The 288,358-nt window shown below is 36.6% G+C and overlaps 1 protein-coding gene and 2 long non-coding RNA genes across 4 annotated transcripts; 2 read left to right on the forward strand and 1 right to left on the reverse strand.

The window, feature by feature from the left end:
* Window positions 1-40,429: 40,429 nt before the first annotated feature.
* On the reverse strand, window positions 40,430-172,608 carry TLL1 (tolloid like 1). 2 transcript variants are annotated; one of them, XM_051790168.1, is made up of 22 exons: window positions 172,004-172,336; window positions 115,365-115,475; window positions 111,179-111,259; window positions 108,925-109,077; window positions 106,847-106,964; window positions 95,072-95,250; window positions 93,120-93,225; window positions 90,159-90,283; window positions 83,202-83,317; window positions 77,738-77,840; window positions 76,420-76,536; window positions 75,274-75,419; window positions 69,030-69,225; window positions 67,329-67,454; window positions 64,792-64,952; window positions 61,737-61,917; window positions 57,730-57,849; window positions 55,066-55,191; window positions 53,621-53,748; window positions 48,804-49,017; window positions 43,424-43,674; window positions 40,430-42,482 (listed from the first exon to the last, which is right to left on the reverse strand). In XM_051790168.1, the coding sequence occupies exons 1-22, from the start codon at window positions 172,224-172,226 to the stop codon at window positions 42,348-42,350; spliced, it is 3,216 nt and encodes a 1,071-aa protein (XP_051646128.1). In that variant the 5' UTR covers window positions 172,227-172,336; the 3' UTR covers window positions 40,430-42,347. The 2 variants fall into 2 exon arrangements, with proteins under 2 accessions (XP_051646128.1, XP_051646127.1); XM_051790167.1 differs by lacking the exon at window positions 57,730-57,849 and having other exon boundaries at window positions 172,004-172,608.
* LOC127472278 (uncharacterized) lies at window positions 52,509-69,982 on the forward strand. The gene is made up of 4 exons (XR_007904945.1): window positions 52,509-52,611; window positions 53,826-53,862; window positions 59,797-59,827; window positions 69,871-69,982. It is a non-coding gene; the product is annotated as an uncharacterized LOC127472278 (long non-coding RNA).
* Window positions 172,609-173,822: 1,214 nt separating the features above from the next.
* On the forward strand, window positions 173,823-183,675 carry LOC127472279 (uncharacterized). Its single transcript, XR_007904946.1, has 3 exons — window positions 173,823-173,921; window positions 178,597-178,791; window positions 182,231-183,675. It is a non-coding gene; the product is annotated as an uncharacterized LOC127472279 (long non-coding RNA).
* Window positions 183,676-288,358: the final 104,683 nt, after the last annotated feature.

The raw sequence follows: 288,358 nt of genomic DNA on the forward strand, positions 1-288,358 counted from the left end.
TTAGAAAATAGCTCTAAAATGTTTTCAATACCCATAGGAACTATAACAAACAAAACCAAAACCCAAAATAAAACAAGCAAACAACAAACCCCCAAACAACAACAATAACCAACTAAAAAAGCTCCCAGCTTTCTAGATGTCAAAGAAGGGACTCGTGAGTCTGTTTTTCTCTAACCCTAGTCCTGGATTTTATACTACATAGCTACTTAAGCTCATATAGCTTTCCCTTGTATTGCAATGGATACATTAGTAAAATATAGATTGCATTATCCTTAATATTCTATGTTAATTTAAAAGCACTGGTATCCTTGAAAGAAAACTCACCAAATCTTAAGTTCCTTATTCACTCTGGTAGTCTGGTAAGAGGTTAATCATAGTCAAATTAAATAAAATCAAAGAACTTGGTATTTTTGCCTAAAGTCATCAAAGGTTAGTAGTTTTGTATGCAGGTAGCTCTCAGAACTTCTTTATGAAACTTGAAGGAGAAAGAAAATAAACTGTTCAGGATGATTAGGCAGCAGTCAGATCGTAGCACTGAGCAAAGCTATGTTCCAGGAAGCCTGAAAGTAAATGAAGTGGGAACAGTATTTCCACTCCTACTATTGCAGCAACGAGAAAGGTTGTCTATTAGGTTCAGCAAAGGTTGTTTTATGCTTTATTTCTTTTAGGAGTATGTGCAAGATCTCTGAGAAGCAATGACTTCTAATTTAAATACTCACCATTCAGTAACCAAGTAACTACTGGAGAAGATACTTCTTGTTAACAACCTGGATATCATATTTCCAGTAAGAAAAGCTGTCAAGACAAGATCCTTCACCATCTAAGCATACTAATAACTGACTAAATGAAAGGAACAATGTCTCTAAAACAACCTAATATATGTAGAGCAAATTAATATGTCTGAGAAAACGTCTTTGGTTAAAAGCATTTTTAATATAATTGTTCAAGATATCAGATGCAAGTAAACTTCAGAGATTCATTCTCCCACTTATATACGGGGGGGATTTTGCTCTTGGGGACTATACTTTCATTTTTGGTGTGGTCTCTTTAACTATTTTGGCATCATTTAAAGAGCCTTGTAATGGAACAAATATGTTTTTGCCTTTTCAAAATACAGTGAAGGCATATACATGAGTGATTGCTATGCTTTTCTAAGTAGAAATATTTTTTATTATACAATAAGGCAGTGATACAAAGCAAGGACCTTGAGGAAGAACTCACTCAAATCCATACTTCAGTTAGCATCAATATTAAATAGGGCTTAATGTGCAGCTGTTTCTTTCAGCTTTAATTTAATTTTATTTTACTTAGAACAGACACTCTACAGTTGTAACCCCAAAATGCCATCTTTAATTATTCTCCATTCATATTTTTTTCATTGTGGATGCCCAATTTCTGCTCAGTACCTTTGCATTTTCAGAGCAGCCATAGCACCCCTGAAATCCCCCCCCTTTTTCTCTGTCTCTTTTGTCCGATCCCAGAATTCAAGGCAGCTTTGGAATGAGCTGACATGCAAAACAGTAATTATCCCTCAGTCTGCAAGAGGAATTAAGACATCAGTGGAAGACTGGAAATCTAGCATTAGCTTAACCATCAATTTGTGCCCATGAACAAGACCCAGCTGTAGTGCTTGAAGATTATGCTATCCATTATGATATCCATTAGTGTTTTAGTTGTGCTGATTGACAGCCAAGTCTTTTGTGATTCAGTTGATGTTTGGCATTCACAGATAGAGAACGATTACTTTGACATTCTTATTAATTGATTCAATGTTATTTAAAATGTTAGCTTGTAAAAAACAATAAAATAAAGGGAGGAAGAAAAACAGGCAGAAGAAGCATAAAACCCTCGAGTACTATAAAATCTTATGTGTGTCATTTGAAGTGACATATGCATGGGGTTGGGTGAGGGTTTTTTTTAACATTTTCTGATTATTCCATTATTTTCTGAGTGACTGCATGTTTAAACTTCCTTCAAAGAACCAAACCCTTTATTTTACTGTTATTAAGTTTTTCTCGCTCATAGTAGCTGTTGACAATTGCCTTGCTTGAGACATCAGCCCCAAGACATCATATAACAAGACAGTAAGTGATACCACAGATATCAGAAGGAGCACTTACTGCTCTGAAAACTGAAGTTGATTAATGATTGATGGGAATGAAGCTTAACTATTCTAAAAGAAGGAAGGTGCAAATAGTTCTGCTAAAAAAGTGTGCTTCATTTCAACAGCCTCCAACCTTACACAAGAAACAAAGTATCATATGTAATTATTTTATTGTCTGAGCACTTATTAGGATGATGCATTCAGAGTACTTGTGATAAGCCCCAGAGTTAGACACAAGAATCAGTCTTATTCAGCAGCTTCTTTTCTTCAACAAAAGAAACCCCTGCAAGATCTTTTCATGCTAAGCCCAGACTACTCTAGATTCCTAAGTACCAAACATTAAAAAACAAGGGAGGTTGTCAAATGAGAAGAGAAGCAAAACTTACTCTTATCGTCCAAAAAATGGTATCTAATTGTTGTCAGTGGGGTGAGGATTTTATTCTAGATATTTTACCACTGAGCAGATGGACAAAATGTCTTAGCAGTGGGACTGCACAGACCTTCTCCATAGTCACATATATTAACTAAAAACACTTGAAAAACCATAATCTGCTCAGCCAAGAAACAGTTAATTATACATCCTTTAGCCAGCAATTCTAATTTGCTTGCTAATGAGTATAGGTTGGTAACTTTTAATTTTGTGGGGAAAAAAAACCAAATAGGGGGAAATTAAAGTAGCACACACCTTGTGGTGGTACTCAAGAGAAGAAAGTAGAATTTCACCCATTTAGTGCGACAGCTGAGGAAGACAACCACAAATAATTTTGAGTTTTCTGTTTTATGTATCAGCTAATATCTCCTTATGGTACTTTGCTGGAGATTTTAAATCCTAATGCATCTTCTTGCAGTCAGAGTTAAATACATTTAAAAATATATTTTGGGGTTTTTTTCATGGTTTTCTTTTTTTTCTCCATCCTGATACTTTTGTGGTTTATTATCCTATTGCTGACTTACTCATATATTAAGTTGCAGATTTTGCAGTTTGCTTGATTTCATCTGTTAGCATTATCTAAAAATTATTGGGTTTTAAAAGAGTTTTGTTTAGATTGTTTCCTTTGTTTTATTTTTGAAATAAGACTTGCTAATACACCATTTTGATGTTTCACTATGAATGCATATATTGGCCTTTTCAGTTGATATTTTATGAGCTTCATAAGAGAAAAAAAAGTTTCACATTATCTATTTAGCTACCACATCAATATAGGGAAGCATCAACACATAGCTACCGCACTTTATATATAATAAATTAAAAATAATACAGCATCATTTTGTTAAATACTTGCCAACAAGATTTTTTTTTCAGGTTTTTGAGGTTTATGTTATACAGTAAAGATACAGACCATAATAATGAAAATGAAAGTGCTGGCTCTGCAGCAGTCATAGAAAGAAGCAATGTTCCAAAGACACCTAATGCATTTTCAGGTATTTCCTTAACAATAATAGTTAGAAGAAACACAATTATATAAAAGGTTCAATACATAGTTGTCAGATAGTCAACGTTCAGCAAATCTGATTCCAAGTAAATCTTGTATCTGCAGTCAAAGATACATGGTTTCCTACCAGGGAAATTCTTAATCATGTGTATGGCATATCATAAATACAGTATCAGTTCAGAGCAGTTTCCTGAGAAGACTGAAAAGAACCTATGCATTAATAAATGTATGGTTTTGGTACTGTAGTGTAATCAATAGTGACTGATAAGCCTAGGTCAGGACTTCTAAAAATGTGGTGCACTTTTGATTCAACATTAGACAGCAGAGACTGTTTTGTTAGTGAGGAAACTGAAGAGTAGAAGAGGCATGGTTCATCTCCTATACAGAGAAAACTTCTCTCCCTATTAATTATGACTTGAATGAGCTATGTTTCATTCCTTACTACGCTACAACTTCTTCAAACTCTTAATCTGCAGAAAATTAATGCCTGAGAACACTGTGAGCTTTTATGTATGCATATAAAACACAAGATGTTGTAGCGATGAAGAGCATATAAAATGACTAGGTATGTAAATTTGCTGTATGTTCTGCGTGTCCTAAAAGTAAGCAATATTCATATTTTTCAAGGCACAGGAAGCTGTATTTGCTCATTGCTATGTGGTTAATGAACAACTTCCAGCTAGATTTTTATCAGATTCTACCAAACTCATGAAATCCAGACAGTTTCAACCTAAATTAACCAAAAGATTAAATGTATCACCCAAAATGACTGATATCATCTAGCAACTAGTTAACACCTGAGGCCTTGAAAAATACCTTGAAGGGTTCACTGAGAAGAAGAAAAGCCCCTAACCTAACTTCTACTTCAAGGTCTGACTGGGATTTAGGGAGACCTCCTATTCAAAGAGGATCTTTACTGTTTCCATGACTTCCTCTCTTTCACAGCATCTTTTTTTCCCTTTGCATCAGGATGCTCTGCCTTCAAAGTGGTAAAACAACTTGAACAATGCCCTATTTTGCAAAGTTATCAGTGGTGGACTAAGAGGGTATGTCATGCTGCTTTTTATGTTGAATTATGCCAAAACCAGCCTGACTCATCAACAGCAAAGTGATATTAACATCCCGATAGTCAGGTAAAGGTGTAGCAGATATGATAAAGTATCGTTATCTAAAAGGATAGTCAATCAATTCATACTGTAAAAGTCCAGTCCCACTTTCAAATGGCAGGTTCTTCTAACATAACCCTTCTTGATGTGTGTGTGGAGATTCCTCCCCTGGGTGGGAATGCCCCTCAAGGTTGCTCCTCAAGGCAGAGCAAAAAAGATTTGCCCATCGTTGTTGGTATGAGTGAGTAAAGTCAATCTCTACCTAATAATTGTTTCTCTTTTTTTTTTTTTTTGCTAGTTTCAATGTAATTGCTTTAATATAATTTGATCAACTGCTTTGATAAAGTGCACTATATTACACTAGTAGTTTTAGCTTCTGTATTGTATATTTACAGTAAATATATCTGATTTTTCATCCTTAATCCTGCAGAACAAAGTTGTGCAAAGGTTCAGTCACACCTTTATAGTTCCTTGGACTTAAAACATTGACAAGGTCTGGGACTAAGATCAGGTTCAGCTGCATCTAGGCTCCTCTCTGAGAAGGAGTTTAGAAAGCAAGGTGGTCCTTTCTGCATCTTGTGACTTGACCAGAGAGCTTCTCTAATAAACTTTGTCTGAAGCTCCCTCTTCACCCACAACATTCTTGTCACCCCAAGGTTAAAACTGCAGTGTGATAAACAGCATGTAGCAAGAGCTAAAAACAATGGCAGAGTAGAAATGTCAAGGCAGTTGTTTCATCTCACTGAGAACATTAAAGTTTTCTGCTTAAAGAGAAAGGCCTTATTTCAGTGGGAGGGTCACAAATAGTGAGCATACCAGACAGGACAGTGATGGCATATGGAGCATTTTAGTTCTGGGTCATTGGGTTCAAATCTGACCTAGCTCTTAGTAGCCAGTAGTAATTACCATCTGTTGACTATTAGTGGCTATATGCATTAGTGCTCTGTCTAAGTCGTAGTAAAATAATTCACTTTCACAGAGAGACAGTATTCCAGATTTTGTTTGGTAATCTCTCCACCTTTTTGTTCCCCTGCAGGATGGACACATTTCAAGAAATCATCGACTTTTCCACAGAGCAGGACCCTACAGGAAGAATTCATAGTTATTAGGAAGGATGTGTGCACTGGTGCTTATCATGCAGTACCTGTCGTGCAGACAAAAAGAAAAGTTCATGCTCCAGGGTTGCCAGTCTGGCCATGTTTTATAAAGTCAGAAATGTTAAAAGCTAGAGAGAAACATGAAAACCATCTCATCAGACCTTCTGCGTTTCACACACCATACAACACAATAATCAAATGAGATCTACACTTTTCAATACTGTTTTGAGCTATAGCACTCATGCATTGTACCCTCCTAGTCTTATTGATTCAAGCTACTGTTGATTAAACAGTGCTTTTTTAAGTAAGCTGATAAATAATGTTACCATTGAAAACCTGCACTTTATTTTGAGTCTGTATTTCTTTAACTGCAGCTTTCAACTAGGTCATTTTTTGTCCAGAGCCAAGTATCATCAGGGATCTCTTTATCAGGTAGGTAGTGCATGCCATGATCAACTCCACTGAGTTTTTAGCTTCCAAAGCAGACTTTGCCACTGAGGTGTCTTTCAGCAAATTCTATGGCTTGTGGAGGCTCTGTCGGTAGAAGGTCTGCTCCAGCACCAGGGGAGTGAAAAGTAAGTCCTGGAACTGGGGTGACCAAAACATCATCTCTGGACCAACAGGGATCCACAACAACCTATTCCAGGTCCTGCTGGCTCCCCTTGCCCACCCTACAGATGCACACAGACACAAGAATTAATTAGTTCTGTGTCTGTTCCAGGACCACCACATCACTAAAGGAAGGGTAGCTTGTGCTGGCCTGTCCTCTCCTTCAAGTCTTTTCATCCCCTGCTGACCCTTCACTCAGCAGTCTCTGGGCATCTCTGACCTAATGCATCATCCAGAAGACAAGTCCATCTAGCACACATTTTCTCCATTCCCTTTCGCAAGTCCCTCATGAAAGGCCCAGTTGTAGTTTGACATAAAATCTTCTTTCCTCTTTTGTAGATTAAGCACCAGTTTTCTGCAGTCTTCTAGTTCTACATACAGCTGAGAGTCCTAAGAATATAATAAGAATTTTCCTCTTTCTTATGTCCCTACTGAGGTCCTTGATGATCTCTGAATCAAGGTAATTTGTGCCAAGGCTTCCCATCATCAACATGATTTTTATCAAGCTATTCAGACTCCTATCAACCATCTCCATGATCTGTTTTTATTGCTTCAAGAAAACACTGTGCAGACTTTCTGTCCTTTTGCCCTCTTCTGAATGTCTTGTCTGCTTTTCTTAATATTGAGAATGTTAAATTCATAAAAATTAAAAAAAAAAGGAAAAAGTCCCATGCCCTATGAATGCTTTTGCTGATTGTTCCTGAAAAATGTTGATGTGCTCTTCTAAGTGATACCTTTTAACTATCAAATATCTTCACACATATTAAATTACCTCTGTGATTGCTTTCAAGTTAGTTTGGAGACAAGGTTGCTTTGAAGTGTTTTAAAATACATGCTCAGCAATCACAAGTATAGAGGCCATGTTGCTGAGAACACAGTTGTGTTGGGCAGGGCACGTCTCCAGGATGAAGGACCACCGCCTCCCTAAGATCTTGCTTTATGGTGAACTTGCCACTGGCTGCCGCAAGAGAGGAGCCCCGAAGAAAAGATACAAGGACTCGCTGAAACAACATATCAGCCTTGGCCATATTGATCATCATAACTGGTCTACTCTGGCCTCCAATTGGGAGGCCTGGAGACACACCATCTACAACGCAGCTGTCTCCTTTGAGATTACACACGGGATCACTCTCGAGGAGAAAAGGCAACGCAGAAAGAACCGTGTCTTGCAGAATATATCACCTAAGGAGTCTTTCTGCTGTGCCTTTTGCAATCGGACATGTCTATCTCGTATTGGCCTTATGAGCCACCAGCGTGCTTGTAACAAATGTGGATAGAGCCTTCCCCAAATCTTTGTTTGCGAAGCCTAGCCATGATGATGAAAATACATGCTTTCCTTATTCCAGTATTAAAAATGAAATGTTGTACCTTTAAAGAATGCGGAGCTTTCTGAAAACTGTCTGAGGGCTTTGGGGGTGTTTGTGTTTATGGCAATTGTTCCTCTCAATGTGTAATGACAGCTAAGTATTTTCTACAGTGACTTTTACCACCAGAATCAATCAGGTAGCAGCATGAAGACACAGCAGTACATACTCAGACATAAATTGATTTACAGGGTCATTACTTTTTTCACTAACTTAAGGGAACAGCTCCTATTAATGACACCAGGAGATGCTTGACATTCAAATGCTCATAAAATAATAAGACCAAGAAACAAGACTGAATCTTTCAAACTGATCCCAGCAGCTAGTGGAAAATTACATTTAAAGCTAAGCTAATATAACAATTCAAGATTCCAGGGCGACCCTGATAAAATAGCAGAAACAATCTATCTGGATCATGCATTATATAATTAAACTTTCAATGGTCTAGAATTACCATAGAATTACTTCACATTTATGTCTATCTGGAAAAAAATCTTTAGAAATAAAAAAAAGCAATTTCTTACGGCAAGCTTTCTAACTATATATTCTATATATTCTAACTATACCTATATAAATATAGCCTATATAAGATAGCAAATTCCATTAAAATTTGCAGCCAGTTTTATAATACCAAGACATTGTTTAATTTGTGTTTTAATTGTTGATAATTTTCAGGACAGACTTTCTTCTGATCGAAATAAAACTATTTATGCTTTATCAGCTCTGTATTCTAAGGTTTCTTTAAAGCCAAAATGTTTAAGTGATATTTTACTGTTCAACAATGTTCATGCCACTCAATACCTGTTATCACCGCCCTCAGACTTCTAGTTTTCCATGTTCCACCAAACCTATGTTCTGTACTTCAACTTGAAAGGCGAGTCTGTCTCCTGAGCATCAAAGGCTGATACTTTCTGAGCTTTTATGTTATTGCCTGTGTTCCATCTGACATAGCTGAAGAGAGATATTGCACTCAGACCTCACCTGAATCAGCTTTAACACTGCAACTCTACAATAGCAATCTTCCTCTCTTTTGCTACTCCAAACCCAGCACCTCTTCTCCCATTTTGACATTGCTTTTAGTGTTCCTCTCTTAACTCTGTTCAGAACTCACCGCTGTTATCAGAGAGGTGTAATGGAAATAGTAGAGACACATCAATGTGGTATATTCCCTCTTTCTGGTTTAACTTATTGCTGAGTGATTTCTTATGATAGAGCAGTAACTAGCATCATGTAGTCTGAATGCCTAGCTGCCATTCCTGGCAATGCAGGAATATTTCTAATTTTATTTTTTTTTTAAATTTAATTAATTTAATGCTTTCATTCTTTGTGAATAAGTTGTTTTAGGACTAGAATGAATTTTCTGATCAAGCTGTATTTATGGTGCAAACCACAAAGCATGAGTAAGATAAGGGATCCTTCAGCTGGCATCTTTCTCACCACTGACATAGCACAAGTATGCTCAGAAAATCAGCAAGATGGCTCAGTCTTCCCAGTATTTACCTTCTTTAGTTTTCTGTTTATGTCCAGGAACTTTATAAAATCCTCATGGTAAGATTTTGTAAAACAGAAGTACAAAAGGTAGCACAGTGGATTTCTTCTATTTAAATTTTCCTCTGAAACTTCAAGTTTAAGGAAGGACCACTACATTTAGTTCAATTTTGTCTCAATAGAGAAGATTACTTGACTGAAGAGGTTGAAGGTTTCATGTGTTTACAGGTTTCTTCTACAGCTGTTTTCATGTCAGGACCTTTTCCTTAGCCACTCTCCAACTTCAGTTCCTACATTATCCCAACCTCATTTTTCTGTGTTACCTAAGTCACATTTACTGAAAGTTTTCTTGATAATTCTGTGAGCATTAAAATAACTAAGATTCATCTGTGTTAAAGAGTCTGTATGAGCTGTGTATTAGAATAGCACTGTGGTGGCAGGTTGATGGAAAAAGCTAGGAAAACAGAGGTTGAACACTTTTCTGGTAGCAGAGCTGCCACCTTGGACTTCTGGAGAGCAGACTTCATCCTATTTAGAAGCCTGGGTGGCAGGGTCCCTTGAGAGGCAATCCTGAAGGGCAAAGGAGTCCAGGAAGACTGGATATTCTTCAAGAAGGAAACTGTAAAGGTGTGGGAGAAGGGTGGCCCCATGAGCTGAAAGATGAGTTGTCAGGGAAAGAGACTGGCCTGGCTGAACAGACAGCTCTGGATGGAACTCGCAGGAAAAAAAGGAGAGTTTATGACCTTTGGAAGAAGGGCCAGGCAACTTAGGAGGACTTCAAGGATGTTTGTGAGGTTATGTAGGCTAAAAAATTAGAAGGGCCAAAGCCCAGCTAGAACTTGATATGGCTACTGCTTTGAAAGACAGTAAAAAATGTTTCTACAAATATATCAGCAACAAAAGGAAGATTAAGGAGAATTTTCATCTGTTATTGGATACCAGGGGAACACAGTGACAAAGGAGGAGGAAAAGGCTGAGGTACTTAATGCCTTCTCTGCCTCAGTCTAGCAGGGCTGGATACCCAGAGAACAGGAAGACCAGCTGTTCTCTGGATATCCAGCCCTGCTTCCCAAGTTGGAAGGCAGGGACTTAAAGACTATCTAAATCTCACAGTTAATAAAGAGAGAATGCCACAATAAAGCAACATTATTATTTTGTTATTTCCCACTTATATTGTCTCTGTGAATAAAACCCTTTGTCAAGAACCAACCCACTAATGCGCTAGACGCTGTACAAACACAAACTAGAAAAACAGCTTCGGGCACAAAGACTCCACAACTTATATATAAGACAAGAGACAACAGGTGGATACTGACAGTGAAAAAGAATGGACATTTCAAAAACTGAACTTTCAATTTCCTGGTTAGACATAGAAATGACTCCCGGATTAACTAGAAAAGGAATTCCACTAATGAGGATTGAGAACCACAGCCCTGCTATATCAGGAACACATTTTGTACAAGGTTTTCTGTGAGTAGAGGGGAATTTTAAGGATGATAATGAAGCAGCTTCAAGGCCATTTATGACACAATTCTTCAGTGTAGAAGAGGCATCATAGGCCAAGGTTTAAAGTGACCTTCTGAAAACTTTACAAGTGCCAGTAAAGGCTGGCATAATGTTGTCACATTATGGTTGACACTGATGAAAAAGAAAACTCTTGTTTGCACTGAATGCTTCTGCTTCAAGGAAAATACGATTTTCTTTGGGACTCTATTTTCTGTCATAAGCCAGAAAGTTTCTGCTTGAGAAAATCTCCCTGGTGTGTGTCATTTCAATTTCCACAAATAAAACAGAACATCTCTTAAAACCAGCTAAATGTTCTTGCTACAAGATTATATGTTCATAGCAGCATGTACTGCACGTTACCAACTCATCAAAAAAAATGCCCATCTTCAATGTGAATCATTTTTTGAGAGCAGAATCTTTTTTCAGTTTAAAGCATATAGACCAGGATTTTACTGTTTTCAAATTTTTAGTTCCCTGTTTTTTTATACCTATTAAGGAAAATGCTGACTCTCTTCTATGAGATTCCTCCTTCCTCTACACCATGCACAAGCTTAACAAACAGGTATTTCTCTGAAGAATTCAGTTTAATAGGCAAAATGCACAGTTTCACTTTTGAGGCCCACTCTCCCCTTCCTTCCCTGGACCAAATTGTGCTTAGACAATATTACCATTATCAATTAGCACTTTGACAATTAGCCAAGCACAGGATCTGCACCTCCTGTAGCAAGTGATTCAGAACTTTCAATTATATCTTTCTATTTCCCACAGCTCAGAACTGAATTAATAAAATACTTAGGGAACTCAAGTGGCAGGCTGTTAGAAATGAAGATATGGATTAGATGTAGTAAAAAAAAGCAGAAGGGAAAACTTTAGGCAAACAGCAAAAGAACATTATATATATAGCCACATCCTGTGAGACAACATTAAGGTATAAGTAGTCTTCAAACTAGAACACTCTGTATCTTATTTACACATTTGCTTCACAAAGTCTCATAGCTACATTTGCAGAGTTTTCATGTAGTTCATTGTGATTCTACCATTTCCCTGGGTAGACTGTTCCAATGCCTGATAGTCCCTTCAATGAACAAATTTTTTCTACTATCCAACTTGAACCTCCCCTTGTGCAAGGCCATTTTCTCTGGTCCTTCACTCACTACCTGGGAGAGACTGACCCTCACCTCACTACAATCTCCTTTCAGGTAGTTGTAGACCAATAATGTCTGCCCTCAGTCTCCTTTTCTCCAGGCTATAAAACTCCAGCTGCCTCAGCTGCTCCTTGCAAGACTTGTGCGCCAGACTTTTCACCAGCTCTGTTGCCCTTCTCTGAACATGCTTCAGTATCTCAATATCTTTCTTGTAATGAAGGACCCAAAACTGAACACAGGATTTGAGGTGTTGCCTCACCAGTACAAGAGGACAATCACTGCCCTGCTCCTACTGGCCACACTGTTTCTGATGCAAGCCTGGATGCCACTGGCCTTTTTGGCCACCTGGACACACTGCTGGCTCATATTCAACCAGCATTCCCAGGTCCTTTTCCATTAGGCAGCTTTCCAGCCACTCTTTTCCATGTCTGTAGCACCGCTCGGTGTCTTGTGACAAAAGGGCAGGACTTGTCAGTTGGCATTGTCGAACCTCCTACAACTGTCTCAGCCCATTGATCCAGCCTGTCCAGATTCCTCTATTATGCCCTCTATCCCTCCCTATATCAAGTAATCTCCCATCATTGTCCTGAAGCGTAAACTCTGGTACAGCAGATGATGTATGTGAAACAGAAACAAGGAGTAAGTTGCCTTAAAAAAAAAAAAAGAAAGAATTCCTTGTTTGTTCTGTATTGTTCATTACCTGCACAGCTATCTACTTCACGTACAAGACAGAAATTTGCTACCTTATAATTTTGATTTTTCTTGCACTGTGCATGTGTTCTATAACTTAACATCCATTTCTTCTCCTCAATCTTCTGCCATAGGCATCAGTTTGTAACAAATTCCTGAATGAAAAATATGAAACATAATGGGAAAAAAAAGTAAAAAGCAATGACTAAAGAGAAATCTAGGCTCTGGGTCCCATTCTCCTTTTTGTTGAAGGCACTTTCAGATCACCAGCCAAACCTGTCTAAAAGCTGTAGACTTCTTTTCTGCCATTTACTCATAATCTTTCCTTCTCTGTGCAGATGGATCCTGCTAGAGGCAATAAATGTCTGTTACCCAGATAATAAAGAACAAGACAACGAAATACAAATCATCAAGTGGTAAAGAAGATGCTGAAATAGTATCAAACATCAATATCTGTTGCTGTACTTCTCCCACTGCTAAATGCTTTCTGCTGGACTGATAGTTTATGCATAGAACTCTTCCCTCCAGAATGAAACGGAATTGCCCAGAAAAAAAAAAAATCAGTCTTTTTCAGAGTTGGTAAAGTCTCATAAAACTGCACCAAAAATATTGTACATTCTACCTTTCCAGGCACATCTGTTCAGTCTTTAGCAATGTGACAAGTGGTTTTTAATTCTTGTCTCTTATTGCTAATGCCGATAAAGAGGTATTTAATATGAAACTGAAGTTAAACTTCGTGACTGCTAAGGAGTGGCTGAATCAAGTACATTTCAGAAGCTGGGGCATCCCTCCTTCTCAACCCACCAGAGCTAAGCCCTATGTACTCTTGAAACCCAGGATGTTCAGCCCAGCCCAGCCCAATGGATACCATTGCTCCCATCTGCAGATCTGGCCAAGGAGCAAGATGCAGACCCTCTCAATACTAACATTGTCTCACATGGACTAACACAGGCAGAACAGTGCCTTTTCCAGCATGCACATAAAACCCCATCTTACACAAACATAGGCACAGAGAGCCAAGGCTTAGCAGTACAAAAAGCAGAATGTATAAGCAGCGCTCAGCAATAACAAAAACATAAATATTATCAGTATTATCAATACTGTGTTCAGCGTAAATCCAAAACATAGCCCCATACCAACCATTGTGAAGAAAGTTAACTCTACCCCAGACAAAACCTGAACTCTGGGGAAACACACACACACACACATACATACAGTCTAAAGATGCCTTTTCTAGTTTCTAGAACTTGGATCTCTTAATCATTTCTTACATGTGCATGCACACATAGTACAGAGAGTGAAAAACCATTCAATAAGAGGACAATAGTAAGAAGAAATGCCCTCAGCGATCAAGCATTGGGCTCAGCCTGATGAGCATACTGATCAGTTTGCTTGCAGGTGACTGGCCTCTTTTATCCCCCTTCCTCTCCATTTCTTTGTGCTTGGTTATCCCCCATGAATCTTAAACCCTCTCTAGGTCACCTCAGCCTTAAGTAATATTACTGACAAGGTTAAACCCAGGTGCTGCTGGCCTTGCAAGATTGCACTCTTCAAAATGTCCCCAGTCCTCCTCTAAAATCGTGCATGAAGGGTGGCAATTTCTCACACTGTTTCCACTTAACTAGTTGCAAAATCTTGACCTTCCTCAAGGTTCTATATGTAATTTTGTGAGTCTCTTGCTCTGTTATTTGTGTTCAGCAGTTTCTCCTGTAATGTCCAGCAGTTTCTTGCAGCCAAACCGCACACCAGAGCTTGCACACCTTAACATGACTACTTGGCAAGGTACTTACCTATACACATAGGTTTAATTAGATGCCTAAGTTTCACTGGTTTCCTCTCTGGCTACTTTATATCTACAAAAGAAGAAACAAATGCTATATGTATATGTTACCTTTGAAGAATCACTGCATGATTGCTATTAATCATAAGTACACAAAAAACCCTATTTTCCTGTTCTCTCTCCTCATGTGGCGATACCACTATTTCATCAATGTTATGAAGAACATCTGCAGTCATAGCCTTTAATAAACTGTAGTGACTGTTGTATTCTTATGTCTGAAAATATCCCAACTAAGAGCCCAATAAGACAGCATCTAAGAACTAAGTTCTACTTAGTTTTTACTTAAAGACAAAAATGTATCTATAATAGATATATTTATGTTTGTATATATTTAGTTTAGTCAATATCTGTTCATAGCAGACATCATTTTTCCCAATAGTTTCGTGAGGGATATTTTAAACATTGTATAAAAGCAATACTGTGCTACTTTAAAAGTATACTGTAAGATGACAGGAAGATCCTACTATCTTGTCCTATAGAGGAATTTTAGTTAGGGTTTGGCAACTTATGTTTTATATTTTACATTTTGTGAGGCAGAGATCTTCATACTACAATCTGGAAATAATTTTATTGTAATGTGCAACACATTTACTTCCCTTCATCAGTAATATTCAGCAGCATATTCTGTTTATTTTTCTGTGGTCTTTGGTCTGTTTCAAATATGACCAAGACTACTGAACTCCTTCAATTGCTTGTTGCAGGAGCCATCTGGTATCTGGGCATGAGGAAAGAATAAACATACACAGAGACATACGCAGTCTACAGCAGCATGAACAACTTCCAGTGACAACCCCCTTGTTTCCCTCAGCAAAGGTGGGGCAAGACAGGACTTACTCAAGGTCATATAGTTTGTATGTATTTGGGGTAAAAACAGACCTTCAAATCTGCATATCTTAATGTTATTTGCAAGATTGTTATAGATTTAGCAGTCTATAAAGCCAAAATGTTTAAGTGAGAAAATCATACTCTCTCAACACAGAGGCAAAACCATCAGCAAAAAAAGGCTTCTTCTCTCACAGAATATTGGAGCTATAAACTTACTGCAGTTAGTTATGGATTTTAATACTGCTGGAGCCACTTAAATTGAAATCACTTACATGCCAACTGAACTAGGAAATTTGTGAGTCACTTTAAAAATCACCCTCCTTCTGTAAACACTGCATATGGTAAAGACAAAATAAGTGACCTAGTCAAGTGAGTTTGCCCTCTGGCTCTGGCCTGTGCACTCAACTGACTGGATAATAGACTGTCTGCATGGAAAGATTTGCCTTTTTTTAATGGTTCAGACATACAGCTCAGAATCTGCATAAGGAGGGAACATTTTAATTCTCTGCAGCCCATTACTGTTCAGGATAATTGCTACAATGGCATAATACTTGTGGGAGAAGTGTCTTTTTCTCACCAGGAATGTAGTTACTCTGCTGTACATTGCACATAAAGATGGAAAATTTTCTTATAAAGAATATGACATGAAGCCTTAACAGTAAAAGTCATTCCAATTTAAAGAAAGACGAGCATAATTAAGCATAATACTTTCTATAATTTGGATCAATACAATTTTTATAATAGGTGGAGGTTTTTAGCTCGAGAAGAGCCTACTTTTCTTGGTAATAATATTCAGGGATATTACAAATTCACTTATCCAACAGGTGGAACAGACAATGTCTTTCCATTTTTCTGGGTGTTTTTGACCATAAGGAAATATCAAAGCTAAAAATGGCTGTGGGGTTTTTTTCAGATGAAAACAAGGCAAATCTCCCTGACAATTTGACAAGCAAATATTTCTTGCATTATTACATTCTTCTGTGTACAGACTGTTTTCTTTTCCTTCAAAAGCAACAATTAACTGACTATGAAATAATGTAGTGTGATTATGTTCTCTTTTTAAATGTTAATTTTGGATATCTACTTAATGTTGGCGCTAGAGATCAATTTTCTCTGCACGTGAACTGCTGAACTGGGAAGGGAAAAGGAATTTCAAAGGAAAAGTCTAGTAGTGGTTAATAATTCAGTTTGTGTATGAATGTTAATGAAGCAGCAGATGCAAAGGCTTCAGGTAAATTTGAACCAGACAGAAAGATTATTGGAGATCATCATTGAGGCACACATACAAAGAAAAGGATGATTTTTATATGCAGGATCTCAAACATGGAAGAAGCCTAAATAGGTGTTTGGGGTTAACTCTGCTCCAAGCAAGATATGAACTAATTGTTCTCCCTGATTTTCTGTCAGTGTGGTGTATAAACAGAGAAGGCAGGATAAACTGAAATACTACCTATTTCAGACCTTGTTGAAAAAATTGACATCTTACTTTCATTAAATACTTTCTCTCTCACATATATGTGATACACCCACAGAGATGCTCAGCTGTTTCTAAACACAGGCAAGGGAGGCTGTTTACTGTAAGAGCACTCTGAGAGGCAAACAACTATGGCTTTGCTATACATAACTTAAGTGCCAGAAATTTTGAGACAGCAAAGGCTGTCTGATGTAGCTCCACTTGTAGTTCCAAAATTCAGCCTTCAAACTCTTTCTACATAGCTTCAAAATCCTGGCTTAACTCATCTCTCTTGACATGGCAGAATTAATTGATCTCTACCTGTTGAGAAGTACAGAGATCATCCAGCACACATCCCCAAAACTGATGTAAAGTTTGATCTACTTCTCTAAGAGGCTGGAAGGAAAGAAAGAGAAGATGCTGTTTGTATTTGTCTTAAATATTCAAACGTGGTGGGTGATGGAGGCCATAAGAGCAGATAAAGAATACCTGGAAAAAGCAAGATGTAAAAATCATTACACCACTGACTGGAAGAGAAACTACCAGAAGGCAGATGAAGACAGAGGATTATTTCAGAGGCAAAGGAATCTATTTAAACTTCCGAGGGATGAAAAGTTTGTCATGGTGTCAAGTATGTGTTCACAAGGGGAAAGCTAGACAAGAGAAGCAGGTAAGCCTCATCAAATATGTTTGTATCTGTTGTAACTCTGACATACATCTCCAGGTGAGGAGAACCCAAAGAGAGCATGCATCAGTGGCATGTCTGTTTATGTCCTTGAAATTTTCTTTTTCTCTGAACAAATCTTCAATCTTAGGACAAATTAATCTTGTCAATTAATGCATATCACACAAATCTAGTAAAATTTCTCAGATATTGGAACTAACATTTGTCCTGGATTGACATCTACCAGGTTTTTACTCCTTCATGTGGAAAAGAGGAAGCCAGGTGTGAGTTTTCATCTGCTTGAATATTAGTAGTTTCCATCAATATAATGGCTTTACATTTCTTTTGGCTTATCTCTCTGCATTTAAAAAGCAGAGATGAAGCCGAGCTTCTAGATTTCATTAGTCAATGTGGCAATTGCTGGTTTATTTCTCAGTACCATTCACTGCTACAAATCTTCTTTTGGAGAACAAAAGCATTTGCACTGAAATTGTTTGAAGAGCATTCATATACACAGTAATTAAGGTGTCTTTGAGTCTAAAGAGAAGAAATGTTTTCCATTCCCTGTACAGAAGCAATGACTTAGATGAAAATTGAAACAAAAGAATACTTTCAGGTAGTACTGTGCTATTAAAATCTCTCCTGGTTATACCTTCTCATACACAGCAGACTTATAAGAGCCTTAGAGCATGAGGTTGGATTGCAGGATGACCACCATGATTTAAGAAATACAACAGTGACATCTAGCGCAACAACATTACATGGCACAGCCCAGAAATGGCTTTTGTAACCTATTCCCATTTTTTCAAATACTGAGGTAGAAGTCTTTGCCAGCAAATTTCTGCAAACTAGACTTACTACATGATTTTTGATGTTGTATTTTATCAGACTGATGTTAGTTTCTGAAGTCTTGGTCAGTCTAAACGAGATAAACATTTATGATATGGGAGAGGAACAAAGAGTAAAGGAAGAAATATAAGTTTTGTTTGGTTCTGATGTACTCTTAAAGAAAGAGAGACACACCATGCTGTCCTGACAGGTGCTTTTGTACCAGCTGGGTCACTGATCTCAAGTGCCATTTAAGCCTCTTATGCAAAGGAAAGGGAGGAAGTCAAATAGAAGTCTGTGTACCATAATGAGTGAAAATATTGTGCCTTAACCTGTTCAAAATGCTCACTTTTTATTGCTCATGACCCACTTAATGCTTCTTAAAGGGGTGGGGGGAAAGTTAGTTGTATCTTAATTCAAGACACAGCAGAGATTTCAAAGCAATCTGCTACCAACCATTGCAAAAACTAAAACTGTGCTGCTGGGTTCTGAGCCTGAATAGGAAACATTTGCTCAGCTGCATTTAACAGTTCTGTTCGAATGAGGAAAGCAGACTAACAACACTTTCTTTCTAATTCCTGTGAAGGTGGCATGAAAGGGACAAGAATTAAGCTGGCATGTTGTTGAGACATTGTAATACTGGTAGAGCAGAGGATTAAATGTTTTGATAACATTTGTTCAGTTCCTGTTGACTAAATATCAGTTTTACTTGAGATGAATCATAGGACAAGATCTTGTCCTATTACCCAGAAATTAATACTATAGCTGCCTTTTCTCACGTGATTTTACAGTGTCGTAGTCACTTTACACTGTGGCTAAAGTCAAAGAACACCATCCTACTCAAAGGTGTAGAACACCATCTCCTACTCATGATGGAGAAATTTGCACCTACTTGCAGTCTCCCTTGTTGTCTTCAACTGTCAGTTCTGATTGCTGAAGATCCTTTTAGATCCTTATGGCTCAAGAAAGGAGGAGACAGACTGTCCACCTAGAAAAAGAAAATTAACACTTCTCTATTTCTTTCAAGGAATTCCAAGATGGAAAACACGATTACCTGCTGTGTTGCCTATGTGCAGTAAATCCGAAGACAGAACATGTAGTGTGAGTGAATACACTGTGCAATGTGTGCACAGTAAACCCAACATTTTCCATATATATGGAACTCACTCTCTGCGCATGTGTGCTATGAAAATTTCCAGAGTAATGGCTGCCTGTCAGAGCTACTGCATAGTAACTCCAATAGGACTGAAGGATGGTCAGGAATCGCAGGGAAACATATGCGGTTTTGAATTCTGTTCTATTATTCAGTTCTGGGGAAAAATCTTTCAGACCTCTAAGCAAGACATGAAAGTCTGATCTACCTCTCATTTGCCGAACTGTTTTTTTGACCACCTTATAACTTTGGACAAAGCAGCCTGTAAGACCTGTGTGTAAATGGAGGAGACCTTCTAAGGAGCAAAGGAGACAAGTGTCCTCCTCCTAAGCTAGTCTCAAGTGAGGATTCAGTGATCTACTTCCAGACATCAACCAATGCCAGGGAAATGCAAAAGAGCCCAAAAGGACAAAGACAATATTATTCAGTGGCATCAGGAGGTTTCTAGTCAAAAAAGGCTAGAAATGCTTCATTTAGGGAGCAAATTAATAAGGGGAGATGAGAGAAATATATCAACAACATCAACAAAGAGGAATCAGATACTTACTTATACATCATCTCAGAGTACAAAAGGGCTATTACAAATGCAAGCAGAAATTAAAGCAGGAGCAGCCTTAAAAAGCCCAGGTAAATACAGTAAAGTAGATATTTTGGCAGAAAGGATCATGCTACACTCTGACAAGTTTGCCACTGGAGTTATTAAAATCCAGTGTTTGTAAGCCAAATCAAAACCAGATGTCATGTTTTCAATGGAGAAAGATGTAGTAAGTCATAGTGCAGTTACAAGAAGTCTGCGACACGTACACTCCTGTAGACAGCAAATCCTGCCCACACATGGTTGCCAGCTGGGCAGGAATCTTCGCCCCACCCAGAATTTTCCCCATCAGAAGAAATTTTAAATTAAACCCCAAGTGTCCTCTGCCTGAATTCACCACTGTGGCTGCTTTTTCCTGCTCATGACTCATTAAAGCTGTTCTCAGCAGGAACCATGAAACCTTGCATGGGCCCCTCATTTTTTTCTGTTTGAAACTTTCACTTTTTTTGCTTTTATAATTGATTGTTTAAAGATTCACTTTTGACTCCTGTTGTGCCCGAACTTCTGTGGTTTGTAAAAGGTAGACTTTCCCATCAGGAATGGTATTGATTAATGATTAAGGCTACATACTTGACTGCCTTAAAAACAGAAAAAGCTGCTCTTCTCCCCTTCATTTTTAGTCTCTAATCTGGTCCTACAATTCAGCCACAATCTCTTCTTTCCTCTTTCTATGGTCTTACTACATATAGTTTGATTTTTCAGCCAACCGTGCAAGACTTCTCTGCCTGGCACAAATCCATTCCATATTTTCCTCATCTCCTGTTGCAGTTACAGTCTCAAGTCCTATCATAAACCCATTTTGGACTCAGGGGCAAGTAACTATATTCAGAGTCCTCCTTCATCATCCTAGTATTACCAGTATCTCCAGGTATTGCTCACCTCCTAATTCAAATGAAACATTCTCCTTATATCTCTGAAAGAGTTGTGAAGACCTGCTTCTTTTCTTCAACTACACTTCTAGCCATTTCTGTTTTCCTTACATATTTTGAACCTCTCATCCTCACATACTCTTTGAAGTTATCTTCCATTGTTGAATATTCTTCATCTTCTTAGATACTCACTGACTTCCCTCCTCCCAACCCATCTTTTCCTATAATACATACTTGTTTCATTAGACCTTCAAAGGCTCGTGGAGAATGTGCTCCCCAAGGCTTCCTGGGCTCTGAAGCCACACCAAGCCTCACCGGGAGTCTCTGTACCTGCAGTAGAAAAATGGCTGGAATGATCCAGGAGGGGATTAAATGACACTTGATCAAGGTTTTCCCACATTTCTGAGCCAGTCAAAAAGGGGAGGTTTTTGTGAGAATCGGTTCTTGACAGAAGAGTGTGGCTCTTTTTACAGGATTTTGATGCAGCAGAAGCTTTACCTCCTACAAACTTCTTCATGAACTCTGTTCTCTGTCAAGAAGCTGAGAAGTAGGTAATAGTGCTGGCCCTGGGTGAGTTCTCAGTATGATTTTGCTTGTTTAAGGCATAAACTATTTTTCAAAGAAGCCTAATTTTCTCTGTGGTTCTGCATGACAGTGGGCAATCTGCACCAAGTTTTATGAGCATAATTCAAGGGCAATGTGAAAGGTGGTTTGCATATGAGGCAGCATTAGACTTTCTCTGTCTGACCCAAAGCTGGAGCCGTTTTCATAGGGAAAAATATTTCTTGGATATGAAGGGGCAACTGCATTTTGTAGTTCATGTTCCATATTTGATCTTGGCCTACAGTTACCAGCTGAGGCTTAAAATACTGTACCAAGTCTGAGAGAGATTGTTTCAGCTTCTCTATTCTCACACAAGGGTTACAGGTCTTCAGATGCTTCAAAAGCCTGGTTCTTCCACCTGCAATCTGTTTCTGAAACAGTTTCAGTTTTTTCATGGGTGTTTTACAGACCATTAACTTAGAATAAGTAATTGTCTCTAAATTCAACCAGTCATTTAAAAATGGTTGTCTGTGTGGTCTCACCACTGTGACCTCTAATGAAGTCTTTTAAAGATTTTTCAGTACAGGGATTTCAGATGAGATCTTTGATTTGCAGCACACAAGTACATAAAATATGCAGGATACCATATTCAACTTCTTTTCCAGCCTCTCTGCATATAGAAGTCACAGGCACAGTAGATTTAAATTTTGTGCTCTGCAGTGGAACAGAATTAATACCATTGCTGCATCATAGCTAATAAACCCAGACTAATTTTCTTTACACTGATTTTCTAATGCTTCCTGTTCTAAGAAATTACTTCAGCACATCTGCATCAGCATGACTTTTGAGGCAGAGTCTCATAAAATTAAAGGTTATTAGATGAAAGTATTTAGTGATTTCTAGGGCTGCAATGAAGGAAGTAGCTTTCCGTAATAGTAGTCTAGTAATATGGAATTCAATTTACATTGGTTAGAACCAGGTTAAATTAGCTCTCTTTGCGATTCCTAGCCACTACACCTATGGAAGATGTTTAATTTGGGAATATATTATGGATAACTCACACTCAGGTGCTCTTGAAAATTTATACAGTACAAAAGCTGTAGAAATAAAATAGAATCGGCTTCTGCAGAAGTATTCATGCTTACAAAATCCAGTGAAGAAACATTCCCATTAGCTGTTTGCAGAGTGAAGTGAGGTGAGGCAACTGTTCAGACTTTGTGCTTTTACTCCCATCTCTGTGGCATTTCACAGGTCAGTGAAAGACATTTGCTTATTTACAGCAATCCCAATCAGTCACACTAAAAAAAAAATCTGCTGCTATTTCACAGACAGCACAAGACTGAAAAGGTATATGGAGATGGGGAAAGAAATTAATAATAACATGGTTTTTCATTAACAATTTTGCATAGCTTTTCACACCTGACTCCTCCTTGACATTACACTATACCTAAAAAGCACCAACCAATATTGTGAAACATGTCAACTTGCAATCCCGAAAAATTTAAGAACACAGTTTAAGGTTGGTTTAAAACCTCATTGGAAGTTTATCTGAAATAAAGCTTTGAATGTGTATCTATACTACATCAATAAAAAAGCACGCACACTCCTGTTTTCAGAGCACATTAATTTGTGACTTTACACTGATTGTCAGGCTACAAATCTAAGCTTTCTGCTTTAGCAACTAAAGTTCCTGTGATCAGAAACTTAACAGTAGCTTGAAGTAATAAATATTATATGGCACACAGCTGAGCAACTTTATTAAACAGAAGTACCCAAAACACATTAATAATTTTATTATTTTAGATTTATGATGATTAGCATAGATAGCAAACCATTTTCGAAGCTCTCTTAAATTACTTTTTTCTCTTTTTGGTTGAGCTGTTGCATTTGAAGTGATATCAAAGAATTTTAAAGATTTTTTTAAAAAAAGTCAGATTTCTAAATGACTGCTAAAAGCCCATGTTCATTTATCTCAGGGCTATTTTAAATGATGTGTTCTTGACTGCAGCATTCAGGAGGTATGATGTGTATACAGAAAAGAATGAAGGTGTGGAAGAATAAAGAAGATGGAATAATCTGAATAATGCCTCTGGTAACCAATAATTCTAACGTGTCTTGTTATGTGTTCTGTTGTCATCTAACCATAAAAAAAATATAGTACATCTCATTTCACTTAATAGGAGCAGATGGATGCAGTACTGTTCAGCATCATCTACAACAAGTAATTTTATTGCCATCTCATTGACATACAGTCTACATCATTTTTCTTTTGTTTAGCATGTACTTATTTTACAAAAATGCCCCAGAGATGCAGCAGTGGCATATTAAGAGCTACTACAGGGAAAGATCAGGCATTTCCACCTGTTCCATCTTTTATGACCCTCAATCTCACAAAGCCTTTGGGGTGCCTTCCCAAAGCCCTGCAGAATAAACAAATATTTCAGTGTGGCAAAGCTGAGAACATGCTTGGGTGCCTAAGTAATTTGCTCTGCTCCATTTGTTTTTAACTCAAATCATGAAGGTCACTACCAACATTAAAAATGTGAGCAAACTCTTACTTCCCAAACAGACAAATAATGAGCAACAAAAGACAGAAAGAATCAAAAGCTGCCTCAGATTTCTAATGTATTTACTTCAGTATTCACAGAAGTAACACTTGTAAAAGGTGTCTTTTTGCTTCATTAAATACTCAGCTTCCTGAGGTATATTGTAAAATGATCTAAAGTAACCCTGCTCATAAGAAAAGCACACATACCTCAAAACTATGAATTTGTTCAAAACTGTAAACCTGGGATCAATGTTTTGCTTTAATAAAGCCAAAGAAAAAGGGGGCAGTCATCTTAAACACAGAGAGGAATTCAGCCCTGAGTCCTACATGGCACCACAAGTCAATGCAGAGGTCTGAAATACAGGGTCTCAACTGCACCCAGTACAGGCTGCTAAACCATGAAACGACCTGATGGCCTCTTCCCCTCCTTGAAAAATAAAATACCGCTTTCCGTTTTTCCTGCTTCTCATCACAACCACCTACCTCTGCTCATCTGGCCAGGAAGAACACAAAATGAGTGTAATTGCTGCCCCTGCCTGTTTAGGTCTGCTGAAGGACTGACTGTTGGTTACTTTTAATCACTAACAGAAACACTATTCTTCGAGACAAGAGTGTGTGACACACACACCACAGTTTCTCACTTCCCTTACACAGCTAAATTTTGTTTCCTGTCAAAGGAGAATGCACTAAGACAGATGTGCTCAAAAGAAAGTCATCCTTTCAAAAGTCCTTCCAAATACAAAAAAACGATGAAATGGAAAAAATAGATCACAAAAAAAGTCTGTAAAATCTTTCAGAGAGCAACTGAACTGTAAATAGGTTTTGGGTTGCACAGGGGAACAAAAAAATTCCTTGATATGAGCTCTTTCTATTCTTTGCGGTGAATAGGAAAGGATCTATAATGACGATAATTGTAGGTTTAACCAAAAGCATATGCAAATAGAGAGGGGGGAAGTGGCAAATCAATATAACTGAATCAAATGTCAAGTCTGGTGGTTTCTAACATTTCATCACACTTTCCCACTAAAATCTTATATATGTACTTGAACATACGTATGTTATACACATACATGCAGAGGGTATCTATAAATAATTAGAATTATCTGGAAACTTTTGAAAACTGTGTTAAATTTTTTAATTATCTTTCTATCTCAAAAACCAGGTTCAGATTATGTCTCAGGTATTTAGTCAACCATACTCCCAAACATCAATAAAATTAATGAGTTATCAATGTGAGAGCTTCTTTATTATTTGTCATATTACAGAATTTTCTCACAATCCTAAACATCCACTGGTCAGATTATGTGACCAATACATCTGTTCTAGAACAAGCAGCAGTCACAAGTACTGAGGCCATGTTGCTGAGAACACAGCTGCGCTGGACAGGGCACGTCTCCAGGATGAAGGACCACCGCCTCCCTAAGATCTTGCTTTATGGTGAACTTGCCACTGGCTGCCGCATGAGAGGAGCCCCGAAGAAAAGATACAAGGACTCCCTGAAACAACATCTCAGCCTTGGCCATATTGATCAACATAACTGGTCTACTCTGGCCTCAAATTGGGAAGTCTGGAGACACACCATCTATAACGCTGCTGATGCTTTTGAGAAAGCACGCAGGATCACTCTCAAGGAGAAAAGGCAACGCAGAAAGAATCGTGCCCTGCAGAATATACCATCTAAGGAGTCTTTCTGCTGTGCCTTTTGCAACTGGTCATGCCTATCTCGTATTGGCCTTTTTAGCCACCAACGCGCTTGCACCAAGCGTGGGTAGAGCCTTCCCCAAATCTTTGTTTGCGAAGCCTAGCCATGATGACAGAATTTTCTGATGAACATATCTTATTACTGTCTTTTCAGCTGAGACTTGGAAATGTATGAGGGAATCTTTTAATAGGCTTGTATATGATTTACACATTAATGTATATGCTTAAATGAATATTTATGGTGTAAAGTGTACATGAAAAAAAACCCAGTTAAGAGTGGTATGAGCTGCTGCTCTACACAGAGCTAGCAAATAACTATTAACTATTATTTTAAAATGAACTGATGGCATCCCTTTTTAATCCTGCAATATAGTATTTGTCATGGCAATACGTATGACAAACAGAGATGTTCCCCTTATGTTAAATAGCAAACCATAATAAATTGGTTTCATTCTACTTTTAAGAAAAAGAAAGTATTCCATTTACTTTCTGGATACCATTATTATTTACCTACAGTTTTAATTAAAGTTAAACCATCCTAAATTACTACAACACCCATTTTAGGGTACACTTCTGTATCACTGGTATCTGTTTCGCTGGAACACAGCTCAGACCACACACTGCTCAAATAAAACCTTTGCTGTTAAGTGTCAGCCAAAAGGGACTGCGCAGAGCTGTGATGATAGATAAACTGTTTACACAAGATGAAAGTGCTAGCAAGGTCAGAAGAATGTTACAAGATACACATTCTTGTCAAAAGTAAGTAATTGAGATAAATTTATTAAGCATGGGATGCTGCGTGGCCAAGGATAAGAGCAGAATGTGAACATGCACATCAGGGGACAGGTCATGACCAATGCTCAGGGAGAGCTGCAGTGCAGATGGAGTTGGCTGCACAGAAGGTTTAGGTCAGCATACACCTTTCTGATCACTGAAGAAGGAAATCATGTAACACTGTACGGACCAAAAGAACGCTGCTTTCTGCCAGGCATACATACATTGGCACCACAGTAGAACAACCACCTGAGGACTACCCTTATGTTAATAAAGCTTGCCAAGGCTCAGTCAAACTTGTGGCAACCTCTTATAACAAGAGCAAGACTGAAGCCTTCTGCCTAATGACATGCTAGCACCAAAGTCAGACCATCGAAATACTTACTATCAACAAAGGACAGCAACAGCTATTACAATGCTTAAAGGTAAACAGGCTGTAAAACAAAAAAAAGAAACGACAGACCATTTAATGTATGTATTTTCCATATAAAAGACAACAGTAAAATAATGAATTTAAAACAATTCTTATAAAATTCAAAGTTTGTTATCACACATTAAAAAACATCTGTATTTGCAAAAGTGCATTGCTACTGCTTTGAGGGAAGCAGAACTACTCAGCTGGAGGAAGTCACTGACTAATCATCTTAAAGCAGAATGTGTTGAAGTGTTAAACTAGCTTTTGGCCCCGGTAGTTCCTTCTGCTATCTGGTTATTTCAGTTCAATAACTCATTTGCCTAAAGTCGAAAGCCAACTAGAAGGTGAAAAAAGAGCAAGAGCTGTTTTCTTCACGAAGAAGAAAACAGAAGAGTAGAATAAAAATTATGTGATAAGTGGTAAAGTCTCCTGAAATGTTGGATATGTACTAGCCAGAAACAGCAATCCAAGTTAATTAATTGCAAATAGCATTGCATTTTATAATTTAATTTCTTCTCAAGTATTTGACATATTTAAGGTAGATTTAAATGACTAATAAAGACACCATATAACTTGTAAGCACCTTCATCTCACAGTTAAATTCTAACCAAATATAATCTCAAGTGAAAGTCCAAAGATAAGCTTAAAATAAATGACATTCTTTACTTTTTCATATCTAAGAGACACAAAGACAAAGCATGATTGAAGACACAACTGAAACAGTTGATGTATATCAATTCATTTCAGTACAGATGTTCACTGCTCTATTTCTAATCCACCACCATCAGATTTTCATAGTCAAAAAAACCCCCTAGCAAAATATGAGAAGCCCTTTTCAGTTTTGCATTGTTTTTTTTTAAATCAGAGATAATGTTTTTTATCTCATTCTCAACAGCCCTCCTACCACTTCCATGCCTGCAGCAGCTGATCACAATATTTAGGAATTCGTAACCCAGTCGACAGCGTCAGCTCATCTACATGCTAGATGTAAAACTAGTGTAAAACTCAATGAGCCACTGGCTGCTGGCTTCCCTTTCCTGAAATGCCCTTGGTAAACTGTCTTCCCCACAGAAAACAATTAGACACAAACAGCAGGGCATCCAGGCCATTTGGACCTTGTCCAACACAGCCTCACGTGTAGAAGTGGGAAGTCACTATGTCCATTTTAATGCTGGCTGCTTCAGAGATAACAACAAAGTACTTATTATCTGAAAGCTGTCAGCATATGTAATGAAGAGAAACAGGAAGCTGCAGCTCTGTATTTGTTTTGTAAGTCATAAGCACTGCTAGTAAAATAATATATTCCTAAATTGTTTGAGCAGTGCATGCAGCTTAAGGCTGAAGTGATTGTTTATGCATTTGTAATAGCATTATACACAGGATTATGTGTTAAGTGGTTAACAGATGGAGGGACAGAAATTTCCAAGTCCTTTTGTTAAAAATACCTGGGTTATTCTTTCTTCCCTAGCTAAAGAGGCATTTGAAAAAGAAAATTACATACCTCAGGCCAAGGTTTATAAACTTGCACTTCAATCTACTATCCTGTTTACAATTACATGAGATAAATAGCAGGAGAGTGCAGTTGTCTGAAGACTGCCTGTAAAGTTGTTCTTAGTTATATGTATTCAGCACCTTGAGTTAAATATTTTGCACTGATTCAATGGTAAAATTCATATTGCTTCCATTGAGAATGAAAGGGAGACCAGTGTTACTATCATGGAGTGGCCTAAATATCACCTAAGGCTTCCATATTAATACAGTGCATTTATGTATTCTAGAATGAATTATTTACAGATGACTTTAATTTCATGGATGATCTCTTGGAGTGACACACTAGTCTAATTTGTGTCTACAGAACAAATAGTAAAGTTGTCTCGTTGTCCAGTTTAGACTTAACATGCAAAACCCACACCACCACAAAACAATTTATGCAAGGCTGCTGATCCCTTTAACCAAATCCATTTTATAAGACAATAAATGTCTACTAGCCAAAGAATGCCTAAAAGTATGTGTTTGGAAGATGTAAGTATTATTTCTTGGAATCAGATTGTAAGTCAATATTGGGCCTTTCTTAGTCTATTTATTTGTCTTATACATCCTATGGTGTTGAGATGCTGGCCCCCAGTTTGCAAGGATGTCTTTTTTGGCTGGTTGACTTTACAATAGCATTAATGATGGTCAAGAAAATATGCCTGGAGTCACAGTAAGGTCTGTCATGAGGTTCAGTCACTGCTCAGGTATCTAACTGCAATACTGCAGGTCTAAGAGAAAAATATCCTGTTTTCAAGAAGTAAATCAAATGCAAAGATCAGAGCAACAGACCAAGACCCACTGTCCTTAAGCTTTCTCACTCCAAATCCATTTGCTTTCTACCTCATAGACATAAGAAATGAAAATCATTAGTGCTTATGATGGAGTCTGGGTACTGAATGACCACCTCTGCCAATAAAAAAGTATCAAGAATTGTAGCCTTCTGAACATGAATAAGGAGCATATTGGATTGTGGCTTCATAATGGCTTTGCTGTTCTGCTGGGTGTTGACCAACCTGGGCTGTAGCCATACTGTGTTTATGGACATATTCTGCAAAGATGACCTGAGTCTTTTGCACAGCAGTTCTCAATTTCTTTGTCATACCTAGGTGACCTGAATATGTTTCTTAGATATGCTTCATAAAAACAGTTTCCATGGAGATTGGATTCTGGTAAATTCTTATATGGAGTCTGTTAATTAGATATTTTACTTAGATGCCTTCACTAATTCCTTTGGTACAGTCCATATTCAACAAACTGTAAATGATTGAACAGAGCTTTTGCTACAGAATGTGAAGGTGATAGGAAGACCTGTATTTTCTTTCAAGGTGGCATGTTAAAGGAGCAATTCCTGTTAGCAGAGTGCACTAGAGGGGAGAAGATTTGTATAACCTGTTGTTACAGAGTTTACTTGACTGCTTTGTAAAGGCAAACAGTGACTTAGTTTTTATGCTCTGGAAGCAATCTGTAGCTGAAACAAGAGCAACAACTATTTGGTGTATTGATATTTGCACTTTATGGTAGGTCTGCAACTGTGGTCATCAACACCTTCCAGAAAAAAATAATTTCAAATATACCTCAATCATTCTGTTTACCAATCTGATCATTAAAAAATGAAAAAAAAATAAATACCTTTTTCTCATTTTCACCTTGCCTAGAAGTAGGGCCAAAAGTAGCTTCTGAAAGGGATTTCCCTTTAATGAGTGGTAGTGTAGGATGCTTCAAAGCATAAAAAGAGGGAAGATACTAGAAGAAGTGAAGAATGCTTCGCTAGGATGGCAAAAGCAATTTGCCTAAGGAGGCAGAAACAGGGCAACGAGGTTTATTTGTGCTGAAGTTCTCAGCTCTTTCAAAAGGAGGAACACTCTTGAACAGCTTAATCCTTGCTTTATATCACTATTTTTTCCTGGCAAGACTTTCCCTTTTCTCTCCTCACATCCAAACAACATCCAGCCAGAGCACTAGTTGTGTTCATTTGTTCCTCTCATGTTCCAGGAGTAAATCAACTGTCTTCCCACCCTGACCTTGCTCAAGCATGGGCCAAGGTTGCTCCTTTGTGTGTAGGTGTAAACAGATGTTTAATTCAGTAAGTGGTGTCCTTGAGTCTTGTAATTGATTTGCCTCTTCCTGTGGGGATGTGATTCATGATCACATCTCTCTCTCTCTTCCTTTCATATTCATCCAAATCAGCAGAAACAGCCCCACAGGCCACTGGCCAGCAAAGTTGAGGACCCCCTTCCTCTAGTCATTAGAGTCCAAAGGACAAGGTGGAAATGACATTAAAATGAAGGTTAGTCCATTTAGTATCTCACCATCTTCCTCATCAGAGAAAAAGGGAGTAATTTCTCTCAAGTAGGAATGCGGGAATTCCTCTTTATACTGGGCACCAAACCCACAATGTAATCCTAAAGAGAAAAGAGTGTATTTAGACACTGGATTAACACAGAAAAAGCAGCAGACAACTCACTCACTCTACCTATGACTTCAGATTATGGCAAATTGCAATTTATTGCTACAAACTCATTATCCCAGGACATTAAAGCAAATAAAGGTATGATACAATCATAAATCCTTCTAGAAATTAAAATTCCTTACCTTGGAGCATAATGGTCAGCAGCCTGGACCACAGAAGAAATGTTGTTGGCTTTTACTTTATTTTGGCAAAGGATATTGACTGAAGTTGCCAATTTCCTACATGGATTATGCTGCACAGCCCTTTGGATCCTTACCATATGGCCATTCAAATCCCATCCCTCACTGGGACACAGTTTTCTTGTCTTTTCTTCCAAATGCACTGCTGTAGGTGTTGATTTAGAGAAAGGGTAGGAGTTTCTACCTTTTAGTCCTTTTCCTGACAGGTTGTTGGGACCCAAGAATGGCTATAGTGCAGGAGTATATAACTTTTATGTGTGCCAGATGCAGAAAGGCAGAAAGAAACTGAAGCAATGCTCCACAGCCAAACCACATGAAGTTTCTCTTTGTTTTCAGTTTTGTATGGCCACATCCCAGTGCAGCAAGAAGAGGAGGGGAGTTCAAGGCTGCATCACTTCTTGCATCTAGCATAATAGAGACACTGCTCAGCTTCTCTCTCCCTCTCTCAAAAAAAAAAATTGTAGCAGGATAGCCGGTAAACGCAGACAACATCTGAAGAAGTCCAAACCGTGTCAACTGTGTAATGACAGCTTCTCACTTTCCCATTAATGATGGTGGACTTCAACGACCGTTCCCATCTCAGTCTTATTCTTCTACATCACTGATGCCTCAAGACCACTTCAGCACCCTGTCTACATGCAGCAATAGCACTTGTTTAAACACATATTTAAGGAATTGTAAGGGAATGAGACAGAGGAGGTGAGGAGTTCCTCCAAACAAAATAAAGATTATTGTCTCAGTTAAGAATATATTTTACTTTGAGTCTACTAATGCATTTATAAGTGCTTTCTGCAAACGACTTGCCATCTTTTTTCTTCTAGGACTTAAGGGTTACACTAAATTTCAGAGATGTCTTATATTGGCTTTGATCTGGGCGTTAAAAATAAGTAGATAAATGGTGCTAAAGTCTTTTCATTCCGGAAGGATATTGGGTGATAAACTGCATGGGTCAAATTCTGACCTGCACAACCCCAGAGCAGAACTTCATTACTTTAGCTGTTCAGAGAACTAAAAAACCTGATTTCCTAGTGGTCCCAAGAGACATAATGATTGGCAGACAGATAAATAAGGAACTAGAGTTCTAAGAAATATGGACTATCTTTGAATTTAGAGGAAATGAGAAAAACAGAAGGGTCTTTTGCAGTCCAAGTTAAGTGCAGGCTTAAGAATAAAAGGCATAACAGTAATAAATCTTCAGATTAAATAAGTATTTAAGACAGGAGAAAAGTAAATTACTAAATCATATTGTGCTCTAAATTCAGATTAGAAAAAACTGCTCTTCAGATAAAAATATGGCTTCCTTGAAAACTGTATGTAACTAAAATTGGAGGAAAGATAGATTGACTGCCAGGAGGAGAAATATTTTTGCTTCTGATGATGCAAATGGATAAACTGCATTTTGGGGAAAAGGTGAACTGATAGGTTTATACTTAAAAAATCAAAAGAAATATTCCTGAAATTTTACCTTCTAGGAAATAAAATTTAAAAACCCCAACAAATCCCCAAACCACACAACCACTTGTTTATTCATGTAGATTTCTCTGCATACGAACAAACCCAATTACTTTTCCTTCTGATAGAAGTTTTAAAGCAAATGTGGAGTGGTAAGGAAGCACATAAAGAAATTTCTTGTTAGGTATTTGTCAAACTAAATTCCACAAGAAAGCTGCTGGTGACTTATTTTGTAAAAGATATGAAAAATATGGAAATCCAATGGAAGGTATTGTTGTATATCTGATTTCCACAGATGTCCAAAAGACTGCGTTTTCCCATTTTTGTATGTGTGTACATTCTTGGATAAGATTTGTCTTGTGAAGGAATGGTAAAAAAAATCAAAATTCCATATGATTGTTGGGTTAAATCCATGACACAAAGAAGTAAAAAGCTAATAATATTTTAGCCCAAAATGTTGTATCTTTGTTATTTGTGTATTTGCAGTACATACTAATGTTATTTCAAGTCACTTTGGGAACAAATTTCTTTCCAGTTTTAATTAATGACTTAAAATTAGCTCTTTTTTTTTATTTGCATTACAGGTATTTTGAATAGGGTTGTAGGATGAAAAACAGACCTTGGAAAAACGCAGATTTACTAGATATGGCCATTAGGCCCTGCTATGGTATACAGCAATAAAATTACTGTAGAAATCTGATGCTTATTAGTAGCTCTATAAATCAGACTAGAGCTTACCCATGAGGATCATGTGATCTTAAATGAATGACACATGGTCCTGGCACAGACCATGAGAAGAGTGCTGCAGACTTCGTAAAATAAGGTAAAAAGGACTAAATCCTTTCTGTACAGAAAAAAAATGTGTTAAAAAAGTTTGTTTCAAATCTGGGGACCTCTGCCATTCATCCACCGATCTAAGCCAAAAGCAGTTAGGTGATATAGTGTGATCAATAGAAAAATGGGGAAAATAACAGCATTAATGACATTAAAATAAATCTTAAAGAAATGCTTTTACCTCTATAAATGTCACTGCACCTTTTTTGGAGTGCCAAGCCACAACCATTATTCCCATCTCCAGTTTCCCTGTAATGCTCCTTTGGTACAGAATTTAATAATTATTCCTCACAACCTGCCTTTATCAATCCTCCAGCACTGGAGCTATTCCTTCCTTAGTTGACTACAGCAACTGTCATCATCTTCTACAGAGTCATAGAGGCACACAGCATTTAAAGATGATGTACTCTGCCATCTTCCTGGTCATGATTTAACTGTTCTAGTTCTTTCTTTGCTCATAGATCTAGACAAAGCAATGAAACATTATCCTGATTTAATCCCAGCTGGCAACTAAGCATCACGCACCTGCTATCTCCAGGAAAGGAAGGCTCCATCACAAACAGCGGTAACATAACAGGAAGACAAAAGCCATCACTCTGAATGTTCCCCCCTTCTTCTTCTTCCCTCAGCTTTTACTGCTGAGCATGATGTCTTATAGTATGGTATATTCCTTTGGTCAGTTAGGATTGGCTGTTCCAGCTGTGTCCCGCCTCAACTACTTGTGCACCCCCAGCCTACTCACTGGTGGGGTGGGGCGAGGACAAGAAAAGGCCTGGGATCTGTGCAAGCACCACTTAGCAATAACAAAAACATCCCTGTTTCCAGCACAAATCCAAAACACAGCCCTATACCAGCTATTGGGAAGAAAATTTACTCTATTACAGCCAAAACCACCACAAACTTAATGTTTTTCTCAGTGTCAGTTTTATCCTACCATTCACTTGTTCTTTACAACAGAAAACTACTAGATTAAAAAACTAGAAGTCTTTTGTCTCCCATTTCCTTCTGTATTTGTTAGATTTCTTTCACTCCTGTAATTAATTTTCTATTTCTAGGTTTGTTCTTTTCTTTTTTTTCTTGTGAAAACCCTATGAAAGATCAGCTTTTTAGTCCTGTTCTTTATTTAATTTTTGCTTCTTTTTTTGTCACGTTCTGGTGCCTGAAGACTCTGCAATCAGATATATTGTTTGATTCACCAGTTTGCCTAGAATTATGTCTTAGTGGAGACTCTCTTCAGCCCAGGTGTACTCTATGTAAATGAGTAATGCTCAATATATGCTCGTTTTCTATCACTGGAGATAGGAACTCCTTCTGACCAAAAAGCAGGAAGGAAGAATTCAGTAGAGGAAGTGGACAATCTCCATGTTCAAAAAACAGTCTAAGATAGCAGAAACATGAAACAGTTCTCAACTGACAAATTGAAATGTTTCCTCAAAAAAAATTTAAAACAAAACCCCCAAATATAAAAAATCTGAGGTAGGCGCAAATGAATATTGGAAGTGTGTATTTAATTATATTTACATAAGTTGAACCAGGGTAAATTACCCATCAAATTTCACAGGGGACAGACTAAGATATTTATAACATCTTGTACTTGTTGAATGAGTCTAAAAGAATATTTCTGATCCAAGCCTGGATGCCACTGGCCTTTTTGTCCACCTGGGTACACTGCTGGCTCATTTTCAATTGTCTGTTGACCAGCACCCCCAGGCCCTTTTCCATCAGGCACCTTTCCAGTCACTCTCCACCCAGCCTTGTGTAGCTGTAAGACCCTGTTGAACCTCATGCAATTGGCTTCAGCCCATCAATTCAGCCTGTCCAGATCCTTCCGTAGACAACCCTAACAACCCTCTGGCACATCAGTGCTCCCACCCAACCTGGTGTTACCTGCAAGCTGGCTGAGGGTGCACTCGATTCCCTCATCCAGGTCACTGATGAAGATATTAAGCAGGGCTGGCCCCAATACTAAGCCCTGGGGTGACTGGCCACCAACTGGATTTAACTTCATTCAACACAACTCTCTGGGCTGCACCATCCTGCTAGTTTTTTACCCAGAAGGTAGTGCACCCATCCAAGCCCTGAGCAGCCAGTTTCCCCAAGAGAATACTGTGGGAGACAGTGTCAAAGGCTTTACTAACATCCAGGTAGACAACCTTGACAGCATTTCCCTTGCCCATCAAGCAGGTCAACTTGTCATAGAAGGAGACATAATCTTAACCATCAAGGCAAGGCATGATGAAATAGAGTAAGGAAGCATTGAAAGTATATTGAGGAAAGTCAATCACTGCCACTTAAGCATTTTCAAATTATATATTTGAACCTTTATTCTAAAAACGAGCTAGTGAGACTGCCCATCTGCAACCTGTACTACTGTGTGTGCAATAGCAGCAGCATTCTAGAGAATGAAATATTAGTTGGTGAGCTACTCTTGCACTGAAGAATACTTCAGACATGTAGGAATAGAATGGAAATTTCTGCACATTAACAAAATAAGAGAAGCCAGTTAACCATTATAAAACTCACTGATATTCAGTCAATCCAACATATCCTCTTCAAAATACAATTTATTTCAGAGTCCATAAGGAAATAATCAAAAGAAATAATGTCAAAAACCATGCCATGGTAGCCACTAAGATTTGGTTGAAATGAGTATAAACAGTCTCTCTGTTCTTCATGCCTAATTAAAGAGCAGTTAATTACAATTGTCTAGAAGAGATCATTTCACTCAAAAGAAATTTCCAGTGGGAAAGATGAAACCAAGTTTAAAAAGCATCTTATTTTCTGGGTGGGAATTTAATTCAGTGAAGGAATAGGACAAAATACAAAACAAGCAAGATGTGAATGTAGGCTGGGGTAACTGTAGGTTTTTCAGAACTCTACTATTCATGCCAGGGATTCATTTCAATATGCACTCCTGATGTTATTCTACCATAAATTTTGCAATGAACTCATGTCTGATTTCCACTGTATTTCTTACATATTTGAATAAATGAAGTGGGAAACAAATTCTAAGGTATTCCTCAGATGGCTTGTATCAGAGTAAAGTATTTAATGAAGTGTCATAACAGGCAACTGTAGCCCTCCTTTTCGAAGGAACATCAAGCACTGAGGATGTTGGCAATAATGTACATTTTTCATTTGAACACTATTTCCAGAGACTATTTTTTCACTGGAAATGATCAGTCTCACTTAGGATGCAAACAGCTGTTTTTCACTCAACAGCTTCACACAGAAGAAGGGATTGTAAAGGATATGTTTGGGATATTTTCTGCAATTGTATAGCTGTGAAGATCATGACCAAAAGTAAAAATAAAAAGTAAAGGTTTTCTCTTGTGTGCAGAAACAATAACACTACCATATTTAATCACAACATTTTGATTTTTCTCTTCTCCTTTGGTGGTTCTACTCCATAGTCAAATTGTATTCTGAGATTCAGGAGTCCCTTATGAATGCACATTGTGACAATTTCAAATCATTTTTAGCAATTGAAGTTTAGAGATTCAAAAACTGTTTTTCTCAACCTTGCCCTTGCAAGGCCATTTGCTTTCAGATTTTAAATAAAAGCACTGAATATGTGGTTTCCCATAAAAGACAGAGTATACACTGTGCTTAAGAAAAGGAAGAGAGGCAAACACACAAATACATCTTCAAGGATTGACAATTGTCTTTTCAAGGGGGAAACTAACCACCTTGCCTGTTTGACAGTCTATTCAGGAAAGGAGATCCTAAGACTGAGGACCCTTTTGGAAAGGCAAACCCAATAGCCTCTCATTCCTATTTCTGCCAAAACACCAAGTAAGACTCCGAATCATCACTTCTCCTAAAATAAAATAAAATCAAAGTCAGACAGCCTGGTTTTTATTCATAATGCTTTTTTCATTAGAATACATATTTTCACCAGGCTTCCTGAAACTTTCCTCTAGGTATTATTGCATACCATAAACTATCTTACCTGAAAAGTGCCCTAGAGCTCTGACATTTAACACTACTCCTTGCCCCTTAGAATCTGATGTTCCTTCAGTTCTGTTTGCAATTCTCACATATATTTTTCATTGTAGTTAAAGATAACCCTAAAAGCAAACACAGAAAGTTTCCTTCACTTCTGAAAAAGCATTAGGCTTTCTCAAAAAAGGCTTACTACATCTGAAGGTCTTTGAAGACACATACACAAAATCTGACATACATACATATATATATATATAATAAATTATACCCTAAATAGTTTTTGCAACTGCCACATCTTGTTTACTTTGTTAACTTAGAATGAGAAACCAGGGTAAATGTGAACATTTGCTAACAAGGAATAACTTGCAAAGTGCATTTTCCTTTGTACTTTTTGCTTTAATCAGACCTTATTTACCCTGATCCCATGAAATAACAGTGTTAATCAGCTGCCTATTATTTTGATTAATTGAATTAGATCACGTGAAATAACATTAAAATCTTATTCCAGGTATTCAGCTTAGAGCAGAAAAACTTGGGAATACTAGAGGGGAAAAAAACCTGAACTTGAAAGAGCTATAGCCCAGTGTTACTCCCTCTCACAAACAGGTAGTTACTCTGGATATATATTATTAGGGACCAAAGCAAGTAATTTCTTAGGTTGTCGTCAGTTCTCTGCTTCAAAAATTCACTAACCAATGTAATTAATTATCTAACTGTTCCTTCAGGTAAGTGAAAGCAATACAGCATGATGCATTTTTAAAGAATATGAAGCATGCATTGAAAAAATAAGATATCAGCAACAGTGTTGACTTTGGAGACTATTTTTTTTTAATGTAACATAGTTGTATCTGTAGTGTCTGTATATTTTGCTTTTACAGGCATTTTGTTTGTTCTGGGTCCTCTTTCTTTTTTAGAAGCATCATTTAATAATTGAATCATAATCATCAATGATAAAATCAAGATAAGAGCAAGTCCTTTGATAAGGTTGTGTCAATCTGTATGATCACGTGTTAATGTGATATAAACTATCCTCTCCTATCATTCATTTGAACCCAATTTAAGACCTGAAGTCAAGGGAAAATTCCCCTCTGGTTACCGGCCAGGTCTTTATTAAGACTGAATACTTTCCTGAAATTATATACCCATACCAGGTCCCTAAACTCTGAGATCTGCAAATTTTGGCAAACACAACCATTTAATTATAAAAGAAAGTTCCATTGTGCCTCAACAGTGACCACGCTCTGTGATGCTGCAGCACACAGTCGGTGAGGTGAGGTCAACAACAATTTCCTCAGTTATAAAAAATAAGGTGTGCCACTTGCACCCCTGAAAACACAGCAAAATTGCAAAACTGATTCCCCAGTTGGATAAAGCTTTCACCTAATCAATCTAATTTTTATAGTAGTTCAAAAGCAATCTGCTTTAAAAGAAAAAGTAATGTTGCAATACTGTGTTAAGGATCTGATCTGGCTCTCAACCATGCTCAGGTCAACTCACTGTTTCATGGGTCTCATAACTAGGCAAGATTACTCAAATATGTTGTAGACTTGAAGAAAAGGCCAGCAATGAACAGAATATCCTCTGTGTGTGCACCTACCTTGCTGTATTCACTTCAGCTTGACCTTCACAGCTTCTTAAGGCAACCATTTTAACTGGCTTTCACTCATGATTTTTATTACTTTTTTTTACTTTTTGTCTCTTTTTTTTTTTCTTTTAAGGACAGAAGGAAAGACTCTCACAAGCATGCTTTCCATCTTATCAGAGCATGATATTGATCACAATATGATCTGCTGCAGACAAATTCTCCAAAAGCAAGTCGGCCACACAGAACCAGCATATTCCATCAACATAACACCTTATGCCGAATTTAACAACATTAAAGAATAAGACTCAGCACGTCAGAAGCTCTTTACATAGCTGAGAAGAAAACTTTGCTCTATGCTACAGGAAAAGTAATTTAAATCCATCAGTTTTGCAACAGTCAAAAAAGTTTATGTCAAAAGTTTGTGTCTTTTTTGTTGACTACTGAACAAAAGGTAAGATCTTTAATGAATAAGTTGTGAACAAATTTCTGCATTTCAAAGTTTTTTTTGGTTAACCCATAGTGCTTTTCACTATTTCAAAAATCAAAATAATTTTTTTCATTTTTTTTGTTAGCCTATTTATAAGGCATACTTCCCCTAAGTGAGGAGTTCATTACATATGTCATTTTCATTACATCAGGAAAAACCTCCTAAGACTTGTAAATAGCTGTTTCTAATAGCATCTGATAGCACCATGAGGCACAGACTAGGATCACAGCCAATGCAAAGATATGATCCATATGGTCCATTTATCATCAATATAATCATTAAGACCTCCTTTTGCATTTTCACCACTCTTAAGCATATGGGATCTACAAAAGAATAAACAATTAGAGAAATAAAATCAAACTTTGTATTCAAAGTTATGGCAACTACTCTCTTATGGGTTCTACACATTCCATGTGGAATAATACCAGATGTGCAGTACTCAAAACCAATACTTTGATATGACTGTAAAGAATCACCTTCCACAGGGTTTTGGAAACACACTATATGGTGTTGCCCTCAGCTTACCCAGTCTAACCTCTTCTCCAACCACTCCAGTTGCACTATTTAACCTGGGACAGTGGGATTTATACAGGGGCCTGTATGAACCAACAACAAAAAAAAAAACCCTTCAAAAAAATAATGATCTTGGCTCAATCATATGCTCGTTAAAGTAACCCAAATTTAGAGATAAGGAAGACCTAAAATATTTTGTTTAGCAAACAGAAGAGAGATAATATTAAGGGGGAGACTGGAACAGAAAAGTGGAAAAAAGATAACATAGAAACTTGCTTTTGCTCTCAGCCTCAGCCTTTCCCAACTCTTTTTGACTAACCATACCAGGGAGAGACTGCTTCCGTTGCTGCTTGTTTTTCCTGTAAGAAGTTTAGGCATTGGAATTCCACCCAGCTGATAAATTACATAACAACGTTAAGAATACATATTTTATTTTTTTTTAACTATAGTAATGTCTCTGCTAAATTTTGTAGTAAAAGACCTTGGAGAAAATGTTTGTGGTTCATGTCTTGTGCAAACATGGTGAAAAATGGACCAAAAAGACAGTGGAGCAGCATTATAAAAATAACAGAAATTATTAAATTTTTGAACTTCACACATATCAGCTGTCTAAAAAGGAAAACATATATGAGAAGTAAAAGTGCTGTAAAACAACCAAAGACACATATACAGACATTTGGGTTTTATTTTTATAAAAAAGGTCAGATTTATTAGTGCCAATGTATGTTCATAGTAAGGAAACAAAAACTAAGCTAATCTGAGTAGCAACTTACATCAAAGGATATCAAAATAATATTTCTTGTAAGTGAAACATAATACTTCATTTAAATTTGATTCTTGCCAACTAGAAGTCCTTGTTATCTGTCTATGAAGCCTTTAAAGAAAAGTTGCTACAGTCAAATAGGGTCCCGATAGAACTTGGCACATAAAGAAACAATTCTGTTTTCACCCATACAATACCTCTCACTCCCCTGGAGCAGTCATTCATACAATACTTACATAATGCATATACATTATGACTAAAGTCATGTATGGTCTAAAGCACATAGAATATCTCAGTTCTAAATGTAACATGTCTCTACATCAAAAGCAGGTCACTGTATTTACAGCAGATGATCTTGCTCTGAAGATGGGGCTTTTGCTTGAAGATCCTTTTGTTAATGTACTCTAAGATGACCGAGTTGTCCATTTATCAAATTAGAGGTGTATCTACAGGAAGATCTGTCTGATCGTGTGCAAGGATTCTAAGGCAATAGTAGTAGTTGTTCCATAGGAATAGCGCTGCCATTGCAATCCACTTTCCCTTGAAGCAGTAAAGCCTTCCTTTTCCAGATGCAGCCAGGTATAGTGAGACATTCGTGATCTGCAAACTGTTGGCTCAAAAGTCTAAAACTTCTTGGTTTGTTTTTGTTTTTAATGTTCATGGAATAGCACCATAGGAATTCGCTCTTGATATCAAACTAATCCTGGGTCTGTTGTTCCGTTTTGCTTTTTTACCATCACGGATATACTTATTCTCAGAAAAAACCCCCTGTATTTGGGAAACTTCCCTCTTGGATACTATTACAGCTTCATTTCTTGGATACTATTACAGCTTCATTTCTTGGATACTATTACAGCTTCATTTCTTGGATACTATTACAGCTAAACCAGGCAAATTCACAAAAAGGTTTGAAGAAATAAAGTTTAGCAGTGTTTTCAAATGTACTGCTGAAAACAAATTCCGTAGGAGGAGTTCAAGATGATCCTTTATTATTTCTCTTTTGCATGGATATTAATTTTGATTCAGGACAGGTTTTCAACTCTTTCAGTCTCTTTCTATATTCAGTGCAAAATAAGAGCACATCATCAGAGATAGCTTACTTAACCAGTAAACCAAGCATTTTCAGATGCTTAATTCTTCAAATTCAGTCAACCAGTGATTGGTCACTAGTGATGACTGATGCAACAGTTCAGACTTCTCAGTTATTAGTAAAACAAAATACTCTATAGATCAGTTATGTTTCAGAAGTAGGATTTTCCAGTTTAAAACACTGATAACCTGATATGAGAGATGAATTTGTAAAAAATACAGAACAATAAGGGAAGACCTTCCCATTTCATATCTTCTTTCAAGTTCTTGTACACACTCTATGCAGGATACAAAGTCAAAGCAACTAGATAGAAGGACAGTATTTTGAGTGTGTGACCTAAAAGAGCTTTCTTTCCTCCCAGACCCCACACAACTGTCAAAAGGAAGAACAGTCTACAGGGTCATTTCCCTTGAATGCAACTGATTGAATCTGCACGCAGTTCTAGCAAATGTCGAATCATTAACAAAAGCTCTTATATTCTCCCTGCACGCACAGTCCTTTCACAAGGTTTGCAGAGACAGTCAAGTACGGAGCCTGGACATCATCATCTTGACTATTCCACTGGGACAGGTGATTTTGTTCTTTTATTTTATTTCAGTCTCTGGTCTTGTAAGTCAGCATTTTAACTGAACTTATATTAAACATTTGTGCTAATAACTTCAATTAAAAAAAAGACATGCCCTCCTTCCTTTTTACTGTGCGTTCTTACTTTCTCACTCTCCTTTTCTGGCATAGAGGTTCTTGTGTTATTTTTTGGTGTGCGCACTATCTGGATATTTTATACTTCTGTATCGTATATGAAATCCTTTCTTGTTGATTGTATCATCAGTGTGAAAGTGAAGTAGAAGAGCTTCTCCAGCTGAATAAATTTCTTCTGGTGGCTAAAATAAATCAATAAAAAATAATTTACCTGTCCACTCCGTGTATTTATCCCCTTCATTCACATGTTTTTCTTACAGATATTTCTCTTTTCCTGATATGCATCAATGTGTCTCACATGATGCTGACATCATCAGACAGAATACTTCTATCTTATTCAGTTCTCAATTACAGGCTAGGAATTTATTTATCTAGGCAAAGGCTATATGTATGAAAGTGTGCCTGCACTGGCACACATATAAAGAATTGATGAGGATTTGTGGGATCATTGCACCAGCTTTCACAGGGCCAGAAGCTGACAGACCAACGCAAGTCTAAAAGGAGAAATAGGATACAGACTTTTCACGATGTCACCTGGCAATTTCCTCCATGTCTCACAGTTAAAACATGTCAGAGATGCATATAGGATTTCAGGGTTTTCTTAAGGCCCGCATTAATTGCCAGTTTAAGAGCACTTTTTTTCCCTAAAATCAGACTTAAGTAGTAGATAAGCATACTATAAATACTTCCCAACTGCCCCTCCCACTGTCAAATGTGGCTTCTTCATTCAAATTGAAAGAATTTTGATGTGATACTTTCTAATCCTGATACATTTCTCTCTATGTAAGGGAAAAAGCTGCTACATGTTTTTTGGGTGCTGATAAACACTCCACTGTCAGCTCCCTAAAGCTTGACATAACATTACAATACTTAGCTCAAAAATAAGTAAGAATATTTATTGTTGAAAATATTTCAAGGGAGTGACTGTACTACAAGCCTGCAAATTTATATTAAAAAAAAAACAACACAAAAAACCCAACAAAACCTGAAGTATATAATCTAGAATATTCATTATAAGGTGTAATAACTGTACCTCATCTCTTCTTGACCCTTTCCTTCCTCTTTCATTCTTATTCTTTTTGTCATTCAAATAAAAGAAAATGTTTTACACATGATTACTTACCCCAGATCCACAGAATCGACCAAGTCTCACTGCTGTCTTATCATGACCATCAAAGAGCTCCACATAATCATAACCACAGTCTGCCTCTTCTTCAACCTCGAAAGTCTGAAATGTTAACTCAACCCGATAGCCATGCTCTGCCACCAGAAGCCAATCGCAGTCTGCCTGAACCAGATAGTTGTTATCGCCAAACTGAGCATGTGAGTACAGATCTTTGGGCTTGGTTTCAGCTTTCAACCGACCACCACACTCTAAACAGATGGGAAAAAAAGGCAAAGAAGCTTATTCAGTGCAAATTAGAGTTTTCATAGATGCCCAGTCTCATTCAGGCTGACTGCATTGTAATGCCACAAGCAGGCTAATCAAACAAGCTGAGAGTGAAATACTACCCAGTAGAAATACAAATCCATCGTTCTAAGTTTTTTCTTACATAAATCATTTCATAACTAGAGAGACTTCAACATAGTTCATCATTATCAAGTGAAAGACAAAGACAGGGAACACCAAAGCTAAAAGGAATGTGGTTCAAGCGGTATGGCAGTCTTTGAGCAGGCACCTGGGAGGTGTCTGTGGTCAGCAAGACAGTTGCTGTAAGTAAGGCATCCACATTTCAGTGATGACATTTCCACATGTATTAATGACACTTTTTGCAAGTGACAAGGGAGGATCAGCTCTAGCACACGTAGTCAGCTATTAAGTGCAAAAATCTCATGTTTCACAGGAATGTCAGCTTTAACCATACTGTGGCACCTGGAGAGTGAGCTCAGTTCTAAGCACCACTGCCAAGCTTGCTACCTTGTGTAGTTCATGGTCATGAACAGGCCTTTCCCTGCAAAAGAGTGTGTCTGGAAGAAAGTTGCTACTACCAGAGAAAGTCTTGTAGCTGAAAGCCTGCTCTTGAGGCAAGACTTTGGCAGGAGATCCTTGCCTGCTGCCAAAACCATAATTTCAGCATAAATCTCTATTTTTACACAGTTGCAAAATGGATGCAGGGCTTTAGAGCTTGTTTATAACTGCTCAAAGACTTCATAATTTAAATATGAATTAGCTTTACTGTATAGTTGAATAAGCTGTTCAAATACAGTTGAATAAATTTAGTCAGTTTGCTGGAGAACAAAAATTGCTGAAAATGCACTGAGCAAAAAACCAAAAATAAATACAGTAGCTAGGACTTTACTCTTTCTAAATATCTTCAGAAGCTATAATTAAAACGATTCTATCCCAAACAGCTAGTGAATTCAGCTTCTCAGTAACTTAAATATATAGGTGTAACGCATTTGCCAATTAAAAATACTACTAGAATGCAACCAAAAATAGATGGAAAATTGTATTTAAAGGAAAAAATGCATTGTTTATTATGGTTCCAAAAGGTGGGTGGAGGCTTTTTTACTTTAAAAAGATTTCAATGCAAACAGAGTAATTTAGCCTTGGTTTCTCATCGAGAACAAATCCTCTTACAGTACCCAAAAAGCATCAAGTGCAGATGAGCTTGAACAAAAATCTGAGATTCACAAGTTTGGATTCAATTTTTATAAGTAAATAAACAGATAATTCTACCTGCATTTTGATCAAACGTAGATATTATTGATTCATCATTTTATAATAACCTGAAAGTAACTGCAAGATTCAAACATTTCTAAGCTTTGTTGAAGAGACAATTAATTTGACTTCAGTGTCATTGACTCTACCAACACTAAACATATAATGTTATATATGAGGAGTAACATTTTAGCTGGGAATTAATAATGGAAATTACCAAATCCTTATTTTTTTAAACATGTGGTGGTTTTATTAATAAGGAAATGAAGAAATCAAAACAGGAAACATAAACTACATAAGTAATGCACTATGCATGATCTGTTGTTTAATCTGAAATTTCAATTTTTTTGCTTTTAAAGAACAGATGGGAGCATGTGATAAAAATCTGTCAAATAAGGTATTTTAAACAGTTGTTTCTCATTGATATTCTAATCTACCGGGTTTTTCTCCTATTCCTGATTTCATGTACTTCCTTGTTTTTGGTGGGGGGGAGGTGTTTCGGGGGTTTTTTTGTTTGGTTTTGGGTGTGTGTTTTATTTATTGGACTGTTGCCAATATTAGGAACATCTCTCTGCCTCAGACATCAAACAGCTGCTACAGAGAAAATGTTTAATGAATGTCTGTATTTTTTCCCTCTTCTTGCTACAGTGGACAGTAGCTTAAAGAAAAATTGTAGCCATACTGACAACCACAGAGAATGGCAATTCCCTTTCCCCTGCCCTTCTCTCATGGATTATAGCCTCATATTTTAGAATAAAGTATTGATTTTAGAAACTACAAGTCGAATTTTCAATTTCATAATGACTAAGTTGTGGTTTCAAAAGTCTACATTCAGCCTTCACAATGCAGAACTGCATTAGGATGTGTGGGATAGGCACAGAACAGAGTGTGCCATGCAACACCACTTGCTTAGCCTTGGTACCAGAACTAACCTAACTGCACTATACCTCATCTTTTCCACACAAAGGTATGGCTGCTCTGCTGTAGGCATGATGTACACATCTGACTGTAAAGAAATATGTCCAAGTTTCAGGTGAAAGATTTTTTCTAGATCATCTAAGGAGCAAAAATCCTCTCATTTCTTGACCTTTCTAAGGACTTTTAGGCTTCTTACAGACATAAGAACAAATCAAGCACTAGTATGCTGACTGTTTAACAAGCCAGACAGATGCGAAAAGCTTAAACCCACACCGTTTGAATTAGTGAAATAAGATTATAAATGCGATTCAACACTGCCATACTGAATTATTACACTTATTTTGGAAGCAACACAGACTCTTTAAACTGAGTGACATCTGAGATGCCCAAATTTGTCTGAGATATCCTCCCAGCATTGACAGATAGAAATAGGACCTACAGCAGATCTACAACCTCCTGCAGCAGTGGCTGGAGGCCAGGCATCATAAATGATGCTGTCCAGAAGAGAACTAGATGCTTGTGTTAGGGCAAACAGATCACTCCCTGAGCAACGATGTTTAATGTTCTGTCAGGAGCATTTTTTTGAATTCCTCATGGATGGGTTATGCCTTTTCTGAGAGGGGAAAATATGACAGAATCTCTTTCTAAAACTATGTTGCACTTTCAAAACAGCGTTTTATAAGTTTTTCTCCACTCAGGGAAGCCTTTCTATCTAACCTAGTTTTTGAAACTTTACTTCATGTGCTGCCACATTTTTATCCTGTTTTCTGAAATATTAAATGAAAATTTTGAAATTGGATAGTACTTCAAGCCAAAAAGTGCCTCAAAAGGGAACTAAACATCAACACCATCTACCGGAGTAAGAGGCTATAAAGCCATGAAGATGCCAGGAATACAGGAGGAGAGACATCTCTGGGCATAGCATCCAGTTACTCTTTTACTGCTGTTATGTTGCACCAGTCCTTTTATTGAGTGAGTTCTGCCAACAGGTCAAAAGTGAAGGGAGCAGCTTCCTCAGCATTCCCTGTCTGTCCGCACAGCTACGCACAATCAACCAATCTTGTCTACTTCCATTGCATACCATCAATTATTATTTGCTAGAAAAGACAGACTAAGGAAATACAATCCACTGTCCATTCACTTGTTAGGTGCCTATTCATTCACATGTGTCCATAACACTGAGGTAAAATTCTCACAGAGAATCTGTGTTTGGCTCAGCACTGCAGGAAAAGACTGCAAGATCTGAACTGTCTCTCAATCAAACGCTACCTCCAAACACATGCTGGTGGTGTGTGTTCATCTGAGGGAGTAGTCTGTGCAATAGCAACTGACAGAAATAAATGTCCTCGTAAGGAGACAAACTTTATCATTTTTTACCACATTCTTAAAAACTGGGTAGATTTTACTCTTCACTGTTTCTCAGAAAAGCATTATTGTGCCTACTAAAGCACATAAAACTCAGCAAGTCGTAACATAACTCGCAATCTTTAGAAATTAGGGAGTATACATCTGAACTTCCTTCACACATTGACTGCTCCAATTCTGCAAACTGAAGTGGGTAGAATAAATGAGACAGTAGTTTTACAACACTAGATTCTAACAAGAGTTCGGACCTTTAACTATATACCTTGAGGTAATTAAAAAAAGATTAATTATTACCACTTTTATCTAATTTTGCATGTAAGGGAAATGGTTACTGCAGTAGGGAAGGCAAAACACGCCATGCTTGTAAAAGAGGATTTTCCATGAGAAAAACAAATTGAAATACAGGTAGCTAAATTTTTCACTTTCAAGGCCCAGATCATGAGTGAAGAGTTCATATACTGTTGTCTACTGTCTCTTAAAGGGAAAGTATATAACTAAAGTTTTAAAATTATTTGGAACAAGGCAGAAGAGAAAAAAAAAAAAGAAAAAACAAAAAGGAGAGAAAATGCCAGTATTGATATATAGGGATTTGTTAGCTGAGCACTATGCATCAACTTGATGAATACTCTGGGTGATATCAAGTTACATTAAAAATTACTAGTCATGTTGGTTACTATCTTCTATTAAAAACTGTTAGCTGTCATTAAACCTTATCTAGCAGTACAGATATTTATGAAATATTTTCTGCATTAATATTTAATGCCAAATACTGGGTGAATAAGAATGAACTTTGAAAAGTAAAGACAGACATTACAGTTGAAGATGAAAACAAAGGCCAAAAAACCCCCAAATCCCCTCATCTTACAACAGGCACTGGAAGTTCAGAGATTCAGCACTAGGGGCCACTGTAAGCCAAGCAATGTCGGGGAAAGAAATGTACACACTGAAAATGTCCTAAGAACTCTATTAATGCTATTGTAAACCACTACTTTCAATTCCAGTGATTTCTCTCAAAGAAGAAAATTAAATGGTAAATATGAAGGACAATACATTCTAAGGGTCCTAAGAAAGTTTCAGTATTGTTTTTTTCTTATTCTTCTTCAGCTTGTCTTTCCTTTTTAGCACCACTGGAAAGAAATAGCTGTTTACACAAACCCCAGATTTTTGTTTAAGTTAGAACAGGGAAGTAATGGAGGTGCATTACATGTCCCAGTTAAGTGTTGCCATTACAAATACAGTGAAAAGCTACCAAATCTTTTAGGAACTCACGTCATGAATCCTAAGGAATATCTCTTTGATTTTTTGATCAGACTTTGTTTCAAAATCTTTTAATTGCTTACCTATGAGAGAGAGAGACAGGGAGAAAGAGACATCTAAAATATTAGAGAATACTTTCTACAGTCTCAGACTTTTCCTATTGTGCTTAAGGTTTCATTAGATTCAGCTCTAACATTATCTTATCTGTGAACTCAGCCCATTCCTATAAAAGAAGTATCTGAATATCTTCCACTAAAGAACAAAGGGCAAGTTATTAGTAAAGCACATCCTGATTTCTGACCTGTAGAGTGTGTTGCTTGGAAGCCTTTTCTTTGAACTGATGCATCAGAAATAAAGCGGAGAAACATTTTGTTTCCAGTAGCAATAAGAGGATCTGGTATCTTATTGCCACATAAGCGCCCAAGGATTGGTGATTTTTCACTTTCACCATCAAACACTTCCAAGTGGTCATAAGCACATTCTTGATGTTGTTCTATTTCAAATTCATTGAACATCTAGGAGAAAAAGAAAGTAAAATTATCCATTGTGCTACTGCGTTTATTGTACTTACACAATACATATGTTAATCTGTTTTAGAATATAAAGATATAGTTAAGATGACAGATTTAACATTACTGCCTCTACAAGCCTGTAGCTTGAGTAACATTGATCTTGAGAAGGTGGAATAACAGTTAAGACAGTGAACTTCAAGAGTGCATCATCCTTCATATAGAAAGGTGTTAGAATCTTTATAGTCAACTAATGTCTATAAGAGAACGTTAAATCTAGAATACAGTGGCCTTTCTATTGAATTTGCACTGTTTGTAGGATTATTCCAAATTTCACACAACATTCAAAACAGCAAAAAGTCAGAAATTACTATTTCCTTGCATAGTTGAGGATCAATTGAAACATCTGCAAAATATAATGACCTCCCTCTCTGTTTTTTAAAACTTACATTTCACTGCAACTAAAGCCTTTGAGAATGACATTTCCACATGAAGGGTTATGCATGGAAGTTATATTTTCTCATCTATTATCTAGAGATCTATTTTTTTTATTATTACAACGCTAACAATATTTCAGGCTGTGCCCTCCATACTAAGGTCACCTTTTTGCTAGCAAAAGCATTGTGAAAAATAACAAACTTATGTTGGTTATTTAATAGAAAAAACTTCAGGCATTTCCAAAAAGTGTATGCCATACCTGACAGAAACTGTTAACACACACACAACTAAAACCTCCTTAAAAACGGAAGGGTGTCTTCCAAGAATAGACTGATTTGAACAAATTTATTTCACGGGGACATCTAAGAGTTTTCAGATAAGACTTTTTGAACAGGGTTAAATGTCAACAGGAAACCTAAAACACTGAAAAGGAATATACATATACCTCTTTGTAAATTTTTCAGAGTAACCTACAATTAAAGGTGAAATTCACCTTGTCTATTTTTTTTCATTAAAATAGCATAAAAACACTGAGTATAAATTCTCTCATGAGTAGTCATATAGCTAACCATTTATTAAAAAAAAAACCACAAAAAGATTAAGAAAAATAATTAAAAGGAATAAAACTAATCAAATACTGAGCAAATATCATAATTAAGCATTCTCTTTGGGATACCAAAGCAAATGACTTACCAAATCCCTTGTGGAATCCAGACAGTGTGAAATGGGATGGTAATTTATATTAACAGCTGACCTAAAGAGCTAACACAATGTTTTTTGCCCAAAGAGCTGCAATATTCAGAATAAAACTTTTATTTTGTGAAGAGCCGCATGATGCAGTGAATGCAGGCCAATTTCACAGGAGAATTTTGGGGTTTACATTAAGGGACTGAAACTGCAGGGGCAATGAAAACAGCTATACAGCAGTCCCTCCTGCTACTCTTAAATTGTGGTCAGCCATCCCACTTTTATGACATCAAGTATGTGTTGTCATTTACACCTAAATAAAATCTGATGAATTAAAAAAAAAACACAGAAAGCTAAGAGACTAAATCTCAGTAAGGGAGTTAATTATACATAGTATTGAGTCAAGTCAACTTGGACTCACTGGGAGAAATAGATGTAATCCAAGAGCACCCTGCGGAGCCTCGTTTTCTTTTAGAGGAAAATAATATCTTTTTTATTCACTTCTTATCAACATAAAAAAAAACAAACAAAACAACCACTCTCCAGGAAGCACATCTCACCATGACCTGTAAGACAAACCTATTATTTTTAATATTTTACTTCTCGCTGGGATTCCTAACCATGCACAAACACAGTACGTTATATTGCGTCCCACAAAGATGACCACAAAACAATCCTAAATCGGTTGTGAGTACAGCAACTGATTGTAGCAATTGCAAAGAGAATCAAAGGAATTTTTTTTAAAGGAAAATCAGATCTTAATATGTGTAGTCTTTTAAAAGCTCAAAATGCCTTATATCTTAAAACACTCAAAAAGAGTCTCTATTTCTTGCATAATCAGTCAGTTCCTAGCAGATTTGAAAGAGAAGAACTGACACAGACTTCCCTTAAACATAACTGAATAGTTGCTGTCAATAGATTTCACAAATGATCTAATACAGTTGTTAGTATAATTAAATCACATCCTGTCTTCCTGAGACAAATACTTTTGAATTCCTACCCCACCATAACTACAGTCCTCATTTTAATTGTGTCCTTAATGGGAATGGTGTTCAGAAATGTTACATACTGCTTCTGAACATCGAGCCCCTTCTATCTATACCACTCAGCTGAGTAGATATGTTGGTAGCACTTATGGATAGCTGTCTGAATGGGACACTTCAGTCTGTCTCTTATAAACATCCGGCTGATTAGGTTGTGAAAATTGGTCTCTCTGCTTCACACATTTTCAAAACCATCTTTATCTACATGTTTCATTTAAAACTTCTGAAGCACATATCTATTTTTTCATAGACTTCTTAATTGCACTAAATGCTTAACTTTAGTCTGTTCAGGAAGATACTTTTCAATGATTATCAGAGTGAGAGCAATCACAACAAAATATTAGTTTCTGTACAAACACCCCTCTCAAAAAAGGAAGCACAACCCCATAATTAATATGGATTGCTACCATGAAAGAAACAATTCTCTCCTTGTTCAGTTTGAACAAATAACCTATGACAAATAAACTTAAATACAGTGTGAAAGTCCAAGAAAAAGTATTGATCCATTGTGGAATTATGGTTAATAACATACAATACCAATACAATAATATTATTGATATGGCACCTTGCTGTACAACACAATTTAAAGATATTATACACACCGAATTTAGTAATTGACCTTACTAGTTTGCACAGAAGAGCTGATCTCAGACTCCAAATCATTGAGATATTTTTGAAAATTCTATCTGAATGTTGAAATTTTGCCTGCTGAGATTATAAGTACTGGAAAAGCTTTTACACCAACGTGTCCATGCCTATGCCTGGTTGGCTTTGGTTTATTCAGCCAGAATGCTTGCTCAGAAGTAGCAGTAGGAAGGTCGACTGAATCAAAAACCTATTTTTCACCCTTGGAATGGGCAGAACATGCACACCGCTCATTTTCCATCCCCCACCAACTCCCCAGCATAATTTAACTGTTTTTTTTTTTGGTGAGCAGGAATCAATACACAATCTCACATCAGCACCAGCACCAGTAACAGGAGTATAGTGTTTAACCCCAGCCAGCGCGCATTGCTCACTTCCCAACCAGTAGCACTGGGGGGAGAATTGAAATAGTAAAAGATAGAAAACTCATGGATTGAGATAATGACAGTTTAATAGGGGAAGCAAAAGCTGTACACACAAACAAACCAAAACAAGGAATTAATTCACTGCTTTCCATGGACAAGTAGGTGTTCAGACATCCCCAGGAGAGCAGGGACCCATTACACATAATGGTTCCTTGGGAAGACAAATGTCATCATTTCAAACATCCCCCTTCCTCTTCCTTCACCTCCATTTTACATATTGATCATGATGTCATATTGTATGGAATATCCCTTCAGTCACCTGGGGTCACCTGTTCTGGCTGTGTCTTCTCCCAGTCTTCCACGCACTCCCAGCCTCATCACTGGCATGGCAGTAGGAAAAGCAGAAAAGGCCTTGCTTCTATGTAAGTACTACTCAGCAACAAGAAAAGTAGCCCTATACTATCAACACTGTGTTCAGCATAAATCTAAAACATAGACCCCTACCAGCCACTGTGAAGAAAATTAACTCTACCCCAGCACAAGGGGTTAGAGTTTGGCTAAGGTCAGCAGTTATGAGAGTACAATATCCCTTTCATCCCTGCATCAATATTGCCTATTGTTTCTACCTCTCTGAAGTAGAGACAGCTCTCTCCTTAACTTTATTTGCTCCAAAACTGTCATAAAATCAATTTATCAAATTTTAAAATATGTAAGGCCAGCTTTTTTTGTGGCTGTTCCCTGAGTACAGAGGGACAGTGAAGGAACACTGGGACTGAGCTCAAAGTAAAAAGCCCCCTAGGTAGGACCATGCCTTCAGCTTTGTACAGAGGCTACGTAACCTCCATAGACCTGTAAAGTTCTCTGCTAGCCTGTCTTTAGCCACCAGCATTGTCCTCAGCCAGTTGGACACAAAATTCATAAATCTAATCCAGTCTGCTCTTCTACTCATGCTAAAATTTGGAGCCACTTTTAAATGAGAAATCCAGATTCTTGGGGTTTTTGCATCTTCTTTTCCTCCTCAAAAAGTACAGACCAGAAATACAAAAAGTGTGTGTTAGAGGACTGTTCATAACTCAAATTTGGCTTTTTCTGGAGTTGTTTAAATGGCCTCTGCCACATTTGTCAAAACTTTGCAGAAGTTTTATGAGTTGCAACAATAATATAGTAAAGTCTGACAGGAGGAAAAGTATTCCTCCTGCCTTCTGCTGTCCAGAATATTCCCAATCACTATAAACTTGAATGATAGCTCATGATATTGAGTAGTCCCTGTTGGCCAGAAATGGACAGGAGTCAGCAAGTTTCTAAAATAGTTTACCTCTGGGATGCAAACTGATGGTAAAGTTTAGTAACAGTTTCATATAATTGAGCAGTCATTTGAGAAGCTGGCTTGGTAGAAGAAAAGATAAAAAGGAAGAGTCACCAGAAACTCACCAGTTTGACCCTCTGCCCAGGGGTGGCACTGATTTCCCATGTGCACTCCTTTCTACTGGGATACTTGTCAGGCCAGTTGGGACTCGTGATGATACCATTGGGACTGTGGATCTTCTGTTCACACTCAGCTGTGCCAACAGTGATAGCATCAGTTAGTCTGGGATTCTGCATTCAGAAGTAGCCAAAAAAATACTATATTTTTCAGGGCACCCACTGAATGGAAAGGATCTAGAGAAAGACAGGTAAGGATGCTCTTCAGTGTGCACAGTCATGTTCTTCCCATCAGGCACACACTTAACAGCATTAACCCAGCATGCCTGCTTATTGATTGCTGTGAAAAATACACTGTTGTTTACAACAGACGGTCTTTTTTTGGAAAAAGTATTATAAAGGAATAAACATAAGAAAAATATTAAAAATGAATAAAATATTTTGATATTTCTCCCATCCTACATACAACTAATTATGTAAATCTATATGAAAAATCTTTCTACTCCAACTACAATAGAAATTTCTTGAACAATTTATTTTTTTCTATTCTTGATAATTTTCATATTGCAGCTACAGAACAATCATTTTGATTTCTTAACAACAGTTTCTATGGATATATATACAATGAGAGAACAGCTAAGACTAAACTGTATTTAAGAGGAACAGCTTAGTCATTCACATTGTAACTGAACCACTAGCACACAGAACTAAAAGAAGGCATTTTTGTATTTATTTTTTTAACAATCTCAAATTGCTTTCTAAATATCATTCTAAAACCAGTGAAAATGCAAATTATTCACAAAGGGCATGTCTTTAGTTAAATTAAATCTATGCTAGAAAACAATCTTGAGAAACTGCAGTAGCTTACATGATATTGCACACTTGAGGTTCATTTGCAGATAATCTAAATTCTATTTAAGTCCCAAAGCCTATTGTTTCTTGGAGGTAGCCACACCTCGAGGCAGCCAACAGGAAGAAAAATGCATAGGGATTTGACTGGAACTTAGATTGTCTGAATATGTCCCCTAAAATAAACCTAGAAAGGGTAGATGGTTTCAACCTGACTTTGAGGAAACTACCTGCTACTGATAGGAGTAAATGACAGCTTTACCAGACTTCTCTCCAGAAACTCTACCCCTGTGTTTAATACAGCCTTAGATAATACTCTATCAGAACTTTAAACGTTCTACATTTCATAAAACTGTTAAAAGTAGCACTCTCTGCCAATGATCCCGAGTTTTCCAAACTGCATTCCTGTGGATGTCAAACTCAGCCCACACAAATGCTGGGGATGAAGGTGATGGGAAAGGGGAGGTATGCTGGAGTGCTTAAACTAAAATGTCTAAGACCCATTACCAAGATACTTTTTCCTTTCTTCTGTTTGAAAGGAGAGCTGCAGAAAGCTTTCTGCAAGACAGTTGTGTAATCAACCATTCAAATACCTTACTACTTACCTTCTTTACAGTCGTGTTTATTTTCATGTAGCACAAATCCATTTCGGCACTGGCAAACATAACTTCCTACTGTGTTGATGCACTCATGCTGGCAGCCACCATTGTCCTTCGAACACTCATCCTTGTCTACAAAATACACAAGAAGGTCGAGTGAGCATCACAGCCAGTAGTAGACCTTTCACCAAAAAGAAAAAGGTTGAGCAGAGAGTTTGAGTCCAGAAAAGGAAAATCTATGGCACAGTCACTCTTCTCAGTAAGGCAGTTTCATGGTACTTAGTTCTAGACACTCATTGCTCAGCCTACAACCTTGCACCACAGCACAAAGAGTCTGTCTCATCTTTCTAGGAAATGAGAATTAGTTCTGAGGGAGTTCCTAAGCTTAGAACAAGGAGAGTTACCAGCTTTTACTCTTTCAAGTGGTCTAGCTGGTAAAAGTTTCATAAATATCCAAACTTTTACTTTACTTAACAATGGCATTGTAGTTTATGGACAACACATAAAGCATTCCAGCTTTACGCAAATTCCACAGTTTAATGGCGGTATGTTCAAAGGAACACAGAGGGTAAACAAGACTTTAACCTCCACATTACTAAACATGTAAAAAGAGAAGGATTTCACATCAACTTTTCTAATAAGTTTCTTTCTTTTTTCCCCAGCAGAGTGACAGTGTGCTTAACTTTGAATGAATCTGGACATTACAGAACATCAGAAAAAGAAAAACATTTCTTTAAAAAAAAAAAAAAAAGAAATTGGCATTAGTTAGTTCAAGATATACAATGTAGCATGCAGTTCTCTTTATTAACATATAATCCTTCAAAAGAGCTTTTAGTGTGTTAGAAATAAAGCAGAGAGTAGCAGAGGAAATATGACCTGTGTTAAACAGCTACAAATTCATTGCATGGAAAAAAGCCAAACTAGATTAACAGGCTGTCATTCTAACAAGAGGCCTCAGCTGCCACCCTTCTATGTCATTCAGCTGTTCCTGTTTTAGTGAGGTTGGTCCTTTTAAAAGAGGTAGACTGCTCCTAACATATATGTACACATACGTGTATATATGTATGCACATCCATATAACTATATACATATAGACACATATATATACATTCTTACATATAAAAATATGTCTATATATATATAAATACACACATGTTTTAAAAACCCTGTATTTTACACAATGTGTCATTTCAACATGCAAAAGAGAGGAAGAAAAAGAGCAAAGAAACTGTGGTCATCGAAGGGGTCTGGTTTAACAGGTTTGAAATGCAGAGCATTTACCCCCTTCAGCCTTATGTACCTTGAAAAGCAGCAAACATTGTCTTCAAACAAGGGAGCATGATATTTCAGACTTTAGTAGGTATAATAAGAATTTCTATAGATTAGAAGACACTATGGATAATTTAATTCTCTTTTCATTGTTTTACTCATGCATTTTTTCCCTGTCCTTATTGATGCTCATATTTAGTAACACGACAAAGGAAGTTTGCATTATATTTGCATATATATCATCTTCCTCTGCCAAAGTGTATGCAACTCTGCCAAAATGCAACACTTTTACCCATTGACTTGCAGGTCTTTCCATAAAAATCAGCTTTTACTTATAATACATGATGATAATGTACATTTATACATAAATTCTGCAAATCAAACCAAAGCATCCACTGCATTTTGTTCTGTAAATCTCAAATCTGTTTGTACTGAAAGTTTTTGGAAGTTTTCTGAAAATGTGAACAGATTTGAAGATTAAGAAACAGTTGAAAACATAGGTACTTCATACATTCAAAGACTTATAGTTGTCATTTTGATGATGAAAGAAGCATAAAAGCTCCACAATGCACTGCTTATGCACTTTACAATGCAAGTCCCAAACTGAGGTAGTAAATTTATGTAATTTCAAACCAAAGTTATAATCTTTCACCTTTGCAAAAGTAAGCACCATCATAAATTAATTCCACATTGCAAGTGAAGAACAGTAACAAGCAATTGAGAAATTAGAAATAATACAAACAAAAGTCTGTAATGTTTTTCCTCCTAAGAATTAGTTTGTAATTTTCCAACAAAATAAAAAAATAAAAGGAAGGCAAGTTCAAAATGCATTCAAGTTAGGCTTTCAAATACAGAGTAGGTGCATGAATTCAAAATAAAAAGCCCTGTTCATTTTCATCTTCCACCAAACCACGCAAAACATTCTGAGAAGTATTGTAGCATTAAATAAGCTTATATTCTATAAAATAATCTCTAATAAGACAAGTGCATAAAGCAAACAGTCCTATGTTGGATCTCCTCAGAAATAAAATAACGGACAGAAGGTAGAAAGGAGAAGTTTTGGAACACATTTGAACTACAATAATTACTTGTACATGGTTAATCAAGGATGCAACTGTTGAACAAGCCTTCCTCACATTCCATAACTGAGGACAGACTTTCTGTCAAATTGATTGCCCAGTTTCAAAATTCGTGAAAAAAACAATTAGTCTGCATTAGTTCCAAGAACAAATGTTTTGCTATGTAAAAACAAAGCCATTTGTTATGCTGACAGATGGAAATTAGAACCCCCAGTTTTGAATGGATACTTTCCTTCTTTTCTCATTTCAGTACTCAGAAGAGGGAAAGATCCATTCTCAACAAAATGTTAGAATGAATCATTCAGAGGACAAATGGTCGTACCTCTGAGACCCTCAGAGGCCACCAGTCTGTGATTAATACGTACTCGGCCTGAAGGGACCTGTATCAAATCCTCGCAAGATTCAAAAAGAAAAATTTTCTCTTTGCAGGCAGCTTTCTTGTCTGTGGAAAAAAATGTACCAGGATGGCACCAGAGATGAGTTTGTGCTCAAGGCCAGAAACATTCTAGCTTTCTATTTTTAATTGCTCAATGAATCATCACCCAAGAAAAAATGTCCCAACAAACCCTATTTCATCAAACATCGTGTATCTTTTGAATGATCGCGCAAAGAATCATGTTTATTTAAAACACTGAAGTAACTCTAAAACTTATGACAAAGGGAAGCAGTTTAATGACATATTATCACTGATCCTTAGGTTATCTTCTCAGAAAGATCACAGAAAAAAAATAAAGGGGGTGGGTTTTTTTAATATATATTATTAATATTATTATATTTTTGGCATTATTTTACACTGCTCTAGTCTTACAGGCCCAGCAGATTGCTAGGTCCTGCAGGGACTGACTGCTAGGTCATTGTCTTGTAACAAAAGTGGAAGAGAGAGACAGAGGAAGACAGAAAAAAAGAGAAGAATAAAACCCCAATTAGTCAAAGTTTTATTATTTATTTATTTAATTTATTTATTTTATTTATCCAATTCCAAAACTGTTTATTAAAAGTGTTAAAAAATTAATATATCATTACTTCCTAGTTTCCTCCCTTTATCCAATAAACTTGATTACAAATATACAATAGCGTCTCTGTAGATCAGCTAGATCCCTGCAACAGCTCCCAATTGAGCTTTCTTCAGAACTGTCCCATCAAATGAAAATTTTACAGAATACTGGAAAAAAAAGTTTTTCTCACTTTCCAGTAGCACCTGTCTGGCTGTTAACACTATTTTACAGCCAAAAATGTAATTACATGTTGTCTTGTATCAACACAAATACCTTACTAATGCAGGTCATCTGTTGCCCTATGTCACTGTTTGCTTTCACAGTTTATCACAGTAGGTTCCAACCACCCAAAAACTGCTTTCTGTCTTCTACGCTGGAGCTGGGCCATGCTTTCTCAGCTCTAGCTGTGGCTGCAGAATTCACCACCAAAAGAGTTACAAAAAAAAGAGAAATTCTTTGGCTGTGCTTGGGGAACATATTACAGTTCCTAATCTTCACACTAATCTGACATATCCACCTTTCTCTCTTGCTGAGCATTGCTTATGCCCTTTATTTGTGAATAGAGTGCAAGATACAGTGTTTTACTCATTACATTTTTTTCATTATATATGTCTTTATAACTCTTTACACATATTATTGTGATTTAATTAATAAAATTGGTAAATGCCTCCAGCAAGTATCTAAGCATTTCTACCCAGATATCATTCTAAAAGTATTGCCTTCTGAAGACTAATATATATGTGTATATATATATATGCGTATATATAGAGGCAAAACCCCCACATTTCATCAGCTGAAAAGTTATCAGTTACCAACTCCCAAAAGTCAAACTGCTTGAAGTCTCAGGTCTGTTCTTCATTGATATTTCAGTAGCCTATTATGCCCATATTAAGGAATTCAGGGGTAAGAAAGTCTCAGTGTTTTCTGACAGCCCTAAGGTTTTTGTCTGATGAATTATTTGGAGATGACATGCTCTTTCTAGATACTTTATGTTTGGAAGTTTGATTTGTTTCAAGCATTAAAAAATTGTCAAATATTTTCAAATGGAGAAAGGTAACTTAGCAGAATAGAATCTGCTAGAAATTAGAAAAACTGGAAGAGAATTGAGAAAAAAGAAAAATAAAATACAAAGTATTTGGACTCATATGAAACAAGAAAAGAGACTATGATAAAAATGCATTATGAAACAGTAAATTTATATGCTTACAGAATTAAGGACTATTTATATCAAATTATCTCTTTTTTTTGAAGGGAATTAGATATATACTATATCAAGGACACATCACATGTTTCTATTAATTAAAAAAACACATCAGTTCAGATTTATCCCTGACTAATTAATTTTTTCTGGTGATCAGTGATGTAATTCAAATATTTTTTTTTTCAATTACCAGGAAAATCCTGTTTTCACCTTTTGAGGGAAAGGTAAGAAAATTTTATCCAGAACTGAAAAATACAAGAGAAACAGTTCTGAAGCATTACAAGCTGATGCTTTGTACTCTATGACTTATAGTCTAGACTTTCCCCAAGATACAGCATTGGTGTGATTTCTTCCTAGAACTCATTCATAATAGTAAAAAAATCACTTAAGCAACCAATAAAATAAATAAGTACATATGTGAAGATGAACTATCACTTCAAAGAAACCCAAAATTTAACTGAATATAAATGTGTAAATGTTCAGCAAGTCCAGAAAACACAACTTCTGAACTACAGAGCTTACACAAATTACAAAGCTATCATTGCCAATCTTATGTGACATAGCTCTATAGATCTTGAAAAGATTTAACAAACTTCATTTGCAGTTTTTAGAACTTGAACATATCAATCCTTACTTCTGTAAAAAGTCAAAATATGTGACAATTATGAGGCCTATATAAAATAACTTGTTGAGTAAGCATTTCTAGGAAGTGTTTCTTCTAGGAAGAAGTTCTGTGTGCACACATGTTTTTACTACAAATAGAAGGAAACCTTGAAAGCTTCTTGTTATTGTAAACAATAAATTTAAAAGCAAAAACTGTTACTATATGTAAAGATGGATCTGTAAGACTATGATCAGAGAAATGTGACTACTAGAAAAAAAAATATACTTTAGAGAAGGTAAAATGTTTGTTAATGTCTTTGCATGAGATGAAACACCCTTTTTCATCTTTCATAATTGCTTAATAAAAATATTAAATAATAGGAAACATTCAAAGTCTAAACTGTTTGTCTTAGTTATTTTTTCCCTTTCCAAACCATCTCACTTATACATTATACTACTTATTACCTAGTCATAATGATGAGTTATTAACAGTAACCAATTAAATACCATTTCACTTCAGTTTTCATAAAATATTTTAGCAAAAAGTTGCTCATAATGGTAACATATTTTACTACATGCTAAGGATTCTCTAGATTCAGATTTTTAACTGCTATCAAAAAACCCTGGGGCACAATTCAACTCCCAAATTCTTCTATGGCACATCCAGTTTAGGGAGGGGCGCAGATGGGACTGGTTTTTTATGTTGTTTTACACAAGATAACATACCTCCCCATTTGTGTGTGTGTGTAAACACACAGGAATAGCACAAAGCAAAATTTCTCAACAAGCACTGAGTGGTATCCTGTCAGAGTCAGATTATTATATTCTAGTCTCAATGGGTAATTGCAGAGACAACTGTTGTGCAAATATTTCCTCACATCTTAAGCTTCACTCATGTCTAATTTTATTCAAGAATATACGTCCTTATATGATATAAACTTCCATCACTCTGATCTGCCTCAGTAAAACTACACTCGTAAATAAAAAGATTTTTGCAAGAGCAAGATCTTAAACTCTGTTCTTCTGCAAAACATTAAGAAGTGCAAAGTTTGGCACAAAAGTACCCATAATGTTAAACAAATGTTGTAGCACAGTGGTAATTTCCCAACAAATGGAATATATTAAGAGACCTGAGTAGAAAAAATGCAAGTGTACATAGTACGCAACTGGTATCATATTACAACTGGGATTTGAAAAAAATAGCAACAAAACTTGGGATAAAAGAAATGTAACAAAAATGCAGGAATACAGTGAACTTACTTTCTTCCTCTGTATCCCACAAAGTTTATTTGCTTCTGCTGTTATTTAAATATATATATATATTCATCTATTTTCTACAGACATTACAATTCAGAAGGGTATTTTAAGACAGAAGAAGGGTTTATGCTTATGTAAATAAAACAAATTCAAAGTTATCAGGAAAACCATAAACAAAAAGGTCAATCATTTTCAAACCAAGAGAGTGCTCGCTCCACCCAGTCAGTGGACACTCAGAGACACTCACAGGTATACAAGAGCAATTTTCTATACCTGAGAAGAAGTGTGCCTTGAAACCTTTTTTTGACACAGTGTTGTCAGATCGAAACTCAATTCGCATATTGTTGTACTGAGAGGTGATAACTTCAGGCACTTCTGTACCACAGAATTTACCGTGTAGCTTAGAATCAGAAGAAAGGCCACTACGAATCTCTACATAATCATATTTGCAAACCTGAGAAAAGAAAGGAGAGAAAAAATTTTGTCTAACCAAAATAAAAGCATGAAGTTGTTTGCAAATGTCAGAACTGTGATTGGTATATGCTGCTTAATAATACATGACTGAAAACATTTGTAAATTCTTACAAACACTCACTGACTTTATGTAAGAACATTTTAAGGTCACTAACACAAAACTATACTATGAATTACATTCAAAATTATATTTTTATAGATACTCATCTCTATTTCATGTCTAAATTTCAAGATGCTTAGTAGTATTTCTATTTAATCTAAAAAGTAAACATTCCATTGACAGTAAACTAAAATCTGGAACCATTCACCCTAAAAATTATACCTATTTGTTTGCTTTAAATGACATACCTTGAACCTACAAACTTTCTACTGTTTGCATCTCATAGATTTTTAAAAAATATTAATTTTCACTTAGAAACTTGCAAGGTTCATTTCTACCATAATGTATTTAAAACTTATGAATTTATTTACAAATATATGAATCCACACCATTAAAACAGTACATTGTTCTTAAACAGTAGCCTAGCTATAATGTCAATGCATGATACATGCCATTTTCATTAAAAGGTTAAAAATAAAGTAAAATAATGTAATAAAAAAGCCTTATGCAAGGCCTACTATTCATGATAATACTTTCAATGCATAATCCCTTGGCCAACCTAAAGCCTTCCACCCAAAAACTTCTAAGCTTCTTAGGTTCAACTATCAATCATTTAATCAAAAATGTCCCAGTTGTCTGCAATTAATAGCTTAAGAAAAAACAATGGCCAGGAGGATTCATATGGAGCTTATATTGTCCAATAAATCCAAGTTGTATTTGGTAAATCACAATTTGCAGGCAAAAAAGAATTGTCAGAGGAGCTGGAAGGGAACAATTGAAAAGGAGGTTTTGGCATTTGTTATTCTCTTTCCTTAGGAAAAATTGTCAACATTTCCAATTGCTTTTAATATAACACACCAAAGACATAGATTAAATTTATATTTTTATTGGAATAATTTTCATATATTGCAGAGTCAGAAAGTGACTAATTCAGTCGCAACTATTCTTATACAATATAAAAAACACAAAGATTCATAAAACGTGAGCTACTGATACATGCTGATTTATATTACTGGAAATAAATTCATAATAATGCATGTGATTTTCAAATACAGCTCACTACTTTTAATAAATCCCAGTAATTTCAGCAATATACTAGTGGTGAGTTTTTATGGTTTCATAGCTTTAGATCAGGTAAAGGTAATTTCAGATAGGTCTAACTTCCTCTGTACTACACTGTATTGAAAAAAATTATACAAGGTAAATGTAAAATGTAAACGTAAAATATTAAAATTGTAATAGTGGAAAAGGCATATTGGCCTTAAATGGAGCTCCTATAAGAAAAAAATAATTATAGTACTTGATAAATGTATATTTTTTTTGTCTGCACTCAGACAATATATTAGAATTTTCCAGATATTATATGTTTCTTCTGATTTTCACATCATTAGTACTACCTTTTAACAGTAAAAAGCTAAGATTTAGTAGCACAGGAGATGATCAAACTGAAGTTCTGAATGTTGAAAAACATTTAAATTTTTTGAATCTGCTTAAGTTACATGTCTTGTATGACCTTAGAAAACTGATTTAACTTCATCATACCCGAGGTGTTTTCCTTGCAAATCTTAAGTACCAGGAAAGGGCAGGGGAAAAAAAATTACGATTTGTTCAAATGGTAAATAAATTTTAATTCTCTGGAATTTTTAAGTTTTTATTACACCTCTTTCAGTTCTAGTAATAATTATAATAGGGCATGAGTGGAACATATATATCCTTGAAAGTTGGAATTTCATGGTCTTTAGAACCCACTCCAAATACTAGAGAAAAAAAAAAATCTCACATTGCTGCCTCTGCAAATAATTTTGATGTATTTTGGAGAAGGCATGTCTGGTTTGGTTCTTAGTTATAAATTAAACTGAAGCTTTTGCCCCTTTAAATCCCATGCCCAAAAGACAGGTCATCTTTATCCTAAATATGTTGTTACAAATTTGTTTAGTCAGAAATAATGTCCTGGGATTTGCATCCTTAATGCCATGTGAAGAACATGCATAGAAACTCAATGGCTACAGCACATTATGGCTGGAGTGTGACAAGGAAACTCAATGTTATGACAGAGAAGTGCCTACTAAGCAGAAAAAAAGCTTAAAAGTTGATGTTGAAACCCGTATTTTATGTTTCTCATCCAAAAGACCACTGCAACCCCTACCACTTTGTTTAAAGCTGTAAGGAGTATCCTTTACTAGATGAAGGGCTCTGCCCTGTCCCTCCTGCTACCTGGTGACAAGATCCCCCATGCCTTGGGGCTGATCAGCTCAAAAACTGCTGCTATTCTATTGTGCCTTATTTCTGGTACTGCTTGTTTTAAAATATTCCCCCACTGAGATTCTTGTGATTTAAATGCTCCCTCACTTCATTACTAACCACATCTTATGTGTATACTTTGTAGTCAGTCTGTAAAGATGATTTGGTTTCTCCAGATTTTCTTCTCTTGAATTCTTTCCAATATTCCTCAGCCCCATTTGCTCTGTTTTACTTTGTTGATAAAAAAAGTCAGCTGAGACTCAGCAGAGAACATTTTTTTAAATTTCTTGTAATGCATATACATTTAGATGATATGTAAAAGAGAGTTATTCTCTCCATGTTTGTTTTGAAAGAATCCAGAAACAGTCCCAAAATGAAAACAAGAATATCTATGCTTATTGTCAGCATATGAAAGGTCAGCAAGGGTTTTATAAGACGATATCTATTTTCAAATGCTTGCAAAACTCTTCATCATGTAACAGATTGTGCAGCTCTTTGTACACAGTTACTTACTTCGTTTCCTTCTAACTCAAAAAACTCAAACTTCATTGAAATTCGGTACTGCGTTGGGGCGACCACCTGCCACACACAGTTTTTGTTTGGAGGATACTCTTTGGGCCACCCTGGTGTGGTTATAGTCCCATTTAGCTTTGTCAGGAGTCCTCCACAAGCAGCTGTAAAATTAAAAGAGCATAATTTCTTGACTGAAACCATGTTTTACTGTAAACAGAAGCACTCTGAGAAGAATCAGTCCTCTCATTACTTATAGTGCTGTAATGCCCAGACAGACTAATCAGAATCTTGTTTTATCATTCGTGGTGCAAACAAGGAGAAAGAGACAGCCCCTATCTTGAACAGCTTGCAGGTTTGTGAACAGAGATAAGTTTCAGGATTATACAAGGCGTTATCATATTCATTCTTTTCCCTTCTCTCCAGAGACTCTGGTTATTCTCTCACAGCCTTTCCCATGCAAGTCCTCTGACCTCACCACCCTCCCCAGGACCTTGACCACCCCTCTTCTGACAGACAGACTACTTAAGATGCATTCCGCATTTCCCCAGTTTCTCTCTGACTATTGATACAGACTCAGCCTTACCTGTCTCAGCTCATATAGCTGTATATGCCTCCCATAATCTACTAGATAGGGTCACTTCTATGGAATAGCAGTCACGCACACTTCAGTCATAATTACTTTTGCTGAAGTACAGATGTTCAAGTAATAGAGAAAATGCCCCTTATTTTCAAATATATGTCAAATAGCGACAACCATACAACAGAAAAATACTGTACTATGTGAATGCAGTTCAGCTAGAAAAGGATAAACTCTTTTATCTTTTCCATCTGTGTAAATTTTTTACATAAAAAAGGAAAGTAATGGGATTTGCAGGGGCTCTTGATCACACTCTGCTACATTGATACTATTACAGCACTATGGCAGCACTGGAAATCATCCACAAATCTTTCCAAAGAGCCGGAGGGGGGAAGATCTACTCAACTGCTCTCTGCTAACACTGAATGCTTTACAAACTGGCTATTCTTATCTAGCTGATGATCTCACACACTGCATCTACTTCATCTAACACAGTTGGGAGAACTCTCCAGTTACTGTGTCAAGGCTCATTTTTTCAACTCAGACTGGCTCCTGGCTTTCCATGCAGAATGCTTCTTGGTATACATGTAAAGGTAATCTGATGGGGGTGGGTGGACTGAGACCCTGGGTCACACCATAGCGTATCAAAAAACACCAGACATAGATTTAGAGGCTGCAGTCAGATGACACAAGATGTCTCCTCAAATGATACAGTCTGGATCAGGACAAGTACTGCCAGATTTCAGGTTCTGCTTTTGAACGTTGTTCTATAGATTGTTGAGGCAATGGTGGGGAAAAAACCCCCAAACCAAAAGTTAAAGCTTTCTAATATGCTGTCATTGGGGGAGATTTGGACTAGAAGACCATCAAGCAAATTTCTTTGCTTGTTGACACTTCAGTGAAGCATAGGGCAAAGTTTCTAACTTCTACTCTGGCATCATGTGTGAATTAATACATCTAGCTCACTCCTTAAAGGCCCAAACTATAATTAGGACATAATGCTCAGTGTGACTAGATAGTGATTTTAGTTCAGCAGTCCCAAGTACTATCTATATACAGTGAGTGCCACCTGACATGGAACAATCATATATACACTTTAAGGGATAGCTCAGGGTTTTTGCTCTACAATGCACTGCAGTGCTTGAAGGGACTTTTGCTAGAGTTGCTTTACTGTTTGGGCACAAGGGAAGTATTCCTTTTCTGTTTTCTTTTTACGAGTCAAACAGATAAGCTAAGAATAAATTTGTGGTATCCCTTAATTTATTGGTGTCTATGAATAAAAATCCAACAATAATTGGTGCATAATGATCAAGAGCTTATGTTTCTTTCCTTTCATATGAAATATGCATAGAATGCAAAAGTTCAATCCTATGTTTACAGCCTTCCACTTATCAGATTTTTATTTCTCCAAATGATTATTTGAACACATTTTTCTCACCCTGAGAAGTAGAATTTGTTTCCAGCAAGAAAAGTCCACAATCTGATCAGGAGTGAGAATGGTTTCTCAGAACTTTGAGGTGGACTAATGGATCCCGCTTTTTAGACCTGCCACTTCCCAGGCACACCCCAGCCAGAGGGATTGTTAAATACTCTGATTCTGAGACAGTGGCACATTGCTGGTAATTAATTGTCTTCTTATGCACAGTGGTAGACTTTGCTTTAGTGAGTATGAATAATGTAGTAAGTAGTATGAAGTCCTGCTTTGCATTGTTCCTGATCAACTAACAGCAAAATCCGCAAAGCTAAACTGCTGACAGACATCAGATGTACATGACTGCTGCATTACTCTGCATTACAGACATTACTCTGGCACCACTACTAAAAAGGGAGCACTTGGTTTTCCAAGTTGGATTGCACAGGTCTGCCCTGCTAGGACGGAGCATATAAAATGTGTAGTATTTCATTCAAGCAATGGCACCCTGAGAGCTTAAAGAGCCCACAGAACAGCAACACACTGTACCTTCACAACTCTTTTTGTCAGGACCAAGTTCATATCCAGGATCACAGGCACACTGGTAACTGCCCAGAGTATTTACACAGCGCTGCTCACAGCCACCGTTGTCAGGTTTGGCACATTCATCTTCCTCTACCAAGACAGGGAAGAATGTAAAAATGTGTTAAATAATTACCTTCCTTGGCTGTAACTGCTGTATCAATATTAACCCAGAAAGCTGTATGCATGCCATTGTAAGGTGCACTACATAACACACTATGGTTGCTGACTAGAGGATTTTCAAATGCTTAGGAGACCCGCAATGGGAAAAATAAAAATTTGTCCTTTGTAGGGTTTGGGTGTTTTGGTTTTGGTGTTTTTTTTTTTTTTTTTTTTTTTGTGGTTTGTGGGTTTTTTTTGGGGGGGGGGGTTGTTTGTTGGTTTTTTGGGGTTTGTTTGTTCATTTGTTTTTGGTTTTTTTTGTTGTTGGGTTATTTTTGCTTTTTGGTTTTTTTAACAATGCCTACTGACAGCTGCAGAACTAATTTGTAAGCACTTTGTGGGCAGCATACAGTAATTCAGACAGCCATAATCTAAAGGTTGTATAAAGTATTGAAAGAAAGACAGAAAATCCACAGTAGGGTCACTTGAAGGGCACTTTATCTCCCACAGAATCAATCTGTGCATTATCCTGAATTCATACTCAAAAACAGATTAACAGAATCCTCAAATCCCAGGTTTTCATTCTACTGATATTAAAGGGAACAGGATGAATCAGGGCAAGGGAAGGGAAAGGAATTGTGTATTCTCTCTACTAGCTCTGAAGTATACTCATGAGATTCACTGCTAAAATATTCCTCAGATGTTAAAATATTGTTTCCTTACACCAGGACAAGTAATTTCCTAGGAATAAAACAGAGCTCCCCCTCTGATGCCTATAGCCTTCAAAGTTATAACTGTTTACACTGAAAACTGTCAGTTAGGGGAAGAAAAGCCACAGTTTGTGTCTTTTCAAAAAAGCAAAAATGTTCTTCCGATGGCATGACCTGTATTTCAGGTGTCTTCTTGGCCACACCACTGCCAGTGGCTTTAATCGTGCCATGGGCAGCACAGGATGGGAATTACACTTCCCATACACCACATGCTTCAGATATAGCTGCAGTTGTATGGCACCTTCCTCTCCCCAAAAGTCATTCAAAATTGGTGGAAGACTGTGAGATCATTGCTCACTACGACTTTTCAGCTTTTTATTTTCTTGCTTACAGAAAGTAATAAATTGATAAAGCAGCCTAATGCAGCAAATGGATCAGAAAAAACCCACATAATTTAGACAAAAAAAATCCCAAACAACAAAAAAAACCCCCTTAACAGAAAAAAATCCATTTGCAATTATAATGTTTGTATTTGATAATACAAGTCAAAAAAAGCCACTTTTTCACAAGATTAGGTATGTTTCAAAACTAAGTTGATTAACTGAACCTGAAGACAGTAGAAAGTTGCAACGGTTATGTTCCTTCATTCTTTGGATACATTTTACAAAGAGATTCAAATACCTCTATTGTTTTGTTTTGATTATATTGTATCCTCGGTAAAAAAATATGCTAGAGACTACAGAACTACTATTAGTAGAAAAAGATTGAGAAATATTTTTAATATCCTGTAATAATTTTTCTAGTACAAAAAGAAGTGATAGGCTGTTCACAAATCCCAATAAGCTTTAACATTTACCTTTAAAAAAGTTAGCTGCAAATCCTGCTTTGTTAACAGTTCCATCAGAAACAAACTTCATCCACAGGGTATTAGAGGTAGATCTAATGTCTTCTGGCTTGTCATAGCCACAAAAATGACCAATTAAAGGACTGTTTTCATTTGTTCCATCTCGAATTTCCAAGTAGTCATATGCACAGTTGTCATGTCTTTCAATCTGTAAAACATAATTATCAACGTGACCCATCTGAACCATAAATATCAAATATCAATCAGATAATAAACAGAACTGGACTTTTTCAAAGTTAAAGTTAGTATCTCTGTTTAGGGTTCAAACATCAGGAAGATGAACAAGTATCACGAACTTCTTTTAACTCTACTTGTTTTCTACAAGAAAAATTATTGAAATTTTACAAAGGACACAGCAGTCTAACTGGAAAAAAGTAACTAAAAAAGACACTCTCACCTCTAAGCTTCCTAATGTTTCGTCAAATTTCTACTCTGAGCCCAAGTCCTCTTTTCTCATGTACACTCAACAAGATTAATGGTTCAACAACTAAACAGGTCATAAATATCCACTGGTTTTGCAATACTAAAAAGCTTAATTTTTATTAATATGATAAGATTTTTAGACTCTTTCTTCATCCTCCACACAGTTACAAATTTTGCATTTGTCACTATTCACTGATGTTGCAGGGAAAATGTAAAAAATTGCTGTGCCTAAAGAGTTGGAGGCATCTGTAGGATTAGATTCAAACACACTTGTAAAATTATCAACTCTTAAGTAGTCAACAGAACAGAGGACAAAAAAAAAAAAGAGTCATAATTTTTCTGCAGCTGATGTGTCTGGTTTCCATTGCAGGATTCCTGATTTCAGGTGTCATCTTTTGACTTTCTGGGTCAATGAGTGAATCTTTTCTGTACTGATGGAGAAATCTACTGAAAATAGAACACTTGAAAATTTCCCTTCTCACTTAAACTTTCTGCTGGATGACATCCAAACACAGACTAATATGTGAGTGGGTATGTGTGCATTCTACTTGAGTAACAAACCTTGTGCTCTTTATACATAATAGTATTTGCAGAGTCAGTCAGAACGGGAATTGCACCAGTGAGGAAAGCAGTAGCAGCCCAAATACGACCCTACATGGAGCCCAGATAATTTACGATGCTTATCTTTACTGAGAGAGTATCTTTCCCAACAGAATTAAAAACCCTCATGAGCTGGGTTGTTTCACTGCCAGAATACCTTATGTCATTCATGTAATATAGCATCTTTGTTATAAAAGAATTAACTAGATCCAAGCATATTGGATCCAAGCATATTTAAGAATACTATTGTTCAACTAACTAGCTGAATCATGAGGCAAGTTTAGGAATGGAAGGGGATGGGCAGGGCAGCAGGATCACAGTCAGGTAAAAAGGGGTTGGAGAAGCCTCAAATTTCATTCAGAATATCCAAATTCTGTTAAAACAATAACGAATTCAAAACCAAACCCATAAAAATCCACATTTTATCTCCAGAGTTTTTCTTGCACCTAAGCCGCACAGTTAGCGCAAGTGTTTGCTGTTAGTCTGCTCTTATTGTGCATTATGACCAACACTAAGCTCAGTAACCACCACAGACTAAGGAGTTTTCACTTAGCATGCTAGGATTTCTGCTTTTTTTATGTAAAAGGGAAAATTGAGGGAAGGGACTGTATGATTTCATTGGAATTTAATGGCACTTATACTTAACATTTCTTCTTCCAACGAACGTTGGAAACGTTCTTTAACCACTTACATGCATAATTTTCTCCCAGTCACTTCTCTGGCACAAACCATATTGCCATTTATTGTAATTTCCTAGATGTTTCCTCAGGAATTGCCCTGGCTAGAGCTTGAGTGAGAGTGAGAAAAGTCATGAAGATTTGTGGTGCAACTACCTATTGCTTATTTGAGTGGCAATTGTATGTTTACAACTAACGCACTCAGGAATGTATCTACCTGAGCACTGGTAAGTTTTTGATAATATCAATTCCAAATTTTCATTAATCTAAATAATAAAGATTAAACACATTATATCATATTCCAATTTGAAACAAAGTCTCCTTGTTATCACTGTAAAAATCATACTGCACTCTGATGTAGAAAGAGGTGAACGGGTCCAAAGACCACTAATATCAGTGAAGGAATTGTGCATTTTCCCCACAGCTCTATGATCATTTCACTACTCAAGGCTTTTAATAAACATCAGTTTTTATCATGTTTCCATGTTTTATGGGCAACATGGAAATTATGATTATTTGCCGGCCCAGTGCGGCTCTGAGTTGCATGTGTCAAATTCCCATTGAGGTGAATTAGTAGTTTATTTTCAGAGGATCACTTTATTTTGGACAGAAGACAACAGCTAAAAATATATTTTGCATAGTAGTTAGTTTCTAAACTTCCTAAGACTATAAAAATCAACCAACGTACAAAGTACTATTGATTTTCAAAAAGAAAAAAAAAAGGTGGCCATTTAACATAATTATTTAATTTTAGCATATTAGTAGTGCAAATAATGCCATTATTATTATCAACATTATTATGTTAAGGGACTGAAGTGTTACTCCTATGTATAACACAAGTTATATATAGTATTGCGGTTTTGAGAAATTATAACTGGTGTTAAGGCACTTGGAAAAACAATGAAAAAGGACTAGTATAAAACATGCTTTTCTTATCTATACCTCAGGTTTTAAGATGTCATGATACTGTCATCTGGGAACACTGCTATACAAAGATCTATTATACTTGCAACAGTCTCTTATTCCTCCTACTTCCTCCTATACTTTCTATCCTTCCTATTCTCTCTCTTATTCTTCCTACTTCCTATTTGTTCCTTGAGGAATATCTCCTCTAATTAATGAAGAGACTCCTAGGGAGTTTGGTTGTAAATGCATTGATCCCATAAACCTTACTTACTGGAACATTAAAATTTCACAAGACTGATATTATATGTGGATGAGAAGAAATATGTGAAATGTTAGCAAATTCAGAAAAAAACATAAATAAGAATGGTTTACAGAAAAATGCATTTCCTATAGGAAAATGAAAGATACCACTGGCTCCTGAAGGCCTTGGAGGAAACCTTAAATTTGAATGGCATTAGAGGACTAAGTTGAGAAAATGACTGAAAAACTCCTAAGACAGGAACAAAAGTGCAGGAAAACAGTAAGAAATCTCCTGGAGAAACCACAAGCCAGAGACATTCTCAATATTCATTGTCAAAAGAAAAGAAAACTCCTTGTGTGTGGTTCAAGGTTTTAAAAAAAAAAAACAAACCAAAAAACCAAAAAAACCCCACAAAAAACCCAAACCAAAACAAAACAAATCCAACCCACAACAAACCAAATAACTTTAGACTAAAATATTTAGTTCAAAATTCCAGAGCACCTTTGTTTGTAGCACTCCTCCAACAGAAAGAAAAAAAGGTAAAAAATTTAAATTAAAAAAAGAATTAAAACCTTACAAAAACAAACAAAAAAAAAGAGAGAAAAGAATATGAAAAGTAAATCTGGGAGCAATTCTGTTTCAGGAAAAATCTTCCATTTATTTTTTGTCATTGTTAATTTATTTGTTCATAGAGTCAAACTGCAATAGAGGTAAACATATCTGCCTCAGGTTGTAGACTTTAATCATAAAAAGTGGCCTACATGCCTACTGGAATCAGATCAGACAAATTTTATTCCCTGACTTACGTAAAAATAATTTAAATGAACACTATCTGCACCAAGATTAACAAGGCCACTCAAATGAGGCAGATTAATATGGATCAGCTCTACAAACCCTCTGGATTGCCTTAGCTGGTGAGACTGCGTGCTAACAAAAGTTCTTTAAACAAACAAACAAACAAACAAAACCAACCTGCTAATTTTGAAAGATCAGTATTATAAAGGTGACTATAACAATCAAAAAGATGGAGTTACCAGTCCCAACATCTCTACTGCCATGCAGACAGTAGAAATTATAGTAGCTAAATAAGAAACAGTAATCCCACACTCAGTGGAAAATGCGTTGCCCACAGCAGGCAAAATAAGATGACTCATTGATACAATTTGGAAATCTCAGCTTCCCTAGTGCTTTCCTTTCAGAGTGAAGGTTATTTATACAGTTATTTTTTCTAGTATTACATATGGATAACAAGAATTCCTCTTACTTAACTGTACCTTTCAAATGACAGAGAAATAATTTTCCCACAAACACACTGCAATAAGTCTTTGGCCTGACATTTGCTTTCTTCAGTCTCAGCTGGCACAAAGAACTGTGATTTTTTAAACAACTTTCTGTTTTACTAGGCAGCGCACCAGGGATTCAGTCCAGAGAGGGACTCAGTATCAAAAAACAGAACACCTATGTTCAAGCACTTGGAGCTGAAATGGAAATCAGACCCAATGGTGAGTGTCTAGGCAAGGCACTTCAGAGCAGTTTCCAAAGCAACTCTCATTCTCAGCGGGGAGCCTGGTGGACGAGTCAGTAAGAAATGCTGCAAGGACAGATATAACAGTCTTGTGCCTTTCTGGGGCACCTCATTTGATGCTCAAGGGCATCTTGCCACTCTGGAATTACAGTTCAGACTCTCCCTGGAAAAGTATGTAGCTTTCAAGTCCCTACTGTTGGAAAATTTTGTTTTTTCCTTTCAAAACACACCCAGAAGAACCACCAGCTTGAGATTACTGCTGAACTGTACCTCTGCTCAATTTCCTCTTTCTTCTTATGAGGTGTCAGTCCACACGTTTCTCCTCTAGAGAGTGCCATAATACTAAATAGTCTGGGGGAAAAACTGGACATTTCTTCCTATGTCCTTACCCACTTGCCTACTAAATTGGGCTGTTTTGCTGGTCCTTTGCTTCTAATTACTGCCTATATGGTGAGGCATGAGCATGCCACCTTCACACCTGTAAACAGTCCACAATTTGGTGATTAGAAAAAGATCCTGAAAGATACGCAGAGATGTAAGTTTAATTCTCCCAGAGGTGATATTGAATTGAGGTCAGCTCAAGTGATAATGTATTGCATGTGTAAACCATTGCTGAGCAACTGCATGGAGATCAAATATTGCAGCAAGTCTCTTGCAGAGGCATAGTGCCATTTCCCTTGTGATCACACTAAAAAATACTGTGCACCAATGGAAGACTAGAAAAGTTCCATATCTAGTCAGTAAATTATATAAAATTATTGAAAACACTGTTTATTTTTAAAAGTGCTTAAATAAAGGGACTGACATACTATGTTAAGCAATCTTGAGCCCCATCATGCAGACTCTGAAGGGCATTTGGAAAACTGTTTGGGCAGGGAGAGCTGATCTTATCTGCACTAGAGCTGACATTAATTCAGGATTTTAAAAAAAGGGAAAATTAAGTAGAATCTGTGAAATTATTAAAGTTTCTATACTTTATATTCATAATTGCTGTTAAGTCCCAAACCCTTACTCTCTCATGCTCAGATCTTTCATCAGTCATAGCAAAAGTGTGCTATAACCCTGAAGTCTGTCTGTAAGAATAAAATGACAGGTTAGAAATTATAGCTATGTTTACTATACCTCTGTCTATGTACACCATAAAGCCAAAAATTTTAGATTTTTAAAAAGTGTGCCTCATGTCTTTACTGCTGAACTATATTCAGAAAAACAAGTAAATTTAAAGTGTTTTACTAAATTTCTCTACAAACTTCAAGTTAGTGTATAGTGTAGGGATAAAAAAGACATATTAAATATTACTTTTTATTTGCTATATAATAGTTTAACACTGTTTAGCAATGTTATACTCAGAGAGATGTACACTAAAGACATACTAGTATGACTCACCATGGCTTTTTTCTTCCCTCACTAAATACAGGTTTGTAATCTGAATATAAGTAGTTTGGGGGTTTTTTCTTCTCAAAACAGATGCAAAAAACACAGTGTTTTTTCTCCAGACATATAGTCCTTTTTAAAGATAAGATTTAGCAAAGATAAAAAATCCTGGTTATTTAACAGAATATTAAAGTAGCCCTGCTGAACTGGATTATGTATTTGGTAAACTTTTACTATTTTCAATACTTTAAACATTGTCATTCAAATATCATAGAAAACATGAAAAACTTTAATCTTGAAAAGGGAAGGGAAGGGAAGATTTCATGGATTCTGGAGTTAATTTTTCATAGAGAATTCTTAAATTTGTTCACAGGTTTAATAAGTATTCCCTTAAATGTTACTGTCACTTATCCACTAGATGCTTTCTTGCTATTAGTTAAAAAGCTTTACCTCAAATGCTTGAAAGGTTAATCCTACATTGTAGTTTTCTGACACTGTTATTTTCCACACACATTCCTTCATTGGTCTGTAGTCATCAGGATAATTGGGAGACTGGATCTGGCCTTCATTTTTGTGGATTTCACCTCCACAGATAGCTGATAAAAGCATAAAATTTTTGTTGTTAATAATTTCCCCACACCCAAACTGTATTATATGCTCCCATTTTAAAACTAATAATAAGATTGTTCTGGAAAACAGTTAAATCTACCAGGGATAAGTTACTGGAAACACAATCCATTTAAACCATTATATATATTTGAGTCAGCACATATCAGCATTTCTAATAGCTCTGAATATGTCTACAATGTTCAGGAAGACTTTGTAATCATGGATAATCTGAATTTTACACAATATATTTATGAAGTCAAAATAAATTAAATTTTTGTTCACCCTTGAAACATATTAAGTAAACATTATTCATTAATATTTATTAACCTTTAGAAAGAGACAAATGTCATATTTTATAATGGTCTATGCATTTTAACCTACAGTTTATCACTTCAACCTTAGTCTGAATTTGAAGAAACAGCTAATATAAATAAAAAAATATTTTCATAAGAAGTACATGCACTTTTCAGGGTCGATTCTGATAATCATGTAAATATCTGTGAGTATCAACTGAATCATAATATTTACCACCATAGATTCAGTATTTAAGAAAACAGGCTCTATTTTAATTAAGTGAATGCTGACTTGCTAATATACTCGGTGTGCAAGAGTGCCTCTATTAACTAATCCCAGTGCATATGGAAAATATAAGTCAGATTTTTCTGAAGAATACACAGAAAGTACTCAAAGAAATCTTTCCAAGCACTAAGCACAAGAACATGCACATTTAGTTAATTAAACAACTGGTAAAAAATGGTTATGGATACTATCAGTGGTTTCCCTGGAAAAGAGCTCAGCTGAAATCTGATCACAGGAGGAGCTTCAAAATGCGCTGTCTAGAAAGTTAACATCTACTGTCTCAGTAATAAAATACAAATTTCATACTGGTTTGTTGCTGTTACTAGTTTGGTTTTTTAATATCCCAAGGTATCCAGTTAATATTTTTCTTCCATAATCAAGTCATTTTTAATGCTATAAGAAGCTTACCTTCATAAATTGCTGCAAAACCTTTCCCAACCCAGTTACTGCTGCTGCGGAACTCGATCCACATCCTGCTGTCGGAGGATGCAAGGACTTCTGGCAGTTTGTCACCACAAAACCTGCCTAAAAACATGCAACCAGTAACTGCATTTTCTGCCGCCTCTGAAGCCAAATGCTGCAAACATTTATACAAGTGTTTAACATTATAAGCAGAAGTGGCAGAACCAACTCAGTGGAACTATTCATATGCTTATAGTTAAGCATATGTGTTTCTGCAGATCAGGACCTAATACACAAAGATTTTACTATAAAGCTTTCACTACTTCTTTTTATTGCAGTCAGGTTCACAAGTCTAAAACCTTAGGGGAATCAAGGAAAAATAATATTGTTAGAGATTGTTTCTATACACACAAACACACGCATTATGGAAGGGAAAGTGAGTACTAATCTTAAAAGAGGAACAAAATCTAGGTCACAGTAATACTGGTCATTGTGTTTAAGGACCAAAGAGATTTAAAAACTAACATCTAAATGACCGTATTCTACATTATCCTCTTAAATTCTGCCTAGGTGAAATTTCTGTTTGTCCAGGTGATAGGGAATGGGAGAAAAGTATAATTACTGTCTGGTCTTAATTTCTTCTTCCTTCTTTTCTGTTCAAGGCCAAGAAAATAGACATGCCGGTTAAAAAGTTGTTGTCTGTGTCTGGGCAGTAGCATTACAGGGGTAAAATCTCCCATATTTAATTCTTCTGAATGAAAAATAGGATGGCTGAAGCCTTTACATATCAGTTGCAAATCAAACTTAATTCATTATTGCTTTGCATGTCTTTTCCCTGCAAGAGCAGGGAAGGACATACAAAGTAGAAATAGAAACAATCTTCTATTCATAATTTTAAAAGTACAGAAACAGAGCTCATAAGCACAACTCTATACCAGGTGCTCTCATGCATAGTGAATGTGCTTATCATGTGATCCATGGATTTAGCATTACATGCTCTACAGATATGTCTGTAAACTATTTCCCCATTTCTGTGCACAAAACTCTGGCAGCTTCTTACTTTGACATCTATGAGCAAAGGAAAAAGTTACACAGTTAGTAGTTTGCATCTTTCCTCATACACAGCTGCGTGAAAGGAAGGTTTAAGGCTTGAAGTAAATAAGCAACTTATTTGAGGCCATTTAGAGGATTTTTTCCCATCCCCAAGTTTAGATACATTATAGACACCTAAAAACCAAGAGGTTTGTTGTGGATTCACCATTAAGTCCATTGAGCCCAATGAGTGTGGTAACAGTAGACTGTGCAGCATTTAAGAGTTGCATACCAAGCAGAGGTGATTTTCTCCAGTAGCCGTCCCTTACTTCAATATAGTCGTACCAACAGAGACTGCTTTTGTAAAGGTCCATCGTGGTGAAGTTTAAAACAATCTGTAATCAGAGGAGAATATCTAAATAAATCAAGTGTGATTAATATCAGAAAAACAATCACAACAACATTCTGCAGAACTGAAGCCAGAGTGGTCACCTGTAACAGGATTCCAACTATTTAGGCACTTAATTAACCACTCCTCAATTATTTCTTCTAGTAAGTAAAAGTTGCTTGGGAACATGAAAAGTTTTTTTTTCATTTAATCTTACATACTTGAGCAGATTTGAGACAAACTACTCACATTTAATTGCTCATGGGGAGCTTTTCACTAAGAAATAAAAAATTGAGAATGCTAATAAGGTAAAATAACTTGCTAATATAACTTTAAGTAAGGCACTTCATAATTCTGCCAATTCCTCTTCTATTACATTCTGACTATAATCAACACTGACAGCTGTAAAAAAATAAAATTTGTTTTATTTTAGTTTGTGCTTCCTTCCACTACTGTTTTGACATGATATTTTATTTCTAGATATGTAAATATTGACAATGATGGACACTAATTCTGAAAGCAAGATCACTAAAAAGAAATGGTATACGATCCCTTAATGATTTTAATGAAAATGTAATAAAGCTTTTTATATAGAAATCTGAGTTTATATAGAGTTTTATATAGAAATCTGAGAAATTTCTGGAATTTTTGAACTTGGTCTCCCAATTTTATTGAAAACATCTCTAAACAGGCATATTTTCAATACTTACTATGAGGACAACCCTTACATTGAATTACAGTATTCCTATTTTAGAAATACTAATCCTAAACTGCCATGAACTTACACTTTTAACACAGGAATCGGATTCATCCTGATCACATGTTGGCACAATATCTACAGTTTAGACCCTCACTGGCTGGTATAGTCTTACCATCATGTCCTGTAATTACAGGGAGAAATCCAAACAAGAAGAGTCAAAGTTGCTCATATTTTGTATTATAAGATCATTTCCAATTAATACCTTTCTATTGGATTTAGGTGTATTTGGAAAAAGAATTCATCTTCTTCTGTATCAGTTCCTCAGTGCGTATAAATAAGTATTTCAACCTAACTAAAATACTTCACTATTCACATTTGAGCATAGAAGTGGTATTATTTTTAGCTTTGATCCTAGGAACTCACAATTGAAACCTGCCATTATAGAACAAACATGAATTGCTGCACAGTGGCAAATACCTCACACTGCAAAAATACATCTCCATGGCAGCCTACGAAACAGCTGTGAGTGTCAGTTGAAAGGAGAGGAATTTACCCTTAGTCCAGCTGCAAGTTAAAAATATAACACTATAAATGGTACAATCAGTTCCAGACAGTCAGACAGGATAGTTTACCTCCATCTCTCAAACTTCTTCTGTGTTACATGCACCCTTTCACAGATATCTAAATCATGGGACATTTTGCCTTTACTACTTAGTCACTTCTTCAGGAACATGCATTGAAGAAATAAATGCACAAATACTATCAGAATTCCCAAACCACCTACTTACCATGTAATTCTCCATGAGAAATATTACAGATCTGGCTAAAAGTACAAACATTCATAGGCTTTACTCTGCTTCAGTTTTTTATTACATTTCCAAGTGCTATTTGAATCTACCTCGGAGGATGGCAGAGAGTTCATTCTCTCATTCACAGAGCAATTCTGGCTGTCCTTTGCAGACTTGTTCTCCTTTAACTTGTCCTTCAAATAAAGAGGCCACACCAACCACGAAACTTTTGTTCTTCTCCTAAGACCATCCACTTTGTAGTTCAGATTCCTTCTAAACTCTTACCTTCTCTTTGTCTCAAACCATAGGTAGGTATCTCTGTATCTAGCCACATTACTTAAAAACCCTACTGACCTCATTAGTCTCATCCTTTTCCACCCATGCTGACTTCACCCCAACCGTGCAGTCAGAGAGGTTCACAAGGGGGAGTCTTTTTATTTGCCCAGATGAGATGCAAACAGCTGGGTTAAGTCAGGCTACTTTCCAGAGCTGTTAAGCTAACCCAGCTGGCTCTGTTGGCAGCAAGCTATGGAAGCCATAACCTATACCTCCTCCATTGTTTCAACTGTGTAGAGCCTGAAGGTCTCTCATCAGTCTGGCCACAAGTTTGCCATTTTCCGTGAAACAGCTGAAACATCAGATTTCTCCATTCTTTTTTGGAAATTTGCCTTTTTCCAAACCTTAGTTGCTAGGAATGGGTTGGGGAATGGATGGTTTTACTTAGGTGTGATCATGTCAATGTCTCAAAGTGCTGCTATCTAAGTGGAAATAATTAAAATTTCATGAGCCTCCTCGACAGCCCCCACCTTTGAAACTACATGAAATAACCTTCACAGCCTTTTCTCACTCTGATATGCCAAGGTATTTGATGATACAGCAATTTCTTAACATTGACCTGAATGCATTACCTGTACATAGGCAGAACCCCCAGTCTGCCACAGCATGATTTCTGGTCAGGAACCAAAAAAGTGTAAATATATTTAAGATTCTGATTTGTGATTCTGCAAGGTATTAAACAGAGCTACAGCAAGGCAGAGCTTGTTTAAAGGGGACAGAACAACTAAGGGGCTTCACAGGAAAAACAATCAATGGGTATTTGTCAGCACAATTAAAGAATTACTGATTACACAGCAGATTCAGTTGTGGTACTGCAGCTTTGGAGAGAATATATCATAACTCCTACTACCTGAGATAAGAAAGCACAAAATATATAGAAAACACCAGGCAGTACTAAGTTTTCTGTAGGTGTCATTTTTTTCCTATATCAGTCTAAGATTTTTCTGTCCTATTTTATCATTCATGTAAAACCTTAAGAAAAATTGAAAAGTAATGTAACATTCAAAAGGGCAGATTCAAAAAAGACACTGACACAGTTGCATCTCCCTATGCCAATAAAATTTCTACATACCAGAAGGAGGGATTTGCCCTGGAGGAGGGCATACAGCATTACTAACACCACCCTTCCTCAGAGATTTTTCTGTGTATAGGTATACTGTGTACAGCTGTTTACCATATAGCCTTAAATCTCAAAAGTAAAAGGTGAATGGACTGCCTCATGGGAACGCACACATTTTAGGTTGGGCTGGCAATTTACGATGTCTTATGAGTAGAAGGAATTCTGCAGCTAATGCATACCACCGCGGTTCCATCCTTCATTAAATTTCTGGCCATGAAAGACCAGAAGAGTCCTTACTTGCAGAAAGAAGCATGCATAAAAGCCCTCTGAACTATGCTCAAACATCTGTGCTAAATCTCAATAAATAAGAGACAAGAGCTAGACAACGCTTTTTCAGTTTATTTTTAGGTGACTAAAGTGCTCACTGACATTTCATAACATGATGTGATGTACTTATATGTACTCCAACTTCCACACAACATTCCTGAGATTTAACAGGGTCAAAGCAGCAAAGCAAGAAAAATTTAAATATATTTTGATTTTCCCTTCATCATGTGAATGTGTTATCACCATCTACTGAGAAAAATTGACATCAAGCATAATGCATATCCAAAGTACCGTGACATATGCATTAGCTAAGATTTAGACATCATGGCTGCAAGTTGGGTCCTTTATCTCAAGACAGCCAATATCCTATGGGAATAGCATGGACAAAACAGACTTTCTAGCACAAATATCATTTACTTCTTTCTTGCTGAACTATATGGAGATTATGAGAGTTGGAGACCATAACAGTGCCCTATGGACACAACTTGTCATGTCAATTTTCAGTTAGAAAATTCTTCTTAGTGTTTTCCCCATTTGGAGCAGCAAGTAAGATGGAAAGGGAATCAGCCCTTTTACACTGCTGACTTCAAGACAGGGGCTTTCCCCTGTTAAGCTTTTTTACAATATAATAGTGCTCCAGTGGTGGTTGCAAACATAATGGTAACACAAATGTATTACAATTACTCTAGTGTCCATGGATAGGCTGACACAAAATTGGAGTATGCTATGAATACTTAAGCATGAACACTAACTCATACATTAATATTGTTTTCAAAAGCAAATAATTGTAGATGAACATTTTTTTTTTTGATGGAGGGATGGAAAAGAAACCTAAGCCATTTTCATTGTTATCCCAACAATGTCTAAGAAGCAACACAAATAGTGGGAACATAAAACGACCTATCTAGACTAATTTGCATCCTTTGTGAAACCTGTAGCTTATTCATCTGTTTTCATTTGTTTTTCCCTGACAACCTGTAGAGCCACCCACGCCCTCCCAGTACAGTGTCTATTTTTCCTCCTGTCTCTGGCTCTTGCCCAGAGGATGGCAAACACTTTCCAAATAATTTTACTTTCAAACCCCACAGTGGCAAATGCTCCTACAGCTCCTCAGGATCTATTAAAACATCAAGAATATATATACTTGGCATCTACCAGGATGCTGACCTGAAAGCAACATGGAATAAAGTAATACGATCAGGAGAAAACTATGTCTGATATATACATAGTGGAAGACCACTGAAATATATGGGGGCAAATGCTAGGCTTCCTCTTTGGAATTTTCAGTACTGAGTCTCATGTTAGGTTCTGTATTTGTTCTTTAGAGTCTATAGTTTAGTCTATAGTATTTGACTGCTTAATATCAGTCACTGTTTCATGTAATGAAACTTACACCTTTTTTTTCCTGCATAACTTGTCTCAGCTGAAACTTTTCATCACTTCCTTTATCCTAATTTATTTTGAAGCAGCCTGATATTTGAGCCGGTAATTTAAAACAAGATTCAGCTAGCACATTTTGAAAGTGTACACAAGAATAACAGCTTTTGCTTTCACTAGGACAGCACACTTCTCTCCCCAAGCCCATTTTTTTCCCCACCTTTTTTCCTGTAAAACTGATCCCAGAAAGTAGAACCATATGCACTAGAATCAATAGCGAACTAGAGTCCCTAGAATCACTAGGAAACACCTACAATGACACTTTCTTTACTTCATGTTATTACTGTTCATTTTAGAAACGTCTTATTTAACACACTAAGCTTCCCTAGTTATAGCCCAGCTATCAGCCCCACACAGCTCAACCAGTTTGCCTGAGCCCATGCTGGAAAAATAAACATTCAGTAGCCTGAACAACCTCTTCCATTTTACACCAAACCACGAACTGAAGTAGGAGCCAGTTTTGAAGGGATTTCATCATGCAAACATATAGCAGATTGAAATCATATCTTCATCTCACAAGGACATCCATCCAATAGATGATGTGGTTCTAACGCCACAGATCAAAGTCAAGTCAATAGTACGTAGTCAATGGTCCTGTTTTTTATGACATACCATTATTTTCAATTATTATTCATATTTTAAACTCAATGAAAAGCTAAAGAAATGTAACATTTTACTTTGAAAATAGTATCTGTGTTAACTAAAGAAATGTTAAAATACCTTCTCTCCTGGGGTCACAGAGATTCTCCATATGCAGTGTGTGTAGGAAGGATAACCATTTGGAAATCCAGGAGAAGAAAAGTTGCCTGTAGATTCTTGCAGCGTTTCTCCACAGGCTGAAAGAAACAAATTACAGTAAAGCAAATGAAATATAACGTGCCTAACAGAGAAAAAAGTGTCTTTCCAATATCTACTTAGAATACATTTAATTCACTGCAGATGCAGAATGGAAAACAAACCAGTTAGTTGACAATTTCTTCAAAGCAATGATTTTAAGCCAGTCTGACATTCATTCCATTTTACACAGGATATTTTTATTCCATGAACTATTTCACTTGTGTGTTGTCTGATGATATAACCAAAATTACAGCAGCCTCAAAAATATCATTGCTGTCAATCAACAATGCTGCAACATTGTACCTATAACTATTTTGGTAATAAAAAAAAAAGGTGGGCACAGACGCATCCTTTAGGAACTAAAAGGAACACTGGCACAGCATTATTGGCACCACATTGAAATTTTGTCAGTGGTTTCATTTAATTTAGTACTTTACTCACATGAGAGACTGATCTGACCTAAACTCACTCATTTATATTGGTATAGAAAACTAAATCCTGTATTCAACAAAGTCTCTTGCAGGAGTGATTTGTAGATAAATGAGTATTAGAAGCAAAGCAAATAAAAAATCCTAAAATACCAAAGTGCTTTTATATTCTTTATTGTTGAAGCTTTTAGCACCCATCTCTCACCTGTCAGTCATGCTGCTAGCTGCTGTTGAACTGGTTAATAAAGTCTCTTCACACTAAAATATAACATTGGAAGGTCCTGCCATTCTCCGCCATTAAAACAGATTTTGGTACAGTGTCACACCTCAGTCAGTCATCTTTTTTGACCTTAAGCAAATTGTTTCACCCACTAATTTTGCAGGTGTGATACAAGATATGAATTCAAGAATATTATCCCATGACTGACAGCATAATCAGATCTGTAGTGCTTTCAAATGACAGTGCTACCATTACCAGCAGGTGAACAACTGTACCATCAAAATATCAATGAATTATAAATGATCTGGAAAATCTTTAAATAAAAGGGGACAAAGGAAGGGATTTTTTTATGACAAAGATAGACAACACAGCTGTAAAGGCTGTCTTATTAAAATGCATCTAAGATGTAATCTGACAACTACACTGTAATATCAGGCGTAAATTACATTCAAGGCATTAAATATGCTCTCTGACGCTCAAATGGTTATCGTGATGAGGAAAGAAAGGGAAGACTGGCACAGCCCTCCAAAAATGTAATGACTAAACCCACCATTATTCGGTCCTTTAGGAACAAAATAGGAAAAAAAATATTCTTTTCCAGGCAGCCACAGCAAATGACATTTCTGAACAAAGCCTTTTCAGTAAAAAGGCAATATTTGTAATTAACTACAATTTATTTTTAACACAGTGATGAATGCAAACTTAAATAAATTGCAGAGCCCTGTACTGGGTTTCCCCAGTGCTAGTGAATTATGTCATAGCTTACAGTGCATACGTAGAGCACTTTGGAGAAAGCCATCAGTAAAATCATTGTCTCATAGAGAAGTAAAAGAGAGCCTCACCCCTTTTAGAGCCCTCTTTGTTCTTCCCCCCCGTGCATGGCTTCATGAAGATTGCATCAACGTACTCTCACAAGGCATACAATCATATTTCAAGCTTTAGTACAATTTCTCTTTGCTCTGGCTTTATCTATTTCACCAACACTACTAAGCAAGCCTTGAGCAGATGACACATTGAGCGACGGGGAATGCTACTTGTCTGATCTTTTCTGCTCACATTGAAATTTTTTCAATTAACTGTAACTTCAACTCTCAAATATTGACCATGAAGTCACGCAATGCACACACCCAGGTAACATGAAGTATGTAACCAAACAAAATGCTATCAAGCATGTGAGACATCTATTCAAATGCATCCCTGTAATTACTAAGAAGACAGGAGGAAGACCTCTTACTTTATTGAAGTCTCTAAACTACTCTGTATAAAAGAAAAAACATGAATGAATTAAGCATAATAGCTTTACATCTTAAAAATGTTTCAGAATTCTTCTTTCTTAAACAGAGTGCAGGATTGTTTTGTCCAGAATATTAGAAACACTCCATGCTCCACATACAGAAGACATATTTAATTTAGAACTGTGGCTTTTAAGTTGCAAAAGGAGTTATGGAACATTCTTTTCCCTCATGTGTTATAGAACAAAACTATTTAATACAACATTTTACCTTATATCCTTATTAAATGCCTGGGAGGTCTCTATCAAATCAAAATTTTCAGAAATATGTCTAAATTTAACAGAAGCATAAGAAAAATTTTGAATATATAACTTCTACTGAGAATTAACACAATTAGAATTTATAAAATACACTCAAGCTTTATGCGTTTTGCCATATTTATTTTTAATTTAAAATTTCTGATTACTCAAGGGAAGTATAACAAGAATAGCTTATACCAATCAATAGTTGAATTAATTATCTATGGGATCTGAGTTCCAGTCTGGCTTGCAGAGTTTCTGTAGACAGGGCAATATTTTTTAATTTCTTGTAGAAAAGCAAGTTTCTCTGCAATCGGTCAATGGTAATTGAAACAGTTAAAATTCTATCGCTAGAGAATAAAAAGGTTTGCTTTGTATTTGGACTGTAGCAATTGTAGTATTCATTATTAAGCTTATAAAATGGAATATTATAAACTTTTTACTGTAACAGTCCACTAGTAACAAAATCCACTCTAGGAAAGAAATGTGGAAGGAAAATGAGTGGTAAGGGCCACTTATTTAAATTTCCTAAGAACTAATCTTAGTATATTTCACATCAGAAGATATCAATCACAACTTCAATCTTATATAGCTCTGCTTTATAAAGCATTCGTACATTTTTTATTCCTTTGTTAATCATTACCATTGCCAATCCTTTCTCTGATGCTTTTTCCCCCCTTTCAAATGTCATGCCTTATATCAATTTTATTAGGCTAGACCACTTGCAGAAATGCCACTTTAATTCTTCCCACACACAGACTAACCAAAAAAGTTGATCTTCTCTCTATTTTACAGCTTGAGAAAGTTAGATTTCTGATGTAAGGAATAGGAAAGTATTTTTACTTCTCCTTGTAAAGATTGCAGGCAGCAGGTAGATTACAGGCTTATACAAAGTAATTTGCACCAGTGAAGTCTGCAGCAGTGTTTAATCACACAGCCTGTGTATAACACCTCTCTGGGCTGGCCTACACACACAGTAAAGTTCCATCACGGATTACAGTGAAATCTGTAAATGACGAAGCCCAGATCCTCCAAGACACTCGGGGAACAAATTCTCATTCCTTTGTACATAACGCTACCAAATACATAGTATCATATATGGCTAATTAAGCTTACCTTTTCCCAAAGATAAATAAGATCTTCAACACTTTCTACTTAGACACAAGTCTGTACAACTATACATATATGGCATATAAAGCTGCCACAGAGCCCTAAAAATATCTACTGCTGATCGTGTACTTGTTAAATCAAAAACTTAAATCAGTTTACTACAACTCAGTGTCTTACTATTGACCTGATTCCCTTTAAAGTTATAGGGAAATGGTCTTAACCTAAAAACCTTAATCTTCCTTATACAGCAAATAAAAGATGACTTTTGAAAGTCAAGAGAGCTGGCAGGAAGTTAAGACTGAGGAACAGTGAGAACAGCACAAAAAAAGAGACAGGCTAGGTATCCTTCATCTGCTTTCTTCTGCACACACTGTCACAGACCCAGGCAATTTGTAAATTTGCTGAACTTCATCCATCCACGTTCTCTTCCTCTAAACAGCCTTCTCCCACCAATGTGAGACTTCTTTCCCATATGTTACTCAGTCCCACTCTACTCACTTTTTGTCCTCTTTTTCTGCGTAAGAGTATCCTTGTCCATCATTTGCCTTTCTTATTCTCCTGCTCCTATAAAACTACATATGAATTTTAAATCAACTACAATTTCTATATAAAATTACAAAGGCAGACCTGAGTTGAAATTTTCGTAGCTACACCAGAAGAAAACACATTCTTTCACTCCATTAGACTCCACTGTAATACATCCAGCCTTGAAATCCAAGTTCTGTCCTCCAATACCAAGACACTCAAAATTCAAAATAAGATTTTTAAAGGAATGACTCTCAAATTACTTATTTCTTTCTCCTTATTATTCCATTGTGTAACAATACAATTTGGTATGAAAATGTAACAGATCCCTATTAGCGACTATGCTTTCCTTTGACAAAAATCCTAAGAAAAAGTTAAAAACAAACCAAAATTGCTGTTGCTAGTTTTTTGAGTCCTGGCACTTATCTGCTAAAAGGTCGGATATCAAATCTCATGCCTTGGCTTCCCCAGTCTCAAAACTTCTCAGTCACTAAACCCTTTCCTTAATTATGACCCTGAATATCTTGACTACTTAAAAGACCCTGGAAGGCTCAGGTGCCTCACTGCTGTGAGGATCATTTCTATTTACCAGCAGCCCTGAGCTCAACTTCATGTTCATGGGCCCTAGAAAACGCCTTGGACCAGAAACTATTTGCGGGAATAATTAGAACTCCAAACAAAACATGCACAATACCACAAAATCCTTTACCATAAGAAGTGTGCATCTCTGAAAAATACTGATTAAGTTATCGTTTTCTGTATTTTCATTGTATTACATTTAAAGCAACACAAATGAACACATTAAACAATGCAGATATTATTAATGAATGATTATTATCTTTTGTCTGAAATAGGAAATAAAACATACCTCCAAAAGCAACACAGTGTCAGGGGTTTTATTGCTATATACTACAATGATCACATGATTTTTTACATAAAACCAAAAGCTTTATGTCTGTCTGAATTTTTAGTCTCAGTATTTGCTGGAAAATTTATTAGAACACAAGTACTATGCAACTTTCATAGACTTGCTTTCTCTATTAGATGTTTAAGATTGTGTTGTGTTATTCAGCTATGCAGTTTCTATTAAAAATATTAACTGAAAAAGTAGCATTTTAAATAGTGTGCTATTTAACATTTGTAGAAAAACCTTCTGCCTTTTTTTCTCTCTTAAAACTCACTTTCTTTTATGGCATGGTTCATCTAAGTAAGGGCGGAAAACCAACGTCTTTTATCCCAAAGTTTGCCAAAGCTAAGTGCCAGAAAAGGAGCATGATCCTTCAACCATCGTTCATTTTTATTATCCATTTGACTCATGTTCACTGGTGCTTCAAAAAATAGCTTTCTTTTAAAGTGCACGCTGCTGCTGCACAACCATGGTTTTACAGTTCTGTGAAACTAACTTTCAACAAGACTTTCAAGACATTGAAAAATATCAGTACACGTTTTCATCACCTTATGAAAAGCATATTTTTTCTGAAGAACCATTTGAGCATTAGCTCAGAAAGCACATTGCGTCTTTTACAGTTGACTGAAAGTCCATGTTAGAGTATTATATACGCACTAAACAGCCTAGGTTGTAGTAACTGGTTTTTTTCTTTCTTAAGTCAATATGATCATAAGATACTAGCTACTCTCACAGTGGTTTTACTTCTATAGACTACTTTTTTCTCCAAAATTTTTCTTTTATCAAAATATATGTATTCTCTGTGTTTGTGAAATTGTTGCTCTCTGTATACTTTCATTAGAAATAATACCACCAAGAGTGTCATTATTATTAAAACACTCCCTGTACCAAAAGGAAAGAGCAAAAATTGTTCCCAAAGGAGTAGTTGTTGAAGACAATATATTAGAATGGTTTCTCCTCTAGTAGGTCTAGAAGTTCTGTGCATGTTCTCAGTATATAGAAGACTATGGTTCAGCATACTTACAGTACAAAGGTGTATTTCAGCTGTAAAGTGTACATCAAATGCACATCAGAATCAGAATCCCCAGATCTTCAGTAGATTCCATTGCTGCTGGTACAAATTTACTTTACTTTAGTCCTGATCCCTTTCTTTAGTCCTTCTGTATTGATCAGTCGGTTAAAAGGAGCCATATATCTAACTCAAAACTGTTACTGAGAGTTCATTAATTCCCATGAGGAGCAGTAGAGCTGTAAAACCTATGTGACACAGAGCTGGCATGTCTAGCCTCTCACAAGGATCTTGCTGGCAAATTCTGGCTGAGAGGTGGCACTTGTGAACTTCTTTGGTTGACACCAAAGTTTAACAGTTGTATTAGCCATAACTAGAGAAAGGAAATTAAAACCGTTTGCTTTGAGATTTCCACCACTCTGGCAGTACTTAGTGAAGAATAAGGGCTAGAGAAAAACATGAATCCAGGGTTGATTCCGGGCTACTCCAGGCTTGCTGCTGATGTCTCTGAGACAGACAGCAACCCTACCATAACAATATTTTGAGATAAAAAATTAATATGCATTAAAATTATAGGATGCTAGAATTAGGTAGATGATAATAAAATAACTAAATGTATCTGTTAAAACTGTAGAAATTTTGTACTAAGATCTAACCAGTTCATTCATAAAAGAGTTTACAACTTACTTGTCCTAGCTTGTTATTTGCCAAATTTTAAAAAAATATAAAGTGTTTAGAGCTGATTGCAATAATTAATTTTGCTCCTCTGCACTCTACTCAAATAAAGGACTCCAGTCAGTATACAAACTAGAAGTGATATTAAACATATTTCCTTTTTTTTTTTTTCTAGTTATTGAACAGCTAAGGAAAACCAATTAAGTGTCATGGAACAAAGTGTTGTTTCATACAGTTTGTCTGTCCTTAGGTGATTTCAAGTCAAGAAACCTTATCTATAAGATTTTTTTATTACTTGATTCTTGATCAGCCTACATCCGTTGCCAAAATGGAAACAGACTACTGAGCAGCTGACTCAAAAAATTTATCATTCCCCTTGAACAACAAGTCAAGCAGTTGCTAGTATGTGGGTTTTGTTTGTTTGTGGTGCAATACCTGGACATCTATACAGCTTTCTTGCCTGTGCAATATCTCCTTTACTTAGACGAGTACGCTGGCCAATGGCAGGTCGTATACCATTATCATCACGGGAAGGGAGAATGGTATCCAGAAACATGCCCCTAAAAAAAATAAAAATAAAAATAGACCCCAAAACCCCTATCAGATTTTTGTCATAAAACTGAGTTTCATGAATGCATAATGCTGCTTTTTAAATCTAGTTTTTACATTTGGCATAAATAAGAGGGTAAAATGAAAACTTTAAATATAGAAAACATCATAAAATTCTTCAGGTTGGCGAACTTTATGCAAAGTTACCAAAAAAGAATATTCTTTCAGTACATCAATTAATATATCAGCTTTTATGTTTCTGCTAGACAAGAGGAGGAAAATCTCTAACTACTGTTAAAACTACACAGGCAAAAGACACTGCTGTTAAGTTCTTCCTATATTGAATAAAATAATTATAAAATTATATAAAGATACATAAATTAGTGTCTATCACAAAATTCTTAATCACAAAGTTCCTACTTCTAACAAAGTTTTTATGGGAAGTCTTAAAAGTCTAACTTACATATGTAAGAGCACGTAAAGTCAGGCACACTTGCCAATCATTCTTCTGTCCAGTGTTATAACAGATCTAACTCTAGCTGCTGCTGCTGCTGCTTTTGAAACAGAAATGCTCACTCACCAGCCTCTATCTGCTTTACAATAAAATATATCAACTTACTATATGTGATTTTAATAACAATAACCCTAAATGACAAGGCATTATAAAGAAGTACACTTGTTAAAAATGTGCAGTTTTATTCAAAATTTCCCAGTTTTTAAACATGATCTGAAATATTTTGGTAGTTCAAATAAATATTAGAAGAGTAAGGGACAAAACTACATTCTATTATCATGCTACAGAATTTGAAAAGCCCTCAAATTCCATACAATAGAATTTAATAGAAGAATATGTTTCTATGTTCTCTTATTCTTTAATTCTTTTATACTCTTTTATATACTTGTAGGACTTTTACTGAAAAGTGAAACCAATACTTTTAGACATAAAATAGGTCCAAAAATGAGTGAACAGTAAGGACCTTTGTAGTTAAGAATACCATTTATAAATACATACATATTTTTAAATTATAATAAATGAAGCATTTTGAGTATTGCAGTCACATACTACTCTCTTTATCCAGTCAGATTTTGTGTGACATCACTAGAAATTTTGCAAAGAAAAAATCATCTCAGGATGTTTCCCTAATCAGTGAAATAAACTATTTATGGCATTAATCAGTTTCTAGAAATAAGGCACATTAGAAAGTGTTTGCATCTATAAATCATGATTTTGTTTTCCACTAAATTTCAGCACAACCTGAAACTGATGTTCTTCATACTTTGTAAAACTATGAAAACAATCCTCTCTTAAATGCCTTAGCATTTGAATAAAGTAACAGTACATAAACAAAATCATTGTGTACTTTATGATGTTTTGTGATTTCTACCACTTATCCATGTGAGCAATGCCTAACAAACAGCTGGCAATATACCACACTGTGCATGACTCATGCTTCAATGATGAATTAGTATAAATCAATATCTGACCTCAAGGGTTTGCTGGTTGCTTTTAAACAGTATGAAGTAACAACCTCTTGTACCTTGGGGAAGGACATGCCTACTCATGGCACTATCAGTTTTTGCCAGCTTGGAAAGTGGTGAGATCAGGGCCAACAAATCAAATTACCTTGATGTTTTCATTGCCTGAGGACTCGGGGGGGTTCCATCTTGTTAAATTACTCTATTTTATATAGGTTCTTCTAATCTATTCCTTAAGGTAATGGTATGTGTAACTGGATTAAGCAATGTGGCTAATATTTATCTCATATGGCTCATCCCCATGCTCTTCCAAGGGGTGAATTATGTGTATGCTGAGTAATATAGCCTTTCTTTGGATTTTTTTTATTTATACTGAGAACAAGCCTAACAAATTTGCAAAGAATTGGGAGTTTTCTGGCAGTCTTCAGTTTATTTCAAAGTGTCAAGAATGTCTAGTATTTTTTGCCTTAAAATGAATGAATTGAAAAAATAAAAAAACCCACCCAGCACATAACTTCTCACACTAGCATTTTTGTTGTGTGTTACTGGAGGTTTCTTTTAATTTTATGTTAATCTGATATTTTTAGAGAATAATTAACTGAACTGTAACTTGGTATGAAATATAATAAGAGACTGAGTGAAAGACTTCCTCACTTATTCTCGAGTAGGGCTGGCCTACGGGAACAGCTCATTGTACAGCTCCCCACAACCCTACAGCATTTCAGGGAGAGCCCCACGTGAGTTACTGTGGAGTCAAGAACAGATCAGCCTGGAACAGGACAAAGCAAAACAAGCAGAACTCTTTATTGTAAGGTTTTGATGACTGTAACAATCTGTACAAACAACAGAAAAGAGGTTGCAGCCTCTGTTAGAAATGGTGGACTGCAGTCCTTAGCAAAGGCTGTGGCTTGTGTAGTAGATGTCTGAATACCATAATGTATTCTAACTGCATAATCCACAGTTAAGAAACAATATGCATCAAATAAAATTTCTCTTTTTGAGAACAGATCATGTTACTATGAACATTCCTAACCATGTCACTCATTTGATCTTTCTAAATTCAAATTTTTGTGGACACAGAAAGAAAGTGAGTATTATGTAAAGTGATGTTTTCAGATTATCTTGTCTGAAAATCTAAAGAACTGAAGCAGGATGAATAGGCTGCTTTGAAACTGAACAGAAAAGAAATGTGTTTTAAAATATAATTAAATTATTTTGATAAAATAAACAAGCTGTCCTTTGACTGCTGTAGGAATACTACATCACAAGGGACCTTTTAAGTGATTTCAAAATACTTCAGAAAGGATAGTTCTTAGCATTCACAGAGAGGAATAGAATTAAAAGTCAAAAGGTATAACCTGAGACTCCAACCTTGAGAAGGTGTTCCTGGCATAGTGCATAATGCTGTCAAAGTCATATGGTTCCCCAAGGGAGTTAACCTCTCCAGGCTCCATCTTCAAAAAGTTATATTCCTGACCTACAAATGATTGATAATTAGAGATTCTTTAATATTTTCTGTAAAGATAAAAACCAAACAGGAAAAGAAAAACAACAAAGATCCTAACCTAATTACTCACTGACATTCATAAACGTTTGACATTTGGGAGTAACTGTGTGACTTTATTATGCCCTCTTAACCGAGAGGGCAGACGTCTTCTGAAATACACATCAAATTCCTATATTTGGCATTTAGAAAGACTAATCTCATTCAACCAGCACATAAAGGGCCCACACACCATTTAGTGCTTCATGTAGAATCTATACAAAATGCTGGTTTGATTCTTAATTCCAAAATAAAATTGTTTTGACAGCAAAGACTCCAGAAGAACCCTCCTCATTGTAGACTCATTAGACTGGATACTAAGAGTCTAACTGGATACTAAATCCAGTAGTAAACTACTGGATACTGGAGACTGCTTCAGCAAAGGCTACTCTCTGAGCCTCCATATAATACAGACAAGACACAAAGTCAAATTTTCAAGAGCCAGTTTTTGTAATTTAACAAAAGCAGAAGAGGAACAAAAGAATTATACTTAGTTCATAATTACAGAGCATAAGTTCTTTGTCTTCATCAGCGTATTAGAGTGCAAAGCACCTCTAACTCCAGTTCATATTCCCATTGGAGTCTTGCAAAAACAAACTGGAGTGACATTAACATTATTAACCAATATATTTTGCATAATATAAAAAAACCCAACTGTCTTGGTGGTCATGACTTCCTGATCCCATTTAGTGATCCTCAAGCTCAAGCAACACAAGAAGTGATTTCAGTCAGAAACTAGAGAGACAACTGAAAGGGAGAGCAGGAGGCTGAGGATGGCACTCCAGCTGATTTTTGCTATCACAGAAAAAGGAAAGGGGAAGAGCACTTATGGCATCTACACAAGTCAATAACACAGAGAGAAGAGAAAGAAGGCTCAAACGTGCATGCCCTTTCAGGACTTCAGAGATTTATGGGAGTGTTTATCAGCTTACAGTTTTCTTTGAAGTCCTAGATGAAGTGGCATCTCAAATTAATTCATATATTCCATTGCATCACAAATCTATTTTGTTTTAAAATATTTTCTATAGGAATAGACAAACACTCCAAGCTATAATTGTACAATTTCATCCCTTTTTGAGCAGAGAATTCCTGTAAGTCAAAATCAGTGTTTCTCAAAAACCATACACATTTATGAAAATTGCAAATAAAACATGCCTAATTCCCTCTCATTTTGCCTACTCAACACAAGTGAGGGTACAACAAGCAGAGTGAAAGAGATGACAGTCATAGTTTAAAATTCTGAGGTTCCTCAGATGCTTTGTCTCAACAACACCAAGGTCACTGACTAAAGCTGCAAGCTTTAGAGAGTGAAGTGAGTAATGTGTGAACTGCAGGAACTGTGCCTGTCTGTCACAGACTCAAAGTCCTTACATCCCAAATGTAAGCCTCTTGGGCAGCTAAAAGTAATTGACATATTTTTACTTATCACTCTGTAAAGACTACACAAGAAATGCCCTTTCTTAAGCACAGAAACCTGACTTTTAAAGGGCCTTAAGAGCAGTGATTTCCTTCAAAGTTTTTGAGCATGATTATTAATTTGCTCCTTCTAGCCTTCTATTTAACAGCTTGCTACTTGGTCAGACCTTTGGAAAATATTATATTTTAACTGTAGTATCTAATTTGTGAATCAACTTGAGATCAGTCAAGTTAAGAGGAATAGAAGGCAAAAAGGCTCATTTCTATTCAGCACTCCGTTTTAATAGAGTTGAGTGGATTAAGGAAACACCAAAAAATAAGCAGACAATTTTCTTTTTCCAAAATGCTTATCATAATATCTCACCAGGCTGGATGTTTTCTCTAATGATGGTAACATGGTCATCACGGTCTGGTCGTGTATGTTCGTGCCAAAAACCTATCACATGACCCAATTCATGGACAACTATGCCAAATTTATCACAGTTCTTGCCAATAGATATAGCCTGAGGACCATTTCCCCTTCGACCCACATAAGAACAGCACCTGTAATTAAAACACAAACAAAGATAAATGTTTTCATACATATCTCTACAAACCACATAGCAAATTTAGTTAAAACTTCGGAAAATAACATATAAAGATTCAGTAGAATAACGCACAATGCAATTTTGGCAGTCTCACAAATCCAGACCTTGTTCAAGAACAACTTATTATTCAAAATACCTAATAAGGGACACATGAAGGTTTTTTTTTATTATTATTCAAGGTATTCTTAAAAGATGCTAGCTATGATCAACAGAATTGTCACTGTTCTGACAGCCTGTTACAGAATGATACAGGAACTTCTTTTCTTCTAAAGAATCAATAAATTAAATTGACTGGAAGTACTAGCTCACCCATCCATTATCACTGCTTTCTTGCCCCAGCACACTGAAGAGGCATGCAGAAGGAAGCAGAAAGAATAAGGAAAGGCAAGTTTTCTTCTGTGCCTTACTTCTGCTTTGTAGCTTAATAGCACTTACTAGTCTCTCTGTCACTCAGGTCTGATAAGTTTGCTTTATTTTTATCTGAAACATCACCTTACTTCCTGACATCCACCTATAAAAGGTGCAGAAACAACGCAAGTAAAATAATATGAGTCCTTTAAAAGACTCACTTAGAATGAAGTTGAAAATACAGAAGGAAGATATCCTGATGCAGAATCTTGTGATGCCACTGTGCAATCCCTTTTATTTTTTGTTTCTTTGGCTATGGGTAATATACAATGTCATTTGCAACAGCAGGATATTAGGAAGTTGAATGCTCTGAATATCTGTGAATTGTTTTCTTACACTCCTGTTTTCTTTCTCACACTCCTGTTTTTTTATAATAGGATCCTCAGTCACAGAAACTTACATTTTCACAGGAAAAAAACAACATAACCCAAAAAAATCCAAAAACCTACTTTGCAACTGCTCTCATGTTTGATTCCTGTTCCACTGCACTTCCACGATAAAATTTCCAATGTAAACTTATGGAACAGAGATGTTCTTTTAAGCATTCATACCATCAGCATTTTTCTGAGATACCTTCTTTTTCCTTAGAAAAAGAGGTCTGCTGACTATGATAGCAAAAGGAAAGAAAGGAGAATAAAGAAAATCCTATGAAACGGAACACAATTTCAGGTTTCAAAGCTTATTCTCTAGCACCTCTGAAGACCTTAAATATTTCAAGAAAGCAAAGCACTATATTCCCTAATAGAAGCCTGATTTCCCATCTCTGCTCTGTGAATTCTGCAGTCTGTCAGGTGGAATGGAATTGTATTGACCAGAGCACCTCCATTCTTTACCTTCTCCTGCTTTCTATGAAAACATGCTTCTGGTGCAACATGGCAGGGTATATTTGGTCCTTGAGCAGGTCAATGCTAGTGTGGAGAATGATCCTATCCTTCAGGATAGGATGCCTCCTCCGGCAATAAAGGAAGAGCAGCTGCACGAGCAATACTGATAGCAGATTAAATTCTACAGGCAACATTTGCTTGTTTCCCCTTTTCAGGTTTTGTGGTGGCAAACAGACTTTTCACTTTGGTTAGCTGGCTAGTCAGTCAGTCTTGGTTAGTCTTCTTCATTTAATTTTGTCAGTGTCTAATAAAATTTTAAAATACGGGTATTGGAGAAGTAGAACCACAGCATTTTAGCTTACAGTAACAGCTAAAACCAAGGATATACATACCAAAAAAATTATTATCTTAAAATTAAAAATGCCACACAAGTTACTTTATAAAGGAAAATATTACTACAACAGTTTAGCAGAGTTGCAAGAGGAAATTACTGTTGGGAAAAATTATTGTTCACATGACAATCATTCTTTGCTATTTCAACTGCTTCTCAAGTAGTCCTACCCTCAATATGAATTAACTCTTTTCTTTCTGCTTTAGATAGTTCCAAGGATAGGTATGAAACAACTTTTTAGGTCAAAGCTCTGAATTATGCTCAGTACTTCAGCTAGAGCTATGCAATACCATGTTTAATTTATTTCTTAAAGTATCTTCCCTTAATAGCTCATTTCAAGGTAAATAAAAACAATGGCAATTTAGACTCCCTGCTATAATTCTGTGCCATCATCAATGTTGCACGTTTACAGACTACTCTTCCACATCACAGTAAAAGGAAATAAAGAACACCTGTGTATTGCTCTGTGTATTTCCCTCACTGAATACAAACAGTATTAACACAAAACTACTAATTACAATATTATATACAAATATTATTTTAAACACTGATAGAATAATAGCAATGGGAAAACTACCTTAAGATGTGTCCTAAAAATACAGCATAGATGATAAAAAAGGTTAAAATAAAAATTTAGAGCAGCTAAACCATTTCATCTCATAATTGCACAGTGGGTTTCACCTTTGCACCTGACATGGTTTTGCTTTAATATATTTTTCAGACTGCATACCTGCAGAATATATATTATGGTTATGGGTGAATATGTAAACATAAACAAAGCACTATGAATATTTTTACTATCATTTTTACACAGGATTTCATCTTTCACTAGTCACTCAACTATTTGAATATGCTTCTTTTGTACAATAAGGATATTACCATAGTTCATATACCCTCTCATTCACTTATACTCACCCTGGAGAGAAAAGTGTTTGCATTCTTAAGAAGCTTTTGGGTATTTTTTGTTTGTTTGTTTTGCTGGGGGTTTTTTTAAACCTCCTACATAGTGTTATTTACCGTCCCATCAAACTAGAGAGAGAATGCTGAAGTATGCACTGTACTTTGAGCTAAAGGTAGTAGAACTTACAGTAACTCCTCATTCTCAGAAAAGTTCATTCATTCAAAAAGCCATTGAAGACCATGTATCCCCAGTATAGAATTTCCCATTTGCTGCTATAGGTCTGAGACTTCATATCTTGTAGAAAACACTGTTCCTTATCTTTCTTTCACAGAATCGCAGAATGTCCTGAGTCAGAAGGGATCCACAAGGATCATTAAGTCCAACATTTAACCCTGCACAGGACCATCCCCAAGAGTCACACCATGTACCCGAGTGGATCATCCAAACGCTTCTTGAACTCTGTCAGGTTTGGATCACTTCCCTGGGGATCCTGTTCCAGTGCCCAACCACCCTCTGGGTGAAGAACCTCTTTCTAATATCCAACCTGAACTCCCCTGATGCAACTTCAGGCTGTTCCCTTGGGTCACCGCGGAGATCAGTGGAAGTTGTAGACTGCAATGAGGTCTCCCCTCAGTCTCCTCCAGGTTGAACAGACCAAGTGACCTCAGCAATTCTCATATAGCTTCCCCTCAAGGCCCTTGACCTTCCTTGTGGCCCTCCTTTGGACACCCTCTAATAGCTTCATGTCTTTTTATATTGCAGTGACCACACAATATTCACACAATATTCAACACTTTGAAGTAAGGACTAAGATGTGGCATTTGCATTGGCAGTCTACAAGAAGTCATGGTAGAAAACTCAAGAATCAATCAGATAAAGTAACTGGCATTCTGTGAAAGTGTGTCACCATCACCATATTAGGTGAATTTAATGGATTAGGACTTCCTACTTATGTCAAGGTCATATACATCAGTATGGTAATTATGCTATACCTTAACATGTGCAGAGATAAAATGCACTGCAATGCTTAAGGGTTGTTTAAAAAATAGAAATCCATAAAACGTATGCAATCTGTGAAAAGTCACATTACAGACTACTAAATATGGATAAAAATACACTGATTCTTGCATGATTAGAGTTGGAAGGGACCTCTTAAGGTCTCCACTCCATCTTTTTGCTCAAAGCACGGTCAGATATGAAGGCAGACCAGGGTTGCTCAAGTCTTTACCTAATCTGGTCTTGAAAACCTCCAATAACGGAGACAGCACAACCCCTCTGAACAACCTGCTCTGATACTTGGCTGTCTATGCTGTAAAATATTTTCTACTTATACCCATTCTGATTTTCTCTTTCTTCAACTTATGTCGGTTGCCTTGTGTTCTCCAATCAAGGACCATCATGAAGAGCTTGGCTCCCTCTTCTTTTTGCCCTCCCTGTAGGAACTGGGGGCTACTGCTGGGACCCCCTGAAGCCACATCTTCTCCAACTAAGCAAACACTGGAACTTCAGCCTTTCTTCACAGGGCAAGTGCTCCAGCTCCTGGGCATCTTGGCAGCCCTGTGCTTAAGTCCTTCCAGGTTATTAATATCTTTCTTGTACTGGGGGGCTATAACTGGATGTAGGGTCAGTCTGTAATTTAGCAAGCAGTGAGTAAAGATGGATGATCCCTTCCCTTGAGTCACCAGCTGTGCTTCTGTTCACACAGTCCTGGATGCTTTCAGTTGCCTTTATGCCAGGGCCCATGGCTGGTTTCTGCCCAGTTCACTGCCCCACGGCCTTCTCCACAGAGCTTCTCCCAAGCCAGCAGTGCCTGACCTATCTTGCGCTTCCTTCCCAGGTGCAGGGCTTTGCATTTGCCCTTGTTGAACTTCATACGGTCCCTGTTGGTCAGTTCCTCCAGCCTGCCTTGGGCCTTTTGGGTGGCAGCTCTACTACTGAGGCTATCATCTGCCCCCCCTTCCCCACTTGGTGTCATCTTCAAAGCTGATGAGAGCATGAACTCTCACCTCTTCATGGGTCATTGATAACGATGTTAAAAAGGACAGGTTGCAGGATAAGCCCCTGTGGTACTGCACTTTCAGTCACAGTCTTACCACAACCCTCCAAGCTCTACTACACAACCAATTTTAACCTATTTAGTTTTCCATTCACCTATAATCCTGCAAAATACACCTTGGAGACTGAACAGATTTAAACTCATTTGTTTAAATCCTGGAATGTAATTTGTAATTAAAAATCTTTACGATCTGAAAACAACACATGATCACAGTGCAAGAGATTGATAAGAATAAAGACAGGATAACCAATATAATTATGAAACGGCAGAATGAATTCTTTTGTTTAAAATAGTCTAAATACTTCTGCAGAGTCTTCATATTTACCACTGTGTGGAAACTCTTTAGAGAAAAATTGCAATGCAGAACTAAAGAACATTAATCATTATTTATGGCTTAAAAAATATCAAGGTTATTGAGACTGTAAGTTGTAGAACATTTAACACATTTTCAATAGTTTTAACATGCTTATGTCATTGAATTCATATACACTACATAGTTCAGCTAGCAAAAACATATTTGGTGGCTTAAAAGTTTCCATATATATTCAATATAATTATCGCACAGGATACTTTGGGGATGAATAGAAAAAAAGAATTCTATATAGTACCCTCTATGATGTCTCCTGCTTTGCTTTTATTGACACTATTCATAACCAAGGCAAAAGAATAAAGCAAGAATTTAACTACAGTCTATTTCTTCCTGTCCTTTTTACTTCTTTTAGAACAAAAGAGGGTCCAAATTTTTAAGGTTCTGCACTGTATCTTAGAAAAGGTCAGGCAACAGCAGTGTACTAAAAGCAAAATAACAAAATGGCCTGTACAAAACACTAAGCTATTGAGACAATTCATAAATAAGAAAATATGGTAAATAAATACCTAATTAACCAAAGTATCAAATGCAACTAAAAATACCAAGAAAATGATTGTTTCTTGAAAGTGGAGGTGTTTTGGATCACTTCTGAAAGCTGTTAGTGGTATTTCATAAATCAGATAGATTTTTGAGTGTTTGACAAAATAATTTGACATTTTACTATTACAGCAGTGAAAAACAAGAAAAGTTGTGCATTATCAAATGTGTTTAGTGATTGAGAATACCTCATCTGACACATTTGAAAGATGTTTCTTTTCAGAAGAAAAAAATTAACCCTAATCTTTTACATAGTATTCCTCTAGGTTGTCTAACATTGTACATCTAAGCCCCAACACATTGGAAATTATTTTTTTAATGCTGGTTTCCTCCAAAAAACTAAGCAGCCAGAGGACTATGGTAATTCCCCTATACAGGTTACTTGATAGATTTCAAGTACTTCAGAGAAAATGTAAAGAAATTTATTGAGTGTTTCTTTACATGCCAAGGAAAATTAGAATTAATACAAGTCTTAAAGTAACAGCAGCAGTGCACACTTATAGAGGTTCATTAGGATTTGTTAGGTTGAGTGTCATGTCAAGTACACAGATTCATCCAATTAAGCTACAAGGTTCTGATCACTTCAATAATTGCATTGAGAAAAAGAGTAAGGGAAACTAAGAAAAAAAAATCTATGAAGTAAATTAATTTGCAATATTATGAGTCTGACCCCAGGTGTGTTTGGTAAAAGATAAAGACACCTCTGTGCTGTCTGAGCACTTGTCACACCACTTAAACTGAATCAACTGGCAGCTTTTAAAGCTCATCTCTTTAATCTTTATTGTACCAGACAGCAGTTGGAGACAGTAACTATTTCTGAATCTCTAATTCCATTTAATCAGTCTAGCTCATCAATGATGGTGAGCAATGAGAAATAAATGACAAAGAGACAGTGAAACTACTGGAACAACATACTCATTCTCTTAAATTAATATGAAAGAAGAAAGAATCAGGTAGGGTCAACGCTGCGCTTTTTTAAAAAAGCTGCATTCTTGAGAATGTGATAATATAAAAATCAGCATAGACCACAACATCATCTTGCCATGGCACTGACTGTATGAAATTGTGGATGAAAAACTGCAGAATTTCGTAAGCATAGCAGGACTGCATATCATCACCTATGTTACACGAAGAGAAAGAGGTTCACAAAATTCCCAAATAAAATCTCACTCTGGAGGCAGAGTTTTTTTCTTGGTGAAAACACCTCTTTCAATCACAAACATAACTTGATCCATAAAAAGTAGATATTGGCTATGACCTGGCTTGATGAATTTGCTTTTTGTCAGGGATCAAGATACAATCATGGTTACTAAATATTCTGATTCACTGCCCTAAGAGGACCTGTAGTGATGGCAGAAGTGGCTACTGCTTTTTTACCTGCTCAATAACATACAGCCAACAGAGTCCACCCTCAGCTAACAGCTGCCCATTCCAGTGTGTTAACATAAATCATCCCTGAGAGAGTTAATGCACTGTGTTTTAGACTATGGCAACCAGTCACCTGTCCCTTGCTCACACACAGGCTGCAGGCCACGTCACAGCCAGCAGGGAAGCTATGGGCAGGAGGAGTGTCAGCTGCCAGGGTTAATCAACACCTGAGAGCATGAGTCAGCCTTCCCCAGTGCACAGATTATTTAGCACAACTCTGATTTCTTCTCATTTCATAAAAATTACTGAGCACCTTTTATAACATGTTCTTTAGCTAAAGAATGCTGCAAAAGTGCACCTCGGGCAATGAATTAACCTGTTTCACCAACTTGCCTGCTATGCCTATTCAATTTATTATATACTATATGCCTATATAATACAACAAGTTCAAAAGAGGTTAAAACATTCAGAAGCTGTTCAGTCTACAATGTTTGGAGAAGCATATGAAACAGAAAAATCAAATCTCTGTCTCGGATGTATTTGTCAAATACTCATACAAGAGGACACAATATTGATTGCAATGTCATCTAAATTTTGTCATAAAAAGTGTTTAAGTCTTCTAGTGGAGAAAAAAAATTGCCACAAACTGAGATCAAAGGCATGCTGAGCTACCAGAACAATATGACTAATTGTGCTTTTTTTTTCTTTTTTTTGTTTCACTATATAAAAAGAAGTTTGATCTTGTACTCTAATATTTATTAAGAGCAGGTGACTTGAGGCCATTCCACTTTGCTGCCCCTTTTTTAGGTTTGCATACAGAGAGGTATACTGCTTGTGTGTTCAGGCACTTTCAATTTGATAGGAAAAAACATAAGGATAGAGAAGCAGTAGTGAACAAAGGGTATTTTAAATCTGTTACCAATTAAGAGTTTCATTTGCCCTGTTCAACTAGATGCATAAATATTTGCTGTAATAGATATTAAAGGCAGTATATACTGCTTGCTTGCTAGAAGTATCAAAACCATAATATCTTAATACTATATTCTTATTCTCACATCTGGAGGTCGTGGGTACAAATGACTATCAGTAATTACAAAATTTCAAAGTACTAAGTGATTCATCTGTACTACAAAACTATACTTCAACAATTAGCTGTTATCAAACTCAAGTTAAATAAACCCATGATAATAAATAATTACAGTTTAAGACTTCAGCAGATTAAATTATTCTGATGGGAAGGAGGGACCCAGCTGTAAAGCTTTTGACATTTTTCCAAACAAGCTGTCCACAAGCAAATCAGAGAAGTCTGATACCAAGGGAGGTATAAAGGTAGCTCGAATATTATAATAAGTTAAGATAGAGAAGATGCCTTTTAAATTTGCAGTTCAAGAAAAGACTGCTAAATATTATGAAGACAAACCTGGAACTCACAGTAACTTTAAGAAGAGATCTGGAAAGGTAAATATGGAATTATTTGATGTCCTAAGATGTGCAAATCATGGTACACACTGAAACTAATGATGGGGTGTCAGAGTTACAAAAAGAGCTCTGGCCCTTTTTTGGAGTCACATTCCAGCTGACCACATATTGAGCGTGGCAGTTGTTGAGAAATAGGGAGCCATCATGCTTAGGTACCTAAGTGGAAGGAGGGGCTAAAAGATACATGAATATCTGTCACACTGGCTCAGCAGAAGTAATGACTCATCTGGACAAACATGCCCTAGTTTTGGGGCCCTATATTTCAAGAAAGATGTGAATTAGTTGAAAAGAATCTCAAAGAACAAAACAGTGTGATCAAAAGCATAGAAAACACTATTTATCAGGAAAGATTAAATGAATTAGGTGTTTTCTAGGCCCAAAAGAAAATAGAACTGAAGGTGGACATAAAAAAAGTCTCAAATTATGTAACAGATTCCTTTGAAAAGAAAAAAGAATAATTTCTCTTCTATGGCCATAGTGAGCAGAAAAAATAAGTTAATGTACTTTAACTGCAGTAAGAAATATCTGGTTTAGTTATGACCAAAACTACTGCCCTCAACTTCCTACATTTCTTATATTACAGATGCTGAAGCAATACAATTTCTAACAGGCTGTGAAATACTCATTTTTGCAGGTTTTTAGAAAACCAGTTAGACAAGCATGTATCAGCAATTACTTAGGTATAGCTATTTCTGTCTTAAGAATATATCAGAGAACTTTCTGAGATTCCTTACAGTCCTATGGGACTCAAAAATCAAAACTTATCTCTTGTCCACTGATGATATGTAACCACTCAACTTTAGGAAGGTCACGTATCTCTGATAACCAACTGCTATGTTTCAAATATGCTTTTTCCATCACTGCCCTTCTGGGATGATCTTCCCATGAACTGTTTCAAGATGTAATACATTACGCTCCAAACTATCCTTAATGTTTACAATGGCTCAGTAACACTTCCCTTGCTAGTGTGCTAGTGCTGTCATCTGAGACATCTGAGATACAGACACCTGAATTTCCACATATATGACTGTCCACTTTGTTTCATTAAATGTGTTATGGTTTGACTGTGCACTCTTTGGGGCAGGGTTTATCATGTAGTTTTTTATTTCAACAGTCCTAAGCACAATAAAATCTCTGTCATCTGTGAATGTTAGCTGCCATGGTACTACAAACAATAATGACACAATGTGCTAACAAAACAACACAGCAGGGTGCTATGGGAAAGAACTGAGATTAATTTTACGCAACTGGCCATGTAGCCCAGAAAGTGTTTGCAGTTGGTTTGGTGTCGCTTTAGTCTGGGCTCTTTCCGTGGAAAATCCTGCATCAGCACTGTATGCTGGTGGGTAGTGCACAGCGGTTCCTGTTCACCCAGAAAATATAGGCTCTTATTTATCTGGCCCTTCCTGAAACGACTTATGGGCACAAAAAAAAAACAACAACCAAACAACAAAAAACAAAACCACAAAAAAACAAAAAACCCACATTCAATTGCCCCTTCTGTTTGGTCTGGTTTTGTTTCATCACTGATGCACTGTTAATAGCCACACTCTTCTTTGTTTTTACTTTAAACTTGTTACAGACTTTTTAAATTATTTGTATTTTGCAAAGTACCCACCAATAAAACAACCTTACTGGTAAAGGATAATGTTGACTTTGAAAGTAGATACTGAGTATATTCCAACTTTCTGGTTAAAACTGGTTATAATCCAGCCTTCCCCCTAAAGTGATTTGATCTCATAAAGCATCAACCAGCCTAAGGAACAGTTCTGGAGAGATTTTCTGTCATTTGGCTTTGGGTATTTTGAAGTTGTAGAATTTACATTTGGCAGATATCTTCATACTTCTCTTTCTAAAGTGACTGAAACCACTTATATCTTTCACACTCTTCTGTTTAAATTTACACTGCTTTCTGCCTCTGTGAGCACAAGGGAACCATCATGACTTTTCTCTGCTTCCCATTTCTCTTGCAGCTGTGTGTCAGCATCCCCCAATCCTATCTTATGGGTGAATTCTATCTTATGGGTTGTGTTCACTAAAATAATAGCCATGCTGGCTCAGAACAAAAGTCTGTTTAATTTGGCACTGTTTCTAACAGCAGTCTAGGGGTCTACAGCATACCTAGAGTGGCATAAGAACATGACAGGCAACCACAGAATAAGCTCCCCAATTGCAAGGATCTGCAGCTCAGAGACTTTCAGAGGCAAAGGTGATCCCTTTCTAAAATAGCTTAGGACTGGGTTTTATTATGTTGTCCTATGCCTTAAAAAGAACGTCATGGGTACTTTAAACAAATAATTCTACATGTAATTTTATGGGCTATAAATCAAATACATTCAGGATCATTTCTACAATGCAAGGAGGTCCCAAAACTTCTTTTCACTTCCCTATCCTAATACAATTCAAAAGTAGGCATACAAAGGGTTCAATGATCAAGAAGTCAGGAAGACAGAGAACTGTTCACTGGGAAGCCTACAACCCAAATAGGAGGTGACTGTCAGAAGTACAGAATTTACACAGGTAGTGTGCACTCTTCTTGGGAAATACACATGGTCCACTCAGGAAGTTCACTGACCACTATATGAAATCAAGAATTCTGAGTGGAATAAATAACAAATGTAGCTGACTGAGGCATTAATGAGCAGTAATATCTGAAGATGGAACATGGTGATTAATGGAAAGCTGCACCTATGAATAATAAAACCTGTTCTGTTCACTTTTACACACGAGTGACCTAGAAAAAGGAATTTGCAAAATAGTCATGAATTTGGTCGTTAAACAAATCTGGGCAAGGATACGAGAGATAAAACTACATTTAACAACAATTAAGGTGGAAAAAGGATACGGGATAGATGTCCATACATAATTCACCAATGACATGGAGAAAGCTAAGAATAAACAAATGACAAACCTATGATACCTTTAGAACAATGCATATAAATATTAGAAGCATGACTGAAAGCCAAACATAAGTCTCATATCTGGGTATATATAGCAAGATTATTTTATCTAGAAATAGACAAAAGAGATGTAACTTCACAAAGTTACTACACATACTGGTTTCAATGAACTTAAAAGTCAGGCAGAACATGGGTATCATTGAAATGCAGTAACTATTCATTTTCCTGGGAAGAATATATTCCCTTATAACTGCAAAGCTGAGAAACATGCCGAAATACTGAAAGCACAAGTATCTGTTACCATACACTCACACTTACCCACATGGTCTGTATGTAAAAACAATATAGCTTTCCTCATCGCTTCGTTCGATAAATGTAACACACGTGTACTTTTCCCAGTGCCGCATGGCCTGTTTGAACATGGCGCGCTGGGTGCCTGGAAGGACAGTTGCATGAGATGAAATAAGAGACTTTTCTAACTGCATCTTTCTCCTTACAAGCCATACCAGGAATATAGGCCTGGAAGGAGTCAGTGAATCACGAAGCCCTGTGTGTCCCAGTAGTCCCATGTACTGCCAGATTCCAATTAAAGGCATACTCAGAACATCATCTCATCATACCATATGTGCCTGCAAGGGAACTGATACTGCCTGACACACTCTAGTAAATACAAAACCTGCAATAAAAACCACAACTATTTTACACCAGAGGAAGAAATACAGTGTTGTTTATGTGCCTGCATCAGCATAATATTTGCTACGCAATTTCCCAGATGAACATCAAGTGAATCACCTTGAGGGGAAAAAAAAACAGAAAGGAGAAAACAAAGAAATCTGAGGAACCTTGGATTTTAGCTATCTATCTAATAGAAAGAAAGAAAGAAAGAAAGAAAAATCCTACAGCCTTCCACTCTGGAGACCAGTTTAATCTAAGCCATGTAAATAGGCATACCAGTCGAAGCATTTGATTTAAATAAGGCTGACCTCAACACAGACAAGTCTCTTCTTCTTTGCATCAAAATCTTTCAGAAAACAAATGATATATCAAAAGTGGGAAATTAAGACTTTGGTAAAATGCTAAGCGCACGTAGATACTAGTTTTAAAAATGAGAAACACATTCAGAAAAGGTCAGAGCTATACCCTACATGCAGATGCAGCCAGGCCAGCTCTCAGCACAGGACACAAAGCCAGCCAGTACACAATACTTCAGAGAGCACAGCAATGTAATTTCACTGCCTGACAAAAGACAAAGTTTATTGACATAGGGGCAGTATCTGAGAATATAGCTGTATTGCTTCAAAAAGAACATTATTATTTGGTAAGAATTTGCTAACAGAAATATATCCATCTTGCAGGTTACAGTATAGGATAATTAAAAAAAAAAATCCAATCTTTTTTAAACTTAAAGATGACAAAACTTCAAAGTTTGTAAAAATGGCAAGATCAAATCATATCTGATTCTAAAAATTAAAGGTTATTCCATCCAATCTTGCCCTTTTCCTTTATCTTTAAGCAACATTTTCCAAGCTTTAGAATTTGACTTTCTTTATGAAAAAGGCAAAATGTTTAATCTGGTATGCTTTCATTTAGCTTACTATGATTATTTCAGAAAATAGTAATCCTAAAGCAAAGGTCACTTTTGGTATAGTACTATGTAAATTCACAAACTGGAAGTTTGACTGTAGATGTCAGTTTGAAAGGAATGAATGGTTTCTCCATATATACGCAATGTGTGAGTATTTGCATGTTTCTTTTGGTTCCCGGTATTATCATGCACAGTAAATGTTATTACATATTTTTCCCATTATATTTGGGTTTTTTTGCTCCATTCTCTTTAAAATTATCTCTTACATTCTCATCGATATTGATCCATTTATATTTTTCAGGGATAACAAATGCTTTAAACTTTTTCTACAGTTTTCTGCCAAGAATTCTATTGGCAGTCTTTCTTCTTGTCATATATAATGTCTGTGTGTACCCATCTGAAAACCAAACTGAGGAATGACAAAACACATTTGAGTCAGTTTGTTGAGTGAAATCAGTTCAGTAGAATATATGTCACACCAGTTGAATTAGATATATACTTGTGCCAAATATCCTGCATTAAAAAAAAAAATCCCCCGAAAAACAGATTTCTTGACATTCTGTTACTTTGGCTCTTGGAAACAAACATGCAACAGGAAATATTAAGCAAAGAAAAAGAGCCTTCCCTCTCTAAGAGGTAGTTATACATTTTTATTATGTAGCTTGCCTTTGAAAACAATTAATTAGACTAAGATTTTTTCTTTTGACTTTAATAGTATGACTTCACTTCTAAAAATTAAAAAAAAAAAAGGAAGAAGAAGGCAATTTAAAAAAATCATATTTCCTCTTTCCATCCAAAGCATAAAGCTTACCAGTGAAATTTCCACCTATAACATATGGAATGACACCCCCTGGCCATATTCTTTCTGTTCGTGATGTAGCAGCTCTAGGAAATCGGTTTTTCTCATTTTTCCCTGAGAATTTTGCAGTAGTTCTTCCTTTAGATGTATTATTTTGCTCAAAACCTGTAATGATAATTAAAATACTGAATGAGGTCACACACACACACACAAAGAGAACAACTATTTTCCAGCAGGTCAAACTCAGATTATTTCTTTATGCCTCTTAAAAGTAGGACATTGCTGTTACGTGACAGTCTATCGTTACTTAGTTTTCTGAGAAAGGCTTGAAATAAGTCTGAATCCTCATTTTTTAAACATATCTCAAGTAACAATTTTGCACGTATGTTTATCAACTGGAATGAGCATTGCATAATTGCATCTAAATTTTCTCCTTTAATAAAAATATTTGGAAAATTACACTGTGTTTTTAGTGGGGTTTGGGGGGGTTCTTTTTTTTCTGGCTTTAGTGTTATTTTGGACCTTTTAATAGACCAGTATTTTTCCAGCAAAGAAGGAAAGTCTTTGGACAGACTCAAAGTAATCAAAACATTCACTATCTTTTTCATTTTTATTGTATGATCTGGAAAAAGCACCAGAGCAGAAAGAAGTCCATACATTTTTCATAAACTAACTTTTGGGCCCTATGAATAAGTATTACTCATGGCTGGAGTTTCTTTACAAGAGAAAAAAATATCTACCATTCTCAGGGATATTACCACCATTCATTCCATTACAGTCAAATCTTTCTAAATCAGCTGAAACCTACAGTGACAACAGAAAAGGATAAGGATAGTTAGACAAGGACTTGCACACCAGAACAGGTGTTTCTTCTGAAGCAATTTATAGGTTAGTATGCAGATCTGAGCAGTTCATAAAAAACAGATCCCTTGAAAGGTGATCAACAAATCCTACGCAGTGCAGTTGAAATCTTACTCCTCATTGAAGAGCACACTTTCTTTCTGTGAGAATCCCCTGTGATACCAGGTGCACCAGAGTGTTAATGACTATGTCAGAATCAGGAAGGATTCTGGGCAGTAAGGAATCTTGGAATAGCCCCAGGGCTGAGAGAGCAGCAAAAAGAAGAAAGGGGAGAAGCTCCAGCACAATGCAGGGAGAAAGCTCTTTGATACACAGGAAGAAAAGCCTGTCTTTATAACAACCTGCATGCAACAAATTATATCAGGAATGATACAGAAAATTCCAGGGATTAAAAAAAAACAAACAAAACAACACACTCAGGTAAAACAAGTAACTTATCATTGTAATTAAAAAAGTGTGTAAATGGGAATTATGCAACAGTCTACACAACAGGTAGACACTTTACAGAAAAACTATTGTTACACTTAATATGCAATCATTATTGAACCACTTCAGATGTTTACATAGATGTTTTACCATTTCAAATTATTTTTATCAGTGCACTCCAGAACTCTAGGTAAGAAATTTATGCCAAATTGCATGTGAAAGACTACAAGAATTTATGCAATACTAAAATTTTAAATCTCTTATAAAGAATGAAAATTATATATCAAAGCACATCTGCAAAGGCAGTTACCATGCTCTGGTTAACCTTGCAAGATACATTTAGACAAAATGTGGTACAATTACAATGAAGTTTTACATATTTTCCTTTTTGAAGTTGACGTTTCATGATATTAAAGTGACGTCTCCTTGCATTAAATACAGTGAGTAAACTCAACCAGTATTATTGGGGATTCCACTTCTGTGGGCTGTTGAATTCAACTACATTTATACCGACAAGAGCATGATTGATTAGTATAAAAATGTGCTTGTTCGGCATAACACACTACAAATGATTCAAACACAGTATGAATCATCAGAATGCCCCACCTGGATCCAGAAAAAAAGAAAGAAACAAACAAAATTAGTAGCTATGCAGCATAGCCTACCTGCCATGAAAAGACACTGTATGGATATTAGTTGAGCTGATAACTGTGAACACAGCCATACAACAAAGTTAAGCAGTTTTTAATACAAGATTTAAAACTATGTATTTTAGCTTTTGATACTGATGTAGAAATCTAAGAAAAAAAAAACAACAAAAAGCTAATCTCTTCATTACTATTCTTGCACTATTTATTTCATAATTTGTTTATGCCAATAGCAATACATGAAGGTTTTAAAGTGTTAAAATACTATCATCATTAACGTTCATGATACACTATGACATCAGGTAACTTGCTAATTTAAACACTGAAAATACCAGAGCCAAATCTTCTTATCCTCTCTATAAGCTGATAGAGGGCACCGTGTTTTTTTGACATTCCATGTTCTCCAAAGCCACCTTTAAAAGGAAAGAAAAAAAAAAAAAGAAATTTTCAAAAGTTAAAAACATGGAATCTTAAACCTACAGCAACTATATAGCCTGGAGAAATTAGAAAATGTCCCATAAAATCTGCAATGCAACTTAAAGGCAACTTAATATTTTTAATGATTTGCATAAAAATTGTTCAAGTATTCTTGACAATGCAATAAAAACACATTATTAGCTGAAAAATTTTCTAATATGCATTCCATGAATGTAAGTCAACATTTCTTTGTTAGTCAGGCAAGTCATGACAATTACATCATCTAATCATTATTTGGAGCTTTTTTTGTTTCTGGTGACCTTGACATCCTCAGAGCTATATTGACTGACAGCTAAAAGGCTTTCCCTTACAGAAATTTCCTGAGTGCATGCCACAGTTTTCTCATTCCAATGGAGGGAAAGAGAGAAAGCAAACAGCCAAAGTTTCATCAGAAAAAAAAACTAACAAAAAAAATAAAAAACCACAACCAAAAAACCCAACAAAAACCCAAACCACAACAACAACAACAAATGACAAAAAAAACCCCAACCCTTCACCACACATAAAAAACCCAACCAAAAACCTCCAACAAAATTGATGTAAACTTAATATTTTTGATTTTACCATGAAATATTTGGGGTTTTTTTCCAGCATGCAAATAGATGTCAATGCACTCTAAAGGTTTTGAAACATCACAAGCTGGTGTATATTGCAGTAAGACCTCACAGGCATATAAATAGATAGACAGATAGATAGATAGATATCTGTGTCATTACAGCAATCAACGAAAATCTAAGTTATGAAGTAGTTTATTTTAACATTTACCATCCCATTTACAGAAATAAAACACATTTCTGGGTTTACTGCATGCATTCTGACACATACACCCTTCACATATAAACCTGTTGTGGCTGCAAGTGCCTTTTCAATCACCAGTAAACCAGAAGCAAGAACACTGACGACACTGCACTAGTCAATTAAATCATTCAGAATTGTTCAGAAAGTCTTGTGATTTTCATAATTTTGCACTAGGTTGTATTTTACAATTCACAATCTGTTACAGGACAAGTGAATTTTTAAACTACTTTTACAATAGAAAAAGTAAAAAGATGGAAACAGATCACTGACACCTCCAACTGCCATTAAAAAGACCTTTCCAAAATTCCTATGAAAACTTTCAACATATATGTAGAAAATACATTTATTAAACAGTAACTTAAAATCATATTGCACATGAGAAAATTCCATAAAAGGCAAGTAAGTGTGTGGTTGCTCAGTGAATAACAATGTGCCTAATTATTTGGATTACACTGTCACATAGTTGCTGGCTCCCTCGAGAAAAAATTTCCAAATTTTTAAAAACATTTTAGATAGATGAGGTAATACATTCCTTTCCAACAAGTTGTATAGTAACTATAGCATATACTGCATAGAATATAACATTGATCATCATTAATGTAATTGTCTCTCATGTTACCATTCATCTTATAAAACAAGGTATATAGCTAAAGATTCTAAAAGAATATTAAAAAGTCCTTAAAAGCATCATCTTTCAGAAATAACAGAAACCCCCCAGAGAATCCATTATTTACTTAAGGAAATTATTATACTATGTTTCTAGAAAAAAAAAACAACTCTCACTTTTGTCTTACCACTGCTTGTGTATTTCATTTAGCGAAAACTAAAGAAGAAAAAGTATCTCAGCTAGACTAAGCTGTCTTATATGAATAATATTAAGTCTTGCCAAGACACACAGCCTAAAAAAAGTTTTAAAAAAATTTATATTTGCTGTGTCCTCTCATAGTTCAAGCAGGAGAAGGTAGATGGTTTAGGCAGTTTTGACTCAATATACACATAAAATTTTTATCAGCTCTACTGTTGTTTCTGTTTACAATGATTATGCATTTTGCTTGGATGGAATGAAAAATAAAATAAAAGAGCCATACTCCGGGAAGCTCACAGATTATCTGACAAATCCAGACAGATAATCCTCCCCAAAAGGAGCAGTCACATAATGTGAATCAGGGCCTGTGAGCCTCAGGATTTTAATCAGAGTTGCAATGACAAGTGTGTCTCCACCACTCCATCTTCATGGTTTACAACCAAGTATCTAACCCTTCTACCACGTCACCTTTAGTTTGTGAAGACCAGCTACAGAGAATGCTCAGAATTCAAGCTTGCAATTCTGTTTATAACTAAGGTAAAATTTTGCTGGCTATATTACAGACATTTTACATTCCTTTTCCAGTTGCTACTTAATATCAACTAGCTAGTTGTTGGTAATTTGCTATTTCAGGAATTAAGGGGAGAAAAGCACACTAGGCTGTGCAGTTTGCAAAAATAGGCTAAATTCCAAGTTTATGCACCAAGAATGCTGTAAATGTAGAAAAAAATTACATATGTGCAGTGCAAAATTGAGTTCTCCAATGTTGTTTTTAGAAAAAGCAAGAATGCTGAGGGTTCACTGAGAGCCATTAAGTCATCAACTTCAAGCTTGTTGTCAAAAGTGTAGTCCTGCTGACTATCACAGTTGGATTGACTTGTCTTGTGCAACTTGTCTTGTGCAACACAGGTAGAAAAATTTGATCCAAATATGTTAGTAATCCTCGACAGGGTGACTCGATATCCTGAATAGGATACCATCCACAAGAAAAGATAATGCGTCTATCACAAAACATGTAAGGAAGGAAAAACTAAATAATATTAAATATAATTTAAAAACTGCTTAATAATGTATATTGTTTCTGTAGCCATTAACAAAAAAAAAAAAAAAACAAAAAGAAAAAGAACAACTTTGCAGTTAAAAAGAAGAAATAGAAAAGCAAGAAGAAAACAAGAAAAGGGAGTCATCGGGTCAAAGAAATCACTTGACTGCATTACTCCAAGGGGAAATGAGTGATCTTAGTCTACATTTTGTCAACAAAACTATTGCCTGAAATACCTTCAAAAGGCAATTTAAACTATTTGTTTGGGGGAAGGGAGGCAGGGAGACCACTGATTCTAACATTTTAAAATCAAGTCTAGATCTAGAAATTATCAACACTGTTCCTGCCTTGAAAAGACAAGTGGATTTAAAAAAGATAAAATAAATTTGCAAGTTGTCATCTAAATAGTCTAATCACAACATCTACATAGGAAGAGTAAAAATATTTTTAAAGTTATCAATATTGAAAGCTTAAATTTAAAATTGCTTCTTTCACCTGAAAAATGTACTTCCACATATCAGGAATAAGTTACAGTATCTCAGTTCAGGACCATATAAAACATGCTGAATAGAAAATAATTTTTAATTTTACATTTATAGATTCTCTAATAGCATTTTTCCCAGACTTTTCCTAAGTAACTTGTCTTTTTATGGTATCATAACCTGAAAATTTACAAATTCTCAGTTATCAATTTACAAATCAGATCCTGAAAGGATAAATATTTTTAAACATTAGATATGGATTATCTTTTTTCTCTTCTGCAAGCACACATATGTACACATAAATAATATCACTTTATCTATGCGTCTGAATATCCAGCTGCCTGTGTTAATCAGATTGCAGTTCTGGCAATAGTGCATTGTATGTTAACAATAGCAAATAAACCTATACTAAAATGCTGTATAAATAGTTGCTTTTTAGACAAGGCAAATTATAGCAAGGATGAGGTTCTAATGCTGCTTCTGGATCTAGGTACAGAACTGGATGAAACACAAAAAAGAGCAAAAGGAGAGATGGTAATCCAAGGTCCCCAGTTTTGTCTCTAGGGTAACCCATAGGTTCTCCACTATCAGGAACTTTCAGTGAAGAAATCAAAGCTTTGTACAATTTCCTTTCCCTCAGGACCACCTGCAGAGTACACTCATGGTTCCTACCAGCTTCTGCTCCTCAGTTCAACACGATATTTTTTATCAGAAATGCCAGAATAAAATTAAAATTTCTACTTCTCTCTTTCTTTCCCTAAAACAAATTTATACTCTTTGTATAATATTTTTTAAGTGTAAATTAACGCTATCCAAGACATTATATTGACTTTCCATATTTAAAACAGAGATTACCTTCTATGTGGAATTAACTAACAGGAAAAATAAGTTAAAACAAGCTTGAAATAGCATACCTGTGTTATGGCCAAGTCTTTCATTGGAGTGCAGTGTAAGGTCAATCGTCCTGTCAATTTGAAAGATTTTTAAGTCTTCATCATCTAAGGCAATATCTCCCCAAAAGACAGCTTTAAATAAAAAAGAGCTCAATTTAATTAAAGAATTTATTTGGACAATAAAACCAGTCTGAAGAATATGATGCCATGTTTACATCCTTTGAGAAAGTATATGGTAAACATATATCACGTATATTTGCTTACTGATCTATGTTTTTACATGAAGAAAGAAAGAAAAGTACATAGCAAGAGACAAATAATTTGTTTCAAAATCTTACAGTCTATTTAGTTTTTATGCACATTGCCTAAATGCAATAATTTAAATGTAATACCTATCTATTAATATTTTTTTAGTATTTTAGCATGTAATAAAGTATGTAAGTAAATACAATAAAGCAGAAAAGACACTGAGAAGTGAAAATTTGAACTATGAAGTAAAAACATATACTACTGAAAACCACAACTTTTAAATTTCCTAACATCTCTCTGAAAATGGGAATTATTTGAAGGAATTTTTATTATGTTTCACTAACTTTCTATATTACGTTTCCCTTAGATAATTAATATGTTTATCTTTTTTCTGTAAACTGAGTAAAAACCACTTTTATTTTTTATTTTCCTCTCACATTATTTGTACACTTTCCTTTTGTATTTTAATCTCACTATCTGGATGCTTTCAAATTCTTTATTTTTCAAAGCTCCAGTCTCTTTCAAACCTTCCTTTGGCCCTTTTGGTGGGTTCCTTCTTCTCTCTTTTCCTGTTTTCTTCCAGTTTCTTTCCTTCTGACTTTTGCATAGTTAACTCATCTTCCCTAAGCTGCTACTACAACTCAGTGGACCATGATACAGCCCCACTTCCAAGAATTCAGGACCTACAACCTCGATCCTTCATCTCCACCTATTTTTTGCTGAGATTTTATCCTGAGATCTCCCTGACAACTTAAACTTACCATTAAAGATGAACTTAACAGGCCATATCCTCAATTGCTGTGAATGAAGTCAACAGAGCATGTACCAATTAACATGAGCTGAAGGGGTTGTTCATTATCTTTATCCAAATTCTTCCTTTTCCCACTGCCTCTGTCAATAGCTCTATTATTTGTCCCCTCAGAGTCACAAAACCCCTATGTTCAATCTTAGTGTCATCTTCAACTCCTTTCCCTCTTTCCCCCATCTGGGGAGACACCACTAACTGCTTGGTTAGTGCTCTACAGCACTACAGCTCTACAGCAAATTGTTTTCATCACTTCCATGCAACTAACCCTTGTCCAAAGTCCAGCTGTTTCCAAGTAAGTCTCTCTGGTCATCTTCCATTCAAACTTATCCTAAACATTATTGTTAACTAGTATTCTTTTTCTCTGTCTATTCTTTATGCCACATTTTAGAGACCACTCATCAGATAATATTCTCAGTAGTTTCATGTTGCTGCAAAAGTTATGTATTTCTAATTTATTGATGTTCACATTCATTAGTGTTTAATCAAATCCTTATAAAAAAGAGTTTTTACTTAAGCAAAAAGATAGGTATTTCTAAAGAACTTCCAGATATTACATTACTTCCTCCTATCTGCATTATTTTTCTTGAAAACAAAGCAACTAGTAGAAATCGCATTGTCTATGCCTTTGGTCTGCCTTGTAAAATACTTTAAGAAAACCCCCAGATCACCTACACAGTGTTCCAAACTGAAAGTGAAACTTTCCAATTAAGAATATAACAAACAATTTATGTCTTCCCAAATATTTATATTCTCATGTATATAGTCTTTTGCACAAATATTTGAGATCATTACTAAAACTGTTCAGTGACTTCTGGTACATTTCAGAACACTGTCCTTCCAAGGGTTACTGTTCTTATCCTCACATTGGACACATTGGCTACATTATTCCTCTAGATAGCCTGTTCTCACCAGTGATGGTTTTTACCATCAGGTCAAGAGACAGAGCTAGTGGCAGCTTTAGGTGGTTTAGGGTTTTTTCCCTTAAGCTTCTAGGAAAAAATACCCTTACATTATCAGGGTTTTGAATAACAAGGAAATAAATCAGTAGTCTCTGTCTGACTTGAATCAAATATTATTTACTTCTACTTTTATAAACATCTTCTAGATTTCTCTTGAGTGTCATTCATAACAGGGACCACTGTATAAGCACACTGAAAGATTGCAAACTTGAACAAACAGAACAGAAAATGGTTAAAAGAAGAAACTATTAACATTTCAGTCTATAAAGACAAAATGTGCCTCAGCAGAGGTCACACAGATTGTCCACACCAAACTCAAGGAAGTGCTAAAGCTTAATAACAAACCCATTTTTCTTTCCTGGTGATATTGAGAGTTAACAAAAGGAAGATTCCAAATTAACAAAAGGTGATGCAAAAAAATACCTCACTGACAGAAATGCACTAGCAGAAATCATTTTGGTTTCTATGTGTAATACTAATGTATAAATAAGAAAATTCGAGGCAAATCAAACTTCATACTAATAATAAAGTAGAAAAAAATTAGTGGAAAATATTCACCCTAGTCTTGATGATGCTTCTTTATCATTTTTACCACCTCACTGTGGTAACATTCACTTTAAGAAGAAAATAGAAATAGCAAAGACTAAATCCTATGAATTTGTCTGATAGAAAAGTATTGAATTTGTGTGCAAATATATAAAATATACGTCAGTGTTCAGGCAATGTCTAACAATTTTGTCTGTCGGGTTAGAAAGGAAAACAAAGCTATGCTATTTTTGTTAAATATCTGGACCATTACCTAGCTTTTGATTAGCAACCAAAGCCAAAGTTGAGTTAAAAAATAATAAAACCACAATAATATAACAATATGACCAATAGCAGCTACATTCTCTGATGTATTAAAGAAATACGAGTTAACGCTGAAGAAAGAAATATATAAGATCATTTGATTAAAAGTATATTGGAAAGTTTGGAACTTTCTTTAGGCCACTGGTTCTTTTTACTCAAGACAATTCTATTTTGCAGAAGATGACAAACATGATGTAATGTAGAAACCTTAATAAAATGAACTCATTTGACTCTATCATAATCTAATAAGTGACACTTTACTTTCAGTGAACTAAACCTCTCATCTTCTGAATTAATTTCACTTTACCTAGCAAATGACAAAACAGTTAACTGGATGCTATTTAATTTCAATATAGTCCAAGCAATCAGTAACTGATAAAAAGAGAACTGTCTTTTTAAAAGTACATCTTCTTTCCAATGAAAGGTCTACACTGAATATTAATTCTGCCCTTCAAAGCCTGAAGCACAACCCCACCTGAATTATCAAAAGAAGTAAAAAAAGTATCTCCCATAACTGTTAAAAGAATCCTTTAATTTTTTTGGAATGCCGGTGTAAGCGTCAAACTACTTTGTAACTAGAGAAGACCATATTTTTATCTCCTGCCTTAAAATTTTTATGGCCTGAAACTATCTGAAGAAGTCAGTCCATATACTTCATCATGTCACAAACCAATCTTAAGCTTACAGAAAGCAAGCAGAGGACTGTTTGGGTATGCAAGGCATGATGTTAAAGACTTTGTTAAAAGCATGTTAGGATTAAGAGTTTTATTAACTCTCTCTAAGGAACATCTGACAGAATTGACCAGTTCAGCTGTTCACCTCCCTCATTTTTCATAGATATTTAATTCACAAGTTTCATCCAGAAAATTATCAAGAGTTTGATAATCAACCAACTCGGCATGAAAAAAAATGAAACAAAAGGACAAAAACTATTAAAGTGATTGAAACAGAACTTTAATGTATCTCTACTTATTTAAGGTTGCTTCATATTAACTCTTATCCTATCTATCTACTCCGTGATCACAATAACTTGATGTTAGAGATAGATTTTTCATTTAATTTGAAAATGCAAGACTGACAATAAACTTAAGAAATATCAGCAGCGTAGCAGAATAAAACCAGTTCAGCCTTGTGCCAGGTCAGGAGCACCTGACTACCCATCACAGCACCCAGAGACCAACCCCCTCAGAGATCATCACCACCCAGAAACCATTTTTGGGACCCAATTTGTTCTGATGACTCTGCAGTCTAGACACATGCTCAACTGAGACTTTCTCAAATTGAAATGTAAGCTGTGATCAGCCACACAGGTATTCTCTTCTGTTTTGACAAAGAGGTTACTCCTCTACTGAAAAGATACCAATGAGAGGATTAAGGCAATATTAGAAGGCATTTTGAAAAAAAAGGCTCAAATTTTGGTATGCTACTGGGAGTGGAAAGCATAGGAAGTTTATGCTTTATACCCTTCACAGAAGCTGCCAAGAACAGCCAACAAAAAACATAAGAGTTAACTGCAAACCACGACTGAAATCTGAAGAGCTCCTTTAACATCCTTTGATAGGGGGTGGGATAATCAACACATTTCAAAGTCTGACCAGTAATTCATGTAGCAAGAGGTGACAAAAAGTGTGCTGGCCCAGCTTCAGGGTAGATATTCATCTAAACCTACAAGCACAGCAGTTCTAATTAGCAGACTCTTCCACAGCTGAGTCACTGAATACTTCCCTGAAACAACACAGCTATGTGCATTATAGTCTATCTTAGTGAGTCATTTTGTTCCACACAATCCATTCACAGTTTACATAACTGCCTCTAACTCTAAATGGAAAAAGTGAAGATTAGAGCTAAGTAAATAAAGACAATTTTACCTCAATAAAAGGAAAATAACAAATGCTACTATAACTAACCTGATTCTGTATTCCCATTGTGAAATTAAAGTTATTCTAATCAAGTGTTTGATAATTATCCAAATAATTTTTACTTTTCATTGAAGAAAAATATGTCAGAAAAAAGTTAAATGAAACTTTTAACAGTATTAAATAAAAGACAAGGGCAGTCTATTTTCACAGGCACATCAAAACAGAAAGTGAACTACTTCATGAATTTCACCATGCAGCATTTTCAAATCTGCACATGACTATAAGCGTCAGCAGAGCAGCTTGATACACCTGAAAAAGCTCACACAGACACCTGAAAACACAAGTAACACCTCTGACAGGCTGCGTCCATGTTTCCATATACTGTAAAAATAAATTATATAAAATAGGACGCTCATCAACATTCATACCAATTCTATTTTTCAAACTCCCACTTCAAACTCCCAACCAGAAAACAATTTTCCCTAAGGAATGTATCATTTCCACTTCTATCAGAAAAGAAAATAATGATGGCAGAATACTTGTAACATCTCCCGACTGTATACCAGTTAGAAATTCATTCTTCCGTTCTTTTGAATGTGACATCCCTTGACAACAGCTCACATGGGCACACATAATATTATCCTGAAATCAGCCAGCTTGTATATGGCAGTGATATAGCCTTAGAAGCACAAATTTTAATGCAATTCACTCAAATCTTCAGTTACACTGTTTCCACGTTGACAGCATTACCTGCAGCTCACCGCTGTCTCATGTTATCCACTCCTAGAAATTTCCCTTATGTTCCCCATGCACAACACTTTTAGCTTCCTTTCTTCCTTTGACCATGTGTTCACGTTTATAGGTAGGATGCTGCCAAGGCAACACCCCTATTAAGACATTCAGGTGCAATACACTTTTCCTAGAAATCATTAAAATGAGAACAAGAGAGGGCAAATAAACAGCATACAATAGAGAACTCGCTATCGTTGCTCCCAAGTTACACTTGTGGAGCCCTTTCTGAGATGTGCAGCATTTCATTGCAGCTCCTCCACAGTGTTTTCCAAGCTTTGCCGGAAGCTACTAACAAATTGACCTAACTAGGACAGAAAAATAACCAGGTATGATCTGACTATGGACAGAGAAAACAGCTGTAGAACCAAAGGCAGGAGAAGAGAAATAATTGCTGGAGAGGTATCTACCATCCTATAGAGCCAACTGGTTCCAGACAACCCTTCCAAGCACATGGCAATCACATCATAATGCAGATGGGCAGATGGGGTAAGTGGTATGCAGTACTGGGGCATGTTCCAATTTTTTTCAAAGCAGGAAACACCTCTGATATAAAACAATACTCAAAGGAAAATGGAACAATTATAACACCTTCTGTCAGGGTAAAACCTTCACTTACCATAGGAGACATTTGTATAGCTTGATCTTTGTGAGAAGGGACACTGTTTTGCTAGAGATGTTTCTTCATGACACAGCATAAATCTTGATTTACAGATATCCATTTACGTGGAGCTAACTTCAGCTTTTACTTTGTTCTTATTTTCAAAGTAGTAACTTTTTCAATTCCTTTTTTTTTCCTGCTACTGTTTTTTAGTGAGAGTTTTCATATTCCTTTACAATTAATAGAATAAGAAATAAAAATAAAAATCTTAAAAAGAGTACAGACAGTTTTGACAGAATTTCCAATCTTTGGTAAAAGGACAAACTTCATTCCTAAACTTACTGAAAGGTATTTTGAGGACAGGCTCTTCAATATTGCAACAGCTACTCTATGAAAGGTTTCATTCTTGGTTAAGCTGCTCAACCTGGCAAGCTTCCTGACTTTCAGTAACTATTTTCTTTTTTTAAGTAAGATCATCATCACCACACCTACTTTGTAACTGGTAAAATCTATTCCTCGTGAGATGGGTTAAACATTGAACTGAATGCACAGGACATTGCTCAGCAAACAGTAAAGGTGTCTGCACACTCCAGTGGCACAGCAAGCAGCTACACCAAGAACTTTCTTCACCACTGATGACTGTCAGGCCAGATATTGGCAAAACAAACCTACAGAGAAATAATCTCAAGGAGATCCATTTGCCTATCCTACTATTAATATGTTCTATAATCATTTTCTACTGTTTCAAGTTTTTAGTAAGCAGAAAGGATCAAAAGTTAAAAAAAAAATAAAATTGACACACAAGACTTTTTTCAGAGCAATTATCAACCACTTTGAAAGGAAAGCGACAGCAAGAAACCAGTGGCTCTCAGAAAGATCCATGATAGCCAGAAACATAGGACAATCACAGCTAATTTTTCTTAACACAACAAATGTTGATCTGCTTTTTATGAAACCGCATCAAGAGTACCATCCTTTCCTATGCCTGTCACTCCTTCTGCCACTGGAATAATGGAGTCAGTGAGGGAAACAATTCTCCCTGTTTCTGGAAAGGGGGGAAGTCAGCCCTAGTAGAAACCATTGCTGAACTTTGATTGAGTGATAACTGACTGCTGTTTCTGGCATAAGAAAAGAAGGCTGATGGGTCACGAGGATCTGTTTGCTGTCCCCAGCCACCTGCAAATGCTGACTTCTTCTGCTATAGCTAGTTTTATTAAGGAGGCTAGAAAAATACACCAGGGGGAAACTCAGATCTATAATATCACAACAGTCATAATTACCCCAGTTAGTCCTTTGTGACCACTATGATGCTATAATATTCACCTTCATTTTACTTTGAAACTCCATTATCCTCTGAATAGCCTTAGGGTCAAGATCTACGAAATTAATTATATGGCTAAGCTTTCTTGCAGTAGAAAGAATGGACTCCGTGAGGCAAAATTATCACTCTTAAAGTAAAATCTTTTTTTAAATACAGAAAACACATAAACATATAAAACTATGAAAGAAAAAAGTTCGTTTTAAAATTAAGAACAGATTTTAAGTAATTCTGTTCCTTAAAGAATGGGAAAATGGATAATTTCAAAAATAAGCCATATAGAGAAGGATGGAGAAAATTGTTGGAAAGAAAGTTGTCAGTCTGAGTGTGTCACCTACATGAAACAGCTGTTAGGGCTGAGACAGATACAGCAGCCGCTACAAGGCCTCCCCAAAGAGGCAAGTCTTAGACATTTTCATTCAAACACCAAGAAAACAGAATGGCACCACCAAATGAAGTGAATTACCACGCTAACTGATAATGCATAGCACAAGCCAAAAGATTAAACAAACTCTTTTATTCTTTACATTTACACCCATATTAATCAACTGTATCTACTTTTCCCAGAATTTTGTGTAAAACAGATGGTGTTTTATAGCTTTTTGTTTTCCTCTTACTGTCTAAACTTCAGGGCAAAATAGCTTCTCTAAGTTCACAAAATAAATTACATCTCATAAGTGAAGTACCACAGCTTTCATAACTTTTTCAAATGATTAACAATATTTTATGCTCAGAGCAGACTTAGATATTTTTAAATTAAAATAATACTTTCATCATCATGAAACAACTGTGTGTCACTTGAGCACAGTACTGATTTCTTTGTTCCAGAAATTGAACTCAATCACCTCAGCATTGTTATTAAAGGCAAAAACATTTTCTTGTTTTACTTGGCAATTTTGAAATATTATTTTCCTTCTAAACAGAAAGTAAAAACAGAGCTAGAAGCTTACACGAATGCATTTGGGGACAAGAGAAATGTTATTTTGTAGTACACTGTTCAAAACACAAATGAATTTCTAGTTTGATGACTTGAGGTTTCAGAAGAGATGGAAGGCAACAGCACTGTCTGAAGTGTTGAAACTACAGCACAATCATCAAACAAACCATCAAACACTGTAAATAAAGTTAAGTTTACTTCCTATAGTTTTGCAACTGTTGTGCTCTTCAACCCAACATATATTAGTGTAACCTGTGATGAGAAAGTGGGGTTTCAATGTTACGAGTAAAGCTCACTTAAGCAAAAAATCGTGCAACCCAGTGAAGGCAGAGGCACTTTATAGACTAGGTAGCTGTAAACTAAAAACCTTCAAGGAGTTTGGAATTAGGTATCTGCATCCTGACCAGTCAACAGGCATGGAAACATTCACCATATGACTGTCATACAAAAACGGCTTCCAGGAGAACAAACCAACATCAAGCAGAAAGTTGTGAGATAAACCTTCTTCAAGCAAAGACCACCTACAAATGGTCTACAAATCTGGTCCATACTTCCTCTCCCATCACTAAGAAAAGGCACAAAAGTTCAAGATATAAAAGAGGTGAAAGAATGGCTGCTAAGAAGACCATTATCATGCAGCTACACAGTCTTTAATTTTACAGAAACACAGAATATTCTGAATTGGAAGAGACCCACAAGGATCAAGTCCAACTCCTGACCCTGCACAGGACCATCCTAAGAATCACACCATGTGCCTGAGAGTATCATCCAAACGCTTCTTGAACGCTGTTAGGCTTGGTGTTGGTGACTATTTCTCTGGGGAGTCTGCTCCAGTGCTCAACCACCCTCTGGGTGAAGAACCTTTTTCTAATATGCAACCTAAACCTCCCCTGACAAAACTTCAGGCCATTCCCATGGGTCACCACAGAGATCAGTGTCTGTCCTTCCTCTTACCCTCATGAGGAAGCTGTAGACTGCCATGAGGTCTCCCCTCAGTCTCCTCTTCTACAGGTTGAACAGACCAAGTGCCCTCAGCTGCTCCTCATACGGCTTCCCCTCACGGCCCTTCCCCATCTTTGCTGCCCTTCTTTAGACACTCTCTAGGAGCTTAATATCTTTCTTATATTGCGGTGCCCAAAACTGCACACAATGTTCAAGGTGAGGCCACACCAATGCAGAGCAGAGCAGAACAATCACCTCCTTGACCAGCTGGTGATGCTTTGCCTGATGCCCCCCAGGACACGGTTGGCCCTCCTGGCTGCCAGGGTACTGCTGACTCATATTCAACTTGCCATTATTAAAGTTCATACAACTGTTCATTGTTCAGCCCTCTAATTTGTTGAGATCTCTCTGCAGGATCTTCCTGTCTTCAAGAGTGTCAAAAGATCCTCCTAATTTTGTGTCTTATGCAAACTTGCTTAGTGTTCCTTCCTGTATCCAAGTCATTTATGAAGATGTTGAAGAGCACAGGGCCCAAGATGGAGCCTGGTGGAACCCCACTAGTGGTAGGTTGCCAGTCTGATGCTCCCCCATTCACTATCACCCTCTGTGCTCAACCCATGAGCCAATTGCTCACCCACCACATGATGTGTTTATCCAGCTGCATGATGGACAATTTGTGCAGAAGACAAACTGCGAGAGATAGTATCGAAAGTTTTACTGAAATCCAAAAAGTTTCATTCCCTTGGCTTCCTTTGATCAACTAGTTGGGTTACCCTTTCATAAAAGGAAATCAGGTTTGATCAGCTGGGCTTTCCCCTCATGAAGCCGTGCTGGCTGTCACCAGTGCTTGTGTTGTCCTTCAGGTGTTTTTCAATACCTCCCACAATAATCTTCTCTACAATTTTAGCCATCTACAATGAATTTTAACCTTTTTTTTTCTTTTTTTTTTTTTTTTGAGAGAGAGAGAAATTTTAGTGAGGTGGAAGAGCTGGAAACACCCAAGATAATTTCAGGATTTACCTAGATCTTTTTATTTCAGATGATAGAGGTAAAATCCTTTTCCACTTTCTAGACTTTAGAAGAGAAAAAAAGGTAAGTTCCAACCCATTCAGTGAAATGGATGTGTTATTGAATAGTAAGGATTTCAGAGAACTAAATCCATTTCAAAGACGAAGAACAAAATTAATAAAACACTTATACCTAAATATACTACTGAGAGTATGGAGTAAACCAGTTTTGATCACAACTTCAATTTAACATCCTAGCCTTTCAGTGACAAAGTAACATGGTCAAAAAATATTGTTTCTGATAAGCTCAAAGATCAGATTTATATATAGTATAGAAGAGTAGTGGTTCCCTGATCTCAAGCCTTTGCAAGTACGTTTTCTCTGGGGATTTCAGCTTCCAAAGACAGCCAGACAAGTCAGATATGAACAGTTCCCCTAGAAGAGTCCTGGTGCAAGGACAGCACAAGCATGGCCCAAGCTAGAAGAGCACAAGCACTGCACAGCAGCCTTGAGTGAGAAGCAGCAGCAGCTGTCTGGGGAGAGCAATACAGAAAAAGGTTAATTAAAAAAAAAAAAAAAAAAATGGGAATTACTCTCTAGATAAGATATCTCACTTTGGCAATACCAGTCCAAGAAATGTCACAACCATAACACCTTCCCTCTAGTGTTAAAGGTTGTTAGTATGGAGTAGAACTGGATAAGGAACTCAATAATAAGCAAGATAACTCCCTTAATAATTTTGTTGTGCTGTGATAATAAGAGGCCACATATTTATACAGCTACGCTTTCTTTAAAACTTCTCATTAGAATGTAATAAGCATGTCACCATACTGTTATAGTAAAGCAGCACTGATCTGCGCAGAAATCTTCCCCTTCTGTACCTTTTCCTCATCTTTGGGAAATGAAATAAAAATGTATTTCATTTTCTCACAGACTTTAAATCCCAAGTAGGCTAAAGTAGTACCTCTAAAACAGAAAATCCCTGAATAATCATTAAATGCAACCAAAGATTTATACAGAAAGCCAAATGGCACAGAAAGTGCATATCTGAGGGATTATCTGGCATTCAGGATCAAGGTTCTCATCATACCACATGAAAAAAAAGGTTGCTCCATTTGCATCATCTTAAATTTAAACATGGAGAATTATTAAACTGTATATAAATAAACCCTTATTTTAGTCTTCAGAAGTGATTTCCATTATCAGCTGCAGCTTCCTGTTTCCATCATTTTTGTCATGAACCTCACTTAAGTCACTCCATCTCATTTTTTAGCACATCATTCTGCGACCTGGCTCTGCAGAAAAGACAAGGAAAGGGACTAAACAGCTCCTAATGTTGTTTTTTTTGGCCGTGATCCAATGCTTAATACAGTGAGTTCTGTGTGTAGGATCAAGACAATTCTATATTCTTGTCCTCATATTCAATAGTTGTCTTCTACCACATTTTTTTCTTACTGGAGTACGAATTCTAGTTAATAGAGATAAAAATTGCAGCATGACTGTTTAACTCTTTATCATCCAAATTATGTCACGGTTTAAAACAGAAATGATGAGTGTCATGCACCACAAGTATTTTGCTTGCTTGTCTCTGAATACAGATTTTTTTTCAACATTTGCAATTTAAGGGGTTGGTTTTTATTTTCCCACAGAGACTCTGCACAGCTGCTGATTATTTTTTGGACACAGCAAGTAAAACAGAAACTGAAAAAATATCCTCAGAGTTAGCAAGGTGACAGTAAATGCACAGTGGAAAAATATTGATGTTATCCAATGCCTAATATCAAGTTATTAGTTAGACTTAATGATCCACACAATTGAATCTTACAGAGCTTATTCTGAGCAATTTTAGCCATGAAGGTATTTGAGACAGAACTTATACAATCATTGTAATATTTTGCCTCTTGATGGATACAATGAAACCTCATTCCAGCTTTGCATTTATTAGTTCCTTCTTGAAAGACACTATTCAGCGTAGGCTCTAAAACCTTTTTTAAATCTTTGTTTTTAAACAGTAAAGAGTATTAGCCTTTTGCAAGTACTCTGCTGCAAGCCAGCACAATCTCCACCCCATTCTGAAGAGAATTATTGCATCGAGTCCAAACTTACTCATTTCCTAGTTTTTTGGCATTGCTGGTAATTCAAGTATCATCCACAGAACTTAAGTGGGGGAGGTAAGGGAGAGGACAGTAAAAAAAATACACAACTTCAACTTTCTTCTGTCCCTATAGTTTCTTTGCAAGACTGCCCTTATCCCCAAACCCGTGAGGTTGCAACCACTATTGCCACCCCCAGGCTGCCCCAAAACTGACTAGGTTAAATTGTGCATATTTACAGTGATATTTTACATAAGGATTTACAGTTTGCTACTTGTTTACAACTGATTATCAGACTAAGGCACTAAAAGCAAATTAAGATAAAAGCAATCCAATGGCGAAAAACACCTGAGTTTCATGAATTTTAATATAGACCATTGTGTGGTGTAAAATGGTAGTTAAGTGAAGGTTTAAGAATTTCACAAATCTTAAAACAGTTATACTTTGGTTAGGCTTTCCACTTCGAGAAAGTCAGCCTCATGTTGATCTCATTTTATAAGGCATTTTAGTTTGCATGTCAAACTGAAATACTGAAGTGCCAATTCAAATAACAGATCCTGAATTTTTCTCCATGTTTATTAGTCTTATTTTCTTGCCTTCATTAAGCCACTGCAGCTCCTTATGTACTGCTTACCACCAGATTTCTTATGCTGCTTTATAATAGCAGCCCATATGTTAACAGGAACAGCGTACCAGGGTCCATTTGCCACCCCACTCGCAGACACCACTTCTCCCACTTCAACTACAACAGTCTTAATTGCAGCTGCTGTTTACATGAATACAAAGGAGATAGATACTGAGTATTTAATGTTTTTTAATGGATTTGTTTCTTAATTAAGAAAGATGTTACTGCCTAAATTAGTTTCAGAGTATTTTCAGATAAATTTCAATACAATTCAGCAGCTGAAACAAAGTACATGAGCCAAACATAATGTTTCTAGCCAGCTCACCCTGGGCTAGCATGGTTTGCTGGCTATGAGGGCTGTGCCTTTTGACAGCAACACAGTGATGACCTCAAATAACCTCTTAATATATCTCTGGAAATAGGAATTACACAAGATGCTGAAAATACTAAGCTTCATTCAAGCTCAGAGAAAATACAAATATTTAATATAGCTAACGTTCAGAACAAATATGCCAAATTAAATATTAATCTTTTCAGAAGACTACTGTTTAGCCTATGGCATTAAGGGTCTAATATTGCAAATTTCCTTGATTATTAACATTTTAGGAAATGGAGAATTTTAATAGGTTCCTTAACTCCCAGATGATCTTTATTCTTTCTTTATTCTTTTATGCCTTCAAAGCAAGCTATTCAGATATACACGTGAATATATAGAAAAAGGAAAGTACTTGAACAAGTAAAGAGTACTCAGAAAACACGTTGCTGTATCACTCATCCCTTAAGTAGACCATATGTATTATTACTATGTTTATAAAACATTTTCATTTAACTTTTGGACATAGTGCTGGAGACAAATCCTGTATTATCAAAAGGCATACTCCTGTAAGTATTTGAGACATTTGTGCTCCACATGTGGGAGGAAAAAAAACACCCAGGCATATAAAACATATGCCTTTTTCTACCCGCTATCTCTTCTCATATGAATCCTAGTCTGTAAATCATAATCCTAAACGTCCACATTTCTCACGTACAAATTGTGGCAGTACACATACTTGTTTTAAGTGTTTCTTCGAGTTAGCATAAGAGTAATTGAAAATAAAATTCCTAGTAAAGAACAAAACAGAAGGATTTGCTGAGCCAGTACTTTAAAGCAGTGTTGTTTAAGGCACTGGTCTTTGGATATGAGAGTGCTCAAACAGTACAGTGTATTCTGAGACTGATAAGATTTCAAGTGAATGATCCTGGGTCACTCCCAACGATTAGAAAGAAATACCAGTTACCTAAACTTAAAATTTTTAGTTAACAACTAAAATATCCACAGGCTATAATTTTACAGAAATTGACCTGTTTGAAGCTCTTTTAGGAAGACAATAGTTTGGATTGTGGATTGGTAGCATGGATACTGCTTCAGCTATTAGAGAGCTGTAATATCAAAACCGTACTGCGAAAATCATAAGTTATGCAGTTATAAGTTATTCCCCAAGTATATGGCTCAAAAAAAAAAAATTATCATAATATTACCATTTCTGATATAAATACATTTAAGTGAACAATTAATCCAAATGTCATATAAAAATTAATCTGTAATTTCACGGCTATGAAAATCAATGATACTTGTGGTTTATAAATTATTCTTTCACTAGTTCTGAAAGTATATTTCTCTTTATCCCCGAAGAGGAAAAAAACCACAATACTTAGAGATAGCTTTTTAATACAATCAGTAGAAATATAATCTTTCGGGAATTTCATACTCACTTTCAACTGAAGGACTGATATAATAATCTTAGAACTAACAAATACCTAAAGAAGTATAAGGCAGAATACAGATATACAGATGACTCTCATATAATCTACAAGACATAATATGGAAAAAAAAAAGAAAAACCCTGTACTACAGGACTTATTTTTTTTCATGGCAGACAAAAGTAAGAAATGAAGCTTTAGGTTGTGCACATACCAGACAACTGTCTTTGTGGCATCCCAAAAGCTTTTAACTTTGATGAATGTGTTAGAAAATCATGAATGCACAAGGGACATTCAGAGAGCAGTAAATGACCTAACACAAAGTTTGAGAACAGAAGACATCTTCATGTGCTAAAATGACTTCATTTGTTTTCATAAAACACGGAAAGAACATCTGTCAGGACAGGAAAGCATTCTGCAGTAACTTAAGGAATCAGAGCTGTAGTTAGTAGGAGGGATTTGGAGGTTGGATTTTTTTTTCTGAATGCCTGTTTGGCTTTGGCAAACAGTACTTCACATTTCTGTGACTTAGAGAAAGTGAGCTAGAATCTTAGAGTGCTAAAGAATAGAAAGGATTGCAATGATCCTGTAAATCTTGAGAAAATATAGTAAAGATCTGTGGAGTATGGATTTTAAGAGATTAAAACAAAAACCTGCAAAAAAAGTGCCAGTGTTATACCACCTGCAACAACTCAATCCGTTTGGAAGAAAACACCAAAAAGCTTTTGAGTCGTTAAAACCAATACTTCTATTCCCAGTCCTATACCTGAGTGTAGGTATAGGATCCCATCAATTATGGCAATTTGTGATGCCTCAAAAGGTATTTATTGGATTTGCACTAAAGTTATCTTGATAGAATGGGATAAACGTCTCAAGGAAATAACATGCTCTGCTAACTCTGCAGGGATACTGGCATTGCTCTCATTCCACAGCCTTTACTGACCAAAGAGTGGTGCTGACTACTTGTTAAATAATGGTGATAACCAGACCATACTCCATCTCCTAGAATCCAGTACTGCACAGAATCTTACACACCACTCTGGAGAGCTGCCCCAGGGGATTTCTCAAACAATGCTGGTTGTAAAGAGCACCCCTAGCCCCTGGTCTCAGCAAAGCTTCATGTGCCACCATGAAAATATACACTAGACTATTGTTGCTAGATCAACAAATAGGTTTTTTTCAAGTATGGAATTGAATATTATTAGTTCCATCATGGGAGTATGAAAATAACCTTCCTAATGATTACATAGTGTTCCACTTGGTAAATGTGTTTTTCCTATTCTCCATGCTTCAAAAACAGAACTAAAATCAAAGTCACTGTTTTTGGTTAATGTCTTATTGGAATTTTCCTTTATTTGGCTCTGAAAACATAAACAGTGAGCGGGTGAAAAAAGAAATTATGAAACATGATAACCTAACTTATGAACTAATATAGCTGTTATTTTTTCCATATCACTTTTGGTTTCTCTTTATAATTGCATCCAAATTAAAAGTCCAATCATATATCCAACCAAAATTTTCATAGAACATCCAGAATTCCACTGTTTTAACAAAACAGTACTTAACTGTAATAAGTACTGTAATAAAAAGATTTCACTTTGAATTTTTGTTAATATAGAAATATGTAACCAGCTGAGCTACCAAATTCAGATTGTTGCTGACACCACCAACCTTATTGCATGCAACTTCCCATAACTTACCAAGAACCATTGCCTTCACTATTCCTACTGAAAACTTTTTCTGTCATACTTCCAATTTGAAGCTGATCTTACTTGTCTTTAGACATACTTTTTTAAAAAATGTGTTAATGCTACCACTCAATTTTCATAAACCAATAACACAAAAGCAAATGTTGAGGCCATTCCTGTTACATGAATTTAAAATATATCAAGTCAGAAAGCAAAATTTTGTGACAGTATTACTGGAATTCCTAACATGCAATAAAATTCTTTAAGAGCATTGAATTGATAACATACTTTATGTTATCAAATAATAATAATAATGTTAAATCAAAATTATCGAAGCTTTACTGCATAGCAAGATACAGATAGCTATAGCTTAAAATTATTAGCAAAGTAATGAAGATAAGTGGATTCTTAGAAAGGCATAATGACAGCAGGAATCAACTTATCAGAAAAGCTTTACACTCAAAAGATAAAAACAATTACTTTAACACTTTTAAATCTCTAGGTTAATATTAGATTGATAAACTAACTTTGTCTTTAATATGGTAGCTATATCACACTTTTATGTCAGAAACTCCCGGGCAGGTGGAGCTCGTTCAGCCCTGTAAGGCCATCCATCTAAGAGAAGGTCACTCCAAACAAACCTATATCCTAAGGACCTCGCTGCCACCGTCCAAGCTCGTTTGGCCCTAGCAGATGAACCTTAGGATTAAAGGGTGGGCTCAGTTCAGCGCACACTGTGTCTCACCTAAAAAATCCACTGCGCAGGCTCGAAGGTCTTACCCCATTTGCAAAGCCCTGTGTCACCAGCGCACTTGTTACAAATGTGGGTAGAGACCTTTCCCAAATCTTCGTTCGCGAAGACTGGCCATGATGATGTCAGAAACTAAATGTTTCTTCCATATACACTTGAAACCATTACCTTCATATTACTAACATTAGACAAAATCACTCAAATTGAATAAAATGGTCTTTTGACAAAAGAAGGTGTAATTAAGTACAAAGAATTATAATTCATCTGCATCTTTTTTCTCTCAAGTTGTGTCTTAGCTTAAAGCTACGCAATTATTTTTCAACTAGAGGAACACAGAGAAACATTCATGAAAAAAAATCAACAAATAGCGCAGGGCTATTGTAATTGTATGCAATGAGAAAGACAAGTCTTAAATACAGTGGCCTGGACTTCTTGTTAACTGAAATCGCAACAGTCCAAGAGTTAACAGCTAACTCAGGTGTATACTAGAAAATTCATGTGTTTAGAACAGGTGAACTCAGGTGCATGTACCTGTGAAGAATGTAGGTCAGATTACAGGAAGTCAGATGGTATCCTATAAAACAGAAACTCCCCCAAAAGACTGAGTTTGCATGACATACAACCTGAAAACCAATGGTTTGGTTCAACAGCAGACAAAAAGCAGGGCATGCCTTTGGCTTCACTGACAACTGAGAGTCCACCTTGTCACTGGTCATACCTCTGTCCACATCATCAGAGAAGCATTAGGCACACAGATCAAACAGAACCTGCTTGGTATCTTATCTAATCTTAAGTTGGCAAGCAATGGAAAACAATGGGAAAAGGTCAGCATACACTGGGTATGCAGCTGGATAGAAACGAGAAATTGCTAATGACCCACAAAGCAATAGGACATGGAATTAGCAATATGGTGAACAGCCTGGTAAACATGATTTTCAGTGCAACATTGTGACCCCAAAAGTATAAGCTATTTTAACAGATATATGATACAGAAGCCCAGTAAGTATTTTACCTGGCAAACAAACTTAGCAGGCTATTGCCAGAACAGTTAGCTCAGCTTTCATATATGCTCTCCCAACAGATTGCTAGCAGAATGGAACAGGTTCACAAAGGATTTGTGCAAATGATTTTTCAGGGTACAGTGAGAGACCTGTGGAAGTCAGTATATATAACGTAACAGAAACAGTGTTACAGGATTTGATCATGAATAAAGTAGTAGAGAGAAAAGGTTTATTCACTGAATGATTTTCTTAGTTCAAATGACAAAAGACAAAGCTAACAGAAATTGATAACAGAAAAAATCAAATGGGACATAACACACCACTATGGAATAAGGCATACTGCAGATGGAAAGGCATTTACAGAGCAGCAATAATCATAACCTAAGTACTCCTCATTAACTTTTGTCTGTAGACTCTTTTTTAAAAAGAAGCTCTATGCCAAGTTTGGGGGTTTTTTTAGCAAAAAAGTATAGCTACAACTGAGTTACCCTGGATTATTAGTAGTTTTATTAATTTAGATACTAACCACCTGAAGTTCACCAAGAATGAGACTGTATTCCACACTTCTGAAAAAAATGAGTTGCAAATAGCCCCCATGCCATCTTAAAACAACAGAAAGCGAGGAAACTGCCAGAATGTTAGTAGGCAGTTAGAAGGAAGGATAAGTGCTTGATGTGATGGACACAGAAAGGGAATTACCGATTCAAAATACTGATCTTATGGTCTACTGAACTCAAGTCCAAAACACCGCATTTGGAACAAATCCAGTCCCTAGATATAAAGGTAAGAGGAACAAGTGTCACTGCTCTACAGGTTCTAAAGAGGGGCTCTACTTTTCTGTGGAGGTAGTACAAAAGAGACCATGAGAAAACAAAATCACTCTTATATGAGTTTACATAAAGTAGTAGCCAGCAAAACCTAAGTAGTTTCTTGAACAAAGAAAGTTCTGGATGAGGAAATCATCCCAATTTCAAGGAAGCTGGATATAACACATGAATCCAGCATGGGCAATCAAAATAATGGATGGCTCTAATAATCTTCATCTCTGAAGAAAATGTTGAACGTCTCTCGTCTCTTTCAGAAGATAAATTTGACCAAATCAAATTTTTTAATATTAATTTCAAATATAGACCTTCCAGTGCTTTTAGAAAACCTATCTTTACTGTCCATACCGTAAAAGAAAAACTCTTGTTGTAAAACATTGTGATGTTTAACCAATGTAGAAAATTAATCCCAGCAGTCACACAAGGCAGTTTCGTATGATGCTTTAATTGGCACACACAAACTGACAGAACATTTTCCTTCTCACTACTTAGTGAGAGGTCAGTATAAACACACCAAGCAGATAGTCTATGTTTCACAGATCTGGCTTCTGTTGGCTGTCCTTTATGCCTGACATTTGCAGAACTTAGCTTCACCCAGAAACTTTTTTGGGTATTTGTGGCACAGTAACTCAGCAAGCATGCTACAGCTGACAACAAAAACTGTCATCCCAAGATGTGGCCCTTCCATTTCTGACCGCGTTTAGTACCAGCTGGAGTACTTTTGCATGTTAAGGTCAGCATACTTCCCACCACTTTCTACTTTAGACCTACAAAATACCTGAAAAAAACCTACATAAATTCTGAATTGAAAAGACAGGGCAAATTCTTAGCATCTGCTATCAGTTGGTGCAGATACCTTGACAGAAATATGCATTATTTTTCTGAATGGTACAGGAAATGACAGTAAAGATTCACAGTAATCTAATTATCCTTGAGTTTAGGGTAATCAAAAAAAAGACACATAACAAGATTTGACTTGTAGTAAAGTTATCTGAAAAGCATAAATCTCTTGGCTATACATGATGGACAGATAAATGAGCAGTTTTGATCAGCTCACTTGCATTTTTCCTAGCATCCTATTTGATCTGGCAAAGTCATCTGTCAGTGAAGCCAAAGCAGCTTTCAGGAATGGCATCTTTGGTATTTTCCGCTAGGGCAGAACTAAACCTCTGAAGCAATTCTGTATTATGATAATCAGTGAGGTGAACTATAACATGGAGCACTGTACAAACGATATTAACACTGCACGACTGAAGAAGGTATTTACTGAAATTGCAACTCGCAGAAGAGCCCTCATCTTCAGCAGAGAAATAATACAACAAAGCAAAAATCCCATGTCAGCACTCAGAAGGAAAAAGAGAAAGCACCTCTCTGAGCCTTTGGTCTGATTTGTTTGGAAGAGAAGGTAGTTTGAGTTTAGAGGAAAAAAGAAAAGAAAACCCTTAACAGAAATTGTGTTGCCATAAAAAAAAATAGACACAAGAAAAAAACGTCGACCAAGTTTTAAAACATAACAAATACTTAGTGATAAGTAGTTACCCAAGATAAATGGTAGTTTTCCTACTAATAAATATTAGCTAGAGTACGCTAGTGTACAGCTATGTACACATCTTCTCCAACACTTGCATCTACACTCTTTGCTTGTCTAATAGTCAAATACCTACAGTTATCACATGTAGGTATGCTATGCTATTTAATTTTATGGCTTTGACTTTCTTCCGAATAATGTAAAGGCAGTCTGCTTTCATGGTAAAGTGCTTTGGTTTGAGTTGTTTTCTTTTCCCCTGAGCTCACGGAATTTCTTCTCTGCTACGGAAACATTTTGAAAATTGTCTTTCACTTGGTTTGGAACAAAATAACATTTTGTTCTAATGTTACATATTTTCTGCATGGATATATAACAAGATTTTACTTGAAGTAAAATGTCTTAAAAAACAAAACAGAAATACCAAGGAGTTGGTTTAATGGTGTATCTCACAGCAGAGTTTTAATCTGTCAGCAGATTACCCTATCAGATATATAAAAGGAACATATCCTGCAATCAGTTAAATGGAAACAATTTTTAGCATTTCATATACACTGACTTCTGTTCCATTTCTATTATTTCTGTCCTCTCTTTTTAATTAAAGCAGAAAAGGTCAGATTACATCTGAAAAATCAACGTCTGTAGGTAAAATATGAAAGCCAAATTTGGGTACATGCTACACAAATACAAGTGGGAAAAAATTAGTCCACATTGACTGTTTTAAGGTATCAGAATAAATTTTTAAATCTTCTGCATTCGGACATTATTTACGGATCTTTTCCCTTTTTTCCACTCATCAGACAGGGTATAACCATCAGGAATTGTATTTTTACTTTTTCCTTACGAAAGGCTCTTCAACAGCACCTATGTCTAGAATAAATTTAATTTCCCCACCCTCCCCACTCACTGCCATATTTCTGTACCCAATTTCAATAAAACTAACTCTTCGTAGGAAGCATGAATGAAGAAGAGTGTGTGACATTTACAGCTAAGTGGCAGGATGCAAACTACCAGGAAAAGATAACTAAAGTCAATGGTGAACACTTGAAAAACGTAAGCCAGTTTGGCAGAACCTGACACTGTGCTGCAGTCGGGAAACTGGATAACAAAAGGTTGGCAATGTGCGTTCTGCTCTTAATAGAAGAGATTGTATCAGATAAGCTAACATCCAAATATTCACATCTTGCCTTTCCTCACAATAACATGGACAGGAATACCTGGCAGTACTAAAATTTAATGGTATTTTGTTTGGAAGAAAAATTAATCTGAACTGTATGCTAGGATGACCTTTCATTTAGATAAAACTGAATTTTAAAACTATTCTTTCTGAAAAGAAAGAGATAGCATAATTCATTAAGACAATTTTCAGTGAAACTGATAAGTATCTAGCTATTCTCAGACATTTCATCACTATAAAATGTAAGACCATCCCACTAGCAAAACTCATACAGTTTTCTGTATAAGATCTGCCAAAAGGCCTTAACTAATGAATTTAAGAAACAGATATAACACTAAGGCTGTTTTTCAAATACAACAGTCTTCATGGTAATGCTTAGTTTTCCTTTTAAACAAACTTGGTTTACAGTGTTCATTTGAAACAAATCTTTTGGAGGAACTGAAGTTCTTCCATCTCTCCCATGATATTTCCCACAAGTTAATACCTTAAAAGAAAGGTAAATAAGGTTCTGCACTGTGCTTCTTGCTTTGGGCCTCATATCATTATATGCTATGACTAGGAAAAAAAATTTTTACAGCAAAGAAACCTAAATTCAGAAATAACAGTTATACAGCCACTTTTATTCTTTTCTGCTATAGGATTCTTTTTGGAAAAAAAATAATTTGCAACATCAAGGATTGTGGCATAATATACTTCTACTATACATTGTTACAAAGCAGAAAAAAGTTATTTTAAAGTAATTTCCGAGATTTTGCCTTAAAAAGTTGAAAGTCAGTTTCTAATAGGAGCAGCAACAAGGACCATGTATCCATCATCAGGGTTTTTAGCCTGAAATTACAGCATAGACTTCTATCAGCTGAAATGCAGGGCATTAATTGGCAATAGAGGAAAGCTTTTATCTCAGAACAGGAGATGCCTCATGCAGCTAAGTTCTAACTCTAACAGCAGTCAGGGGAGCCCTGGCTCAATTTATCCCACTCTTTTCTCCCACTCTGGAGGTGGGATTCATGCCACATATTTGTGACCTCAAAGGAGGGAGAAGGGTTATTGAGACTATGGTTTCATGGAGAAAGCCTGGCCAGGCTGACTGCTTCTCCAAGTTTCCCAGCAATTGTGAGAACCTTTTCTCCCAGGAGGTATTCTGAGAGGCTGAAGAGATGTAGCTAAGGATAGGAGGTAGGACTTCCCTAACTTGCTTCCCTCCAACTCACAATTGCGCTGTCAGCTCACAGCATAATACAGTCTAATGCTTTGGTGGCAGCCGGGGACCCTCTTCCTGGAACAGCCATGTTCAGGCATTGATTTGGCAGGTTGAAACCAGTTTCCTGAGAAAAATAATCAAATTAAGGGAAATGGGCTGTCTGAATTCTTCAAACTCAACTAAATCTGAATAAAAATTGGATGAGATTAAGAAAAGGTGATCTTGTAGCTCTAGGGCCTTTCCCCCTCTAAATTTCAAAGACTTACAATGTAATAGTTTTTCTCTATCCCATCCTCAAAGGAATCTTAAAATACCAAAGACAATATAAAGTCTACGTGCAGGTATAGTAATCTGCTCCAATTATAAAATTATAGACAATGTATTTGTAGGAATTTACATTTGAGGATTGTGGTTCTCATTCTTTAACTCTACAATGAGGTGCAGAGGGCAAAATGGACAAATGCCAAAACACAGACTAGGGCACTTGACAGTGCAAGGGATACTTCTTTAGCAGCAAAGCCCAAATTTGTTCTGAAATCAGTAGTTAAAATCTAGTCTAGCACCTGTTGTGATCAGCCAACATTTCTATTTAACTATTAAGAAACTTATGTGAAGTGTGTTTGTGAAGCTCAGTCCACTATCCAATGGGCACATGCTAACACTACAAATAACAGGCAGCTTTATTGGTAGGTTCATCAGAGCCTTCATTGCAACAACCTAGAATTGCCCTGTAAGGCATTTCACACACTATATCACTTCCTAACACCTTAAGATAAAACAAAACCACAGTGAGAAATTTATTTGTCCATAGATTTTGTGTACATAGCCTGGAAATACAGTGTAATTAATATTTATCAATGAGAATTTTTGTTCAAAAATTCTGAGGAAATAGGGTGGGTTCATTCATGGCTTTCTGATTATATGTACTTGATAGCTTGAAAAACTTTGTAAGCAAAGTCACAAGTATTCACCAGATATTTAAGCCACGAATGACAATGTAAGCATAATTCCTGTCCTTTGCTTACTCTCTTCTAAATGCTAACTATAAAGTAAGTTGGTGATTTACACAGTGTTCATAGATTCATAGAAATTTTATAGATTGGTCTTTGTTGCCCAAAGTGATTTTTGTGTTCCAAGTAAGTGATGGATAGATGAACAGACAGGCAGATGAGGCTATGAATGCCCAGAGAAGACTGAAAGCAGTAACATGTAATTGACATGTCTTTGCTCACCTTCCATTATTTCCTAACATTTGTTTTATGTAAACTTTGTTTTTTTACACAATTTTAATTTTATGCCTCAGTTTGGTGCTTCCATCAACTCTTTATTCTGAAAATCTGGAACTGAATGCTCGGTTTCTTGAATTATTTGAAAACTTATAAATACTTATATACTTGATTAATTTTTCAAATTATCATCTTTCTTGACTCCAAAATAAATTTTAAATAAAGGAACTTTGTAGTTACTAGTACATAAACATACCTTTAAGTGCACTAAGTGTGGATCAAAAACTAACTTCCAGGAAGTACACAATAACTATACAGAAAAGCAAGGTTGATAGCAAAAAAGTAATGTCAAAATTATGTAAGTTTGACATGCATACAATGAGGAAGCCTTCTCTGAACTGTCTATATATACAAAAAGTGAGCATTCACTAACCAAAAACGAACAGTATACAGTTTTACCTATTTCTTTCTATAGTTTAGTAAGACAGCTTTTGGAACTACCATGTTGCAGTCACTTCCAGTGCTCTGAACACAAAGTGGACTATCCCACAGTCCCACCTCACCAGCCACGTTATCAAACACCTTACAGACTACAAAATCTATCACCTGTTTCAAAAAGTTCTTTGCTTCCCATCTGCTTTTCAGGATGAGGTGGCGGCACTACTTTTTTGAAAAGTTTTGGTGTTTCTCTTCTTTGGCACAAAACATTGATTTTGTTATGAAAATGAGTGCTTGTTTTTCACCTACCCATTCTTTGGAAGGAAGAAAAAGTGTTTAGCTTTGACATAGCATGTTCACTTTTTCTAAGAGGAAAAAGCTAGTGCCAGGTTCAAGCAGAAATACATAATACAAGGGAGAATTATTGAGGAATAAATTTGTTATGCATTCTTTTTTTAAATAACATTATCTCTTTCCAAAATAAAATATATGTATTTTTCATAAGTGAGGGTGATTACAGAGCCAGGACTTACCTCCACTGAGTTAAGAACATCTTTTAAAAGTTTCTAAGTCTAATGTAAAGTTCTGCTGAATTGCTGCACAGAAAGTAAAGAAAGAAAAGGGAATTTCAGATATGCCTCAGTTGAACGTTTCTTCTCTGTTTGTGTGAATTGCAGTGACTGGACAAACTTCAAAGTACCTGTCCAGCTCTGTAATAGTTCATCTCACTCATTAATGAAGGACTTAACTCTCAAAATGAACATTTTACAGAAAATCTTTGGAAAGGGTTCCTCAAAACCATTTTTATTTCTTGTAGTCCATTCTTCAATGGACTTGTAGTCCATTCTACCACACATTCAAAACCAGGGAAAAGTAAAAACCAGGAAAAAAAGGGTCACCAAACCCGCAATAGTGAAGAACCATCCAAAGCACAGAAATTGTACTCCCGAAAGGTTGTCCTTTGCAAGGGAAACTCAGAATAAAAAAATATATCTGTCTGTATAGTGTTAAATCAACACCAGCTACATGAATTTGCTTGGTAAACAGAAAATTGCACAGTTTTAATGAAATAGAATACCCGATCATTTTCTGGGGAACTCTTGATATTTCCTCCAAATTCAAGTATCCAAAGTACATCTCATTTGATCATACACATCTATACTCACTTTTCCAGTGAGAAGAAACAGAAAAACAGGCATCTCAGTCCAAGGCCACGCACCCTTGTCTAGCTCAGGTGTCTAAAATAGGCAGATCTAGTGACTGACTGATATTACCACATCTCTCTTCAATTCATCAGAGCAGGATGAGAGATGGCCAGTTTAAACTAAACATCTGTCTTTTAGAAGGCTAATCTCAAGGGAGATAAATGATATCTTCCCTGTTTCTAAAGGTTTAGCACATTCCCTCCCCAGTATTTTTCAGATGCAATACAGAAAATGGTTACATAATGTTGTGCCTTCTTTGTTTCAGCATAAATACATTCCCCAGTGAAGGCATAAGAGGTAGTGGCAATGTAACTGATCTTCTGAGCACCAGGCAAGTGTGGCATGCACGCAAATCAGAAAATACAAGATTATACATACATGACCAGGTGATTTTAAAAAAGAAAATACAAAATACCCAAAAAATAATATTTTTTAGGTTAAAAAAATTGCACTGCATTGTTTAAGGTACAAGTTACCTCTGTTTTGTCTATTTAAATGATGTTTCTAGACTTTGAATCATTAACCTAACACTGAACTGAAACTGAGACAAATCAATAGCTTCAAGTGCTTTTCTCTTTTTTTTTTTTTGCATATGTATGTGTCTTAATAATTACTGCTACTACTCAGCAACCTGAATCCCCAAAGGAGCTCACCAAAATTATGTCTTAATCTTTGTCAAAAATTGCACATCCTCTGTGCAATTACCACTTACTTTGGTAATTAGTAATTTTGGCTACAAAAGTCCACATTGGACATGGGACAGAATCTTCCCTGTAGATTCTTAGACTAATTACCTAAAAAGTAAAAGACCAAACAATTACAAACTTGAAAAAAATACTGAGTCTAGAAAAGCAGCACAGTTAATTCCATTACTTTTATTCAGTTTTTGGTAATTACTTTAAAGCACAGTTTAGTGTAGTTGTTATTTCAAGCCCACATCTTGATTCTCAGTTTGAGTTAGTTCTGAAATTAATTAAGCCACATGTAAAGCTCTGTGCATTAGACAAATTTGTTCTACGGGCCTGTAAAAATTTTATCAGTTACATCAGCAGTTTCGACACTAAGAAATAGTGCTTTCATGGTCCTCCTGGTTTTATATTGCTAAGCAAAAAGGGGATCAGAGCAGATAAATTTGAGCACGGGACATGCGATTATCTATTCTCCCTGTCAGTTCATTCCCTCACTCTGTTTCACATTGCTCCAACTTGGTGTTTTCAAGACAAAATTTAAGCATGTTCTTAAATGTTCTCTCCAGGGACCATATCCAACAAAACTGCAACATTCAGATCCCATCAGCTCATCTCCCGAGAGGCTCACCTGTCCTCTCCCAAGACATCACAGGGAAGGCAATGTATACCCACATATACCCTTCTCCTCATGCTATAAAAACCCATCACCTCAGTGGACCACAGTACAGCCCTTGCACTATTTAAATACTTTGAACCAACAAAAACAGACAAAATCACAATGAGCAATTTGTCCCAAAAGCACAATGTTGGGACTCCCTATGAAGCTGAAAGATGATGAAAATTACATATTCCTTAGTTGTAAAGCTTCTAAAAAGGGGTCTGAACAGCAGTATTATGCCAAAGTTTAAGCAGGGCTTAAGATTCAAGAGTATCTCTTACTAGACTTAAAAGCATCTTTCAATATCTCTGAGTAGTAGTTTATATTTTTCTGAAAAATGAGCTATATGTTTCAGAGAAACACTGCTCAGCCTAGTTAACATTTAGAAACTGTTTTAGGGTCCTACCCACTAAAGTACTAATTTGCTTAAATACAAGGAAGAATCACTCACTCTCCTACTAAAGGAAAATGGATTTTCAAATTACACACTCTTGTAGGTGAAACCATTTAGTTTACCTGGAAACTATCTCCAGAAGTTCAGTACTTCAAAGTAGAGCATAAAACACTGGATGTTGGGGTTTTTTTCTCTTCAGAAGGGTATTCTGAAATTAAGTGCAAAGGCCAGAAGCTAAAATGCTTAATCCTCTTACAATTTATTAATCCATTTTATTAAGACCAATGAAGTTAACACTACATTTTTTTCTTAAGTATAGCAAGTAGGAAAAACCTGAGTTTAATAAAACTACATTTTCAACTACATGATGGAAAATTAATCCACTTTAAACAATGCCTTAAGGCAGTAGTCTCAGAAACATTTACTTAATCAGCACTCTTAAACAAACTTAACTGTATTTCTCCATTACCATCTACTGTGAGAAACCTTAACTCAACAATATAGTCAATCCCTGAAAAGAAAGAATCAAGTTGAAAGGCAAATAGACCAGTGCATAATTGACAAAGGGACTAATATTTAAAGAAAGGTAACACTAAAATCAGGAAAGTTAAGTATAATCTTTAGCACCTTAAAGCAACAAAGCATCCTTACTGCTTCAGGAATGAGAGAATTAAAGTAAATAATTAAAAAACAACAGCCAAAACACAAACAACAAAAACACAAAGAAAAACAACAACAAAACCAAAATCAGATTAAAACCAAACAAGCCAGAAAACCGTCAAGGCAAGGACTTCACAAAATGATACTGTAGCTAGTGGAAACTGAGAAGGTACAAGGCATGGTCATGAAGCTCAGCATCAAAAGGATCACTGCCCACCCCCCTCTCAATATTAGCAAAACTGACACCACATTCACTTTCTGCACAGAAAGGCAGGCATTCAGGGGCAAGCTACAAAAACCCCGTGCCAATCAGGTACACTCGCGGTGATGACCCAGGCTCTCTGTGATTAAGTCCCATTAGCATCAATGGGAGGAAGGCATGCGTGGCGAGGGGTGGAGGCGCTCCCGCAAGGACAACTGCAGTTGCACTCAGACTGCCCAGGAATTAACGTGCAACGCAGGATGGAGACACTAGCTGCGGGAGAGAAGGGAGTCAGGAAAAAACAATACATATACTGGAGAGAAATGGCAGTTTCAAGCATAAGGAAAGCTCACCATGTCTTCGGGATTTAATCGTGCATTTTAAAGGGAAATAGAAAGGAGCAGAGGGGAAGAGATGCGCTCTAACCCAAACAGTATCATGAGTGATAAACAAAAGGGACTGGAAATCAGAAACTCTTCCACAACGGGTAACAAGCTCAGAAAGTTTCCATCATTTCAACCTCAGTGCTGATAAGGGTCAAGAAGAAAATCCTTACTTTTAGGAATGTTTATTGTAATCTGTTCCTTGAAAATGACAGCTATGGAATGAATCAAGTAACTGCTGTGGAAAAATCATCTGTTCTGCAAAAGGCAACTGGGAACTTCTGTGCCAGCTGGTATTTAAGAGACAATTTTATGTGAAGAAAAACAAAACATTATTTTCTTGACTGTAAATTATTAACAATTTCTCCTCTTAGACACACAAAACTACCAGTATCACAGCTAATCAGCACTTTCTAAATCTGGAAAATATTCTTAGAAATCACGTGTGTGGATTATCAGTGTCAAAATCCATCATGTGGATCCATGAGAAAAAAATTCATCCACTAGCCTGTTTACCAGGAATCCTTTCAAGTTTATTCCTAAGTGAATACCTAATCAGAATGGTATGCAGGATGAGACACAGAAAGAACCAGATTCTTCTGAGATGGACCCTCAGTGAAATTTGAAAGACACACAATTTTAAGACCATTTGTAGCTTCATAATTTAATTTATTATTCACCTTTTAATTCAGTCAGAGGGACCCTGGGCAACCTGATCTAAGGGGTGGCACTCCTGCCCATGGCAGGAGAGTTGAAACTACGTGATCTTTAAGGTCCCTTCTAACCAAACCTATTCTAGGATTCTATGATTAGAAGTTACCTTCCAGCCCATTTAACAATAACAACTTTGTCTAATTTGTTATGCAAAACGAAACAACAACAACAAAACAAAACACAAAAAAACCTCCCAAGCCAAAAAAAAAAATAAAAATTAAAAATCAGGACTACAAGGTTGAAATTTGCACATATTAAAATACACTCTCTTTATCTTCTAAATATGCAAAAAGAGTGTGCTCTATATATACTTAGAAAGCACAAATCATACACCTACTAAGCACAAATTAAAAATTTGCTCATGTAAATATTTACTTTACAGTTCCACTAACTGCAGAAATTTGTTCCCCAAGCTGTTAATCAGAGGTTCTGAAACAAAGATAACTTCAAGCGTGATCTGAGAAACAGAATGCAGAGAGGGATGTGTAATCACCATTTGAACCAAACACTGCACATCCAACTAATGTACTGAGATCAACTGTGATCTTGCAAATATTTAGTTACAAGAACATCCAACAGAACTGTCCAAGGATGTCAACAGAAGCTCTATTTGACTCAAGCTAAGTGCCCACAAGACAAAAATCTGCTTATCTTGATTGATAACATGCTTAGAAAGTCAGAGGAACTGGACCACGCCTACCAATTCTATTTAACAGCACTTGCCAGGCCCACCTTAGCTACCCAGATAGGAGTACAGCTGCAGAGCAAGTGGGAGAGTAGTCACAAGAGCAAGCTATTACATTTCTGGTTTAGCAAACATACAAGTATGAACTCCATTTAAAGTGGTTAGGAACAGAAATTTTTGAAATATCTTAACTCAGTAGGTCCTTATTCATGTAGAGATTTCTACTTTGTCAGCTAAACTGCATCAAAAAGTGCTTAACAAACAAGAGTCTTCACTGTAAAAATTAAGGGACTTACTGAAAGTACCCATGTAATTTAAAGAAGTAGACTTGTTTCTAGTACCTACAAAATAACAGATTTAACTTAAAGCACATGGTTATAGTTTTTATAAAATGTGATGCTTTAATAATTAAATATTTCAGCTACCTTCTGCGGTCTTTCTTTGGATTGGTATAACCAATTCAGCCTCCTTAACATTTCACAAACTCTACCTTATTCAGGTTTCCTCTCATTCCACACATGCAAACACCACTGGCAGAAATCAGACACCCAAACAGAAGCTCAGATCAGTGTCTGGTAAGCATGCTTTTAAAGTTCAATTCTGAGATGCACTCTTTATAATTTAATTCCATCTAAACCCAAAATAATTTAAATTGAGTGGAGGCACTACCTGTGTTAGCCTGTCCCCTGCTCTGCCAACTCAGGCCACCTCAATGCTAGCATTCAGACTTTCTCTTGGCTTATTCTCAAAAAACTCTGCACTAAATGGTAAGTATGTTTTCAAACATAAAGCTCAGCTGAGAACTGTATTTCACAAATCACACCAATGGATTTTCAACATGCATTTTATTGCTCATATGTTCTAAAACTTAAAAAACTTCTAAAACTAAATGCTTGTGGTAAATTAGATATAATCTATAAAGAATGCAACTATACATAATCATTAAGAGACACATTTTAATTCAACTGCGTAAACAAAAATAAGCATATTTTTCACAAATGCTATTTCAGAAAAATCTTCCCTATCAGAAAACATTGTACGTGATGTCACTATGATTTCACTACATTCACCTAGTGCTTCACATTAGGGTGAAGTAACAAATTTCCAAACTATACAAGCTAAAATAACATTTTATTACATGCTACTTCATCTCTCAGCTAAAGCCATTAAGTGGCAACCAGTTTACTACCATTTTCATTAACTTCTAAGATGCTTTGTCTTCCTATCATCCTATACAGAGCCCCTCAGTAGATAAATACACAAGGAGTGATTCAGCACTTGGCACCACTGACAGGTAAGGGGGAAGAGGCCTAGCAACCTGTTTTTCCATGCCAAATAAACCCTTAGTTGTACTATCAAGGTAAAACTAACAAACCTATCTTAATCCATAATTTTCTACTGTGTCTACGATAAAGCAATAAGGAGAAGAAACTTCATATAAGAACCTTCAATTGTATCTGGGTGTTGTTTTACCAACTGATTTGACTAATTAATGCTATTTACAGACCAAGTTTGCTGGAGTTTTTTGGTGTAAGAATGGTTTATGTTGATTTAACTTTAAACATTAGCATAAGGTACTCTTAAATTGAAGCAAGAATGTCTAAAGAAGGCAATGCCTCTAAATAAACTGATCTCTAATCCTACTTAATTTAATCACTACACTTTTCCTGTGTACACAAGGCCTTTGCATTACAGCAGCCTCTTAAAAAGGTGTAGGTTTCAAGGATACTGAGAAAAGAATGCTTGATGGACCACGAACCCAAAATAAGCTGCTGTTTAAGTACACAAGGCTTTGTTTGATTACTCTCTCCTAACTAGCCTGCCCTATGCTAACAGATGTTAGGACAGTTGTATTTGCATGACAAGGAAGAAAAGACTTTAAACCATTCTTGTGTAGAATGAGAAGAAATGGATATCCGTTATGACACTACACTGAACTAAAATGTTACCACTTAGGCAAGCCATAGCTGGATAGACTAATATTTTTTTCCAAAATCTATGCAGGCACCACTTGAACACATACACAGAAAAAGAAAATAAAGGCATTCATCAGCAAGTAATTTAGCAAAAGGGATTTCATTTGCCACAGTCTATGCTTAATCAAAACAAAAGAATATCTTTGTGAAAGCAAATTTCACATACAAGCGATCTGCACAATGAACTTTTCTCCAGTAGCCCTTGCCTTTTTCTGTATAATAGAAGCCTGTGTGGGTGACAGTGCATACACTCCTGTTATAATGCCTTGGGAGAAAATCATAATTCAGTGAGGTAGGGCCCCACCTCACTTCCTTCACTGACAGGTGCTTGACAGTCCTTGTGCCCAGGGCATGCAGCTGTGGCTTCCCCTCTCCTCCTGCAATAGTTAACACTATCCTTGCCAGCTGCTAGACAACCCAATATGGCTTGTAAAGAACCCTATACATCTCCTTCACATGTAGTTTGTCTCGGGAGGTCGCAAGATTCTTTGAGTCTTACGTTGGCTTTAGTAGTTATAGGGTCTTTCAGTAGCTTTCAGACTACTCTATACCCTTCTTTCCAAGTCCTTTAATAGTTTATTCAGATATTTGTATTTGTGTAAAATATGAGAGATGGGTTCATTAATCTATTGTTTTCTCCCTTACTATTCTATTCCCTTGCTTGTATTTTCACATCCAGATCAATAAACATAATAGTGAGATTTTTTTCTTTCCCTTTATTCCTATTTTATACCTCCCATCCCTGCCCTATCTTCTCTCAGATTTTTCTCTCCTGCCTTTGATTTTTCCCCTTTCACCTCACCATCCTTGCTTGGTAATCAATAAAAACCATCAGATTTCCTAACAGCACAGGGGGACGCATGGATAACCTTTACTTACACTACAGATTATGTAGATTCAATACCTTTATAAAAATGCATAAATTACATACAGATTTGAAAAATAAAGCATGGAAGAGTCCCGGATATGCTAGTAAACAGCTGAAAAGTCTCCTGGTGTGAAATTGGTCCAATCCAACCAGAACTGTGCCTGACCAACCAACTCCCAGGAAGGATGGAGCAGTTGAGACGACCCTTAGCCCATGACCAGGAGTAGGCAGGTGAGATATAGCCACAATATTTGGACAGAGACAAAATTTACTAGCCCAGACACTGGCAGCTCAGCAGCTGGCCTCAGTATTCAGGGACATTCTTCTGGCATAGCCAAAGGACTTGACATAATTTTCCCCAGGTTTTCCTACTTTGCCATCTTATCCTAAATTAACTGATACCATACTACCATTACCTTCCTGGTGCATCTGGGAAATCACTTCCTTGCTCTCTGCAGACTATCCCTTACAGATGAGTCAATCAAAAAACTTCTGCAAAAAGATAAAAAAAAGCTAGTAGAAGTTTCATTACCTCCTGCATGATTTGCACATAGGCGAAATACAGTTCTTTTGATGGAGGGAAAAATCCCAGTCCATTTTTGGCTCTTCTCTGAGCTCCACAGCCACCTCTGGTATCATCTGTGGTTGTGGGTGTTCAGTTTGATCCAGGGTTTGGCACTGATCTTCTGTAGCTCTTCAGTGTATTGCGCATAGTGTACTTGGATAAAGTATTTTTCATCACCTTATTGTTGCTTCATTTGAGGCTCTCAGGTACTACAGAAGCAAAACCGTTTTAAAAAGGTCCTATTTTTAGCCCTGTATCAACATGAATAGGACAGAATAAATAACTAGGCTAAGATTACAGACAACATACTTCACAGCAAAAACAGAAGCCATAGGGAAGCTGTTCTGCTCCCTTTAAGCCTTCAAATCTTATCCAAGCAATCACCCTCTTCCCAATATTGTTCTTTCATCCACTATACCGAATTTCTTGGACTCAAGACAGACATAACTGCGAAGTTATAAATAGCAGCTGTCCAACCACAAAGTTAGTTAAAATCACAAAAAACCCCAAACAATTCCACTGATACACTTTACCACCTGCCTAACAATGTATTTCATGAGTATTACATGCATATGATTTACACTATAATCCAGTGACACCCAGAATATTACAAACAGTGATGCTGAGCACCATAAACTTTTATACTGAGTCAGAACAAGCATATAAGACAACCATTCTTTAGTTACACATAAAGCAAAAGAGTGGAAGGACAAATTCTGGCTCTGTAGAAACCAATAGTAAAGTTTCTCCAAGCTTTTAAGCAAAGATTAAAAGTTAAGTAGTAAACAGACCTCTGGCCAGAGCTTCTGCCTCAGCAGGCTATTTGTATTGGTTCGCGCCGTTAGGCTGTAATACAAGCTATTCAGACTTTATACAAATGCCTTCCTTAAAAACATCTTCCTGACTTGTAAATAGCTTTTGTCTTCAGGAACTCAAACTGCCACTTCCATACTTTCTCCAAAAGCAGGAGAGGAAAAGAATCTTTTTTTCCCCACTCTTTTTTCCCTGCCACCTGCATGGGAAAGCTCTCCCATGATGACTTCCCTACCTGCTGTTCCTCATGGCCATGCCGGTAACAGTTCATCTACCAGCCTTTGCTGATGGTGACATCAGTGGGCTGATGGATGTCTTTCAGGACTTACTGGTGGCAGCAGTGGTAAGACCCTACCTGCATTATTCCATTTATGGGAGGGCCAACTGTGGGGAAACTGGGTCACTTCTGAATACAGATGATGATGCAGAAGGGATATGTAATTGATTCTTGTGACTAAGGGCTCATCAAGTGTTGCCAAGTTTAAGTTAAACCTTCAGGGCTTAAATCTGGGAATGAGTTTTCCCTATGATAAAGGAAGAATCAATTTTCCCCTTCTGATTTCGGAAAATATGACAGAAGCAGCTTCCCAGACAGATCCATATACCAGGTATCTTCTTACACTCTAAAACTGATAGAAGAAAGACAGTACACTTAGTCAACGAGGTACAGCAGAAAGAAAGATTGCACTAAGACACTCACAGCCATCAGGTCTGCAAACTCTGTTAATTGCTGATGCAATGCCCCCAGGTGTACTCCTGTTTCTTCCAGCAGCTGCCCCAGGAACACTAGGCACAGTTACTTGGGAAAGCAATAACCAGCTGCCTTCAACTCTCAGAGTCAGTCAGAAATATTAAAAGCTGACTTAGGAAGATTTGGGGATAAGGAATGAAAGATGAATCAGTGCAACATTTCTTCTCCCTGGTTTTGTCTGCCAGTGCCTGAAAACACCATGAATAGCTGATTTGCTAACACACACAAGTAATTTTTTTTTTAGGCTTAAAGGCTGTTTTAGGCTCCCTAGACCTCCTCTCCAGTACAGTCAGCTGAATATTACATTCTATTTTAATGGCCAAATGACAACATTTGTATTCACGGCTATTTTTGAAAGTGAAAGGAAGATAAAATTTAAACCAAAAAGTCTTTCACATAGAATTCTGCTGTAAATCTCTCTAGTTTACACAATAGTTCTGAGAGAACAAAAAGTACTAGTGGAATGTATGAAATGGTTGTTTGAAAGGAAACCATGAGCTTTTGTGGATGGCATCCTTCAGTAAATGGATAATGTAAAGATTTTTATTAAACCACTTTTTTTGTTCAATAATCTTTTTCACTATTAAAGTTATTAAAAAGCTTTTACATGATAAGTTGTCAGCATTCTATATGAAAAAAACCACTAACTCAATAGGAGGCTGTCATAAATGTCAGTGCTAGGCTGACACGGGACTATTACTTTTTTTTTCCTACCATTAATTAAATTCTCAGTATGACAAAGTGCACATTGCAAGAGCAGGTGAAAAAAAAAAAAAAAAGAGGAAAGTACTGAATGAACCAATTCATTATGCATGTATTCACTACTAAGTTCTTTCTTCTTCTGTTACTTTCCCTTCTAAACCTTCCAGTTAAGCTTTACATTTAGTCAGACAAGCTGTCTCCTATGAGTAACGAATATAGGATTTTCACTATAATGATATGCCTTTCAGTACACAAGCACTACACAACTACAATTACATTTTCACTAGCTAGATGATAAAGGAAACTTTGATTGTGCTTCCTGTAAAAAGTTCCTAGATAAGAGATAAAAGAACCTGTGAAATGAAAAGCACGTTTGAAAGTGAAATACATAAGTAAGCAGACAGTCATGTATGTTTGATTTTTTTTCTTTATAATGTAGAGTGCTGGCTTAATCACTTGAGAGCAAATGATTATTCAGCATCAATAACCCCTAATACGAGTTATGAATTTATTTTTCTAAGTTAAAAGTGCTTAAATAACATAACAAGCATAAATTACTTGGAAAAAATTAACAAAAGCTTTTTAATAAATCTAAGGTCAAATGTCTTCATAAGCTTTGTTCTATAACTCAATTGATTTTGAGATGTTCATTAGATTAAAAAAAATTTCTTTAGTCCTTGTGATATATTTAATTTTATACACATGTTGGTTTCAGGTTTAAATAATGTATACAGCTCTAGGTTAAATATTTGACACCTGTGAGGGAGGAAGAACAAAGGAATACTCAAAGCCGCAGGGAATTGTCATATTTTCCATTTTAGCAATGAGATAAACTACTGGAAGATTCTGACAGAGATGCAGAATAGCACCTGCATCCAACCCCATACTCTCAGAAAAATCAGTGATGTTTTCACTTATTTGCAATTGTTGCTGCTGAATTTGGGCCTGAAGGAAAAAATGCAGAATAAAAGAGCAGATGGAAACCCCAGAAGAGCAGATGAAGAATTGCCAAGAGTGACTGAGGTGAAACAAAGCCAAATATTTTTATCAGCTCCTAAAAGAAGACACTTTTGGTAGTGAGATCAGAATCTGAGCAATCACACCAAATTACGTTTCAACTTGAGATGACAATTTGATTTTTTTTCTTCCAGCAAGTATAAATAATAAAATAAAAGACAAAAAGCATAACATAGGAACTTTTCTAAATATATCAAAGAAAACCAGAGGCAACCTTATAGCTCACAAGCTCCAGAAGGGAAGTCCACTGGAAAACAAAATAATACTGGATAAAGGGCAGATGCTACACTGGAATTCTGTTTCACAAAGATAAGTGTGGTTTGTAAGATGAAAGTAACTTATCTGCTATTGCTTTACAGAATGTAGTATTCGTGGCAAAGGTCAGACCTACACTAAACAAACTTTAGCTGATTATTCAGAAGTCAGGGTTCAAGTTTTTATTGCTGGCATTTCTACTAACAAGCCTGCATCTTGGGCAAACTGAAAAGTGATGCCTGGTTTCAGACTACTGGTGCACAACAGACTGACTCCATGAGATGCACTCCTGGGAAGGATGTCTGTGATGGGCTGAGAGAGTAATAAAAGCTTTCAGAGAGTGTTCAGGAATGAACATGTCTGATCAAAAAAAAAAAAAAAAAAGGCAAAACCAAACAGAAAAATTCATCTGTCCAAATATCCATTCGCCAAAAGCAAAAATAAAAGATTGGGTTCTGGCAATTTCCTCCTAAAAGATGAAGGGACAGAAATCCTTGGATTCATTAAATATCTCTTCCAAATATTTTAACAGACAAACCTAACAAGGATCTGTACACAGACAAAGGGGCTCTTTTAATTTTTTTAAAAAAAAGGGCAACAACAAAACTACATATTGTCCTGAGTGAAAACAAGGAAGACCAGTGTGGAAGACAAGATATGCATCTTTGAAAGTGAGGAGCTGTAACACTCCTTTTTGAACCTAAAACTATCTTGGAAAGCAATTAAACATCAATATGGGTCAAGAGGGACCCATATTCTTTAGAATATGCAATTTGTACCAAAAACCTGTCCCTAACATGCAAAAAAAGTGACCAGCTGTGTGGGGGACCATTTAATTGGGCTATAAGGAATTCTAGCTTCTCTAGGAATTAACCAACAACTGCACAGCAAAGGCATCATTTCATTTTCCCCCTTCCATCCAGCTTCTCACTCTCCTACAGTATATTATTCTGTTCTCGTTGCTTTTTTCATACCCAAGTTTTAAGAGGCTGAACAACAGGAATTGCCTTCCCACAGTGCCAAACTCAGAGTCCCCACCAAACTCCAGCTTTATGGTGATTTCCTCTTGGGCCATCTTAACCACTGGTCGAACTGGAGTCCCCAGAGAGCGAATATTTTCATTGTGCACTGGTAACAGGCAGCATAGGCATGTTGCTTGCTGCCCATGAAAGTTAAGAGCTGCGCAGCTACATCCAAGAGCAAGACAAGACCCTAGATGACAGATACGGCACAGAAACAACCAGCTGTTTCACTTTTACATCGCTTGACATAAAGCAACTGGAAACAGCCTTCAGACATAAACAGAAGGCCCAACTGGTGAGGATTATTTTTGAGCAGCGCAAAGTTAATATTCAACACTTCAGTGCACACAAGGGTTTGGTGAAAGTGACCTTAATACCATGGTTGTCTACCACTTGAAAGCAGAAGCAAAAAAATGTATATAGTGAGTGTAATACTGTATACACAGTTAAAAGAAGTTGTCCTTTATTATGTGTGCATAATGTAAGAAATGTGCTCTGGAAAAATCAAACCAAAAGTTAATACACATCAAGTGCCTGCAAAAATCTGAACTGGTGATTACAATTTTGGGCAGACAATTTGGCACAGACACAGTCTTACTAATAGATGAAAATGTGGTTTTGAAGGCAGATGCATATTGCTCTTCAGTGGAGAATTTGCTTTCATTTTGCCACAAAATAGTCCATCAGTGCATTAGCTCAACACTAACCTTCTTTTTTCCTTTTATTACTAGATGAACATGTTTTATGTTTGGATGAGATACTGGAGACAGCTCATTTTTCCCTTGCAGTCAACTCAATTACATCCAAACTACTAATGTACGAGAGTTCCAAGACTTTTGTCAGTGGATGTTAAGTCAATTCCCACTGACTTAACTGAGGACAAAACTCAGCCATTACGCAACAGTAGAAATGTTAAATGGTACAGCTACTCTGTACAGAGACTTTATTTTCTCTTTGTGAGAAATAGGCATGAAACAATATATTCAGGAGACCAAGGAATTTATGTAATGTCTTTGTTACCTTTATCAACATTTTCACTAGTACTTGGAGTTCACTTCAGAATGAGCTCCTATACCACAAACAGATTTCTGCAAGTACAGTAACTGGATGAAACATAGACATACTTTGTTTCCAGGAAAAAATTGCGTACTTCATAGAACAGTGATCTTTTAAAGCAACTCATCTTCAAACACAGTGTCCCCCAGGCAGATTTTACTACTCTAAATTTAATATTAGGCTGTTCTGTAAACCAGTGAAGTGGCAAATGCTTCTGTAAGATTTTATCTAGAATCTATAATTACAGCAATTTCCCATTTTTTATTTACATTACCAAATTACATAAAATCTTTGCAATTAAAACCCAAGTTCATGCACTTTTTCAACTTACAGTTTATCTATCAAACTGTGTCAACATATACTGCAACTGTATATCTCAACATCCTCAGTTTAACTGACCTCATGGAGGAGACTGAGAGTGAAGTCTCACTTTGTAACCACATTATGTTCATTTCAATAGCACAAATGAAGCAGACATTTTATAACCAAAATTTGCAAATATTTTAGTACAATAAATATCTTAAGTCTAAGCTGATGATCTAAAAAAATTCAAATTGCGACATCTACCCATATATGTAAGAATTAAAATACCATGTCATTTATATAAGAAACAACTGGAATAATAATTTTAGAATTACCCAGTCTCTTAGTACTCTGCTAGATTGCCATTGAACAGAAACTTGACAGCTCCAGTCAGGGCAAACTTCAGTCTCCTTGAGGCAGTCTTCCTTGCGAATATTTTCATCTCAATTTTTATATATGAGCCTGTGATGCACTGACAAATTTCCTCACAGACATGTCACTGGGTGCATCAATATTACATTTTATTACTAGCTATATTCAAACCAAACATATCCATAGGCCAATCTACATACAGATGCACTAATCCCTCTCACAAACTTGCCGTACTCTGTGGCTAGTAAAAACCTACTTCCTTCTACCTGAGTGTCAGCAAACTGACATGAAGATACTCTGTGCAAGCTTTTTTTCACTGAGAATTCTCTGAAAACAAACAAACAAAAAAATTAAACACAACAAACCAAACACAAACTTGGGAAAGAAAAACCCTCTGGGGTAAACTATAGATGTGATAAAATATCACTAGATAAATATCACATAGTGAATACAGATATTAAACAGCTAAATAATATAATGATGTGCAATAGTGGTAAAACATAATGGGCCAGACTGGTTGAAAGCTAAACATGCAATATTAGACCCAAATCCTGCTTTAAAAGTTAGGATGAAAATAATGTAGATAGTTGAGACAAATTTTGTCCTGTTTGTTCATACAATAGCAGAATTTGCTAGCTTATGTTTTTCTTCTAGAAAGAACATCTACATTTAACTGCAGGAATTCATTTAAACCACAAAAGGTGAAAATAGTTCCTCTTACATAAAAATAAAAATACAGTGAATTAAAAGAAATTAAACAGAGTCAAAAGAACTTGGACACACGCATTTACACTGCCTTCTTCACCTTTAATGTTCTTTCTCCTTGGACCTCAAAAAACTCCTCTTATTAAGAAGGTGCTTTTCCCCCCCCCATTTATCACGTGGAACTACATGACACCTTTTTAAAATACCCAGAAATCCTTAACTACGGACACTGAAATACAGCCACATTAACAATACAAATCAACATTTCTCCACTACCTTAGTTAAAATTTTACATTTGTGCCATGTGCAAAAAGGATGACGAACTGTTGGTGGCATCTTACCAGTGTCCCTCTGAAAACTGGACAGACATAGAATTTTCTCCTCCTTCCCCGGAATTACGAGGAAATAGGAAAAGGACACCTGGGAGAGAGTCCTTAGGGGGAAAAGAAAGGATAAAGCTGTATTGCTGCGCAGGGAGGGGAAGCAGTGGGAATGAATGAGATCTCCCAACTTTCAGCTTTCAAAATCAGGACCTTAATACCAAAAAACTGCCATAAAAATGGCAGTCTCTGCTTTCCTCCCATAGCCAACTCTCAGGAAAGGTCATCCACTCTGCCTCCATGAGTATCAAGCCTCAAAATGCACTGATATCAATGTTGAGAGCGCTGATTGTCAGCCAGGGACAGTTCCTGTCAGAAAGCACTTAGCTACCTTTACAGAGGAGATTGAGACAGACCAAAGGACGAGTTGACATGATGAGTATAATCCAGCAGTTCTACCCCCCTTAAAAAAAAAAACAAACTGTGACCTCAACATCAAGTCTGTATGACATGATTGCATCCACACAGGTGAAAAAAGGCTGACAGCTCTCTCAGTGGGAGAAGCACTGTTTGACCTCTCTGATGGTACACCATGAAAGTCACACCAATTAAGTTGACATTAAAATTCAGAAAAGCCTGAACAAGGAATACAGAGTAAGACAGTGAGAACACACAGTGACACAAACATGGGGGAAAGGAGGGGGTAGACAAACAAACAAAAACCAACCAAAAAAACAAAGCAAACCAAACAAACCACAACCTGATCAATACTTTCTTGTTGAAATACATCAGTGGCATTAAGTATTTGCTGTACTTTTTTCCATATATGCCCAAAATTTCCAGCTGGACTGCTGCTTGTCACCTTTGAAAGATGACACATATAGAATGCTAACTATGGTAAGTATTTCCCATCCCCAGAGAATTAAGAATATTTTTCCACTGAGATGCAAAACAAGCCAAAAAATATTAAGCACTGTCCCAATATCTCCTCTATTATAGAGAAAGGCTATTGGGAAATGGGGTACATTTTGCCAAGTTTCTTTTGATTCAGATGTGAGTTTCTTACTTGCCAAATGTAGTTAAAATACAAACTATAGAAACTGACAGTAACAACTGAACCAAAGGTTTGGTGCTGCGGTTTTAATTAAAATCAGAGCTAAGACAAGATACTGAAAGTTTTGGGGCTTAATAGGTATGTTAAAGAAAATGTACCAAATATCACAAATAAAAAAAAAATGAAAAGAATTTTTAAAAATCCTCTGCATATATTGAAGATGACAGATGCATCATCTACTGCACTTAATAGGATGTCTGAAACTTATGTTTTATTCTATATACAAAAATCTTTATTACCTTATTTTTATACTTTACAGTAAAACTCTGTTTTATAACTTTGGTGCTCACACTAGTTGATCTGTTAAAACTATGGGAAAAAAAGATCAGAAAATTAGTTATTAAATTGAATGCTTATCTAAAAGTATCTTATTTTAAGCATGTCTTTGGCACTTTTGGCAAGGCATGCTATACTATTTTCATTGTAGTAAAATTGTTTACCAAATACAAAAATCCTAACATACTTGCAGTTCTTTAACATCCCTTCATTCTCATGGAAGCTTACATTAACAAACGTCAATGCATCTGTTGCTCTCTATGAGAAAAAGAATTTCTGACAATGTACAACAGGACACCTGAAGCATTACACTATTCATGGGAAGGTTGGGCTTTCTAAAATTTGCTCCCCCAGCCCCAAGAAATCACAGCAAGTACCCTCCAGACTCAGGGGGGAGCTGCAGGATTTATTCCCGAGCACAGTGTGGCGTGAAGCCAGAGGAGTAATTTAGCAGAGTTTTTGGCCAAGCAGGAAAGTGTTCCATTTCTTCTGCCATTCATTGAGACCCACGAGGAAACTGAGACAGGAAGTCAGGCTTCCAGATAATAGGAACGTTCCTAATGATGTCCTTTGGCTCGTAGCACAGAACAGTTCCTCTGTGCTCACCCTTGCTATTACATCTTCTTTCTCTATAACTTCCCACTGCAAAGGGGTAACAACAACAAAAGCTTTTTAAATTAATTTTCCTTTGCATCCAATTCAAAGGGCCCAGTTAAACTGCATGGATTATCTGCTTCTGTACTATGTATGAACAGCAACTACTTGTTTGTTTTAAAACAGCTGATTATGCTTGAAAATCAGTCTAGCGTAATGTCACTCAGAAAGATTCTTCCATTACAATGTCTGTATATATATACACATATATTTTAAAACATTACAAAACAGTAAAAAACATATTACACCCTAACTAGCTGGTTACCTCTTGCCTCCATTGTAATAGACTGTCAAAAAAATACACTTCCTATAAGTCTCAGTAAAATGATCCTAAATATAATTGTTCTTCAGGTTCAAATTATGACCTCAATAAAGTGAATGTCACCATGCTATTCCTCTCATTAGAAGTAACAAGAGATCCTGATGGGAACTGCAGTCCGAGTGAAGAATTCACCCTTATAAGTTGCTGGACATAAGCATAACACATTTAGCATTAATACATAAATATGTCAGGACACAGAAGTCAGATAAAAAAATGAAGACACTACTTTATCATAAAGGGAAAAAACACCTAAACAAAACACCTTCGTTGGCTGCTGTGGGTCCCTGCCCCGAGCACAGCTCCCTGCTGTACAGTCCACACCATGGCCCACCTAACACAATCCAGTGTCTGTAGCACATCAGTAATTCAGATTCTTCCGCATCCCACCTATGGCATCTCCTGTATATCCTATGGAAGGATATGAGGCAATGCTATTTTAGCTATGATAGTCCAAAGAGATGAAACTCAAAGTTTGCAAAGAAGGTAACTATCTTTTCTTAGACCAATTTGACAGAAAGAAGAAGTGTAACAAACTTCCTGACACACCATCTTTATAAGCCATGGCATTTTACTGGGTGAAAGTGCCACAGAACAATCCACAGCAGAGTGCAAAAGCAAAATCAAAAGGTCTGTGTGAAAATAATTCATCTATGTTTAACTGAATGAAAGGTTGGAACACAATACTACTAGGAATTTTGATATGTGTATCATTATTGTAATTAAAATTCACTACCCTAGAAGCAGCTAAATAATAGTTTGATCTGCAGAAGAAATGCACTCACAGAAGTTTCTGCTGGAAATCATCTATCTATAGCTGCAGAGAGCTCAGCATGGGATAATTCACCTTTCATTTGTATTTCAGTTTTACCTGATTACCTGGCTTCCCTCGGCAAATAACCCACGCAGCACTTTGTGATGTTGAATAATTCTCTATGACTTCCCTAAGCACCTATCCGACCTTAAACACAGATACCTGAGACTCTTCAGGCAACAAACAGGAAGGAAAACTAAATCCAGAATTGATTATGAAGATGGCAGGAAGGAAAGATGCAGTGTCTGTTTGGCTATGACCTGTGGGACAAGTATTCCCTGTAGCTCCATCAGTGCAGGAGGAGGTCTTGAATGTGCTCCTTTCCAATGGACAGCCAGCTGTAGAAAGGGTTTATTTTGATACCAGAACACCATAAAACTAAAAGGAATCACAACTGAGTGGCATGTAAGAATGAGGTTTTTCACTTTTTTTTTAGCACTTGCAAGTGGATCCAAAATCTTGTCTAGGTCTTCGCCGATTTTAATGATACATCATCTGCTTGTTGGAAGGAGAAGAGAATTTCTCCACTGATAAAACCTTGGATATTTTAGGTCAGTGAAGGCAAGCCAGATTATGTAAGTAGACACCAAGGGCCAAATATTTTTTCTTCTATAAGACTATGTAGTTAGAACTGAGTATTACTATTTATGTTCGTTTTTGTTGATTTTTGCCTTACAGCTGTTATTTAGTCTGAGCTTGTTCATAATTAGGATAAACAAACAAAATGTTTAGAAGGACTTAAATATAAATGTAAGAAATTCAGGAAACCCTTGATTTCTTATACAAACTTGGACCTAGAATAACTAGATCAATGAATCAGTAAAAAAAAATTATGTGATAGAATGTTATATCACACACCAAATAAACCTAAGACACATTATTAAAAATCTCAAAAAGTAGCCAAGAAAGATCAATTTTTTCCAAGTTGAAAAAGATTGTTTTAACTTTACCTGGTTCTACGCACTGTTGATTTAAATCACCATAGAGTAGCTTGCATTTCTCTCTTAACATTTTAGCTTTAGCCCCCTCAAGATCTGCATATCTCCAGAAACACATTACTGATCAAGGAGGCATCTCTGCGTTTGGCTCTCTTCCATAATGCAAAAGGAAGCATATGTTATAAATTCTCTTTACTCCAATTTCACTTCTGTAGACACACCGTGATCCACGAGAACTACAATTCATATTTAATTCAGCTTCTTCCAGATTAAAGGTATTATGAATGAACACATCCAAAAGACTTGAACTAGGTTTCTGTATTTTCACCTGTACTTCACGTATGAAAAGGGTTTCTTCCTCAAGAATGCAGATAAAAGACTGAAAAAAACAGGAAACCCCTCTCCTACACTCTCTGCTCTCAACCACTTCTTCAATGTAGTGATCAAAGGATCTAAAAACTGTAAAAAGGGAATCATTTCATGACAGGCGGAGATCTTTCTTCTTCCTTCCCTTAACAAGCAACTCCAGAAAACTATATACCTAAAGCCAAGTGAAGACCTTTCTTCAAAGAATCCTCAGTCAAATCTAGACTCATTTATCACCTACAGTTCTAACTTTGGCTATGATTTAAGTTCAACACACAGAAGAAACAACGTCAGAAAGAAAACAGAAGTTTTCAAAACACAAAAGTAACAAACTGTGGTTAAAGACAAGATTTGCACTGAGTTAGGCTATTTTGTAAGGTTACTTAGTTCTATACAGCAATCTAGAGTTTTTGCAATCCATCCAAACTATACAGAGCTTTGGGAAAAAAAAAATACACTTTCTGATCTCTTCTTATTTTGCCATGCAACTAATTCTTCAATTTATTAAATCAGTGGGGATATTAGTACACCTGTTCCTCCTAGTTTTCCAAGATTTCTTTAGCTTCTATCAGCCCCTGGGTTAGGAAACATTTTAATTTTGAGATACTGTAAATTACTGAAAAGACTTTTAGGGCTTGTCAAACTTCCGCTAATGGTATACGATTTTGTTGATATTATTACAACCTACATTGACACTAGTTTCACATGCGTGCTGTACTTTGTAACAAGTGGCTTATTATCTTCAACTTTACATTTCTTGAAATTGTACAGATAAGGAACTGTATACCATCATGTTCGTCAGCATCTTCTGCCATTTAGCAGACTGAACAATTAATAAAGTATTCAGCTATAACAAGAAGAAACCCATCTCTGAAGTCTGAGAAATTACTGCAGTAATCAAAATTCAGTCTTATCCTGAGGCTTCTTGTAAGCAGAAAAAAAAAAGAAAATCAGATGCCCTTCAAGCTGCTGGATTTTTTTCACACCCCAGTCCAGCAAGAAAAAAACCTGTAATCACAAGGTCACTGAATGTAAGATTTCATGATACTCTTGTGTTAGTGATGACAACTACAGAAACTGGGGCAAAAATCCAACTGCCTTCATTGATGTGCCTGCAATCACAAGCAGGCACGTGCATGTGAGCACATGAATACAAGTAAGCCATAGCCAAGTACACAGAAGAAAATCAGTCAGCTCTGCACTTCATTACTTATTCACCTATAAATATTATCTCCAGAATAGCTAGAAACATTCCCACTGAGTTCAATGCCCTCTAGATCAGGTTTACACACAAATGAACTTGGCACTTATGAGTGGAGAAAAAAATAGAAAAAAAGGCACCCACACAATCTGTACATGCAACTTTAAAGATCCTATATAGATACTTCTATAGGCGCCAATGATAGCTCCTTAGGTAGTTAGGTGAGTACGTGCATACACGTGTTTAACAGATAAACATGTGTACAAGTGCTCCACTAGACCCATAATGACAATCCATAAACCTAGGTAAATGCAGTTTTCTTCTCGTATGCTTGCATAAATTAATTTTCATCAAATATGGTTGGTCAATGTGTTTACAGTCATATTGAGTTTCAAAATTCATTCACCTCCCAATATAGCTAAATTGCATTTGTCTTTTAGGCATGTTACAAGACATGAGTTTTTGAAATAACATTTAGGGAAGGCTGAGGAACAAAGGAACTGCAACATTGGATCATATCCAAGGTCCTGTCTCTGACAGCAGTCACCACCAGCTGCTTCACAGAAAGAATCAAGAATTTGCAGTAGGTAGATAAGGATAATGTTGCCACACATTGGGGTTCATCCATGTTTCCAGCTACTAAATACTGGCTTGAACTCTGAAGCCTTAGGTATATATGCACTTGAAAATGTTATCATTACTAAACATCAGGGATATCTGGAGCTCTGATATCTATGTAAATGTCATATCATATATCCAAACACTGACTCAGCAGAATCCTTTAGTAGATTCCAATCTAAAAAAAAGCTGTATAAGATCCCCACATATCTCCTTGTCTCTGTTCTGAATTTTCCACTTCAGAATTTAACAGACTATTAGAAGGAGGAAAAAAAAAAATCTTCTATTTTATTTTCTTGTATAATTTCTTAAATTGTTCATGTTTATGTTCCTTCTCTTTCATTTTCGCTTCTCTAATTTGAACATCTTTTTATCCTGTTTTCATTAAACAGTTTTTCAGTAATGTAAACTTTGGGGAATAAAACATTTACCCATATGAACCTGATTCCTTAGTGATTTACAGGCTCAATTATCTTTTTTTTTTATTTTTTGTCTGAGGGTTTATTGTGGGTTTGTGGGATTTTCTTTAATAATTTCTTTTTCAGGCACAAAAGATTAATCTACATAAGTTTTCAGAACATGATGCTATTATGGCATATCAGTAACAACAGAATAAGGATTCCACAATTCAGTCCTGAATCAATAGTCTTGAACAGCTTCATAGTTAGAGAAAGACTGAGCAGTTTATATGATGACGTAAGGATGGGTTAATAGACAGATCAAAGATCCTGATATTAAAATGAAGATCATAAAAAGATGGGTAACATGCCTTCAACATGGCACGGGTAATTTTTCATGGAAAAATACTCTTCATTAGGAAAGGGCTAAGCAGATTGCCTGAGCATAAAATACCCAATTTATCAATTTGCCTATATGTTTATACAAGGGCTTAAGCAGAGAATTCTAAATATAGAAACAGTTGTGAAGTAGGGCAGCATAACCTACCTGCAAATAAAGCTGAAGTTAGAGCACAGTTGTAAGAGTAATGTTGAGTAAGGGGAAAAAAGCAAGTACAAGTAAAAATGAAGATGTATGCAAATTTGTTATAAATATAAGGACATTTTACCAGATGGAGAAATTGGGCAGTTCATCATCATGTTCTCACACCTGCAAAGTTGTTCTAAAACTACTCCTCAGGAAAGCAAATATAATTGGCTGTTCAAGTAAACTGTTTAAATAAATCTTGATATTATATAAGAACCATCTGAAATTATTTTCTTTGCTTATCTGAGTACATTATCAGGAAATATAAGAAGCTCTGTGTTTTGGCTACTATTTCTATGATTACTGTGCTCTAACCAAAATTCTTTATACTCTGTCGGGAAAGTGGAAAAGTGTTAAAGGTCTTTAGTGATACAATGTCCATGAGAGCAAGAGTGTACCTAACTAGTACTTATTAAAACAACAGACATCAATAAAATTGATTCATTTGTGTTTAATAACAATTAAATTTGTTACTAGGAATATATTTAACTGCTGCTACCAGCATGATAATAATGTAATCCATTTGCACAGCTATTTAGATATAACCCTCCCAGCTGATGTCCATGCCCCCTCAGTTCTTGGGGCCAATATTTAAACTCCATCATACAGTTTACAAATATCTAAGGATCACAATGTGATTGGAGAGGTCCTGACACCCTTCAAATGCATTGATGTATCTCTGTCACTCAGTTTCTGTAGGAAAAGAAATGAAATTCACAAGAACAGCAAGACAGATAACTTCTACATTCAGATTTAAATGCACTGAAAATGAATTTTAAAATAAACATCTCTCCTTTGCATTTTTATGTCCTGATTTTGCTGAGTATTCCCTGATCAGATTTCACTTATAACCATCAAAATGAATAAAAAAAATTTAAAATCAATTCTTAGTCAGTTATTGATAGACTTTTTACCATTGAAGTATATATAGCAAAGATGCTGGTTTAACACACACTGCATACCCTATTAGGTATCATATTTCACACACCTCAGGAAAAAAATCAGGAGTTATTTTAGAACAATATTGATTTTTTGGTATTTTGGTCTTGAAAATCTCTGGGTTTTACCATCAAAGGGAAAACCCACAAACCTACATTTTGGAACATTATTGCTTTGTAAGAGCTATCTGATTGTGCTCAAATATTCTCAAACACTTGATGCTCACTTATAGCCACTCATAATTTGCAATTGCAGACCATTACTCAGGCAAAAACTCCCAATAAACATCATGAGAGTATCTGTATGAGCAGGAACTGCCTCCATAACAGTCTGCAAGAGCAGTCACTCACATGGGTCTCACAGCGACACTCTACATATGTCCACAGCACAGCCTCCACCTTCACACTCCCCAGCTCAACCTGTTCTGGCACATTACTATTTATACAAGCTTTACACTTCAAGTACTTAGAGTACTCTTATTTCTGTTGATCAGCAAGGACAGTCTTCAGATCTTAATATTTAGGTACATGAGTCCAGAGAAAGAAGGTTCGTGTATGTATTCTGTATAAACATTTGTAGGTGGATATTTCAGGATTGGACATGCAATGTTTAACAGATCGCTGCAGCCCACTGAGCACTCCAAGCATGAGGCCTCTGAGAACATGCTGGTCACACACTGCCCACCCATCCTGCTTCTCCTCATCAATTCCAGTTATGGGCAAAGGTGCCCAGTTTCTATCCTAGAGAACTCTCAAAGCACTAGAGGACAATGTTCCAGAAAATCTATGATGAGCTAGAAGTTATATTTGGAAGGAATAAATGATAATTTTAAACAAGAGAAGAATATGTCAAGGGAAAAAAAAAAACCAGAGAAGGCTAGATGACTGGTCAGGCAGCACAGGAAAAAGCCAAAAAGCAAGTAGAAAGTGAATTTGGTGGAGGAAGGGAATCCAGAGGCAAAGGAACTTGCCATGAGAACAATGAAAGAAATTACAGGAAAAGAAGCAGAAGAAGAGCAGCGGGTACAAAGAATGACTGTGCATTAAAATACATTAACAGATTGGCTAGTAGGTCTTTCTTAGTCAATAAAAATAGCCTGACAAGACAGAACTAAAAATACCCAAATATTTCTCTAGTCACATTTTCAGTTGCTATTACTCTGAAGGGATGGAGTAGGGAGGTGGACAGAGGTTGTTTGTGGTTAAGAATAGGGGGAATGGACTACATCCAATCATGACTGAAACAAGCAGATTAGAAAGCTCCTGAAGAGGCTGAGAAAAGTCTGAAAAACACTATGAAATGCTGTTCATCCAACAGAGTTGTGAAAACCCAAAGCTTAGTTTTGCTCTGGGATACTCTCAGAATATATTTTTCCTTCAGATACGTATTTTAAAAAAAATTATATACCATAATATTTTTCATTAGTCTAAAGTCAGACCATAAAAAACTATTTCAGTTTAAGGATAAATACATCTTGTCTAAACAAAGACTAGAGATTTCTCCCCTTTTTTAGTTTATTCACCATTATCAAATTTAGAGTACTATAATGCATCCAGGAAAGAAAAAAAATATATCTTTTCCTCCGCAAGGTCCCCTGTGCTTGTGAAAAGCAGAAGTTGACTCTTCAGTTTTACAGTTTTTCCATTTTACAGACATTCCGTCATTACCATGCACCACAGACATGACTTTCTCTCCAAAAAGAAGTGAATGAAATTGTGTCATAAGCCTATCAACCCTGTTGTTCAGAGAGGCAACAAGAATGACATAAGGCAGACGTCCAGGTATGGTGAATGTTTCTGAGTTTGCCTGGGGGACCTGATTCCAAGCTCAATTAGATTTGTCAATTAGATTTGGTTTGCAGTGATGTAATACTGCTCTTTGCAGGTCACTCATTTGACACTTTGGAAATATATTCAGACACAGATCCCTACGGGAAGTGGCCTGGACATGAAATTGAGCCTTTGGTATGGGAGGATAACCACAAAATTAGAATATAAAATATATTCATTTAATGTAGTTTTCCTAGAGTTTCATATTGAATTAATCTTTTCAATGAAGCTGAGGAGAAAAAGAACTTTATGTTCCCACAAATCTCTTTCAAAGTTATTGAGATACCACATTACAGGACATCACAGATAAAGCAATGGCGAAAAATTCTGGAAACAAATACTTAAAAGGTAAATTTTTCCGTAGTCTGATTTACCCTATAAGATTATTCATAACAGGATGGAAACCAGTTGGGATAGAATATTCAGAAAAGCTTGTTTCTGTTTCAGCTGCCTACACTACGTGTTTACTACATGAACAGTCACAGTTCTGTCAATCTGGCAAGTGATATTAGCAGCATAACCTCTATATTAGTGCAAAACACTCAATATATCTTTAAGAATCTATTTCATGACTGAACTATAAAGATAAAATATCTCAATTATCTAAATCATGCAACAGATTCAAAACATATAATCAGAAGTTTAAAGAATTTTCTTATTATCAGACTGCAGAATTAGCATGCTTACAACTGAACACACATGTCCCAGAACACAGGAGGGAAACTAAAAAAAAACCCACAGTGTAGCAGTATAGAAGGTTGCTGCTACAATATCAGTAAACAATAGTTAGATTGCAGTTACAGATTACACTGCATAATTATACTTAATATTTACCATCAATTTTTCATGTTCAGCTACTTCACAAATAAAATACATTCCTAGGCTTCACACTTCAGTGATGTGGGAAACACCAATATCCTTCTGTGGACAACCTAAACTTTTTTATTATTATTATTTATAAAGTTGCAAAGTAACCAAATGAGTTCCTTAGATTCCATAGGAGGGAGAAATGAACAAAATGAGGACTGCCTGTCTTAACTTTCTCTAATTCTCAAGCAGGCAGACATACACACAGAATTTGTTCTTGGTCAAATAACTGCATGTTACCAAATTTAAATTTATGAAGCTTTAAATTTAATTGCTTGTCTTCAATATTCTTTTTCTGATATTTTTATCTAGCTTCACTGGGAAAAAAAACCCTAAAAGCAACTCATACATCATTCGAACGGAAAAAAGTCTCAATTAACTGTTTGGGGGGCGGAGGGGAGGAAGGAAAGTCATCCAAACTAACTAAATGAAAAGTTTCAGTGAAGTTTTCCCTGAGAGCATTTTCCCTAGACAGAATTTCTGGTGCAAAAAAACCACAAGGCTTACAAAAGCAAAAAATAATAGCCCAAGGAATTGAAAATCAAGTCTTATTTCCTAAATCTTTTGTTTTAGGAAGTGGAATACCTCATAGAAGAAATGCTAGAAGAGACTTACCTGAGGACAGCCAGCTGTCCAGAAGCTGAAACAGACCTCAGTGATGTGGCTATGCAACAAAGCTAAGACTTGTTGCCTAATCTCCCACAGTTCACAGTATTTTAATTGCAAGATCACACCAGAGTACACTCTCTTTTTTGTTTGCTTGTTTTGTTTTAGGAAAACAAAGTTGTTGCGAAAACAAAACAAAATATACAAAAACTCAAACAAATAAACAGCCTTCAAAAAACCTTGGATATCAACTAAATGCAGGCTATGAACAAGAGGAAATTCTCTTCCTACCCATCTCACTCTGTCTCTCTCAACAGATATCCTGAATACATCAAAAACTGCGGCAAGAACGGAAGAAAAGGGAAAACTTCAGCAATCTGCAGACAGATGTAGGTGCATGCTGCAAACTGAAAAGTTTGACAGTGCCCACTGAAATCTAACTCAGCATTTTATTCTTTGGAGCAATATCTGATTTATACAACTGCTGATCTATGTCCTTGGGTTCCTTAGAGTATTCTAGCATTCCCAGTTTCACATCTTCTGGCAAATTAGATCTTGAAGATGAACTAAGAATGACTTACACTTGAACTTCAAATGGTAAACACCAAGGGCAATATCCTGCAGAGAGACACAAGGAAATATCCGAGACATCAGAAGCACAGAAACTGTGTTACATCACATCCCGCTGTTACAGCATGCCAGGATACTTTTTATAAGGAGATGTAGCGTGACCCAAAATTCACACATAGGTTAAAGGTCCACAGACAAATACACGGGAAACCACACAGTTCATCAAGTTCTTCCACACAATGTCAACAGTTTCCTTCCAACACTCTTCTCCTCAACACTATCCCAGCACTTCTCCAGCCTCTTCTTTTCCCCAAAGCCCTTACTCCAGGGATCTCGATGTGCACAGCCCTCGATGTGCACTCCAAGGGATCTCGATGTGCAACCCCAAGACAGCACTTTGGGGTTGTTGCATAAAATAGTTGCTGTTTTAGATACAAATGGAAACATCAGTTCCAGAAACAATCCCTAATCCTACTGGGCATCTGACAGACACCGGTTATCTCTGGATTTTTCACAAAGCTGGAAATATTGTAAGAAAATTAACTTTTCAGCTTCTATAGCATCCTGCACTGTGTTGCTTCTGGGAATTTTAAGTTGAAGGAACAGTGTGAGTCCAGGCACATTCACTAAAATGATGCCTTCCTTATAAAAATGTTAAAATACACACATAGTACCCATAAAGAATCTCACAGAATATCCATAAATAACACCTCAGAGGCTGTCACATTCTGTTTCTGGTAAATTTCTCCATCACTTTCACAAAACAGGAAAAGAGACCTACCAAAAGAACACTTATTCAACAGAGTTAGGACTGTATCTAAAAAGAGCTATAGAATTATAATGTTATCCAACTATAGATCTGATGCCTCATGTGCAGTGCTTTCTGTCACAAGATTACAAATATTTTCTCATGCAGCTTATGAAATAAAAACTAAGCCACAAACACTACTCACTGGAGAAAAATTTAATTCAAATAACTTCAAAAATACAGGTGAATCCATCTCACATCAGTATATTTGGGAGTAGGTCAAATTATTCTAGCATGTCTGAAAAATCTGCACGGGTATCACTGCAGTTTTTGAAGTACGTAACTAGGTAAAACCATGAATGACCTTAGGCCTTCCCCATTTTGCTAAGTTGCAGAAATTCACTTCTATCTGGGACCTAACTGTTACCAGCCTGAACAGTTTAAAAAAAAGAAAATAAAAAAAGAAGCGCTTGTACAGCCTCAGCTGAAAGCCCTCAAGATGCAGTAAAAGCAGGTGTTAATTATATCTAAGATACAAAGCTTGCATACCCTGAACACAATCTCAGCAAGGATTATCTTATTTTATCCTGTTATCTTGCACATAAAGTGACCACACAAATTTAAGCGTGAATAACTCACACCCTGAGTGTGAAGCCTGGCTTTGTCCTTCTTTAGGGTTTCACTGTGGAAACCATCCTAATGGCAGATATCAGTAAGTTTACTCATGGAAGTCCAAAATGCACCCCAGGCGATAAGACCTGACCTAGGGAGAACACGCATTTGGGCTATGCTGCTAAAAGAGGCTGAGCGCTCTCTATTCCCATCATCTTTGATCAGGTATCAGTACTTTACAGACTAAGATTAATAGAGCCTTTAGGGAAGGTTTTACAGGAAAATTACATTGGGAAATACTGATGGAGGATCAGTTTCGCTGATATATAGAACTTTCAATTTTTTATTAAAAATGATGGGTACATGGTACAAACCCAGTGTGCAGCAGTGATGTGCACTTTCATTTCTGAAGAACTACCATACACAAACAAATTGAATAGAAAACCTCAAAATGATTGTTTTTAAGACTAATAAGAGCTACACACAGCTAACTCCCCACGCACCTACCTGTCTTTCATCCCTGTAGTAGTATCTAAGCATCGTATACTTGTGAAGAAGCAACGGCAGCAAGAACTTCCATGAAATGTTTCAATGGGCAAAATTTTCCAAACAAATGCTTCTCCAATCAAAACAAAATGACGGCAGAGAACTGGCAATGATGATCAAATTGCAGTCTTCTACTGTTGTCTTTTTCCCATGCATAACCTCAAAACACTTAGTATCATGAATTATAATTGCTAATTATTCCCACTATGAAACAAGAAGTACTAAAAAAATAGCACAGCAAACAGAGTGAATACACATTTTTTGCTTGATTCATATGAATTTCCTTAAATAACTACAGATCAGAAGAAAAGAGTCAAGTTAACTATGACCAGTTACTTATATATTTTTGTAGCATGTGCTAATTGAGAAAAAAAATAATGTTTTGTTTGCTTCTCTTCTTTTTGAACTTGAACATTCCTCAGTTGTAAGCAAGGAAGACCTAACAATTCACACTTAGGAACAAAGTATTTTTGTGATTAGAAAAACGCAGTGTCTGCATATTTTGCATATATGTGCACCAAATTCTCTTCAACAAATTAAAGAAAACCACACAGACATAGCGAATACAACCTTTGGCTGAACTAATTTTCAGAATATAAAATAACTAATTAAGGCAAAGGAGGCTGCTAGAAAACTCGAGCGCTTGTTTAACAATAGAGCAGTAGGGAATGGACCACCACTGTCGCTGATAACACATGGGGAGGAATCACCGAGATGCACTTCTCTACTGAAATACCAATGAACCCGGTTCCTGAGGTCAGCTCTTGTTACTGATAACTTTAACGGGTAAATAATTGTACCTGGCGTTAAGGAGGCTGCAGTCCTAAATCAGTAAAATAAACGTTCTAGAAAACCACTCAATTGCTCTGCAAAGTGAGAATAGGCTGTAACTCAGCTCTTCCCTCACAGTTTAGGAGTGGTTGGGTCAGGCACAGAGCACGCAGCACCGCAGCAGCCCCACCGCACACGCTGTGAAACACCAAACCGCAGCACCTCCTAGTCGGGTTATAAGAGAAGGACGCGTGGGCTTGCACAGCTGAAACACCAGCAAACAGTTATCATCCCCCCCGCATCCCCTACCGCTCGGGATCCTCACTTATCATATCCATATCCAGAAGGCGGCCGGCGCCTAGGGCCCGCCCTGGCCCATGGGAAGGGGTGCCCGGCCGGGGGGGGCGACAGGTTGAGATGGAAGAAGGCGAGAAGAAAACGGAGGTGGCAACCACTCCCGCCGCGGGGGCGGGCAGGGCCCCGAGAGAAGCCGCCAGCCTCAGGTGGAGCCCGACCCGGCAGCTCCGTGCTCCCGGCTGGTGCTGCAGGGCATGGTCCCGCCTGGAAACCTTTAAGCCCCGCCGCAATGCTCTCTGCAACTTCCGCGGCTCCGGCAGCGGCGTGGCCCGAGGGCTCCGCGGCCGCCTCGACGCCTCCGGGCCCGCGGAGCGGTGGCGGACGGTCCTGCCCTGCCCTGCCCTGCCCTGCCCGCCGCCGCGCCCCTCTCGCACCCCAGCCGCAAGCGGTAGGGAAGTGGGAAGTCCCGGAAAAGCAGGTCTTAGGTACTTCCCCAGGTGAGGGAGCTGGACGTCGGGCTCCAGCTGCGTTCGCCGCAGCTGCCCTGGGAGGGAGCAGGTGAGACCGGGACTCCCCCCTCACCCACCCCCGCCGTAAATAAAGCCTAGACAAAGTCACCATCTGGGGAGGGGGCGGGGAGCTGCATTAGACGTGGAAGTCACTTACCAGCTTTGCAAGGATCCTTATAATCTATCGCTTCGGCTTTATCCTCTTCAGTGAAATCGTAAGTGTAGTCATAATCAAGGCCAGAGCAGCAGGAAGGCTTCCCGCAGACAGTCCACCCGGCCAACCACAGTGCCATCCTCCAGCAAAGCATCTTCATCCTCCCTCGGGCGAAGAGGTGGTGGGCAGGGCGCGGGTGAACTAGGCGGCCAGTTCGGCTGTCCATGCCGGCTTGGGAAAGGAGGGTAAGGGATGGAGGAACCACAAGTTTTGTGGAGGGGTTGGGTGTTTTTTTTTTCGTTCTCCACCTGGGGGCTCTTCCGAGAGACGGTGCCCTCTAGGTAGCCCCAGTCAGACGGGTGCGACACAGAGTGAGGAGCATGAGCGTCGCTGCCCCTCCTGCCCTCTCGTCAGGGAAAAGTCTCCGGGTGTGTGGGTGGGCGCAGGGGGTGGACTCAGGCTGGGAGATCCTGTCTGTCAAGGCGTCCCCTCGCCTCTGTCAAACCCCAGCCAAACTTCCCGTGGAGGAGGCGGCGGCGGCGGCTGCTGCCCGCGTCCCGTTCCGCGCCCGGCCCGCGCCCTGCTGCGCGCCCGCCGCCCGCCGCGCCGCCAACCCCGGTCCCGCTGATGCTACCAGAAGATGGATCCGGGCTGCACATCAGCAAACTACCACGGGGAGAGGGGAAAAGAAAAAGAAAGAAAGAAAAAAGGAAAGAAAGAAAAGGGAGCAGGCGGGGTGGGGGAGGGAGGGTGCACTACAGCAAACCGCGGAGCTCTAGTGATGGGAGGCAGCAGCTATGCTGGAGTGAGCAAAGTGTCAGAGCTTCGCCCCCCTCTGCACAAACACTCTAAGCTCTGTCTCTGGTCTGTCCCCCCTCCTCCGTCCCCCTTTAACTTACGAAAACCTTACAGGCAACTAACACACAGTCGTCAGCATCCTGCTTACTTATTCATACAGTCAGGGTCAGGATCCGGGCTGCTTCTGATCTGCTCCCTTGATAGTGTGTCTTATGGAAACACGCGCATTCACTATACGCCTCTATCTCCATATAGCTTTCTCTCTAGATAAGTAGTGCATGGCATTTAAACAACAACAACAAAAGGATCGAGATCAGATAAAACAATGCACAGATCGACACCCGACAGCCAAAATAGAACAAGAGAATGGGTGTTGAGAAGAATTAACTACAATTTAGGAGACGGAAAAATAAATCAGTGTCTGTGTATTTCCCCCTCTGCTGCGGCTGCTTTGCAGTGTTAGCCCCATGAGCTGAAGGGTGGGGGTTAAGGAGCGAGGGGGAGGGGGAAAGAGAAAAGTTTAAGCGCCCACAGTTTGTTTAAAACAGAGGAAGGCAATATAAAAGGTCCATTGGTCTCCAGAAGTTCAGCCAAGCAACCGGGAACGGGTTCCAAAATGAAAGTAAGAATAAACAAACAAACAGAAAAAAAACAATCAATGCAAACAAAAAGTAAAATCGTAGCATGCAGCAGCAGCGCGGAGATCTTGCAGTCGCGTTTCCCTGCTCTCACGTGGATCTCCAGGAGAGTGGTGGAGGTTTATTTTCCAAGCGAAGTTTCCGCGGGAGCCTTCGCCCCGCTCCGCGGTGTCCTGCCTCGCCTCGCCCGGCCCAGCCGCGCTTCAGAGCCGAGGCGCCCCGAGCCGCCGCCGGCTGCGCGGGGCCGGGTTTTGTTTTAAAGCCCGAGAAGGGATAAGCGCGCAAAGCCTCATTTCAGCCGATCAACCTGGAGAGGGAGGGGGAGGAGGGGTGGAGATACGTGCTGCTCGAATAAAACAAGATCAAGCGGAGGGGGGGGGGGGAATGTATATAGGTAGTTAGAGATCTCCCTGCCTGCCTCCTCCCCTCCCCCGAGAAGGGCAGCTCCGATCCTGCAGAAACGCCTGAAACTGTTTCAGACCAAGGTGAGACTTTTCCGTAGCAAACTCTACTCCTCCTCCTTTTACGAGTTTCCATGGAAAAGGGCGGGGGGGACGACGAGGGGTGGGTAGAGGGGAGTTTCTTCTGCTGCCATTTCGCCGGGGTGTCACATTTAACACGGACTTTTGAAAGGGCTGCCGCGGAGAAGTGACTGCGTCTTTCTCTCACTTCCGAGCCCGCACAGGCTCGCTCTCTTCGCAGCACTTCCCGGTAACCTTCCCTCTGTGGCAGGGGTGGAAATCCGGAGATAGTCCCTTCTCCTGCCTGTGCCAAGAAGGCAGGCAGAGCCGGCGGCGCGCCCCTTGGCTCCGCGGGCGCGGACCGCCCCAGGTGCCGCGGGGGCGGGAGGGGCACGGCGAAAGCAGTTATGCAAACTCCGGGTAGGCACAGCCTGCTCTCGCAGCTATCCAGGGACTGGGCACAACTTTTTATCGCCGCTATCAAGATTTAGCTGCTCCCAAAAACGGGGGGCATGGGGGAAGGCGTTGGGGGACTGGGGGGCGGGGGGGAAGGAGGCGTGGGGAGAGCAAGGCGCAAAGCCTCTTTTCAAATGACAAAAAGTGTACTGCCTGCCCGGAGACGGTGCATCTGCCTCTGCCGTTCTGCGAATGAAGGGTTAGTGTTGCTATAGATAGGCACTCTCGGCGGGTCATACCATTAAAACTGGAAAGGTCAGTTAAGGCAGAGCTAATAACAGTTTAATAATAGAGCATATTAAGAAGTCTGACACCGGGTAGCATCACTGTCTTTGAAGCATCCATGTGTTGTGCTTCCTTGCATTTTTGGCATCCACGTTGTGTTCATGTTACTCCTAACCTAGTCTTGTTGCTTCAAAGTTGAAAGCCAAGGAGTGAGTAGCGGCCACTGAAAAGGTGCAGCCTTCACTAAGGAATCACTCTCCTCTGTCCCGGCAGTTCAGTTTGTTGGGTGTCATAAGGCCCACAAAAAGCACCATACACCAGATGACAGAAAAGCCTGAGAAACTTGTGATCTGCTCGTTTCTCCTCTTCCCCAATGTACTTCCTGTAACCAGCCACCTCAGACACTTGGAACTGACTCCAAGGAAGTTATCAGAGATTCTTCCTTGTCAATTCATCAGAGCAGTGTTGGAGCTGATGACTATATATGCTTGCATACTGTCACGGTTTAGTGGGCTGTGTTTTGGTAAAGAAACCAGTCTGATCCAATCTGAAATCTAGTTTCTGTTATTTTTTAATGTCCACAAAGGAGACAGTTTACCTTGCAGTTTTATAAATTACATGCTCATTTGACATAGTGGATCTCCGTAACCCAGTTTTGTTATTTTACTTGGTCTTGTTTCATACGTGCACACCTTTAAAAAGTTAATTTTCTTTCGTGTGCCTATGCACCCCTATCCCAAAAAGAAACAATCTCTGCCTAGCAAGAACATGTTTGTCAATAGAGCCTTAGAAACACTGACTTTGCTGATTGCTTTACAGCCCTAGTAGAGGAATGTACAACATACAATCCTCAACATGCCAGTCTCCCAAGTGAGGAGATTATTATAGCCTCTCCAGCAGGAGATTAACTCTCCCAGCAAGGTAGGCACTGACGTCACTCCCAGCCTCAATCTGCCCCCGACCTCAGCATCATCTACACTGGCAGAGCAGCAGCAAGTGCTCACAGTCTTGAAGACAGCTGGCCATGCAGAGCCCTGACTAAGACAGGAAACAAATTCAGAAATGTTAGATGGGAGTCATGCAGAAATCTGGGCACATAAGTGCTGTAACAAATAAATGTGTGTATAGGTCAGGGTAAAAGCTGTTTTCTGCTTGTAATCCAGAGCAACTACACATTAGAATTACTGTTTAAAATAAACATTGCAGCTCTGCAGAAACTATTCTACATTGCTTAGGTATTAATATTCCCATCAGTCACATTAGTAAAAAGCTTTCCTCATATTAAGAGAATTTTTTTCCTAGTAATCAAACTGTTTCACATTAAAAACCCCATCTTTTTCCCTAATTAACCTCTTAATTATTCAACCTAACTTCTTTCATGATGCAAAATTTTGAAACATTTTAAGTACAAAATATTTTTTTCTTATCACACATTCATGTCTACCATTCCAAAAAGCTCACAACTCTGATAATCCATCTGACAACACAGTCAATCAAAAATCCATCCCACAGCCGTTTCCAAAGAAACGAACACATAGCCAGGAAGACAGAATGCTTAAGCTGGAAGGAAACCAACCAAAGGAACACAACAACAGCAACAACAAAGCTCCAAGCATTTTCCCTTTCCCTTTAAATTTCCTGATTTGTGGATATATTACAGGGACACAGTAATGGTAAATGCATTTACATTAAAAGTGGTGGTGGTGGTTTTGGTTCTTTGTTTGGTTTTGGTTTTTTTTTTAATCCAGAAAGCAGGAGGCTTTCCAGCTCTTCCTACACATACTCACAAAAAATACAGCCCCCCCCCTCAAAAAAAAACAAACCCAAACCAACCAAACAAAACCCCACCAAACCAAAAAACACCCAAACAAACTAAAAAACGTTTTTAAAAAAGGACAAGTATGTACAAAAGACAAACACAATCACAGAACTAAAAAAAATACATCTGAAATATCATTGTTCACACCTCCTCCTCATTCTTTGGCTATCTGTCTCCTGGTTAGGCCTCCATCTAGTGTGGAGTTTTAGGTGGGTGGACACAATGGGCTTATTCACAAACATCAAACTCAGCACATGCCTAAGGCTTTGAAGGCTGAAGACCATGGTGGGTCAGCTCCTTGGGACAAGGACTCGTGGGATTTTTCAGGAGGCTAAAACAGAGAAGTTCTGCGGGAGCTGGTTACCTTCGTGCTTTATCTCCTGATAACCACATTCTCTGTCTCTGAGGTACCTAGAGCATTTCTGAAACAGCTGAAGTTATGTTTAAGCATTTTCCCATTCTCCAAACGGTTATTCTGTAGGGAAATACTGATGCTGAAAGCGCATTGTAGCAAATAAACTGTTTACAGTAACAAGCATACATATATGCAATCATAAAGGTATACTGAGTAAATTATATAAATTAAATAATATAAACTATATAAATTATATAAATTAAAATTAAAATTTTGAAGTTAAAAATCAAGCACTCATGATCTTAACAACAGTGAGCTCACCTAAGAAACCTTATTTCTCCCTTCTCTCCCACATGTACTCATGTATTATGAAAGTTGTTCGTTGCACGTTTGCATACAATTTTTTCTACAGACCTCTCTGTTTAATTAACAAAAAGTTTTCAATGTTATGTTTTCTGCTTTATTTTTGAAAGTATGCCCCATGCTTTATTCATTACACATTTATTCAGATTGTACTCTGAATACAGTTATTAATTTCCTCATGGGCATTTTATGGAGCTTGTTGCTACAGTATTTATGGGCTTCAAAAATATTAACTATTTTAGTTTCATAATACACCCCTCAGATGAGGGGATATTTTGACAGGATATGAATATTACATTTGGAAAACAGTTATAGATTGCCTAGTTTGATATCTTGTAGACCTGTCAGGACTTGGCACTGTAGAAAAGCTTATTTCTTCAAGGCCTTGTTCCCACTGCTTTCAGTTGCAGTAATATCACTCACTGACTATCTAACTACCTCTAATCAAACCCTGGAGTTTTCAGGCATCTGAAAATGAGAAGCAAATATTTAGCAAGAAGTGCAGTTTGAAAGCCTTGAACCAGCTTTATCAAGGAACGTGCTGGCAAAGGCAAGGACTAAGACACAAATTTTGGACTGTTTAGCTCTCTCGAGATTTTGGACACTGCTTCTCTTCCCATAATTCTTTTTCTTTAATACATCCTTCACTTTCTAGAATAAAGATGACCAGGCTTCTGCCAGCAACAGCCTCACCTTTAACAATATTCACATAATTCTTCCACTGTTTTGAATCTTCGGCTCCTCAACACAGTACCTGTTAACATGAATAGGTAGTGCTGCCTTTGGCCCAGCATTTGAAAAGACGTGTCTGTCTTCACCACTGGATTTCATGGTTATTACTGGCAGAAGAGGGAATCTTGGGATCCCTTCCAAACTCTGGGAGAGGGTGTTTTTTAAATAGCAAACTCCCATCTGTTTGCTTCCCATGTCCATGCTTTGCCTTATCTTGGCTTTTTGTTTCAAGCCTGTCTTCATTCTGTCTTCAGTCTTGGCTGTTCATCCCATTTTTATTTTTCTTATCCAGTTAATGGTAGTGTTTGATTTGTATCCCAGTTCCAACTGCCCTAATTGCACTTTTCTTTAATTTTGTTCTGGGATTTCTCACTCTCAGATTCATCTTCAGCTATGCAGGGTTCTTTTTGTTGTTGTTGTTTTATTTTCATTTCCTTTATCTAGTTGATCTTTTTCTTATGTCTTCTCACCCAATATAACTTTTAGTTATGTTGAAATCCACCTTCCTTGTCTGTTTTTTACTGCAGGTGTGCACCACAAAGTTGGTCTTGCTCCTTGACCTTATTTCCCAGTTACAAAATTGTCCTTGCTCCAGCCCTTACACTGATGTTCAGGCAATTTTTGCTTGTCTGCTATCCTCCATCCATCTCTTGGTTACTTCTCAGTCCTGGTTTCCTCATACAAAAAATTTTGCTGTCCCAAAATATATCCACCATTCCCACTGCTGATTTCTCCTAATTCTTTCTCAGGAGCTTTGTGCTGACTTCACCGTGCTGCAAGATCAGTCCTTCTTCCCCATCTATACAAGTGAGACAACCTTCCCCTCCCCATACTGCAGATACAACTGAGGTGGATTAAGCACCTGAAATCATTGCTTCTTCTCAATTAAGTTCCAGATCCAAGCAAGGCACAGCTCAAAATTATCATGTGATATATCATTGCAGGTGAGACAGGTGAGAGAGCTGCTAAAACTGCATGTATTCAAGGCTGGCTGTGTTAAAGGTAAAAAAGGATATATCCCTTGACATAAGGACTGATACTCTCCTTCTTTCTATTCTGCTCAAGATTTAACATTTCCTACAGGCTGACCATACTGAAGCCCGTCCAAAAATACTGCTATGATTTTTAATTAGGATCAAACCCATCTATTTGCAAGTTTCATTCTCAAATACCTGGATAATTTAAGCTAACTTTCTAAAAAGAAGGCTGATGAAGAAGAATTTAAAAAATCATCTTGTAGTAGATACTAGCATGGAAAATGTTATATCAAATTTTCACAATTAAGGAAAGATATATAAGCAACTTAAACAATATCTACCAGCAGACAGTGTCAAGGAATTTTGATATTAGATACCCACCCAGACTGTGTTTATAACATGATTTGTGTTATGCCCTCTCCATTTTTAATACTCTAAAAATTGCAGAAGAACAAAACTACGTTGGTAACATGTACTGATGCTAAATCAAGTAATCAAGCAACAACAACAAAACCAGTGGTGCACAACTTAAATTAGAAACTGTTCTGTGTTTGCTCAGCATCCCTGATCCTCATCAAGCAATAAATCAATTTGCAGTAGCCGTGGACAGCTATTTAAACACAGGGCCAGAAGAGCTTAATTGTTAAAGCAATGTTCAAAGCTAGAAGGTATAGGAGGATAGTGTAAGAGGTCATATTAAATATTCACTTATCTAAAAACTGCTGCATTCCAAATATTAGGAGGCATCCTGACCTTCTCTTAATTAAAAAACAAAGTCTATGAGCTTTGAGCTTAGCAGAGCTTAGCTTGCAGTTCTTCAGAGCATAGATAGAAGCTGCCAGTTGAAAAACTGGCATCTAAATGTTTGCCAACTTGATTTTGTTTGGTTTACTTTTTTGTCTGACATGCAAAAAAAAGCCAGCTAAAAACTATTTGTTTTGGAGTTTGCAGTTTATTTTTACAAGTTGATAAAGCATTCAGGATTCAATCCTCAACTTTGTAAGAGGCTGCTCCTTGTCAAAGCTGACAGCAAACTTGTGTTTGACTTGCATCGGAACTGATCAGGGTCATCATTCTAGACATTGGTAGCTGGTGAACATAGTTTCTTTGGCAATTATATGATAATATAAGTGTGATAAACTATAACAATGATATTACTATTCCTAGACCTGTTCTTCTGTGACCAAATGTTGCTGGTAGACTTTGATTGTTATTAGATTGACTAGGTGTAGAGGGTTAATCTTACCCTCCAGTATTCAGCATACCATCACATAGCTGGGAGTCAGTGGATGATTTTTGACAGAAAAAAGCCCCTAATGAGCCTGATCTTGAGAGACTGCTGAGCATTTTGATCTTCCATTCAGTTCTAGAAGATGGAGCAGCTCAGCACCTTGCCGAACAGGATTACAGTTTTGAGCTATGTGCCGCTCACATGAAAAACCTCTGGTTTAGTTTACGTGGTAATTTATCGCTTATCTCTGGCACTTACTACAGAAAACGTGTAACGCTGAGAGTGGAGGTAAGGAATCAAAGCATATAGGGGAACCCTGCCCTAATTGGGTTTCTACCTAGACACAATGTATTCTTCTAACTCTGGATCACTGAAAATAAATAAGGCCTATCACCAGCAGCCAGGAGGAAGAATGGCAATTGTCTTGCAGAAAGCAGTATGAAACTATGATACAAGACCTATCAATGACAGAAATATTGTCCTGTAGTTATGAGTGTTGTTTTATTTGTGGTAATATTTACATAAGTTCTCTACACAGCACAGAACTTTTACCCTTTTCAGCACTGTCTAATCTACATTTCATTATCACAGGTAGCTACAGATAGCATTATACCCACTGAATTTTATGGTGTAGCTATCAAAAAGAAACCCTAAAAAAACCCGAAAAAAACCCAAACCAAACCAAAACAAAAAAAACCTACAAAAACAAACAAACAAACAAACAAAAAACCCCAAACCAAACCAAAATATAAATCACCACCTCATGTACCTAAGGTGTCTTATTTAGTACCTTTTTCTAATCTTCAGTGTTGTAAAATGTCTATGGCAAAACTAATTGCATCCATGTTATCCAGCTCTCTCCAAAATTATTTGTACTGTGTTTGTTGTCAATTCTTTACGATAATAGAACACTTTCCAGCAAAAGCTTCTTTTGAAAGAAGTCACTGATGTACCATGCAGCAATAATTAATAAGCTCTGACTGGAGAATTCAGGGATTATATTGTATTTTAAAGGCGAATGCTCTTTCACTCACAAAGGTGATAGTTTTGTGGAGACACAAACAATATTTGCTGTAAATAGTACATATTTTACAGTGATTACACATATATACATATGCTTTACAATTCAAGCTTAACTTGCAGCCATTTCAACACAATATTCCTTCAGCACAATTAGAGTATTAAGCTCTTACAATTCGTTTTTTACCCCCTCACCTCAAAGCTATATAATTTGCAATACTGGATGTGTCACAGACAACTAAGTAGAGATAGTTATTGGCAATTGTGGGCACATATACGTGTACACACACATACTCATAATATAAAGGACCCAAACTAAAGTCTGAGAGCAAAGCACTTCCAAAATTAACTCCAGGATCTGGAATCAGCATTTATATAAAATTGTCATCCTTCCAAGAAAAGGGTGAAAGAGGTCCCAGGCACCACTTACACATGCACAGTTCTGTGTTGCATTTAATACAGAGTCCAGTATCACTGCACAAGCAGTATAGATTTTCTGAAGAGTCAGATTTGCTATACATTCTCCAGACTTCTAGGTTTGGGTTTCCTGGTAGGAATGCCCTTGTCGGATTAGGCACTGAAGCCCTTACTTTATGAGTACAGGCTTAAAACATTGAATATATGAACAGCTCAGAATCTTCAAGTGTGAAGCATAAGAATCAAGGTGTATGTCTGTACTTCTGTTTAGTGTTATGTAGAACTGCCACAACCGGTAAGAATTTTTTTTTTTTAAGTGTATGTGCTCACATGCATTTTGTTTGTTAAAGAATTGCATTTACCATATAAAAAGTGCACTTAATTCCCAGCATCTGAAAAACCCCCTAGCTCCAATTTGTGTTTGTGTGGATTCTCTTTTTCATTGAGTGACATGAATAGCGGTTTGCAGGAGAGACATTGCAGATAAATGCAATAATACATATTATCAAAATCCTTTTACTAGAAAAATTTGTAATATAAACACTCAAATATTGCACAAAATGCTAGTAGTGAAACCAGTCAGAAATATTCCTGGTTTAAGACTAAGCTATACTAAAGTGATAGATCGTGACTTCTAAATGATTCAAACAGTCTTCAATTTGAAAGAAACTCCTCTACTACTACTTTTGCTCCTTCCTAAACCTTTTTCTTTTCTCTGTATGCTCATATGAATCACAGAATCACAGAATGTGCTGAGTTGGAAGGGAACGACAAGGATCATCGAGTCCAGCTCCTGGCCCTGCATGGGACCATCCACAAGAGTCACACGATGTGCCTGAGAATATCATCCAAACACTACTTGAACTCTGTTAGGCTTGTAGACTGCAATGAAGTCTCTCCTCAGTCTCCTCTTGTCCAGGCTGAACACACCAAGTGACCTCAGCCACACCTCATGTGGCTTCCCCTCAAAGCCCTTCACCCTCTTCGTTGCCCTCCTTTGGATGCTCTCTGATAGCTTCATATCTTTCTTATATTTTCATGACCAAAATGCACTGAAAGCTATTACTTCATCACTCAACTCTCTTTAGAAATTGATACTGTCAGTTCATTTTTATTGTTATCTTTATAAGAAATTATTTCATTTGGTGTTAAATATAAAACTATTTATTGAATACTATATATTGAATATAGTTTTTGATATTTGCATATTTCATTTGACTCTGAATATGGTTGCTTGATATATTTGTAATGAGTCTCTACTTCCAATGCAAGTTTCATTTACTTTAATGAACAGATCAGTTTGCCAATTGTCTCCATGAGTAAATTTGGATCTGTGGTTGTTATCACTTGTTACATTTCTTTCTCTAACTTCCCACCTCAGTGTCACCACAGGAACAGAATATTTGTTTGTTTGGAAAATAGACACATAGGAACACACTTGAGTCTTGCTCTAAAAAGCAACGGCAAACTAGATGGGAAAACTCTCTTCTGAACCCCAACCTGTTATTATATTTTAGTATCAGAACTTTAACAAGGAATCATGTTGGTGTAGCCTACATTTTTAATGTAGTCCTTCAGGCAGCGTAGACATAATTGAGTTTATAATGTAGTTTGTTAGAGAAGTGATAAAGCACCAGAAGCAGCTCACAGAATTCTGTGTGAAAGAAGAGACTTGTACTTATAAATAAAATTTATTACTAATTTTAAACAGTGAGTATTTAATGAACATAGCATAGAAAATACTGCCTGACCAAGTCTCCAGTTAATATCCAGGTTAAGATCTGCAACAAAACCAATCTCACCTGTACCAGCATTAGGCCTTTCTTACAGATTACCCAACACATGTAGTTAATAATAATTAGATGTGTTCTTCCCCGACTCAACCCTCCTGTCCTGACCAAACCTGGATTTTACCAAGCAACCAGAGCCACCCACAGTGCGCGGCCCCATCGTCTCGACACTTGCGTATTTTCCCAACAGTTTGCCCAGCTTGAAAGCCCTGGCATGGAAGGTAACGTGCAGACGTCTGGCATCCCTGCCCTCCCGATCCAGTTGTGATTTTTTGGCATCCTGCGACCCCTAGTGAGAGCCGGGGCGGGCGAGAGGGCAGCAGCCACCCTGCCCCCGCCTCTGGCCCTCCGGCCCGGGCCCGCCAGCGCCGGCGGGCTCCCGCCAGGCACCCGCTGTTTCCAGGTCGTGGGCAAAACATCTCTCTAGGGATTTCCGTTTCCCCCGTTAACTGGCTGAAAGCTACTATAAAAACATAATAACGCGTTGCCTTTGGTCGCTTCGAAACAATGCGCTGATTGTGTTGCAACTTCACACACAAAGCTGCTATAAACTCTCAAGGCAATGGAGGGAGAGGCAAGAGACAGCACCCGTCTTCTACATACCACCCCAAAAAAAGAAATAAAATTGCCGGCTACACTTCTACTTAATTATGTACATGTAAGGCCTAAGCCTTTGCAAATAACGACTAACAGTATTTGTTTGCCCACTGGTGTTAGGAAAATATCGGTGAGAAGTTTAGTCTCATAGCATTCAAAATTGCAAGCTAAGCTTTTTACTGTTGCCATCATGCTCAGATCCACCAGAACAATGGAGTTTAAAACAATGATTGATTCTGTTCTAAACACATACATGAATTAAGAGCTGAGAATGTAAACATGCAATTATTAAAGAGGAAAGGATATTTCTTAACTTGGTTCATTTCCCTCAACTGAGATCAACTTGGTATTCATATATATGCATCAGAATAAGTTTGAATATACAGACTATGTTAGATATCAAACTGTTTTCTGCACTTAAACATACTGTAGACACACTTTAGGGCCATTGTTACAGTATGAAAGGAGCAAGTCTGCTGTTTTAGTTTCTACCATTTACAAATAAAACATGCAAACAATTCTACCTAATGCTAAAAATAAATATGCAAGAACTTTAATATTTTGATTGTTCAACAGAAATTGTAATACACATGAACTAGTCTAAATAGACCACTTTTTCAATGGAAAGATCTTGACAATCTGACTGGTGAAGCACTGCTATCTATCAGATGAAAAGATTCCAGGATATGAAACATAGTTGGTTTTCAAAGACACATATTAATATCTTGTGATATTTTAATTTCCAAAGAAACAGTAGAGGCCTAGAATGAGAGGATTTTATTCAGCCTTTTATATCAAAATAATTATGGCTTTTCTTTGATTTCTTGCCTTCTGATTTGTAGCTTCCCAGCACCCACTAAATCCAAAGTCAAGCTGTCTAGTCTTTCAGACTTCCTAGAAGTTTCCATTTGCTTACAAATTGGGTTGGTCCATATCATACTTGGAACCAAAACTAAAAAGTTCAAAGATCTTCAGCAGTTCAGATTTCAAAACCTATTCTGAACTCAAACAATTTTCTTTGGGAGTTGAAATTCTCACAGATGTTTGAAATTCTCCCAGATGTTTGCATAATGTGAGTGTGGATAACACGAATGTTAGATGGGTCTGCAATTGCCATCTCCCATTTTTCCAATTTTTTTTTTTACCTGGTTTAGTACCTCCTATCTGTTGGCCACTTAGCTAAATCACCACTTTAAGCAACATCCTGTCAAGCCTATAAATTGCCTCTGAGAAAATGACTAGTACAGAATTCATTGTTAGTTATACTTCTTTTATGTATTTAAAACACCTGTTATATGCTTCTAAGGAAAAAAAAAGAAGTCCACCTTTCTGCAGCAATGTGGTAGATATCACAGCTTGCATAACCCATAATAGTACATTAGTGAACAAATAGTAAAAGAGCTGTGTCTCTACTACAAAAATCTCTCCTCAATCTGTTAGGCTGATTTTTCTTTAGCTTTGCTCCACATGTGGGCAACCTGTTACACAGAAGTTTTTATAGGCCTGTTTGGCTGAGCAGAGAAGATGCGAACCTGTAATACTAATATAATCCTATTGTGTCACAATGAGGGAGAAAAGGGCAAACACTCCATCAGAGGCAGTAAATCTGATTCTGTGCAGCAATGTACATCATGCTGATGGCTTGGTTCATGGTTATTGGGTCCTTTACTGCTGCATGAATCAATCTGTTTAAAAATATTTTTATGCAATTGGAAATGTTCATAACTAGAAGTAAATTGTATACTTTTTAAAGCATATGGTTTATATTCAAAGTTTTATCTGATTTACCAAAGACCTAAGCAGAAAATAAAGATTTATTTTTTTCTTAACAGTTTTAAGAGCTTCCTTTAAATCATTTGTTCTTTTACCAAATAATTCTGGGAATTCTCAGAAAATGCAAATTCTAAGTTGATATTTACATACATTCTCTGTAGGTGTCAGCATTGCTTTATATTGTTGTAGAGAACTATTTTTTCTTCTTCTCAAAGAAAGAAGATGTGCAGATTTGTCATTTTCCACATGAAAGATAATTTTTATGTTGCCAGTTTGTATTTTACCATCCATTTTAGACTAAGAGATTCAATACTATACTGCATAGGTGCAACTAAAGTAAACGAACAGAAAAAAACTACATTGTTTTTCTATGTACCCATTTCCAGTTTTAAAATATTTCTATTCCAGATATTTTTTGTATAAATATCAGCTTCATTGATATACACACAAGGTTCATGTGTTTATATCACATAACCTTTGCAAATGTTTCTCAGATGTTGAAAGGAGCAACAATTCAGTTATGTTAAATATACTGTGAATCTATCTTCTTTACACAGACTATAGAGGAAAACTGTGGAATTCTAGTGAAATTCTCAAAAAGCCAGCATAGACAAATATTATTTAATACTTTCATTCATAAACTTATCATACAAAAGAAAAGTATGCTACTGAAATCTGTTGATAATACGTTATTGAGATGAATTATCCATGCAGAAGGGAATTGTACTATCATACTAGAAGTGAATGACCTTGGGAGCCAATGTAATAGTAATTGGATGAAAATGAATTCTACAAAGTGCAAGATCATAAAAAAAGGGTAAAAACAAGAATTGTTTTTGGGATCTCAGGCATAAAGAGTGCTTGAAGAAAGATGTGAATTAAATAGTCAAACAAAATTATTATCAACCTCCTATACTCATGAAAGAGAAACACAATCCAAGCATCTATGAAGCAAGATATTTCCAATAAAAAAAAGAAAAGAGAAAAACGTTGATGTCATTATTACAAACTCAAGTATATATGAACATTACTTGAAATTGGGCATACAATCTTGACCATTCTTTTTATCAGAGGAACAGGGAGCTTCTCTTCTAGGAGGGTATTAAGAGATCACTTCAAAATCATTTGAAGGGATAAGTTAGCTTGCTATAAGAGTAGTGGAAAACAAATTAACTACATAAAAATAGCATCAACACAAGAAAAAAAGTCTACAAACTGCTCAAGAATGACATTAAAGCTGGGAGAGGGATTCTGACATCACCGCCCAGAAGGAATAACAGAGGAAGAAATCCCATCGACTTTTCAAAGGGAGCTCAAAAGAGAACATATCTGCTTGGTCTAAGAATGTGATAGAGTCTGTGTCCCAGGGAGGTCCCAGTAGCCCAGTCTTTCATTTGTATTGTGGGTTTGAACCAAGATTTGTCATTAGTGCTGTACCATTATCTGTTGATAAAGTGCTACTTACAGCCATTGATTGTGGGCTTAGGTTTAGGTGATCTATTTCTAAGTGAAATAGGACAGATGAGAGTTTATGGGATTTTTTGCAGTAGTAGCCTCAGAATCTATTTAGACTAGATTTATCCTTCTTCACTACAAGTGACAACCATCTTGATTACAGAGACTTCTCAGTGTTGGCTGATTCACAACCAACATTTTTGAGTTAGGGAATTTAATCTAGATAAGGATTTCACACTGGGCATTTACTCAGATGCAAGTTTTACCTACATATTTTCATAACATACACTCTTTAGAAGATGTTCCTTCTAAAGATTTGTTCACATATACATTTCTTTCTTCTCTGCCTCCCTCCTGCCATGTCTCTAATAAATAAGTTTTGTCCATAACACTGTAGAGATACACTGATTTATTTTTAGGTCATCTCAAAAGTACTTAGGAGCTCCTCCTATTAATGGCACAGCAGAACGCTGAGTTTTCTATAATTCTGTGGCTGCAGAATCTTGTCTCTGTCATAGATTTGCCCTTGGGTTGCAGAATAAACAAAGAGAGTATTTATAGCCCTTCTCATGCAAAGAGATTTGATCATTCAAAAAGAAGGCAATGAATTGCACAGTACTTTCTATATCCCCAGGCTAGCTACTAATATTAGTGTTAAGGAAAAGCTGATGTCACCTGATCTATCACAGTCTCTGCTTTTGTGCATCTCTGGGTAATAATGGGCCAAAAAGGCTGACTATTATTTTTGAATTAATTTATTTCAACACAGTTCTATTGTCATGACAGATTTAGAAATACTGTCCTCCACCTGAATTACATCAGACTGCTATAGTTGATACAGGATATAGGAAAAATCAAAGTAGCACTTCTCAGAGTCCACCCAAAGAAAGCTTTAAGGAAACAGATGGCTCTGACCATTTGGAAATGGCCCATAGGTATTACTCCTCCTAAATAAGAGAAGCTGGAGATGAGATAGACAAAGCCTAAATTACACTTTTTTTTTCAGGCTGTAATTTGATTCCAACATAAGATTCAGAAGATTATTGTGAGGCTCAAAGTTGTTTGTATTATAAGGCAGGAACTCAACAGAATAAGCTCTATGACTTAACTGGCCTTCTCAAAGTCCTTCTCTACTCTCTAAACCAAATATTCTTGTTTTTGAGGAGTTTGATTTAAGCTACATCTTACAAATTGGCACACAGTACAGCTGTGCTTTTATGAGTGTACCCCTGGCTGGAAGCCTCACTTACTCAGCTGGATTGACTCCGCCATGGCTCAGGGTACTTGTGCTATGTACACACACTTCCATGCTCACAGTCACAGCCGCATCCGGACCCTCCTCAACTCTGAAATATTCCCATAAAGCTCAGTTTTTCTTATCCTAAACGAAGGTTGACTGCTGTGGATAGAAACTCAAGTAAAAAATCCAATATAAGTTTATGATTTCACCTCTTCTATGATGAATAACTACTTAAAAAGCAGGGAACGTTTTATGACTAAAATATGTTAGAATCCAGCAGAACCATCAAATTGATCTCCCTTTTTGTTATCCTTAGAACAAACTGCTAAAATGATGCAGAGTAATGACAGATTGTGTAAGTGCACACATGCAAAGAAATATTTATAGACTACTAATGTATTGTCATGTACATTACATTTTTTCATGTAATAGGTGAAGAGAAAATGGAAGTACTTGCTAAGTGATCAATCACTTAGAAAATAAAAATAACATTTGGGGAATCTCAGGTTGTTTTTCCACTGTGAAACAGTACAGTGATTTTCAGTTTGGTTACTTCAGATCATAAGGACTAGAAACCAATAATATCTTGAAAAGGTAAGAATTCCCTTATGAGCTGAAAGGGATAGAGTTTGAAGATGTCAGAGAAAGAAAAAAAAATCTTTTTTTGATCTTATGATAATATGATTTAGAGAAAAAATATTCACATTTTAGAAATAATTCATCTGGGCAGGTTGGAACTTGCAGTCCAACTTTTAAGTACGGTGTGGATCCTACTCCTCAATGATTAGGCCCTTCTGAATTAACACTTAGTTATGCAGGAACAAGGGCCAACTGGATTACTTCTACTTTGTTCTGGAATAGGGAAAAATTAATTCTGGCCACATCATTGTAGTATTGAATAAATTGATGTCTAAAAGTAGGTGCGGAAATGGAAAGGGTAACCACAGTGAGATACATAGAGAAGAGACTAGATACAAACTGAATACATGAAAGCTGGTACACCAGTTTCATTTGACTGTGATTTTAAAAGAATCCCTTACAATGAAAAGAAACTAAATTATTTCAAAAGATTGCAAAAGAAAACAAGCCCTTAACTGACAGTTTGGAGCTACCGTAGTAGGATATAAAGCTGAGTGTCAAAGATAAATACAAGTTGTCATAATAAATTAGGAAACCTGTTATCAATATGTTTGCTATCAAATACTAGTTGGCACTAGTATTTCATAGCCACATATACCAAAGACTAACTTACTATTAGTTACTTTTTCTACTTTTCTATTTAGCAGTTGACTAAATATGTGTTTACAGATAACTGTTATTAATACATCAAATAGCTAAAATGACAATCTAGAATATGGTGTATTGGAAGCACAAGATACATTTATGCAACTCCCTTGCAAAAAGCTTTTAGTTTGATTGCACATGACATTTTCCCTAAAGTGCAAGAATGAATTTTACACTTTGATTCATTGGTTGTACAGGATGTGGACGCATGCCCTCAGATTTCTAGGAAAATGAAGTGTTCACAGTTAACGGATACCTGTGAATAGCTTTTTGCTTTTTCCCCCCCAAAACAATACCTCACAGCATATTTTTGGCAAAGGCAGTGACAGGAACTCATTCTCTGGGCAACATACAGTTTCCTCAGCTACAAGATCATCCTTTCTTTTCTTGACATCCCAACTCATTCAAAACATATATCCCAACTTCCTCAACAAAACTGAGATGAGTCTTGCAAACAACAGACTCTTTCACTGTGTTGTGCTGATTCATTCCAAGTACTGTTCATCCTGCACACTGAATGAGGCAGTCCTGTGGGAAAACAAAGGATGAGATCATGCAATTAAAGACTATCTTATAGTGTACATGGGGATTGGACTGTAATGGCCTCAACGGTCTCATTTCTGTTTCTTAACTCTTTAGTGATTAAGAGTTTTTTGTTTTCTAAATGTAACCATCAATAGTTATGAGCAAAGACATTAAAAAATAACCAAAAACTCTAAACTAAAGAAATATCCACATGAAACCATACCAATTACTACTATATGGTATGCAAGGACAATTACCAGTAGATCCAACCAGAGCAGAAAACAACGCTGCTACTTTTTTCAAACATTCTATTCTCAATTTTCCTATCCATTAGTGTTTATATATTTCCAGAGATATTTAAATTTCATGCAATTCTGCCAGATTAAACTATTTTGAAATCCTGCCTTCTGATTCCCACCCCAGGCTTGCTTACTCCAGTGGGATGCTGAGTATTCCCCAGACCTACCTGACCCTGCTCCCTGTCATTTCTCTTCTGAGTGCTCTGTCAAGTTGGACACAAAATGGTCATTCCATTCTGAAGGAAATTTAACTCTTTTTGTAAGAGTTCTAATTTAATACATTAAGCTTTTAAAGGTCTCCTAGAATGGTTGTCATTCCCCCCTCCCCCAGCACAAGTCTCTGGTACATGTACAACTTTTTTTGAAGCTGAAGGCCTGAAACTCACATTGTTCTCTGTTCCCAAGGGTTGAATCTTCTGCAAGCTCTGACAGCCATCCCACAGTAAGAGATTATTTTGAAAAAACATCCCTCCTCACTGAAATTCTAGATCCAGAAAGCACTTTGTTTTGTTGCAGGGAAACAGATTTGGGACAATCATCCCACACGTTTTCTGTCTCAGCATACCATACTCTAATGCCTAGTGCTGTCAGGCAGCAGCACAGGCAGGGCTGCTCTGCAAGGGGTGTGAAACCAGGAGCCCAGGGCAATCTCAGCACCAGACAGGGTACAGTCCCACAGCACATCAACACCATGGGCAAGAATAGGGCACTGGAAACAGAGCCTATCCAGGCACTTCAATAGAGAGCAGCTGGAGACAAGACTAGAGCTGACTACAGCATGAATCAGAAGGGGTAGGGCTAGCAACTTGCAACACAAGTCTGAAATCCAGCAAGAGAAGCAGGGATGGATAGACAGATAGATACAGCTCAAGAAAGGACTGGAAGCTCAGGTCTGAGCTTAAATCAAGCCCCATTAAATGGAGCCCTGTGGGCAGAGGGTGTGTGGGGGAGTGGGGGTTCTAGATGAGGCTGCTCAGGGACCCTAATGCCATTAGTGCACCCAGGGCACAAGGAGTGTTACAGTCAGTGTTGGGGTTACAGTAGGAATAGATGGGGTTTCAGAGCCTCAGCACATTCAGTAGTTTGCAACCTCTGGCGGAGGGTATGAGCTTCTGTGAATAATTCCCATTTATTCTTTTTTTCCCATATTCATTTGGAGCTTTGTGGCTAATATTGCTTATTTAAAGGGTTTACTCTTCCTCTCTTTCTTCAGTTATATTAACTTCTTTTGTTTGAAGCCATATCCTTCCTTTCTCTGTTCTTTTTGTTAGTCTCCTTTGTTCATATTTTATGTTTGTTGAAATGTAAACTTCTGGGGACTGCAACGTTGAACAAGTTCCTCAACTCTTGTTGAACTCATTAATGTTGGGAACAAGAGTCAGTGGAGCATAACTGATGCAAAAACTTTTGTTCCTCACTCTTGGAGGTTTTTCCATCATGTGTGCTTGGACGTCCTCTTCCAAGAACCATGTCTAAGTTTAACGATGCCTTCAGTCCTTTGAGAGCCTCTGAACTGCGAGGACCCAGACAGCACTCAAGACCACTCTTTTCCTTGGGAAGTGAGCTCTATGTTGCAGCTTACAGGCACATCACAGGAGTTCAACAAATGTCTCTGAGGCTGTCAATGTAAAGGTCATACACAGTGCTTTATAAACTCAAGAATAATGTCCAGCAGTACTGAAAATAATGCCTTGTTTAAATGTCCACATACAAATCATATAAATACAAGCTGTTACTTCAGGTGCTCACAGCTGAAGAGTTCAATGAAGAAAGGTATGTAATTTTTTTTAATTTCTAAGGGATCTTTTTTTTTTTCCAGAGTCACAGAATACCTTGCAAATATTGTCAGTTAAAGCTCATGACATTCTTGTGAAGTAGGAAGATTTTTATCAGCTTCTATACAGTTTTTCTAGGGTAAAGCACAGGCAGTGAGTAGCACAGCAGCACAACAAAGCAATGTGGGACCAATGGTGAAAAAATGCACCAAAATCAGTTGAGCCTTGGGGCATATTAGGATGCCATTTCATGAGGAGTGCTGTACAAACTTTCATATCAGAAAGCCTGATCCTGTATTGGATCATTTCTAACACAAAACGTAGCAGGTCATATTCTCATTTTTGTTTTGCCTCCTTTTCCCTGCTTAAGAACCAAAACTGCCAGCAAAGCAGACAGGAAACCCTCAGTGTGAAAGAACATCACTGGGTTTATGGATGCCGTGCAACACTGGACTTCAGATGCACTGAGCATTCAGAGCAGTACAGATACATTGTAAGAATTAAACAAATACAGTTACACCAAAAATCTATGTTTACCTGTTATAACAAGAAATTACATCCAGCAATGCAGTTGATACACATCATCTTAGGTTAATGGTAGTATAGCACTGGGTACTTTTCTGACTTCACCTCCGATATTACTTATTGAACTCTGCCAGGCATGTACAGTCAGATGCGGACAGTCAGGAACCAGCTCACTCACACTCTGACCAAGCATTGCACAAGATTTTTTTGTCCCAACGTTCTTCAGATATTCAGAACCTGATCCTCTCAACCCCTCTATGAAGCACATCCAAGCAGGATTTACAAGCTTAGACACGGTCCCCTGCTAACATGGTCTAAATGCTTTACAGACCACAGAGTGAACAAAGTGGTGTCATGACTTACGTGATTGTACTTGGACAGATATCCAAATGCTAGAAAATCCAACTTTAATTAAGTTGTTAAAACAAGCTGTTAAAGATGCAGGATTTGACTGCTTACATAAAATAAATTATGCTGGTTAGATAAGTATGCTTATCGTAGCATTTTTACATCTCTTCATTATTCCAGTGGACTGTTTCCAAAATAGTAACATATTTTTATATATTTTCACTAAAACCCAAGATACATAGCAAAGCACTGTGGGCTTTCTGAGTGAGAAGATGAACAAAATTCATAAATATGCATTTAGTAATTCATTCAGCTAGTGCTAAATGGAACCTTTTATACAGACTTTTCAAAAACATTCAGTGTGTGAGGTGAGTTCATTAATGTAGTGTAGCAGATTGGAAGCAGCACAGATTTGGCCAGGAGCAAGAATGATCAGCATCATCGGTGCTGGTTTTACTAAAAGATTCTTCTGATGATACAAGGTAGGACTAAAACCTCTAAAAAACAGGTTTTCCTGGTCCTCTTTCTGGTGTAGACGCTGTTCTTGGAAGAATTTTGAAGTAATTGAACTATAATTCTAGTTAGAAAGCACTCACACAAACTCAAATGAAATACAATACTGAAACAGTTCAAACATTTAGTTATGCATAAAGCTCTGAAGATATTTTAATGATGAATAAATCGGAATGAAATGGAATGGAGGAGCTAGAAGAAAGTAAAATTTCCTTGTTAGTAGGAGGTCTAGAGGAGGGCCATGAACATGATCAGAGTATTGGAGCACCTTTCCTGTGAAGAAAAGCTGAGACATATGGAGTTGGTTAGCTTGGAGAAGTAAAGGCTCAGGAAGCTTGTGCCAGATGGAGACTTTTTACCACACAAGGGGGTACAGTTTTAAACTGAAAGAAGGTATATTTAGATTGGATATAAGGATGAAATTTTTTACAATGGGCATGGTGAGGCACTGGAACAGGTTGCCCAGAGAATCTGTGGATGCTTCATCCCTGAAAGTGTTCAGGACCAGGTTTGATGCGACATGGTCTAGTGGTAGAAGTTCCTGCCAATGGCAAGGGGGTTGGAATTAGATGATCTGTAAGTGCCCTTCCAACTCTAACCATTCTGTGATTCTCTGATTCTACTCTCTTATCTTTAAGCATATGAGATTTTATATTATGGTCATGCTTGTTTGTATATACTTTGATAAGTACAAAAACATTTAATTCACTACTTCAACTCATCTAATCCATTTAAATTAATTAAACAATTTTCTTTAGTATTAAAAGTTTCTTATAAATGTACACAAATTGTAAGCTTTTCCTCATGAAGTCAATCAATACTTAGCAAATGGTTATATGAATTTTGAAATGCAAGTGTGGGATGTATACAGTGCACATTTGAGTTACAGAAAGTTCTAGTACATACAAACAGAATAACGGAATCACAGAATCAGCTAGGTTGGAAAAGACCTCTGAGCTCATCGAGTCCATTGACCCAACACCACTCTATCAAATACACCATGGCACTAAGTGCCACATCCAGTCTCTTCTTTAACACCTCCAGGGATGGTGAACTCACCACCTCCCTGGACAGCTCATTCCAATGCCCAATCACTCTGTCTGTAAAGAACTCCTTCCTAATGTTTAATCTAAACTTCCCCTGGCACAGCTTAAGACTGCGTCCTCTTGTCCTGCTGTTGGTTGCCTGGGAGAAGAGACCAATACCCACCTGCCTACAACCTCCTTTCAGGTAGTTGTAGAGAGTGATGAGGTCTCCCCTGAGCCTCCTCTTCTCCATGATAAACAACCCCAGCTCCCTCAGCTGCTCCTCGTAGGACTTTGTGGCATTCTACTAAACAATGAGCATCAGCTGAAAGAAGGACTCAGGAAATGGAAAGAAAGAGCACTGAAATGGAGAGTACAATCCTCAAGAGAAAATACTCGAGAGACAATACCAGTCTCCAAGAAAGACAGTATCATATTTCTTTAAAGAACAAATGCCTTCACCCTCCAAGGAACCTGTCTCTCAGGAAATTTTTACTCAGGACCTATCAAAGCCTCTGCCACTGACTTGTCCAAACAAAATAGATCAAATTATTTTTCATATATTGAAATGTAGTCTGCCAACAAACAAATGATTTTGGCTAAAATGTAGTAATTGTTTTCTGTTCAGGTACTGAGTTTGAATTGCTAAGAGAGCTTTAGCAAGAACAAAAAAGTAGGATTTAAACAAATCTTCACTAGTTTTCATGACTCTAAGTTTTTTGATGCAAAATCCACAGTAGAATAAAAAATAAACAGTATTATATTCCATTTTATTTGATAAAAGACTTGGAAAAAAGCAGTATCCAAGCAACTAGACATCAGAACTTTTCAGTACAAACACCTCACCCCCTTCACTGTGTCAAGCAATAAAAAGAGAATAATAAAATTCCACACTTGCAACTAGATCCTATCATCAAACCTGAAAATAAAAGAACTCAACAATACATAGATTTTAGCTAATTTTTTTTCTGGCAGAAGTATATGCTGAGATAACTTACATAATACAGTTCTGTGATTGAAAGGGCAAGATAGTTTTGTGTTCTTGTCCACTTTGGTCTCTAACTGTGAATATCTAAAACCTTACTGTATCAGGTTTCTTTTGATGAGTTTTATTTCATATCCAACAGCTGTCTTTTTCTGGACTCTTTCCTTCTATATAACACAGACTGTCACAAGCCCTGATTGTGGTCCTCTCCTCAATCTGCGCCTGCCTAAACCAACACAAACTGTCATTAATGCATGAGGATATTTGATAACACAGCTCCCTGGAGCATCTAAAGAAAGTGTCAGAAATGAGCCACATGTCACAAACCAATAAACTACAAAGCCATTTTATAAAGCTGGCTGTATAATAAAAGTATATTTATTTAATGTCTCTTCTCTTCCATGCTTTCAAAGCACATATCCTACCAAACAAAACACTATCTCTAGCTTCATCATGTACTATCGATGCCTGTTCCCAAAAACCACCAAAATCACTGTTAGCTCCGTATGTGCAACAAATAAATTTTTTTTGTCTACTATGATATGCACTATGATACTGCTATTATTTTGGGTACTTCCTGCCTTGGTTTTATTTGGTTGGCATAAACCAGAGAACAGTAAAATGATTCGGATAAAGAGGCTGACACCAGGATGTATTTCATCTGCACGGTAATCAGAAGTAGCCAGAGCTCACTAGGAAAGCACAGATTGAGATTGTTTCCTCTCTTTGGTTTGAGCATGGATGATGACTTAACTGCACTGACCATCCTTTCCAGCAAATGGTTTGCTGAAATGTGTGCACTAATTCCAGTAAATTCAGAACTCCTCACTGAAGTATAAACCAGAATAGCATAGAAGACTTTAATTACATTGATGCCATTTTATGAAAAGGACTTTTGGATTGAGGGGGAGGGCAGGCTGAGGGAATCTGGGAAGGCAAAGGCCCAAGTCCGCAAAACAAAATGGGCGAGTACTGGTGTCAGGCAACATTTTGCAAATGACCATCAGAAGGAAGGAAGGTTCAGCTTCTAGGTAGTTTCCAGTTCAAGTATCACAGTGATTTTCCAGCCAGAGCCCTTCTGTTGGGCCTTCTGCTCCACATGCTGGGACTTGGGCAGAGGTTAGTCGGGAAGAAGGCTAACCAGTGCATCCAGAAATGGCTGTGGCTATATCTGATAGCCAAAGGTTACTTGCAGCTCACATGCTCCAGCAGTCTGATTTGGAAAAAGGCCCCACTCTCCCAGGAGGATATTGCAACCATCAGGCAGTATCCATACCTCTGCACAAAGCTGCTTCATTGTGGTTTAGAAAGTACTGCATTTACAAATGGAGAAGAAAAATAAACTACATAAAATTAATAACCTAGGCAAAATTGATAATGAAAAATGAGAAGAGCTAGAAAGTCTGTGTATTTGGCAGTGACTAAAGCAAAAATAAAATGTTTACTAGTACAGGTGACTGAAAAGTCTTATTCTGTGCATTGCTGTTTTCTACCTGGAAAGAAGGATGGGCTATTCCATCTTACGGGGAGAATGAACTACTTCAGAGTGGACTAGCAACTAAAGAATATGTAAAAAACCTTATGCTATCTAGAGTTAAATATTTTTAAATTCCACATAGGACTCCCAGAAGAGAATCTGAGAGGATTTCAACTGATTGTTTTTATTTTCTGACAGAAACTTTTTAATAACTTGAGTCAACGTCAGAAAACTGGAGCAGTACCAATATTCTTTTGCTGTTATTCAAAAGGTCATGCAAGATGAGTTAGGGAACAGAAGGACAAATGGTCTGACGTCAATACAGACACACAGAACTGAAACAGATAAGATGTTTAATTTTTATAAAGTATTATTCATCCTATAACACAGCTATAGAATCATTCCTTCCATCAGCCTGATGTCTTCCCAGGAGATCTCCATTTCAAAATGCCTGACTGCCACAGGCTTAAGGCAGTTGCCTGGAAGGTGGGAAAACTTTCTTCTTACTAGGCGGAGAGAGCAATGTGAACCCTCTTCACATACCCCAAGTAGGCATGTTAACACTCAGATGTACACTCAGAGAAGGAAGCCCTCTTTCTTGAGCATCTCTAGCTAGCTTTCTTACATGTGCAGTCAAAACTATTTGGATGTTTCAGAAATGCTCATTCTAACTGAAAATATACGTCATATTGGATCCAGTTTATGAGTTTGGATTTGTGGATAACAACTGATAACAGCTATTTCAAAAAACCCAGCCCCAACACTGATCAGCAAATGTTCTTGCCATCTCTACCTGTTTTCTTATTTAAAATCATTTATAAGAAAATTTTAATATGAAAATTTTCAAGTCCTTCCACATCCAAGCTCTGAAGTTGGTCCGCCCACCTCATCCTAAGGCAGCTGAAGTATTGTTTAGTTACAGCACATCCTGCTTCCACACTCATCAGCCATGAAAGAAAGTATAAATAAATTCGTCTACGAGTGTGGCTGCAAAGGTGTGCACACACAAGTACGCTACACGCACCACAACGGCTTCCTTCTGTTACCTTATCCTTTGCCTTGCTTAGCTGTGCAAAGATAAGCAATGTAAGTTCAGGTGCTTGGCAATCTAATTTAAGTAACTGGGTTTTTTGCGTTATACAAATTACATTACAGCTTTTCAATCTCATGTTACAGTAACACTGTATTGTAATATATTGCAAATTGAATTATTGTTATTTATTTAATTCATAAAGTTTCATATTGGCATAGCACATAACAGAAATTATACAGGCTCAAAAGCTAATTATGGAAAATGTTTTCAAAAATGAAAATTACTCAAGTATTTTTAAGTAATTTTAACTAAGTCTATCATGTTGTTTATCCTGTCAGCTCAAAAGAATCAATTATTTACCCAGGAAAAAATTGAAAGGCAAATTTTCTAGGGAAAAAAAGGGTCCCAGTAGCACTAATATCTGTGTCATCTCAATAAACTATACTTAACTTTGACAAGTAGTTAATGTTATAGATGTGAAACTGTCCAAAGGTCCAGATCCATAACGTTGTCATTAATTCTATAGAGATATGTTGTGAGTTTGAAACTTGGGCTTCAGGTTTTGAAGCTGAACTAGGTGTTTAAATGAATTTTCATGAGCCTCCAGGCTCTCAATTTGCCTTGAAATCAAAGAGACCTAGGGACATATCTAAACTTTGAGTGTATTTGGCCGTTGGTTGCATTTTTTAATACACAAGGGTAACATTTTTATAAGCACTTAAGTAAGTTAGAATTATAAATCCCATGACTTTAAACCCAGATGGGAACCAAAACATTTATGTTTTCTTGGCATCTGGAAGGTCTTTCTATCCAAAGTAATTTCTGATTACAAGAACAGATCCTGCTGTTGGACTGTAAGGTCATTGGTCCTTTATTTCAGTTTATACCTCTTAGCAGCAAGGATCTGGACCTTTTATTTTAATGTAAACAAAAACATTGTGTAAATTTGTGAACCTGAATACTATTACAATCATCAAACTATTATATTTTATTTATGATCAAACCCAATAGAAATAATAATAAAATGTTACTTCATTGAAAACACATCTTAAAAAGTAATTCTAAGAGCTTCTTAACATCTTGTTAAAGTAACAATTTTTCAGCCACTCTGTACATGTGAATCCTAGAAAACAGAGAGAATTTATTAATGAAAAATATAGTATAAGGAAACCAGATAGATACCTATGTGTGTATATATATGTACAGTGTGAGATTTTGAATTTCTTGTTTTAAGTCTCTCTTCAGCAACATTTTCTCACAGTCTCCTGAAGGAAAAGCTTTCTAGTGCCACTGGAAAACTATGCCAAATAACTTCAATTTCCCTACAACCTACCTCGTAACTGGAGCTGTCACTTCTCTTGCAGTGCAATTGCACTGTCAATCCACCCAAAAGCATATCTATACCTGCAGACAGCTCCTACTAGTGACAATGCCAGTGGTGGTGGCTTACAGTTAATTTCTGGGCCCTGTCGGAGCTGGTACCAGGCAGCCTCCTTGGATCAAAGCATTACCAATTAGAAGTATGTACAACAAAAAAGAATTTTAAAACAGCCCAACACCTATGCACCCTCTATTGTTCCCTATGGCTTACTATTCCCCAGCAGCTGGGGAAGCACTCTAATTGCTTCCTATTACATCTCCTGGGATCTACATCCATATCACACATCCTCCCCTGTCAGCAAGAACAGCAGACTCATAATTTCTGTTTGCATCCCTCTATCCTCACTGTCTCCTTCCCTCTCTCCAGAGAGCCTGTTTAGCAGTGCAGAGCTCCTTTGATCTCTGTATTCCCAGTTTGAACAAAACAGCTGTGGAACTGGACTTAGAGGGCTTTGTAACTGCATCTCCTGTTCCTCCAATAACTCATCCACATCATTTTCCTGACTCTCTTCTAAAGGTGTCTAGTCAGAGAAGATCAATATGCAAGACAGAATCACTTATAAGCTCATATACCATTACCACTTCCTCCCATAATCAATCCCAGAAGCCAAAGCCATGAAACTTTGAGACAGTGCAGCAGAAAGAACTAGTTGTTACAAACAGCTTCACTTAATATTAATCTGGCTGTGTTAACTTTGGCTGTAAAAGAAGAACATTGTTTTAAACAAGCTTCTGAAACATCCAGCCAAGCCTTCGCACCTATGTGCAAAATCTTTATCACATACATATATTTCATAAAGATATGTCTGTGAACCTAATGATAAAGGTAGACATACAATAAGAAAGCAGAATCTTTGCCATAGCTTTAACTCAATGCTCACGTGACCTACTTGAAGGACTCAGCAGGTGGTAGCTCTAAATGACTGATGTCTGTGATCATCTGTTTAAAATGTCTTTGGTAGGGAAAGATAAGAAAAGACTCAGTGAGTATAGTGTCATACATTTGCTTGTTATTTGGAAGAAAAGTAGCAGAAGTAAAGAGCTCTTCTTCTAACCAACATGTTGAAAAATTGTTTGCTAGTTGGGGAAAAAGTAAAACAAAATAAAATAAAAAAAAAGAGGTTTTAAAGAATATCCTAGTTTGCTTTATATACCCAATTATCACTCTCCCCTTCAGACATCGGAATATTATTTTTTTGTCTGAATAGAGACTTGATCATTATAATATCATTAAAGTCTAGAAAGTAATACACATGTAAAATTTGTGAACATGACTATAATGCAATCAGGATATTTATACATTGCTTTTAAGCCATAAAATAAAAGTGCACTTTTAATAGACTTGTCTCCTATAGTAATTTATTTCTTACAAGAATTGTTTATTTAAAGTTTACGGGAAAACCTCAGGAAAGCAGAGAAATGAATTGAAATCTCCTCTGATTAAAATAATATTATTTTTAAAAAGTTTTTTTTTCCAAAGGAAAGATAAACAGTTTCCCAAATGAATTTCTCCCCTCCTACCAGCATCATGTACTAACTCCCATGGAGAATTAAACTCAGGACATTCAGAACAGATGGCAAAAACCTTATCTGCTTTTCTACCACAGCATGGGGCAACATAGGTTTGCCTGATAATGCACTCACATTGAGAAAAAGGTTTCTTGACCCCTCCTAATATATCTAGATCCGTCAAACAACTGCTTTTCAAATTTAATCTACAAGTTTAACTCTGAATTTTACAACCTAATTTACAAAATAACCTATGGCAAGTATTAAACCTGAGATGCTAAAGAAATTGTTTTTGTTTTAGTGCTATTCCAGCTGTACATTTTGTCAAAGCTCAGGCATATTTTATTCTCTTTAATTAAAAGACAGTTAATTTTCAGTATTTATTTTAATCACCTCAGTGTTAATTTTCTATATATTTCACATTTTCCTTCCACATTTGTTCTTAAATTATATAGCATTGACATTGCTTTGGCCTGTGCTATCTAATGATCTCATAGTGGATTAACTGATGAGTAAACTCAGTTCTGACACTGCACCAATTTGCTCTATTCAAAATTCTTACAGCAAAAAAAAAATACATTTTTTTCCTGCAACATATGAAAAATATGTAGACATCAGAGCAAAAACAGCTGTTATCCTGAAGTAGAATCCTTTTCCTTTTCAGCTAACCAATCCTAAATTAGTTAATACTTCAATTCCTGAATGTTTCAGTTTTTATTTGCATGCAATAGTCCTAAAAATTGACACAGTTTTGGATAGTATTGTATTATTCAAGATGCTATTAAAATTGATTTTTAATTCTTATGGTTTGCAAAGGCAACAAAATTACATTTAGGGTGATTTTTAAACAAAAGGGAAAAATCAATGAAATGTTTTGAAGTTCTAGAGAGTGAGAATCAGTATCTGATGATAGCAGCTATCTGATGGCCATTGGGGTGCTGAAGGATATGTGTTGCTGGGCTCCCTGTGGTTTCTTCTAAACAGATATTTACCTAACACAATCTTCGTTTTTCCTATGATCCTTGTTAGAACTCACAGGGAACCACAAAGACATATGCTTTCTTTATAGGGAAAAGAAAAAGGAAAACAAAATAATTAGATATATTTAAAAAAAAGAAAAAAAAAGGGATTAATTTCACTTGAAATATTGACTCACTAATACTTCTAAAACCAGCATTTTTGCTGCTTGGATTACAGCAGCAATAGCAATAGAAGCTGAGGCTTACAAAGCTTGTTCTAATTAACTCACACACATTTTTTCCCATAGTGACTACAATGGGACCATTCAGCTGTTTACAAATGAATGAAAAAAAACTTGTAGGAGTGTACACGAATAGGTAAGAATGATTGTAATGTCTAATTTCCCCATGTAAGCATTGCCTATGCATCAAAGTAGCTCTGTCATTAGCTGGGACGAGATGAAGGTCCTGTTTACAATAGAAATATTCTTGTTCTTCTTATGACCTAAACAGCTGAGTGTCCTCTGCACATACCCTGACTCTGTACCAAATCACACCTCTATCTTCTTCCTATGTTGCTGATATATTGTAGCAGCCAGAAACCCTGTCTTTATTACATGTGATGGATTCCTCATTACTTACTTATGCAGTCAGTGAGATTTCACACTTCATTAGAGGCTATGACACACACTTATATAAGGAAAAAAGTCTGAGCAAGTCATTGTAGTACCAAAATCCAAAGCTTGTCTCAGAAGAGATTTGTGGAAGTCCCCTTTATCAAAGTGTTCAATGCTCATGCATTCTTTAGAATAACCAAAATAATTCTTTAGTTGATTCATATGGTTTTGCCCCTTGTGTTTTCTGCAGTGCAGCACAGAGAAGTCAAAAACATTTTTTGAACTAAATACCTTGAAAATACTAAGTAGTTTAGCAAAATGTCTTTAGCCAGCAGTTGCAGTCATCTACTTCTAGAAAACTGTAGTGATTCCACCTACCCCAAACACCTCAATCAGAATGAACAAAGGCATCTGAAAAACAGTTAGCAAAGCTGCAGAGAGATGAGACTGTCAGCCCACATCTTCCATTATTGATTCTAGGCAGTATTTTTCACTGTTCGGTGTCTGGGTGCAATCTTTGATTAAAGTAATAAAAAAGGAATAAGGAAAGTGAAACAAAGGGGAGAGAAAGGTAGAAGTTGAGATGGTATCATAAAAAGCATCCTGCTACATTTTAAGTTTTTCAAATATTTTTAGACTATCTGTGATTATTTATAATGAATAACTGAACTTGGGAAAAGGAATTAGCATGGAGTATTGCTACATGGTACATCTATGACAAGCATGGATATTTTTAGTTGAGAGCATAATTTTTATATCTGGCTATTTGTATGAATGTCCTCTTTGGTCTTTGAATTAGTGTTTGGTCCACCCTAAATACTACAAGTACTTTCCTCTTTGTGAAGCTTCTATTGTATTCTTCCACAATAGAAAGGAAATGATGGAAGAAAGAGAAAGAAGGCTGGTCATAAGGCTGACCAAAATAAGACTTACCATGCTTTCAGCTGGGACACTAACACTTAGAGATGGAAAACTTCTCAGCAAAATTATTTCCCCTTGTATAATTTCAAAACAGGAATGTTTAAAGTTATCTCTTGTAGACCTATTAGACAGAGTGATATTAAGAAAAAAAAAAAGAAAATATTTCACAAGTAGCAAATCCCAACTTTCAAAGCATGCATGCATGTTCAGTATGAGAACAGCCAGGCAGCTCTTTAAAATCCTTAACCAATATTTTATAATATTCCTCCAATTTCAGCCCTGCATGTGCAGATCTGATTTGATATTTCCAAATCCTGATTCTGTCTTTTCCTACTTCCATCAAAGAGCCTTAAGACATTCTTGCTTCTTCCTCTGAATATTATTTTCCCACTTCTTTTAAACATTAAGAAATTATCTCTAATTATAAAGATTGTATAATACAGATGAAAAGGTCACATTATGAAAGGATGCAGAATGGAGGGCAAGAATGGCTCTTCAGCTGTCTCATAACTACACATTCATCCTCACTGACACTTACCTCATGATCAGAAATGTACCCAGCACAGATCTGCAGATAATATATGCTTCTTGTAGCTAAATGAAACTTGCCTACCCTTTCTGTCTTTTCTAAATTCAGCAAAAAATTTACTACACCAACTGTTCAGTAAGTACAACTATAAACATTCTTACAGCTCTGCAACATAAAGGTCTTCACTGCCTTGCCTGGCGAGGGTTGCACTAGGGCCTGCATCGGTACAGCTTGACATGAGAGACCAGAATCAGACAGTCTAGAGCACCAGGGACAGGAAACAGGCTTTTTACAATCCATTTTTATCCCCAGCATCTTCTAGGCAGAATAAGTAAGTGAACAATAGTTCGGGATTACATCTGGTAGCATTGTGCAAGTAAAATTTTGTCACTGGTAATTGAATTTTTCTGAAACCTCTTCAAGGATGACAAGGAAGTAAAGGGATTCAGCTCAAGCACCAGTTTTGAACAGTTGCTCAGCTGGCATCATGTTATGCTCAAGGGGAAAATGAATTAGACAGAAGGTTCTCCAGCAACAGCTCTGCCTGCAATAAAGGCTTTGGATTATCCACATGGCTATAAGAAATGAAAATTATTATAATGACAAATACATATTCCCTTTCATCTATGGGCATAGTAAAGGACAGCAACAAATGAAAAGGTTTATTTTCATTTTATAGTTTAAAAAAGTCATTTTACATGTCCACACAACTGGAGGATACTAACACTCTGTGTGCAAAAGCATTTGGAATATAATTAAAACTAGTGTAAAAATGCTGTAGAAATTGTGATCCTATTCTTATGATTGCATGAGTAAAATGTTTATGGTTATTCTAAAAGGCACTCTGTATCAGAAACATTTCTCTTTCTTGTCCATAAATTTTACATGTTTATCATCATTTGCATATTAAATTTGAGAACTTGAAAATAAGGGGAAACTGCATTAAATCAGTAACAAATATTGCTATATCATTTTGATTATTTCAGGCTCAGTACATATGATATTTCCAGACTTTATATTGTTTATTAAAAGTACTTTTGCTTCAAATGGGATTCTCTTCCTACCCTTTATCAACTTACACTATCAAAGTGCCATGAATTCAATGAAATCCACCTTTATTAGATATGTCTTAATAATCTAAGAACTTCAGACTCTGCTCCTCTGTGAGGTGCTTTTGGAAAATAAGAAGCTTCATCAGAGCCTGGGATAACTATCGTCCAGGAAGCTACTCTTTTTGTATGTTCCATTTATTTAACAGAGAATAAATGAAATGTATCAAGCTAGCAGTGGCTGAATGGAACAAATGAAACATCTGCCTTTGTGAACAAATTATATTTTTAGAAGTTGTGTCTTCAGCATTGTTTTCTGTGACCATAACAGACTTGGCTGAAAAAGAGAGAAGGATATGAGTTGATCACCTGTAGGCACCAACAGCAGGTTTGCTAGCCAACACACCACTATGAGCCCTCATTATATTTTTTAATTAGTAACTATGAGACATGGTTACCATTTTTCCTCTCCTCCTCTTCTAAGAATGGCATTGAGGAGGCTTATTTTAAGGACTCAGTTCCACGGAAATCAAAGGCAAAGAAAATACTTGATTTCCTTTTTTTTTGTCTTATTGTGTTTTCACATATAACACTATGTTCATTCCCTGAGCATCTGAGAATGCCTGGGGATATAAGGTATAGTAAATTCTTTTTCTTATTCTGGTATCTTTTCCTGTCAAGTGAAAGTGAAAACTCAGCTCCAATCAAGCATTAATAGAGAACAGAATATCATGTGCCCACAACAGACATCACATTTTTTCCAATTATACTTATGAGTAGCCCTTGCTCCATTATTAGAGAGCCCCTGATAGATCAAACTTCCTAATCAAGCCTCTATCAGTTTTTCTCACTATTTACATTTCTCCCCATAAGTGAGTAAGATTTTATTATTTTTATTCCTGTAAAGGAGGACCATTCTTCCACATATGCTGCTATCTGAAAACTTGTGTAGATTATGGGCTGCATTGTCGCTTTGAAAAACCTGATGAGTATCTGATCACCTGCCTGCATTATCTGTAATGAAAAATTTCTTAAAACTCTGAGATCTCAACTCTTACCATTTTTCAAAAAAAACTAAGTGAAATTTACCTCTGCTTTTGTGGTTGTTTATTGTGTGAGTGTTGGCTTTTACTACCCAGAAGCAATTTAATGAAAAATTTCTCCCCAAATCTGAACTGCTCCATAATAGTCTTGATAAAGAATCCCAAACACTACTTTGAGTCATTCTAGGATGCAACTGCTGATATGCCAGGGCTTCATTCTCTGTTATGAGCAATAGAAATGAATGTGTTTGGCTTACTAGTGAAGTTCCAAGTTGAACATATTAAACTGAAGAAAGTGTATTACTTTCTTCAGTTCTTGTCCAACTGAAAGGTATATGTGACTATCACACCATAGCTGCTGACTCACAGCAGAGTTTTTTCTTCTCTTGAAGTTCATTTCCAGGATCAGAATAAGAAGGAGTAGAATACAAGAGGGAGATTTGCTATCCCTGTTACCAGTCACTCAGTCTGCAAACCTATGAATGTTTCACACACGTGTGCATGTGTCTCTGCACTTCACAGTAACTTTAAAAAGATTAAACAAAAAAAAAATCATAAAATCATATAGAATCACAGAATAGCCTGGGTTGAAGGGACCTTAAAGATCATTAAGTTCCAACTCCCCCCCAGTGGGCAGGGATACCACCCACTAATAATAAAATAAACTACATGATAAAAAGAAATTAAGCTGAGAAGTATACTATGTTAGCAGCCATTGGTTCAGTGGCTGCCTTTTCAGAGGACACACTGAATAGACAGAATCTCTTTAAAATATATTATTCCCTGAAAGTGTTGGTTACTGTGTATGCAGTATACTGTAATTGAATCAAGCCACTTCAGTGTTTATTGGATTAGCTATAATGATACAACCAGAAAAATGCAACTCTCATTATACACTTGCAGTTCACACCCAGTGTTAGTTATCTCAAAAAGAGAAAGATGTGTCTGGAAAGCCTGCATAAAGGAAAACAAATATCTGTAATACAAGTTTTGGCAACATATTTAATATGAACATACATTTTAAATTGTGTTTAAAGTTATGGAAATTACTGATCACAAAGATACATATGGTGCAGAGAAACACATCTACCTGAGCAATGTGAGGACTTTTAACGCTGAGTAGAGTGGAATGTCTGGTTCCAGGTCCTTTCTGTGGTCAGGTAGTGCACCAGCTTTGATGAAACAGAGCAAATTTTTTTGTTGTTGTTTTATTTGAGAAAAATGAATGCAAAGTTGGTCTGTGTGTCTCCCATCATGCATTAATTATCTGTGTAAAAATGTCCTTTACTGCGAGGGTGAGCCAGTGAGGAGTGAGATTAAGATTAGTTTTGACAGTTACTGAGAGGACAGAGCTTTTCACAGTGGCACATAGTCAGGTAGGCCTACCAGCTAAGCATGGACTGCATTATAGGTAACTGAAGAGTTATACACTATATGCACAGATAACTAAGGTGTAAAACTGGAGTGAGAAGGCAAAACAAGGTTATTGTCAGGGGTTAAAGGAGGAAGTCCATGTGTCCCAGAAGAGCAAGTCAAAAGCACAGCCCGAAGGCAGGCAAGGGGAGAAATAGGCACAGAACTAGGAATAACTGAGAAAGTGTACATGGGCCTGAAGCAAAGCCAGCCCAGGTGGTCCACAGCAGGAGCAGGACAGAAATAATGGACCCAATGAATGAGGCTACGGATGAAGGATCAAGAGCTAGAACGAGGGGCTAGGACGAGTCATTTGTAAGATGACCACTGGTGTCTGCCTGTTAATGTTGTGGCTTGAGGCAGGAGCCTTTGTTGATTGGGTTTTTTTTGGCAGGCTCAGTAGCAATTAGGTTTTGCTCAGTTTTCTTCCTGCATATAGATTTGTCATGAAGTGACACTGTTAGAGCAGTGTTGCAGAAAGCAGTCAGAAGTAGGAGTTTGTTCCCTAATTGCAACTCACTGTAATTTTATATACTATAAAATATAATACTTACACCCACAATCACCAAACCTCATACCTAAGAACTGATAATATCTCTTGGAAATGTCACTATAAATTAAAAAAGTGTCCCATAAGCAAAAACTGGGATCATCTAACATTGTCTTTGGAGTTGCATAACACAGGACATATAAACCCAGATAGTATAGACATGTTTTCCTATATGTGTATATTAAAGTTCTTTGTATTATGTTTCAATGACAAAAATTTCTTTTATAGCAATATTGTTTCCAGCTATCTTGCTATCTACTAACCTAAAATAACTTCTGCTTTTAAGTTAATTTTCAGTAAACATTTCCAAAGGCTAGAACTTGAATATTTTATAACCATTACATGATGGTGTCATACACAGTTCACTGAAGAGATTTCATAGACATAACAGCTATAAAATTCATGTCCCTCACTTATTAGTGAGTCAGCTTATCATTTGACACCCTGCTGAGCTTCTCAGGCTACATCCTTATATATAGGTCTTGCTTTTGTATCCAAATAATTCTCCCACAGAATTGCAAAGCATTCAGTAAAAGCTAGTAAATCTATCAGAATAATAATGAAAATAGCACTAAATAGAAATGGTTTTCTGTGTTTATCCAGGAAAGCTCAACCAAAAATATTCTGTTTTCAGTAATGCCATTGTATTCCTGCTCAATCTGTTCAGCTACATGAAATCTACATGAATTACCTAAAGCAGCAAAAGCCATTCAATCTCCATTTCTAATTTGGATTCTTCTAACCCTGATTTTGTGAACACCAGCACTATCTCCATTTCAACAAGTCTTATATCTTACTATTATAGAGTTCTGAGTTGTACAGACACAGTTTGCTTTCCAGATTAATTACAAAAAAAAAAAATTACTAGGTCATAATTCCTCTCAAGACTTGAGGAGGAAGTCTGAAAACCTTCATCACAGTCAGCTTCCATAAACTAAGTTCTTCCTAAAATCCTTTGATATCAGTGCCATTGCACGAGCAGAACAAATGAATCAAATGAAAAACCATACCCTATTCAGAATTCATGATACCCTCTGGACCAAGCAGAATATTTAGACACACATCTATAAAAGGGAAAAGATGGTATCCTCGATGGAGAGACAGAACTTTACTGTACTTGTCATTATCACAGTGAGTATAATCATTAACCATGCAATTTTTTCTGAATGTGGATGTAAAGAGAGATACATATCATGTTCCCCCAGTAAAGAGCAGTCTTCCACTGAGAACAGCTTTTCCATGCACACATTTTTAGCTTTATTAGCAGAGTAATATTTCAAAATTATTCAGTTTTTCCTTCCTATAATGAAGTTTACAAAAAAGTGATGCTAATATCAGAATCTGAAACGAGTAAAACTTCCAGAAATTATCTTTCAGTTGCTTAAACCTTTGCACATGGAAAATAAAAAAATTCTTAATTTTGAGATCTGAATTCTAAAATACAGAAAAAAAAACATTACTTGCCTTTTATCTTTAAAATAGATTTGTAATTTCTGATGAGTGTTCAATATATAATTGCTGTCTTATAGAGCAACACTGTGAGGGCAACTGCAGTTATATAAAGAGATATTTTCCTTCTGTAAAGATGGGAAGAGGAATCCAAAATACAAAGGAGAAAGGAGTTAGGAAAAAAGTCTGACCCCACAGAAGAAAAACTTCTGTTTTTCAAAGGATATCCCTTTGCTGACAATCGGCAGTAGTCTGATCTTGCTAGTGTCAAGTCAAGTGAACCAAGCTGGCCAAAGAAAACTCAGCTGATACCATATTTTAGCAGGTCATTGAGTTTTGGGGGTGAAAAGGAGAGAGGCTGTGAAGCTAATCCAGATGAGATACCTAATCTTTTGTTTATATTCCACTGTGATAGTCATTTCAGAGTAACACTAATAATGAAAAGCAAGGAAGTTGAAAAAAAGTGGAAGGACAGAAAAAAAGGGGACAGAATTTTTTGATTGTCATTTTGTTTTGGCAGATAATACAAAGTTCAAAGGCTATGAATCCTAATAAAATGTTTCTGAAACAATGAACTTTTAATATCAATAGTGCATGCATTTAAGGACATACTAAGTAGTGTTAAAATGGTGTTCAAGGAATGTCCCAGACTACAAGTAGAGTAACAAAAAAAGGTAAGAATGTCAAAGGGAAATGGTTATTTTGCTCTTATCCAAATACAAGGTGTGAAACATTTTCTCCATGTCACCCTGATGATTGTAATTTTCACTTTTTCCAACTCAATGTACATTTTAAGGAGTGATTCAGAAAATGCATCCATGACTAGTATGTTGCTGCAGCTGGCAGAATGACATAACATGTCAGTTTTTGAAAAATTCAACAACTGTTTTTTTCTAAGAATAGTAATTTCTGTACATAACATTCTTACGCCCACATAATGCTATGGAATTCCCATTTTGTACATCATGTCGAATATTTCCCTACAAATTTTAACTTGCTCTGCTTTCATTAAAAAAGTTCATAAAGAATCTTATGAAATTCTCATTTATTATGGATACAAGAGCAACAGTCATTCTGCACCTCTGTAAACTAAGTCAGTCCTTTTGATTAATTGCTACATTTTCATTTCTGTTTGAAAAAGAGAAAAAAGAAGACTCGTTTACAAACAAAAGTGTGACATATAAATGTATGAACAGCCCCTTATGAAATATGAGTTCATTCTGAAAACTACAGGGCCTCTGAAATTCCCATTTAATTTAATTTTTAGAAGCAGCTCAGCAGTCTGCACAAAACATCTGACAGAATGAAGAAAAACTGGATGTTCAGTGTTTAGTCAATGAGCTCCAGGAAGTCCCCAGAGCTCCTATTTGCCTGCTCTGCTTGCAAGACTGTGATGAATCATTTAAAATATACGTAGGAACTAGTCAACAGCAACAGTTCTATTAAAATTAAATTTCTGAAGATAATTTTTGAAGATCACATACATCAGCAATGTTAGGTAAAGAATCCCTCTCTGATGATTTTCCTTGCAGAGTCAATATTTTTACCTTAGACAAATGATAACTGTACTATATCATACTTTTTAAAATTTAGTCATATTTTAGTTCTATAGTGTATCTGTCCCTAGAAAAACATTTGCATGACCTAGTGTGACAAATCAACATCTGCAACTGTAACACATCCAGTCCCTTAGTAGCATTTAGCAGTCTATACAGCAGGTTTTTTGCACATTTTAAATGTAATTTACTCTTAATGTTGTTTTGCTTCAGCCTTTCCCAGGCACAACAAAATTTTGCTTCAACGACTTTACTTTTATTCTGTTTTTGCATACGTGGCAGATTCAGATCTAGAGGCATGATTCTGTGTACAACAGATATATTTTGTTGCTAGTTTTCCTGCTGATAAAGAACATTTGCATTCCTAGGATTCCCTTGTTACTCTTCAGACATGGGTGAATACTGCAAAGTACTCAGAGATATGTATTACAGTAAAACGATGAATTCACCTCAGTGGTATTTATGACCTTTTGTATTTATTTTCAGAAAACATGTGAGTATTTTTTTAGCCAAAATGCTTGCAGAAAACAAGAAGTCTCATGAGTGCTTGTACAAAGGCTCACGCCTAGGAATGTTCATTAGGGCTTTCTCAAAGCCTCTGATTTCTCTTCCTCAGTCATCTGGTCACTGACCACAAATATTAGGCAGCAAACAGTTAGCTGAAACAGTCTGATAGAAATCTTAAATCTTAGCTGAAATGAACAACTTAAGCACATCCTTTATTCAGTAGTTTGTGGCCTATAAACCATAACTGGTCCAGAGACTATTTCCTGTCTCCAGAGAGAGACACCAGCTAGTCACCCAGTACACTCTTATTTCATCTGCTACATCACAGTCAGACAAAGTAGGAATACAGAATTCCCTGTCCTATTATTTTGCATTTAAACAATTCTTGTGCAAACTTATCTCTGGGAGGAGACAGGATGACCCTTAAGTGTCGCTACACAGTGAAATGGAAAACTTGCCACTATAGCAAGTAATATGTTTTCTCTCTGCTGAAAGCTCCCAAATGTGTCTGTCTTTACAGATAATTCATAAAGGAAAAGCAGCTGCTGCTATAGACAGTTTGAGCAAAATCTGCATGGTGCATTTCTTAATGAAAACCTTTTAATCTTAGCAAAGATTTAAAAAATGACGAGATGACTGGAACTGGTTCAAGGGACTTAGAATTAACTAGACAATTTAAACCATCCTTTTTGCACTTTAAATTCACACTTTTCAAAAGATAAATTTGACATCAGTTTTCCAGTTCACTAACAAGTCCAAACATTCAGTGTATTTTCCACAATATATCTGCATATGTCAAGTTCAAATTACAAACAATTTCAATGAAATTAGGTATTTGGGGAGAAGACTGAAGTATGTAATTAAATTACAATAGGAGAATAAAAGACTGCATGTTTGAATAAAAAGAATGCCTCAGCTCAAATTCATGAAAAGACAGAAATTGCTTTCTCGTTGTGTGAGAGTAGTACAACATACATAGCTCTGAAATATATATGTTGTTCTGAAGTGCTACCAGTGCTTAAGGGCTTAATTGCCATATGCAATGGTTGTTAAATATAACTATTTATATACATATTTATATATGAGGGTATAAGAGCAAAATGCAGAATAAAGAACCTTTGGATCAGTATCATTTAGAGTAATGAGGTTCAATTCATAAAATGCACTCGCGAATAATTTGCGCAGCTCAAGGTATGTTTTTGCATACAGATAGACCTATTCATATGTAAATAACCTTGTAAGCATAGTCACCACATAGAGACATTTATACTACTTTATTTTCTTTGTTCACTGATTTATTTTCTTACACTATGGTCAATCCATATTTAGAGTTCAAATTATTAACAGATGATAATAAACTTTGAAACCTTTAATATGGATCTTATTTGAAACAGAAAATGCGATTATGAGATGTGACTTTATACTCTTTACTTTTATACTCCTGTAAATTTACAGTTAAAAATAATAAAAAGCCAAATAATTCCCAGCAGAGATTTCGTATTAATACCAAGTTTCATATTTGTTCAGCCCAACACCACAGATATAGACAGGTTGCAATTAATGTTGTAATATAGAAATTAGGCTAATTAGTGCTTAACACTTTTGGCATGCTTTGACACTGTTATTTTTTTTTTTTCATTGATTTCTAGCATGCTGAATTTGATTGACAGGGTCTTTATTGTTTTTAATAATGAAACTTACCTCTTCTCCAGAAAAGTGCCTCACACTTAGATTTGAAATTGTATGATCAAGTTTCAAAAGAAAATTTGTTTTACTCTATAAAAGCTCTGAATTCAGAGTAAAAGCCTTAAAAGTTGATATTTATATTTATGGACTCCTATCAGATCAAGCTGTGTTTTTTGAACATAAAAAGAACAATTTGCAACAGGTACTTAACTGACTGTATTTGGATAACACTCAACCCTAACCAGTGACCAGTATCCAATGAGTATCCCTCCAGTTACGATACTGGATCACAGCAGAAACAGGAAACCCACTATGACTAAAATGAAAGCAAACATGAACATTTATGCAGCCTTTGGAGGGTAAATCCTCAATAATTCCAGTCTGAATACCTTCCATTTCCTTATGCTCACAGTTGCTCAGACTGCAGTTATTTAAGTGGCAGTTATGGTACACCACTGTTCCCTGTGCTGTGTGGGATAATGCATGAAAAACAGAAGGAAAAAGAAACATTACTGTGACAATCCAGTACTGGCAGAAATTTCTTCAAAACAGGGTTTGTCAGACTCATTCTGTGGTCCAAACATTCCACTATTACTAGAAAATATAAATCTACTCCCTTTAAGGGGAGAGTGCATTATAAATTAGTTATCCTTCAACAGAGAAAGAAGATTTTGGACAGTCCTTGCTCCAATTAAGCCAAATCTTTTACTAAATAGATCTTTAAAACCAGATAAACTTCTACTCTACTACATAACAACAAAAAAAGAGACCACTTTTTTAATTTATCTTTTTAAAATAAAGACACTGTGTTTAACATACACACATAAGATGAACACACCTAAGATGAACACATCTCTCCCACCTCCGTTCTTACATAATAATTTTCTGTTTCCAACCCCTTGGGATTATTCACAGTATAATAGGTTCATATGAACGGCACTAATAGAAGAGTAGAAAAAAAAAGACTTTGTATCCTTAATTTAGAAATCGATGAAAAAAACCATCCAATTACAGTTCTGATTAGTCATACTGATTTTAAGTAAGTGTACTTCCATGCATTCCTGTAAATTAAAACATACATATACCACCATATCCAGTGAGACAAGAAGACAATTACTTGATTTATGTAATGCACTGCTTTTTTTCTCATTTCCATTGAAATAAGCTTTTCTAAAATTTAAGAAAATTTTGTATATGTTTATGAGAGTCACATAGGCAGGTTATACAGACTGATTAAATCTCAGCTTCTCAGCAAGAGTCATACAAGTGAGAATTCATTTATTATTTCTTATCTGATACATAATTATTATAAAAATCTTCCCTCCTTGGTTTCCCCAGGAAGATCCAAGATGCATAGGCATAGGCTCTGAATATTATGTGTTATACATACATCTCCATTACTATTTAGAATAGACTGAGAGTACCTAGATAGGGCAAAGTATTAGAAATGGAAGCTGAAATTCACTTTCATGTATTATTAAAAAGCTGTAGAATATATTAGTATAAAATTATAGAATTTTGTTGAGAACCTTACCGTAGAATCATAGAATCACAGAATGGTTTGGGTTGGAAGGGATCATAAAGATCATCTAGTTTCAAGCTCCCCTGCCATGGGAAGGGACATCTTCCAGTGGACCGGGTTCTCAGAGCCATATCCAACCTGGCCTTCAACACCCAGGGATGGGGCATCCATAGTTTCTCTGAACAACCTGTCCTGGTGCTTCACCATCCTCACAGTGAAGAATTTCTTCCTAACATCTAATGTAAATCTACTCTCTTTCATTTTAAAACTGTTGCCCCTCTTCCTGTCACTAACCTTCTTTTGCAACTAATTTTTCTTAGAGCAGTTTCATTGAATGGGCTTTTTTCTACTACCATATGCCACAACCCATAATAAATATAACTAACAACATTAAGGTTGAATATTAAAATAATTAAAAAGTTCAATTTTCACTTTTCTGGACTATCTTTCATCTTTTTCCTTTTCAAAAAAAAAAAAAAAAGATTGGTTAATGTGATCATAAATGTTTCTGAAATTAATTTCCTTGTAGGAATGGAGAACAGATAAAGCTATAAATATAAAAGAAAAGTACCTACCCACTCAACCCATAGCTAAGCATGTCATCATGACACCTATGCTTTAGGACATCAACTTAGCATATCATTCTTTATCCATTGCGTACAGTTCAGCATGATACCATCGCTAACTAGAATTGTCATCATGGCAGCCACTGTTATATAGCAGACAGCTTAGCTCAGACTTGAATGGTATGTCTACAGTACAGTGCAGTTGCAAGGCCAGTCCAGGCCCCTTCCCTCCTTCCTCTTTTGGCTGCCAAATTTATCCTCAGCCAGCACTGGTCAAAGTGCAGACCCACATCTCCTCCCCTTGGGCAATAGCTTCTGCCTCTCTGCTCTTCATCCCAACAAAAAGCAAGAGGTTTTGGGTGCTGGGCTGAGAACAGGTACTCAGCTACTGGGACCACGTTTGCTTACCTTACCTTCCAAGGAAAACCTGGCTCACTTGACACGTGATAGCGCGGTAGTCACGCTCTGTTACTACATTAAAGTGCAGGCAAACGGAAACTTCCCAACATCTGTTTCTGTGAATGCTGAAGAAACTGGACAGGTGGGAACTGAGTAACTTCAGTGAGGAAAAAAGTGCCACTTCAAAGAAATCTTTGTGATTCAACCCCCAAAGAAAGATCACCAAATCTTGCATATAGTTTCATAAAACCAAGAATTGCACTGAGAAATAGGTAGGACATGTGCAGAACCACATATGAACACACAGTAAAGGTGTAATCCATTCGCTGTAAAAGTAAAACCTTGGTACCTTTAGTTAAGGGTCTTAAATTCCAGCTAAACATTCTTTAAACTGTGCAAGCCTCTCATGATTTATTAAGTGAACTTAGTGGAAACTTTCAATGGAACTATTGTCTCTATAGTCAGAATTGCTCATGTTATATTCTGATATGCATCATACACAAAATATATAAACTGTTACTTTATTGTTTTCTAAGGCTTTTATGGCTCTAATCTCCAGAGGTGCACTATAGTAGGAGTAGAAGTAGAATGAGTGATCTGGGCTTGTTCTGGAAATGTGTCCTATACAATTCCTAAACAGAAGAGCTTTCTCTTGCCTGATCTTCCAGCAAAATTACAGGGCACACGCCAATTCATATTGGATTAGTATACCCTGAGAGAACTCTGAAGGCTATAATTACAGAAGGAGGAGGTGATAGTAAAGACTCAGTTCATGACAGCTACTTTCAATTGTAGTGCTGGCCAATTGGAGCAAGAAGGTGTGAGAGTGTTGAATAGGATTCCAAGGCACAGTACATGTTCCTGTCCATTTTTGTTACTTAATAGGGAAAGTATATTATAAGCAATAGAAGAAGGTTCAATTTATTAGATCATTTTTATTGCCCATACTTATTCCTAAGGAAAAAACAAATAACACAAAAAGCGAGAATCAAATGTACTGGATTTTATTTTTTTTCTCTTCTAGCATAGTAAAATATAATTTACATGATTTTTTAGAATTTTAAGTGTGCCAATAATTTCTTCAAAGACACATTAGTACACTAAGTAATTTTTAAAAATATAAATGAATTAATATTCTTCTATACTAATGAATATCAGAAAATATTTTAGATAGCTAACAAAGTATAGAATACAATAAAATAATTTATTTTTGTTTAATTTTATCCTTACCTTATCACAGCTTCCCTTCACATGCAGAGTAACTCCAATTAGCTAGAGAGTGTTTTCAAGTATCTTTCAGAGAAAAAAGGGAAAGCCTGCTAGAGCTATCGAAATACAGTTCTTCTGTTTTCAAGCATTTATTTGGTCCTTGAAATGTTAGAATCATGATGAAACTTCAGCAGTCTGCTAGACTAATGGGACACAATAGTATATTAAATTTAATCTTTTTTAGCCACTGAACTTGCAAATTTCAGAGGAATGACTGACTTCTCTGGGAACAGTTATGAGAACAAATGAGCACTTGAAAGCACCAAGAGCTGAGGAGGGACTTTGCAAGAGTAACTCTGTGTCTGGTTACTGTAAGGATGACATGCAACAAACATAAACAGGCAAATAGAAACTTCTCCTACACAGTTGAAAGTTCTGGCGTGTCAGATGTTAGAGAAAGTGACTCTACTCAGAGCAGAGGCAAAGACTCACATCCACTTTGTGCTAAGAGGAGACTCAGGTAGTTGAATCCTAACTTGTATACCACGATTTCCACAAAATCCCAGAAACAAGTCTGCCCAGCACTGTGATGCACCTTCCTTTCATAAACAGCAAACAAAATTAGCTGTAAATTGGCTGATACTCTAAATTCTCTAATTGAGGGGTGGCATTGGTCAAGTCCAGGCAGCTGACCCTCCCAGAGCTGCAAACAGATGGCTAATAACAGCCTAGGACATCCAACCAGCTCTGACAATTTGTCACATTTCCAAGCTGTGGTGACAAGTAGCCCCCTGACACCTGCTGCAGCTCCAACTTGAAATCTTAAATGTTACTGATAATCACAACTGAGGTAATATTTTTCCCCATGGTGTTTTCAGGTGGCTATTTAAAGCAACTTTTTGTCTAAATTAAGTATATGTATGCGTGTGCTGGATGAGGAAGAGGAAAAAACCACAATGAATTATGAAGTTATATAACAATTTGGGAAATACTTTGTATCCCAGACATTTCACAATGGGTTCCAAGAGAGACATGTTGGAGTTACAAATTAAAATCCTTTGGCATTTTTCCAGGCAATAATTTATCTTCCTAGGGTGAATCATTATATTTACTTGGCTTAGATTACAGTATAGGGTCATTTAAAAACATTCTGGTTCCTCCACAGATTGCAATAGCTTGCATTTGCCCAGCTGCAACTACACATCACATTTAAAAAAATCAGTTCAATATTGGCTAAAAACTGAGATGTAGGCAATTTTTATGATCAGTTCTTTGTGACTGATTGGAAAAAAAGAAGTGTAGGCAACTTTCATGCTTATTCAAACCCTATTAAAATAACAGTTTTATCTTCCCAAACCATGAGTGAAGCGTTTGCAGCATCGGGGCTGACCCTGATCTTCTGTATATTCTCTGGTAAAAGGACATGAACAGGAAATGGTCAGCCTAAGGACACAATGAAAGGAAACACAGCAGCAAAGGTTTCACTGATAACGTGATTTGAAGTCAGTGAGCAGATTCAGACAGTCATCCAGCTGTTTGGGCCAAAGTCTATATAGCACTCTGCTGACTCCTACAAGACTGTGTCACGAAAACATGTGAAAGACTGGTGCTTGACATGGGCAAGGCAGGGAAAGCAGAGCACATCATCAGATGCTGTGGCTCAGCTATTTCATGCCAGAATCAAGGAAAATTATGCTGGTTTAGAAATATTTGTTTTTCTAAGAGTTAACTGAGCCAAATAGAAATAGGATGCTGATGTGAGGGTGTATTCATATGTCAGTGCATGAGTATCACTAGGTGTAATGGAGTTCAGGTCAGAGCCAGAACTGCAAAGTATTCCACACCCACAATTAAGAACTAATTGAATTTTTCTTTTTTTTGAGAGAGAATTTTTCAGGAGACATCAGCACTTTAGATATGAAATACTTACAATGTGTTTGCAAGGATCTATAAACTATAAAGCTAATGCAGTTAAAATTTCTAAGTAGTTCTTTTCTTTCCTCACACTCTCAGCAATAAACCTAACCAGGCAACAATCAGAAAGAAATCTTCATTGAGTGTAGCAAGGAAGGGAAATACATTATAAGCCTTGGGTGATGTACTTTCACATCGACTTCAGAAGCATAGTTTAATCTAATTTCTGGTCTTGGATTGTAGTAATTACAAGTCTTGTGCTTGGACAAGAATTATGTCCTCCATATTTTTTGAGTCATGTTAAACAAGAAGGAAAAGATATTGATTAAAAAAAAAAAATCATCCAAAATCTAGCAGCTTCTTAAATCTTGTTTAACTATTATTTCAGAAGACAATCACTGCCACATTGATAAAAAGCTTTAAAAATTCTTTGGGTATTGACAATTTATCAAATAAACAATGTCAGCACTATTGGCTTTTTTTTTTCCAGTCTAGAATGAACTGGGTGGCCAAATTCAGAGAGCCTTATCCAAACAGCTCGACCACTTGAAGCGGTTCTGGATGATTCAGGCTTCAGACTCCATCTTCTACCTGGCTCAATTTTTTCTGTTCTGTAAGAGCTATACTATCTTGTTCATTTTATATATTTTTATATAAAATATCAAGAATAAGACATATAGAAAAGAAAACCACTATATATTAGAGGAAAGAAACTTTGAGTGTGGAATCACCCAAACTCCAAGAAATGTTTTCTACCCAAGTGATGTGTTATGGCAGAATGAATCAATACTTATAAGAAATTCTAAAAGGTCATGTGAATGTTCCACAGCAAAATCGTTGTATATTTTAAACCTCAAATAGTTTTCCAAATAGAATTCTTGTTTTCTGGCCAACCCTCCTCTTAAAACAAGCAGACTTATGAAAAGAATTGAAAGTACATAGAGTTTTATGTTCTGCTAGTTCTATCATGAGTGTTCAGAGTGTCCATAACCTTTCCTGACCCTGGCGGTCTTCATGAATAGTGGTACTAGTGTTATATGTATTATGTGGAGTTTTCCAAGTACCAAAAATGACAAATAAATGTACTATTTATTCAAACAAATTTGCTACCTACCTATCTAGGCAAGAAACCAAGTACAGATGACTACCTCTGATTAACAACATTTTTATTTTTAAATAAAATACAACATATCTAGACTGTGTGGGCACGGTAAAGAAAGAGTAGACTGAGCAGCAATAAATTAGATGCAAAAATAATAAAATCTATATTAATAGTATATGTCATCACTGAATAAGTCATTAGATAAATCCAAGCCCAGTCAAGAGTCTTTTTTCTTTTCTATTTAAATTTTTAACATAGGGGTAAATTTTCAAAGCTAAGGGAGAACCACTCACTGTAGGCAACTACATTTGCATTTAACATCATCCTGTTCCCATTTTGAGCAAAGCATTTACCAAGAGTTTAGACAGAATTCAGACTAGCATCTACTGACATGAACACATGGTGTATTTCTCTTATAAGGTTTCAGACAATACTTTATCTCTGATTAATTACCTGTTAGTTTTCAGAATACCATATGCATTATTGCATATGTTCTGTCTTGACAACAGCAGAAATATTAAAAGTTAAAAGCATGTAAAATAGTTGGACTGATATTGTGAAGAGTACCCTCAGCTGCATGGAGATGTTTATCTTGAATTACTCTACTTTAATCACTCTATCAAAAAAATGAGGTGAATATTTTATGTGGCCCAACTGTAGTCCTGTTAGTGATTTATCCAAAGTCCAGTTTTAGCTGGTATTTCTGCTGTGGAAATAGAATATCTTGAAGCAATTAGGAAGGACATAATATGCATTATCAATGGTTTGATATTTTTTAGATTACCATCTAAACACTATAAGAGATACTGTTGGACCTAACCTGTGTATAGCTGTTCCAGTGAGGGTAAGATTGGCGAATGGACAACTTCCCCCAGAGGAAGACTACAGGAAGTCTGAGGAAGACTGACTTAGGATATTCAGAAAGAGAAATGTTGGATAAATTCCACATTATGAGTGTTGCTCAACACATGCAAGACAAGAAGAACAAGTTTGGCACCATTCATTAAAGATCTTTTGCACCTGGAGATGGAAGATTAGGTGGATAACATGAAACAGCTGCATCTTTTACTGTAGGAGACTTTCACAATTCATTTAGGCTTTGCCTCAAGCGTCAGATTATCAGCTCTACTCTTGAATTCATGTCTTATTTCCTCCCATGAGCTTTCCATTCCTTTCACTTCGTATTATCTGTCAGTATGCATCGTCATTTCTCCTAGTACAGCTTTCACAGTGCACCAAGTTACCTGTTATCAGCAGGCTTTTAGCTGAATAGCTTATAACTATAATCAGAGGCTTATAGCTTCTAATAACAGAAGAGTTCAAATAGAATGAAGACTGGCATTCTCAATTTTGGGGGTTTGTTTGTCCTTTTAGATTCCAAGTGCTTAAAGGAATTTCTTATTTGCTAGACACAGCTTCCAAGGAAACCTTTTTGAAAGCCAGGCTGTGATTGCCACCCAACATGAGTAAGGGACTTCACCTCATGAGGAGCAATATGGTGGAGGTTATAATTATTGCCTTTGCAATGAAAACACAAGATGTTCACATATAGATCTAGGTGGGTAACTTCGGCCAATGTTTCATTTACAAAGAAGATCTGGTTTCGTTCATCCCAAAAGACTAATCATTTTGGATCTAATACATTGAAAATTTTCAGCTAGAAAAGCTTTGTTTTTACAGAAACTAGACTTATGGAAGAGAAAGGAAGAGACGCTAACCCTCCAGCTAGTGGATAAGAGAAGCTAAAGTAAATGTGAGTGATGATAAGGATTCAGTATTCATCTCTGGAGGAGGGAATCTTGCTTTGACCTGTGCTGGTGACTTCAGTGGTTACAGGTGTCCTTGTTCTCTACAGAAAATATGTCCAAATGACTAGCCATCTAGTAAGGTACTTAAACAGATGCCTACCCCAGACGTGTGTATATCTCAGTCTTTATAGCTTTAAAGCAGATTTAAAGAGCTCATGCAGCAGGGACTGAGAAAAGCTCCCACTAGAGAACCTGGCAGTATGGTAGTTAGAGGAATGCATTGTTAGTAACTATTACCCTGAATTTGGCATAAAGTGATGAATATGGTGAGTTGTTGAGGTAAGTTTCCAATATTTTAATGAACATTTATTCACTGTACTGGTGTAAATATTGCCATGGAGAAGTAAGAACAGCACTTCTGGCTCCTAGTCAGTGCCATCAGCTTCCTCATTTATATTTCCTGTATTCATATATAAGGTATACTGCTCTGTAAACAAAGGAAATGACAACAGTTCCTAGACTTTTCTAACTAGTAACCCATCTCCAGCTCAGCACATTACTTCTGTTGGGTATCCCTCAGGATTGGAAACAACTCTTAGGATAGAAACAGCTCTTCCCCCCAAATGTTGAAGTAGCAGATGCTAGTTTTTCAGGCAGCATGTGCCTGTCTAGCAGAAATCGTTTACTCCAGAAGTCAATTTGTCTATGGATCAGGGTTACAAATCTGGCCCTGCTGCTTCTAGGTTCATTCAAGAGTATTCTGGAACATTTCTGCTACATCACCAGAAAGCTGCAGAAAAATACAGTCCCACTTATAATGTATATGAACTTGGTAAAATATTCTATAGAAAAGCAAAATAATTTTCTCATTGTCCCAAAGTTTCAGTCTTGCAACCATCCACTCCATCCCCTATCCACTCCAGATATGCTCTGACTCCTAACTATGAATTCAAATTCCCCCAGCCAAGTATTTAAGACAGATTTTAAAAGGAGCACAGTTCAAATAAATACTTAGCCCAACCAATGGTTTTCTTCACAGGTGAGGCCATAGCTGCAATAGACTATCCTTACACATGTATACAAATCCTCAGGCCTATTGATTCAAGCAAGGAATACTTTGAGACAAATTCTGTGTTTCCTAAGGCTGTCCAGTGCCTCCCATTTCAAGCCTTCTTCCTGGACCTTGCTGACAGCACAAGGGTAATAGAATAAGGTTAATTATGCTATATTCCACATCCTTCCTGGCTGCAGCCTAATTAACTCTCATTTCTCAAACTCTTAAATAAGAATTGTTTCTCTTGTACTCTAGATATCTATTCCAAATAGCACACTCAGGGTACTCTTTTGAGTAAGCACTGTTTTAAATTTTTTTTTGCACAGTTTGCCACTGAACCTTTTTAGGTTAGACAGAATCCATGTCTTTTGCCAGCGTTAAGTACACAACTCACAATCTCAATTTTTCTTATAAGTGCACTCAGGATTTGTTGTTTATGCAGCAATTTCTTCCAAAATAATCCCTCTTTATACCACTTTACTTGGCTTTCCTGTCACTGAGAAACTGATTTCCTAATGCCTTGAATTTCATTCTTTTTTTTTTTCTGTGAATCCCTTTGAAACACCTTGTTGTTCAAGTGGCAAAACTAAAAACTTTAAGATGGGATGCATGCACAAGCATGGATCCCATTTCTTCAAGTAGTGCCTGCCAGAATTCTGCAGGTTTAGCAAGTGTACACAGGTAAATGGCATTTACGTTATCCTCAGTTCCCCCCCCCTTCTCTTATACATCCCTGCTTCTTTCCTTCATAGAAATGTTTCTCTTTTTTATTAAGGTTTTCATAATTCATTTTCCCCCATAACTTAATGCATGGAAAGCTTGAATACTTCTATTCTTAATTAGTACTCTTGTCCCAAGAAAACACTATCAAAGGCTTTTCACTCACCATATTGTCTTCCACTGTAACACACACCCTCTTTCTGTGAGATCAAATGTTTTATGGACTTCTAACCCAACCCTGGATGCTCTTATATTTTCACCTTTATATGTGTCTTTCAAGCTAACCTTAGTCATAAGTGGTTCATGTGTTCTTCTAGTGGGAGTTTTCCTCCTTGTGTCCTGAATTTTAATCTAACTGTCTCTTTTGAGGCTTTTCTAGTATTTCACTGTCACATTAAAGACTCTATTTTATGGGAAAGGCTTTTGGTTCATGCTCAACTCGTCTTTCATTGAAACTGCATCCACTTGCAGGTACAAAACATTCATCTGAGTGAGTGGTATGTCCTTTTTGTTCATGGTGAACATTACCCAGCTTACAAATTGCATCCAGTGCATTTATTTTTACAGATCTTTGACCTCCATAACTAGTGTTGGTTGCCAGGCTGAAGTCTGGTCCCTAGTCCAGCTTTATGTCTTGAATCATTTTGCTATCACATGGGCAGAGGCTCCAAACAGAATTTTTCTTTTCAATCCTTTCCAAATATCTCTTCCACATTCCACTATGCTTTTGAACGCAGAGTACAATATTACTAACTTAATAGTTCATTCTATCTGCCTGAATTAACAGAAAAGTATTAAATAGACTAAAACTGTACGAAACATTACCTTCAGTGTTTTCCTTCAGTGGCTTCCTTCATTGCTTGACCATATGGAATCAAGCTTTCTTTGAACTTTCATTACTTGTCTTATACTTTGCCAAAGAGTTTCAGCTAAAATGGGACTTTGGTTTGCTCCATTCTGCCCCACAATACATTTTCTAAATTTCATGCTACTGGCAATATCTGATATTCTGGGACAACCACCTCAGAGCTTAAGGTACTTGCAAGAGAGGTGTTACCATACTTTGCAAATTTAGCAGAATTGTGGTGTTTTGTTGAAATCCATGCAATAGGATTCCAGAGATTATACAAATAATTTCTCCTTTATTGAAGAACACCACCCAACCTGAAATTCTTTTGTTCTTGAAGAAATACTTAAAAACATGAACTCTCTTCACACAAAACATGGAGAGGTTCATAGAATTGAAACTGTAATAGCTGTTTAAAATCTCATTACCTTTAAGCCAGTGTCTTGGTTTCTCAATGCTTAGAATAAGCATAGCCATCGCTACATGAAAAACTGAGATATCCATGACTTTTTCATCTCTGTTGTGAAAGAGTGAGAAGGACATGGCTCTCAGTGCAATTGTCACAGTCAGGTTAAACTGTTGCTCTGGGATATACAAGGAGGCTGTATATAGAGATGATATGGTAAGTTAAGCACCAGCAGCTTCATCCTCCCTTCTAATAAGTAGTGTATCACAGAGAGAGACTATTAACGTCATGCTGCAGAAACCTGTAGCAAATGCTGGCAAGTTTGAGGGCAGGTTTTAAACCATTGCTTTTAATTTAGAGTGAGCCTCAAAGGTTTTGAATGTGATTAGATGAGAGACCACCTATCTTGCAATTGGTTCTGTTGTATTGGTGGTCAGCAGAGGAATTCAAGTTAATAACCTATTGATATAGGCAGGACAGACTTGGCAGAAGGAGATCTGGCGGACAGCTTTGAACTCTGGACCTTATTCTTCGACTGTAAAATGGAGATAATAATGGTCCTCTAGCTCCCAGTAGGGTGCTCAGGCTAAATTCATTATTAGACATTTTCAATAATGTTTCTGTTTATGTTTCCAAGGTAATGAATAGCGATGGGCTGGAAATCTCTTAACAATAAAACTTATAGAGCTTAAAGGGCAGTGGGAGCTAAGGGGTCATAGCACTTGTGACAGGAATTATTATCTACTAGATTATTGCAAAATCTGGTAGATAACTCACAGAATAATCAGTTCTCGGCAACTCAGTAACAATGCTCTCTGATGCAGGATCAGGCACCTACCTACTATGAAGACTGCCCACAGATATTTTATCTTGGCTTCAGGAGGACCATTCATAATATCAAGGGAAAAAAACACACCTCTCTAAGCTGTGTGGTATACTGGAGAAACAGGAGCTTATCATCAACTGCAGAAGTGCAGCCATGAGTACTCTAGCAGGCCAGGACTGCATACATGTTTAGGATGATAGCAATGGGATTCATTGCAAACCCCGTTAGTCATTAAAAGACAAATTTCTACACATGGATTTCAAAGTTAAAGAAAGATCTCAATAAAGATCACCTCTTCTGAGAGTACTTCGCATGGGAGCCCAGGCTTCACCCTACAGACAAATTCCTTCACTGCCTAATAAACTAACCAGAATCCTCTACTGTCAGCTCCTAAGGTCATCTCTAGGTCAGGTTGCACATGAGGCTTCATGCAGCTCAGAAGACACATTTTTTTATGCAACCAGTAAACATAGCATCCAAATATTGAGTTTATGCTTCGTCACACTGAAGTGTCAGTCAAGCTCAATTCTGCAAATGTATAGCCTGATGCCTGTGGAAGGATGTCAGGCTCATGGAATCAGCCTTAGCAAAGAGCTGAATCCATCTTGGCTATATGCCTTGAAGTCCTGCTGTTTGAACAAGAGGGGAATGCAGAAGGAGTAATGTACGACAAAAAGTATCCCCACTGTATGATACAAAGTGTACTCATCCTCCTACTAGGACAAAACTTTTGGGTCTGTACTGCTTCATTTGTTTAGTATACATGATTCCTTCAGCTTCAGCAGCTGCTCAAAAACCTGTTAAGAACTACAGCTACAATATGTCATGTTCTGATGTATATGACTCTAAGACTGAAGTGGCATTTCTTCTTGGTGATATCAAGGTTGGATGGACAGCTCAAAGATTGAAGACAAAATAAAAAAGCTTTTCCACATTTGAATGTCAGCAGAAAGCTACAGTAAGCAATGGTTGCTGACTGTGTCTTCTAATTTTTGCTTGACTCTCACTGAATAAAGGAAAATCTATTGGTCTTAGTCATATCTGGTATATACACCAGTGCTTACAGGGTATTTTTCCCTGTATCCAGTATATTCAGAACACAGCAGAGGTTAATGACTTAGAGAAGCAGTGTATCTTGCACTGAAAACCATGTTAGTAAAACTGTTAAATGAGCCTCCTGGCACTGGGTGGGCCAGGGGTTCCCTCAATAGCATGTAATGCATTTTGCACTGGCACACCATGTCAGGAAATCCCATTTCCTTGCTTTAGAGAACCGAGGCACACATTGCCAGCAAACTTGATTAAACAGTTTCTACTAAGGTCCTTTTTTTTTTCCTAACTGAGAAAGTGTTATCTAAGATACTACCTGAAAAGGTCTTAAAGTAGGACTATCATCACCATTTGCCCCCAGTTTTTTACAATAAAACTCATCACTGTTGGGTTTAAACAACAACAGTTCAGTTTAATGCAGTTATTCAGTTAGGTGTCATGAGTAGAAATAAATAGTGATTTTGTTCATGTTTTATTTAGACTAAGTGTGATCCCTAGGCTTCTGGCAAGCTGTCAATATAGCCATCTGTTTTGTGAAGTTTATGAATCTCTCTGGAAAAAGGCAGCCTAAAGCTCAAGTACAGTAAGGGTTGTTTTTCTTTGAACAACCTGCTGTAGATGAAGAAGAGTCAGATTTCAATAGGACACGGGCTTTAAGCTCCATGTATGCCCAAAGTCAGCCTATTTTGAGAGTGCAAAACAAACTTAAATTCATTTCACTTATGTTTTCTTGCAACTTAGCTTTGGTAACTTGCTTATAAATTTATTATATATATTTATGAACACACACACATAGGTATAACTAGAGAGAGAAAGACTATAGGAGACCTGAAGTCCAGAGCCAGGTCACATCAAAATCTTATACAAACGTCTCCTTCAAAGAGATTATATATTCAAAAACAAACATAGCATCTTAAGTATATAAACAAGCAAGCCATGATGAAAACAGAAGGTATCTGCTATGAAATTTTGATAGCAGATGTGCACTTTGCAGGCTATCAGTAAGAACAGATGTCATTCTTATGAGCCATGGAGGGAGATAAAGCAAATCAAACCACTAAAAAGAATTTGAAAATAATACAAGAAAATTATTTTTAAAAGTATTTTTTGCAATTTTCATTTGGACTTCTGCTGCTATCTTATCTTAATAGCATGTTACACCTCAAATGTCTCCCTGATTTCAATATAGCTTACTCAATTGTAAAGTGCCTGTATACCATACCAGTTGGAATTCTATTCCATGTTTGCACCATAAACACACAAACATGTGAATTGAACTATGTATTACCATAGAAATACAAATAAAGCACCCAGTACTGATAAGCATGGTTCTGCAATCTTGAAACAACTGACCAGGGCATGGCTAGATTTAGATTTAGTAGATTTGGGGTATTTTTTTATGAACACAGCTGAGGCAATTAAAGCCTGTTCATTGTTTTTCCAAAATGTTTTTGAATGGATTTGTCACTGTTCTTAATACATTACCTCCCCTTAGTATGGTTTGAATGTTAAGTAGCTGCTGTCAGGATGGAAGAAGTTGTGCTCAGGATCTCTGACCCAAAAAGGAAACCCCACCTAATGTAATTGTTTTATTGTATTGTCGAAGTCTCAAATGTCAGCAGCACAGTGCTGATGTTCCTAAATCTTTAGACTTCCATTTCATGGAAGTTTTTTTTAAAGGAAAGTACTTCTAACAGTGTGTGAGGATTGGAGATGGCCTTGCACTGAGCTAGAAACCAAACTGATGAGAGCCAAAATGAGTTTCATTGCTAAGGTGTTAAAATTAGGAACTACAAAGAGTATAACTGGTTTTAGAAATTTTAATGAGGTGTTTGTTTCAATGCAATCAGCCTATAGGCACATACTATTTTACTGTTACTTTATTCTCTGCAACATTCCTTATAACTGTGTTTTTTCATCCCAGTCTGTTTTGGACTGCACTCTGCACTCAGGAATTCTACTCAGAAAGCATCAATACACTTTCTAATTGATGTTTTTCTACTTTTGCTCAAGTTAGAGAGGAAAAAGAGCCCTTTAGCAGATTTCAGTGGCCAGAGTAGGAGTTTTCTCTGCAATACCATGCAGTAGAATGCAATAAAGGAAGCAGTAGATCATCCTTACTCCTGAAATGCTGTTAAACTAAGGATTGCAGTTTGAGGTCCTCCATAAGACCCATGAGTATTGCACTCTTCAATACCTTCAGAAGAGAAAAACTGAAATCCCACAAAGGGCATAAAACATTAAAAGAAAGTTACATCAGCATGTATCAGAGCAACACCATGATGGGAGGTTGTATGCACAGACCAGTGCTGCTCAACTAGACTCACAACAGTTCTCAAGATTAAGTAATTTCAAATGCCACTGAGCAAAGTTGCAGAGGGGCTGCTCTTGTATCTAAGCAATATACCATCACTGAGAGGAACCCACACTCTACAATTCGTTGTGCTCAAATCTCCATCAGGTGCTTCTCTGCAACAGCATCCTCACAGTGTCCATTTTCATTAAGGTTAAAAGTTCATATATATAAGGATTTTTTTTTAATATTATATCAAATCATATTACTACATTAGAACAGTTTCTAATGTTCCACCCAAATATGAGGAAGAATTTTAGTGTGTGGATAACTATGTACTGGAAGGGATTGCCCAGAGAGGTTATGGAGTCTCCCTCTCTGGAGATATTCCAGAACCATCTGGATGCAATCCTGTGCCATGTGTTCTAGAATGGCCCTGCTTGAGGAGGGAGGCTGGACCAGATGACCCGCTGTGGTCCCTTCCAGCCTTACCCATTCTGTGATTCTGTGATTCAGTGAATGTTGAAAGGCAGAAAATAATACAGAAGATCACTCCTTTGATTTAAATTATATCTGTCTGAAGCTGTTACTCTTGCATTCTTTTGCTTTGGCCGTTAGCTGGAGAATACAGAACTCTGTTGGGCTCTGTTACACCTCTGTCTCTCATGCAGCTGACTTGCAGGTCTGTTTCAAATCCACTTGGAATCAATTTGGAAATTAGTTTCCCAATCCAATTTGAAACCACTTTCCAGTGGTTTGGTTTTGTCTTTGGGGGTTTTTTCCTAGATCAAATCCTATGTGGACTTGGGTTTCTGCCACGAGAGGGAATTGGGGTTCAATCTCCTTTTTCATGCAAAATCTTTCCTTAATGTTGTACATGTTGGCTTCTAAACCCATAAGGTAGAAGAAAAATGCTCAATTTCATTGTACAGATGTACAGATAGAAATTGCTGAGTATCAATAGCACCATATAATTCTTATGACGTTAATATTCAGCAAAATCCAGCGGATCCTCTGAAGATGTGGTAAACAAGCCTTTGCCTCAGAAGTTTCCATTTTATTGTTTATTTTCAGATATGAGCTACTTTCCTTCCCCATTCAGATTTCAGAAGTATTAAACCTCTGACACAATGACAGCAATAAGGCATGTTGGTGCAATAATGATAGGAGCTGTCAACAACAATTCAGGCTGGGTGGCAATATCAGACCATATAGGGCCAATAGATCTGCTATTGTTTTATTTTTCGAGTTGGATTTCAAATCATCACATCAGCAATAACTCAGTCTTGATTAAAGTTCTGCTTCTTCCTTGGCCATTGCTAGCTTTGTAGTTCTCCTGATGAATTCAAATATTGGACTCCTACAATCCTGTAATTTAGGTTCCCCTTGCAACTGTAGAATTTGGAGGTCCTAGATGCAGACCTACATAGGGGGTATAGTAAAACAGCATGCAGTGGCTATTCATAACTTATTAAAGCAAGCTCCTGCCAAATACCACTTCTGAATATATGGTCAGTCTGTTAGTGGGTGGAAAATTACATTTCTCCCTGCTCTTGTTTGAAATATGCATTTATTTGATGATATTCTTCAGGCAACTATTCAGTCAAGTATATTGGAACTGAAGAAATATGCAAAAGCTTTGGCAAGTGCTGTAAATTAATCAGAAAATCATCTGTTAAAATTGTCTTGCTAAAAAGGCAAAGCATTTTGAATCTTTTGTACTGAGTCCACATTGAAACTCACATCTGCTTTTTTTGCAAACAAACTCTGAAATGCTAAGACTAGGAAATCAAAGATCTATTTCCTGCATCATTAAAAATCTACCAATTTCTGATGTGCTACTAATCTCTAACAGTTTGCTAGATGTGGTTTTAAAGGAGTCTGAAAAGTGGTTCAGGATCTCAGATTTCTTAGCTAAGCATACAAAACAGGGGGTTTTGAATCCTTTTATGAAAGGTTACAATTGCAGATAAGCAAGTGAGGAAATGGCCAGTCATCATTTTGAAAAGAAAAAATAATGTGTTGTTTACTAACAGATGGGCAACAAGCAAAGCACTCCTATACAACTTTGGGGTCCTGAGCTTATAGAAGTATCCTAAATTAAAATTAATTGCTTGCTACTATCCTGAAAGCTGGATTCTTCTCAGGTAGGTAAACAGTGCTAAATCCAAAGGCTTTGTTTTCATCTATTATTGTTTAGATAAAGGGCTTCCTATGGATTAAATTATGCACACACTGCATGTATATTTCATTATGGGCTCTTAATTTGTTATATACTATTCATTATATATTCATCATATACTCTTAATATTACCCAGCTGTCTGGATGAGAAGCTATAAATTTAGGATGCTCTCACTATAGCAAGGTGGTTGCCATATTGTTAAGAGTTTTGTTTTACACAGGTATGAGGAGTTAGAAATCAGGTACTGAATGCAGTGGACTCCTTTAATTGCCTAGGTGACACCTGAACAGTCTGAAAGGACACTTTTGGTGCATTGGGAATATTCATGTGCTTTTGTTCTTTTGCCATCACTGAGTGATCATAACTTATTTCAATATTAATGTTCTTCTGAATACTCTACATGTTATTCAGACCACCCAGATCATAATGTGGAATCTACACCCTTTTTAATGAAAATAAGTACGTAAATAGGACCCACTATGAAGAGTTTGACTGAAATGTAGCTGACTTCACTCAATAAAAATTATGGCCATTAAAGCAAACTCTTGCAGTTCAAGTGTGAAACCACTGGTTTCCCTATTGTACACATTTGTGGCCACTCTGTTTATAACAGCTACCTTATGTTTCTATCAACTATCTTTCAGGTATTGTACTGTCTTTCTCCAGGATTGTTTTGTAGAGCTGCTTAGAGAAGGAAAGAAACATTCTTGCAGGCATGCCTATCCTTATCTACCGATGTATCTCCTCATCTCCCGAAGCTTGCTGAACAAAAGTGGAATAGCTCCATCTCCAGTTATGAACTGTTACGCCTCTTTTTTTCTGGTTAGTGTGTGACTAGACAGATGAGCAGAAGAACTGCAGCTCTGCAGTTGAAAAACATAATTTCCAGCTGAGCCAAGAAGTGACATTTTAATGAGCAGATGTGCAACCTTGCTAAAGCAAATTAAATCATAAGTAAAATTTGCATACATAAATAGTCTTCAAAGACCTATGTTAGTCAATCCAGTTGTTTCATACACATTACAAGTAATGGTTATTACTTGTAATGGTTATTAATGGCACAGATCACAGCATATTTTCTACTGTAGGTCAACAGAAAATGATGTAGACTCAAAACTTTTAATTCAATATGAGTGAACAGTGTATGTATTGAGTAACTCAAACACGGTGAGCTGTATTATAAATGAGGGGAAAGTAATCCTTGAGGTTCTACTGGAAACAAAAAAAAGTACTGTGATTTATTCCATCAACCAAGCATAATCTCAAGCGGAAATATCTGGTCTACTAAGCCACTTAGAAGAATTTATTGTTCCCTTTCCTATAGTAAATCACCTTTACTTCAAAAAGGAGGGAAAATGAGACTGGCAGATACAACAGTGAGGGTCTTGCTGTCAATCCAACTTTTCTTGTAGATGACATAAGCTTATAAATCAAAATAAAGGCCAAAACAACTGAGATTACTTTTCATTGAGCCCACTTTAATTTATTTGCCAACTTAAATTTTCTGCAAGTTTTGCAGAAATATAGGTGGCACAAACCTCTCTTTTTATGGTTCTTCTTTCACGCAGTGTTGTATTGTAGACTCTTAAACAGTGTCAACTGCAAATACGATGTGTATAATGCTTACCAAACTGTGTTGCAAGGGGAGTTCACTCTTGGCAAGCTTGTTGAAAGCATGTTAACCAGGCACATTTGGCATGGGTGTTTCTGTTTGCCTCATTACTCAGAGTAAACAAGGGAGATGTGAACTACAAGTCTAGGGTGAAATCCTAGATTCAGTGAATTTCATGGTAAAAACCACATGGACTATAGTGATGTTAGGATTTCTTTCTCCTAACATCTTTCTCTACCCCAATAATAAGAATCTCCCCTTTTTGGGAACAGACTTTTGGCACAGATCCTTTTTGCAATTATCAATTAGAAGTCTCAATAGAAGCATCAGATTCTTTTCATTAGAGACAGGACCACACAATTTACATGCAGAAAGCTGGAATATAAAGTCAGAAAGCATCAGCTACGTGATGTTATCATCCTATATGCACATTTTTCACTGTTAGCAAATGAAATAAAATAATTTATTCCTTACTGAAAAACTGCTGGTTTTTATTGACTAAGAGAGTGTACATGGGCTGTTACCATGAGCTTGCTGATTTTCTACAACTGTGGCATGCAGGTTATTATTGTAGTGTATTGGACGTGCTGTACATTGATATCCATACTAAATTCTAATATTTTCATTTGATCAAAACTCCAGAATTCATACTGCTTTGTAAGCAACTCCTGTTTTATAACATATTTGTATCCATGTATTTATAAACCTTTACTTTAAAACAGAAATTATTTATCTTTCACTTGAAAATCTGATATTAACTATATCCAGCTGTATTCAAGTCGAGTTCTAGTTCACAAAATTAATTCCAATAATATATCCAGTTGTACTTTTTTGGTGAAAGTGGAATACATTTATAAGACAAAAAAAGCCCACTCTTACCAGATAACTAGCGGGATATGACAGAAGGAATAACCTTAAACAAGACGGAAACTGAGGAACAAGACAAAGGAAACAGGTACTAGAGTATTTCATTTAGTGACTACATGACAAGTCCATCATAGACCATTATTTATAGGTCACTTTCCTGTCAGCTGTAGGATTTCTGGCCCTAATCATGAGAGTCAACACAGACTTCCGAATAAAAACTTCCAACATGATACAGATAATTCCAAGCAAGACAAAAGATACATATTACTATGATTTACTTCCTTTCTTACATTAAAAATGCTGAGATATTTCTGTAATAATTCCTTGTCATTAGTACTGCTGTTTTCTGCTGTCACAAACTACATGGAAAATAACATTTCTTTAGCAAGATCTTGAGTCTTGCTGAAGCTAAAAATCAAGTCAGTAAGTAGCATAAAGAAATTGTATTTTAAAATATATCATTTTGTTATAATACCTTGTTTCTGCTCTGTGAAAACTTGGAGGATTATTTACCTCTCCTATCAGTTTTTTCTCTTCAACACACATTTATTTAATTTATCCTCCTTCTATCTTTATTGCAATTTAAAAGGAAAGAAAAATCTTTCTTTTGTTACTGGTTTTGTTTGATGTGAAGAGACTCAAAAAATATCAGGCTGTTCTTGGGAATATGGCCCAGGCAAACTGGTTCATAGTTCTGTTCTGGTTTAAAGTTACACAAAGAAGGCTAGAGCTGTGGGGCAGGTCTGGAAAGGACTTCTGTTCCAGTACTTGAACAGAAAATTGAAAACATCTTAGGCCAGCCTGCAACAAACAAACAGACAAACAAACAAACAAACAGAGAAATCCTTTTTTATCCCAGACAGGCAAAAAACGGTGTGAGATCCTAACAAAGGCAATCCAGAACCTTCCTCCTACACACACCAAAGGAGGCATTTTAAACTTATTTTTAAAAATAAAAGAGAAATTTAAAGATGAAAACCATATGTCTATTAAACAAATCAAGAACATGGCCAACCTCTCTCTACTTTAAATGAAAGTAAAGTTTTACCACCTTTGCTGGTTAGTTATTTTGCACCCTCATTTTCAGTTCCAATGATTTTTAAGTATCCAGTTTCCTATATCCACATGCAATACTGCAGGACTGATACAGATTGCCTTTAAATATGGATTATCCAATTATTTTGCTCACTGGGAACAGTAAAAATTCTATTTCATTCCTCTCTCTGAGCTAGAGAAACTCGAAGAGAATTTGAACAACCTTTCCTACCTCCAGAGAAAGTACATGGTCCTACGCACCATGATACTATCTCAGGGGCAGCAGACCTGAATTAATACATCTTTTTTATATAGAGAAGCTCATCATATTTGGAGAAAGCAGGGAGAAAGAGAAACTACTGAGAGAAAGTAGAAAAGTGCCATTCAGTTCTGACTTTTCAGAAAAAAGGAATCTGCTGCCAAACTTGCATTAGGATTTCTTAATATTTTCTTTGTTCACTTGTTCCTTCTAGTCTGGCTTTAGATTTGAACTCAGGCAATACGTCTTAAGGTACAATATATGTTCCCTCCTACTGACAGCATCTCTAGGTCACTGAGACAACTCATTTTCTGACCATGCTCTGATGACTACTTTGCATGACTCCTGAAAACACTTTTTCCTGAGATGCTTTAATCACAAGTGGAAAAATTCAGTGAACAATTTACAGCTTCTACAGTCAATGATTTTTTTAAAAATTCTAATAATGTTTGAAAACAGAGGTTCATAAGGTTGTTGTTTTAAAAACACTTGAGAACAAGCAAGAAAATAAATACATACATTGAAATAAACCATACAGAATTTTTTATACTAAGTCGTAAAGACCTTTTATATTTATTATCTTCTATAAATTCTGTAATAAGCATTCTGTAAACAAAGCCAAATTCCAGTTTAAGGAAATGTAGTGCTTCCATATGACAGTTGTCATATGGTGCAAAACCCAGATGTTCTGAGACAACATCAAACAACCCTGCTAACTTCTCTGCTAAGTGCCCAGGGAAGTTGGATAACTTCTGAAAACATTTGCAGTATCAGGACCCTTGCATGAAAATGCTAATTTTCAAATAAATATTAATTGAATCCATAGCCTTTAAAAAAAAAATCCATGTAAAAGCCTAAAGGTTACAGTGGTGTAAGAAATATTAGAAGCTAGTAATGTTAGAGCCAGCTCTGTATGTTTTAACCAAATAACTGGATAACAGTAAGAAAAAAGAAATTAGTTGATTTCTTGAATAGAGACTGCAGCTTTAGTGGTCACCACCAGCATTGTTATAAAGCAACTAATAAGTATATCTAGAAAACTGTGGGTAGACCTCTACCTTCTGACTAATAAGTGTGATCAGACTAACTAGAAAAACTGTTAGATATTACAAAATAGCAAATTTTTGACAGTAGCAAAACAGTGCAGTGTGAACTGATGTTAGGCAATGTTTAAGCTGAAAATTTTTGCTGGCAGACCTGGGTTGCTCAGGGGTAGGAGGAAAACTGGACTTTAATTTAGGAGGTACCTTTTAAAAACACTTATTCAGCTCCAGTCAGGCTGACTAAATATTGTGCTTTTACTGGGGCAGTTTCTTTCACTTACAGAACGCTGTTTAACTCTACCCAAACAAAAGTAAAAGTTTTCAAAACACATTTATATTCACAGGACCTGTTATAACATGTATTTCTAGTAAATATTTGTTTGGAAAAAGAGGTTCATCTCATGTATGAGGAGGATTCATTCTGAAAAATAAGACCCAAGAGTTGTTTGTAGTTTGTCATCAAAGACAGTCCTGCAAAGATCCAATGCTCAAATCCGCATAAATAAGTGACAGAAATTTAAACAAAGTTTATTCAGGAGAAGAGTTTGACCACACAAGACATAAAAATAAATATTTTTTAACATAAAAATAGGTACTTGTTCATTTGAGAATATTTATTTCAAACTTTGGCTATAACAATCACCAAAAGAAAAATCCCTTTAGCCATCAAAGACCATAATGAAAAACAATCACATGGAACATGGATGTTCTACATTTGTATTTGGTTTCCTCTGGAAAATCACATTAGATATATTTTTTTTAATAAAAGGCAGGATTTAGCTGTGTTGTCTCAAGATTTATCAATTCATTATGTGGTAATTTCAAACAAGACTTTTCCTCAAAAACTCTTATTAGAAGGTAGTAATGGGTGATTCAGCAAGAACAAAAGAGGCTTAATTTTGCTATCCAAGAAACACGATACACAATGTGTGTTCTGTAAAGTATCTTCGTCACCTAAGCAAAGGTGTCCTATGGAAAATATCCATGCATGATGGAACTATCACTGAAAATGTGTCATCATCCAAAATAATTATCTATGATGGCCAAATTATTTTCCAGTGGAGCTCTACATGTTGAAAAATAATGTGCATTGTTTATCAGTCTTCATAATAATAAACTGTCTCTTCAAACAGGGAGAAGATCATAGCTCATAAAATAGGATATTCCTAATCATATCTGTCTCCAAAGCAAGGCAACAAGAATAACTCCCTAGGGTGGGAGCAATACAAGAGCTTTCTGTTCCAATTGCTCTTCCGCACCAAGCTATAGCAGGGAAAAGCACAGTATTTTCTGACTTGCGTTCTAAGGCCCTCAGTTTTACTTGAAAAATCACTGAAAGTCATGGGTTTACACCATGCTGTAATTTAATTAAAACTTGTTGCCTCTTACAGGAATTATGTGTTCATATGATGTTAAATCAAACAAGAGCTAAACATCTAAAACATTGAGGCCTTTTAGACACAGTCTCCCTGTAGCCCCTGTTAAAATCTCTCTTCCACCTGGCTGCTCTTTGGTGACAACATACAGACTCAGTTTCTGCACTGAAACATGAAAACATGAAAATCCCCGCTACTAGTTTATAATGGGCATCTAGTTGAACATGACTCACCAGATTTGTCCATGGCACTTACTGAACCCATCTATGATCAATGCTGGGATTGTAGTGCAGAGCCCTACAAATTTCAAGAGATAAGTAGAGAAGAAAGAAAAATAGACCATCTCCATAGTCTTGACTGGATGTTTGATTGATATTATCAAATCAATGAAATAAAATCCCACCTTGTCTGCCCATCTTTCTAGTTGAGCTTATCATGCTAAAAGGCTGAAGAAAATTTCCAAGACTGAGGAAAAAAAAATTCACTGAATAGGAATACGTGTGCAGAGTCTTCAAGATTCAGAAGAATGACAGGAGAGCACAACTGGGACAAGTTGTGCACCAGGGAAGCAAAGATGTTCAAAAAATTATTATCTGCAAATAACAGCCTGAAAAATTCATAGAAAAAACTGAGATGCTGTAGACAGAGAATTAAAAAAAGAACAACATATACATTTTGCAGGTAAAATGCAAGTAATTAGTATTGAGAATATTCAAGTTATTTCTATTTATTGGTTAGTTATTTTGGGGCTGGGGGACATTTTTTTTGTTTTGGGTTGGTTTTTTTTTTTTGTTGGTTTGTTGGTTTTTTTTTTAATCTAGTGAAATTTATTAGCCTGTTTTAGGAGTTTTGTTGCAATTGGCCATGCAAGAAAGAAATCCCCTAATTTCTCTCTTTTGTTTCCAGAGAATTTCTCTTTCTGATTCTTTCTGGTCCAATTTATGTTGAGATTACTTTCTCTGAAGTACAGTGTTGAGCTCCTAATGCTAAATGGAAAGTCAAATAACTTCATTAAATTATTTTTAATGGCTTAATGCCCTTTCAAAGTTAGAAATATGTTTTTAAATCCCTAATGTACTGATTGATAACCTGGTAGATAATAAACTACAGTCCTGTTGCAACAGGTATTTTGCAGGAGAACTGCTACTGATTTTACTCTATGTCCTAAATACAAAAGAGCTTAGAGACAAAAATAAACTATTTCCCATAAGTATAATTTATAGGAAGAATCACTATCCAGTAAGAGATAAAGAATATCTAAATAAAACATCAGTTCGACAAGTTTTTCTCAGACATATATTATTTAAATTTAAATTTTAGACAGATTTAAAACAACAAGTTGAGCAGAAAGCAAATGTTTTTATCTGGGCACCAGTGAAAACTTAATGATCCCCTTGGATTTTCTAATAATGACAGCAGCTTTTTTTTCTTTTTTTTTTTGACTGGATCAAAGCCAAGTTATGTTTTTTTAAGAAATTGTGGGGTTTTTTTCTTGTTCTGTAACAAAGATTTTCCCCATCTGGGACAAAACCCCACAACAAATGTTGTATACATTAGTGTCAAATTCAAGGGCGAATACACAAGATAAAATTATTAGAGAGAAAGTAATAATGTATGTAAAATCATCAAAGCTAAACAGTAGTGAAGATAGCACTCAAAGTCAATCCTCAGATTTTCTTCTGCAAGTACATGACTGTGCCATGGTAACATACAGTAAGGTGCAAATACAATTTCTAGGTAAAAGGCAAACAAAGATTCGAGATGTAATTTGTTCTCAGTTGCACTATAGGGGGAACTTTTTGTCCTGTTACAGTTCAGGAGAAAAAACCTAGCTCTCAGCTTCAGTGGATATCTCATGGGCTTCAGAGGGAATTGTACCTACTAATGCCAAAGCTTCCTATGGTCAGGGACATCACGCACGTCAGAGAAGCAATTGTATCCATGAATCAAAAGACCCAGGGGAACCTCAGCTGAATGTGTTGGGCAGGAAAGGACTCTGTTGGGAAGTTCTGAAAATGAAACATTAAACCAGCTAAATCATAACACTTGCCACATTCTCCAATGGTAGCCAAGATAATAAAATAACTTCTTTATTAAGTAATTAACCAACTTTTTTTTTGTACCAATGTCCTTATAGACTTTTTTAAAAACTAAATCATATTTGCTTGTTTGAGCACAATTATTTTATGAAGGCATATTATATTTGATGTTGTACTTAAGCATTTGATAAGATTCCTGTCTGCAGCAAAATGGCTCTCTGCTTTACAGTAGTTTTTTGCAGCAGAGCACATATCTCTTACAGTTGGAAAAAGTATTACTGCCTTCAGTTTTCCCATAGTCCAGTCCTACATGTAGATCATAGTCATATCCATGCTGGCACTGTTTCTGCTTACAGGTAAATTCCCATCACAGGAATCTGGCCATGTTCAGGCAAGTCTCCTGCAAGTTCAATTCCATATTCAGAGTATAATTTTACAATATCATATCTACAGCAACAGAGTTCCTATAAGCATTTCCCAAATTAAATCCTTTAATTCTCCTTTAGATACTAATTTCCTTCACCCTACAACTTTCTGTGCTTCACCTGTGATGAAGCAGTGGCACGTAACACCATATTGTATAAAATATACAACTGACATGATACAAAAATGACAATTATGTGTGAATGCAACTGTGAGGTGCAAGGTGCAGTTCATGACACTCCCACTGTCTAATTTCATTTTTATACTCACTATGAAAAGAGCCCTTCATAATCTTTTAATAGTTGAATATAAATGGCTTTACCAGCTTAGGCTTCTCATTGTAAGGTCTTCACCTAAAACTTGCAATTTTTTACCTCAGTGAAATACAGCCAAATTTATCAGACAAAATTAGGTGAAGAGCTGTTTCAGTTTTATTTCTGGTGATAAAGTACGAACCATGAGGGATTACAAAGTACATCTCAGTGGCTCAAAAGGACATGGCAGGCAGGCATGAAAAGAAACCTTTTACAGTAGAAATAAGGTTTAACAGTAGTTCATACTGAATAGAGGCTCAATGGCAAGAACATCCTTTTATTCTAAAATATAAGAAGTTCAGGACCCAAGTACAACATAGCAGGGATATTTCTGGCTGAAAAGACTAGAAAATTGAGAGGAAACTCCTGTGGCATAGATACTTCTGAAGATTTTTATTTTATTCAGTAATCCAATAAACATATTCTAAATGTTTTTCCTGAGTGAAATGTAATAAATAGAACCCGTGATCTTGGATCATAGTTATTTCTCCTACAGGAGACTTCACTTCCAGCCTAACAACTCATGGAAGAAATTAATATAATTTGTGTAAAATGCTACCCCTAGGAAGGGTATTCACATGGGCTGAATCCAATAAAAACATACTGTTGCTTAAGCAGTAATATATTTGAGCAGCTGTATAATGCATTGGGATATGTTTGATCATGAACTTTAAGGATATTACGGCAAAGCTTCAATTTAATACAGTGACTTCATCTCAATCTTTGCCAATTTAGCACTTCCACAACTTTCATAAGAGAGGTTTGTGATCTGACATCTGCTAACTAGTTACAGTCCACTGGCCAATGGAACTCAATGTCTCAGCTCTGAAATTACGTAGGAAATTCTCTAGCTTCAGACCAAATAAATTAAAATCCCTCACCCCAATCCCAAAATATTCCTAGAACAGAATAATAAATTTATATGAATATTACTGAAAGATGATCAAGTGCAGAGAAGCTCATGAAAGTGACCTATCCAACTCATCAACCCCTCAGCATGTTGATCAATATCCCTCAATGGATGGGATAAGCTAGAACCATAAAATAAGTATGTTTTGCAGTTCTCAATAAAATTTCTTTAGAATAACTAAAAAAGAAAAGAAATATCCTAAAAAAGAAATAAGTAGCATCTGGCACTAGGCTAAAGGAGAAATCATATAATAGTCTAATACCTTATAAGGTTTGTGAAAAACAAACAAACAAACATTACTTGTTTGTTATATGACTCTGTTAGCTCTTTTAATGTTTTTGAGAGTTAGTTACTTAGTTGTTGATCTGAGGGGGCAGTGGAGGAAAAAATATTGTTTTATTCTCCCCTCTACTCCAGGAGGTAAGCTTTCAAATTGTTTTAAAGTGTAAATCTATTTCATAAATCTTTGATAGGTGCAGCTTAGTTCCAAATACAGAATAGAAATATCTACTGACTGTATTACCTGTTTTACATTGATAATCCTTGATTTTACCATCTGCATCTAGAAATGGAATTATTGTTTTCATTCTTTGTCCTTTAACTTTTTTCTGATTATCTTGGTATGAAACTGGTTTTAAGTTTCATGCTAGCCAGACACATTTTTAAACTTTTAAGTTATATTCATTGTCTTTAATTATTAAAATTCATCAGAAAACTTGTTTTATTTTGTCTTCTATTTTGTAGCACTGTTCTAACACTTTCTTACAATCAGGCTGTTTTCTGCCCAGCAAAATTTCTTTATGTCTATGAAATCTTGTCTTTTTGCACTTCTAATGTGTTGTCTAATTGGTTGCCAGTTTCCACAAATATTTTTCTTTTGAGTTTATGGTCCTTGTCACTTACAGAAACCAGGCATTACATTTTTGGAAACTGGTACTTTTAAAGTTCCAAATATATAAACTGGTTGGTATGAAATGCAGTCACCAGTACCTGGTTGATTGCTACTTCTAAGTCAGTGATTAACTCTTTTCCATCTTCCTGAGTGAGGTCAAGCATTTGGTAACACCCTGGTGGACCCCAGTTTTCTTTTCAGAGAAACTGAGAATTTACAGAATATCAACAGGTACAGAATATCAAAAGAAAATTGGCTTCTAGTCAATATAGGACTGGCATGCATCACCTAAATTTAATTCACTACTCTGAGAGGCTAGCTGGAAATGTTCCCAGAGGAAAAAAATGAAGAACAACTTTAAAACCAACCAACAAAAAAATACCCACCAAAAACCCAAACCAAACCAGTCCCCAAAACCTCAACAACTTTCCAGGATTAAAGTGTTTTACCCTGAAGACTCAAGGGACACCGGATTCAGGACAGGGCCCAAGTAAACCTTTCTGTTCCTGGGCTCTGACTCTTGCGTCTGAATGAAGACATTCTTTCTTCCCCACTTTTCTTCTTTGATTTTCTTGCAGGTTATTTAACTTGAGGCTATCTGTTGCAAAGCTGGGATTCAGAATCTGAAAAATCCAGGAGTAACCTGAAGCTTTGTATCTCTGATGAGCAAGAATTCTTGCTTGACAGTGGACATGCCACAAATTCTCCTTGAATGAGGTCACCCAGGACTTGACGTAAAAGATTTCAGGACCTCCTACTGTCCATTGAAAATTACATTCACAGAGATAAACCAGACAAGCCTGCTAGTTTAACAGAGCTATTGTACCACATAGTTGGATAGCCAGACTGTATAACAACTTTCCTTTAGGGAAGAAGATGCATGCTAGATGTTTCCAAAACTATGTGTTCTTGGAACTTCTGGCTAGTTTCTACCAGAAATTAGAAAAATCATGGCATCCATTCAGTTCAGACTAAAAATATCTGAGCAAAATTTTAATGGACTAGGAAATCTATTTTACATCTCTAGACAAGACTGCAAGATCAGAGATGTTTGTTTGTTGGCTTTTTCCCCCTGGACATTGATGGTAGATATTTCAGAATCAATTTTTTTCAATTTTCTAGTGATGATTAGGGTGCCTATTCTTAAATAGCAAAACTTGTCTCAAGTGCTTTAGATACCAACAGCTGAGTGATCTCCGTTTTCCTCAAAAACAGAGATCTGAGTCCTCAGGGTTGCTTGTAACCTAAAGTCCACAAGCTGTTCGTTGTACAGCCAGAGGCAGATCTTAAGGCTAGGTAAAATATAATCAATGGAAAATCTTTTTCGATAGCATGGATACAGTTATCTTCTTGTCACCTTTTAAGTCTCAGTTTCCTACTTCATAAATTGATCATGTGTCAGACTGACATAGTGGGGTATCACTAATAAAAAAACCAGAATTTATTAGGAGTTTAAAACTCCTTTCCTGTATAGAGCAAGAATAACCTGGACATTTCTGATTGCAAAGGATAACCATCTATTTCATGCAAGATGTAAACACCTGAGTTGTATTAAACATGAATATTTAGTGTAGAAGTGCTAGCAATTTATTGTTGAAATAATCATATACATGCTTATTACTTAAGAAAGTTAGTGTAAAAATACTTGTGTATCATTCCAAATAAGTAGGCACATTTTTTCCAGAGACATCTGCATTAACAAATGAATTCTTACATTCATGTATCAATAGCTGGAGAGTGAACTGAGATTTAAGTGTTTGCTGAGATAAGTTGACATGTGAATTTGAGTCTTTACATGTGCAACTCATTTATGTTGCCTCAAATTTTCAAGGGAGAATTACTCAGGGAAAAAACCCTGATCTCACTGAAAACTGACTGAAAAACATTCTTCAGGCAATCATTTTAGTTCCTTGGGAATACATAAATGATACCATAACGTTCAGATATTATTGTTCAAATGGCCTAGAATTACTGATCCAGCATGTAAGGCTTTATAGTAAAGAGAAGAATTATTGTCTGTCTGACCTAGAAGCAGAAGCTCCTTTAAACTGAATCAACTTTAAAAATTCTCTTTTACCAAGTTACACAAACACAGATGATTTGGCTTCTGGATAGTAAACGAGAGCCAAAGAATACTGTACTAAGGGACTTCAGTGTGGGGTGGAGTTGAAATATACAGAATATTGCTTTTGCACTGTAGTGGAGTAGCTCTGCATGGAAAGACGGCCCTGGTGAATTCTGCAGGAAAAGATAAGGTTTACTGGTATTGAAATTCTGTGAAAGATGTTGCCATTTTGCGTGAACTCTATGGCTGCTTTCAACTTTTGATTCATACGTGTTAAAAATCCAGTGGAAAGGCCAAAAATTTCAATAACATTTTCATTTCTGAATGTCTTAAGGGAAACTTTTTTATTCAAAATTAAGCACTACATAAGCAGTCAATATTTACCACTGCACATTCATTTTCTATATAAGTTCATAATAATATGTCACATTTCTAGTACCCTACATTTCAATACCTAACTGTGGACAGGATTTTCTTAAGGCTAGGTATGAGGTAGCTTTAGAAACTAAACTAAGATGAAAACTTTGTCAGGCTAAATGAGCAAAATATCTCCATGATAAACAAAACACAAAAGTCTCTGATTCCTCAGTGAAAATAATTTGCATTTTGCAAAACAAAATAAGATACTGAAAAAGCTTTTCTCATCACAACTATGCAGCTAACACCACTTCAAAAGCTGTATCAAGTGTCAGTACACTGCATTAATAAGCTGCTTAAAAAGAGACATGGACAAGTTACACAGTTCTTTGTGGTCTTCTCTTGTCAGAAAAAAAAAAAAGTGTTTCGTCATAATTTTTGAGACTGTCTGGCAGAAATATATTTCAATTATTTGTCTCTTTGTTCTGTCCTGCTATGAAACCAAATATAATTTACTTCATGGCTCATAAGCCATTACTCAGCTAGGTTTTCTGTCATGGGAGTAATTTAATTTCTTGGGTGTTCTATGTTACCACGGATTTCATTTACCTGTGAGGTTCTTCGCTGATAACAAGAATTAAACCTGTTCATAGCTGTCAGTAACAGGCACTAAATGCAAGTCAGGTTAGCAGCTGGGCTAGATTCTATACCTTAATTGATATAAATGGAGCTACTTTACTGAGTAAAGTACTCAGTCACTGCTGAGTACTTTCTTTTCACTTTGTCTGCTGTGACACCACATGCAGATGTGTCACGTGCATACTGCTACAGAGGCAGTATTTGCTGTTTGGGTATCACAAGTACCCAAGTGTGAATACACAAAAATTATATGGGTCCTACCCTAAAGGCCTAGTAACATAGATAATTTTTTGTTGTAAATCATTTCAAATTTATCAAGGTATTATTAAAGCTGTGTTGAGGAAAAAAAGCAACAGCTTTTATAGTCATCCAATGAACTGATATTAGAATTACCAAGAAAGCAAAAGACCATCCTATCTTTCCATCCTAGGCCCACTCATTTTCTTTCTGTCCAGAATTCTGTCACTAAAAATAGAACTCTATTAAAAGAGGACATCACTTGCCGTCCTTTGTGCAGCAGGTTTAAATTAAAAAAACAGTTATTGCTGTATGGCAATCAGCCATCAGCATCTCTGGAACTATTTATATGTATGGAGAGAGAAAGAGTAAACTGTTAACCACCTCTTATGGTCAGACTTTTATCAAATGATGAGCTAAATGTCTAACAACAAAAATGCCAATTCCTTGAAAATTAACTGTCTCCTGGGAATGTGTTAATTGCAACAAAATTCCTAGGAAAAAAGGGCAGGACTGATCACAAATGTACCCAACTTCATTCTAGATTACCACATGAGTTCCTCCACAATTCCTCTGGCAAATTGCTTGAGACTCTAAAGTCTGAAAATCATTTTCCAGCCTTGGGTGTCTAAAGCTGCTCAAAAATGAGCTGTCTAATATCACAGGTGCTTTAGAATGACCAGTGTTCAAGCCTTTCCTGTACTGCTCCTGTTTTACCAAAATCTCTCAAAAGCAGATTTAAAAAGTGCTATGATTTCCTCAAAATAAAATTTTGGACATTCTATTCCACTGAAATGTCACCACCTTATTCCACAGTTCTGTTTTATAAGGATTTTTTGTGCATGTTTGTATAATTTTTAGTTTTCCGGGAAATTGTGTTTTTGGTTCCGAACCAATCTAGAATCCTAGACCATTCTAAAGTTACTGGGAGTGCTTAAAATATGTCTCCATACAGTGAAAAAATCCCTAATTCATATGTTAAAAAATCTGAAACATAACTGTTGTAGAAATCCTTGGGCCTGGAAGACTTCAGCTGCAGGGTCTCAGCATACTAAAGACCTCAGAGAGATATAAAAGTTGTCTCCAAAATTTGTTCATGCTTCAGTGCATTATAAATGCCTCTCGTTACTCAAAATAACAATATAACAGAGGTTTTTTGGCATAAATCCAGACTAGAGTTGCAATAAAAAGTCAATGTTTGCATAATACTCTGTCAATTCTTGATAAGTGCATTTCTTAGGGATTCTTGACAATGTGTAGGAAGACAGTAATAAGAGATTAATTCAATGCACATTTTATTTTTAATCACTGTCCAACTATAAAGCTATTTTATATATGTAATATATCATAGCTCTTTTCTGTATAAATGATCCTGTCTTTTTCGCTTCAGGAAAAGTTACATAGTGCACTCTCTAGGATACAAATTGAATGTGCAGCAAGATAAAAATAAAAGGATCAATACTATCATTTCCCACAAATTTATGAGGATTTAAAAGTAATAGTTCTTTCAAAACTGGAACAGACTTTAATAGCTTAGAGCAAAATGCCTACATGTTATTTGAAACCTTGCTGTCTTGTGAATATTGATCCAATATAATTTTTGTATGTGTTTCTATGAATAATTTATAAATGCCTCAAGCAGTAGCTAGATACTTCTGATCAAGAAAAATAAGACTGTGAAATACATTATAAATGAATTGGATGCTGAAGCACAAGGTTAGCTCCAAGTGTGTTCAAAGCTTGGGAATACACAAATACAGAAATTGTCACACAGTATTCATCTTATATATGATGTCATTAAAAATGTGCTAGCAAAGAGTCTAAAGACATTAAAGGCAAATGAGGGGGTTTGAATCCTGCTGCCTCTCTACTTAGGAAGGTAAGGGTAAAACATTCAGATATGAGTCCCAAGAGAAACCTTCGGTAATGTACTGATGAGAACTGCATCTGTAGAGACAATAACAAAACCTTCAATGAACACACTTTATAGGATTAAATATTTCAATAAACCCCAAAAGGCTCAAAGCATTTTAAACACTTTTGTACTGGTCAATACAGACTTATTGTGTAAAGGAAATGCAGGTGCTAACAAGAAGTCAGTACGCGCTGGTGTCCCAAAAATACAGAACTTATCAGTACAACCTGCTGCACTTTCTTTTTTTCCAACCTGCCAAAATTTAATATGCCAATGTGTCTTAAAATGTGGTATGTCCTTCATGTCCCAGTGAAGCAGCATGCAACCAAAGATCCATCCCCAGGCTCCCTCCCCCTACATGAACTGTGTGCCATGACTGACAGACCAGAATCCTGACCAACAGGCCCTACCTGTATCTATAGAATTCCTTCTAGGAGCATTTCCAAGTGGCAAAACGAGAAGACATCAGCAGAACTGACACACACAAGCTACTTGAACAATGTTGGTGCAAATCTGAAGGTGAAAGCCACATGCAGGGCACATAGGGCAAGGGATATCAATCAGCAGGGGGTACAGTTCAAAATTTCCATGAAGTCCTGTGTTAGAGATACAGCTTCTCATCATCCATGGTCCTTTGTGTTGAGGCTAGATGTCCATATACCAACCAGAGCCTGAAAAGCCAGGGCACTCTGGGTATTTCACCACTGAACTAGAAGATGCATTTTTCCATAGGTAGAAAGCCGCCTTCCTGCCACCCTAATCCTCAGAGGCAAGTTATGAGAAATCTGGATGAGACTGAATCCTGTGCTTCAAAAATGAGGCTCTCAGAGACTACCTTAGCTCTCCCACAGCCTCGCCAGTCTCTGCAGGCTCAGCAGGACCTGAAGATATACATCTCAAACACATCCTTGAGCTCTCAATGTCCTGGTCAGCCTACCAAAGGCAAGCACCGCTCAGTCCAGGCCCAGATCAGATGCAGGTAAAGATCTCCAATGCTGTTGTGGGACAACAGAAAAAAGGGAAGGAAGGATATATTTCTCACTTTTCATACTAAAGGATACTGATTTTCACAGAGCGCTCTTTTCCCTTATGAGGAAAGGTACTACACCAAGAAAACTGTTTCTCATATAACTCTTCCATTTGACTAATATTTTTCTATGAATGACCTCCTCATAGACTAATTACTTTGAAAATGGATTTACTAAGCTTTCAAATTTGATCTTACAACTACTTTGGGGTGAGTTTTAAAGAAGAAAAATAAAAAAACAGAATAGGAAAATAAGTATTACTCTCTTTGCTAGTTGGAGTGGTTCTAGAAAATCAAATTTCAATCAAAACCAAAATTCGTATGCAAAAGATAAAAAAAAATCAGACTGTGTAGATATACAAATGGTAGTTGAGACATGAAACATGGTATTTCAGATCCCAAATTATTTGATTGTAATTGTAAACAAAATCAGAGTCATGCATGACAGGTTTTGGTGCAAAAGGAACTATTACAAACCAGTACCTAAAATAATATCAGCAAAATTAAGTGTAATGGAAATTATGACAGGATTTAGATTAGATTTAAATTAAGATTAAATTTAAAATTAATCTAAATTAAGATTAAATTTAGATTTAAATTAACCAGAATCACTATTGGCCACACTCTGATTGCCAAAACGATTATGTATACTGCTGAAAGAACATGCCAGTAATAACAGCTTGAGTAGGGCTAGAAACCATTAGTATGCCCTGTCTGCTGCTGAATCCTCAAATACCATCAAAAGACTAATCAACTTACAAACCAGTAAATATTCATCTTTTAAAGGTGCAATATCACGCACATCTAACTGAACTATAAAAATAGCTTTCATTTCAGCAAGTTTTCCACTAGAGACCACAGTTTGATGAGGTCAGGTGTTGTGAATGCATATAGATTGCCACATGTGCCTACCCTATTTGTTTGTTTCTCCTCATGAGCTTTTTCTTCTTCTACTCCTTCTGTGATTATTGCTTGTGTTCTGTTCCAGAAAACTGCATGTCTCCCAGGACACTTGGTTTCTAGATTCTAAACCTCAGAACATCATATTTTATCAAATATAGATACAGAGCAAAGAATTCTGAATGTATTTCAAGTATTTTTCATATCAGCAGCTATTTCTCATTAGCAGCTTTAGAAAAGTAGGGAGGAAAACACCGTTTATATTCAACATTTACTCTTATGTAAGCACTTTCTAATGTGACTTTCCTCTGCCATGTATTTGCCCTGATATTCTCAGTAGAGAAAGAAGTGTGTTCAAAGATTGTTTTGATTTCTATGCATTATTATATATTTTTCTGCATATTTTCAGCTGAAAAAGCAATACAAAAGGAATAGTCTTTTCACTTAAGACATAAAATTAGGAGGGATTTGATTTTCTTTTCTTACATGCAAGGACACAATTAAATGAAGCATAGGCTGGCAGCTCACCAGTCAGGTCATGTATTGGCTACACGTTTGAAAACAAGATTGAAAAGGGATTCTTTTTAGACTCTCAAACAGGAGGTATTGTAATGGAGAGGTCATGTTTCAACTGTACTCTTGTGTACATCCCTCCAGAGAGATGTCCAGTCATCACCTGTAATCCTTGCTCAACCTCGACGAACACAGCAGTCTCTTATCAAAAACAGCTGCTGCAGAGAAAGCCTGGAGACAGAGAAGGGATGTCTACTTCTATGTCCTGCAAATCTCCCCTGTGAACTATTACTGGCACTGGTGTCCAGGTGGGACTACTACTCCAACAGTGCTAATTCCACAGCTGCACAGAGACTGCTGAGGAAAGCAGGGCAGGACACACTAAATGTTAGTCTCTGCTTAGTGTTGGAGGTAATTTTCTTCTGCCTTTGCAGAGGGGCTGAGGTGAGTGTCTTTATTAGTTATCTTAATGTCCATAGTAAGAAAATTTTAAAAGCTGCTTGCTACCAAGGATGGTCTGCAATGACAGGCTGACCAGTGTCACTTATATTTAGGGGCTTTGAAGACACTGTGCTTCAGGCTTCGTATTATGAACTATTTACACAAATGCTCCTAATAAAACTCTACCTCCAAATTCACAAGAGTAGCTAATACATTAGCTACTTACATTAGCTAGTTATTTTTGGGTCTTTTCTACAAAGCATTGTTCCTATAAACACAGTTGTAAGCCTATCTCACAGAGGCAAACATGAGAAAGAAAACAGGCACAAGTAATTATGGAGAAACATCTGAAAAAACTGCCAAATGCTATCACAGCCCTGAGTGCCTGTGTGGGAGAAGGCAACAGAGAGTGAGGCGCTGCTGAAGCCATTTTGTTTCAGTTAGAAAAGAACACACAGTTACTGGCTGAAAAGCTGTACAGATGGGCTTCCGTAATGGGAAAACCTGCACTGACATTAGTATTCAGAGACTGGAGTGCGGTGGACTTCTTCAGTGGGGAGGGAGAGAGAAGAACAAAAAAAATTCTAAAGAGAGGGTTCAGTGCAACATTGCAACATTTAGATTTTTTTTGTTTTAATTAGAACACAGGAAATAGTTGCACATCCTCCTTTTCTTTTAATCATGAAATACAACATTAAAGAAATAAGATTCAAAGTTATACTAAGGGTTTTCTTTTTGTTTCTTGTTTTTCATGGTCTTCAGTAAAATATGATATCAATCACGCAGCAAGCTTTTCTCTCAGAAGTGCTATTAAACATGCTAGGGTTAGGAAACACAAAGCAGACAATCTGGTATTTCCACAGAAATAAATGCATACTGAAGTAGTATCTCAGAGCATTAGAAGGGATAAACTAATAGTTTAAGCAAGCTTCTGAATGTTTTTGAGTTTGGGTCTCTTTTCTTCACCTAATCTGTGTCAATAATATTAACTAAAAACAGATCCACAAATGTTTATCATGGAAAGCAGAAACACATGCAAGGCACTTCAGAAAGCTCCATTCAGCATCCAATATTTGCTTTATTCAGTTCGACACCGATACACTGGGATCAGTGCCAAGGTTATGCATGTTGTTGAATGAATCCCAAAGTGTCCTTTTCCGCTATGTTTTGAATCCCCATTAGTATAGTTCACTGCAACAATAAACCTCACCCACTTCTCACCCGTCTTGCTCCCTGTGGAGCAATACACAGTTTACTTAGGAACTTACATCTACACAGAAACACACTGATAATGCATTCCCAGAAGAAGACTGAGAGTTGTATCAGGCAAAAAATAATTAACACAAGTCGTTTTAGATGGAAACAAGATTGCAAACACACATAGCAGATAGGGTACCTCTTTCAAAATATTGGCAAGCCCATCATGTAAGTAGGACTGTTATCAAGAGAATTTGACATAATTACTATAACCTTGGGGAAACCCAAGGCTGATGTTGCTTCCCAAGTTTCAGAAAATACAGGTGAAACATATTTCATTAGTAGAACTGGATAATTCTATTATGAATGATTTTACAAGCAGATTTCATCAACACAAAGGCAAATCCTGCCTCTTTCACATAGAAATAAATGTAGCAGAACTAGCAGAGCTCATCTTTTCGAGATGAGTCTGTGTATATTACATCATCTATCCCACACTCTGCTATTTTCACCACTGAGTACACTATAATTGATGAGCTACCAAGCAGCTGGGGGGCAAGGTTTGCCCTCTCCCAGGTCAGGCCATCCAGAAGTCCTGTCTCTTGCGTGTTACAAGTCCTGCGATAGCAGAATAAGTTCATGCCTGTCTACTCAGAAATTCTGCTGATAGGTTTATTTACTTGCTAAAAATAAGAAAGTTTCATCCACCCCAGTATGTTTCTGTATTATCATCACTTATATTAATTGATGATGTGTAAAAAGACTTCACTTGTTGATACAAAAATTAACTGTTATAAAACACACTGCAAAATCTGCTTTCTTTATAATACAGAGAAACTCCGGCATCACCCATTCCCAACTTGCAATTTTTTGGTTCTTTCTTTTCAGAATATATGAGCTCCGGTACTCTCATGCCCATGGTGAGTTCACCATCCAATTACCTATCATCACCCACTAGTGATTCAAACCCTGAAGTTTGATTTAGTAGTTTGAAAATTCATTTCCAGCAAAGTTCAAATGAAACAGGTCAAAGGGACACAAAACCGGTAACTCTGAGCGCACAGATGTTTAGCAGAGACAAGTTTAAGTTTCATTCTGGCAACACTTTAGCCTTCAAACTCACAAAGAACTTAGCCTGTTCAGCAACAGAGAACTCCCAACAATTTCATTTTCATCCGTTTGTTTGAGTCAGTAATAATTAAAACTAGGACAGTGTTACTTTTAAAAAGTGAGAAATTACTTTGTAAAAGTAATGTAGAAAATTTTGTCCTGTGTAACATTCTATTGAGCAAATCAGGTAGGGATGGAAGAATTTAGTGATTTTTATGTTCAAAACATGTACTTAAACAGTTAATGAAACAAGAGAAGCCTAAAATGAGGACAAAATTTTCTTGCCAGAGGAGCATTTAGTCCACTTTATAAATATTGACTTCTTCAATAAGCTCAAATAAAAAGCAAGGGATGTTTCTACACTTTTAAAGTTCAAGTTACAATTGTTCTGAGTATCTAAAAGGTCTGGTTTGCATAACACAGTGAGTTTGCTATTACCTTTCTTTCTCCAATTAAAAACATATTATAATGTCATGCATATGAGATCAAAAAGAGTACTACTTTATTTGAAAGTACTTATTTCATAGAAAATTGCAAAAAATTTTCTTATGCATTGTGGAAAAAACAGAGGACTTACATCTTGCTATAGAGAGATTACTTTTGAATGGTTTTAATTTGGGTTTTAAACTCTATTATGCCAAAAAAATACTATGTTTCCAATGAAAAATGCCCATGGGCAAGAATGTAAAATCAGCCTGCCAGCCCAATTAATTTTTTTTAATATAGTTCTTTTCTGAGAGCACAGAAAGGAGAATATTGAGTGTGCTTACTAAAGACATCCAGGCTTGGATGATCTTTCTGTCCTGTTGTGAACATATAGGGAAAACATCAGAGGATGAAGCTCAGAATAATGTTTCTTTATCTAGCAATATAACCTATGAAAAGGGTACAATGTTCATCATTAACTCAGGTTTGAGTAAAAGCAGTTAGAATACTAATCTGAAAGGTAAGACACATTCTTAGAAAGTAAAATCAAATTCCACATCGCTGAAGAGTGGGGGACTGTCAATAGAAGAAAAAGCATTGTTGTAGTACTCTAAAATCTGGAAATTGGAACACCTTCCTCACACATCTGTATTCAGATATATACTTTAGCCTATATACTGCCTAAGAAGTTATAGGAGATAAACATATCTTATGCCTTATGCCTCACCTTGTGAACAGTACCTAAATTCCTTTGTGATTTCAGGCAAAAAATTAAAATATCTGTTGGACAAAATCAAAGTAGTTTTAATATTTCCTATTTGACTTTGATTGTACTCCAAAACTCTCCTCCAATAACTCAGAAATATTTTCTAACATTCTGGAAGAGCGTGACTTAATTTAGGGGATGAGAAGAAGGCGAAGGAGAGAAGGTAGGTTTGGCAAGTAAGGTTTGATCAGTTGTTGCTAGATAGGATACTATAAAATTAGTATGGAGACAAAATTTTTAGAGGGGCCTGTTGAAATAGGATGAGGGGTAATTTTAAACTGAAGAAGGGTTGATTTAGACTAGATATGAGGAATACATATTTCTACAGTGAGGGTGGTGAAACACTGAAACATGTTGCCCAGAGGTGGTAGATGCTCCATCCCTGGAAACATTCAGGGTCAGGTTGGATGGTGCTCTGAGCAACCTGATTTACTTGAAGATGGCCCTGTTCACTGCAGAGGGTTTGGACCTTTAAAGGTCTCTTCCAACCCAAACTGTTCTCTGATTCTGAGATATGCTGTGATTGTAAATATATAGCCAGTAACAAATAAACTAATGGTTGACTTAGGTGACCCCAGAGTAAAGTGACCAGGCACAAAATTAGAGCGTGATTCTTTGTGTGATATCTCAGTCTTTGAATTTTTGTCATAGGGTGCAGTGAGATTTCAGGAAGAAATCCAATGGGCTGGACAGAAGGGTATTAGATGTAGTGTTTTTGAAGATGGAGTCTGACTTCATGTGTAGCTTTTCTACAAGAGATTATTTCATTCTCTTATTAATCACAGTAAACATAGTATTTTTTTCAGGAATACTTTCATTCCATTTCATTGGAATGGCATCAGGTTTGCTGAAGGTTTTGCAAATTCTGTGTTGGTAAGAACAGGTGGAAGGTAGCTATTTTCCTGAGTTTCACCTTTTTAGCAGTTTAACAGAGAAACACAGAGGCCTCATGGTAGTAGTTAATTTCTGACCAGTACTAATTTAACATGTATCTTATTTCACAGGACGTTAATGTAAACCTGAGGGTGCAATTATACCCTTTAAAATATTTTCCTTAAAATAAGATACTATTTAAACAAAAGAATATTAAACATCAAAATTAGATTAAGCTGAACTGTTAAAGCGTATTAAGACAGAATACCAGAAAGCCAACATAGTTCTGATCCAGGCAAAACCAGGTTCTGTGGCCGCCAACCAATAAAAACTCCTTGGACTGTGTATTTTTTATGAGTATTCTGTATTCGGAAGAATAATTCTGTTTGTTCTCTGCAGCCCAGATATTAATTGCAGAGCATTACCACTTTTTTAAATAGGAACACTACAATGCCTTCAAAATGAAAATCAACCTCTTGAAAGTTTCACATTTCACTGTCGCTTTGTAGTGTGGTTTCAAATCCCCTTGCATGAAAGGCAAAACTATAAATACTCAAATAGAGGAATAAAATATTTTCATATATTCTGCTACAGTCCTGGGAGGCAAAGAAAATGCTGAACTTTACTAGTCTCAAGGAAATTTTACACCATACAGCAGCTTGCAAGACCTGCTCCCTCTTTTCCATATGCATGGTGGTTAACTGTTACATATCTAGTAGGCACTGGAAATTAGCTGAACGTGTCACAATATCATTAATATATATCATGATAAACAAGAAAAACTGTGAAACTAACAACTCTAAAAGAATACTTGTAGTCATATGAATAAATTATCTGCTCATTGACCTAGTTTCAGTCTAGTAGGGAAATTCACTCATCTCCAAAGGGAAAAAAAAAATAAAAATCAGGACTTAAATATACTCAGAACAACTTTCTGTTCCATGGACTCTTTCATCTCATGATTTCTTGCTAATATGAATACTACATGTGAATACTATTATTCCATTTTATACGGAAAAAATAGATATAGGCCCACTAAGAACAGTAAATACAGATGCCAGTATCCAGGCTGTGATTGAACTCTCTCAAGTAGGAAAAAAGTATGATTTTCTCAGTTAAAATATGCTAGGGACTCATTCTTTTAAGTTTTTCTACCACTACCTCAGCGAATTGATTCCCCCTTTTCCAAGGCATTAGGAGCCAGAATATACAGATTCCTACAGAGCTGTCATAGAAAAATGGGGAAAAAAGAATGTAAAGCCCTTGCCTTTTCTCTTTCTAATCAGAAAAAAGATCTTCTACTTTTTAAAACAAAACAAGCAGATTTGGCTGAAGATGATGCAAGAACATATTATAGAGGCTAGATGAAGGACAGTGATATTCACACCAACTCTTAATCAGAGCTATCCTTTCCTCATGAAGATATTTTACTTCCTCAGAAAAATAAAATCAAAAAAAAAAACCACCTCAGACTCAGAAAACTTTTGAATACAATGGGATTCTAGCAGTTTAGGAGGATTACACTGTGATTACCTATGTGAGTAACTTTTAGGAGGACGATCACTCTAATATGATGCACAGCAAAGTAGGCAGAAAGAAGGAACCTAACATGTTTAATCGAAGAAATAAAACCCACAAAATAAGGAACAGACAATAAGAATGATCGTATCTACTGGACAAAAACTCTAAGTCGCTTCAGTTAACACACATTAGCTAAAAGTTTGACAAAGTATGAATAATATGTGGTAAAACTATACTGGGAAAATGGAATATTTTATAGTGAATTTATAGTTTTGTCTCACCCCACGAGATTGAATTGAGTGCTATATTTCTGATTTTTGCAAATAAAATTGATAAGAATTGTTTTAAATAAAAACATCTGGATATAATATTTAATAGTGCTGGCATTTCTACAAAATAGTATCACCAATTGAAAGCACTGATCAAAATGTAACTTGATTTTATGGAGATATTTATTAGAGAGAGAATTTTCTCTAAATGGGCAATAGTTTAAAAACCTGAAGTTTGAATCAAAAAATTTTATAAGTCTGTCTGGGATCATTTTAACTCCACTGTTGAAACATCTTTTGTAGGTTAGAAACAGAGAGGGAGGTTTGAGAAGTGTTAGAGGGCAGTTAGTTTAATCCATCACGCAACAGGCTAAAATTCAGATGTCAATGTAATAGATTTGAAAGAAAGTGGGCTGTTTAGACAAACAGATTAGTAGATCATTTAGACTCAGAATGAGATTAAATCTTTTCAATTTATGTTACTAAGAGAACTATTTATCCAGTCAAAAGGCTGACAGAAGTTTCTATAAGAGCAGTATAGATAACCTGATATAGCTCTACTTTCAAGAGAAAAAAATAAGAGGCACCCTTGAATCTGTTCAGTTGAAGACAAAATTATTGCTAAATGCCATCAGAACTTCACACCAAGACCATAAAACCTGAAGAAATGTCATTATCCGGAGCAGATCTATTCTGGCATGATGTTCACGTTTTGACAAAAAACTCAGGACTCATTCCGTCTAGTTAAGGTCCAAGTGCCAGAGCTGAATAGGAGCTAGAGGTGTTGGATATACCACTTGCAGATTTATTTTTAATACTCCAATACCCGGCAGCCCCTGGAATCCAATTTTCCTTGCCAGAAGCCCAGGTAAGTAATGCAATACTGTAGTCAAGTCAGAAGTCTGACAATTCCATGGGGCTATGTTCTGGTTCAAACTGCAATCTTCAAACTTGACAAGACAGAAAGGAAAACAGTCCTTCAGATTGGAAGAAGGTATAAGAGAATTACTCCAAAAAAAATCTTGCAGCAGTATTTGTGTAGGAAAGTCAAAGGCTGAAAAAAAGGGTGAATTTATATTCATTCAGGCCCCCAACTAAAGAGTACTATGTGGGAAATGTGATCAGACAGAAATGAAGTCAATATTTTTTGAAGTTCATTTTTAAAAAATTGAAAACACAATTTGTCTTCCATGAATTCAATATTATGTATAGACTTAAAATCCCCTTTTTATTTGCTATAATTTGTGTTTATTTTAAAAGAAAAATGTACTTTCAAAACAAATATTTGAAAGACTCTAAATCAAAAAGACAAAATAAAATACAAAGGCTTTACTGAAATTGCACAATTTTGTGAGATACTGTTCTAGTATACTTACCCACACTCTGTAATCGAGTGCTCATCGAACTAAATTTCCATATATTCTTGCATTTTCCTTCAATTTCTTTTGCACAAGTGCTTCAAACACATCAGAGCAGTGCATATGACACTCAGTAGGGAAGTTTAGGCAGCTAAACTGAGTCCACAGAGTCCCACAGGCACAAAAGGAGTATTTCAGCGCCAGTCAGTTGAAAAGCTTCCTGAATACTACAGCTAACATGATGTCAGAAACAAGACACACACAGTAGGAATTTAGTTACAAGTTGAGAAAGATTGTACTGGAAAACCCAGCCCAATCTGTCATTTTAAGACTGGCAGCTGTCTAGTAGAGGTGGGGTGGGTGGAAATCATAACTTCACTGAGGTTGACAGGAGAACTCTTTTGACTTTAATGAGTCCAGAATGATACCTACATCCTTTAGCTCAAACTTCGTTACACATGTTTTCCTCTGACACTGTCATTTCACTATAATAGCACTTTGGAGGCATTTTTCACAACAATGCATGGCAGAATACAAACTATAAATTAATGCAATCCAAGCCTTCACTACTGACAGTAGATGACTCAAGTTTCTTCCCAAAGCAAAGGTTTTATCCTGAAAACAAAGATTAACTTCTGACCTTTGTAATTAATCAGCCCTTAAAACTCTAGTAGTACAAGGCATCCTTAAGAAAATACATTTCTTTCATCTCTGTGTGGTGGTGTTACATAGCTTTTCCTGGACAAATTGGCAACTTCTGACTCACTCATATTTATGAGAAAGACTCTGAGTAGGCAACTTCTAGCACTGGTTCTCAGCATTATATTTCCTTCTCTATGAAAATAAGGAAGTATATTACGTAAGAAAACAACAAAAGAGGAATAACTTATTGCCCTTTTGGGTAGTCTGGGATATTTACAAATCTACATCCTTGCTGACGCAGTAAAAATACAGACTAGTAATCTTGAGAGACTTACTGTCCCCAGGGCAACACTGTTTTTAATTTTGTTATTGTTATTTATCTAGTCATGGGAGAACTAAAAACTGGAAGGACTCAGTTCAGTTAATTCATGTTCCATCCATACATGAACAGATAAAAGTGAGACTTTTGAGACATTTACTTCACCTTTTGGAGGACTGTCAACTGTTGTGTATGCAAAAGCAGTACCGAAAAGATGCAGATGTCATTTTGTTTCCTGCAACTTCTTCCACTTATTGAGAGCAATATTTCCCCTGTTCCTGTGATGGGGGAGCGCTTTCATTCCCAGCCAGGGGAGAGCTCTCAGTAGTGCTCAGTACCTCCTCTGGCTGCAGGGTCCTCACAGCAGAGGGCTTCCTCCTTCTATCAGTTGCCAGGTTGCAATAGTGGTTAGTATTTTGCAAACAAACTTCTTCAGGAAGTGCGTAATCACAGCAGAATCTGAGATTTTATTTAAAACAAAACAAAGCAAAAGTAACCACCCTTGTCAATCCTAGTCAAAAATTCTAGAAACCGTGAAACCTCCCAAAAATCAGGAGACAGTAAAGAGACTATAATACTTTTATAATATATCTCTTCTCTTTTTTTAAGTAAGTTGAATCATCCTGGAGGGGTTGCAACACGTCAGTTTACCTGCTTGGGTTAATAATGCAGTCTTTTTCAATATTATTTAGAGCATTGTCACCAACTCTTCTGCATGAAAATCAGAATCCATCTTCCTTGTAAAGTGACAGAAAGACACAAGTGCCACAAATGGTTGAAAAGCCTGTCTTTCTGGCCACTTCCAATACTATTAGCAAATCAGCTTGCTGTATCTGAGTTTTGTCATCTAAGTCACAGTTACAGTACTTGTCTGAGATGAAAAGGTCAGGGTGAGTCATGAGTATGTTTTAAAGTGATGTTAGACTTTTATACAGAAATAGTTGCACAAGTCTTTGCCTTATTGTACGTATTTTAGAAACTCCAAAAGGGCAAAAATCTGCCATAATGCTAGCAACAATAATTTCAGTTTTATTCATTTTAGTGATAACAGTTTTCACTATAGGACTCAATCTCCAATGTGTGCTTGCTTTTATAAACTTTAGATTAAAATTTCATTTTTAACTTCACATCTGTGGATTGCATAAAACACTCATTAACTTATTCCTTTACCAAAATAAAAATATGGAGAATTCTGGATAAAAGAACATAATCCCTTTCCCATTAGAATTGGCCACTGCTAACTATTTTTGAGCAAAACCAAATGCAGAGCAAAATGCTTTCCCAGATAAATGATTTCACTGACTAGCTCTGTACCAATTAAATTGCAATGCTCTTTTCTACTTGGCAGGAAGTAATAGCCTAGAACTACCTGAAAGAAGCAGAATTCCTTATTACCCTTAGCATATCACAGACATGATGCTAATGTTTTGTTTCTTGTGCTCCAAATCCACACAAAGCAAATGTACAACTTTTGCAATCAACAGCACAGCTCGCTCCTATCCTTCTGCCTCAGAAATGACAGAGATCTTTTCCATGCAATTATTGAGCACAATGAGTTTACTAAATCTGAATTTGCTGTTATGAAAAAGTACTGATCAGCTAAAACTTTTAAAAAGTTTAAAGTATTCAAACCACTAAGGATACAATGGCTATTCGCAAGCTTGTCTCTAGAGGAAATATTTCTATCTTTAATATTCAGAAATTCATTCATATCAGATTAAGATCATCTGATATTTCAGAGACATCTCTAACGACACTCGTATTTTTATAGCATTACTCTGAGTACGTCAAATAAGAACTGATCAAATCAGTGATGAAAAAACCAACCCCAAAAAACTAAACCTGCTACTTATACCACTGGTCAATGAAAGGGGTATCCCCTTTGACAGTGCTATATAAGCTCTGTTAAAAATCTTCACTCAGAAAATTTCTCATTAATAAAGGTACAATCTAAAAATAACAGATGGTATGCCTGAGAAATTCTCAGCTCTCAAATTAATCCAAACTTCCAGTATGATATATTCAAACATAATTCAAACTTCTTAAGATATATCCAAACATATCCCATAGCCCACTTTTTATTGATATCATTAAAGGAAATTAAAATATTTTTCTTATCTTTCTCACGTTTGTGCAGCTACACTACTTTTGATGTCCAGCTTCCTGGAAAAGGTAAACAGTGCCAGAACAAAAATGTCAACAAAACCCTTATATGATTTTGAAATGTCAGGTTAGAAATTTTTGGGCTTTTCTTGTCAAAACAGATTGAATATTAATATCTAGTAATGTTAACGTGTAGAACACACTTCTTGATATAAAACTTAGCTGCTTTTTTTTCATCAGTAAGAGACCAAAAATACATTTAGTTAAAAAAAATCTTTGGCTTTTAATTTCCTTCCATTTACTTGAATTCTGTCTTTTCAAAATTGTTTGTATTTCTGCTTTATACTAATAAGATTTTAGGGTCAGAACTTTTTATATAGACCATCAAGTCAAAAATATGTTGAGCAATCTTACCTCAAAAGTATAAAGTGGAGAAGATTGACTTGTGAAATAATGATAATAAATAAATTGTCAAAATACACAAAATATAAGAGATTGATTTAGTTAATACACATCCAGTAGTTCAAAGATGCTTGCAAATGTTGCATTTATTCATTTACTAAAACCTTTGAAAATATTACATTTTCCTCCTCAGTTTATTTTCACTGCTCTAAGTTATATCACTTTATTACCACTAAGAAATATCACAAGGAGTATCACATTTTCAGATAATTAGGATGATGAGGAAAACACAATGAACTTGATGATAAAAATTTCCATAGTATTACACAGGACAATATAATCTATTTTGCTGTGTCGTTCTTCATGCAGCTGTGCTGATCTTACTTTGCTTATCTGACACATAACTGTATCTACAAACACTCTTATGTTTGACCATTCCCTTTACTTCTTAAGGTATTTCTTCAGCATTTTCCTACTTTTCTGGCGTTCAGAACCAAATGGATTCATGTAGACATTATCACATCTAATTATACAGAAATGAATATCACTTCATCGCAGCTAAGTCCTGTCTTTTCTTAACACAAGTCAAAGTTCAGGTCTTATATGGACACTAAACTCCATGTGGTATCATAATTTTTTCTTTCACTAGAAATGTTTTTCTTGATTTGCATTTTCCCAGACTAGCTCCACCATCTCTATACTACCAACAAACTGTTAAATTTCCCAGATCTGATTGCATAATTCCCCAGTGCTCCAGGTTTTTTGCCAGTAAAACATCTAATTTTCTTACTGCCTCAGTAAGAAAACTACTATCCAGATCATTATAATTTCACTGACTGCACAGTAATAAATAAACTTTCATCACCATTGTAGATTTATACGTTGCTTCAGCTTGTAGACAGCATTAATAAACATCAACCACATGAGATTTCTCCTTTGTAAATAATTCCTGCCTCTCTTGTTTCTGATTTTTTTTAATACTTGGAGAAGTATGTGATGGTGTCCTGTACTGCTACACACAGACAAGCAGCAATGCAGCTGCAAGTCTTATATTCAAGTAGTATGATGGAAACATCTAGACTGTAAAATAAGTGGTCTTGCTGTCCAGGTCACTGGCTTCCACTACTAGTTCTCACCCCCAAGGAAAGTGTGCTGAACTGGAGGAAGATGTTGGAAAAGTGCTGGATGAATGAATGATTTCAAATAATACAAAAATAATCATTAAAAACAAATAAACAAACAAACCCCCAAACACAAACCTCAAAGCTTTTTTTCTGCTACCTGTCTGAATCCATTCTGAGTAAATTGAAAGAAACTGACTGATTGGAATGCAGCCACCTGTAAAGCCTATTCCCACCAACAAACGTTTCTAATGAGATCTTTATACCACTTTTGACTGAGTAATTTTATTGTAGCAGAGACCTCTAGAAACCTCAAAACATTATGTTTAATCTGGATGAAGGGGTATTTTAATGTGGAGGTATTTTCTTTTCAGTTGGCAGCCATATAATCGTGTCTTGCTAAGGAGTTTTTTGTACAGTAAAATTATTTCAATCATTCAAGAAACATCAAGAAATATTTATTGAAGGGTGTCTATCTTTCACCTTCACTGAATTTCACTCTGCTTCACTATGATAACTGCGTGTCAACTTTCCTGTTGTACTTTTTGGTTGAAATGCACCTTCCCTCCTGGATTAGATTCCAGTTAATGACACTGGAGCACCGTCTCCTGCTGCACTTCACTACTGAGACACACTGACGGAAGAGATGAAGGGCTACGCTGAGCCCTACCAAATAAACTTTGCAGTGGTTATTACCTTGGACCCTCCTAGGAAGCAGCAACGAGCCTGGCAGAGAGATACCTTGCAAAGGCTGACACCTCTATCGGGAAGAGGGATGCTCTCCACTGACCAGACACTGCTGTGCTGTTACTCATAAAGGATCTGTCTGGCCCCTGAATCTCCTGCTACCTTTTTACCTGTTTTCTGCATTGCTGCTTCCACATCTGAACAGGTAAAATGATTCTAAAACTGTTTTCCTAGTGTTAGACTTTAACTGCCTGAAGAATAAAATAGGGCCTCTCTGTGTAGGTTGAATTTCTACAAATCAATCATACTAGTTCAGCAAGCAGTAGAAGTAATTAAAATCCAAATCCTGATCCTCTGCTTTGCCTCTCCTCCCCTCCTCATTCCCACCACTGAAAAAAACGAAAACAAACAAACAACAACAAAAACCAAATTACCACACACACACACACACACACAAAAATCCGGCAGCTCTGTCTCTATTTTCCAGATGTGAACAACTGGATTAAATTCTATGGAGAGCTTTCAAGAAATCATAGCAAGCCAATGGGTCATGGTCTTCACAGCATAAAGGAAAAAAATACTAAGGCCTCATTTCTGAGACCTAGTAACATGGCTGCAGCAGCTGCAAGGTCACAGAGGTTGAAACAGAACCATGGAAAAGAAACCACAGCCCCAAGAATGACAGCAGAAATTACTTGTAGGTGTTTTTCCATCATAGCAACTGGAGAACTGCATTCCTTTCTATAATGAAGCTGGCTCGATTGTTATACCAGCAATACTGTTTCCCCACATTGGGAATGAAAAGGCTTTCCCGTCTCTGTGAAAAGTTTTTGATACTTGAGTCAAGATCATTGAGAAAATTCAACAGAGCAAATAATGGTCTCTGAAACTTGTGAAGATTATTTATTTTGACAGTTATTCATCTTGAAAATAAAAGTACCTTGGATGAAAGAACAAGACAGACAACGCAGGAGATGTTACTCAGAAATATCAAAAGCAGTTTTTCCTCACCAGCTTGGATTCTTCCTACCAGTTCTGTGAAAGGTAGCAAGATGAAAAAAGCCTATACTCTCAGCAGGAAAAGTCTGATCTTTCTCCCCTCTTTTGAAGAGGCTAAATAAAGATATAAAGATAAGACATGAGCAGCAGCCTTAAGGTCCAGAGTAAAGCTGTGCGAGCACCACAAAAAGCTTTGTGAATAAGTATTTGAAGAAGAAGCATCAGCTCACTTAGCCTTTATGACTTGGGCTTTCTGTGAACAGTCTTAATAATAAAACTGCTGGTTTTATCCACATAGACACCTTCAATAAATACTAGATTTCTTTGCATGACTAAGTAAAAATAAGGTTTTTTAAATAAATAATTTTTTAAATGCCTTTTAAGTAAAACCAGCATATGTAATCAAATCTAACTGTAATTTTTTTCAAATGAAAATTAGTTGATTTGCTAAAGTCTAAGTAGCAACGTGCTCCTTCTTTTTATACAGCACTTGGGACTTTAAAACAAGAAAGAAATTTCCTAAGCCCTTTTGTTGTACTCTGCTGAATAAAGGTAAGAAATACAGAATGCATAATGGAGTAACTGGTTCTGTTTTAAATTCTTTGGTATCTAAATTCATATGAAAGTAGAAAGGTATACAAAGGTATCAAAAGTGTTATTTTCTAATAAGATACTAAATTTAATTGGAAGAGCAAATCCCACTGGCTTAGCGTAACATTTTGCTGTATATTAATTTGCATTCAATGCACAAAGAAATAAATGTTTCTTAAATGTACTTGCTGTTTCTGCAATGAAATTCTGTAATTACATACACCTAATGTGTTTATTGTTACTAGCTTTAAGATTTCAGTGTAAAAAATTTACACTTCAAATCAATTGACTGTTGGACTCCATCAGGGTAGTGGTCTTTTCCAACTGAAAAGATTCTATGATTCTGTAATAATTAATCCTGTTGAGAAGATATATATAACGGCAACACTATTTCATACCAAGTGCTTAAATGTTTAAGAAGGCTGCAGGGAGGAATAGGTAAAACCATAATTACTTTAACATGCTCTTTTGATAAAGCTTTCCCTTTAGAGGTTTGCTCTGGGGAATGCCTAGTGCTTTGCCACCCCTGTCATGTCCACCCCACAAGTGCAGTAGTGACCGTGATTGTTCCGCACAAACTCAACACCAGTGCCTGTGGTGGCAGACAGGTACAGGTCACACATGAGAGACTGACAGCAGCACAGTCACACTCCGGGAAAAGGACAACAGACGGATGTGGATGGGCTAGGCCAGCACAGTGCAACTGAGGGGAACCTGTGCTAAACGTACAACACTTGCATGGAGAAATCAGGTCCAGGACCTTGCTAGGTTTTTTATTACTGCATGAGACTTTCTTTCTGCTTTTAGCTATACCTGTTTCATATGCCAACACAGAGATGGAGAGCAGACAAAACTGTCTGGCTTTATTATCCCAGAGAGTGATCATTGGGCACTAGTATCCATTTGGGAAAAGCATTCTTCTCTTAAAGCAGAAAATAGCAGCTTTACTATGTAAATTTTGTCCTTGGTGATTGAGTCTGCATTTAAAATGCTGAAGGATTTCTTATTATTTCTCTGGGAGGCAGAAATCATCTACCAGGCTTTTAAATTCTTGAATTGTAATTCAATTTTTAAGCTAGTTACCCACATCTACCTGTACATGGGTCACAATTCACAAGACTCACTAGTATTTTATGCCTCTGTCAGGATCTAAGGATTCATTATAATTTTTTTTAAATTGCATTTCTAAAATACACTATGCCTAGTAATTTTGCTATATGCTTAACCCCATTAGCATGTTCATTGCTCAGAAATCTTTGAATGTGTAAAACTGGCAACAGCTGGCTTATGGAAAATCAATACCAATGGTACTAAATGAAAATTATTCACTGTCCATAACAGTTTTATTTTCAGAAGCGTTTGATTCTTGATTGACTGACTTAGCCATTTAGATGTTCAAAGTTCTCCAGGATACAAGGTCAGAAAAAGTGGCGAGTGGCAATGTGATATGCTTACTGAGCCTCAGGCAAGTGATGGAAATGAAGCAATGCCTAAGATTTATTCACATTTTCATGGTAACTAATATGAAATGCATGTATTTGCTGGCAGGTAATTTAAGTGGAGACAAATAGCTATGGAACGAAGGAGAGCATCCTACTGCAAAGAGCTCTTCTGATATAAGACTTCAGTCTTTACCCTTCTCTGACTTAATCTGGCTTATCTTTTAAAAATTCAGTCAAGAAATACAATAATGACATACAAAAGGAACAAATTTTTAATTGTAAGGGTTGTATTGTGTTACATTTTTTGGATTTACTACTCAAAATTAGAAGGAAACTAAGTATGATCCAATGGCATCTGTACAAGAGTAACAATTGTGCTTGGTCCACTGTTCACTGAAACTGGAGGAAAAAGATACTTAACAATTTTTTTAGCTCATAATAGAAATTGAACTGAAATTTAGATAAATGTATTCCTGATGCAGATTCAGTCCCAAATAATGTCAAGAGCATTGGTAAAAGCAATACTTTGCTGGCAGAACACTTGCTCATAACACAATCCCTACCCACAGGACACTGTTTAGAGAGTTTTGAACAACCACTTCTGATTTAAAACTATGCTTAAAATTCTATGTGAGACACATGGGTTAGTGTTTTACCCCCTGGCAAGAATTTAAAGCCCTATAAGACTAGAATTCAACCTGTAAAAGGAGCATTTTTTTTCAGTGTAAAGGTAACCCAGTCTTCCAACATCACTTTTATAATCCTTCAACTTATCAAGGTGTATTCTGAGAATAATACAGTCATGCAGAAAGTTTTACTGGCCTGCTATTTTGATTTACTCTCTAAATTTGTGAATTACCTTTCAAATACTATATTTTCAGGAGTGCCTTTTCAAGTAATGTCACTTGCCATTGAATTCAAGTCTAGCACTAGCAAGCAAATACCACAGACATAAGTTCAAGCATAAGTTTAGGGTCAAATTTCAATTTGATGTGGATGCTAATCTAGATAGCAACCTCATGCTAAGCCACTGGGAGAGCAGGAAAAGGTTTATTAGTACACTGCAAGAAATCAGTATTGCTCTGCCCTTGTTTCCATATTTTTTCCAGCTTTTTTCACTAGCTGGTGTGCTCTTGAATCCCATGCCAAAAAGCTTTTCTTTACATTTATGCTTTTCCCTTTTTGCATCAACTTTTCACATGCTTTCAGCGTATGGCAGTAGTAGAGTTAAGCGAATACGTTTTTTCATTTTGGTATTTTTATTAAAAGAATGGAAAATGTCATGTGACATTGCTAAAATTTGTGGTTAGGATCTGGCAGATGTTTTAAGGTCCTAGACCAAAAAACTGATAGAAAGGTCGTTAACAGAACTAATGATTTTAAAGCAACTTGCTTTCATAGGTCTGATGCAGGAAAACTTTATGACAATGTTGGAAATGAAGCTCAAACTTACATTAAGCTGGCCAGCAGCAGGGTATAGTCGAGCTAGTAGCACAAAGAGAGGCTATGCTTATTTGCAGGTCTCTGAGGAATCACCTGGAATCTTTCCTTTGACTCTTGATTGCTCTGACATTAAAAGGATATTTACAATTTTTTTGACAAAACTCTTCAAGATTAACAATACCTCAAAAATCTGGCAAGTGCTTAGGATCTAGAAATTCACTGGCTGAAATAATACTGAGCAAGTATTTGGTGACCATTTAATTTTCTTTGCTATTTAAATAATTATTTTTAGAGACTTTATTACAGCTCAAAAAATACATACCAATATCTTGTGGTACTGAAGTTCGTATTAGAGTTCTGTATCTAATAGTGTTGCTATTCAGTGCTTAAACTGAATTACTGGCTCATTAAAGTCTGACATTTCATAACAAAATCCTCAAGCTAAGAGGATTACATGACAGAATAGGAATCATACTTCAGATTTATTTCAACAGCATTAATCTCAGATTTGTCTGAGATTATCACTTCAAGGTGACACACCAATTTGTTATAGAGAAGATACTTGATCATAGTCATCTTGAACAAAAGTCTTCTTTCCTGAAACAAAATGGTATCTAATAGTTTACTGTTAAAGGTAAGCACATGCCTTAAAGCAATGTCCAAAATGTCAGGAAAATTTTGAGTTTCCACTAGAGTTAATTGGCTTTAAAATGGTTTCTTTGGATTCAGAGTTATATACACTGACTACCACCAGTAGATACACGAATGTCAAGTGGAATGAAAAGATCTTTTAATAATAGTATATTGGGTAAGTTCTTTTCTTCAGGCAGAGTTATTCTGCTCACTCTCAGTTTTCCAGCAAGAGAAAAATGTCCTGACCTTGAGCAGTCAGCTTTTTCCCTATGCTCAATAGACAACTGGATTGCAGTGCTGAAGAAAGGGACGGAAAAGATCCATTGGCAACAACTATAATTTATCCGAACAGTGTAATGAACTCTCATTGGGTGAAATGGAAGGCAGCCATCAGCAGCAAGCTAAACAATATCAGCTAGATCTGCAGCTTCACTTTAGCACCAAGTACAGATGAGATGGGCTGTACTTCCTATCAAGAGTTGAGCAGATAAAATGGATGAGGGAAAATAGCAAGTATATGTCACATTTATGCTAAGTATCTGGGTGAAAAGCTGTAACTGAGAAAATTTCATGAGTATGAATATTAAGAGATTACTCCTGTTTCAGCTTTTCCAATTCTTCACTTCCATCTCTCCAGTTATATTTCCTTTCCTTTTCCTTACTTTTCATTCACTGCCAATTTTTTGTTGCTAGTCAAAAGTAGTTTGTTTTCTTTAGATTGGGTTTTTTAAATAAAATAAGAAGAAAAAAGGTTAAGTAGAAATTTTACCAAGAATTTCAACAAATTATAAACAACTCTAGTCATTTACAGGTTGACAGCCGAATAGGTATAGCTAGTTTTCCCTCAGATGTCAGTCTTTTCAATTTCATGCATCCTTGTTGTAAACTACCAACCCAAGTACATAATAAAGGAATGCATTTGCCATCAGGAAGAATAAATTATACAGTCTTGAACTATGGAATCTATAGAATGGATAAGTAAAAAGCAACACTACATAAATACTTTGTGTCCTTGATATTATCAGCTATAAGAAGATGCTAATCTTCAGAAATTTTATAACAATGGAAGGAATTAGAAATACTGGGAGAAAAATTATATATTTTGCTATTGAGAAATAACTAGCTTATTGAAGTAAATTTATGTTCTTTGGGAGAAAGTATGCAGATGCACTTGGTAGAAACTATTTAAAAATCCAAAGACTAGAAAATTTAGATCCAAACTTGAAAATCTCAAATATGGTAGTTTTAAAATTGATTCATTACAGATTTAACATCTTCTATTCTTTGGACCTCTATATATCTCAGCTACAAATCTTCTTCCTCTAACACTTGGATAATCAGAGCTTGCTCATTAGAGGAGCCACCTTTTCTGCATGCAAAGAAGACTGGGCACCCTGGGAAACCTGTTCTGTGTTCTCAGTTACAAACAATTAACTCCAGCTGCAACACAGACACAGAACTAGACCTCTGGACTAATGCATTCATTCTGTTTATGATAATAATATATAACAATAGCAATGGAAATCATAGAAAAATACATTATCCATATGTTTCTTCTACTCCTAATACCAGCCATCACAGTCATTCATTTCTAATTCGGTATTACACGCAAAGCTGAGTTTCAAAGGCAAGACAGCCAAATCAACCAAAAACTCTCAAGGCCATAGAAAGTTCCTTTTACCAAAATACCAAAGAGTCAAGGTTTTTATGTTTGATGTTAGGAAAATTATTAAACTTCTCTTGGTCTGAGGTCTTAAGTGTTCCAATTACTTGCAACATAGGAGGATGAAATACTAGCATATAATACCATATAGGATAATAACTTTGAAATAAAACTAGCTGATAAAAGGTAATCAACATTTCTCTGTGAGCAACAAACCAGAATTTCCTAAAATAAATAAAGAAAAATGCATATGGGAAAAAAATAATTATATTCACCCCAGAAAAGTAAAAAGAGAAAATATTGTCTTCATCTTCCTGATTATACTCCAATTTCACTGCAAATTTATTGCAGTTTCCCACCCATTCTTGGCGCTAAAATACCACTGATGCTTTTTATTTCTCCCTCTATATCTCTTTGTCATTGTCCTTTTAACCTAATAGTGTGTAACTACCCAGGTGAATTTTAGTCTTCTTAAGCATAGCCATGGTCTGGTTGCAAACCAAAATCAAAGCAATGGTAGATAAGTGGAAATTAAATGTTTGACATCCACTAACTGATAAAGAATAATAGCCCTTTGGTGATAGTCATCAGCCATCTGATTTACAATTCCCACAAATGATCTTGTTAGGGTATATTTTTTTGTGTGTGTTTGTTTAGGTTTTTAGTTTATTTCCTGCTATTCTTTTGCACTCCCAATCTGTATACCTAGCTCTTGAGAACAAATGGTAAAATCTGAGAGCAAACAGCTTCATACTGAATGTCTTTTCTATGCCTATCTTTCCTGCCAAGAGCATTTAAAAACGTAAAACACAATATCTACAAAAATATTTTCTTATTTAAAAAAATACATAGAATAATGTTAGCTGAAAATTGGCCAGAATAAATACTTGATCTGGTGACTGTTTTTCTTTCTAAACATCCAAACTAAATAAAAGTTTGAAAATAATTGTTTTGTTGATAACATACAAATAATAAAATTCTTCTTCTATTAAAAAATTATCATACATTTTGGTGGGAAAAGTTTCTGATTCTTAACAGGAACAATCCCTTTTTATATTTTTTATGTAACTATCTGGTGAGTTTCACTCTATAAAGTTAGACTTAAGGAATTTCCATCTTCCTTCAGTGCTGACAGTACTATTAGCAAAAGCTTCAGGTGAATACCATTGGGCACACTCAGATGGTGTTCTACACCATTAGAAAAAATGTACAAAAAGAGTAGGAACAAAACCTGTGTGTTTAAAGAGTCACATAAGATGATAGTGTCACCCTAGTTTGAGATCTACAGTATCTCTGACAGTCCCCCAGACTTTTCAATGCAATTCTGTAGCTTGGAAGTCTTGACTTCACATGGGATCTCAAAAAGGTGTTTGTGAGTACAGAATGTATCTCGATGTCTTATAGGCAAAAAAATGTAAAGATGTTATAAGCAATCAAACTCCAACTGTTGATAGCCTGCATTCTTATGAATTTAATAATATTTTAAAATTATTTATGATCATTAGTAGATACAACCTTTTGAATTTTGACTGCTGTACAGACAGTTTCCTCCCAAATGAAAGAGGTCAAGTTGCCCCCAGCTACTTCACTAGTTATCCCACAGACTTTTCAACTTCTTATGTGGAAATCAGGGTGTGTTCACTTCTTAAAGCAGTGTTGCTCTCATGCCTTATTCTGAGGTATGGAGCACTGTCAAAAATACCATCTTAAGCATTACCAAAGATAGCTCTGACTCTTTCCATGACTGTCCATTTATTTCCTCTGCTGGAAATAAACAGTGGTTAACTACAGTTAATTGCAACTCAGCTGAGCTAACCAGCCATGTCTGAGGCTGCACTGTGAACCAGATGAGTTACCCAAGAACAGAATTTATTAAATAATGCCTGTTAAATTTTTTTCACCCTGAGGTGTTTCACTACAAACAAATGTGTTGGCACTGCTGAAGAGGTAGAAACGCAAGACATCTGAGGCCAATAATGAGGTAATAGATATTGCCCAAGCTGGTATTGCCTCTAGTACCTCTGATCACCAAAATGTGTGTGATGACCTGTCTGGAGCAGTAAATGGATAGATAAGTACCAGAAGGGCAGAAGATGAGAAGTCAAATCTGTGAGGCAGAGGATAAAAAGGTAAGGACATTTGCAATGAAAAAACAGAACACGGAAGAAGAAACAAGACACACAAGATTAGATTTTTTTCTCCTTATGTGACAAAAGAACATCCCTTAGCACATGTGTATGTCATGCTAATACATAAGAAATCATATTAACATCAATAGATTTACAGAATTAAAGTGAGACACATGCTTAAGAACCTCTTGAAACAAAGTCACAGCACCTATGTTTAGGAAACAGAACATAATGCAACATTCCCTTTTCTTCCTAAATTACTTCCTAAGGAAGTTAACAGGCATTTTACATTAAATTTGTTTACTTCTTAAAGACTCAACATTTGAAGCTGCAATAAAAAAATCACAGTTCCTACTTCGAGGAGTAATTCTCTTAGAAAAAGCTGGAGATACAATGCACCACTTTTTCTGTAATAAAGGTAGTATCCTCCATTAGCCTGTAATACTGTAATGTATTATTAAACACTTAAAGGTGCTGCTGATGGAGTGTACTACAATAATAGCATTGCTGGAAAAGAGTTCTATTTCTTTTTCAGGATAATTTATTCCATATTGGGCCAACTGGAAAGATTTACAAAGACTGTCAGCAACATTGGCTCTTTTCTGTTGAGGCAAAAGCAAGAATATTGGATGTGTATTGATTTTATGTTATTCTGAGACTGTACAAGATTTGGAAGCGGGACAAAACTAGATATGGGGGTGTAACAGAAAAAAAAAAAAAGAAGGAAAAAACCCAACCCACAGACCAAAGCAATGCAGAAAGCTTATCCTGGCTCTGAAAACAATTTGATCTGGGATTTCTTATCACATCTTGATTTCATTCTTTTTATTATTTACATATCTTGATGAAAAGTCCACTGATGCTCAAAAACAAACAGAAAAAAAAATGAATTAATGAGAACTAATATTATTTATACTTTATTCACATTTATTTGATATGTGGTCTCTTGTATATTTAGAGGTCTTAGATTTACAGCACAGAGGTAATCAGTGTTACAACTTACTTGAAAAGAATATTATCCAAGCATATTTTCTTTCTCCAATATAGATTTTGGCTGTGCTTGCCTCATACACATTATGATCCTGCAGTGTTTAATTACTGATGTGTTTAGGCTCAGTCAACAGCAAGTTGTGGGGTGCAGGCAGTAATCTCATTTAGATGTACATATGAAGCATTTTTTACAATTTATAGGTGATTGATTACAAGTTTCAGAGGATGGAGGCACTTTACCCTGAACATATGCAGTTTATAAAGAAATGATGCTGTTGAATAATAACATCTTGAGAAGTTTACTCTTTACTTGAATTATTTTGTGGATCCACACATCCACACAAAAAACTGTAACCATAACTGAGATGACAGCAAAGTGAAAGCCCTATCTGAAGGATTTTGATAACCAACCAAAGTCTCTCACATCAGTTTTCCCTTGAAAGAGACAATACCTTCAGACACTGACAAGAAGATGAGGTCTTCCTTCCAGAGTCATTTCCAAACTAGTCAAATACACAGGATAAAGACTGGTCTGCAGACATGACTTTTACATCCAAAGGAGGGGTAGGCTCCTAATAATTTACTGGGAGGTATATGAAAATTTTCCACCAAAAATTTAGAGATAAATAAGAGGGCAATCTGGGTCTGAAGGGGATCCCCAGAAGGCTCCAAGAAAGACTTTGGCTACAAAAGCAAGTGCATTTCACAGGGATTGGGATAATCCTGTGGAAGGCAGACACAGAGTAAGAGAGAATCTCAACCCCAAATGGCCAGAAACCATCTAGAAGAGAATTAGACCTCATGAGACAGCTTTTTGTTTTGATCTATGACTAAGTAGATTATAATGGTTGTGTTTTGTTTCCCTTTGTTACCTCTCTGAATAGAATTTTTTCATTATATTTTCTAGTATAAATAAGATCATAACGTATTTTTATCTGTATTTTATCTTAGATAACCATAATATCCAAGTAGGTAGTTAGCATCAAGCTATTCCTCACCCAGAGTGAAGTGAGTCTACAAAGGTAGGTTTCCAAATAACTTTAAGTGTTCCCTGCTCCCCAGTATATTCTTTTTCTACCAGCATAGAAACAGTACAGACCTGTTTGAGACCACTTTTTCCAAGACAGCGAATGGAGAAAAGTAGCAACAGAGAGACATGCTTAACTTCCCAAGATCTCAAGGGATTTTTAAGTAGATTGGATGCTTCTTTAGAGAAATAACTCTGAATCTACAACTATTAATACTGCTTCAGGCAAGACAACTTATTATAATAATTATTCATCAGCATTTCAATCACAATTTTATCTTTGAAAAACCATTGTCATCACATGCTATTTATTTGATCACTAGTGCAGAATGTGGCCTGTACTAGGAAGAGCAGATTTTTTTATTGGCAGATGAATGAACTGTAAGAAAATTCTCAGTCCTATGAGAAATGACATCTTGATTCGTTTGTTGTATGTTAAGCAAAAAGTTCAGAGGTTTGTGAGATGAAAGAAAGCATGTTCAGCACTTTACATTAAGGACCTAGAATGCAAGAGAGACTTTAAAAATTAAGTCTGAAATAGAAATGTGAATTTCACCGAAGTATTCCTGGTACATTTTCCTCAAACGACAGGGATATCCGATTTTGAAAACCAGTCAAAACTAAAGGTTTATGACTGTTCTGTTTATTTAAATTTCAGAAGTTCTTACTAAGTATATCCTGAAGAGTTGAATTTACTGCTTTACTTGCTTTCTTGAAGAGTCAGGTTTTGTTTTTAAATGAAATTTGACTTTTCTGTCCATTTTAAAGTAAATAGACTTGATAGCTGTTATGCCAATCAATAAGAAAAATTCATACGCAGATTTTTAAATGGGCTTCAAAACTGTCAGACAATATTTTTCAGCTTTAAACAATTTAAGCATTTTTCTGAAACACTCAGAAAGGAAAGCTCTGCGTCTTTCATGGCGTCTCCATGAGAGGTTTAAGACCACATAAGAGTGAAATTGATAGCTGGTCAATAACCATGCAGGATGACATTTTTCTAACCTGATTGCCCATTAAATATATATTTATCTATTTTACATATCTCAACCCCTATAGGCATGAGGCAGAGTGTGAGCCACAGCCTGCTGATCTCATTAGATGCATTTCATTAATTGAAATTATTTTGGACAAAACTCAAAATGAATGATGATTCACTCTTTTACTGATGTTGTGGTTTCAAATTTAGAAAGCCATATTAGATTACCAATTTTGAAAAGATGGTCCTGTAGACTGTAGTTCTAATTTATTGTTTTTCAAATGGGTATTATTTATTTTATAAAAGTTTATACTTTAAACCTGTTCTATATTCTAAGCTTACATTTCCATAATCAGCAAGCATAGTCCTATGTGAAATTACTACCTCTATAAAATTACATGCATCCATGGAACCTGAGACAGACTGTGTTGGGTTTACTCTGGCCAGATTTCAAACCCGCACAAAATTGCTAAAAGTTGGGAGAGGTCCCACAGGCAAGACAGACTCAACGTGAGGATAATATTAAAATTTATTGTTAACAGGATAGAAATTAAAGAATGAGAGATAAGACAATTTTAAACAGCTTTCCCTGCAATGAAGTTCTGATGATCCCATGTATTTCCTAGGATTCACTTATTCTAGTAGGTGAAAATGAAGCTGCGAAGAATGTTGATAAAATAAACAGTCTTAAACACACTTTCTAACCACGCCTCGCCCCCCCCCCCCCCCCCATCAATGCAGGAGGAGAAGTCCCTTCTTTACTCTCAGGGCGATAGCTCTTTCAAATCTGCTGCACTTGAAAGTCTTTCTTCATCGGAGTACGGGGGGTCTTTGCCCCCCGATGGTCCTTCATGGGCTGCAGGGGGACAACCTGCCTCACCATGATCTTCAGCACAGATTACAGGGGAGCTAAAGCTCTGAGTCTTTCTCCTGCTCCATGGGGTCCCTCCCAGGGGGATAAGGTCTCAGGGGACCCCTCCAAGTCGGGTCCACCCCTCCCCCAGGCCACAGGTTCTGGGGTTAAACTCAGTCTCTATACCCAGATGGTTTTTGTCAAAGTCCTACCCAGAATAACCTGCTGTAGCGTGGCTTCTCTCTCTCTCTGAGTTACAAATTTTCCAAAGGACTTCACTCAGGCCTCCCACAGCAGGATAGCAATCTTCCTTACATCCTGGGTGCAGCTGCGCCACAGCAGGGTCCCTTCGACTCAGTCAGAGGGTCAGCCAGCTTACTGCTGCCTCTCCCCTGCCATGGCAAGGGAGGCAGCGAGTCTGCCCAAATTGCCCCCAGGCAGCTTCTCTCTTGCTGGAATTTCTTCTGGGCCACATGCTTCTCTTCCATCTTCCTTAAATATGTCATTCGCAGAGGTGTTACTAAAGCTTTCGAGTGGTTCTCCTCCTCGATCTGCATCGGAAGTCCACCCTGGAACTAATCATCTTCAGCTCCAGGGGGGAGAATTAGTAAAGCCACGACGCAGATATATAAGGATAATAGAGTATAGAATTATTAACATCAAGGGGGGCACTGATGTAAACAATAGGTTCCTACTTTTAATCTAAAGTTAGATCAGAAGCGTAACAAAAGAATGAGAGAGCATGTCATTGGACATCAATGGTAAGTAAACTAGACCTACTACTGATTGGAACAAGTTACTGCAGAAAATAGTACTAAGTCCCACTACAAATCGACAGCAATTTTTATTAATTACTAAATTTGCAATCATAAATGGTTGCATACCCATTAATAGTATTATTCTGAGGTATCACAATTTTAAACAGAATGCTCTAATAAACAAGATGTTTTGAATATATAATCCAGTTCTATTATTTGTATAACTTATGGTATGTAAAAAACCTGAGGATTTTTTTATATATTGCCTCAGAATTTAAAATACAGTCGAAAATGGAATCCATTTTTTATGTTCAATAAGGCATGCTTTGGGCTGGTACTTTGGTAGAATGCCACTGGATCAGACATATCTTCTCCCTCAATAAAAAAAGAATACTTAGATAAATCTGATTATAAAAACTATGTCAGCATCAGCCAGTGGCATTGCAAAAAACAGAAACCTTTGAGTACTTTGGTCTTCCAAATGATTCCTCCCTAAAAAAAGCAGATTTATATATATATAATAAACTATTTGCTTCATCATACTGCTAGGAATAATGTCTTCCCATGCGCAGAAATAGACAACCACAAGTATGTTATCAAATGCTACAACTTTTCATATTAACCAAAGATGCATTTAAAAAAAAAGTGAAGCTATGATTTTTCAAAATAGTATCACTAACTTTTTAGATAAATCTGAAGGAGGATTCAGGTAGGTATTTGGTAGAACTAAATACCAGTGATAAATAGAAAGGAAACTCCCCATGAGTGGGAAACTGGATGGATATCAATATCTGTGCATGACCTGGCAAGAAAACGAAATGAATTTCAGTAGTTCCCCTGGTAGTTCTGTAAACAATTATACAATAATTAGTTATGCATGTCTGAAAAAAGAAAAATAATATATTTTTCAAAGTTAAAGATCACATGAATGAGTTGACAGCTTTCTGACAGTGGATTACTAGCAAACAACAAAACTAACTTCTGGTATATGCTTAAAGGCAGTTTCATCATATTTATTCATCATGCAAACTTTAAAAAAAATCAAAGCAAGAAATATTTTTTACTTGGGGGATGGGCATTTTTCTGACCACTTATGAGCAAATGAATTCAGTATGCAAATGCACAATCACATGTTTGGCACAAGGAATTTACTCATTTCCTTAGCTTGTCACATTGTGCAATTTGTTTTCCAATGCAGGCTTCTGCTCATTATTAATAATAAATAAATCAGAAGTTCTTGTTTGTGCATGTCTCACAGCTGACCTTTCATAAATCTAAAATGCCAATAACTATCAAGTATTGCAGATACGCCTTAGTGAGAACATTCCAACTATTTTGGTCATACTGTAATTTTTGTTTCAGAAATATGGTTTTAATAGGGTTTTACTAGGGAAAATGTTGAGTGGAAATGCCTGATTTTTTTTAAACTTCAAATTTTTTAGACTTCAAATTACAAAGAAAATGTGGGAAAATAGGTGGTATCTCTGTTGCTAAACACTCTCCATAAAGTTCACACTCTTGAGAATATTTCTAGTACGACAAAAATATCCTCACAAGTAAAATAATATTTCTTTGCTACATGTTAATCAAAAGCCTCCAAGGGAGCTATTTTTATAGATGAAAGGGGGAAAAACATCTTTGTAAAATATCAGCCAGTCCATAAATCAAGCAATGCTATGGTATTACGGAGGAGAGCAGCCACCCTAATTTCTAGCATATTAGAGCAAAGGAGATAGAGGTCTTCCAGAGGTTTCATGGGCCCATATTTAAATTTTCTTGTATCTTGTCAAATAAACTTCATATGTACCTACCTTCAAAATGTGATTTTCAGCTCTTCAGAACATTCTCCATTGACTGAAATATAAAGCTATCTTTTTGCTCTGTACTCCTTTTTTCTTATCATAAAATCTTAAAACACAGAGCTGGAAGGGAAATAAAAAGGTCGTTCATTAAGCTTTCTACCTCCACCAAGCAGGATCAAACTGTCTGTCAGATGTTCCTAGCAGATACTTCTCTAACTTAACTATTAAAGCCCTTAGTAACGAAAGCCTTTTCCAAGAATCTATCTAAATACTTATTTAACCTTATGGTTTGCTATCACATTTTGCTAAAATTTGACAGAAATCTTTCATGGTACAATTAATTACTTTCTTCTTGGTTTATCCAGCCTTAGTAGAAATAATTTACTTGTTTGATGACTTAACATGCTTCCTTCTTGCCCCCTCTAGATTCATCAGTGATTTCTGTTTCACTGGTTCTAATAACTTTGGCTGTTCAACCACTGACTGCCTCCTTGAGCCCATCCCTGCAGAAAGAGTGGAACCCACAAACCAGCTCCAAGGCTCTCACATCTCTTACGCAATAGTGTAAGCTATTGCGTACCTGTCACGCCTACAAGACTCCCCACTGGCAGATTTCAGCAGGACATCAGCTGTGAACCAGGCTCACTTGCAGTCAGTAGCAGCCAAACTGACCTTCTGTGAAAGATAGTGGTTCTCTCCTGCCATGATCCTCCCCACTCCAAATCCAACTCAAAATCCAACCCCTGCCTGAAAATGCTTGCTGACTCTCCCAGGAGGATGCCGCCTATAGAGATAACAAGAACACTCTCTAACATACTATCCAGACAGTTAACTAAAAGAGTTCATAGTGGACCACAGAAAACTGCTGAGTATGGTCTTTGGGTTCGTCTTCTGATGATTCATCTTATGTCTAGACTGTATTTCCTTTGCTTAGGAAAATATCCACAGCCCTACTGACAAGGGCTATTAGCCAGTCCTGGGTGGAAATTAGTTTGATTTAATACATTTTTACAGGTTATTGTTAACTACAACTTATCTCCTTTTGTTACTCTCCTTTTTCAAAGTACTTTCAAATACTTGGCTTGATTTTTAGCTCTAGTATTTTTCCATACACTAAAGCAAAGCTGACTCATTGATAATAATTGTTTTTCAGTCCATTTAAAGATAGACACCAGCTTTATGATTACCATAGAGTCATAGAATACGCTGAGTTGGAAGGGACCCATCAGGATCATTGAGTCCAACTCCTGGCCCTGTACAAGACACCCCAAGAGTCACACCATGTGCCTGAGAGCATTGTCCAATTGCTTCTTGAACTCTGTCAGGCTTGGTGCTGTGACCACCTCCCTTGGGAGCCTGTTCCAGTGCCCAACTACCCTCTAGGTGAAAAACATTTTCCTGATATCTAAACTAAACCTCCTCTGACTCAGCTTCATGCCGTTTCCTTGAATCCTGTCACTGGTTGCAAGAGTTAAGAGACTCTTCTGGATTAATATCCTATGGCCCTGATGTCAAAAAAATATCTTCAGGTTTAGTGCTAATACTGTAAGTATTGGCAAACCCTGTGCTTTACCATCTTACATCATGTCAATTATCTTGATCCTGTTAGATCATGTCAAAAAGAAATTATTTAATTTTTTACTTAAATTGGAATTAAATATATGGACATAATTCTATATATTCTACATATTCTACATAGCTACAGACAGCATTAATAAATCATTTTAAAAGCAAGTTTAAAAGGTAAAACAATTATAATAGTTATGTTTTAGGACTGTCTAGATAAAGGGAAATTAAAAAAATGGGAAAGAGGAATAAATTTGTAGGATAGAGGAGGAAAAAAGAAGAACGGAAGGAGGAAAAAGACCTAAGATGAACAGGAGAAAGAATCAAAAAGAAAACAGGAGTGACCAAGTAGTAAAAAGCCACATAAGCACCAGACAACAGAAATAGGTTTGGTCTATTATTACATTGTAACATTATTACATAATGTAACATTATTAAAGCAGAAAATAACATCAGCATAAAACAAAGACAGCTGAGAGTAAGTAGAACAAACAAAATGTTATCAAATCTGGATTTAAAATGGCTTTTCAATTTGACCATGTCCAAGATTTATTCTTTAGGGTAAAACTACTAGGAAAAATGTTCCAAACTGTGTTTAAAATAATTTTAACAACTTCAAAAGTATTTAATTTCTGTTTTGCAGCTTTGGCTAGTACATTATTTCTCATTTGGATCACAATAAGACAAATTCCCCAAACTAGCACAGCTTCACCACAACGGAGAAGAAAAACAAAGAAACAGATTTAAAGATACCAAGGTCACTCTTCCTTATGTTCCTTGGCCACACACTGCTTCTGAATCCCTTACACCAGCAGAGCTGACAAAAATATTCTGCTTCGCTTCTCATTAAGCAAATAACTACTATTGGTTTACAAAATCTTTTTCCACTGGAGAACCAAGCCCTATGTTCGTTCTTACCTTTTTTCTTTGCTGCAGCTATATTTAAAATAAAGGGAATTGTTATCTGGAATGAAGGTGGCTGTCCAATTTACACTTAAAACATGATATGCAATAGAAACAACATGCATAAATATAATTATGCATAGAAAACCCCAGCTACTTTCTGTATTTCAGGCATCAGATGCTGCAGCATCATCTTATACTCTTTCTGTGGAAAGCTTCCCTCAAATTTCTGTGGTCCCTAAAGATTCACAAAACAATACTAGTTCATTTAGCTTAAAACCTGCAATGTTTTCAAGGGTTGGATGGTGGTGGTGAGTTTTTCATATCCCCCACATTTCATGTAAATTTCCGTTAATCCCAAAATAGCGTTTTTGTTTTATACAGTACTCCAGTCATTGCACTTGGCAGATCTTTAATGACATTGCTGTTGATGTTTTGAAGATCACCCAGTGACTTCTGCAGTGTCTCTGTATCCCGGAGGCAATGGGATATGGCATCCTCTCTGAGGGTGGTACTGTACCATCCTCACTCCTTGATACAGTAGAACCAACCAGAGCAGAGTCTTACACCAGACTTTTTTTCTGTTAGTTTTACTTATTCTATAAATAAGCAAGGCAAGACAGAATCCAAAGTGTGTGGAAAGGCAACTCTTTAAAAGATCAGTTTAGAAAATATAAAACAATAATTGGAAAAGAGAGATTATGAAGTTAAACTGATGTTCTCCTAGATCACATTTGCCAATCTGATTAAAAAACACAGTTCCTCCCTTGCCACCAACAAATGTGAAAATACTATCTGGAGAGCACAATTTGTCTTGCTGTGATGAGAAAACTGATCAGCAAGTGCCCAGTAAAATTAAGAACACAAGTGATATTTTTCAAGAAAGAACTAAATAAGGCAATAGAGAGGATATGAAGTTGCTGACACTGAGTTTTTGCATCCAGCACTCCTTTTGGTTGAGCCAAAAAGCTATTTGTGGAAAAATAATAAATGTATAAAGCCAAGTAATAAGTGTCGTGTCATGGTGTTGTTACACTGCTTTTTTGTGTGAAACAAAATACTTTGCAAATGTTAGCTACACTTCAGGAATCCTTTATGAAAAACTTATTTTTAAACAAAATCTAGGGAGAAGTGAAACAATTCAAGGTCACACAGCAAGCCAGTGAAGTGATTGGTCACTCAGTCTGTTCCCCTGGTCCTTAATTAATGGTTTCCCTAAGATATCTTAGAGTGATATGAACAGAAGTATCAAAAAGGAGAAAAAAATAAAAGGAACCTCTGAGTCCTCAGTTCTGTAAGATGGAATGCTTGCTAATTACTACCAAGCTTCTTTATTTTGGAGTTCTGCAGAGGACTTCGGCAATGCTCATTTCACCAGTCTTACATATTCACAATCCCCATTCTCTATTTTCCATCTGTACTACCTTCCATGTTCAGACTCAATCCTGAGAACTACTGGGGCAAGGGAGAAGGGAATCTTCAGGGCTATCACCAGCAGCTTTTCAGACAGATGTTAACACAGGACTTGGAAGACTACTTGCAAAACTGAATTTAATGGAGATAATAAAAGATAGAAACAGTGAAATTATTTTAATGTATACTGAAAAAAGTCATTCACACTCACCAACAGAGGTTCACATGCCAACTTTCTTGCATTGTCCTACTCATTATGGCAAATGTGTGATTGGATATTCTCAAAGTGGAATAGCTTGCTGATAAAATAGGGGATTTAGGACACAGATCATTGTAGAAGGAGTTTCCATGGCAGCAGTCACCACACCCCTTGAACACAGAGCATCAGCAGGGTTTGGGAAGAGCACGCTGTGTGCTGTACAGCACGGGCTTGCTCAAAGTTTGACACCTCATTCTTCCATCCTTGCACAAAGGAAGATGCCTTAAGTGAATTAGGAGCCATGGACCAGCCAGCCAGTCTAGACCCTCAATCATTATGGAGAATAGAAAACTGCCCTGGGGTATGCAAATACTTGATTCAGCATACATACAAGGTGTCTGTGCATTGGACAGAGGATCTGCCATGGGTGCTACATGGGTTTTGGAGTGCTTATGCTGGCCAATCAACACAGTTTAACTCATGTGGTCCCAAATACAACCCAAAATGGAGTGAAAGGAGAGGATTACGAGAAGATTCACTTTGAAAGGATATGTTTGATCCAAAAAAGAAGATAATACAGGCACATTATAAGATCCAGATAAGTTGAAGATTTAATTGCATTAAAATCATGTGAACTAGTATATTGGAACTAGTATATTGGAAACATTCTGAAGAAATCTCAAAACTCTATGATGGCAACATTTTTCAATCAATTTAAGATAATAAAAAATGTGGTGACTTTATGTAGTAAGCGTACTGCGGCAAACAAATGCTTGAGGGTTGTCAGATGCACTTTAATTCTCCAGTTCCAGGTTCTCCTGAGCTGGGTGCCTAAGGGAGGCACATCATTTTGCTGCTACAAACTTTTGATGAACCTTGTTCCTGTATGCAAATTAATGAACAAGATACACACCCTGTGATTACAAATCTTCTTACTGGGATGACTCACACAACAGTTCCTCAAAGCTTATTATCCCCACAGTCTGTGTCAAAGAATCGGATAAAAATAGGAAACTTTCCTGTATTCCTTTAAACGTAATTGCTTGGTTTTTTTAAGGATCAGTGTGTCTTCGGTGTGTCTGAAAACTTAATTCTGGAGAAGGGAGTCAAGATAGGAAGACAGAAACAAATTTCTACTGCATGCATACACTGTGATACATGATCTGTGTCAGTTCCTTACCAGAACCATTTGTCTGCAGACCAATACTGCACAGCATTAAAATTATGTTAGTTATGGAAAATCACTAGAAGCTAATCATCTTTTAGAGTAGGTGGAACCTCCTACACGTGAACTGCAGTAAGTAGGATGAGATAGACCTCCACAATCTGCTCTCCAAGTCTAGTCCTTGGGAACTCTCTTGTGTTCCCTTCTATAGGAGGAGAAAAATAATGGGCCAATTTCCCAGGGGACATAAACAGAAATAGTTCTCTACTTCCACCAAGATTTTAACAAATGAATGTCTGTCTCATTTTTTTAAAGAAAACAACAAAACCCACAAACCAACAACTAGTCATCACATCTAGATCAGAAAACATTGTAATGAATATTTATAGTTTATTAAACTGTTACGAGGACATAGCTTGCCATTTATGAAGTGCCAGATTTTTATAAATACAGAGATTTGGCAGTCATGAGGAGCAATCGATTCCCTTTTCTTCCCATTTCTGGTCCTTGCATGTTGAGGTGCTGAATGCTGAGGTATCTTGCGGAAAGCTTGGACAAACTTTCACAATTAGATTCTTCCAGGATTAGACTGAATGACAATTGCCAAGTAATCTTTCTATCTGCCCTCCTAAGTTACTGCAAAGCTGCAGGGCTGCTCCAAAGAGCCCATTTCACCCCAGCAGCCACACACCAGATTCCTCCTACTGTGACTTATAGTGTAATCTTGGGCTTTGCCAGTGCCTCCTGCCTGCTTCACCCTGCTGATCTGACAGCCTATGAACTAGGAACCCTTCTCAACAACCAGACATCCAGACTCTTCCTCCCCTCCATACAGTGGGAAGAAAAATGTTGCACTGTCCCACTGGATACCTCAAGAACTGCTGAGGTAGGGCTTCAAATCCCTTCCACTGAGGTAACGGGAGAAGGTATTTAAATGGACATTAAAAAATAAATTAAAAAATAGTCTCAATAATGCACTGAAGAAAACCTGATGGTTATTTTTGTTTCTTTAAAGCTTACTTTTAAACTGAGTGCAGGGAGGGTGTTCCAGGTTTTATTATTCCCTGCCCCAGAAGCACCAGTGTGTGGAAATCAGCTTTCCTGACAGAAAAGAAGCAAAATCTTGTGAGACAAAGCAGACAATGGAAAAATATTTTAAAAAAAAAAAAGTGGTGTTTCCTATAATCCCTAGGAAACAAAAAATGACATTATCAAGTCAGACAGTGATTTCTATTTGTGAACTAGCACCCTTTAACATTAAGGGACAGGAGTGCCTGCTTTCAGCTGGGATTTAGAGGGGGAAGCAGAATCTGTTGTGTGAGGGGAAAGGAATCATCCTGGCTTCTTTAAAGGTCATCCTTACTGAGCTTTTTATCAACAGGTACCTTTCTAAAAATAATGCAGCAAGTAGGATCACTATCAGAGAAAGGTAAAAAATAACCCTGACATTAGTATATCCTGCTCAGAAAGTCATTCCTAGATGTGCTAAATTTATTGTGTCATTGGACACGGTGAGGTATTTTAACCAATCTGTAAAGCACAAAGAATGTGATGTATTGAATTTGAGTAGTGCATATATTTGCTGGGTTTCATTCTGTATGGACAAGTATTTTTATCTGCAGAAGAGTCAAAAAATCTATAATTATCAACAACTTGTTTGACTTCGGTGCTAATGTTCCTGAGTTGTTTTGGTTTTGATTTTTTTTTCCATTGAATTGACATTTTTAAATAAAATCAAGTCCAAAAAATATGGAAAGACAAAAACTGAAGCAAAGAGTAGAGACTTTGCCTCTCAGACACAGATATTTTCATAGAAACAACGTATTTACTGATGACCAGAAATTTTTGATGTAAAAGCTACATAACTTCAGATTCCACCCATTTCAATAGACTTTGCAATACATGTATTAACAAAACCATAGTAGGCAGATAACTACTCAGATGTGCTTGTGAGAATAGGAGAAAAACCCAGACAAACCAGCTACCAAAAATATGGGCTATAAGCAATTCTGGCACAGCCAGTCACAGAACCCTCAAACACTGCCTTCACTGAAGTTATGCTTCTCAGTCTACTTTGCATTAAAATACATATACATATATATATTTCAACTGAGTTTTAAATGGAAACCATTATGACAACATCCTATGAAATGATCCTTGGTTTTCAGAAGGTAAGATCATTCAATTAAATGGATTGAGAAATGCAGGGAGTTTTACCAGTTCTACTTGAAAGTTGCAATTCGTGATAGAGTAGGTTGTCAAACTAGATATCTAAGTTGACTCTAAAGGGGAAGGTGTTCATGGGATGTTTTCAAATATGGTATTAAAATAATATTCTGGTTATACTTTTATTAGGATTTTTTTTTTGTATCTTTTCAAGATCAAATTCACAGTTGGTTGTTGGAATTTTTTGTTTTTCTTTTTTTGAAAGTGGGGCATAGGTTTAAACAATACAGCTTTCTAGGTGAAAAAGTAGACCTGCAATATGCTTTAAGATGAAATGTGATTTGTTTTGCATCATTAAGTTGTAGTTATAACAAAGACAGCTTTAAAGGATTGCCTTGAATCTGTGAAATTCTGCCAAAAATTAAAAGAAATTTTTGTTGTAATACCCAGTTCCTGCTGTGAAGGATACACAAAACATACTGTGCAGAACTGACATAGATGAAATCTCACTGAAAAAGCATTTACTAGTTCAGCCAATGAGCCCTTCATATTCCATGAGCTTCAAATGTTCTAAATACACCATTGTCCTTCACTATTTTTGATTCTAGAGCAATTTATTTGAGGAGTAGACTGTAACAGAGGAGCTAAATCTTGAAAAGAGTCTATTTTAATCACCTCTCTGACTTTTAGAAGTCAGTTTGTTTGGGTTTTTTTTTAATACACAGTCACAGAGAAACAACATTTGAATGCAAAAATAATTCCAATGTTTAATGACAAATTGCCCATAAATTAAAATAAAAAATAGACAAGATCCTGCAAGTAGTTTCCATGGAATCAGTGAAAACTACTGATGTAGAAAATAAAATTCTGTTCCAAAAAGTAAAGTCATTTTACCCAAGGGCATTGTATACTTTGCTTATGCCAAAGAGCATCAGGAGGTGATGACCACACTATTCTAGGAAGTCCTGAGTAAGGACACAGTATGAAGTGGTAAGGCTGAGTGAGATAGAAATGTTTCAGGTTGTATTGGTTTTTAATTCCCATGAATCACAGATGAGCTGATTTGTTATCAGCAATAACAGCCTCTGCTCCTAAGAGAGGGGGACGATACAGGAAGCATATGCTCCAGGCTATTTATGAGGATGTTGCCAGAAATGGGTGTAACATTTTGAACATGGTGACCTGCACTTTTAGATTATAATTGTATGTGAAGTCATAAACTAGACAGAAAGGACATATAAGAGGGACATGGAAAGGAAATGTAATGAAAACGATTAATACCTGGTAGTTTCCAATCCATTATTTTCTCAGGGAAAAAATAAAACAGCATAGTGCAGAGCTCTTGGACTCCACCTTTTAGTTCCTTTAGTCAGGAACTATATTCAGCTCAAGTTTCTGTTTTATCTGTTGTAATGACAAACATCTCATCTAGCAGCAGAGTTAATATTTGCTCTAGAGATAGTTGTGTATCTCTGGCAATGATTAGGGGATTGCTGGGATACAAGAACTGTGCTGATGGGTTCTGTGTCAATGGGGGTTGCCAACGCTTGCTTTCAGATATCTATGGACTGTTTATCCATCCAGTATCACTCAGAACAAACTGTCAGTGAATTTGTGCCAATTTCTTCAGAACTTAGGGAATAAACTTCAATAACTTAAGAGAGTAAGCAGATGTAAGGTGGCTGAAATGCAATAACATTTAAGATTCAGCTCACATTCTCCTCAGTTTTATCAGACATACAAAAATATTTTAATTCGGTATTCACTACAAATTTCCTTTGTCTTTGCTCTAATACTCCCCAAATCTACTTCCTCCATGGCCCCAAGGTTCACTAGAGCTGCAGGTACTCAATGCCTATACTGCAGTTTCTCTGGGTTCATTTTTTTATTACCCTTCTATCTATATCCAAGTAAGAGAATTGATTATTATACAACATGGAGTTTCTAATGACAGATGGGTTTCAACATCCAAATGCTAAATTTTGGGTCCTTGTAGAAAACATTGATTTTTACCTGGCTTGAAGATCAGCAGTAAGCACAAGGTAAAACAAAATAAGAAAAACATTGGATAGAAATACCTTAAACAGTCTAGTGAAAGAATGAGAAATATTTTAATAAACCTATATATTTTCCTGGATTAATTTGTCACAATTAAAGTGCTTGTTAGAGAGACCTGAAATTCTCATTCATACAATTTTCCATACAAAACTCTTATCCTACTAAAATTACATCGATGTACCAATCAAAAATCCAAAAGCTGTTACACAGCAGAAGTGGTTGTACAATTTTTACCAGATTGGATGATCAGATGGTACTGCTGTCTGATCATATGGACTTCTGCATAAGAAAGCAGTTTTTCTTTGCACAAATACATTAAGAAAGAGTTTCAGACATAAAACCACAAGTAGCATTGATGTGGTGTTTAGCAAAGGGGAGTTTTTTGTTACGACCTTCATTCCAGTTACTTATTATGGAAGAAACAGATGGATTCAAGTTTTGCCCAACTGTTATGAATGATTAATATCTTTTCAGTCAATGCTGAGAGAGTACAAAGGTATAACAAAACAGTCTGAAGACCAAAATATAAAATATGATTCAACATTCAGGATAAATACCAGCATCTCCTGATTTGTTGACTCCATCATGACTTCCTCACATGTAGGCCACCAACTTGCAAAAACCCAGTTTTAGACTTTTGCAGCTATATATGGTCTGGCATAATAATTTCAGTCCAATTTAAAACTTGAATTCAAAGCCACTGAAATCAATCAGCGCATGTCCTTTGATGCAAAATGTTTTATTTGCTCCAAGAAATCTGATCTTCAGGTCTTCTCTA

This window comes from Manacus candei, unplaced genomic scaffold (genome assembly GCF_025592945.1).
Source record: "Manacus candei isolate 608988 ecotype Guabito, Panama unplaced genomic scaffold, ASM2559294v1 h1tg000028l, whole genome shotgun sequence".
NCBI lineage: Eukaryota > Metazoa > Chordata > Aves > Passeriformes > Pipridae > Manacus > Manacus candei.

Bases quoted from the DNA above. Each gene is read 5' to 3' on its own strand.
- TLL1 (XM_051790168.1), bottom strand. From the start codon at position 172,226: ATGGACAGCCGAACTGGCCGCCTAGTTCACCCGCGCCCTGCCCACCAC. The intron at 93,226-95,071 runs GTGAGATATTAT...AATCATTTGTAG, and splicing joins TAGAGAAAACATCCAGCCTG to GTCAGGAATATAACTTTTTG. The intron at 49,018-53,620 runs GTGAGTTTCTGG...TTTTTCTCCTAG, and splicing joins CTGGGCAGAGGGTCAAACTG to ATGTTCAATGAATTTGAAAT.